Below are 254898 nucleotides of genomic sequence, written 5' to 3'. Positions count from 1 at the left end.
CTCACAAATCCTGCTTTCAACTATTTGCTGTCCAAGGTTATAAAAATCTCTCTGCAGTGAGGGCTGTCTGTCACATTAACAGTTTACCTTGTCAGCTCGAAGTATGTGTCACCAAAATGTCAAGTTCATACAAGGTCTTAAATAATCAGGCCCCATCTTATCTTAATGACCTTGTAGTACCATATCACCCTATTAGAGCACTTCGCTCTCGCTCTGCAGGCCTACTTGTTGTTCCTAGAGTATTTAAAAGTAGAATGGGAGGCAGAGCCTTCAGTTTTCAGGCCCCTCTTCTGTGGAACCAGCTTCCAGTTTGGATTCGGGAGACAGACACTATCTCTACTTTTAAGATTAGGCTTAAAACTTTCCTTTTTGCTAAAGCATATAGTTAGGGCTGGACCAGGTGACCCTGAATCCTCCCTTAGTTATGCTGCAATAGGTGTAGGCTGCTGCATTGAATCATGCTTGTTATTAACCTCTGTCTCTCTTCCACAGCATGTCTTTATCCTGTCTTCCTTCTCTCACCCCAACCAATCACAGCAGATGGCCCCGCCCCTCCCTGAGCCTGGTTGGAGGTTTCTTCCTGTTAAAAGGGAGTTTTTCCTTCCCACTGTCACCAAAGTGCTTGTTCATAGGGGGTCATATGATTGTTGGGTTTTTCTCTGTATGTATTATTGTAGGGTCTACTGTACAATATAAAGAGCCTTGAGGCGACTGTTGTCGTGATTTGGCGCTGTGTAAATAAAATTGAGTTGAATCGTCATCAGAATGTCGTTATGACTTTCATACAAAGACTGTAGAAAGAATCGCTTGTGTGACATTATCAGCATAAGGTATGTTTTTCCTCCTCTGCTGCATCTTCACCCTCATCAGTAGTCAAACAATAAACAAATAAACAAATACTATTGTTGTAAACTGAAAAACTAATCATATGGCAATGCCATAGAAACTCAAACTAAAGTTTTCTATTGTGTAACATTTATTTATTTAACAAATATGTTAGAAATGTAATATTCTTAAAGATACAACAGATTAACTGAGACCAGGGCTCTAAGGCTAAGAGAGCAGAACTGCACATTTCTTTCGTTCCGTGTTTTTACTGCGTGTTTCTGCAGACGTCAGGGATGATGCGCCTCGCCTTTAATTGAACTACACTGAACAGGTCCTCCTGCCCTCTTACAGGTTTCCACAGTTCTTCTGGCAGTTTCCTCCACTTTGACCGTAGTTGGCCTCGTCTCTTGTGAACTCCCCTTTTCCCACTCTGCCGTGATTACTGTTAAGTCTTTTACGCAGACGGCTCTGATCTTGTCACCGTCCTCTTCCCAGGCAGCTGAGCCCATTGTTTATCTCTACTGAGCAAAAAGAGCTCCCTAAAGCTTCTTTCCTATTTGTCACTTTTCATCTCCCCATGTTTGATTGCCAATGGCTCTTGTTTGGATTCTTTTTATCCCATATTTTTTGCTTGTTTCGGTTATAAACAACTTTTTCGCCATGGTTCTCAGTGGAGTCTCATTTGCATTCACCGGTTTTATGTTTTATCATCTCTGATGCAGGTGCTCGACAGATAAGTTACCGCTCTCTTCCCTCGGGGTTTTTGCTACTTTTACAAGTTCTCATAACTGAACGAAGGGACTTGTCTACAGAACTTGTAATTATTCGTTATTAAACTAGAACATATTTATGGAGATTTATACAATAATATGTGGGTGGTTTTACAGAAGAGCCCCACACCTCTCACTGCTTCTCTCTCAGTTTGTAAGAAATATTAATTAGTTAAATAATGACAAATATGCTGAATGTCCTAAAAGTGTTCTGATAGACATATAAACTTCAAATCAGTGAGTCAGTTATTGAGTACATTTTAATGGTGACAACAACATATAATAGTTTTAAATGCATATAAACATCAGTGTTATTGTTCACTAATGCTGTTAATGACAAAATCAAACATACATCCATTTGATTTGTCATTCCCTTTTATTACAAAAAAAAACAAATGATCACCGTGTGCAATCCAGCTGAGCACAGCTGGATAAGATGTGGATGGATATTTGTGTGTGATCGATGTGATTTCTCTTGTTGCTCATTGCGGTGGCATAGGGGACTAGTTTGTGTATGGACGCACTCATCCTTTAGAGAGCCAAAATAAAAAATGACAGAGAATCTGAGACAGGCAAAAAGTACACAAATCACGAAAGTAGCTGGTGGAAAATATATCTCGAAAGTGAATCCTCCAAGTCATCTCAGTGTTAGATATCGGCTTCGGTGATGTCCTGCATGGTGGAAAGTGCAGACGGGGCCTGTTGAGGGATAAACAGCTCAAACGGTCACTGGCTGCTTTATTTTGAAATACTGAAGATGGACATTATAAAACTCTGACATTGCAGCGTTTTCTACCACCCTGCTGTGTGTGCACATCCTGAGCCTTTTGTAAATGCAAAACATTAAAAGGTAAACCGACTGAAAGAGTCCTTCTTATGATCTGTGAAGCTGCAGTTATTTCATGTATTCTATCTGATCACTGCAGAAAAGAGCAGGCCTGCTTTCTCAACATACCCACCATGCATTATGCAAACATTCTGCGCCTTCATGCATATTTCTACACAGGTTACACACCCACATCTTTATGACAATTTTTAATTTCTTAATTTGAACCAAATAAAACTCCTCCTTAAATCTTGCTTAAATTAACCCTCAGACAGCCATTATTCAAAGTACACCTAAACAATGCACCCACTGCCAAATGCTCGTTTGTAAAGTCTCTATATTTTTTTGCCTTTGCTGACTTGTACCCTCCAGAGAGTGCTGGGCAAAACAAGAAAACAGAAGATGAGTCATAATGCACGCTCTACTATTCAAAGCAAGGACGAGCTCAGATGAGCCTTAGGTGCTCAGACTGAACACAAAGGAAATTCTAAAAGGGTGATGTGACGGCATGTTAGTCAAAGGAAATATGAGAGTGTACGTGAGTTCACTGAGAACAGGGAATTCATGTTTGATCGGGAATTATTCTTCTGCAGGATTTTGTTCATTTATTTCACGGTAGCATTGTGGCTCCGCTCGTGGTTAGAAAGAACCGTCGTAGGTACTTTATGACATCAAAGAACTGGATACTGTTACACGCCAGAAACAAAAAGAAACCCTGATTCAGTTATCGCAACGGGCCGCACTGGCAGCAGGTCAAAATCATCGAGGGTGCTTCTGAAAACTGCTCGAAGTCTTGGTGCAGATTGGCCGGCTGTGGTAGCCAAAAATATCGGCGCGTCATTAGTTAAGACGTCGAGATGAAACAGGTCAAGATGAAACCTTTTGTAATCTGCACCTCTAGGATAGACACACAAAGAGTAGGATAAGAACAGGTTTTAATTTATGATGCTAATCAGTTTCTCTTCATTTTAGTAACAATTTGTGTTTGAAAAGCGCTGCTGATAATGAAGAACTCAGACAATCCTCAGCTCTAAACAAACGCTCGATGTACAAAACTGCTTGTTTATCAGTTCAAAAGGCATTAATAGATCATTATGTCCCCACTGCTGCACAGCGGTACAGAGAGTGCTATCAGGTTTAAGGCAAAGTCAATAAAGGCTTAAAGTGAGTAATGGACTGGCAGGAGGACCATATAGTTTTAGAAAGTGCACGCCAGCGTGACTTCCCAAACACGTCTGTAAAAAGCTTTTAATTCATTATGTTTAATTAATTTATTGACAAGCTGACTCTAAACAAATAAACGCAACAGCAAAGCAGACAAACATAGAAAAGCAGCACTTACTTTCATGTCACAGCGGCATCACGGCCTGGTGCTGATATATGATGCTAGGAAATCTGTGTAAAAGTTGGCAGAGCCCTGGAAACTGTTTCTTCTGTGTCATTGTGTGGCAGCCCTGTAACCTCTTTCTTAACTTCTGTTTACAACAGTTGCTTCATTCGTGTGTTATTTGCACATATCGCCACACCCTTTGGCACAAATGTATATACTTGTTTTCCCTTGTAAACAATATTTCGACTTAGTAGCCCAGAAGGCTTCGACACGAATCTTCCGAATGTCTGATGTGTTCAATTCTTCATTCAAATTCCGTCCGAGGGCCGTCTGAAAGATTGGAACGAGTCACGACAAATTAGAGAAGTTAAATTGTTTTGTTTTATGCTCTGTCTTTGCAATCAGTGTGGTCATGGTGTTAGAAATAGGTCTGCAAAGAGCTGACCATTAAACAATTACATGCAAATTAGCAAACAAATAAACAACACGATTAATTAATGAATCCAAGAAGTGAAGTGGTCTCGAGAGAATGTCATCGCTCTCCATTGTCTCGCAGTGTACTCGCATGAATTCTTCACAAGAAGCAGACAGTTGATAACAAAATAATTCATTTTCAGCAGTCATTTTAAATTAAAATGTGACTCGGTAATTAATTTAACTCAAGCCTCTTCATCACCAAGTAAGCTTTTTTTTATATCTTATATCTTCAAAATGTTAAACACATGATAGTAAAAAATTAACACTCGACACCTCGAGCTTCAGGTTGACTGATACCAGCAGGAAAACTCTTCAAACATCAATTTGAAGCTAAATGTAGGGAAGAGTAATAGATCGTACTGGTGGGGATGCACACAAAGACATAGAAGCTGCAAAAATATAGATTTTATACATCTTTTCGAGCACTGGGGCTAAATTGGGACGATGCAGAACAGCGTTTACAGTGCAGAGCGTCCACACATGAACCAACATAAAGGTAGTAATGGTTTTATACTGGCAGGTAATTTCAAATGCAACATCTCTAACAGGTCAGCAAATAACAGCAAACAGCCAAACTGATGGTGTGTGTCACACAGCCTGCTGCTAGCTAAAGGTCCAGGGAGAGAAGTGAATGTGAGATAACGTCACTCAGAGATGTAAGAAGCACAGAGCAGGACAGGACGAAGTGAGCTTATTGTAAGAGTCACTGTCACGGCGGGGTGCGCCGATAAGTTTAGTTTACAGGACCCAGAAGCAGACACTTGAGTTGCTGGCTGAACAGAAGGCGATCCTTTATTTGGATGTTGGCACATGAAAAAGCATGAAGCTATGAAAACTAAGAAAACTGTGAACACTCAGAAAACTAAAGGACTAAGAAACTATGAACACTGAGTAAACTATGACGAAACACTATGGAGACGCAAACAGACGACCTGACAACGAAACATAGAAAACAGAGGACTTAAATACACACATGAGGTGATCAGGGGAAGTCGAGACACACGAGGAAACAGCTGACAAGGATGAACGATGCACAGGAAATGTAAACTCAAACAATGACATGAAAACTGGACTTTCAAAATAAACAGAAAAACATGACAAGACAATCATGACAGCATCAACCAGAAACATGACACAATAAACAACAATGGGAACATTAACACACGGGAACACCACTGACACACATGAACCTAATAACAAGGCAGGGGAAGGAAACCTAAATACAATGAACGAAGAACATACTGGACTCTTACAACATAACACAGGAAACAGGATGAGGCAAACCAAACAACATGGGCTTCACACATGAGACATGAAACAAATGGCAGGTGAGACCAAAGCCCACGGAAAAGGGGAAATGCGGGGATCAATAACAAAACTAAGGCTGAGCCACTCGGGGGTTTTACAGGAGCCAGATGAGCTTAACCCAAACGATAAATGACAAAACATGAAGCCTCAAGTTCTAACTAATAATACAAAACAAGAACCTAACATTTCCCCATACTAACAAAAGAAATACACAATATATCATGAACTCAGCCCACGACAAGTAACGACTGCTCTGTCAGATTTGATGAACTGGAAACATCCACGTTATGTCCTCAGTCGCTTTAGATTGTAATAAACTTCTGTTTACATTTATTTTCAAATACCTAAAGAGTAAACTCATCAGACAAATGAAATTGGAAGAATGAAGAATTAAATGTTGGATTTATAAATGATTAAGCATCTTATAAATATATCGTCTTCATTCTGTAAATATAAATCCAATGACAAACCATAAATCATTTTTCCTCTACAGATGAGAGGACAAAGACACTACAGGACCAAAGTAATGTAAGGATTACACCAAGTAAATCTTTGTCATTATTTTTCCCAAGTTACACCAAACAAATATCAACACAGTGCCTGGACAAAGCCTTGGAAATTAGTCTCACACACGAGCGGGTTTTTAGTCAAATTTAACCAAGTAAATAAAGAAATGAAGAATAAAATGCTTTGAATTGACCACATTAGGCTGTGTGGCCACGTGCATCAGTTTGTCTCCCACTGGTTACCCATCCTCGAACAGAGACTTCACACCATCAAATATTCATTTTGCCATAAATAAGAATACAAACGACGAGACTCGGGTCAGCCGTCACGCTTTTGTCTTTTCTTTTCTCCTTCCTGTAAAAAGGATTTCCCTGTAATCCAAAGAAACTAAACACACACCACAACAATATATGTCAGTAACTGTGGTGTGTCTGAAGGCCTGTTTGTTCTGAAAGACGTTTTCACTTCAGAAATCTCACCTGAATTCCAATTTGAGGAAGGAAGGCTGGAATTTTCTTATTTATTTCATTGCCAACTGAATAATTCACTCACACAGAAACTCAAAGAAACTCTGTCACGCTACCCGATTGAAGAAGATATAGTTTCATCACATGAGTGATACTAAAACAAACAGAAAATGTAGAGCCAAAGTAAATGATAACTCCTAAACCCGAATGCAAATTAAAATTAATTTATATTCATTCGCTAATGAGAAAGGTGTGAAATCACAGGAATACACTCACATTTTAAACTGACACGTTCAACGGGAATAATCTGATATTCCCTGTGTAGATACTCATGCGTCACTATAATTATTCTCACATCCCTGCCACATTTATTACTTTCCTCCCAATTTCTCATCTGTACACATACAAAGAAGAAAAACAAAGAATGTGTTCATTTGCAGCTGTATGGTTTCTATTCGCCTTCTCTTTATGACACATGTGCACACACATACTAAATATTCTAGTTTTTATGCCCTTTTCTGCTGTCATGTACTCAGCTCTTCTGGGGGAAAGCCCAAGGCCAATCACAAGCCAGATGGGGTCCTATGTAATCCTTCCAGAATGCTCCAGGTCTGCCTTGGGGTGCGCTCTTAGCTGGACAGGCCCAGAGTACGTCCCCAGGGAGGAGACCTGGAGGCATCCCGACGAGACTGAAACAACTCAAATGCTCCTCAGCTTTGAAGTTCTTCCAGTTACCAACACTCTGTGGCACAAGTTAAACCCTGATTGTGAAGATAAGCTTGTTCCTCTGCTCGTCTATAGTCTGTGAACCTGTTTGGACATTTGTTGCAAATCTTGTTGTTGGTTTAGTGAGTGACCTTGATCTTGACCAAATCCTAACCAGAGTTTAGGTGAACTTACATGTCAAATCTGAATTTTCCTTCAAGGCATTCAGCATTTCTTCATTTGCACACCCTGGATCCACACTGCCTGTGGCCATAACTGTTGCTCGAGGGAATCTATCAGAAATTCCCTAAAAACAGAACATTATGACCAGAAGTAATCTCTGGACACACCATTAACAACGTGTTAGCACACGCAACTCAACGCTACCACTCAGAGACGTGACAGAAATAAACGTAACCATAAAAACTGTGAAATGTCTGCAAACGGCTGTCATCGAGTGAATCATCAGCTCCTCCATCATACAGGTCTCACTGAGCATGTTGCTCCTCATCCGTCAGCATGTAGGATCTCCAAATAGCTCCGTAGGTAGAGTGGTCACCCTGTGATTGGAAGGTCGGGGGTTCAACTCCACTGAACAGCTACCCTGAGGCGCCGTCCCTGCACACTGCTCCCCGGTGCGCCTGCTTAGTGGCTGCACACTGAGTGAATGGGTCAAATGCAGAGAGAGTAATTCCCCACAGGGATCAATAATGTAAATAGGGATGGGTACCGGTGTCCGGTGCCATCATGGCACCGGTTCTGACATAAACGGTAGTAACCAGACCGAAAAGCAGCGCACATTTCGGTGCTTTATTTCGGTGCTTTTTTTTCCTGAGCTGTGATACACTTTAGATTCTAGCCAATCATTTTACGTTTCCGAGGATAGTAGGCGGGGCCAGGTACGTACGTTCTTTTAGAGCAGAGCTACAGATTAAAAACGCCCAAGGCGAAGCGGTCAAAAGTCTGGCTGTACTTCACAGCAAAAGATGCAAACTCAGAAGCAACAAGTGCTTTAAGCTGATACTGTGATACTGTCAAAGGAGGTAACGCCTCAAATCTGATGAAACACCTGGCGACGCACAGCGTTTTTTTTTAAAAGCTGAGAAATGCGCCGTATTTGATAGCTTGCTGCGAGACCTCACACCGAGCACATCTACTGCAGGTGTGGTGCCTGTTATCAACCCGGAGTTAGCAACATCCCCCAAAAACCCGAAGAGGAGAGTCCTGGCCCCTAGCCCTGCCAGTGTAGCAGAAATGATGAGGATAATGATGCAGCAGCAGCCGTTCTTCTCTGCGTGAGTAGCTTAATGTTGTTCGTGTGTAATTTACGTTGAGTAGGCTAACCACGTTATTACATTAATGCATGTAAGGTGAACTAGCAAACACCGACGTAGTTACATGCGGCTGTCTTCTTGTTTGATGGCAGATACTCCCTTCACCCTGGCCAAAAAGGCTAAAATGACCAAAGAAAAAGTGGAAAACAGCTAAACATGAGAGGTTTTGGACAAAGTTTGTGTTTTTTCCATTGTTTAAGCACTGCTTCCAGCCAAGAGTGATACCATATATGCCCCATAGCTGCAGAAAAGGCTAACATTGTTATCTTTTTACAAAAAACAGCTGAACATGAGAGGTTTTTGGACAAAGTTTGTGTTCTCCATTCTTTAAGCACCGTTTAAGCACCGGCACCGTTTCAAAAGTACCGGTTTGGCACCGGTATTGGATAAAACCTAAACGATACCCATCCCTAAATGTAAACGTTATAAACGATGATCGCTGCATCTCGTTTGCTAAGACTTGGCTGAGGTGCTTCTAAATGTTCTTTGTTAAGTAAATGTTTGTTTTCCTTTGGTAACTTTTTAACAATAATAAAACCCATATTGAACACGTGAAAGAAGAAGTTTCTCCAATTCAGGACGACATCTTTCACCGCCTTGGGCAAGTTTCTGCTTCGCCTGATCGTGATGAAGCAAACGTTGGTGATGCTTGTGTCAGAGGACTAAATGTTTCTAAAGCAGACATCAGTTAGAGCCACATTAAATCTTGGTTGCAGTATCATACTGCAGTGATCCTGTAACGTACATCTTACTGTTGACAACTAAATTGCCTTTGATTTAATGATTTTATGTTGGCCTTTAGCAACCTTTTTGATAAATCTGTGGGCAGTAAGACTACACAGTCGTAGCTTCCTGGCTTAAAGAGTACGGTTCACCTACGTTTCATCAGTGTGCGTCAGCCGAGGAGAGGAAGTAACACACTCTGCCTGTCTGGCTCTTTTGTGCTTTTTTCAGTAATTATTTTAATAGTAAAGAAAGTTGAAACTCTTAGATATGCTTTTGTTGTGCACATTATTTACAAACTAAACAGGAGAGAACACTAACAAAACAAAATACAGGAGCCTTTTTATCACTATTAATAGCTTAGAGAACAAGAAAACGAGCACCTACCCCGCAGCCACCGGTACAGTACACAAAATGTCTGTTTCTCTTCTGTCTTTGTTCCTTTTGGCAGCAGGGATTTCTCTCTTTTTCATCCAGTTGTGCTTTGACTCACACCTAATCTGTGATTTCACGCTGTTTCCATCATTTTTAACTGCATGTCTCAGTACCCATCAAAATAAAACTAATGAAAAGTGTGATGCAGCATAACAATTTTTGTCCATGAAGTCACACGGCGACGACGAGTCTGCGGGAGCATAATAACCTCAGCAGAGTGGTCACCGCGATCGCCATTCATCTCTCTGCGTGCTCCTCGCTAAAGGAACAGTCTGTGTTTTCAGCTGAACTTGAGGGGATTCAAAAAGCGGGAGGCTAAGCTGCTCGTGAACTCTCGGGCACTTATTCCATCTGTGTATACGTGGGCTGTGTGTGCTGATGGGCCAGCTGGTAGGCCATCAGGTTGTTGTGGCTAATGTGCTCGAGGGGCATCCAGTGCCAAACGGACACGCCGTTTTACTGCTTCATTAGACACATTTACAGTAAACACATACACAACTGCTGATGTTACCTCCAAGTCCGCCTATACAAGCATTATGGCACCGATTAGCATTAAAACTCACTTGTTAAAGAGTCACTGCAGTGAACAGCAGCTATTTTAACTAAGAGCGTTACACAGAATGCTTTCTAATATGTGCTGCTTGGTAGAATGGTTCATTTCAACCTGTCAGCGGTTATCAGCGGACAGCTCTTCGATCCCCTGCGGTGCTCATTTTGTGTCTTTTGTTTTAGCCAGTCGACTGCGTTAGCCTTACCACGCTTCCTCTTCCCCCCACGCTCTCTTTCTTGCTTTGTCTCTCGTTCATTTTCTCTCAATGAAAGTACAAACACAAAGTCAAGCTGTTAAGAACAGTGGTGTCTCTTGATGAAAACCCAGGGGAAATGTCCTGGGAATTGCTTTCATTTTGTTAAAGACTAGGCCGCTCTTTTCTTTTGTTTTCAGCACGACCAGGCGCAGCTGTTTGCTCAATTCAGTGCCGACTCCCTTACAAATGGATTTTCCTCCCGTGTTCTTTCCCGGCCTCTTCCTTCCTTACAGCTTTGCTGGGACTATGTGCTCAGCTGTAATTAGTTTGCACCCACTTATCAGATGAAATGGATTAAAAGTGTTCAAACTATAAATCGTCAGCACGAACACTGATGTGGCTCCTGTAAAAACAGAAGGAAACAAATTAGAGCTGTTTGAGTCCCTGGTATAACTCACGCACATTCGCATATAAAGTGGAGAGGAGATGGTGTCGCACTTATTTAGAAGATCTTGGTTTGGCCTGGAAAAAGAGTTGCGTCTGATGTTGTGTCTTTGCTCTCCGTCTGTCTCCCAGCAGGCCAGACGAGCTGCTGTCCTCAGAATCTCCTCATCTGTTTTGTCAAGCTGGCTCAAATCTTGGAAATACTCCTGTGCAACAGCTCCAGCTCCACCACCAGCCTGCCCTCACTACTACGACCTCCCACGAGCAAACCAGCGTATCCCCCCTGGACCAAACTGCCCACTATGCACAAGAAGGCCTGAACATTCATTTCACCCACCCAACCCCCATGTCCTCTCTCCCAGTGAGCTACCATCTGATGCTCAGGTTCTGCTTCTTGTGCTCACTAATAATTATAAATTTGCACCATTCAGCCTCTGCTTGGTTGTGTATCAGCCTCTTAGGCACCTCAACTCTGTTGAGCCAAGTGTTCCTTTAACTTTAACCTGAATTTCTTCACAAATAATATTTTAATCATTAGAGGGGAAAAAAATACACAATCGCACAAATGTCATTAAATAAGCAACTTTAATAACTGCTGATATTTACGATGACATTTACTCTCTCTCCGATCGATCTGAGTCAACTTCAATAATGTCTTCCTCTAAACCATCAATTAGATTCATTTTACACGCTACAAACTGCAGACCTTATAGGTGGGAGTAATTAAAATCAAGAAACCCTAACTTGACCCAGCTGTCCTAGCAAATGAGAGATTTCTCAACGTTAAACTTTTCTCTGCTTCCTTCTTGAAAGAGCGTTTGTCAAACAGCTGATCATTTACAAAGGAATGGTTTGAGCGCTTCAGTCTGCTAAAGGATTCGATCATGGCACCACTGGAGGTTACGAATGACCTTATGGCCTCTGACGGTATAAATGTCGCAGGCCAGTACGTGGGAGTGGATCCAGAAGCAGACTCAATGGACGAGGCAAGCTGTTGCTTAACAAGGTTTTATTGTACACAGGGAAAATGCATACAAAGCGATGAGGGGAGTGAAGCAGGGGTCTCTGACATAGAGGAGAAGGTGATTAGATCCAGGCTACGTCCACACGTACCCGGGTATTTTTGAAAACGCAGATTTTTCTATGCGTTTGCACCTTTCGTCCACACGTAAACGGCGTTTTCGGTCACTGAAAACGCAGATTTTTAAAAACTCCGTTGTTGCATTTACATGTGGAAGTAGGCCAAGAGTGGTGCAGGTGAGTAAGGTTAACAGGTGTTGGCTTACTTGCAGGTGGGAAGCAGGAAGTTTTGGTAACGGTAGCCGAGTGAGTGTCTGGCAGTATGGAGGAGTATATGACAGCGTTAAGGTTTCAACCTTGAGATTCAGGAATCCAGGAGTGAAGGCAGACAGGTGAGTCAGAGGAGTAGTAACGTTTTTCCCAGAGAAGGATTTGCAAACAGGACTGAAGGATGTTACCAGGTGTGGCCAGCACACTTCTCCAGGGGAACAAACTGCAGGCATACAAGGTCCTAAACAGTCACAGCCCATCTTATCGTTAAGACCTCATAGCAGCGTATCCCTCCGTAGAGCTTCGGAGCTTCGGTCTGTTTCTTCCTGTTCCTCCTTTAAAGGGTGGTTTTACTTCCCATTGTCACCAAGTGCTTCCTCATAGGGGCTTTTGATTGTTGGGCTTTCCTTTTCATACTTTAAAGTCTTTCCCTTACAATATAAAGCACCTTGAGGCGACTACTGTTGTGAACTACATAAATAAAACTGAACTGAACACTCACTGTGCTTTATGCTTTTGTCTTAGAAACAATAGCATTTCCACAAGTTATCAAATAATTAGCATTTGAAAAGCTGAACCCTTTTCAACTCTCCACTGCAAGCAATGCAAATCAGTGCTCCCACAAATGGTATTGCAGTACACCCCATTCAAAGTGACTGATAAGTGAGACCACTGGAGCCTGAGACACACAGTCTCACAGCAAACTTTGCTGCCTTCCCCTTTTCAGATCTGGAGCTGGGAGATTGCTCTGGACTTCCCCAGTCTTTTCTTTTTGACCAGTGTGATCATGGGTTTTTATTTTCTTTCTTTTAGCCAGAAAACATCACAAGTCCTAATTATTCACACAGTATTATGCAATGGCTGATAATCATATATGCTGCATACTTTTAGGCATATTTCAAATTTCAGAAGCAGTATTTGGTGTGTCTATATTTCTATGTGCATGACCTTCTCAGTGACGACCTGCATACAAACCTGAACAAAGGTTAAGGACAAAGTGTAATCACCTACACGAAAGCTGTTTGTAACTGCACTCTGCTACGCGGATAACTCAAAAACCGGAATGAAATATTCACCAAGGTAGTTCGCTGCCTGAACGTGGCAGCATGGACACTGCTCTGTAATTGAGAGCACAGGGAATCCAAGTTAGTGCAACCTGACAGAAGTGTGTGGGTCCCACCAGCAGTCAGTGACTTGTTTATGTGGAAAAACTTGGTTGTTTCAACAACTGCAGTGTTCCTCTCAAGCAATTTGTTTAAAGCACAGTGAACATTGAAAAATGTATACCAGCTCCTGAAGAGACATCTGGCTGGAAGCACTGATACTTGCTACGTGGAGAAGTTTGACATCTGCAAAGAAACCAGAAGATCGATTTTCACATTTGATGGCGCAGCTGTGTCGTTGGAACGATGAGACCAAAGTGGCCAAAACGCACAATGTTTGTGATGATACCAGCTGTCAAACATGGCTGTGAATGAGTGATTTCTGCTTGTTTTGCTCATTTTTGCAAAGTCACAGCAGCTCAAGCTTGGCCAAAAATAAGTCATCCAACTGGACAATGACAAGGACACCATGTGAAAGACTGATGAGGTCATGCTGTCAATGATTACTTCAGGGTCCCAGAAAGTTGTGGGAATTCTGATGTTAAGGAGAAACTTTTTTGTTGCTGGTTTTGGCTCATGGAGTGCTCTTAGTTTTGGACTCCTGGGAGACTTTGTTTTTCACATGACTGTACTGGTGTTTAAGGCACTGATGGGGCATTTTCTGACACATTGTTCAGTCTGCGTGTTTGTGATTAGCTCTACAGGGACTATCAAGTATAAAACTGTACTTCCACCCAGTGATTAGAGGCAGTACACTGTTTTACCCCTTTTCTCATAAGAAATGTATTTTATAATTAACAGAGTTTCAGCACACATGAGTAAACTATGATCTTTTCTCTCTCAAACACATGTCTCTCCTCCCTGATTGGGTAGAAGTAACATATAAACTGTATGCTTTGCTGTGCTGCTCCACCGGTGCTGCTTTCCTTTCAGAAGAATTCCCACCTTCTCTCTTTCTGAATTGACAAATTGCTGATTTGGCTCGGCTTTGAAAATTTCACAGACCATCAACTTGTCAGCCTCTTCAGTAATCACAGTTTTGGTTTGGTCGATGCTCATCAGGTCATCCGTGTTACTCCTTAGTCGAGCTTTTTTCTGGCCTGACAGGAGCCACACATCTACCATCTGCCTTGCTCCAATCAGGAGGACTTCAAAGGCTGCTTTAAGCAGCACTGGGGAGATGAAATATCCCACTGCTATTCACACTTACATCTGTTTCCATCCAGTTGTTAAATCTGTGAGTGAAGTACCTTGTGATTACTGCCTTCATGCAGCTGGAACATTGTGAAACAGATGAGCTTGTGCGGAAAAATCCCAGTGAGTATTCTTGGGAGAGTGTCATGTTGTACCTGGTCAAACATGGTTTTGTAGTGATGACAAAAATGACAATATGATACCGCAGTGAGCAGCAAGAGGAAACATTGTTTCCACAGCCAATAGGGGTTCAGTCAGACTTTCTCTTACAAACCAAGACATTACTTTTAATCAGTTACTTGGAAGACCAAAATGCAGGGCATGAACAAAGGAAGCCTTAATGCTGATGTTTGAGTACAAAGACAAAACTCAAACTAAAATAGCAGCAGGAATAAAACCTGGAAAACACGTGGGGACAAGCACAGGAGCTAAACAGATGCAGATGGATCAAATCCTAGACATCAGAATCAGAATACTTTATTAATGTCTAAGGAAATGATGTTACAGCTGCTCCCAGACAGTAACAGACTAAACTATTTAAATAAAACAATCTGTTACAGAGTTTACAAATGTAAGAAACTGCACTCATATATACAAATTGCTCAGTTATAAATGTTGGGTCTAAAGTCAGACCCCGCTGATCCCAGGACTTATTCCCGTGAAAGAAAAACAAGGCAGCAGCGATCGATCGTTTCACTTGCAAGGGAGGCCTTGTCGGTATCTCAGCTCATCACAAATGACCTCGACAATGGCCTCCTCTCGCCTCCTCTCGCCTCCTTTTATTGACAACGTTCACACAATAAACAATAGTTTACAACACGTACCTTCCCCACGTAACCCCCCTTGGTTACAAAGACAAGGCACTGTATGTGTGTGTGTGTGTGTGTGTGTGTGTGTGTTCTCCTACTGACCAAAAGGTCATAAAGGCTGGAGGCAACATCCTAGGTCATAAAGAGGGTAGTCTCCCCCACACCCAATTTATGGTTCACCCTAGATAACACAGTGAAGCCATACAAAGGGGAGGAAGTTTACCAACATCAAACAGACCTTCACCAGGATGTGCCTGTGATAAAAAACACTACCGCCCCCCCACCCAGAACCTCGAGAATCTGGGGAGGGGAGGACAGAAAGAATTCCTTAAAACAATGTACAAATAGTAAACGTAAAAATTACAAACATTTAACAATTCACTTTAACAATAAATATCAAGAATATTGACAAAGAATATTACAGAGGTGAAATATATATGATTGACACTCGAACCTGTGAACTTTCTCATTTGTTATTTTACTGTAAGGAGTGAAAACCCCCAGAGAGAAGCGCAAGTCTGCTTTCGCACATACAACGTCAACAAAGCTACAAGAGATAAAATCTGAGATACGCCTCTGTCAGTGCGCCCCAGGGCAGCTGTGGCTACAATGTAGCTTGCCATTGCCAGTGTGTGAATGCATGTGTGAATGGGTGAATGACTGGATGTAGTGTGAAGCGCTTTGGGGTCCTTAGGAACTGAGTAAAGCGCTATACAAATGCAGGCCATTTACCATTTACCATACAGACACATGTCTGTTAGTAATTTGCAGAGTTAATGAAATTACAAACGTCCCATGTCTCACACACACACACACACACACACACACACACACACACACACACAGAAATCTTAATCACATCTCTCCTTGCATGGCTGGAATCACAGACGCTGTCATTCTTCCGAGCACCAGCAGGTGATTAGTAAACAGTTTCATTGTTGTGTAGTTATGCTGTCCATGCAGACGCTGAACTTTCAGACTGACAAAGACATATGACTTCACTCATCATACAAAAGCAGCCTCCCAAACAAAGTCTTATTCCACACCACCCACTGAAATACTGGAGTGTTACTGAAATTTTCTTTCGCTACTTTTTAATCTAATTTTCCATTTTTGTCTTTCAAATGAGTTTAGATGAAATTATTATCTGTGCAGATATAAGACAAACACATAAAAACTTAAAGTTATGTTTATTTACAAACACTTTTTTTCTGAAGAACTAAAACTGATATAAATATAACAGATGTATCAAAGTCCAGTCACAGGAAGCAGCGCTTCAGGGTTCTTGGTGAAGCTGCTGTAACGTGTGACGAGATCTATGTTTTCATTTTCAAAGATTTAACCTTATACATTAGAATTATATTAATCATACATATACGATAATACAGCTTTTTCCACTGTGTGACGTGGTACTTGATCGACTGGCACAACAACAGCTGTGAAAGAAATGATAGATTTTTTCAGTCAATATCGAGCTGACTTTAATTGGAAAACAGTAACAGTGAAGTATAAATGTACTTAACACAAATAATCAATATATTAAAAAATCAACTTCTGATCAATGGCACCAGTTTTAGGTGATCAGGGTGTTTGATGAAATGTCTTGCTGACCTTTTTTCAGTGTGAAATTTCACTAATTTCTCTTCACATTTAGCAAAAGTATTCAAACATATAATGCACCATGGGAAGTTATGACAGTAGGTATGGATGCAAGAGCGCTGAAGTTTGAAATGCTCCACGCTAATGCTGATCGGTCACATGCGATCATGTAGTCTGATCGCCACTGATCCTATGTGGGAGAAAGCCATGTGCTTCCACAACCTCAGAGAGGGCAGTTTTCATATCCACTGACTTTACTATATATGGTTTCGTGCCCTATGAAGGGTTAAAGCAGCAGTTTGTTTGTTTTCAAGCAATTATAAACACGATATGCTAATGAGTGCAATTACTGTGCCTGTACAAACACCGGTACATTTGTTATCTATAACTACAGAGTAAATAAAAGGAAGCATTTTTAGATAATTCTCCTGCAACTTGTTAAATTGTCTTAGTGTATATCAGATGTTTTCCGTATCCAGCAGCCCTCTCTCTTTCGGATAGGTTTACTACAGGAGACCAACTCAGCAGTCCGATCAAGGACAACAAGAGGTTATTAAGTAAATCTACTCTACACAATTGTTGCCTTCTGCTCAGCTCCCCCTCAGTCTCTGCTAGGGGGCCCCTGTGTGATATGGATTGTTTTCAAGTAACAGGCGGTGAAAATGGCCATCTCATTATTTTTAATGGGTGTTTGAGATGGGTTCCATCGCAGTGGCGGGCTGTCATTTAGATGCCTGGGCAGCGAGCGGGATGAAAAGGAAAAAATGGATGAGGTGTGTGGGGAAGAAACTCCTTCATTGTGGTGGAGGTGTGCTCCAACTATTTCTGCAGCTGCAAGAATGTCTTAATATGTGTTTACCTCGATCAGAGCAGTGGTGACACACAGGGATCGGGGAGGGGGCGGACAAAGCGTGCGTGAAAAGGAGGCAGCAGAAATGGTCTTGTTGCTATTGTCCGCCAAACGCACGTTTGCATCTGGCTGTAACCTTGGCCGTCACAGCACATGGTAATTGTGATAATTTTTCAATCAGCATTAGTAAGTTGGCTAGCGAGCACATCTTTAAACCCCCCTCCCGTCACAGCAACACTGTGATTAGGTACACATATGTTGTATAACGCTGGAGCTGCCAGCAGGCTACACAAAATGGAATTTTTTCACAGTGTTTTCCATCTAGATGAGTTTTAATTAAGTTTCCTTGCTGTGATCCCCAGCGGCTGCTCTAATCAGACCACGGGAGCGTTGCCTCTTGCTTGCTTGCATTGTAAGGTATCCCACAGCATCTGTCGGACCCCCTGCCTCACTGTAACACCCCAGTATCTGCTGTATACTGTGAGAGACACAAAAACACATGCACTGGGGCAAGCGCTTCGATACACCAAAAGACAATCAGTGGGTGGTTGTCACATCATTGATTAAGATTGGTGAGGTTATTAGGATATGCACAGATGCTCTCCGATGAAGGCTAGGCTAAAGCATGCCGGACTGCTAATTTGTAAAAGTTTTGCATTTTTATATATTTTTATGTAATTATTTTTCAATGTGTTCCAAGTTGAGATAGCAGGACAATCGACCTCTGATATGTTTTATTTAAGAGTTTGTAAGGTTGAATTTTTTTTTTAATCACCAAAAATCAGATGAAAAGAAGAAAAAGGAAGTAAAGAAAGGGTTAAGCTTTCCATTCTTTTCTGTCTGCAGTCATTAGTGTGCCTGAATTTCTAGCTCACACTGTATACGTAGCAACACAAGCAAACTGATTTCATTATTGGGCTTCCAATTACATTAACAGAAGTCTGCCCTACGATAATTTTAGAGCTCTATCCTGGTCTTAGTGGAAGTTCAAACAATCTTTAAAAACTAAACGTAAACCATATTTTTTAGACCATAAGGCTCACCGGATTATAAGGCGCATCAAGCGAAACAAAACAGTCAGATCAGTCAAACTTTACTCAACTCATTCTTCTTGCTTCCTCCACTTCTGTACCATTGATTCATTAATGTTGAATTCTCTGCAGCTGCTCTATTCCCATGTTGTTGCAGTAAATGAATGACTAACCTCGTATTGTGGATGGATTATCTCAGTTGTTCTCCTGACTGAAGTTTGGTCCGTTTACAGCATCCTGCCATGCAATTACATTTGTCCCTAACCATCAGGAACCCTCATGTTAACTTTTATCGAGTGGAAAAAAGTTAGCTTCACTGTGTTTATGCTATGCTAACATAGATGTGTCACTAGCGACACAGCTATGCTAACATAGCTGTGTCACTAGCGACCACGTAGCACATCATTATATAGCAGCTAGCCCATCTTCAGTAACCCTACAAACGTCACTGCTGTTTAGTTTTCTGTCTTCATTTATGTTGGAAGTGATAGCAGAGCTACGTTTTAATTGTTTCAGAAATCTCTCAGTCTGAACATGCTATATCATGTTTTCTAACTTCTAACTCTGTTAAATGAAATAAATTCTGTTTTCATGGATGCCTGGATGTTAAACTTAATTGTTACACCTGGTAAAGCAGCAACGCTGATCATTTTATTAAAGATGAAAGAATTCAGACAGTTTTTAACTCTCAGTGATGCCGCAGTGTTCGTTTGACTTTGGGACCTGAATCTGACGGAGTTTAGGACCCAGATTACTCTGCGAGGCTCCTGACTACGGTAGCCGTAATGTTCCAACAATCCATCAAGCGGTGCGGCTTCTAGCTTAGCAAAGTCGGACTAAAACATTGTTTGACAGATTTTTGAGCGGCGTGTAGCACATAAAATCGGTTCGAGGTCAGTAAGCACATCCAGAATTCATACATAAGGCGCACTGTCAATTTTAAGTGCACCTTATAGTGCAGAAAATACGGTAATTGTAAACTGTAAGTGATACGTCAGATGTTGTTGTTGATGTAAAATGTAGGTCTTCTTTTTTTAGCTTTTAGTGAACTGCAACATAGTCCAAATGAGTCATTGGGTTGCAGCTAGCTCCAGTGTATCTGAGGAATCGGAAATGTGACAATAAAGTTATAACTAAATGCAGTACTATTCAGTATCCTTAACATGCTGCACAAGACTGTGTATCAAAAGTTGTAGTCAGTGTTAAAACCAATATAAAACTATATATTCACCAACTTTACAGAACTAACAACATCGCATTTTTTCTTTTTTCTTTGTATGAACACATCAACTGGGAAAATAATGATTTCCTTTCAGCTGGTAACTAATTTCTTGAGCTGATTGTTTTTGTTTATTTATTAAATTTTTTTGTACAATAACTTTATGAAAACTGGCCATTATGAGTCCTTTAAGATTGCCGGTTGGCAATAGTTGACACTAGCTGTGGCCAGGTGAAACCAGCCACAGAGTGTCCTTTGCTTTGGTTGTTCAAAGTTTGCTGCAGTCGCCTGCATTTCACCTGACAGATACAATATAATATACTTTATTGTCCCGTTAGGGAAATGTGATGTGCGCTCAAGCGCGTTCATAGAAGCTGCCTTTGCAAAGAGTCAATAAACATAAAAAAAGATATGAATAAAACAGTGGTTCATATAAAAAATACATATCAACAGTCACTCTACAAAAACTGTTGTTGAAATGCTTGGTTGATGTTGTCAAAAATTAATTTTTAAACTGAATCAGTCTGCATTCAAAGTAGTGGCCAAGCACTGGTGAAATTTGAAAACACCCCTTTAAATGGAGCATGTTTGCCTTTTAAAGTGAAAGTTTTGCCTTTCCACTGCAACCAGTACAAAAAAAGATGCAAACAGCTCAATTTCCACAGTTTCATTAATGTTCTGAGGGTAGTTCATAAGTCTGTGTAGACAAATCAGAGCAAAATATGAAGAACCACAGCAATCCGGTGCTGACCAAAGCCATTGCAAGAAGGTTGTTGTCCAGTTTCATCTACCGAGTACCTGCAGCCTCCAGTAACCACTTGCCAGCTGGTTGGAGAATACCTTTTTTCCCCCAGCGACTACTTTGCAAGAGAGAAAATAGGTAATTAGGCGATCAAAATATTTGCAACTGGAAGTTGCTGACCAATCTTTAGGGCTGTATGACTCGGGGTTTAGAAGTCATTTATACTGACAAAGAGCAACGGTCACTAATCCACCAAGTTGGGGAATGGGGTCATGGACGTTTGTCTCTAGTGACTGGTGGTTGCCAGTGGATTGCAGACCGGTCTCTGTGCGACTAAGGCCTAAACTCTATGAAAAACTGCAAACAAATCAACTGTTGGATACAGGGTGTGTAGTTCATCACTACAATCAGAACAACAGTATAACTGATGGACCAGTCATGGAGAATTTCAATCCTTCTGTTTCAAGTTTCTGTGAGGTTGAGATCGTGAAACTGCAGATGCACATGTGCAAGAGTGAGAATGGGACGGGGAACCATCCAGTAGTCAAGTGGACATCTGTCAGATTAAATTTAGCCATTCATTTAATTTTCATTGGTGGAGAAATAGAATAGAATAGAATAGAATAGAATAGAATAGAATAGAATAGAATAGCCCTTTATTGTTGTTGTTGCTGATCCACGCTCATAAGTTTTATAAGTACTTAACAGTATTTGGGTTTTACTCTTTAATATTGTGAGATCTCGACCCCATCATGTAAAGTGCCCTAAGATGACTTTGGCTGTGATTTGGTGCAATAAAAAACAAATAAATTGAACTGTGCACAAAACCAATTAAGTCGTTGTGTGTTTATGTATTTGTATGTGTTTCTTCATGTTTGTGAAAGGCTCAGTGAGTTTGGGATTTGTGTAGTCGTCAGAAAGAAGGATTTGAGCAGGGCCAAACCAACATGCTGCTTTACTTTCAATTACATGGCTGTTTTGTTTGGAATTTTCAAAGTGAGAAAATGAAAGTTGGAATTGGAAGTGTTCAGTTTCTAGAAGAAAGAGCATTGTCTTTTCATAATTATGCTCTTTCTCCACATTCAAAAGGATTAAATGAAAAATCCAATTGGAGACGGTCGGTAGGTTTGACGCCTTATCTTTGCTCACTTCTCCGTGTGCAAATTTGCTGGTTCATATCTTCGGTGTTCTCACTTTATTTATGGGCTGGATCTAAATTAATTAATCCCTCCTCACCACCCTTTGCTTTGGCATTCAACGTGGAACAATAGACAGCAATGGAAATTAAAGAGTGATTAGAATTAGTCACATTAGGTATCACTGTTTCTAGCACTACTAGTAATATTGACATACTACAGGCATCTGTGTGTCTGTGTGTGTGCATGAGAGACAGAGTGGGTGTAGGTTCAATGTTCTCCTGTTGAGTAGGAGGGAAATAGATTGTTCCTTTTAAAATGTGAGACTGCTGCTTGTTTCTGTTGTCTGAAAACAACAAACCTTTGTTTATCTGTGCTTCTCCCCATGTGGCATCATTAGCAGCAGAGTAAGGTGATAAGATGAGATGACGAGGTCTGACTTTAAATCACATCAGTTTAAGAACAAATCCACAGAGATCTCAAGAAAGTCTTTTAGATTTCACCTGCTGTGCCGAGCAATACGAGCCAAACCCTGACGCACACGCAGCAACACATGCACTCGCACAAACACTGACACACACACCAGCACATGCACTCGCACAAACACTGACGCACACACCAGCACGTGCACTCGCACAAACACTGACGCGCACACCAGCACATGCACTCGCACAAACACACACGCCAACACGTACACTCGCACAAACACTGACACACGCACCAACACGTGCACTCGCACAAACACTGACGCACACACCAACACGTGCACTCGCACAAACACTGACGCACACGCCAGCACATGCACTCGCACAAACACTGACGCACACACCAACACGTGCACTCGCACAAACACTGACGCACACACCAGCACATGCACTCGCACAAACACTGACGCACACACCAGCACATGCACTCGCACAAACACTGACGCACACACCAGCACATGCACTCGCACAAACACTGACGCACACGCCAACACATGCACTCGCACAAACACTGACGCACACGCCAGCACATGCACTCGCACAAACACACACGCCAACACGTACACTCGCACAAACACTGACACACGCACCAACACGTGCACTCGCACAAACACTGACACACGCACCAACACGTGCACTCGCACAAACACTGACGCACACACCAACACGTGCACTCGCACAAACACTGACACACGCACCAACACGTGCACTCGCACAAACACTGATGCACACACCAGCACATGCACTCGCACAAACACACACGCCAACACGTGCACTCGCACAAACACTGACGCACACGCCAACACATGCACTGGCACAAACACTGACGCACACACCAGCACATGCACTCGCACAAACACTGACGCACACGCCAACACATGCACGCGCACAAACACTGACGCACACACCAGCACATGCACTCGCACAAACACTGACGCACACACCAGCACGTGCACTCGCACAAACACTGACGCACACACCAACATGTGCACTCGCACAAACACTGACACACGCATCAACACATGCACTTGCACAAACACACACGCCAACACGTGCACTCGCACAAACACTGACACACACACCAGCACATGCACTCGCACAAACACTGACGCACACACCAGCACATGCACTCGCACAAACACACACGCCAACACGTACACTTGCACAAACACTGACACACGCACCAACACGTACACTTGCACAAACACTGACACACGCACCAACATGTGCACTCGCACAAACACTGACACACGCATCAACACATGCACTCGCACAAACACTGACACACACACCAACACGTGCACTCGCACAAACACTGACGCACACACCAACACGTGCACTCGCACAAACACTGACGCACACACCAACACGTGCACTGGCACAAACACTGATGCACACCCACAAATGTTTGCAATAAATGCAGGATACAAAGACATGCTTTTCTTTTAATAACAACAGTTACCATTAGGTTGTACTTGTCAGTATCGTGCAGTAGTGTGAGTGAACATTGGGTAGATTGGGTAGTACTGTGCAGAAGTCTTAAGCAGCCTCTCATTTCTTTACATTTTGCTTCCAAATGGCCAGACATCCTCGTAATTTGTCTAAAGTGGTTCTGAACAACAGGTGTCGAGACTTTCTAAAGATCCTTTAAATTTTCAGAGGACTGTGTTTTTTGTTTTTTGAGCCACTTAATCCTGACCTATGGGTTATTCAAGCGTGAAAAAAGGCATCTGACTCAGACAGCTTAGCAAAGGTTACATTTTAAATAGTATCTTCAGGCACTTTGTGCTAGCAGCCTGTTGCAAAAACACACGAGTTCAACACATTTATTTATGTGAATCTATGAAAAATATCAAAGATGTCAAAGACTGACGGATGTAAAATCGTTTTGTTGCATCAACAAGGTGATTCCCAAAGAGCTATTAAACGTGCCATATCTCAGCATGTTGTGCAGCGTGTTTTTAAACAATCTGAGAAAACTGGAGAAGAGGACACCCTGTCCAGGGTGTAGTCTGTCTCATGTCCCATGACAGCTGGAATATGCCCAATGCCGGTGTCCTGCAGGTTTTAGATGTGTCCTTGATCCAACACAGCTGATTTAAATGGCTAAATGACCTCCTCAACATGTGTTGAAGTTCTCCAGAGGCCTGGGAATGAACTAATCGTTTTATTCAGGTGTAATATCTGAGGGTAATATCTAAAACCTGCAGGACACCGGCCTTCAAGGCCTGGAGTTCCCCACCCCTGGATTAATGGATAGAAGACAAAAGAAGAATTTTTAAGTTTGCATGTTTCAAAGACAGTTCTGCAGATATTTCCAATTTTCCTAAAAGGAAAATTAAGGAAAGAGGAATGGCTCAGGGCTTTTTATTGTTTTTCTTCTAGCTGGGTCATATGTGGAGTATGCTCTGCTGAAGGATTTAGAAGTGTCTTTTTGCATGTCTAGTAATATTTTGGTATTTGGTTGTGAACTTAAAAAATACAGATTTATGGAAGAGACCTGCTGTTTCCCAAAAGCATGTTATGATGCAAAATCTGGGAATCAATCAAGTGAAACTGTATGTTGCGTTTTACCCACTAGGACGTGACCACTTTTATTCACTTTTTAGCACCAATTAATGTTAATGATGATTTTAATTGTATTTCAGGACATTCTTCATAGAAACGTTCATTCAAACTGCAGTGAAGCAGTTTTTCTTAACATACACACAAAAATAACTCCCTAAAATGACATGTACATGCATGCAAATTAGAAAATGTGTGGTTCACAATAATTTGACCATCAGTGTTGTGATGCACCGAGCTGAAAAGCATTTTTCTTTATTTGACCCAAAAAGTTATATTTACAAAAAAGGATAAATGTCGAGCTCATAAAGGACACAAAGAAACAAGACCGAGCAAACCAACTGACCCAAACAGGAAATGACACATAAAGGTGACACAACAGGGGTAGCTAAACACAGAACAATCACGAACCACGACAGAACAACACAGTCCAGTTTGTTAATAAACTGAACACCAAAAAGAGAAAATCAAAAGAAACACTAAACTTTGAATTTAGATATTTAGTTTAATACAAAAGCTAGTTTGACTAAAGAAAGTACTTCCTGTTCCCCGTTCAGCGGGAACTGGTGGTGCAGTCCAATCACCCCCACTGGAAACTCCCAGGGATGATGGCAGGAAAGGAACCGTAAAACAAACAAGGATTAGTCACAAACACAAAAGTAAGAAATGAATTGAGGTAAATGCATAGTTAGAGTAAATGTGTGCGTTTGCAAATAGAAAAGTACATAAAACGAGTGCGACCATCACAAGTATCATAGAAAATAGAGAAACTGCACCGATTTAATGTTCTCGATGTAGAAAAACCAAAGAAGCGTTGGTGCCGTGGATGCTGTTTTCTGATGCTTCTCTAAAGGGAAACTCCAAATGTGTGTTTTCTTTTTTGACAACAGGGTTTTCATAACTGATTATCATGGCCATGTATCATTAAAAGTGCTACAGGAGATTATTTGGGCTTCGTTCTACTAATTTATGTTGTGTGTTGAAGTGAAGCTTCCCCTGTCATGGTCCTGGGCCATGTTGGCCCAGTATTCTTAGTTTTCGTGTGTTCTTGTATTTTGTTATTTATGCCTTGGTTCCGAGGTTGTTTAGTTAAGATGTTCCTTATTCAGTAACCCCCTGTGTGCCCCTCTGTCTATCTGTGAGCCCTCGTTTCCCCTCCTTGTGTTTTATTCCATGTTTTCCCCAGCCCGTTATGTCCGTGCTCTCCCCGTGCTCTCTCTCCTCCTGTCTGAACCTCTGTGTACTTCCTGTTTTACTTTGACAGTCTCTCCTAAGTATGCGTCATGTTGTGTTCACTCCTGCCCTGTCTTGTTACGATTATCTGTGTCAGCTGTGTTCCCCGTGTGCTCCCACTTCCCTCGTTTACCCTCTGTGCATTTATGTCCACGTCTCCCTCAGTTCAGTGTCGCGTTCTCCCTCGTGACTGTGTGCCCCTCCGTGTGTTTCCTCGTGAGTCAGTTCCTTAGTACTTCCCAGTTTAGTTTCATGTTATTTTGTATCGCCTTTATCCTCTGTCAGCAATAAAGCTGTATTTTGAGTTCAGTCCTGTTTTCCCGTGAGTTTGCGTTTGGGTCCGCTCCTGCCTGCACACAGCCTGATCATGACATCCCCTGGGACGTGCTGCTAGTGATGGTTAGAGTATTACGGGCACTCCTAATGCACAGGACAGCATATGAATACATTTTCACATATTCCCATGCTGAGTGTTGTTCCAGTGATGTTTCCAAACCTGCAACCTTTATCTCGTGTTTTCATATTCAGTTCATATTCTCACTTATCAATCATAATTCAAACGGTTTATGTGTACTAATTAGCAACCTTGGTTACGTTTTACAACTTCACAGACAGCGAGCTTTTTATACATGATATTCTTTTTATGTGTTTTTGTATATTTTTAATATACTAATACTTCTATACTAATATACTAAAGTAATTATAATAATAATACATTTTATTTATAGGCGCCTTTCAGACCCTCAAGGTCAGCGGTCCCAACCCCCGGGCCTCGGACCGGTACCGGTCCGTGAGTCGTTTGGTACCGGGCCGCGAGAGTTGAGGCTCAGGTGTGAAATGTATGGTTTTCAGGGTTTTTATCGGTTTTCAGCGTTATTTTGTTATCGTTTTTATCGTTTACTCTGTTTTCCTGGGTCTTTTCACGTGTGTTATGAATAAATCTTCTTTTTTTCGGTACCGGTACTAGTTTTATGTTGTTGTATTTATCCGCGACACCTTAAAGGCCGGTCCGTGAAAATATTGTCGGGCATAAACAAGTATAGCGGTACTGTGTGGTGTGAGTGAGGGACGTATATTTTTAATATACAAATATACAATTTTTAAAATACTTTTGTATATTTTTAATATACTAATACTTCTATACTAATATAATAATGTATATTTTTAATATACAAAATGGGAAGGATGGGATGGGAAGCGTACAAATAAAAGAAGATTGAACTTTTGCTAAGCTTCATGTTTTGCCACATGCAGTTTGAGTCTTTTCACTCCCAGCCAAAATAATTAGTGGATTACAGGGTCATGCTTGTCAACAGTGAATAGAACCATACTGCTCGCAAATGATGTTGGGGATTCCTAATTCTCTAATCACCTTAGAAACAGGAGCACTATCGATACAGCGGCACTGAAAATAATGCTGCAGTGCTTTTGCTAATGTCTGTGTGCATAAAAAACTTAAAATAGCCATCATATTTTTATTGCCCGTGCCAAAGAGAGGGAAGAAATTTGGGATAGTGGCCATCATGCGTTTTATAGCCAAATATATAAACATTAAAACAAAAGGACTCGTAATTTGTGTTAAAAAGAAAATGGGGTAAAATCAGTGTTTTCTACAGTCTAAACTGGGATCAACTCAAACAGAAAGGTATTTTTCTGTTTTGCAATAACAGCACAAGTTATTTTTTTCAGTATTTTAAAAGACTATTTTAAATGGCACGCGTACAAATCTGTAATGACAATTGCAGTTAAACGAGGAAATGAGAGAGGCACAAAGACTCAGAAGAAGCTCAGCGAGAGCAGAAGCGAGGGAGGACTGCAGCTATGGATGAATAAGAATGATAAAGGACCGTCGCCCAGCCAAAGTTTATCCCCAGGGCTTGTAACATGGCTCTGTTGCTCCAGTCTGAAGGCCCATTTAGGAGGTTAGGGTCAGGCAGCAGCCCAAATCGATGCGCTGAGAAGGGACTGTGGGGCTCCATGCTAATACCTGTTCGGTGATAATACCGCCTGCTGAATCCCTGCTGGGCAATGTCATCCATCACCCTGCTGATGCCACCAGCACAGACAGAGGCGGTGGAAGCAGGAGACGCAGAATTGTAAAGATAGATAGATGGCTTAGAAATTCTCCGGCGTCTTTGCTGTATATCCCAGAGCTGATTTTAATAAAAGTGGTAATAGGGCAGGAGGAAGTCCCTGCAATGTGTCTCTGGCCATTCAGACAAAGAGATAAATGCCAGGTCTCGCAGGTCTCGTAGGACAGAAAGATGTTAATCCATATATTACTTGCCTCAGCCTCAGCGTCACAGCGCTGATACATCATAGTAGTTATTGATTGGCCCCTGTCTCGACAAAGACTGCTAAATGAGATATTTCACCCTCAAGAGAAAAGCTCACTGCATTCATTTTGTAGGTCTACTGTCTGGCCAGTGTTGTTTCACTTCGAGTATAATTTAGTTTCATGCAGCGTCTGCTGGGCCTGAAGTTCTGCTCTATCACCAGCGCAGAATTTCTTAATATTTTTATCTTCATTTATTTTCCCGAGACTCACAGTGGAGTGTTCACATCGTGGACAGAGAGGACAGATGGTTTGAAAGAGGAGTAAAAGAAGCATCTATGTCCACTGTGAGCGATCATCTTTGAACGGAGGTGGGGCTTACAACACCAACTCTCTGCCATCTATAATCCAGCTTTGAGATCCTTCCCAGACGCCTTAACGCCCACTCACATCCTGGGCCATCTGACCTCAGGAAATCACATGATAGGGTGGGGCCAGGTTTCACAGTGAGCTCACCCGAAACCCTGGGTGATTGGGACCCACACCCAGTTTCACACCTTGGCTCGTGTCATTAGGAGGTCCATTGTTGCTCTTGGGGAGGGAAACTCCCACAGGGCTTAAATCTGGAACTCTCCACCGTTTGACCTTAGAACTGAAGAAGCTTCTTGGTTGAAACGTCTTCAAGAAACTTAAAGAAGTCCAGACGGTTTTCTTTCCAAGCTCCTTAGACTATGATGACCTGGATGACTGAGAACCTTCACAGGCATATTTATCAAGCAAAGTCACATCTGACACCATTTAAAAAACTTTTTTAGATACTTTGCTGTACTTTTTGAAATGTTCCTATGATGTTTTCCTGTAGAATCAGATGACAGTTCAAAGTCAAAGTAACTTTATTGTCATCTCTGCTATATACAGTATACAGAGAGTGACGAGACAACGAGGCTCCAGTTTCATTCAGTGCAAAAGACAAACAATAAATATAAGAAGAAAAAAATGTGATTTCCATAAATGAAACCTAAAAAAGGTGAGAGTGTCAGGTGTGTTTGGTCCAACCTGCTTATCACCTAATTTTGAATTTTGAATTTTTCCCAGTTTTGAAGTAAAAACACCGTCTGAGTTTTTTTCACACAGGTTATCTCAGAAAGGAGGAAAACCAAGTGACATGACCAAAAATGATTCATACAGTAGAAACTCGTTTCAGCAACAACTACTGAAACAACTATTAAAAGTAAAAATATTAAGCTCTACCTTAACGCGTCTCAGCGGGCGTGCAGATCAACAAGATTGCAAAAACAAACCACAAAAACACAAAAGCTTAGACACAAAAAACTGCGCTGCTGCAGACCCGCATTGTTTTACCTTTTCAAGTCTGTGTCCTCTGTGTCGCCATCTCCACTGTGATGCATTGAAATGAACGAACAAGCATTAACACAGCAGGTCTGTCTGAACGTGTATTGAGTAACGAGCCCTTTAAAGCAGATATTTTGACATGTCACTGTAGGGAAGGCATCGGTGTAATTAATGAAATTAATGATCGCTGGATTTTATTTGGCTGCTTTTCCCGTGTCATGCATTCACACTAACTGTCACACTGTCATGGCCTTCTGATGCCATTACTTTTAATGTGATTAGTAACAAAGTGGTTCTTTCCTGCTGTGACAAGTCAAGTTATTGGCTTTAATGGCCAGTTAATCATCAACAGTTTGACCATAATTCATGAGCAGCGATACATTTTGTGTTTTCCATCATCCGGATCATAAAGATTTGATCCTGTTTTTGTCCAGATTCAGACAAAACTAATAATACTTATCAGGTCGCGGCACCACCTGCTTCATTACTCCTTTCGTGTCATAAAGGTTAATTCCTTGTAATAAGTCTATTCAGCTGTAACACATTAGCTATTCAAAGTGTGTATTTTGAGTGAAGTAAGTCTATAACCTTTGGGTGAATTTCTTTACTTTGTTCATAGAGAGATAAGAGGATGCTGTAGGTGTCGGTATATTTACAGTCGCTATCTCCTCATAGTGAAGTGGTTTAACTGTTGCCTCTCTTATCACTAGTGTCCTCTTTCATGAATACACTGAACATTTAAACTGATCCGATGTGCCCATCTTATCGCTTCCTCCATCACACGCTATCTTTTTCTCCTTCTTCCTTTCCTCTGCAGAGACAAGGACATTTCAGGAACATCACTCCTTAGTGTTTGTTTCCTGTGAAAGGTTTTTTTTCCCCCTCCTGCGTTTATTCTATTTATACTTTATTTTAGGCCATGTTCAAAGGTGTCACTGTGAGAAGATAAATATAGTCAAGGCTATCAGTGGAGGCCAGTGAGAAGCGTGAGGGAGAGAGGCTATAAAGGCAAACATTCATTCTCATTAGCTCACAGCTGAATTACCGAGCCAATTGACTTCCTATATCTCTCAACTGCACCGCTTGTCAGCGAGTCGCTCTAAAGGCACTGAAGACTTTGTCTCTTTTCTTACAGATGTTCCCTTTCAGCCTATACAGGAGTGCACATTCACATATTCTGCTGCAGCTCAACATTTATGCATTTGTTTTCCCAGGTAGCAGAGCCACTTCAAGAGCGACGTGGATTTTTCATTCGTTATTACTCTCTCTTGAGAAAGGGGAGAAATTGATAAGAGAGAGTGATGATGCAGTTGCTGTGATGGATTTGGAAATGACTATCATGATGATGGCCACAAAGTCTTGCAGGAAATCTTAGGTTGCTTTTATGTCTGTGTTGCTGTGGAGAAAGTGGAGGCTGGAATAGCCGACTATCAGGACTCATCATTTTGGAATAAAAAGCTTAGCAATCATGGACTGTATGTGTAATGTCCTGATGTCCACTTACAGTATTTTGTGCCATTGTTTGGTTGGATGATATGTCATTCCTCTCTTCCTATAGGTCTGGTAAACATGAAAGGCAATGACTGTTATAGAAATTCTTCTGGTATGAGAAACATTTCAGAAACACTTCAGGAAATCTGGGATTGATGTTTGTTTCATCGTTGCTAGGCTGCGATTAATTAGTCACATTGGAGAGTAATTGGCTCCTCCATCACTTCCACATATCAATTAATCATACCAACAAAGAAGACTGATGTGGGCCTAGTTACTATATCATATGGCACTGCTTCTTTCTCACGTCCTCGTGGAAAAATCTGGCTCAATATGATTATCAGTAAATTATCTAGGTTGTCGAGTGTGTTACTTTGCTAATCTGTCAAAAACAGGACAGTTTGCTTTAGGCAGTCGTCCTGTCTGTTCTTTGGTAAAAAGGCTGCAGCATTTATGTGGATTTTGCACTGACACTTATTACACACTTAAACATTTCTGCAAACCAAGTAGGTTGCACTGGCAATAGCACTCTGATGTCCAAGCAGGTCAACGGCTTCCAAACTCACTAGATTTCCAGCTGATTCTGCATCCTAAGGGTCCAACTGGCAACGAAGAGAAACCAAGGCATCCACTCACAAATGCTGTGGTCACAGAGACCCCACGATGCCCCAGAAGGGGCATTTTGGAAAACAGCTTTGGGATGGCAAAGCTGTTTTTCCAAGTGTGAAGAGGCTGCGAGGGAGTATTAGGCATATGGTTCTGTGTTTGATAGAAAATTAGAATTGTGTCGTTAAAAAAACAAAGATTTGCATTTGAAGAACACGTGGATGCACACACATAGTGATGGCTCCATCACAGCACGTTATACTGGCTTACATTTATTCCCTACACAGCAAATTCAAAAGTGTTAAATGTTTTGGTGTTAGTAGTCTTCTTGCAAAAGTAGAGTTAATTTTACTCTAAGCAGAGTCACATTCTTTTAATGTAACTCTGAGGTGTAAAATGATAGTAGTTAAAATCAAGTGTTAAAAATGAGTGTTTCTATGTCAAATCTGGAGGTGTTACAATGGAAACATTAACTCTTGACCTGTTAACTCTGAACTCCTACAGGGGCTATGACACCAATAGAGTAAATTCACAGACTCCGCCCCCAGCACCATAGGCTCCAATCAAAGCTGAAGTGAAGCCGTTTCAGAACATTTTGCTCTACATATTTGAGTTGTTTGCCATGCTTGGTAAGTCATTTTTTCAAAGATTGTTTCAATTATTATTTTGAGCTTTTACTTCTGTGGCTCTTTGGAGTTGAGACAAAGCTGTGTGAAAGGCATTAGCCATGTTGCTCGGTGATAGCATAATAATCTGTTTTAGCTAGCTGAAAGGTATTGTTTGCAGGCAAATACCACAGCCTTGAAAAAAAGCTTGCATGTGAATTTTCAGTCAAACCTTTGGCCAAATACAAATAGAACAATGTCTAGAATGTGAAATGTTGGTATAATGGTGCTACTTGAAGCCTGAAAACGATCGCCCATAAAAAAACGAGCAAACAGCAGTAGCTGACGTCCTGACTGGGTTCTACGTTAGCATAGATCCCTCCAGAGTTTTGTGCACACGGTTTAGGTAAAAATGAAAAAGGTTGAGGTTTTACATTTAGTTCAGTATTACCTGTTGTCTGTCTCCTTGTCTTTTGGGAAAGTACTTTACACAAGTAATGGCTCAAAGAGGATTCCTTTTTTTTTACTGTGCTGCAATTGATTACTGGATTATTTGTGCCATTAATTAGTGTCAACTAATTTTTATTCAATCTCCACATAGGATATGCTTGTGAAGATGGAATATGGGGGAGAGCAGAAGTGCGTTGAAGTTCCACAAAGTGATGAATGAAGGACATGCATATTGTATTGAAGAAATAAGTGATGAGAATGCTGTTATTTGCATTTACCATGTCAGACCTTTTGATAAACAAAATTCTAATGAAAGTGAGAACATGTACACTGTTACATCTTTCAGAAAATGTTTTGAAATTGTGGTGCAAAGTTCAGAATAAATGTTTTTCAAAAACCATTGCGTCTTTTTAGTAAATGTTTATTTCCAAAAGAAATTTCTAGAAGTTCAGAACAGGAAAATTCCCGCTTTTTAGAATGAATTAGAAGATAACTCTTACGTAGTTAAACTAAAATAGTCTTTGAGAGTTAATATATAAACTCTTAACACCTAGTTAGCATTAGTAAGTGTTAAATTATCAACTCCAGACAGATTTGGTGTTTAACACTGAATCAGAGTTAACGTACCAACTCTCCAAAAAGAGTTAAATTAACACTCTCTGGTGTGGACCCATATAGACACTTTAATAGTGGTGAAATCAAGTCTTACAGTGTTAATTTGGACATGCTGGATTTGCTGTGTATCAACATACACTAATGTCAACCATAACTGCTGCTTAGCACTTTCACCTTGACCCAAGTCTCACACACACACACACACACACACACACACACACACACACACACACACACACACACACACACACACACGAATCTGTGATTAGAAAAGGGAATAGATTTACACACACAATTATGCAGACTTTAAAATGCTGGTGTGAGCTGACACCAAAGCTTATCTGTCTCCAGAGCCGGGCAGGAATGAGAAAATATTCACTTGCACAGTATCTGCGTTAACGTGTCAGAAATATGTAAGCGCTAACACCTTTAATAGCTTTTAATATTCAGTAAAAAGTGCTGTAATTTGAAAATCTGTCCCTGACTACAGCGTGTGTGATCGGCGTACCTGCCACTGTCTCACGATTAGCTCCACCTGTCAGTGGCAGGCTAAAGCGTATGACCATTTTATCACCTGTTAAACAATCTCAGTAATGTCTATTCTTCTGTATGCTTACAATCCCAGCCTGTCAGTCAAAGCTCAGTTTACATTTTCTTTTCCTCTCTGTGACTCGCTATAACCAGTAAAGTGAACTCTAATCACTCAGTCTTCTATTTTCTATTTGAAAGTCACCTGGAAGACTTTTTTCTGCGATATAGATTTTGCTTCGTGTCCACTGATGCAGAGAATTTGAATTATTCATTTTATTACAGTTCAGTACCTGATTAGGCCTCTTGGGACAACGAGGGGGTGAAAACGCTGCTTGATTATCATCTTTGTGACACTATTGATTTTATTGTACCTGGTGGGGTGAGAGATTTCCACTTTGGATCGTTCTTACTGGTTCGTGTAATCAGTTGACTTCATGTTATTCAAGCATAGCTTTGGCAAATGTAACCAGCGCCTTCATAACACGCTGTTTAATAATGCCAGAGTAGCTTCATTTATTCATATTAACATTCACAGATGACACGTGATGGAAATCCGTGTGCTGTTTTATAAGCACACGTGTACACATACTGTGCCTTAAAGCCACATTAGTGTTCATTTAGTGTCAAGTTTCTGGCCACCTTAACAAGTTCGGTGCTGACGCCCTTTTTGCGTCCTTCAATAGTCTAACTGCAGTACATTGGTATCAGCTTTTAGAGCGCTTTGCAGAAAACCAGAGTCCGCTATAGTTTGAAATGAGGATGATGAGAGAGGGGGGGTGCACAGCATATGAACTGTACGGGCAACCGACTCTGACAGCGGGACATTTGACGTCACTTTGGTATTCCATCAAACTCAACTAAAAACCAAAATAAAAAAGGAGAAACTGCAACCATACTGTCATTTATGTGCAGCTGTGCTCGTACTCACACAAGCTGTGGCCACACGACAGAGGACAGAGACTAAGATGCGCCACTAAGACCAGATAAATTCAACAGAGTAACAGTCAGTGCTAGATGATTAAAGCCTGTGAACACTGGGCCACATTTACAGGCTGCACAACGATGCCATGAAACATGGATCGTATACGCACACAGAAATGTAGCCACATTTACAGAAATGCTCAAATGTCTGTCTGAGAGCATCGAGCACAAAGACAAACATGAAGCATTTTCTCTATTGTGGATGAGTGAACTCGCCACACACCAGGTCAGTGGACTGTGAGCGCAGAATATCGTTAACACATTCTCATTTGCTTTGCAATTTTTGAGCGAGGTCATGCTTTAAAACTCTATATGGACAAAGCGCTGGGCCACCTACACACAAACACCTACAGGAGCTGCTGGGCCATGGAAACCATGACGCTCCCAGTGGACAGCTTTTGTGCTGATGGCAGAGCCAAAGGATGTTTGGAACTGTGTAATTACTGAGTCAGCAGAGTGTTAGTGACTTTTACGCACTATGTGCTTCAGCACTCGGCGACCCCACTCTTATGTGCTTGAATGTTTCCACTTAGAGCTGAATATCCAGGAGCAAAGAAATCTCACAAACTGACTTATTGCGTCTTATTATCGTATCACGCTCAAACTCGGAGAGCTCTCTGTTGTTTGCAGACTGCATGGCCAGGTGCTTGATTTCATACACCTGTGGCAACAGGACAGGAACACCTGAACAAGCTTGGCCCAATGATGCGCACCCCCCCACAGTGTGACCTACATAGACCCACTCCAAGGTCAGCGTCCTCGTCAGTCATGCTGATTCTGCTGTGAACTGCATGATTGAACAGCCTGAGCTGCGATAACTTGTTGGAGATGTTTTTCACGACCAAACCGTGTTACACAATTTATCATATAGCATCAGTTAGTAAAGTTCAAAACTTGTAGTTTAAAAATTCTTCTTACTGCAGAATTTTGCTAAAGTGAGCTTTTTACATCATTTTGAACAATGCATGCGGTTTGAGAGACCACGTGTGACACATAAGGCATTAGTCCTAATCGGGTGTATTATAAGAGCTGCTTTTATAATTAGAGATGCTGTGACCTACCAGTAATTATATCAGCACATCCACACAGACTTAATAATTAACTAGTTCTTAAACTTTAAGCGCGGTGTGTTAGCGCACCTATGAAGTAAAAAACAGTTTCCTTTGCTGATTCGATCAGTCCTGTCTACACATGGGGGATAATATAATCTAATTTATTAATGGAGTTGTGTAATGTCCATAAATACTCTCTCTCAATTTGGAGAAGCTTATTTATAGATCCTGCTGCTGTTTGGTGCTATAGTTATAAAGACTTATAAAGACAGCTGCAAGCAACTCCTTTCATCTCCTTGTCAGAACTCTTTATTTTTATTACCGGTGAGTCTCGTTAATTCGACCGGTCACTTTCTTCACTGTGGTGAAAACCATCACAGAGCTTTCAGACATTTCAGTCTGGAAGAGGTGCAGAATGTAAAGTGACTAAAGAGAAATTTAAAGTCCACAAAAGGTGTTTCGCTGCCACGTTTGCCTCCATCAGCTGGAGTAAAAACGTTGATGGCACACGACGACCATCTCCTGTCTGTGCTCAGTTTCACAGATGATCTGTTGAAACAGTCTGACAGTCAGGTCCCATTAGCAGAAAAACACTTAATCAACATATATACATGTTTTATGATAAAGGAGCAGCTTTGAAGCTGAAAATGAGTTTGAGCAGACTGCAGCTCTGAGACAGAGACTATTGGGCTACTTTGTCATTTGTTGAGCGATCAGTTCGACTGAAATGTGACTTGTTAAATAGATTTACATACAAGTGAATTAAAAGGACCAGAATCAGGAAAGCTCTGTTCCTTATGATGGTCCAGTTTGCAGGTTGTTCTGGCCCAGTTTAACCAGTGGCTCTACCAGGTCAAAAATGTGTAATAGGGCGATCGTGGCTCAAGAGTTGGGCGTTCGTCTTGTAACCGGAAGGTTGCCGGTTCGAGCCCCGGCTCGGACAGTCTCGGTCGTTGTGTCCTTGGGCAAGACACTTCACCTACCGCCTACTGGTGTTGGCCAGAGGGGCCGATATGGCAGCCTCGCCTCTGTCAGTCTGCCCCAGGGCAGCTGTGGCTACACCTGTAGCCTCCACCAGTGTGTGAATGTGAGAGTGAATGAATAGTGGAAAAGCGCTATATAAATGTGTTTGATCATTGATTTGAGCTTTGTCTCTCTTTTTAAAGTATTCAAAGTGAACCCAGCTGTGTGAGGCTTTTGGCAGATGTCTCTACAAACATGCACCAATAATTAAAAGTCTTTACTTTTTTAGCTTTAGCATTAACTTTACTAACAATAAGTCTTATTTGTACTTGACACAGAGTTGGCAGAAACTCACTGTGTGAAGAATGTTTAATTACTTGTAAACAGCAATTAAAAATGAGAGAGTAACTCTCTCAGAGCGACCTTGATGAAAACTGTGTTAATATTGTTTTTTAAAAAAAACTTTTATTCCACAATGACTAAAATAAATAAATAAATAAAAGCTTTAACATTTCTTCCAGCTTTTTGTAATATACTTTCACGACATTGCCAAGGAATCAAGGAATTATGGAGCTTCATTCTCTTGTTTTCCTGTTTTTCCTCTTTTATTTATCCTCCATATTCCTTCAGGGATGACAGCTAAGTATTTGCAATGAAGGCTTCTCAAAAAGAACTAAGCAAAACATGACAATAACTCTCTATAATACGATAAGTAGCTTAGCTAACCACTTTGCTGCCACACAACCTCTAAACTGGTCTCCCAAATCTGTGGCTTCAACTTCAGGGCTTCTTGTGTCAAATCAAATTCTGGCATTAACAGGCAGAGGTTTGATATTAAAGCCCCCGGGTGATGCAAGATTGGGTTTGAAAAATGTTTGCAATTAATGTGTGCAAAAGCATAGCTAGTGTTGCCTTGTAATTCAGTCCAGTGCTTAATTTAATACACTGGGGCTGCTTTCAGTATTGGTGTTGGCAATCTAACTTTCGGTTCATCGGGCTGTGGATAGCACAGCTACTAATCAACACGTTGGCCTGTGGCAGTGGGGCTGTGCAGAAACCGGGCCAACCATTAAGTACAGTGACTCATTTAAACCAAAGACAGAGCAGCTCATGAACAGCGCAACACACACGATTGTTCACTGCCTGATTTTACATGATACATGATACGACTACATGTTCAAATGTAGCCTGCTGTGTTATCTGATGTAACATATAGCCAGAGTCCGCCCTATTCTCTCTCGGGCAAACACGGAGATGCTGATGCATGCTTTTATTACCAGTCGCATTGATTACTGCCCTGCTCTCTGGTCTTCCTAAGAAGAATATTTCAACTTTACAACTTTTACAAAACTCGGCAGCTCGTGTGCTGACGAAGACCAGAGGGCGGGCCCACATTACACCGGTTTTAGAATCGCTGCACTGGCTCCCCGTGTGTTCAGGATCGATTTTAAAGTTCTTTTATTGGTTTTTAAATGTCTTAATGGTCTTGGGCCTTCTTATCTCTCAGATCTGCTTTTACCATATGAGCCCTCGCGGACCCTGAGGTTCTCTGGCACTGGCCTTTTGATTGTCCCTAAAGTCAGGACACATACTCACGGAGAGGCAGCTTTTCAGTGGTATGGTCCTCGTCTGTGGAACAGCCTGCCGGAGGAGCTCAGGGCCGCAGAGAACGTACATGTTTTTAAGAACAGGCTCAAGACCCACCTTTTTAATTTAGCTTTTACTTAACGTTTATCTATTTTATGCTTATTTATTCTATCCTGTTATTCTATTATTAATTTAGGCTTTACCTAATATTTACTGATTTTATTCTTATTCATTTTTTAATCTTCTTACTCTATTTACATTTATATTTATATTTATATTTATATTTATATTTATATTTATATTGTATCCCGTTCTTATTTATTTTATCATTTTACCCTGTATATATCCTATTGGGTCATATCTCCAGTGTTTCCTCAGAGGGGGCTCTCTGCACCTGGGCTGTGATCGACCGTGGCTGCTGGGGCTCTGGGGGTCCTCTCAGCCTGGCTGGGGGGCTTCTTTGCCTCCCTCCTGCTGTGTGCCCAGCCTGGAGGCTGCGGTCTGTGACCGGCTCCCGGTGCAGACGGCTCCCTGTGATAGTGTTTCCTCACTTGGCTCATGCGAACCCAGCCCAATTTTACTCTTTAAGTGTGCGCGTGTGTGTATGTGTGTGTGTGTGTGTGTGGGGGGGGGGGATATGTGTGTATTCACATTGTTTATGTTAATGAGAGTGTGGGGAGTGAGTTGGAGGGTGGGGTGGGCTGCTTTTAACCATGTAAAGCACTTTGTGCTACATTTTTTTTGTATGAAAAGTGCTTTATAAATAAAAATTGATTGATTGATTAATTGATTGATGTATATTGTGACCAAATTATGTGATGCATTTGAATCCAGTGTTTTTTAAAAATGTTAATCCTGAACTAGTAAATCATTTCCCCTCATTAAAAAAATAAGAACACTTTAGGAAATAATAGCCGGCATTCACAAACCACAGGAATGGCAACGATACACAAAATGCTCTGATTCTCAGCCCTGTCGCTTTTGAATTTCCTGATTTGATAGCTGCACTGTGGCTTATTTCTAAATTACTGCCACAATGTTAGCATTCATTTCCTCCGTGGGAACCCAATCCACTGGTGCATGAAGTCAACAGGCACTGATTGGACTGAACAAAGTGCAAAGCAGAAGACAGAGCGTGAGTGCGGCAGCGGCCCAGCCGCCAAGGAGTTCAGCAGTTTCTGAAAAAAGCAAATTGCCTGAATCAGACCATGACCACGCTGTGTGGATAATTCACTTAGTGTGAACCAGGAATGCAGATCATTACAAAAATATATAATTAGATTCAATACAGCATATAATTGTAAACTTTTCAATTAAATAATAATAAAAATGTTTGGGGCAGGCTGGGCTTTTAATAACACGTTACAAACTTTTTGCCAGTGCAGGTGCAGCACGTCCACACGAGTCACACGTTCAGTTTAGCTTTAACATTTCAAGTATCCAGCTGAATGTGGATTTAGCTGTATATTAAAGTGAATGCAGCACATTATTATTATTTTAAAATTAAACAGTTTCCTTTGTTTGATGGTCTCAGGTATAAGAAAATTCAGTGTCAGTGACATTTTCTACTTTCCTCCCGCAGGAACTGGATTGATTGAAGTGCTGGACTGCCAAAGTCATATTCACAGCCAGCGCCTCCTCAGGCTCCAGCTACCATCATTTATTTAATGTGTCAATACACGGTCAGCGAATGATCACACAGTGCTGGCAATAACCTACTTTACTGTATGTTTCTGCTGTCTGAGGACTGCACGTACATTTAGTCAGGCACATACGTTTTAAACAGTTGCGCCTTTTCTTTGACTTTAAATCCTGTGATGATGCTGCAGAGGCAGAATTACAAACAATCGAGATGAATTATTTCAACTACATTATTTCACTTTTCATTACACAATGTAATTGATGTCACCATGAAAGTGCTTTTCAGAGAATTGCCTTTGAAACTGAGGCCTGTTGTATAAAAACGTTCTAAACAGTTGATGCAATATTACTGTCGAACCCCTTGAATTAAAGCTGAAAGTCTGCACTTCACTCACATATTGATCGTATGATTTGAAATCATCAGAGCTGGTCCACAGAAGCAAAATTACAAAAAATGTGTCACTGTGCAAAAACTCACAGATCTGTGAAACTGATATGATTTTGATAAGCAGTGAAGAAACCGAGGCAGGAACTGCAGCCTGGGCTGCTGGATATTACACACAGGGTACGCTGACATAAGCTAACAATGATCAACCTTGAGCAACTGTAGCTGTCTACACTCAGTGTAATTTAACGTAACCAGCTAAACACAGTGGAAATGTTTTGGTGAAGTCTCGTTGTTTGGAATGATCATAAGTACATAAACGTGTGACCATCGTCAGAGTTGTTGTCCCAGCATCATGATTGACTTCATTCCTGAAACCTTCGTTTTCTTCTGTCTCTAATCTCAGCACGCTGCTATCCTTCTACACTCCTCCCCTTTATCCCCCCGCTGACCATGACCACCACCGTCATTCATTCTCAACATTCACGTATGCTCACACTGGTTACTGGTAGGTTACTGGTTCAGGTACCAGCTTCAGGACACTGATGTAGTATAGCCTCTGTTATAGCGCGTACACTGGTCACTATTATAGTCAGCTCGCTTCCACTACTGTAGATCTATTCATAGCACTGTGTGTTTACCACACACCGGTACATCTGTATATATGTAGCACATCTGTATATTTGCTGTCTGTATAACAATATTAACATCTGTATACTTAACTTATTTGTGCATAACTATTCCTACCTTCTATTCTACCCCTGTCTGTATATAATCTGCTCCTATTGCAATTCTAATCAGTTGCAAACTGTATGTCGTTACCCTGCATTTATACATGTTTAATGACAATAAAGTTGAGCCCAAAACAATGTTGTTGTTGTTGAACAGGTAGTGAGTAAAAGAAATGACAGGTCCAAGTAAGGTCCAAACTTCAAGTCAACACTTAGTGACGCAGCCAAAAAAACAAAGTAAGAAATAGGAAGAAGACTCCAACCTTCTCTGACTGACGACCTCCATCTCTGTTTGGTTATCACTTTTTCTGTGACCTCAGTAGAAAATGTTGCGAGGTCATGGGAAGGTGTGGAGGAAAAGTGAAGAGTGGTGAGCAGAGAATCCGACTACATCAGATTTCTTAACAAACGTGAGAGAGGATGTCAGCGGCGTGGGGGCGATCAAATCATTTCTTCTTTTTCCTGCTATTTTGAGTAAAAATCCACTCTGTCCATCACTTATCCCCACAGAGCTGAACTAAAAATGAATTCATGACGACCCTCAAGGCTGGCAATATAAAAACAGACATTAGTCTTGTAAACGACATTATACAGAACCTTAAACGCACTTTGATCAATAAATACAGCTCATAATGTTGATTTAGAGCGCTTCTATAAATCTGCATTCTTCAGGCAATTCGATACCTTAACAAGAAGCTGATTTTATTAGAGCACAGTAATGTTCATAGTTCCACCGTGGCTTTAACAGCCTGCTGTTGAATATTCACAACGGATCAGCAACACTCTCATCAAACATTCACATGGGCCAGTTTGTCATGGTGATCGTTTTCCTGAAATTCCAGCTGATGCATTCCTATCAAGGATGGCGTTAGCACCCCTACCTTTGCTAAAGGAAGCAATAAAGGAAGGAATGAAGCACTTTTCCTTGGTAAGTGAAGAATTCACACAGTTCTCACTAAACTCAGTTGGATATCTTCCAAACCAAAGCTGAATGTTTGAGCACTAAGCTTTCTTGGCTTTGCCACGAGTCATTTCAAAATAAAAGAATCAAATGATGCTGAATCCGGTTAATGGCAAAAAACAGCAAATGGCAAAGAACACTTAGCCGAGGGGCTTGATGTGGGATTTAGGGCTCTACAGTCTGCATAAGCAAGAAACCAAAAGGTCAGAGGACATAACAAAGTGAGTTAAAACAAAAGCACATGAAAGTGTTTATAACTAACAGTTTAGAATATTATATTTAAACAAGAACCACTCAGAGAGTGGAAAGCTCCGTCAAGGCAGCTCACTCTCCGGGCAGTATTTACCTTTAAAGTAATAGGACTGTATTCTGTATATTATTATTACTGTATAATTTAGCCTTTACTTTAACAAGTTTGTAGTGCAGTGAAAAGATGTTTACCCTGATTACACAAACATTAGAGTAGGTAATGGATAATAGGTAGTGATTTTTAAATAACTGGACAGGAACAATAAAAGATTATTAAATATTCTATTACTCCTGACAATAATTTCTTTACAGATATGCCACTTTTTGGGGCTAATTTGAAGGAAAAGCAGATGTGAATTGTAAAAATGAGATTAGAAGTCTGGATGCAAACTATAATGTGATTTAATATCACAGGCAGTAGGATTTTCAGTTTAACTTTTATTTTGAGCATGATAAATCTATACAGTCTATAATACCTCTGTGAAATATTATTAGTTCAATCTATTGACATTCAAGGAGAGGTCAGAGGTCAGATGTGACATGATACGGTGCTTTCTATGTTAACAATACACATCACAGTTGCGAGAATCATAGTTTCTAAGCCCCGCCCCCTTGATCGTTGCATGATGGTGTGAAAATCATGCGCCGTTTATTTGTTTTTTGTTTTGCTTTTATTTGTTGTTTTTTGTATTTTAATTTATTAGAATCTATTTGAATCTACTGTTTTATTGATATCTTTTTCTCTTTTTCTCTTTTTCTCTTTATTTGACACAAAATGTGTCAGAAAGGGGGGGTTTGGGTTTAATTTGAAATAAGGAGCTTTATGATCATTTTATGACTTTTTGGGTGTTTGATCATTTAGCTACGGTAAAACTTACGCATGAGTAATTGCTTATATTCTTAAGCTTAACTGATTGAAAATGTTTGTTTTCTCTTTGATCTCTTTTTATTAGAATAAGCAGTTATAATCATTTTCTTATACATATTGCAACGTGTGCTCATAAAGAGCTGTTAAGCACTCAGCCCTACGAAGGTCAAAAGCTTCGTTCAGCGTGGCTGTCTGAGCTGATATATTGCAGGGACGGCGTGGAGTGTGGGAAACGTGTGGGGGGGGGGGGGGGGGGGGGGGGTGAGACGGTTGAAACAAAAATGTTGCAGATAAAACTTGTCTAACGGTCATTAGCTGTAACTTTTGCACGTCATGTATCTGCTTGAAGCAAAAAGGGGCGTAAACCCTGATAGACAAAAAATTTGGAGTGTGCTTTGTAGCGGAGAGTTATGCTGATATGGTGATGGTGTATATCTGACCCTGGGTGGGTTTAATAAAATTAAAAGTGTTGCTCACACACATAAAGAACATTGAGATTAAGTAAAGATTAAGTAACGTTAATATGAATGATAGAGCCCAGAACATGAGATTTTGAACCCACTTTGAATAATTAAGGAACAATAGATGAACACAGTAGATTATTGAGGCGTAGCAGAGAGAGGCCTTTTGTTTTCTATCCTTTACAGGAGAAGATTCCAGGACCACAGCGACCACAGGGGTGGCGAGAATCCTGGAGGGAACCCGAAAAAGAAGCACAGAGAACCATAGCTCCACAAAATGTGTTGTTCGGATATGCGCTACCCGCTAAAGGGGGCGAAGAGACCAGGACTAAGTTTTAAAGATGAAACGGGTTAACTCTATAGAGGATGTTTCCAAAGGTTGACAAAATAATCGAGGACCTTTTACCAGAAAAAGCTAATTGTATCTGTTCGGAGGTTACAGTGAGCACTGAGGGAAGTCAGGAGTGGGTTTAAACTGGGATTCTGGGTAAAAAAGGGGGTGCAGGAAGTAGATTTAGGGCATTTCCCATTTCACAGGTGCTGTCTTAGAGTTTGATTTATTTGTTGTGGATAGAAGTAATTATGACAAAATAATAAGGAAACCTTGAAAACATACAACCCGTTGAGGGGACAGACAGGGTTGGGCAATTGAAAGGTTTCGTTTTGTTTAGCAGAATCTCTTTTGTTATATTTTAGCTTTTAACATGCAAATAAACTTAATGGGATAAATTAGGAATTATGTCGTGTTTCTTAGGAAACACGGAAAGGGGGAGAACTGTCATGTGATTAATATATTCTTAGTGCTTATTTTCTTTATTATATTGTTTTATGTACTTTAGTAATGAAGGTTTGCAAAGCAAGGCCACTTTTGACTCACAAACTAAGTGCTCAGCCAGACTGGAAAACAGGAAGTTAGTCTAGAAATATACAAGTATATTAATAAATACAGGAAGCCAGACAGAAAAGAGGAACTTGTATCATATAAGGAGTTGTTGAAACTGTGTGACGTGTAAAGTACCAAAATAACACCTATATGAGACACATTTTATGATGTGCAGAGCTCTCGCTTCCAGAAGATGATTGAATAAAGAATTATAAATGTTTGACCACTAAGAGTCGGGTTTCCTCTGTTCTATCATGGGGATCAAAGAATCGGGTTCTAATAAACGTGACCTTGGGTTTTTGAAAGGCGCCCTCAAATAAAATGTATAATTATTATTATTACTACCATTCATTCATGCATTTCGCTCATTCCCGCAGCTACCTAAGAGAAACATTAACACTCGTTCCCATCATTTCAGATTCCCACAGAGAAACCCTGTTAACATCCTCAGTAACACATTTTGCATTCACTTCACTCCTGCGTCGGTGAATCCGCTGCTTCGGCCCGACCTGATACTCCTCGGCAGAGGCAACAATGGGTTAGTGGCTGCTGCTTCGGTTCCAGCCAGAGACACAAATCCCCTTTGTGGGCGTGTCAGGAAGGACATGCGGTGTAAAACCAAGCATGCAGAGGTAGCTTTTATTTAAACACTGACAAGAGAACAAGTCAAAACAGATGCATCTACGTACAAATGTAAAATAAATGAACTCTTTGGTCTGCTGGCTCCTGGTCTTACCCTTTTGTTATTATTTCTTGGTATTATCCATCATTTGTTGATGTTTCCCAGATGCTGGACGCTTTCATCTCAGTGCAATCTGTGGATATGTGTGATGCCCACACTCATATTTTTCCACATCCAGCAGAGACAAATTCCCTTAAAACGAGAGATGTTTTCCTTCTTCAGTCCTGATTTAAGTAGTGCTAGTTGCAACCATGTGATCTGAATTAGCAATGCTAACAAGTTGTATCATTGTTTACAGGTCAGTGAGTGCAGGGCATGCAGTTTACAGCATTACAGTTTACTCTCTCCAGCATTCAGAGTGAGCAGTGCTACCGTCATGTCCTTTAGTTTCAAACTGAACAATGATAATGGAGAGAGCTCAGAGCAGGCCACATGAGAACTGGAACTGTTGTGGAGATCTGAACCAACACGCTGAACTCAGTTCTACTTAATTTTATTTATTTATAAACTGCTTTTACTTCTATCTTCCTGTTCAGTGAGAGAAATGTATTAATGTGATGCATTAAAGTCCAATTCAGTCTCTGGGGTGACAGTGGACAGGTGCTCGTCACTGTAAGAACATCAGTGTGTGATGTGATAAACTTCACGACTGAGAGAGTTTGTTCATAAAGGGAGAGCCTACGAGAACCAACGTCTTCTCCTTATGTGTTGAAAATGCTCCTCTTCCACAGAAGAATAGAAATCCAACAGACTACAGACATCAGTGGATCAAAACTCAATTTATTGCTCTTTTAACAAGTTACAAGATCAACAACATGGTCATTTTTAGCACTCATAATACGATGGGAAATTACCATTTAATAATTTCACAAACTTTATCTTGCATCCGCTTCCAAAACCCAACATTTTTCCCTTTGGACAGCCATTGGTTGCAACATCTGCCAATTTGTCCCATTTCATCCCAAGCCTTTCCAAGCATGTACTTACCTGCATGAACAAATCACTCACTGCTGTAGTCCCTATAATTCATTGCTGCCGGCTCCTCTGTCATTTCAAACACTTTCATTATCCCACGTAAAAGATGAGTAACTGAGCCGCGTCACGCACATCACGACTCTCGCCCAGAGAAAAAGTTTCCTGCAATGTCCTTGATCCATCTTGTTGTGGTTTGCACAGTGCATCAGATGCTTCTTTTTTCCTCGGGGCATGTTGGCACAGCAGAGTGGACCAAACACGTGAATAATCAGAAAACAACTGACTGTGTTTTCTCTTTATGTTTAATCTTGTAACAGCGATTCAAACGTTAGTTCTTACACAAACTAAGCACCATTTCCTGCTGCAATCTTCTTATTAATGTTAGCTTACAAGCTACCAGATCTCATAAACGTCGCTTCCAGTGCATTTGGGAGGGAATCTGCATTTTCCTTTGACCTCACGTGGGTCTGTCAGGGACTGTTGGGTGGTTTCGGTGGGCCGTAAAATGCCGCGGCATGCTTTAGGGTGTATTTAAGTATGACCATTGTTTGGGCTACAACATTATATAATAATGCATGATTGTAATCTAGTTCCACAACACTGCCCATAAACATCAACAGCCACACCCCTACTTGCTTTAAATTCAGAAGATTTCCACTTTAAGGTTATGTCTGTTGTTTCAAGAAAGTTATATACTGGCTCCTGACACTTCCTACTTTCATCTCCGTAATATTGACCGTCTTCGTCCCTCGCTCACACCACACAGTACCGCCATACTTGTCAATGCTCTTGTCACATCTCGTCTGGATTACTGTAATTCTCTTCTCTATGATCTACCTCATGAATCCCTCCATAAACTGCAGTTGGTTCAAAATACAGCTGCTCGTATTATTTCCAGAACTAGATCCACTGAACATATAACACCTGTTCTTAAACATTGGCTCCCAGTTCACCTCCGTGTCAAGATCCTGCTTCTCACTTTCAAAGCGCTTCATAACCTCGCTCCTCCATATCTATCCGATCTTCTCCATACATACTCACCCCTTCGTACACTCCGCTCTTCTTCAGCTTCCCCTCTGTCAGTTCCACCTGCTCGCCTGACTACCATTGGACTCAGAGCCTTTAGTTGTTCTGCCTGAGACTTTGGATGCACTTCCAGTTGCTCTACGGACCACACACTGTCTCACCACTTTTAAATCACTACTCAAAACCCATCTGTTTAGAATTGCATACAGCTGATCTGTCTTAGGTCATTTTTACCTTGCTCAGTTTTTATATTTGCTTTTATACTTTTATGACTGTTTATGTCTAAATTTTATCTACCATGTTTGCTATATATACATTTTTCTTGTGTTTTTTATGGTATTGTTTACGTGCTACTGTAAGGTGACCTTGAGGGTCTGAAAGGCGCCTATAAATAAAATGTATTGTTATAATTACTTGTGCATCTCAAAGTATAAACCGGATCTTCATGTAGAGCATAATAACTTGTGATGAAAGCTAGCTCTGCAAAACAACTGTGTAAAACACCACAATATCTAAGCCTGTTTGTTAGCTAACAGATTGCAATGGTTGCCCGTATACATTTCGAAAGGTGGTCAAACTTAAACTCCAAAGACGGACTGTTGACCTTCAAAATTGCACCTTTTAAATTATGTTGGCTCCAGTATTTATTTTCCTGACAACATTTTACTTCTACTCCCTCTATTTACACAAATTTCTGTACTTTCTACTTTCTAGGCTTGTTACTCTTGGTTCAGAGGGGTAACTGAAGGCGTTTATACTCGGGGGTGTGAGTACAAGAAAATAATTATTATAATATGATGTGTTAAATTTGTTTAGATCAGAGGAATAAGGAAGGATTTATCTGTGTTTTCGTTTGGCTTAGCTGTAGCCTGAGAGTGTGTGTAATTGTTTAGAGGGAAAGGAATTTATGGACACTGGGGGTCTGCTGTCATAAAAGGAGACAGGAAGCTACAGTTGGGGGTTGCTGATGCTTGTACCTTTAATAAAACTCATAATTGTTATAAACTTAGAAGTAGGTTTGTAGGAGACTCTCCACCTTATCTGTAAATGTAAGACAAGAGTGGGGGTCTCAGTGTTTGTAATATGTTAACTGTGTTTTCTATGTTGTGTAGAGGAAGTTGGTGTAGCTTGGGTGAGGAGATTACTTTTATGACCGTCAGGAAGTCACGTACACATCCACACGCACACTCACTCACTCACGTGCACTCACACATGCACACAGGTACGTGCATACATTCACTCACGTGCACTCACATAGACATACGGGTACGCGCGCACACAGGCACTCACATGCTCGTGCAGACACACACAGACACAGAGTTTGCAGCACACCGTGGGGGTTTTATGATGGGGTCACTTCTACAAAACTGTGTTTCACAGACAAAGGAGTGAAGATTTGCAGAGGGACACCGGCCTTGCACATCTCCCCTTCTAGAAGATGAATAAAGGTTTTGTGAAAATGACTACTGAGTCCGGTGCTGTCTCTGGATGCCTGAGGAATAAAAAGAACCGGGGTGAAACTGATTTCGTAACACAGGTTAAGTGGGGTGGAGTGCAGGGTACTGGACAAGGTGGTGTGCCGTGTGATTTTTCTAATACGTGCCGTGGCTGAGGTTGGGAAACACTGCGCTACACTACCATCATTCCCTTTTTTTTGGGCGGTGATTTTCATTTTGACATGTTCTTCTTGGCTGTTTGTCTGTGCGTATATATGTGGTAAATGGTAAATGGCCTATATTTGTATAGCGCTTTACACATCCACATTCACACACTGGTGATGGCAGCTACACTGTAGCCACAGCTGCCCTGGGGCGCACTGACAGAGGCGAGGCTGCCGGACACTGGCGCCACCGGGCCCTCTGACCACCACCAGTAGGCAACGGGTGAAGCGTCTTGCCCAAGGACACAACGACCGAGACTGTCCAAGCCGGGGCTCGAACCGGCAACCTTCCGATTACAAAGCGAACTCCCAACTCTTGAGCCCCGGCCGAAAGCAAACCACCAGTGTTGGTATTTATAAGGTATTTCTTGAAGAGGGCAGTACAGTGTTTCAGTGGTTAGGGATGTTAGCTCACAGCAAGAAGAGTCTGAGTCTGAATCCAGCATCCTGCTGGGACCTTTCTGTGTGAGGTTTTTCCACCTTCTCAGAACAGAGAACAGAGGAGAAAAGGCACAGCTTGCAGGTACTCTGGCTTCCTCTCACAGTCCAAAGACTTGGTTAGGTTAACTGGCAATTCTAAATAGGTTATATCTGTGAATGTGAGTGTGAATGCTTGTCTGTCTCTCAGTGTTAGCCCAGTGATAGACCGGTGACACATGCACTACCCTGCTTTTTACCCTATAAGCCTGCCCCTATGAGGATAGGCTACAGCGCCCCGTGACCCTGAGTTGGGACGAGTGGATACATTGTATCACAAAAGTTACATAATTATATTTTGAGGAATTTGTTACAACTTGGCTGCATGTAACATCACATGACACAGTTACTACTACTGATGTTGGAAGTGTAGCAGAGTTTTAAATACAGTTTGTGTTTTATTGCAGCTGAACATGGGTGCATGAGAGCAAATGTACAGGCTTTATGTTTTAATATTCACCTACAGGGATTTTATTGCCCGTATGAGGATAGAATATTCATCCCTCTCTTTTGTTAATCCAAATATTTTTTTTTTATCTCTAATTCAAATTGACTTTACTCGAACAACTTAACTACAAAGCCTTTGTAAATGGGGCTAATTGAGTTTGATGAGCTACATGTACAAATACAGTTTTCGGCAGTGAACAGTTACATAGACAAATCACAAAACTTATACCTGTCAGAAACTCTCTTCTGTCATGTTTTCAAAATGTTTCTGTTCCTCATTTTTCCTACAGAAGCTGAAAAATAACGCATTGTGCTGCTTTGTGAGGAATGCATTCTCAAAACAGAGCAACTGTTCTTCACTTTTTACAGTTATCGATAGTAATGCCTGACTGCTCAGCATGCGTTACGAGTGACTCAGATTCATATATTATGCAATTTAAAAGCAGAGGGAGGGACAGGCGCCTGCAGAGGTAGAACTGGATGCCTCGCACTCACAGACAGGAGGTGGTTAGATCTTTTCATGGATGTGGTGTTGAAATCTACCAACCTAGTTTTTGTTAAATGATTCTCACTTCATCAGGAGTGATGTAGTGCTCTGAAGTGTTACAGTAATTACTGAAATGTATGTAAAGCTGCCTTAGTGTAAGTTTTTCCAGGGAGTGAACGTGTAGAATCCATCTGCTGAATTTTATAGTGAACAGTAGAAAAATCACAGCCTTCAAGACTGCAAAGCAACATTAGTCCAACAGTGAAAACAACTTGGTAACCGAGGGAGTGCTGAGACCTCCTTTTTTTCTACCCAAGGATGACTTAATAAAAGATTTCAGCCACATCAGTCAATCTTAGTACACATATTTAAGGTATAAAAATGAAGAAAACCCTCATGCTAATCATACATCTCATATCATGTTGTAAAACCTTGTAAAGGTCAAGCTGAAATTTATAACGCTAATGGAGTTCTTCATGCTGAAACGCTAACAACACTGGCTCTGTCACGAGAAGTGTGGAGCAGGAGAGGAGGGGCCAGTATGCAGACTCCAGGAGGCGAAACGTGTACTCCAAAATTGCTGACAGGCATTGCTGAGACCCAGTCTAACTAAACTGAAAACTGACAGGCAGGCTGGCACACAGTAGAGGACAAACATGAGGGTAGATCGCGACGCAGACAAAGGAAAAAACAGAGGGAGCAATCAGGGAATGGGAGACCGGAGGGAAACGCAGATGGGACAAATCAGGGCCAACGAGACAAGGGAAGCAAAATCAGATACATTAACATGAGACACAGACTTTCAAAGTAAAACAGAACACAGAGACGCAGACTTGACAAGGGGACACAGCTGACAGGGGAGACAGAACCAGTGTTGGGTAAGTTACTTTAAATTAGTAACGTAGTTACATTACTAGTTACTTCTATCAAAAGTAACTCAGTTACTTCAAGTTACTTGTTACTTTCAAAGTAACTAGTTACTAGGGAAAGTAACTTTGGTTTTACTCAGAATTCTCTTGTTAATGTGTTGCTTCCCTAACTGGATGCCCAGCAAGGATGCCAGTCTTCTAGCTTACTTGCATGTTAGCACTATCCTGCCACACGTGCTCTGTGCCACCTACCAACAGAAAGGAAAAGATAACGTGCATATTTCCACGAGAGAAATCCCACGCCTGGACCGGCGTTGACTGCCGCCATGATTCTAGCCTACGTCACAGCGTCATGTGCGCTTTTTACATCCAACAGGAAAACTGCAGTCGTGGTGCTTTGATTGTACTCGGAACTCAGAAATTCTGCCTTCTGAATAGGAAGATGTAGGTAACTCCAGACTGCAGATGAGCTGCATACAGAGCTGGACTGGGACAAAAAAATCGGCCCACCATTATAGGAAAAATCATAAAGCCTTTGAATGAAAACAAGCACTGTTGTCACAGTGATGTACACTGTCTTGCTGGTATATGCATCAATCTAATAAACTTAAACCTCCACCATCCTCCCTATTCTGGTATTCTAAACAGTACTTAGCTGAAACACCAAGACTGCTTGGTCCAGTTAACCTCCTGAACTAGCTACAACACATGGTGGAAACCTGAAATTAAGACAGAGAAGACTAGAGGTGAGACATGATCATTACTGAATATTAACATTGATAAATGACAGATTTAGTGATATTTTCATAAACTATTTATTTACCACATCAATAAACAGGCTAACAAGGCTAACCAGAACGCTCGGATGAGCTTTCCAAAGTTCTACAAGTTGTGCCTCCATCGCTTGTGTCCAGATCACACGCTGGACTGCCGACATTTATGTGTTCGCGCGTGCGCAGTGTGAGAAGCTGCGGTGACGCCCTCACGACGACCAAGCGATTGATGATCGGGAGCTGGTCGTGAGGTGTTAATCGCTTCCCACGTATACTACACGATGCACGACACACGATGAAGGCCAAAATTGGGCCGATCACCAAAACGGTCGCACAACTCAAAAATTGGCTCAAAATGGGCCACACAGTGTGAGCCCAGCTTAACAGGTAGAGCCTCCATTATTTTACCTTGGAATTGGCTGGGCGGCGCTATGAGTCCTGGGATAGGTTGGGACACGAAGGATACACTCGACCCATCCTTCAAATCCAGGGAAAGGAGGACACATTTGGAGCAGCCTTCGAATTGGGACAGCGTTCGTCGCCTGGTTGTGACATAATTGGCCTTCAAATGTGGCCTCCGAAGGATGCGACCTATGAATTGGGACGCAGCTATGGTGTGTTAAAATACACTAGCAGAGGTGCTGTGTTCACTTTTGTACATTCAAAGTTGACACCACTCCTTGGTTGCTAAAACCTCTAAAGAATGTAAAACAGCTTAAAGATAAATCCTCTGAGGCAACACGATATTAGCTTTAATGCAATTATTGGCCCCAAAGCCATGAAAACAAAAACAACTTTAGCTGCTGCACCTGAGATGAATATAAACTGTCTATTTTTTATTACACCGCACTGGTAATGAGTTGAACAATATACTATTATTATTATTATATTTTTAACCATAAATAGGCAATGTCTGTTGGCATTGTACACCGACTTCTACAACCTCGAACTTTATGTTGTCGCCTTATTATCGAAACCTTTCAATACTGCAATACAACACAGAAAAGGAGAGAAAGTTATATTAGAAACCTTGAAATATATCAAAGACAAACTAAAAGAACGATAAGGAAGAGCTTTGGTATTTATGTGGACTTTATAAAATGGATATTTAAATTAGAGAGGTTATTAAGAGCCTTATTTACAGTTAAACACACATTTAAAGACATTTGCATAAGCAAACCTTGATCCTGTTCAGTCACTGACAAAGATGAGATACTTGACCTCAAATACGAGGAAAATTAAGGCACATTCAGCTGTAATAGATGTGATATTAATCTGTAGAAGAGGTAAATACATCGTTATCATTCAAAGTTATTACTGCTCCTGTGAGCAAAAAGACTTTCTGGATAATTATCCTTCAGTCTGTTACACCAGCTTGCTGCGATTTTGCCATTTCTTCATTGTTCTTCGGTGTTTGCTGTCCCTTTACATTTCTCCACAGGGTTTCAGTGGGATTTAATTTGTGCTTTTCAAAGAGCCTCCCAGCCAACTTCTTCTTTCTCAGCCATTCCTTTGGGTATTTGCTGGTGTAGTTGGGATCCTACTCAAAAGTTGCGTAGCTTTGTTGCGTAACTTCAGCTTTTGCACAGATTGTCTCACATTATTTTCAAGCAGTTGAATTGTGGATTGCAAGCTGCATGGCTGCAGAGAAAGTGGAGCAAACGCAAACCATAACATTTCTAGAATAATGCTGCAAAGTAGGGAATGATCTTCTAATTCTCAAAAGATTATTTTGGTCTGTATCAAACACTTACACTTACTGCTGCAGATTAAATTTGTGCTATCTCAGAAGAGAGACATACACTTTGAAATAAAAAGTACAAGTTATCTACAGATCCCACGATAAAGCTCTGGGCTTCTTAGGGACTGATTACTGTTCGCTACAGCAAACAGTCTTCAAACAGTTGTTCTGTCTTAGTGGCCTTGGCCCTGCTGTGTAGCAGTACATATAAATACATATACATATGTAGCAATAAACCCGTCTTACTGCAAATACAAGCTCTGCAATAAAAACAGCATCTGTATTCCTACATCTGTCTCCTTCACGAGGAACTAGTGCAATTCCCTGTACCTATATTGAGAGTGCACACCATCTCTGCAGCTGGAACAAAATGCTCCTTAAATGATATAGAAAAAGCTATTACACACGTACTAGCGTTTGCATCTGAACACTTACAATATAAGTTCCAGAAAGCTGAGCTAGAGCCTGTGCAGCTGCTCCAGCAGCGTCACAGCAGCACAATAACACCTTGTGCGCTGTTAGATGGCCCTTCTGGAACAATCAACCTTGCATCCATTATGCTAGTTGTGCCACTGCAGTCTTTAGTTCATATTTACAGTTACATTTACTTTTGGAACGTTAAATGTCAAACTCACCTCAACCGGCCGCAGCAGATGGCCCCGCCCCTCCCTGACCTTGGTTCTGCTGGAGGTTTCTTCCTGTTAAAAGGGAGTTTTTCCTTCCCACTGTCACCAAAGTGCTGTTGTGATTTGGCGCTGTATAAATTGAAATTGAACTGAATTAAATTAAAAGCACTGGTTGACCCAGGTTAGGATGTCTGATTCTCTGGGTGCCGGTTGATTGTTGAGCACCTGGGACCCCGTTCTCGACTGGTACCACGGTGGCCAGCCTCTAGCGGTGTCGACTGCCTACTGCCTCTGATCCTCTGGGACTCTCACCCTTTGGCCGTGGGCACATCATGTAGGGCCTCTCTTCTTCTCCTGCTAGGATTGGCGTGCAGTTGTTGCTGAAACGTGTGGCCTCAGGTCTTTGGTAGTCTCAGAGGCTGCAGATGGCATGATTGTCCTGGTTCCATCTCTGTCTGCCTCTGGCTCCTGGGTGGCATTATTTTGGCTTCCCACCCTCGTTTGGAAAAGCAGAATGGGTTTTGTACCACACTGCATTTAGATCACAATTCTGATTCCAAACGGACAGGATTTTTATTTTAAATAGTTAAATGTCCTACATCACTTCACAAAAGATCCTGTGGTAATACGTTTCATTGGGTTAAGAATAAGAAACAGCTTTTTCATCAAGTATTGCCAAATGGGACGCATGGCCAGTGATTGTTGACCATTTACTAAGAAAAATGCAGTTTGTTGATGAATAACCCAGGGGGTGACTGATCATGTATCCACATAGAAAGAAAAGCCTGGATTGCAAAAGAATAAGAAAACGGAAAACAAAACAAAAGCAAAACGAGCTTCTTATTGCAGACCTGTGATCAAAAACGTTACAGATAAAAGCTGTAGGGAAGTACCCTCATCTCAGTGCAGATCAAGGTCAGTGTAGTCTTGTTCTCTATGTGCCTCCTTTATCTGGAGGGTGTAGTACAGCTTGACTCGTATATCCATGCCCTTGATAGTAGCATCCTTCTGTGTCAAGGCTGATAACACAGCAGTGATTATATTTAAAGAACACGTTTGGTGCACATTTACAGGGAGATAATAGAAAGCTGTTATTATTCTTTGTATTAATATCATTGCTATTATTTTGTTTCACGCTCAGATTTTAAAAATTGGCAAAAAAACCCCCAAATAACCATTTAGTTTACTTTGTCATCATGCTGGCGCTTGTGAATGACCAATAACACAAAAGCTGAGGCGAAGGGCAATGTCAGAGTTTTAAGAGTCACTGAGTGCTACTGTCAGGAAACCATGAGAGGGCATAAATGTTTTAATCTGTTTGAATGCAAGATGTGGTGGGACCAGGATAATGATTTGAGTGCCACGTTTTGAACTTGACTGTGGGTATATGTGTCACCGCTGTTAAGGTTCGGGGTGACATGGCCATCAGATTAAAGTGGGTACGCTACATTATCAGAGCGAGGAGCGAAGGAAAATACCAGCTGATGGATGGGGCAAATAATAAAGTGACCCTGTGGGCCGGCTCGAATATATCGGTACTGTAATTACCACCAATATCTGTCAATGGCCCATTCAGCATTTGTCACAGGTTCAGGGCGTTACTTAACCTTGCTAAGCCAAAGTAGAATGAGAGTGAAATGATAATCATGCAGTCATTACAGATGAGGATCTTGTGTTAATAGGTGCTAAATGATCATCTAGGAGGGAATAAATGAGTCTGAATTGCTGAGTGGGAGATGGCGGATGAAGGATATTAGTACCATTATTACGGGATAGTATGGTTGCTATTGGCATTTCTAGAATGAAACGTATAGATCCTACACACCTGCAACGCTATTAAGCAGCAACCTTGGAATTTGGACGCAAAATGAAAACAACCAATGGATGGCTTTGTTTTTAAACGAGGAGGCAGAGGAAAAGTCACTTTGACTTCACTCCATATGAATCTCATAGGCTGTATCCCAATTCAGGGTCTGCAGCCTTAAAGTACGCAGCCTAAACGGTCCTCAAGGGCCGCGTACTCAAAGACCACTAAGGCCGGAAGTGCGAGGCTTGTGAAATGGGGCGGTCTAGCCTCCGTCGCGCTGCCCAGGTTGCCTAGCAACCATGATACTAACAGCTGGAAACGTGTCATACAGCTGTGTTTGACAGAAATGAAGGAGAAAATCTTTTGTTCATTTGTTTGTTTGTTTCTACATGAGCTTTGATCATTCTCTGTAAGATTAAGCTCAGCTATTGAACGACGTGTATTTTAAAGTAAAGGCTTTAAAACCAAGTTAGTACAAACGTCACTAATGTCACATAACTTTGCCGACATGTGGCCAACAGTAATGTTTTAATGTTCTTCGTTATTAAACATTTGCACATAAATAAGTGACATAATATTCAGTACTTAAAGTTTACTCTTCGGCAGCCCCTCATCCGCTGTTTTTTTTTCTGCAAAATTATCCACACCCACCGCCGCGCTATGCATTCTGGGATATGTTGGGCCACGAAGTCTACACTGCCACAGCCTTAAAATTCAGGGAAATGAAGGACGCATCTGAGGGCCGCATTTCGAGCAGCCTTCGAATTGGGACAGCCTTCGTCGCGTCGCTGTGACGTAATCGGCCTTAAAATGTGGCCTTTAAGGCTGCAGACCCTGAGTTGGGATACAGCCATAGTTTGTTTTTCAAATATTCAACTTCCTGTTTGTCCTTCACCTCGTCCCTCATTGTCAAATCACGTGTCTCAGAAAAAACACCTGCTTTTCACCGCACGAGTGTGCGACATGAAACACAAAAATAAAACATGGCACACGAATCCGTCAGCCTCCAGCTAATGAGCATATGGAGCATATGTGCCAATGCATCACACGCAGTATTCTGCATATGGCTGTAAATTAAGGCTATAAGTAAGTAGCTGCAATGTTTTGTTTTGTTAAATGAACGCCTCGCCCATCATTTTCTCAACTTCTCAACACAAGCAGCATTTTGTGATAATGTGCAGATACGCACCGGCGTATGCGTAGCTTCAAGACGGTTTTGCATGAACAAGGCAGATTTTATTAAAATGTGTGACAGTAAAGTTGTGAGTAGGCTGTTTGCTATAAAGTGTTAGGACAAGATAACAACAGGAAATGAGTATTTGTAGTGTGGTCTGTTATTTTGACTTGCTTAGCAGTAAAGTAGAGCTGCAGTAACAGCTGCACACAGCTGCTCCGAGTCCTGTCAGTTTAGAGCACAGACAGGGAAACATATGTGAGTTACATTTTCTTTACCACCTGAACCATTTTGCTTAGATATCATTATGATTATGTACAACGCAAAAAACCTGAAAAAAATTAATATAACACAGGAACAACACATTAAGATTTTTTCTACAGTAAAGTCATCCAGTAATTACTTCTAATGGTTCAATTTTGCCAGAATGGAAACTATTACAGTCTCTGTATGTGCAAGACTTAACCTGTAATTTACAACATTAAACTATACGTGAACGTACATTTTAAAAGCATGCTGGCTAAGTCGATGCTTTTGCAAGTTCCCATCTCTTCCTAAAGTCAAGTCTTTGAGTCTGAAAAGGCTCAATAGAAGGCAGTTTGGCTCAAATAATAGTTTCTCTTTATAAGAATAATCGCTGATCAACACAGACAGGTTGCCTGAGAAATGTTCACATGTATATGTCACAGTGAGGGATCAGAGATGTCATTGTAAAAGCAGATTTTCTAAAAATATATAAAATAATCAGAGTGACAAAGTGACTCGCGACTAATAAAGCGAGACGTCAGGGTTGTTAGGCCTCACTGTTTGTTAAAATAAGGAGAGCTGACAGCTACGCGTTTAGGACGCATACATCAGTGAAGACATTACACACTGTGTCGTGTCTCTTTGTCGCTGAAAACTCAAAGAGTGTAAAAATCTACAAGTGCGAATGAATAAAACTTTGTGTTTTGATTTAAGGATTTAACATCCAAGTGACGATAAAGAGATAAAATGGCCATCGTTATCTCCTCACCATCGCTCCAGCTGGTGTCAGCATACATCAGAGGAAACGTACCCTTTTAACCTCTCTAGATAAAAGTCACTTTGTTGGCTTAGTGTTCAGCACCTGTCAAAAAATGAATAAAGAGCAATAGAGGAGGAGCATAGACTTTCTTGCTGTGTCTGCTTCTGTGAGTCCCTCTATTTGCTTATTCTCTTACCCTATACATATATAAAATATGTATAGGGTAAGAGCCGATATTCAGCATGCTGTAAACTGGTGATGACTTTTAATAACAGTTTGTTTATCAACCACTGTTGTCTGTATAAAACACCGATGTTAGTCGTCACAGTTACAAACGCTCAATTAGACACATTCTAACCATTTTTCATTGTTGTTCAGCTTATGAAACAGAAGCAAAAACATACGTACCAAACTGTCTGACAGTGACTTTAAGGGTTCCTACCAAAGCTTTGGTTCTTTCCTCTGCACTGAGTCCTTTTGAGTGTTGCCACTATGGATCATCTGCCTCCGTCTCACCCCACCCGTAGCATCCTCTTCTGTCACTCTGTAAACCTTCTCTGTGGTCTTCCTCTTTTCCTTTTGCCAGCCAGCTCCATCAAACCATCTCAACCTCCTTGCCTCTCCAGCTTTATCTCCAAACCGCACAACCTGAGCTGTCTCTCTGAATTACTCATTTCCTAATCCTGTTCATCCTAGTCGCTCCCATTAAAACTCATCTTCAGCTTTACCACCTTTAGCACTGCCTCCTGTCAATACTGCTGTCTCTGAACCACACATGATAGGAGGTCTCACTAGTCTTATAAAGCTTCCCTTCCACTCTTGCTCCTGTCTTCCAGTCACAAATCACCCGGCTCACCTCCACCTGTTCCACCCCTGCCTACACGCTCTTCTTCTCCTGTGCATTGTCCGTTGCTTGGGATGGTTGACCCCAGGAATTTCAGCTCATCCACCTTCACCACACCCATCTCCTTCTTGCCTCTACCTTCATTCCTCTTTTCTCCAGAGCATTAGGGATGGGTACCATTTCGGTGCTTTATTTCGGTGCTTTTTTTTCCTGAGCTGTGATACACTTTAGATTCTAGCCAATCATTTTACGTTTCCGAGGATAGTAGGCGGGCCCAGGTACGTAGGTTCTTTTAGAGCAGAGCTACAGATTAAAAATGCCCAAGGCGAAGCGGTCAAAAGTCTGGCTGTACTTCACAGCAAAATATGCAAACTCAGCAGCCTGCAACAAGTGCTTTAAGCTGATACTGTGATACTGTCAAAGGAGGTAACACCTCAAATCCGATGAAACACCTGGCGACGCATAGCGTTTTTTTAAAAGCCGAGAAATGCGCCGTATTTGATAGCTTGCTGCGAGACCTCACACCGAGCACATCTACTGCGGGTGTGGTGCCTGTTATCGGACCCGGAGTTAGCAACATCCCCCAAAAACCCGAAGAGGAGAGTCCTGGCCCCTAGCCCTGCCAGTGTAGCAGAAATGATGAGGATGATGATGCAGCAGCAGCCGTTCTTCTCTGCGTGAGTAGCTTAATGTTGTTCGTGTGTAATTTACGTTCAGTAGGCTAACCACGTTATTACATTAATGCATGTAAGGTGAACTAGCAAACATCATCATAGCTACATGCGGCTGTCTTCTTGTTTGATGGCAGATACTCCCTTCACCCTGGCCAAAAAGGCTAAAATGACCAAAGAAAAGTGGAAAACAGTTAAACATGAGAGGTTTTTGGACAAAGTTTGTTTTTTCCATTGTTTAAGCACTGCTTCCAGCCAAGAGTGATACCATATATGCCCCATAGCTGCAGAAAAGGCTAACATTGTTATCTTTTTACAAAAAAACAGCTGAACATGAGAGGTTTTTGGACCAATTTTGTGTTCTCCATTCTTTAAGCACCGGTTTGAGCACCGTTTAAGCACCAGCACCGTTTCAAAAGTACCGGTTTGGCACCGGTATCGGATAAAACCTAAACGATACCCATCCCTACAGAGCATACCTCCACCTCTGCACCACCTCCCTACTCCCACTACAAATGAAAATGTCGTCAGCAAATGTGCTCGTCCACAGAGACTCCTGCCTGACCTCATCTGCCAACCTATCCATCACGAGCGCAAACAAAAGTTCTGCAAACAGAACTGATTCCTGATAATCTCCACCTTGAACCATTCTGTCACTCGTCCTGCACGCCTCACCACTGCCCGGCTGTCCTCATACATGTCCTGCACCACCCTCACATACCTCTATACTACTCCTGACTACTGCTACCATATGAGCTTGTCTATACTTTTCCATCAACACTTTCAACATTTAATCTGAGGTGCTCTTTCTTGGCATTGAGCCATACTGCTGCTCGCTGCATTATGTTCCCAAGCCAACCACAAGTTGAACCTGCAATCTTTCCATTTACAGTCACAGGTATTCACTGCCCATTTGCTATTTTACTGTAAGAGTGCAGAATGTAACAGGGATCATAGGTGGAATGGAGAGAACAGTAGTTTAATACACAGCTGACACTACAGGCAGCAAAATCACTTTTTGCAGTGACTAAGCTGTTTGCACTGTATTACTTCTCTGTAGCATCAAACGCCAGTACATTTGAAGCATAAATTAATGCCCGATCTTAGAATATCCAATTCAGGTGTCACTATTTAATTTTTATTTAGCAAAATCTGTTGAGTTGTTGCCCTGATTCTTTCCTTTGACCCCAAAACCCCCCCCCAAAAAAGCAAAGGAAAATGAGAGCGGTACACGCAGCACATTACCAGGAATTTCACTAAGACTGGAAAAGTAAATGAGCTCTTCCACATATCCTACAGGTCAACCATAGTACACAGATTTCATACGATGGACTTATTTTTTAATAATGAAGATCTTCTCTGTATAAATCTGCACTTACACTCTTTTGCTTTTGCAAGAAGATTATCAGGTCTTTTTAAAATGAGTTATTTTTAAGATGAAGCGGTGTCCATCCATGTTCATAAATGAGCAATAATTAGTAATTATAGTAATTCTGACCCTAAAATAAAAACAGGCTAACTTTCATTTTTTGTTGAACGAGCTAACAGCGTGTTCTCCAAAGGAGTAAAAAAAGATTTTCAGGAAAAACACAATTTCCAAAATAACATTGTGGGAATTTCAGTAACGGCTTTATTAAATTAGTGCAAAAGACAGACATAACTCATTCAAAATGTCATCTTTTTCTTTACGGTGGTCTTCCAAACGGACCCACACACGCTAAGTTCTTTAGATGAGCGCAAGAGATAAAAGCAGAACTATCCAGCGAAACCACAGCCTTTGTTTTCGTACACGTCTTCTTGTGTCTTGTAATGAGAGACAGAGGGCGAACAGGAGAGGACAGAACTGACTGGAGACAGAATCGAACCTAAACACAAATGCAGTCTTATAAACACGACTCCTGATTCTGCAATTAATCACAGATTTTAAAATAAGGAACAAAAAAAGGAAAGAAATGAAAAAAAGATGTTACAATAAAATAGTCAACACATCAATAGCATTAGAAATAGTGCCTAAAATCACAGAAAATGTTTCCTCTTTTTTTTATTTAACCACCATGTGGGCGACCGAAGAACTTGCAATCAAAGTACATAAGTTAATCAATAGTATATATTTATACAATGGTAAAAAATAAAATATTTATAATAGTACTTTTTTGTTTTTAAGGTTTACACCGTTACTATAAAGATAGACTGTTTTCCACTCCATGACAACTAATGCAATAAAAACAGAAGCAAATCGAAGAAAACGACTCCAGAGAGTTTCTGACTTTGAAGGCTTATGGCTACCACCTCGTCCTAAAAGACAACAACCACTGCAGACAAAGGAAACAGGCTTTGTTCTGTCTGCTTAAAGAGTGAAACAAGATCAAACACAGTCTGTGACCAGAAAAGAAAGAAACACATCAAAAAGTCAATGCTCTTCCCCGACCAGGACAGTAGCTCAGCTTTTGCAATGTCTCCTGGTCCAGTGAGAGACAGAGAGAGGTCAATAGATAGACGAGGAGGCAGGAGAGGAGTCGCTGATAGATATCGGAGCGATTTTTCTATTCGTGGGTGGGTGAGGAAAAACAAGGGAAAAGAAAACAGAGAGAGCAATGATCGGAGGGTGAAAACAAAAGCTTACCAGATTTCAAATGAGCAGAGGTTTAAGGTGTGGTTCAACATGAATTGGATTTGCTTATCTTTTGTTTTGTTACAATATCAATATACATGTTGTTTCAAGTATCTCCTACGGATGTGGCATGTTGCCACAAATGCTCCCAACACGCAGTGTTTGGCTGCCAGAGCGGGAGAGAGGTGCCAAAATGGAATACAATGGAAACTGTAGAAAGAAATGGAATAATCAATAGTGGATGAAGTACAGGAGGGAGATGATCGAGGAGAAGAGAGAAGACTGATACAGGAAAGGACAGATGCAACGAGAAAAGCACATATGAGGAGAAGGAGAAGGATAAGTGAGTTAAAAAAGCCAGCAAACCAAAAAAACCACAGTGGTGTTGTACAGCGCTGGGCCGATGGGGATTTCCAGTATTTTCTTGTTTGATTTGTCGTGGTTTATAAGACCTCTTCTCGTTCCTTCTTCTTCCTCTTATTTGTCTTCTTTTTCTTCTCTCCTAAGCCCGGGTTGCGTGGGGGAGATAAGTCGTTGCTTTTCGGTGTTGCAAAAAATGACTACAGGAGGTTTCAGCAGGATCTACAGGCCTGGTGGGAGAAGGGATGAACGAGAGGAGGAAATAAGGCAGAGAGAGGGGAGAGAGGAAGGGAAAAAGAGAGGAGACACGGTAAAAGTCAAGGTCATCGCCGAACCAGATCAGCTGCAATCAATTACACAGGACAGGTGATGCTATCGCATTATTAAAAATTCAATAAGAAAAGAAGAGAGAAGTTCGAGCTGTTCGCTCTTAGGCGCCTTTAGGCACCATCAACCACGTTATTGTCTTTAATGTGAACGTCCACACTAAAACGGTGTCAGCGTGTAGCTTCTTTAGCATTCCGGACAGGTCGATCAATACAAGCAGCTCTCCCTAACGTAAGAGCACGGACTAGTACACCGAGCTTTTGATTTGCCTTTAAGAGGCAGTTTCTAGAGCGGCTGCTGCTAAGATTAATTGGGCACTGATGTGTATCTGTACAATACTTAAAAGTTTACTTCAGATCGAGTACTGAGGACTGCCCTGAGGCCAAAAATATGATGTTCAACCGCGGCCAAGCCCGAACATCATGGTGGGAACCTCAAAGGTCATATGTTGGGTTTGGGCAGGGGGGGGGGGGGGGTGTAGTCGGGTACATTTTCTAGTAATGTGACAGCTTGTCTCATCAGTCTGGCACAACTGCTTTCAGTGAGGTAGTTTCAAATTTGATACAGCAACGCATATAGTCACATAAATACACACAGCTGGCACACGCACGCACACAGACGCACACTGCAGCATGAAATGTGAAAGTTTATTGATTGCCTCTCTGGCAGCCATCTCCGCATAGTCTGCCTTCTATTTCTGATATGTCTGGAGACGGCTGAGGGTTGGACAGAAACCCTTACTCCTGTTTGCCATTTTCATTATCCTGCCGCCTCTTTTTCTTCCATTACCTCCATTTTTATCTCTTCTCTGATATGATGTGATTACATGTTGGATACGGCACGTTTTGGACAGTCTTAGTTACACACCCGTGCTTTTTGAGTCCATTCATCAGCACTTTATTGAATTAAATGGAATTACAAGTTAATAATACTAAACATAACTTTTACTGTTAAGACCTGCTCCACTAATCCACATTATTTTGTGTTAATTCATACGAATCCACGCTAAGAAGGGGGATTCTCAGGTTCTTTATGTGAATGTGCACTGTCGACAGAGATGAGCAGCTAATTGGTCCCCTTACAGTCGAGGAAGTAAAATAGAGCATAATCAGTATCCGGTCGTTAAGTGATGACGTGACGAATCCTACTTCCGGGTCTAAAGTAGTCTGCGTTTAATATGGCTTTTGTGTCGTTAACATGTTTAATGTTTTGTATTTTCTTCTATTTAATCTCAAAAAGCTCCTAAAACAGTCAGTGATCACTGTTGACCTCCCTCGGCTTTTATTACCGCTAATCATTTATTTAAGCTCAGTTTTTAAAACCTTAGGATGTAACTACAGCCCAGCCCATGCAGCAGTATATGAATGACTAACCTCGTATTGTGGATGGATTATCTCAGTTGTTCTCCTGGCTGAAGTTTGGTCCTTTTACAGCATCCTGCCATGCGATTACATTTGTTCCTGACCACCGAGAACACTCACGTTAACTTTTATCGAGTGGAAAAAAAGTTAGCTTGTTTATATTATGCTAACATAGCTGTGTCGCTAGCGGTCACGTAGCACATCATTATATACCAGCTAGCCCAACTTCAGTAACCCTACAAACGTCACTGCTGTTTAGTTTTCTGTCTTCATTTATGTTGGAAGTGATAACAGAGCTGTACGTTTGAATTTGTTTCCAAAACCCCGCAGTCAGGACATGCTATATTGTATTTAGATAGAAGCTAGCGAGCTAACTTCATGCTAACTTCTAACTCCGTTAAATGTCATAAATTCCGTTTTCATGGATGCCTGGATGTTAAACTCAGTTGTTACACCTGGTAGAGCAGAACGCTGATCATTTTATTAAAGATGAAAGACTTTAGACAGTTTTTCAACTCTCAGTAATGCCATAGTGATCGTTTGATATATGGACCTGCAGCGGAGTTTAGGCCCAGACATGGCTAGTGACGTCAGACTGAACAACCGGATACTGTATATTGTATACAAATGAAACAAAAACATCGACAGCGCTCCTGTCTTTCCTAAGCTCCTTCCACCAGAGGAATCTCACATCACTGCACCTTACTGTAGGTCTTCAAAATAGACTTTCTCACAGTTTTTATTACTTAATTGATCGGATCATAAGAAATTGTATCATTTCTTGTCCCATGTTCGGTTAAATCTTCTAAAACCTTAAAATGCAGTCTGCAGAATGAAGGAGAACCTGGTTCCAGCACACACAGCCGTCTGATACTTTCTGTCTGATACTTTCTGTCTGATACTTTGTATTTTAATAGCTTTAACGTAACACGTATAGTGCTCTTACCTTTTGAAGCTTATGCTATGTTTTTTAATAACAGCTCATTATACAGCACTTTCCTTACTTAACAGGCTTACCTGTAAACCTTGCATTTTACTGCTAATCTAGCAAAATGCATGCAACAAAATGTGTATAAAACAACAAATTTGTAGGTGGCAATTTGTCATAGCTAGTTTTTCTTTCTAAAGCGTTTACTGTTGCATTATTCTTTATGGATTTCCATTGTCAGCACATGAGTGGGTGCATGAGTTACGGTCACAGCTCTTGTGTGCTTTGTATAATAAGTTGGCAGTCAGTATCAGTCAAAAAAAAAAACAATGCATTTGACATGCCAGCATGCCTTTCAGTCATTTCTCTGTGTAAGCACTCCCTTATCTTTACCTCTCTTTCTGTCTCTTTGTGACATTATGAAGCTATCTTGAGGAAAGTGAGCTATAATTGTCCCTAACACTGTAAAATGGAAAAAGATGGAGTTCTGAGTTAGCTGAATATAAAAGGCATTTATTTATTTAGTACTTGAAGGTACTCGAAACTCAAATACTAGGTTTGCAAGCCTAATGAGAGTCTGACAGCATTGTTCTTTGCCTAACAAAGACAAGTAGATGCAAGCCGTGACATTCAACTAAATTCAGTTTTATTTATACAGCACCAAATCCCAACAACAGTCGCCTCAAGGCGCTTTATATTGTAAGGTAAAGACCAAACAATAATAGAAAGAAAACAGAGAAAGGCCCAACGATCACATGACCCCCTATGAGCAAGTTCTTTATGTTATATGTTTACGTTACGTTAAATTTCTTTATTCACACTGTTTACTGCGAAGTGTCAAACATGGATGTACGTATAGATGTGCTGTAAATATAAGACAGTGTTAAGAGTATAAGTGATATAACAGTACTTTTCACTTCCCCATTTATTTATGTTCACATTCATATTCTTTAGTTCCCCTTTCATTTCTCCAACCGCTGCCATAAAGTGAATCAGTAGAAGAAGCATTATAAAGAAACTGTGTTAATAAGCCTTACTGCGCTCTCCGTGTGCGTGTGTGTGTGTGTGTGTGTGTGTGTGTGTGTGGGTGTATCAGTCAGACGTTTGGACACACCTTATCATTAATGGGTTTTCTCTATTTTCATTTAGAAGGAGGTTTAAGGTTTGGCTCAACCACACCTTAAACCTGAAGGTAGCTGTTATCCTTCAGATGCTTGATAGATTCTGACTGAAGGCATCAAAACTATGAATGAACACACTGGAATTATGTAGTAAACAAAAAAAGTTGGAATGACTCAGAACATGTTTTATATTTCAGATCCTTCCTAACAGCCCTTTGCTTTGATTCCTGCTTTGCACACTCTTGGCCTTCTCTCCGTGAGCTTCATCAGGTCGTCACCTGAAATGGTTTCCAACAGTCTTGAAGGAGTTCACAGAGATGCTGAGCACTTGTTGGCCCTTTGCCTTCACTCTGCGCTCCATCTCATCCCAAACCATCTCCACTGGGTTTAGGTGACTGTGGAGGCCAGGCCATCTGACACATCACTGCATCTCTCTCCTTCTTAGTCAAATAGCCCAGACACAGCCTGGAGGTGTGTTTGGGGTCATTGTACTGTTGAAAATAAATGATGGTCCAACTAAACCCAGACCAGACGGGATGGCATGTCGCTGCAGGATGCTGTGGTAGCCATGCTGGTTCAGTCTGTCTTCCATTTTGAATAAATCCCCAACAGTGTCACCAGCAAAGCCCCCCCACATCATCACACCTCCTCCTCCACGCTTCAAGGTGGAAACCGTGCATGCAGAGACCAGAGATAGAAAAAGTTGCTGACATCCAGAAATCCTACCAGTGGCTGGACAAAGCTGGACTGAAAGACAGCACAGAGGCACTAATCATGGCAACACAGGAACTAAGTACACGATCCATAGATGCTGGGGTCTACAAGGCAAGACCCCAGGTGCAGGCTGTGTAAAGATGCCCCTGAGACAATCCAGCACTGAGACAGCAGAGTGCAAAATGCTAGCAGGCAGGCCATACATGGAGCGCCATGACCGAGGCTAGCGTAGTATGCAGATACATCGGAAGTCTCGAGGTCAAAATGGGAGATGCCCCCCCGAGGGTGGTCAAGAATGACTGAGCCAAGATCCTTTCGGAGTTCCAGATACAGACAGACAAACTGGTGATGCCAAACTAACCAGACATAGCAGTGGTGGACAAGCAGAGGAAGATGGTCATAATGACAGATGTTATACAGAGTGACAGCAACATCAGGGAGGAGGAACATGAGAATCTTGAGAAATACCAAAGACTCAGAGAAGAACTCGAGAAGAAGTGGAGGGTGAAGGTAACAGTGGTCCCAGTGGTAATCGGAGCATTCGATCCAGTGACACCCAAGCTCCAGCAAATCCCGGGAACAACATCCGAGATCTCTGTCCAGAAGAGCGCAGTCCTGGGAACAGCAAAGATACTGCTCAGGACCCTCACTCTCCCAGGCCTCTGGTAGAGGACCCGAGCTTGAAGGATAAAAACCACTCCCAGTGCGAGGGGGGAATATTTATAAACCATGGATAAGCTGGAAACCTGGTCACTCTATGACTATGAAGTACTCACCTGAAAGACTACTAGAAGATGTGAGGGCAGCATTATGGACAATGCCTACTGCAACCATCATTAAAACTAACCAGACGATCTACACAATGGTAGCAGTGATCCTTCAGATGCTATAAGATGAACAGCTAAAAGGAGCAGAACCCTCCATGGAGAAGAAGACTAGAGGTCAAGATCAAGGCAGTACAGAGGGAGGTTTGCCAACTATCAAAACTGTGGAAAGAAGTCATAAAGAAAGGAATGCCAAAAAGTACAACAAGCTGCCCAAACCTGAGGTCTTAGGAACTGCAAAACAAAGACTGGTAGCCTTGTATAGCTGCTTGAAGAGCCAGGAGTATAAAAAAGATGTTCTCCACTCAACCATCAAGGTTTACTTGGGTGGAGTGGAAGGAAAACATTATTAGAACTGCCCCACCAAGGCTGAAGACACATCAATAGTGGAAAAGCATATGAGAGAATAATGCTCACATAACAACAATGCTTGGTGTCCTGATTCCCGAGGATCCAACAACCTGCCTCAATACAACATGGAAGCTCCTGTCAGGCATCATAGTGGCTAAGACGAACAATACACGAGCAAACAAGACAAACACCATCTCCTGGTAGAGCAATAACTAAAGACTGGAAGACCAGACTGAGCAACCTAAAAATATAAAAGATTAACAGAACCATAAAAAAGTCTTCGTCAGGATGTGGCTGGAAAAGCCCGATTCAAGCTGATTGCACAAGTCAAGTTACTACATAGGCCTGATCCCCCTCAGCCAGATCATTAACAAGGCTGGCTACACACACCCACTATGGAACGGAGCAACCATTAGGCATCTCCTCTAAGATATCAAGCTGTATGCCAGGAGTGAATGACACAGTGATTGACTGATCCATACCACACGGATCTACAAATGCAACATCGGAATATCATTCGGACTAGAGAAGTGCAGACGGATGATAACAAACAGAAGGAAGGTAGTGGGAACTGAGGAGACTGTACTACCAGAAGGCAACCCAGCACACATCAAAGATAAGCAATAGAGCTGTTTCTGAGTTTTATTTACCAAGATGGACATGTGCCTCGAGTACGAGAATTTTGTGAAATTGGTTCCCAAGAAAAACGCTCATCACCTGCTCCATGTCAGCTCCCCTGATGCAAACAGGGAGCTGTCTCTTTGCCTCCTTATTGCTAAAATTAATAACAGTCAGCTGGGTCGTGTTGTTGAAAAAGATTAAGCAGATTAAAAGTTCTGTTTTAAGCGTTTGCACCGATTTATCCAAATGTTAAAGCCTGTAGGCAAGACTCAGTAGTTCAACAGTATCTGCTTGCAATAATAGTTTGATTCTATGTAAAGTGTGAATAAAACTGTGCACAGTACTAAAGTCCTGGAATCTAAATGTGACACTACCGTAATTATTATTAACCTGTAATGAAAGTAAGCTGTAAGAACTCTTTTCAGGGGCTGGTATTAATACAGAACTTTGCCCGGCTGTGGAAATCAAGCAGCTGGTGTTAAAATCTGCATTACCTTGTCTGTGTTATACATTTTTCTTGACTTTTGCTTCCAGTTTGGGGACTGAGAAGCTCCTACGTGTCCCTGCCGTTTAGCAGATGTATAAATGTAGCAATAAATCATTCATAATACATGAGGGCTGCCTGATGCAACAAATTCATAATCATTAACTATTAATGAAGCCTTTAAGCATGACTTGCTAATGATCAAGAAATTATTCAAACATCTTTAAAGCAAATACAGCAACGTTTTTGGTGTCCCAAAAATGTCAACATGTACAGTTTCCATGTTACTCTGTGTTTTCTAGTAGTATAAGTTACTTGTCATTATATATGAATACACTCTGATGGTATCAGAGCACTCGTTACAGTACAGTCAGAGCTCAAGTGGTTCAAGCCTGTTGTCTTAAGAAACAGGGCACTAATGTATCGTTTCATATCTTGGTTCAAAGATCTTCACAGCGTGATTCAGTGAAGGAAGAGACGACCCTTCAGCCATACGCATCTTTCTGGTGTGCGGCCTCTTTAAGGAAAGCTATGAAAAAGTCATATTTATACAAGAGTAAATAAGCCCCTAAACATCCTGTCTCAGTAGCTGGGAGGGGATTAGTGCAGAGCTAGAGAAGGAAGACGAAAAGTGGCTGTCAGAGCAAAGCGAGGGATCAGAAAGGAGGAATAGTGTGGTCTAAAACCCCAGAAGGATGGAGGTAAATTAGTGGCATCTGGGCTGGGAGTTGTTTGTTGTGTTTAATGATAAATGCCTTGTTTTTACTCCACCCTCTCACTGTCTCTCTCTCTCGCCTATACCCTTGGAATTACATCATTACACTTGCTGAAAACACAGAGAAACAAAATCTGCAGTTCTCTGCAGTGCATTAATGCAGCTGAAGCTTGTAATCCTGGGAGGAAAAGAGTTTAGCATGCAGTTTGAGCTGGAAGACCTTCCTAGGTTGACTCAGAGCAGGTACGATGAAATGCGGGATTGAGAAAGCAAAAAAAGAACTTTGGCGCTCCTTCCACTAGTTTTCATTTTATCAAATCATTTCACATAAGCCAAATAAGCAAAGTAAGTCACTCTGGGCCACAACATATCAATCTTCAAAATCCAGCAAAGTCCACACTACCACCACTAAAATACACTTGATTTATACACTGTCCATATTGGCCAACTTACTGCTTCCAGCCTCACATCATCAACTTTGAACTTTTTTTTGCAACAGTGAGGCTGCTGCAGGGAGATACTGCATGTTCTGTGCAGGGCACGCAAGTTCACATATAGACTGATAGGGGGCAGTGTGGTCATCTATAACAGTATTCCACCTGTGAGTTGTATTAAGCAAAGAAATACTCCTTGTAATTCTAAAATTAGGACTCGTGCTTATGAGTCACTTTAGTTTTTGAGTGCATCTGTAGCCTGTGGGGAAAAAACCTGACTGACATCACTTCGTGTGCCCGTTTAGGAAATTCTCTGTCTTGTGAAGAATAGAGATTTAGCACCCTCCATCTAAACGTGCATTTGTACGTGCGTTTGCCATAATATATCTGCATGTATTCTCTCCTACAGGACTATAGAATAATACTGTAATTGTGTCCTACTTTCATGATAATCTTTGTGAATTTGTGTATACGAAGTGATTTTTGTGCGAGTCTGTGGCAGAGGGAACTACAAAGAAAGCTTTACAGTGGGAGGGAGTGGAAGTAGGCCCCCGCAAAGCCCTGGGATTTATCTACCAATCCTGCAAGTGCAAACAAAGGGTTGTTGAGCATTAGAAGACACAGTATATGTTGGCACACTGCAAATACAGACACACACTTGTACTCTGTATTCGTCCAGCGGGGTTACATATATTATGTATTGGTGTGAAAACCAAGCCCAGTGATGCATTATTTGGCTGAGAGCTGATGCGGAAAGCAAGCTAGGACATGGTGGAGGGGATGGATGGATGCAGGTGGGATAAGGTGAGACTGGAGTCCAGTTCTTTGCTATATTAAGTACATGCTTCACAACTCTTTTGGTCCAGTTAATGTAAAGCACAAAGGGAAATCTGCCATAGAGGCGGTCAGATGATGCAGCTTTCTTTTCTCCGTCTCCTCCATTGATACTGTTTCTACCTACTGAATGCTTTACAGAGAAAACTGAGCTGAAGCACTGGTGAAGATCAGTCATTTTCTCTTTTTTCTCCTTGAGCTCCACTCAAACACCAGATTGATAAATTACCCTCAGTCCAAACACAACTTCTTGCTTCTCTCTTTTTCTCCTTCTGCTGCTTCTTCTGACACATTTATTAGTATATGTTTAGTGTAAAAAAAAGTCATAAGAAGACTGAGCTAATGAATGAATATAGTTGCGTTCAATGTTACTTGTCTTATACATTTATTTTTTATTTTCATAATTTCACTTATATTTGAGCTTCACTGTGCAGAATGACATCTGCGCATATTTTTGCAATAACCTGATTAGTGTGGCATGGAAAGTTGACTCCTCATCACAGGAATAAAACAAGTTTTCTGCTGCCTGCTAGTTATTTGCATTGCATTTCTTTAGGGAAACTGTCCAGTAGTGTTGCCATTGGATGCAGTAAAGATAGCACACAGGTACACTTCTCTTAATCATAGTTTACATAGTTAAACATTTGTTAGGAAGCTGCATTTCCTAGAAGCTTCCTAACAAATTTAATGAGTTCCATCTAAAGGTGGAGACACCAATGTTCATTTTATGTGTTGGCATGGCTGTTAGAGGTTACTCAGCCTTAAAACACGACTATAAGCCTTTAATAAAAGTCTAATAATAGTCTCCTCGACACATGCTGAGGAGACGGTCTCACATATTTATTATTTTGACAAATATAGAGTCTTAAAAAATTAAATAGATGATGAGCACAAGGTGTCCTTTAGCAGTCCTGCTTTATGCCTCGGAAACAGGAAGACAAAAATCTTGTTTTATAGAGACATTAGGAGGCTGGAAAGGTAGAAGATGGTGTATCATAAAGGACAACTTGTGTGTGTGCAAGAGGCTTTGACATAATGGCGACATCTGATTGGGCCGCTCTACAGAAAACACTAGCTTGAAAATCAAGAACGCCCAGTTAAGGGAAGCATTTTAATTATTCTGTGTCTCCTGCCTCGGCTTGCCTTTTCAATGTTTAACAAAGACCTCCGTCTTTCTAAACATAGCCATAAATAAAGTCCGCAAATGTAGATAATGGGGTAAAAAAAAAGAAACATGTCTGCCAATTCCCCCAGCATAAACATTTTCCAGGCAGTAAACAGACTGCAGGCATATTTAATATAGACACTTCCCTGTTATGTTCACTGACATAACCGCACGTGCTTTACCTGAAGAAATGATTTGTGGATGCCAATTATTTTAAAGATTAAATATTTAGTAGACATGGTTGGGGATTAAGAGAGAAGGAGGATGAGGGAGGAGAGCTACAGATACAAGGAAAGAAGAATTAAGAGAGCTGTTGTGCTGGCCATGCATTCTGCATGCCTGTAGCCCAGCGAGCAAAAAACAAAGAGTTTAATCTGCACACTGCTTTCTTCTCCTTTCCCCATCCTTCCCCCTCTGGCTCTTTTCATTTTTCTTCCCCTCATCTCTCTCTTTCGGGGTCAGAGTTCAGTTTGGAGATAAGGGAATTGGAACAGGATACTCTCTGCCTCTCTGTCAGACTATCTGACTACACACTGCAGCGATCAGTCCCCTCTATCTGTCCCCCAGCACAGGTCTGTGTGATGAGCTTGAGCAGAAGTCATCTCTCTGAGCTCCCGCAGTGTGTGTGTGTGTGTCTGTGGAGATGTTCTGTGTCTGAATTGGTGAACCTCTGCTGCTGAGCTGTAATACTGTCTCAGATTCCCAGTAGAGATACAGACACACACACACACACTTTTCTTGTTTCCTCTCTGTCTGTAATCTTCAACCTCCAGCTTCGGGGTAACTCCACCGTCTGCAACGTGTGTTCTGACTACACAAACGTACTCCGGGCCAAACGAACGGATGCGCACAGCCTCCGGAACAAGCATCCAAGAATCCGTGTTCTGGAGAAGCTATTTGGTTAATGAATGCCACTGTCTATCACTGCGCTAGTTACAGTAGAGTAATGAAGGCTACTGTCGTTCAGTGCAAAAAGGACATCTGTGGCAAAGACTCTCTTAACATCATCTTTGGCATGTCAACCAATTAGAAGGCTTTCGAGTTCAGACACATGTTTGCGCTACCATGGAAACCCCGTATAGGAAGCTGCGTCTGAAAAGGAGTCTGTGAAAAGCTACCTGACTGCTCCAGCTGGGATAGTCTCAGGATCACTGCCATAAAACTTTCCAAGAGGTGGCTGTTTGTCCTTGAACGCTGATGCAGCATCAGCTTGTGATTAGTGTGTCGCAGCGAAACCGCGACTAATGGCCTATCAACGCTGTCGTGCGGTGTGCTTATGCCGCTGCTTGCTACACGCCGTCATTTTAATTTAATACTTTGTGTCCTGTGAATCACGAGTTGAAGAAGTTGCAGGTAACTGAGTGCACGTAGCTGAATCAGAAGAAGATGAAGAGTGGGCGCAGGCGCCACTTCAAACAATGCTTTCTGTAACACGTAACAGTTATCTGTTAGGAGTGAGCATTCAGAGAAAAGATATGCATCCATAGACAGCTTGATCTATAGCCATAGGAAGATCGCTGAGTCATACTAGAAGCTCGAAAAAGAACAGCAGAGATGCTGCCCACAAGCAAAGGATTATGGGGGAAATGCGGCTAAACAGAGAAGCACAAGACAAGTGGTACAAAAAAACTGTGGCAGAGGAGGCTGAAGGAAGAGAGTTTGACAGGACTGACAGGAGATGAGAAAAAGGGAGGAAAGATGTTAAGATCAGTAGAAGAAGACAGGGAAGAGAGCTGGGAGGACAAAGGGAAGGATGGCTGTGATTTGTCGCACGATCAGAAGTAAAACATTTTACAGTCAAACACAAATTAGCAGAACAAAGATGGAATAATTACAGCTACCCATCTTTCAGCGCTGAAATGAAATTCCTTCTCTGTTCCTCCCATCCATCACATTATTTTTTTTTACCCTCTCATTCCTCATCATCTCCTTCTCTCGCTTTACTCCGTCACCATCCCTCCTGCTGTAGACAGCCGCCGGCATACAGCGAGCTCGCCTATAAACTACAGAGAACAAGCCCAGACAGAGCGAGAACGCGATCTGGGGCCTTAAAGATGCAAATGAGTTTTCTTCTCACCAAACTAGCTGTTGGATGTCCTCCATTACAAACGTGCTGTAAATGGAGAAGGCTGAATTATTCATACCATCACTTGGCTTAAATGAGATATTTAGAGCAAATTCAAGTTTGACTTCCTTGGGAGCGCCTTAGGCTTGTAGGCAGGAAATATAGAAACATAAAATGTACAAGACACACTTGTGCATCTTGAATTAAATGATGTATTCTTCCCAGGCAAAGAATTCAAATCCTTTTTCTTTACACGTGAACATAAGTGCAAAAACTGCTTTGATCCTAAATAAAATGATGCTCCATGTTTGTCTGCATTGATTTTGTACCCGAGTCTGTACCGGAATCGGCAGGAATTCACTTTTGAACTGAGGAGAAAATAAAAAACACACAAAAAACCAGAGTTTTCTGTTGTTGTGGGAGTTGGTTGCGATGTACTTACAGAGTAAGGTGAGCAGGAGTGTTGCGAGCGGCACAAGAAAGCTGGCACGATGGGAGTGGGCCGAGCTGCAGTGCATCCGGTTCTTATTACAGATGCAAACCTGAACCTTGACCTCTGTATTATTGGACAAAGGGGGTACCCCTGAGTCCGTGATGAGCAGCGGGAGTTGGTAGTTGTCTTTCTTCAGACTGCGCAGAAGCCTGATTTGTGAGTGCGTCGCTGCGGAAGACAAAGAAAAAATTGGACGGGGTTCAAAGTTACGTCCATCTTCTCTACATAAACAGTGAGCTCCTTTGCAAAGCACAACTAAACATGTGTGTGTGCAACAAACACAAAGTAAGCAGGTGCAAAGGCATCCCTGACAACTGAAGCCATGGAAATTGCCACCATTTAAGTTGCATCAGATTCATTACATTTTGTTGCATCATACTTTAAAATTTCTCCAGAGACACGACAGAACATACTGAAACTGGTGCACTTCATGCTGAAATGTGTCACAATATGCATGCCAACACATTTCACCTGTCTGCCAGAGCTGAGAGCTCTAAAACAGGCAAATTGTGTTTACTTAGAAAATCTGTCATTTAACTCAGTGCTCAAAATAACGTTATAAGGCAATAAACGTCAGAAATACTGAGGTCATTCTTCACACAAACCCCCCGCAGATCGATATGTTTCGCCACACTCTGATTTGTACATGAATGACTATGTGAACATTCGGGTGGCTGTAAACACCTCGAGGTCTTCCTCTGTGCAGACACAGCAGGACTTGTTGCTCCCTCTACTCAGATTGGTGAAAAATGACAGGAAACCTTCCTGGTAATAAATGACCTGTCGCGAGTCCTGTGACTCAGTGTTTGGTTTTTGCTTATTAATATTGTTTGTTTCTGTTAGTGTCTGGCTGTGTTTGAGTTTCTTTGCCTCTCCTGTGCTACACCTTTCCTGTCTCAAACTCTCTGGCTGTGTCCCAACTCAGGGTCTGCAGCCTTAAAGGCCGCATTTTAAGGCCGATTACGTCACAGCGACGCGACGAAGGCTGTCCCAATTCGAGGCTGCTCGAAATGCGGCCCTCAGATGCGTCCTTCATTTACCTGAATTTTAAGGACGTGGCGGTGTAGACTTCGTGGCCCAACATATCCCAGAATGCATAGCGCGGCGGTGGGTGTGGATAATTTTGCAGAAAAAAAACGGCGGATGAGGGGCGCCCGAAGAGTAACTTAGTAAACTAAGTACTGAATATTATGTCACTTATTTATGTGCAAATGTTTAATAACGAAGAACATTCAAACATTCCTGTTGGCCACATGTCGGCCAAGTTATGTGACATCAGTGACGTTTGTACTAACTTGGTTTTAAAGCCTTTACTTTAAAATATACGCCGTCCAATAGCTGAGCTTAATCTCACAGAGAATGATCAAAGCTCATGTAGAAACAAACAAATGAACAAAAGATTTTCTCCTTCATCTCTGTCAAACACAGCTGTATGACACGTTTCCAGCTGTTAGTATCATGGTTGCTAGGCAACCTGGGCAGCGCAACGGAGGTTAGACCGTCTCATTTCACAAGCCTCGTACTTCCGGTCTTAGCGGTCTTTGAGTACGCGGCCCTTGAGGACCGTTGAGGCTGCAGACCCTGAATTGGGACACAGCCTTTGTGCTCGTGCTTCTCCTGTGGGTTCCCTGTCAGCCGTGCCTCCTGGTCAAGTCTGCATCTCCGTGCTTGACTTGTGTTTCCTGTTTTACTTTGGTAGTCTCACGTCCTGTGATCAGTGTTTTGCTTTCCTCTCATCTCATTATGTTGGATTAGTCCCAGCTGTGTTTCCCATTCTTGTGTATTTAAGCGCTGTGTTCTCCGCTGCCCTTTGTCGCGTCGCACCCTCACTTTGCTGTTTTCCCTCCGTGTTCTGAACCAACTTCTAGTTCTCAGTTCCTGGTTTGTTTTCTAGAGTTTCTTGTTCCCAGTTTAGTTTTGTATTTGATGTTAGTTTTCCAGCCAATAAAGCGGCCGCTTTGACTTCACCTTTTCGTGTTCGAGTCCTGCCACACAGCTGATCGTGACATTATGTAAAACTGAACACAGTTTTATGAACTAAGCCAGAAGATGTTTATTTCCTTGACTGAACAATGGTAGTTATAGTGGTGCAACATTCAAATCTCTCACAAGTACTCATTTGGGTTGTGGTTTGGTGACTGTGAGTGCCACAGCAGTGTGAGGAGGAAGAATTATTATTATTATGTTGCTTTTCTTTAGAGCTCTGAAGTCTCGTTCATCTTTTATCTAGTTTTTAGGGCATTGAAGGTTCGAATGCTTCCAATTAGGGCAGTAGTGAAGTTGTTGTTGTGGACTATGGAGCCAAAAACCCAGAGTCTAACAGTCATCTTAAAGTGTCTCTTGGGACAGCAGCGTTTGGGGATTCACTTTGAGATTCTGGGTTGGTTTTATATGAATTTGATCAATTGCATTTGTTCATGTGCATGACTGCAGCTCTTGTCCATGCTTTAGGTTATCCTCTTCAAAATAATAATGCTGTAAGCCCACATCATAGATCCTGGAGGTAGGTGAGCATGTGCCCTTGTCCTACATTCTTATGAGTCATTTCCATCAACTCTGAGAAAAAGCAGGTAAAATATAAAACAGAGGACTGAAATGTTCTAATGCTGAGCTCTCTGTCTTTATCACCACAGCTGACACGCCGCTGCAGTCCCCAGTGGAAACTTTATTAACTCGTGTCTCTTAGAGATTATTTTGTGTCTAGTGTGGACATCACTTCTAGGTCTGAAAAGCAAAGCCGGCATCCAGGTGCCATAAATCTACATTCTGTTTCTTCTCTTGTGGTTGGAAAAAGAAATCAAGTCACATTAAATTCTATAAGAAAACTTTGGCTGACCTCAGCAGCACTTTCTTGATGAGTTTATTCGTTCAGGTGATAGTTTTAAATCTCTCTGGATACAATGTGACGTTCATCTTGTCAGTTATATTTCTCGTTAGAGAAAAAAGAATCTGAATTTATTTTTTGACAAATCACTGACAAAAACAAAAAACAAGACATCGTTTTTTTTTTTGGTCTACGTCTGTTGACTCATCACATCGTAGCTTTGTCCATCTTTTACACTTTACAATTAATTATTGTTCATGAGATCAGCAGCCTGCCTTCTTTTTTTGCCCCCCAGCCACGTCCTAAATGAATCCAGGACCTTCCAGCCTTTATTTCTGAGAGTATTTTTTAAAAGTACAAAGAAGGAAGTTCGTGCACTTCCCACCTACTTTGTTTATGTGTCAGCTAATTATCAGCTATGAGGCATGTAGAAGGATAAACAGTTTTAACACACGATGCTACGCCGCAGAACGAAGAAAGGACGGGAAAGGGAGGGATCGGGCCAAAGTGTGGCTCTAAGCAGCACAGGTGGTGACTGACTGATATGTGTTTCCCCCCCTGGGATAACAGCAGCTGTGCACTTGCTGCAGCGACTGTTCATAATTTCAAACATACAAATCCATACTGACATCAGCCCTCAACACTTTCCACACGCGCTGAACTTGCCGAAGAATATCGAAAAGACCATTAAAGAACTTCAAGGTTTGCAGATTGTCCGTGTGCAGGATTCAAGCAGAAAACTTATTTTAGTCTGTTAGCGTTTTGATCCTTGCTGACTGTAGACAGCCTTGATGATGAAGTTAAGTTGCACAACTTTTACTGACTTCCATCAGAACACTTTAAAAGAGAAATTTAAAGTGAGGAATACAGAAAGATGTTCCATAATATCTCTGCGAGCTTTTAATTGTAATTGCATTTGTCTGCGTGTATTGTCACGACCCCTCCACATAAAAACTTCCAGCTGTTCTTACACTGAGATGTACTGTCGGGGCAGAGCCACGAGCTCTCCTGGTGCTGCGTGCACACAAACAGAAGCACACAGAGGGACGCAGCTGAGATGAGCACAGCGCCAGTCTCTTTCACTGGGAATGGGTTCTTTCTCTGCTGGCCCTATCTGTCTCTTCCAGCGGTGCTGATTGAGGAGTGTCTGTACCCCCCCTCTTCCGCTGTCAGTCACAGCTAATACCTCTGGGCAGGCTTTAGCTCTGGTCTGTCACTCAAACAAACACAGACAGCACTGTCGGTCATGCAACCCTGATTCAATGTCTTGGTTGTCTGTCTAGCCTCCTCTCCGCTTTCCTCGGCGCATCGTTTTTCTCCTCATCCTTATCATGTGATCTGTAGGAATCTCTCCAGTTGTGACTGCTCCACTATTCTGGACAGTCCAAATCAACACTGTGTGACAGGGTATCAAATTGTACTTGGATGAATTGACCCCTAAACATTTTCGACATGAAGCTGATTCCAGAGTACCAGTTTTCTGTAACACTTCTCTCAGATTTTCCTTTAAACTTCCAGATTCCCCGGGCTCAGTGAAAAGTGCTTTAAACCTCCCGAGAAAGAGAAACCAGCATGCAAAAAAAGAGAAAAGTGACTGTCAGTCTGTTAAGGTCATGAGGTGGCTATGGGCTTGCTGTGTGGAGTATGTTGACTCTCCCACTGTGTGAGTGGGGTTTCCTACAGTGCTCTGTCCGCCCACAGTCCAAAGACATGCATATCAGAATAATAATGACTCTTGATTGGTAATAATTGTAGATGTAGGGCTACATAAAGAGGTGAGTATAGTTTCAAGTCAAAGGACTTTGCATCGTAAGACCAGGAAAGAGGTATATAAATACTAATCCCTATCGTCATATTTTACTCTTAATATTTCATTAGGAGAACCAGTTTTTTGTTATGTAAGCTCAGTTATGGTACCTGAGTTGTGCGCTCTCTTTCAAACACTGCACTTGTATTAGATGCTGCAGACTCGGCATATATGAACACAAAGTGTCATTTAGCATTGCTCCTTTGACACTGGTAGACGTAACTGCAGGTGAGGATGCACAACGGTCCTGTTTGAAAGAATCAAAGTCTGAATGAAGAGAAAGGAGATGCTTCGTCAGGAGTGTGCTTCACTTCTTATTGTAAGTGTGTTGCATGTTTTGGGTTTTTTTTACATTCACAAAATCACTTGGTAGATTTAGGAAAAGACTCTAACTGAGCACAATTAGATAACTTCATAACATCAACCCCAGACATTGAAAATGTATATTTACAGCCACCTTTTGAATGCAACAATGTGAGAGTGGGCCCAGTTTCACTATCACAAGTACATCTGTAGTGAGCTGGTACACCTCTTTGTTTAACTGTACTTTTAATCCCTCATCCACCTGGCCCACATATTGGGCTGATCATTTGCATTTTGATTAACTTTGCATAAAAAAAGAGAACGAACGTATCTCATAGAAAGTGTTTTTGCTTAAAAAGACCTCAGCTGATCTTTGCGGAGGTCAGACGAGAGGTGCTACAGCGACTGAGGCGGCTGTAGCTCAGGAGGCAGAGCAGGTCGGTGGTTCTCCTCCTAGTCTGCATGCAACTATGCTTGGGTAATATATTAACCCTACGTTGCTCTCTGATCCATCGCAGTGTGAATGCTAGTTAGTAAGCACCTAAAAGTCCGTTTACTGTCTACATCGATAAGTCCTGCATTTAAACATCTGATCAACAATCAAATACCATCTGAAAGGTTTCGGGTTTATTTCAGCATGAAATCCAAACATACTGCCACAGCAGCAAAAGCATACGTGGATACTACTCCACTTTGTGCTTTTCTATCAGTTATGGTTTGGCCTCCACAGATCCTGACAGAGAACAAAAGGCATCCAACATCCAGAGCTCTGGATTCTTGTTCTTTTAGAAGCACAGAGAACTGTTCCCAAAGACTGCTTCGATAAATTACAACAGTTTGTTATACTGAAGAATAACGGCGGTCACACCAAGCATTGACCATCAAGCTTGGTAGAATTGTACAAACTTGGTTTTTGCCTCATATTTCCATGTAAATAGTTAAACCTAATCCAATTTTGCTCACTTTTACAAAATACTGTATAAATCCCAACTGAAACACAAAGATAATTAGCATCATTGTCATTTTAAACACTGTGAATGAAGGCTAACAAGCCATCATTTTAATTTCAATCAAGGTAAATTAAATTAAACTGCAGTTTTAATGTTATTTCAATAGGAAAACTGAATTTAGCTTCAATGACTTCTTATTGTATTTGCTCTTTGTGGATGGCGGGAAATTGCATTCATGATCTGTGTGACACCTTTAACCTGAAGTAGAGCGACGGTTTGCACATATAATAGTTTGTAGTCAGTATCTCTCAGTGCAGGTTTTCTGCATAGCCTGTCCCACACTGCAAATTCCCACTAAATCCTAACTTTACCTGTTTGGTGACACTCTGCGTGTAGTTCTGAGAGACTGGTGGCTTTGATAGAACAGCACTACTCGATGCTCTGGGCATGAGAAGAGGCTAGCCTGACACAGTTCAGGTTAGTCCTGCATACAGGCGGACGAAATACTTACAGTTAACCCGGGTAACATTCCATGTTTTGTCCAGGTCAGGCTGTGTTCCCAGTTCTATTTTAAAGGGTGCAGCATTGGGTGGGAGGTCCTTGTCCCAGCCCCCAACTACAGCAACAGTCACATCGTAGGCGTCCTCGCACACTCGCGCTACCGATGGTAAGACGTACGGCGCGTTATCATTGTAGTCTTCCAGGTGAATGATCAAAGTGCCGGTACCTGTGGCTGGAGGAGTGCCTGGAAACAGATGAAAACATACACGTATGAGAAAAGGAAAGACATGGGAGCTAATTCCCTTTGCAAGATTTAGTGCACTTCTGTAGGCCTGGATGCTCCTGAGCATGTGGAGAATGTGAAATGCAATGATCTGGACAGATGTGAAAGGAGCAATAATACAGTGTGGCTGCAGTAAAACACGGGCTAGTCATTATTTACTCTGGAGTAAATTCTGCTTTTAGTGTTTTTTTCATTCTGCCAAGTTAAAACATGTTCACTGGGAATGTAAAAAAATCAAAAGGAACCCCCCCCCCGACAAACGCCCCGAACCAAAACAGCACTACTCTTAATAAGATCCACGCTGCTTAGCTGACCTAATTTAACCCAAACAATAGAAAACGGAGTGTCGATTGGGTACCGGAAGAGCACGAATCACAGCGGCTCGTGTTTTGCAAAAGAGCATTCTGACTTGGCATTCAGCTGGCTTCTGTGTTTGGATGAGATTACACCTTATTGAAGGATGCTGTGTTAAAAAGCACCTTGGCACTTCTCTATTATGGCTCTCTGTTTCACTGCGATTAGAGGTTATTAAAAAACCTGCATGGCATCCAATAACAGCTCCAGAGGTCAGTCAGCAATTAACACCTAAAGACAAGATCTGTAATTGGAAAATGGGTCCCTTCCACCTTTTCCAGCTAAAAAAATAAATATTTGCAGACAATTTAGGGCAGAGAGGGGATAAAAACAAGTCGAGATATATGCACAATAAATGTCAAGTGATGCTGGAATGAAACCCAGTCTGGGTTTTTACAGTGGCTTTGCAAAAAAGCTGCACACACCGAGCAGGAAATGTTACAGCTGCGAAATGCTGATTAGGTGAAAGTTCATTTTTTAATACGTTGCTCGTATTAATATGAAAAACAACTGGATTCATGAAAGAGAAACACAAACGATGGAGTCTTATTCCACCGGTGTACATTTTCAGTTGTCACAGCGTGGGACGAACAGGTGTATTAATGACGGCCACATTTCATTAGGAAGGTACATGCTGGTTCACTGTCATAGCTTACTGGGACACATAATGAAACTGGGACATCATTAATTCAGCCTGTGCTTTTCCTACTGTGGCAAGTCAATGAGAAAAGGGCTACTAGTTGGAACAATGTTGCTAGAATCATGTTGGCTACTGTAATTTCATTAAAAAGCATCGTTTCTGGCTGATTCTTTCATCTTGTAGCTGACTCGCTTTAAGATTAAATATTGTAAAACGTGAATATCCACTTGGTTCTTACATTTTAATGACACTGAAGCGAAAACTGTTTCTCTCAGAAAGTGTGTCTTATACTGAGCTAATGACCAATCACATTCAAAACATTATGTATATGTATGGTTTTAATGGTGCATTTGATTTAGCGTTTTAAGCTACAGGCTCCAACATGGTCGGGACTGATAAATAACTCTTACCCTAAATTCATACATGATCCAGAACTGGCTTGTACAGCTGGATATGGAAGCAACACTTAATTACTATCAACTTGTACAGACAGATATACATACTGACATTCAGTTTTTTGGTTTGTTTAATATGGACAAACATTACTGCGCGGTCATGTGTTAGGTGGATGAGGTGGTGGCCGCGTCCTCAAACATGCATTCACAAAATACTTGACCTGAAACAACGTTAACTGCGCTAACTCGGACTACGTGGTGGAGAGTTTATTTCTGGTCTCTCAGTAAGATGTGTTGTATGGCATTAGTGAGTATCTACGCTGTCATGTATATGTATCACAGGACAGGTATTATTCTTCTTTTTTAGATAAATCTGAAAATAAATCTTTGCCCCTCGTTGGTCTGAGATGAAATCCCGTCTCTTTTCTTTCATGTGGGTCTTATAGCTCTTCTCCCATAATTCTTTCCTACTCTACACGGATCCCAGTGGAATTTCTCAGATGCTGCAGAATCCTCTTAAGTGTATTCCACAAGCTAAAGTCATGGGATTTAAATAGGTTATCTATAGAAGTCAAGGAATAGTAGATAATGCAATAAATGGGTAATTTTATAGAGGCAGTGTAAATGTTATTACAACTTCAAACTCCTGATAAGGAACTATTGATCCGTTTGTGCAATAGTGGGGTTTCTTCTCTTTTGCATTTTATCCTCGTGCAGAGAATTCTTGCATAATGCGCATACATCAGCATATCATTTACAGAATAAGTTTAGCAGGATTAGCCAACTTCAAACACAGCACACTTAGAATTAACAAGGTTGATGCCATTAAAGATCTTCCTGTTTTAAACCATGTTGTCGAGCAGTCTCTCAGCCAAACGCTGCTCTGGACGCTTATCAGCCAATCCTGCAACTACTGTGTTTCAGCAAGTGGTGCCTCCACTAACAACCGTGTGATCCCCACTAGCACTGTGAGCATAACATAAGGCCTATTCCACATCCATACTGACAAACGAGGGACATCGTTTCATTCATGTGACTGATGTTTAGCTACAAGATGTAAAGTCCAGAGTTGGGATAGACTTTGATGATGCTCAGTGTCCGTCAGTCATTTAGGCTTCAAGGCAGCTTTCTGCTTTTCAGACGTCCCTCAGAACTCTAATAACTTCATAAAGAATATGTAAAGATAATAATTTCCCTAAAAATGACATTTATTATTATTTTCTTGAATGGTTCATTCAGTGAGCAATTCTTGAGACAGATCCTGTTTCATTTGTTGTGGAATTTGCAGAAACTATTTTAATAAGAGAAGAGGCTCAGTGAAGTTCATGCTACTCAATAATCATATAGCATTACATTTATAATGAAATGTTTGAAATGCTGAAACATTATGAGACCCAAACTAAGACACGCCGAAAACCCTGCGGTTATAAAAGGTCCATTCAATGCTGTTTTTTGAATGATTTATTCAGTAACTTGTATAAATTTAGTTAAAAATAAAATATTTGGTGCAGTCTTGTTCATTCCTACTAGATCATAGAGACAAATGTATCAAAAAAAATATACAACTTGTGACTATCAGATTGTTTAATTTGATGATTTTGAATAACAACACTTTAATGGCGCCTCTTTCCTAAACGAGCAGATTTAATGTGTAACTATACCAAACACTACAACACTAACTTTAAACAGTTTTCATCTGCATTTAGAAATGAATGCACGAGTAACGTGCACGTCATGCTGGAATATTCTGTCTGCAAAACATGCTCCAAAGCTGGGCAGTAAAAAGAATTTCCATAAATGAATAACAGAAATGTCAAGTACACCTAAAAATAAATCAAATGAAAAATTTCCCATCTCCAGGCTTTTTATTCACATGAAAACCCTTAAAGAGGAGCCGTGTTGCCCAGGCTACTAAATCCCTCTGGCAGGGCAAAGGAGGCAAGTATCCAAGTGCTAAATATTTAGAATTCGTGCAAATGCATGACTGTATTGAATGTGAAGTGCAGTGAAACCTTCAAGGCTTGTAGAGGTGCTGATTTTCTAGGATAATGGCGGTAATCCAACTCCCCGTGCACCATGAAGACACCCACCCATCTGCATAGACACAAAAGGCTGTGCTTGCATTCCCACAAACCCACACGCACTGGGTCAGTAGAGCTTAAATATTCTCACTGTACCTGAATAAAAGTAGAAGTGATCTGTAAGTGCATCTACTTGTGACTCTATCTCTAAAAATTCCAGCTGGTTGCAGCAGGTGAAAGAGGACAGGAGACCCGCAACTAAAACGTTTTCTGCACGAGATTCTTTCCTGGCAGTCTGCAGGAAAAATGACATCTACAACTGCTGGGAGTGTTTAGCAGATAATCATCGCGATGTGTTCGCTAAGCTCAAAACTTTAATTTCATTCTCAGCTGTAAAACCATCACTGGATCGTGATTGCAAGAGATATGGAGAAATCAAATGTAACGGTAGCGAGTGTGGCATTTCTTCTGTTTAATAATCGTGAAATGACTGCAAACGCTGCACTCGGTTCCCTTTCTGCATGCAGTCAAGGAATGAAACAGAAAACAGCCCTTATATACCACAGATAAGTATTGCTGTGACAATATCAGCAGCAGATCAAGAGTGGAGAGGAATTACTTGAGCAGAAGCAGACAGAAAATGTGTTCAAAAGCAAATCAAAGACAGTAGCTCTTCAGGCGAGACCCTAGATAATCTATTATCACTTGAGACGCGAGACCAAGAGAGCGAGGGCTCGGATCCTCCGTCAGAGGAAAAAAAATGCAAATTTCAACCTATTTGTAGTGGGAGAGGGTGCCTCTGTGCTTGGCTAACTTTAAATGAAGCTGTTTGTCTTCCTAAATGAATACTCCCCACACCTAATCACTCTATTTCTCTGCTCTTCTCTTCTCCTGCTCCTCCTTATCGCCGTCGCATCGTGGCTATGTCATCATCGGTCTGCCTCGACATTAATGGAGCTTGTCTGCTGGCCCCTGCTTCACACTGCTTTGTTAGGAAAGTTCTCTTTGAACACGGCGTAAGTTTGTGAAGGAGACAGGTAATTTATGGATCTACGGCGTGCACCCTGTTCTCTACGTGTCTGGCACTACAAAGAACATAATGAATAAAGTCGGTAAAGCATCGTTTGCTTTAAAAGAGAAAAAAGATGAGTTATCACGAGTTTTTTATTTAGATGTACACAAGAAAACCGACACGAAAGTGCCAAAAACTGTGATTCCTCATTCGTTCGAAACTGTCGACCTCAAAATTTGGGTATTTTCATGCAATAAACATGGCTTACAGTGTAAGTCTCTATAGGTAATTTCCCTTTTTATAACTAGATACAGTTAGATCTGCATGTTCTCCCCATGTCTGCATGTCTGGGTACTCTGGTTTTACAGTTTACAGCATTGCAAAGGCTGTGGCTGCTTTTACTCTCAACTGCTGTTACGACCCGGCTCAAAAGCCCAGCATAAATCTGGAGACTAACACCAGATTTCCCAGAGAGAAGGTTTTATTTTAAGCGATATAATACGTTAGCTACAATAGCTGGTACCACTAAGACAAAGACTGGTGTGCCTTCCCAGAGTGTGCCTCAGGTGGGCCTTTATCCACACCTCCCCAGGTGTGGTCAATTAGCAACAGCTGGACGCTCTTGCACTGCTACTTTGAGGGGCGTAACAATCGGATACTAACATAAGAATTTGAACGGCTTTGTTTGGCTTCTAATATAAACCATAATTTTTGTGCTGGTCCCTTTTAGAGCTTTAAAGTCATTTTATAAAAGATTGTGCGCCTTATTTTGTGGCACAATTGCATTTACCATTTATTGCAAGCATGTAGTCTATGCTACATTTTGTGAGATTACTGAGTACCCACTCTGTGGATGCATCTGGATATCCTGGTTTGCATCGACTTAGCACTTTATTCTCATGTACAAGTATGCTAACGTCTAGCTCTGACAGAGCCGCGATCAGAACAAGATTGTAAATGAGGATAGAGGTGCTCATAGCCCAGGTTCTGAGTGTAATCCTTAGTGCACTTAGTGTGTGTGTGTGTGTGTGTGTGTGTGTGCGTGCATCATTTAAAACTTGACTCTCTTCCTCCAACTCCGATAAGAATTGTGCTCAGAGTGACTCACTCAATTATTTTGTTGTTTTAGCATTTGCTGCATTCCTAACACACACTGTCTGTCTTAATGGCCGTCTGGGTGGGTAATGAAACAACAGCCACAGCAAATAGCTGGTGTTTAACAGTAGACGGTTTCAGGTCTGTGTCCCTATTCCCTCTAACATGCTGCAGTTCATGTGAGATGCAGTGCAGCTCGTCTGTGATTAAGCATTGTTAAGCACGTTAGCGGTTGCGTCTCGACTGAAGATTTATTTGTCAGTTCTCGGAGACTCGAAGGGATTATTGGCAAACTTTCGATTAACGATGCTCCTTAATGATACGCTTGTGGCTCTGTGAGACTGTGCTGTGCAGATGTAGCTCAAGCAGAAGCATAGTGAATTTTTTCCATGCAACATGCTTATATTTTAGCAGGTATAGCATTTACAGGTCCAAAGTACCACTGATATTAAACATATGACCCGGCTTTGCTGCAGAGTTAGCAGATCACCAATACTGTTAACAGCAATCTGTGTAGTAATTGTTTAAACAGCAACAGTGTGACACTAAATGCAGCACTACAGTAATGAGTGTGTATTTATCAGGAGAGTCTTATTGCTGCAGATCCGTGTACTTGTCTTTATTATAGTCCTTTTCCCTCAGTGGTCATTTCGGCGCATTGTTATGCAGTGTTAAACTTAATCCCAGCATGGCTGCAAGAAGTTGAAGTCGTGTCAGATCTAATGTAATCCGGTCACCTCTGAGGCTCTGTTATTTTAGCATCTTCAAGACTGGGAAAATGGAACGAATGCAAATGGAAAATCCCTGCACTGTTTTATTTTGCAGCTCTAATTTTTTGCACTACTCTCCTTTGTTTCGGGTTTAATTAGTTTGGGACAAAGTCAGAAAGTTTTCACACGAGCATATCCTCCTTATCCTATCCTCCTCCTGAGGAGTCGTTTTTGTGCAAAAGAGATGATTAATGATGTATTATTTCCACTGGAAAATGTAACAGTGTAAAGCTAAAATTAACTTTACACAAGTTGGTATCGATTCTAATAAATTGGTTTGAGGAATTACACTAATTAGCGAATGAGATTAGGTCTAATTGTCCCCATCAAAATAACTCTTCGGTATTATAAAAGAGCAATGCCTGGGAGCCACTTCAGGCAGACGACTCAAGTAGCAGTTCTGCACTCGCACAAGATAAACTCTACTCAGTGAACCACAAATATCCAGTGCAGCCTTCTGGTGTCAAATAGGAGACGATTTCTGCTCGACATTAACCAATCACTGCAGGAACTTTCTGTTAAACCCACCCGAATGTTCGTGCTGCTCTTACAGGACTGAAACAGTGAAACCTCCTGTGCATCACTTTTATGATGCCAGGACAGACAGCACAGATGGTAAAGGTGGTGCTCTGTAAGTAAATATTTATTGAAAACAAATATTTTAAAATGAATAATTGAATGCAACGAATGCTAAAAAATCTATTGAGATAGAAACAAAAGGAAAATTAGCTCAACAACTTGGCAACAGCAATGAGAAATTTGGGATGACGTTAGTGAAAGAAACCATCTGCACTTTTTAAAAAACATTTGACCCTGTCCTCTACAGCGCCCCAAACTAATGCTAGAGGAGGGACGGCGTAAGCGGCGTAACCGCGGGACGAGGTGCTAAACTAAAAAGCCAAGCAAGCCGACCTTCCCGTGAATCCTACACGCCAACGGTCACTTCAGCTTCACTCACAGTTTACCGATTTCCTGTCGTTAATTTCCACGTCGTTTCCTTTCTAGGATTCTTCCATCAAACTGATAGAGATCTTTCAAATGACTGTTGCTATGGCGATCCCGACCACCGATGCATAACTTCCTGGAGATGCACCTGGATACTTTCTGTTATTATGTGAATAATCTTCAAAAATGTATCAGACATCGTTAAGATTGGTCACAAAGAAAACAAACTGGAGGATACTAACACATTAAAAGATATTTAGAGAATCAAGTAACTTAAAGTTGGAACAAATATATTTGGTGATTTCATAGAGTGTGTCTGTGTCAGAGCAAAGACAGAAAAATCATTACGAGTTTTAATTCTGACACCTGACATTTCAGCCTTTCGGTAAAATATCAGTCTGAACTTGAAGGACAGGTGAAAGTGTTTCCTACCCGTTCGTCCCACAGCCACTACCCCTGCTGTGCTTCATCATTACGACTTCTGATAGGTGGTGGCGTGACGTAGCTTCCCATCATTCTCTGAGTACCTTTCTTTCCTGGTCGTTTGCTTCTAACAGTAAGCTGCATCAGACAGGCTGAGAAAGAACTGGCCATTGAGGAGGTGAGGAGAAAATCACTTGATAAGATTTCTTTGTATTTATCAGAATGTCTCCTGGGCTGTGGCAGCGATTTCCTATAAAACTCTCTAACTGCTTACTTGCAGCGTGCTGAAAAGTCAAGCACCTCTCAGTCATTAACATCTGAGACTCCAGACGACTTTTTCATGTTTTAACTCATTTACAGGCAGTAATGCCTCAAAACAAAAATGTTACACCAACTACTTTACAACCAGATATAATAAATGACTGTAAATGTTTGATTACAGAGTTTTTACATACAGTATTACAAATTGTCAGAATTTCAACTGCAGCAGCCAAAAACTCGCAGAGCAGCTTTTTTCGTAGGAACGACGCAAGTTGAAGAAATTCCGAGTTGATATTCTTTCTTCGGGCTTTGCTTTCTTGCACCATCGTCCACCACTATTCCTGAAACCTCCACCTGCCCCTGGCTGGCATTTAGACAGCCTTGTTATTCTCCAGTCTGTCCAGAGATGAGAGGAGCAAACAGACTGATTGACTCCTGGGGCTGTCAGGGCTAATCCACAGCTAAAGGCAACAAGCTAAGCTTTTTTCTCTCCCTCTATCTCTTTGTCTTCATATGTCTCCATCTACCCCCAAACACTCTTTTGCTCCCAACATTTTGGCTTTAGGCTAATGCTCTCTTTTTGTCTGACTGTCCAACTCTGTTATCTCTGTATATATTTTATTCTGTTGTCTCGCTTTTTCTTCCCACGGCTGCAGAAGACGAATGAAAAACGTGGTTTTGACCAGCAGCGCTTTGAAATGTACCAATTTGTGCCCCTGCACGGTATGGTGAGAATAAAATCCATGATCTGTTTGCACTTCATCTTTTCTCTAGAGGGAAAATGTGTCACAGCAATGAAGTTTTATGAGAGGAGACGAGGATGAAGAGCACAACACATTCAAAGAGGAAAAAGTACAAGCAGTTATATTTTCGTTTTTGCCCAGGAGATCAGTTCTTCTTATTGTGGTGAATTGTAGAGGTAAAGAATGGTCCACTTGTAGCGTTTGCCAAGGACAAAGCTGAAATAAGACTCTTCTTGTCTGGCTATTTTTCTTTTGCTCATTAGAATAACTGTTATATTCCACGGCAGCTTAAGTACAAACAACCAGCGGATGATGCCCTTGGCTAAAGATGTTCTGTAACGTTGTTATGATTATATTTTTTTCCCGAGCCACATAAAAGCAAATCACGAAGGAAACCAAATAACAACAAGCAGAGAAGTCGGGAGCAGGCCTGTAGCATGAGGAATAGCTCAGTGGAAAATGTCACAATATATCACGCTGCCGCTAAACACGCAGGAAGAGTAATTCACAGGTGGACTGCACCGAGGTAATAGAAGAGAATAAGAAAAGATAAATGAAGGGAATATCTGAAATGAGATAGGGAGGAGATGAGAGCAGGCTGGCCAGCATGGGAGGGAAGTGAATTTGAAAATTATGTGATTATATGAAGTGTCTACTGTGCCGAAAAATTGTACACTAATCTAGTTAAACCTGTTCGCCATCACTTTACAGTGTCTTCCAGCAAAATAGGAAAAACCTTAGTCTTTATTACTAACTGCACAGCAGTGAGCCACACACACACACACACACACACACAGAGCTATATTTTCACATTTCCTTTCATCTGATGAGACTGCCGGAGTCCACGCTGGCTCACATTTTTACACAACTTCATTCAAATGCATCGAGCTGCAGCGTGGACCCCAGTGCTGTAAATGATGTATACATTCATTCTAAAATGTCTTTCAGTCAGGAGCACAACATTCAAAAGAAAATTGATATTTCCACTTGCAGAAATTCATATTTGATGGTGTGGCTCTGTTGCAGGACTGCTCCGCTGCTCCACCAGGAATTCTTCTCTGCTGTCACAGAGCGATGCTGAAATGCTACATTTATTAGTTTTAGGCTGGACCACTATGATTCATTCTCATCAGGTTGTTCTAAAAGCTCCCTGGAAAACCTCCAGCTGATCTAAAACATTGCAGTGAGAGTACTAAGAGGGACTAAAAGACTGCTCATGTTTCTCCCGTATTGCCTTCTTAGTTTTTATTCCCCGTTAAATACAGAATATCATTTAACATCTTTCTTCTCACAAACAAGTCTCGTACGATCAGGGCCTCATCATATCTCAAAGATGAGAGGCAGGCTTCCCATGATGCAGCGAGCATTTCTCCTCAATTCAACTCTTTTCTCAGCCAGTGCTTTTATCCCACTACTGTCATTAACATTTGTCTACTCTGTTTTCTATTCCCCTCACCACCCAGCCAGTTGTGGTAGATGATTACCCCTCCATGAGCCTGCTTCTTCTGGGGCTCTTCGTTCCCATGGTCCAAGTGCTTATTGGGATTTTCTTGCAGTGTGAAGAGTCTCCAGGTAATTTGTGTAAATAAATAAAACACAATTGAAATTGAACTTAATTTGATCTGTTTATTTCAACACTATATATTAAGAATAGATAAGATATTTTCATTCTTTCATGCTGGTTTGGATTTCATTTATTTATCACCCTATAGAGGCTGAACAAGCCCCTAAAAACAGTCAGTGATCACTGTCGGCCTCTCTCGGTTTTTATTTTCGCGAATCATTTTAAAGCTCAGTGTTTAAACCCTTACGATGTAGCTACAGCCCAGCCCATGCAGCAGTATATTAATGACTAACCTCGTGTTGTGGATGGATTATCTCAGTTGTTCTCCTGACTGAAGTTTGGTCCGTTTACAGCATCCTGCCATGCGATTGCATTTGTCTTGAACCATCGGGAACCCTCACGTTAACTTTTATCGAGTGGAAAAAAGTTAGCGTTCATCCTCCAGCTTCACTGTGTTTATGCTAACATAGCTGTGTAGCTAGCTACCACGTAGCACATCATTATATACCAGCTAGCCAACCTTCAGTAACCCTACAAACGTCACTGCTGTTTAGTTTTCTGTCTTCATTTATGTTGGAAGTGATAGCAGAGCTGTACGTTTGAATTTTTCAGAAATCTCTCAGTCAGAACATGCTATATCATGCTTAGGTAGAAGCTAGCAAGCTAACTTCCTGCTAACTTCTAACGCCGTTAAACTTCATTAATCCTGTTTTCATGGATGCCTGGATGTTAAACTTAATTGTTACACCTGGTAAAGCAGCAACGCTGATCATTTTATTAAAGATGAAAGAATTTAGACAGTTTGTAACTCTCAGTGTTCGTTTGACTTTGGGACCTGGAGCGGCGTTTCGGCACAGAAACGGGTAATGACGTCAGACTTGAGGACTTGATTTTTTACTCGCATGCACGAGTGCGTGCACGCATACACACGTAGTGTAAATGATAAATTAGTGCATATTCATGTCACAGACTGTACATGAAGATGGTTCTGATGTAGTTGATACATTGATACAAATTTGCAAAGTGGACTCCAGGGCTGGCCTCTGATCTTCGAGTCCAACCACAAACGCAAAACCGAGAAATGGAAAATTAGAATGCTGAGTCTCACACCCCTAACTCATTTTTCATCGATTCGCTTTGAGTCAAGGAAATAACTTCAAAGCGTCATACAGTTATAATCATATAGCGCCTTGATTTCAGCTGGCAAAAGTATTTCATAGAAGGAGCAGGCGCCTCCTGCACTCGCACTGGTAAAACTAAAGGATACAGTCGCCTATCTGTTGTGTTTTTCCCGTTCTCTATCTTGCCACTGCTTAAATCCCAGACCTTGTTAAAACTCCCTTCAGATAACCCACTTCATTCTGTCCCATCACTCATCAGTCTCCTCAGGGCTTCGGCAAACACTATCACATGACATACTGCTAATCTGATTGGCTGATCAGAACTGTAAATGAAACCAGCCAGAACAAATTACAATAGGCACAAGTCATTAAGAGAGATGACTTGAGGGAGAGAAGCAGGGCTGGGGACAGGTGCATCGCTGCTAGTCTGGCAAATTACTTTCAGAATAGAGTTTGGGTTATCAGTTGCTGGCTATTATACACAGTGATTGGAGAAGGAGGGTATTGATACAGCTCTAAGTGGGCTTACACTGCAAACTCTTTTTGTGCTAATTAAACACCAAAATTGCCCTCTTTGGGAGGTTTCTTGTTTGGTGTGCTCACAATTTATTTTTTCCCCTGTGTTAAGCTGCCAGATCAAAATGTAGTGCCTCTTCATCCAAAATGGGGAAAAAGCCCCAAAAACTTTAATTATTCAGGCAGCGAAACTCTAAATATTCAAAGCACTTAAACAACAACTATCTGAAATTAGAAGCAGCTGTTTTGTCAGCTGATGTGGAGCCTAGCCATTTTAATTTTTGTGATTTGCCTTCTAGCTTCTGTAAGAAAGCAATAAAACCAAAATTTGTTACATATTCAAAAATAATGACAGACTCTCCCTAACCTGCAGCCTTTACACCTGAACCTCATATACCTCATTAAAAATCTTTTTCCCAGGTCTTTGCAAGATTGACTGTGGGCTCCTTTCTGCACAGGGCACTGACAGTTGGAGATGCACGCATGCAAACGATATTATGAAATAGCTGAAAAATATTTCAGGTATGTTGTTTTGGGGTTTGTTTGTTTTTCAGTCCTCCTCTGTTGCACTCTTGGTTAATGTCATGTGGCCATGAAAATAATCAATAACAGTCTGAGTATAAGCTACACTGTGACACACTCGCGTGCAACATCCTGATGCCTTATTTCTGTCACAGTTTGCCATTGAACACATTTAGGATTAGGACTCAACCTTACTGTCATTACACACGTATAGATAGAGGGTAACAAAATATAGTTTGCATCTAATCAGAAGTGCAAAGAGCAGATTATATACAGATATGGGTGGAATAAAAGGTGGGAATAGTTATGTACAGATGATTTACAAAAGAGTATACAGATGTTTATAGTGCTATACAGACGGGCAGATATACAGATGTACTCAGAAGGTCCACCCTTTGAGCTCTCTTCCAGTCTGGATGGCGGCGTGTCCTTGGGCAAGATGCTGAATTCCTATCCATGTGTGAGTTTACACCTCCCAGTAATCGCTTTCTATTTATTTACGGTGGATAGAGAAATGGAAATGGTGACGTAAATGTAATTTTTGCTTGTCTGCCAGTTTTCTCGGTAATCATTTTTGCAAAAACTGCAAGTAAAAGCAGTTAAATGAGCGTTTCTTCTGCAACTCATCACTCAAAGCACTTCACTGTACCGTACCAGCACATTCACAAACACTTTCATAGACTCTAGCTCGCACACTCTCTCACTGATAGGAATTCAGTATCTTGCCCAAGGACACGCCGCCATCCAGACTGGAAGAGACATCAAACGACGGACCTTCTGAGCACTGGATGACCTTCCACTTCAACTTTCCCTGGAAATTTTTATTTTATTTTATAAGAGTTAATGGTGAACAAGGATGTCAGTATGGTATCATTCCTTAGCTCTGATATGAGCAGAGGCTACTGAGATGTAGCGTGTTTTCTTCAGTAACTACTGAAGAAGTTAGATATTTTGAGCTAGTGATGAACCTAAAATCTTAAGATCATTAAAACCATCATTAAAATTAAAAGAGCCTCCAAACCGTGCACAGCACGCTCACATCCTGATAGATAGATACACATAAACACTGAGATATGCAGATGGCGTGTTCGACTCTTCAGCAGCACTGACAGATTTCCTGTGTTGGTCCGATGACACGCTCTCCGACAGCCGCGTTTGCTTGATTCCATCATCTGACTTCATCTTTCATTATCTATCCGTTTCCATCTCCACTAACCACTCATCTCATTTCATTTGGATCCCTGCCATTAAAGCTACACGCCGGCGGAAATGTGCTGGGTGAGGAAGCGAGAGACCGTCGTTAAATTTTAATAATTCGGAATATACTCGGATTCAGCCTCGCCAATAGTTTCAGTGCTTATAAAATAAGTACCCAGAAAGTACTGTACTCAGACGGAGGCTCCCTTGCTGAGTGGGCTGAGCCATGTTTGTTTTGGTGTGCGCCAGACACAGCAAGAACTTCTGATCTGCGGATGAATCAGTATTCCAAGGACACGAGATAAGCAAGGCCAGATAACAGGCAATAACAGAGAAAGACATTTCTTCCCTGGCAAAGCCATACAAAGGCATTCTTTAATCACAGACACGACGTGAGCCTGTTTACAAGGTGGAGACTTCCCCAATGGGTTCTGCTACAAGTCGAGGAATAAAAGACAAAGACACTCAGTGAAGGACAGACAGAGAGAGGGAGGTGCTACTGAAGCTCCAAGTGAGAAAGACACAGTGAGTATTTGGGGTTAATGAAGCAGCGCAGGAAGACAGAGGAGGCAACAGAAGGAAGGCGGCGTTGAGCTGCGATCTTCTTTACAGAGCGTATCCATTACACTGCCATTTCCGCGGGTCAAGTTGCCTTTATTCTGCACCCTGAACTCTTCCCTTACACGAGCATCACCTTTGCCTACTGCTGCACGGGGTCATCGTCGATTGGCTGGGTGAGAACATATTTCAAGAAGGTGGTTAACCTGCCTGCCTCTGTGGCTGTGACCATAAAGGGATTGATTGAAGAGCGGGAGCAAGGAAGCGCTTCCAGAATCCACATAATCAAGACTCAGTCAAACGCACGTCATGAGGTCGCACGTTTTCTTTTAGAAATGTTCCTCCACCCCAAAAAAACTTCATTTCTTTGTCCTGCGTGTCTTTAATTTTCACCTTTCAATTTCCTCGCTGCTTTCTCTCATTTCCCTCCATGTTTCTCTCTCTTTTTTTTTGGCTTCTTGACACCGAGTCTCCTGTTACTATATTTATCTTTCTATTAGACGCAGACTGCTCTTCAGCTCTCGCTTTCTCGACTGCACTATATTGGATCTTTTGAAAAGATGTCGCAGGCAGACATGCCTGACTTCTAGCTTTCACTATGCTCGTATCTCTTAACAGCCCTTCTGATCTTAATGACTTAATAATATTAAATAAAGACTCATCACAAACTAAATCAGCCTTAATAAGAGTTCTATTATGGATTAAAAACAGATCAGGAGAACTACAATACTTGGTTTTCCATAAACAATCATCTCCACGAGGTTCCGTTTTTAGTCTGTTTGGTTGCATTTCTCTTCTATTGTCTGCCTGTTGATTTCAGGCCCAGTGCGCTGGCCTCACCACTGCCTCATCAGGCTTTATTATTTCCCTGCTGTTGTTTGAGGGACCCTGATCACAGCTGGCTCAAGACAAAACACGAGTCTATCTATCAGCATGTAGCCTGCCAGCCTGCTAACTATGTGCTTGCGACATGACAGACACTTAGCAGTAAAATCTCTGTATCTGGGCTTGCCCGACCAGGGAAATTGCTCAGCCCATTACGGCAACGAGCTGCACACTGGTTCCCAACACTTAGTGTGGCAATGAGGCAGCACAGTGGGCAGCCAATGCACTCGAAAATGGACATATGCAGAGACACACAAAGGTGCACCTCTGCACACGTGCAGGCTGTCACTGCTACCACTGTTATTACTTTTTCTTTCAGAGAGATCACAGATTCACATATTATGTATATGCACACACACACACACACACACACGACTAAACACTATTAAATTTTAAATCTGTCTGAGCACCAAAGGGTTTTAATCTGTGACCCATTAGAATTCAGCATCCCCTCTCTACTTTTGATTTAAACCAGAGGGGATGTGATGTGACTGTGATGAAGGCTGAGGCTCAGTCTGGCTGCATGTATGTGTGCAATACTTAATATTCCTGTAATTAACAAAGCTCTTTGACTATGTTGGAGTTGTCTAACTGTGGTGCAGGTACACGTGTGTGCACATAATATTTCAGTGTCTAAATGGAGGTCTCTCCTTAGTATATCCATGTGCTTAAACCAGCACTGCTCAGCCACGTTTCCCATAACTTCAGGGTTTTTAATCGCAGGTTCAGTGGCAGTAAACACTGAAGATTGCGCGCGTGTGCTGGCGTGTTTCAGGCGACTGGGGCTTTGATAATGTATTCATGCCTTCCAATGACAAATGGCTGCCTCCAGGAGGCAGTTTAACATTTAAATGATGAGCAGCGGAAAACATCGAACCGCAACACACAGCAGTGAGGGGATACGCAGGTGCGGCGCAGGCCGGAGAGCCTCTGCATCAAGTACGACAAAGACATTAAAAAAACAACTTTAATCTACCCACAAGAACTAATGCAAAGGAAAGGGAGGAGGGTAGGATGCGGGAACAGCTGGACTCCCAGCGGGAATCAGAGAGCAGAGGAGAATTCGCTGGCCTGAAAAACAGAAGCTACTGATGAGAGTTTATATAAACAGCCCGTCAAGCCCTGCGCTCAGGTTGGAACAATAGCACTTCAAACAATATTGTCCTGCTCCATAGGCCTGCCAGGTGCTGCTGCACAGGCTAAACTCATCTGTGGCTTTTAAATTATTAACTGGGAATCAGAAACACGCCGTTAGAAACAATACAACCTGCACAAACATGAGTACAATGGTGAATAACTCACAAAGTGCACACACAGTGACGACTGCATGACCCTCAAAGATTACGACTTAACACATTATAAAGTGGCCAATGATTGGCTCGCTTCTTCTATAGGTGCAACTGATTAGTCTGGCAGCAGAGCGTAGCCTCCAGACTGCATTCAGCTGTTGCTAACTCTTCAGCTGATTGATTTTTAAATCAATGCCATCATCTTGGTTTCTTTGTAAATCTCTCATATCATATGTATGACTCTGTTCTTTCTTCCTCGAGCTGGACTTCAATCTGTCTCTGGGAATGGTGTGTTCGCACCATCATCCACCATCTGTTGCAACCCAGAGGGCTGCTGGAGTTGACCTGCCCTCATGCTGTTAACAGGAGCTACCGTCAATCTGCTGCTAACCATGCACAAAAAACACAAAACAAAATAACTGTAATGGCGTAAATTCGTGGATATTCTGAGTCCAGGTCAGGTCAGCCTAAAGTGGCTGTAAAACCACTATTTTCATCAATACTTTTAAAACTGATGCCTATACTTTCTTTAAACCTCTGTTATTTATTTCAGTAGATTTCTCTGCTATTGTATTTCTTGCACTTGTGTTTACAGACACTCCTGAAACAGGACTCGTCCTTTTTCTGTTAAACGCAGCCCTTCTGTCTTTCTGCTCCTTGTCCTCTGTAGGTGGATAGTATTCATTCGAGGTCTCTGCATACATATAAAGACAGAAAATGTAAGGGTCAATCGATATCCTGCTGGTAGGTATGACAGCCTATGACACAGGCTGGCTGTCATACAGTCATCATTGCGCTGATAGCTGTGGGGAAGGAACAGATTTGTCCAGTTGATGACACAGCGAGCAGAAAAGAGCGGAGGTGGCAGTCAAGCAGGTACGCATCAGTATTCTGAAATTTCTCGACCACGCACAGACAGTCGACAGAAATCGACAGTCGTTTTTTAAAAGACTGAGCTTGTTCTTGTCTCTGCAGACAGAATAGCAGCACAGGCTTTTTAGAGCCTAGACATACAGTACACAGAACAGGCACGTGTGCCAGGGGACGTCAGTGTGTCGGCCGTGAAACAATGTTGAAAAAATCCATGAAGGCATCCTTTAATGTAACTGTTATGAACTGTTGTTTAACATGTATGTTTACAGTTAAACGTCTCATCAGAAGCTGCAATCACTCAGGAAAATAACACATTATTCTGGTGAATCTTTGGTTTTGTTAAATACTTGAAAATGTAATTACATTGTGATTGGCCTACGCTGCACTGTGTGTTAAATGCTAATTACCACCATATAACCATGTTAAGATACATAATTAATAGAATAACTGCTAATCACCAGCACCTTAGCAGTGCCAGTCCACTGTAACAACACTGATATTTAGCTCAGTGAGCTTATTTTAAGGGTTTTTTTAATATTAGAACCAGAGTCATGCCTGAGTTTTCTACAGAGCCCCGCAGGGGACATGGGAGAAAAAAAATTAAGACGGCCTTTTGCGAGATCTTGCAAAACAAACTCGGGATCTCACAAAAGTTTTGCGAGAGCTCGCAAAAGTTTTAGCCGCATTCTTCGGCCTTCGACCTCCCGTTAGCTCGAAGCTAACGTAGTTTTCTGTTTGCATTGACAAGAAAGAATTATACAAAAAGGAAAACTGATGAAAGACTTGGTAAACTCGGCTACATATGCAGTAATTCATGGTCCCAAAAAAGTATATAAATGTACCTTTTAGGATGATTTTCATGAGCATGAACATGTAATATAAACCAAAAGGCTCGAAATATTTCATTTTATATGTAATGAATATAAAACACATGAAAATGTTCCTCTTTTTTGTGCACAGAGCTTTTATATCAGCCCTAATGTCATCTCACAATGTAACAGGATCTAAAGCGATGCATACGTCACTCTGCAGGCAGTGTCTACGTGCACACAGTAACTACAAACGGAGTTTTAGAGGCCTCGTATGCTCAGACCTTTCTCTGTTAAAAGGCACTTTTCAAAGCTGATGGGAAATTAACTTAAAAACACATCTGAGGTTACATGCTAACAATGTCAGTTCCACTGAAGACTTTGCAATAACTTCCTGCATTCATCCATCCTTTGCCGGCTTTACCACAGATCTTACTCTTTCACCTGGCTGAGTCCACTCTCCATTTCTCTTCTTTTCCACCTATTCGTCACACACTTCCCCTGCTCTATATCTTTTTCTTGTTATCTCCTCTTATGTCCCTTCCTTTTCTTCTTTTCTTGACCCTTCCACCCCCTTCTAGCTTCTCCTCCTGCCCCATCATTACTCCTCTTTCAGCACTCATCTTTCTAAGGCTTCCGAATTCCCCAGCACAACAGTGCTATTCTGCTGCCTACTAATAGAATCCCTCAGTTCCTCTAATGGATCTGTCAGAATCTCCCGAGCACAGGAGACCAGATGGATTGATAGGAGAAGGTAGAGAGACAGAGGAAGGGGGACAAAGAGACAGAGACACAGAGAGATGATGAGACAGAGTGGGAAGCGAAGAGAAAAAAAGCGAAATGCGCCAAAGCTCCCGACACTTTCATCTGTGCTTTGGAAAGTCTCAAAGCAGCAGCTCGGCTGACACTGCCAAGCAGCCGCCATATGGTCCAATAGACGCAGGAGCACCACATAAGGCCGTCCTATTGTCACCATGGGAAAAATGACACTTTGACTGTTGCCAGGTAAAGTCAAGAGTGCTCAGTAGTTACAAAGGCGGCTCTGTTTCTACTTTTCATGTCTGAACTGACACTCATCACCCATGAAAAGTTCTTTGTACAATGAAAACGAGAATAAAAGTTTCCACAGTGGATAAACCCGACTGCTTACATTTCAAGTAGATCTAAAAATAGATCCTATCTAGATTATATATGAGTTTTACTCAGATTGCAGTGCAACTCACCGTTATCGGTGGCGATGAAGACGGCTGTGTATTTGTTGTCGTAGACATAAGGAGACTCGCGATCCAGCGAGGCTGAGGTGTTGACAGTTCCTCTGACTGGGTTCACACTCAGCCAGCCCGCAGGGTCCTGCAGAACAGCATACCTGTAAGAAAACAACGAGACCACGTGAGACACCTCATCACATCAACTATCGTCCAGGATGCTGTCAGTCGATTCTATATTAGAAAAAATCAAACAGCAGTGCATTGATTAGATCGTACCATTTGAAAAGATCCCAAACAGAGCTGAGGTCTGAAGATGATGAGGACCTCTCTCCAAATCTGGTGGGCGAGCGGCCAAGCCTGCATCGCTTTGAAAATGAGCCTGAGAGCAGATCACGACCTTGCTAATGCGGCCACTCAATCGGCCACTGATGGCTGCTCGATGGTGATTGCAAGGGGCTCTCATCTGCGCTACAGTAACATTACATGTGATTGATTTAAGAACTATGGATGAATATATATATATATTATTTGTGTGTGTGTGTGTGTGTGTACCAAACTTTTAGCTGCCTCTGCTGTTTTCGTGCATGTATCATTTGACATACGAGCCTGGTGCATCCTGTACTGCACACACACGAATGTGCAGACTTTCTTCAACACAAGGTCGCTCTTTGCCAGAGTGCTCAGCAGTAGACAAATTGTCTTTCAAATGGAGCTCTACAGCTAACAGAGCGCGACAAAGCCTTAGGAAATGGCTTTGCAATCAACCTCTGCTCACACCTTTCCCCCTCCCACTCTCGCTCCCAGCGATTACTACTGTTAACAAACACATATGTTTCATTGCAACAAAATGCTACTAATAATGACGCTTTTATCATTGTAAATGCTCCTTTTCTGCCTGGATGTCACACACACACACACACACACACACACACACACACACACACACACACACACACACACACACACACACACACACACACACACACACTTGTATTACACACGCTTGTTAAACACACTGAAGAGCCACATGATTCATTAGGCCAGCTTCTCCACTGTTACAGAGCTGGGCTGACAGGTTATTAACCTCCATATGTCTCTCTCGCCGTCACCGACTGCAGTTTTAGACACATGCTCTGGTTTGTGTCTTGCATCAGTTTTTCATCATCGCTGCATTGCGACAGTGAAATGCACACACGTGAACATGTACACAACAATGTCGGGAGGGTATTTGTTGTTAAACGTATAAGCATTTTTGCACAGCTGCCTGCCTAGTGCGATGACATCAGTCACATTATTGGATAGAAATAATGTGACTGATCAGTCACATTATTTCTATCCAATAATGTGACTGATAGTCACATTATTTCTATTATTTCTATTATTGGATAGAAAATGGCTTTCGGTAGAGAAGAAGTTAAAGTTTTACTGAGAAGCAACTGAGCTCGTGAAAATCACCAAAACATCCACAGTAACGTGCTCAGAGTCATCAAGATCGATTCTCTGTGATCTTTCATACCCGCTACCCGATTGGAATAAAACAAAAATTCCTCACTCGGTAAACTAACGGATATTTTCATTCAACACGCAGAAACACATTTATTCCAGAGCTGGGACTCCAGGAAGCCCTTTTAAATGTGCGCTGCTACACAAACACTTGGTGTAAAGTATGGCGGTATTATGTTTCTTCCTACAGGAGGAGCTCTAAAGGACTGTAATGATATTGTCTGCTTTAGTGCAGGCTCAAAGGTAACCACCAAATGAGTCAGAGCCATTGTTTTTTCCTCTCTGTGCAAACATGGGGACAGTCCATTAGAGCCCTTTAAAGGGCAAATTAGAAAGACATTAAAAAGCCATTAGGAATATTCATATCTGCTTCAACGTGTTTATCTCCAAAACCAGAAAAGGTCCAAACAAATCAGTCAACAAACGAGACAGACCACACACACAACCCTGCACGTGTCCTCATTTAGCTCAGCGCGCACACACACACTTCAACATAAGGTAAAACACACAGTTTAAAGCAAAAATGACCTATAGATGCACAACACCCTGCGTTTATTGTGAAATAACTTCTAGGACAGCAAGATGATTTGTTCAGATTTCACTAGAGTTGCAGAAAGTAAAGCATCAATAGGTCCACAGTGTGACTCTTTCCGCTGCACCCTCAGGGGCTACTCTGACCTGCTATGGCTTTGGGAATGTTTCGGTGAGGAATCGTCCTTCGCTGTAAGAGCGCACACAGGTTGGGATGTTAGGAGTCGGCTGCAATTGTCCGATTGTCCTACTAGAAGCGATCCAGGGCCGGACACACGAAAGACAATCAGACTACAAGGGGTTTAAAAAGTGAGTCATCCATAAAATATGGAGTTACGTAAAATATGCGTTTGGTAGCAATCATAAGACAAGCTGGCTTTTTGAATCTAAAATGTCTTAAACAATACACAATGAAAAAGTTTGACAACTCTTCCCTAAATCCTAATCTGAAGTTGGAGATCCACTGTCGCTGCGGTGAACGTGTGAGAGATGAGCTCTTTCGAAAGTCCGATGTGAGCCAGGATCCTCAGTTTTCCCAGACAACTCAAAGCGTTACGGAAGCGCGGAGGGGGGAGAAAGAGGATTGCCACCCACTTGTAATCCAGTTACAACAGGAGCAAAATGCTGGCATACATTGTGTGCATCTGTGATTATGTTTGTGTCAATAGCAGGTGTGGGTGGGATACACAGAATAAGAGAGACAATTTGCAATAAGAGCTAATTTAGAGAGAAGATGAAAGCTGACTCGCAAGTGCTCTGAAAGAACATCGTTTGCATAAATTCAGGTTGTTTCTCTTGTTTGTTTTAGACTTAAGTAGCCTAAGAAATGTTGCTGGCACCAGTTCTGAGTAATTTAGTCTAGTTGTTCGTGTAAATCCCTTTTTTAAATACACATAAGGTTTTGGGGTCTGTTATCCAAGCAAGGTTATAAATGCATATTCTCTGAATTAGACCCAGTATTACTTTAAATGCAAATATTGAGATTATTATGTTTTCAACTCATTTTGTTGGCCATATAAACACAAGCATATCCATACAATTTACAGGTAACTAAAAACATGTAACAGAGGATTAAACTATTAACAACATAGGCTGATAATTCTGCATTAAAACTAAACAAAACAACACTGAAAAAGCCGACTGGCGTAACTGGTTCTGTGAGTATACTTGCTCAGTATCAACACTTGTTTAAATATCTCATGATTACTTGCTCACGCCCACGAATCCACTCATGCAAGCATTTTTGAAGTTAGGAAGGCAAATCTGAACTTTTACAACATAAAGCATGCATTGGAAAGCTCCATGTTTTTTTCTTTGCAAAGAATAAGTAATTATATGGAAGTAGGGTGATGTTGGTAGAACAGAGCTGGGTGTAAAGTGCCTGTCCTGGTCCCCTGTGAACATTCAAACTATAGTTACACATAAAACAAACCCTTTTGTAGCTTGAATAGGTTCTCTAGCGATTTAGTACTTCACTTGGAAAAAGTTGCAGAACTCGTGCAGGCAGACGGAAAAAACAGCAGTGATTTTAGTCCCAGATGTGTGAAGTTTCAAGAACCTTAATCTACATTTTTACTCCAACTAAAAGCATTTTTTTTGGTCTTTTCCTGTTTCCTAAGTAAGTGTCCTAAATCAGACAAACCCCGGGAGGATATCACACAACAGTTTTCACAGGTTCAGTAGTATGGCTTTAATAATTCAATCCCATTTTATTTATACAGCACCAAATCTTTATATTGTAAGGTCGACCCTACAATAATACATACAGAGAAAAACCCAACAATCATATGACCCCCTATGAGCAGCACTTTGGTGACAGTGGGAAGGAAAAACTCCCTTTTAACAGGAAGAAACCTCCGGCAGAACCAGGCTCAGGGAGGGGCGGGGCCATCTGCAGAGAGGTCTATTAACACATAGTGAGTGAAGAAGAAACACCCAGTGCATCATGGGAATCCGCAGCAGCCTACACCTATTGCAGCATAACTAAGGGAGGATTCAGGGTCACGGGCTTCAGTAGTATGCCTTTAATAATGAGTTTGACCGCTCCTTAATTTAAAGTTTCCTAAACTTTAAACAACATTAACTGCTTACCACCCAGGGACAAAACTCCATAACGAGTTAGTCACAACTGGACATGGTGACCTTTTACCCCACTATCCCCCCACTGAGGGAAACCTCTGCTGTTTAGCAGCTAAATATCTTCACCAACTTTGAAGCTAACTTTGTTTCTCTGCCATTTTATGCAGCGCTTATGAGAGATTGTTTACTGAAAACAGCTGCCTGCTCTACTGAGACTAAAAGATTAGATTAGAATCCACATGAAACTCTCAAAGCATACGCTGAATTCATCTGTTTCCCCTTAAAGCTGAGACTGTTTTCCTGCTGAGCCTGTGTTGGTTTTACAGCGACGTAATGAATATCTAGGCTCTCTCCTCCCTTTGTAGAATGTGCACCACTGTCATTTAGGATATTCTTATAATTTCTGTTCTTATGACTGTTTTATTTGAAAAAAAAAAACATTGCTTTCATACATAGAAAGCATTTCATTTTACTTCAGTTTTCTGCCTTTTTTCTTCATCGCCTGCATTTAAACAGCCAATCGCTCTCTAGCAGAACACTTCCCATTTACTAGATTAGCTTCGTATTCCTGGGATTGAAGTTTCAGCCCTTCCTGCTTTTAATCCATTGAGTTCTACGTCTTTTTAGTTTAACCCTTACATACTCTTCATATTCTACACCCTCACAGTATGGTTCAACAATTCCCTCATAATACATCTCAACAAATTTTGAAGTACTGATCAATTCAGGATTAAAACTATCTGACATAAAAAAAAGGATAATTATTCATTAATCAGTGTTTCACAAAATAGGGAAGTCGATATTTGAGGTAAAACATGTTTCTGCAGAAAACATCTGCTTTCACAAATATAGATTTTGAGAGTGAAACTGCCAGGAGCATCCGAAGCTGCTGGGATTCATTATATAAACATTATTACAGCCATGAAACGCTGCCTTTAGTTCTGTATCATCCTCAGAACGATCATTCATAATTATAATGAGAATCTCCATATTAATTAACACTTGGAGCCTAAAACTTGATTACTGCAAATTAGTATATGTATTTAAAGTGACGGCAGGAAACAGGGGCATCACGGTGGTAGCACTGTTGCCTCACTGCAAGAAGGTCCTGAGTTCAATTCCACCATCAGGCTGCATGTACTCCCACGTTTGCTTCCTGCACAAGTCTTTGCACAATGTGGGTGCGAATGGTTTGTGTCTATGTGTTAGCCCTGCCTCTTGCCCTAAGACAAGCCTAAGATAGGCTCCAGCGATCCGGAAAGAGGATGGATGGAAACATGTGTGTCTGTATTTCCCACACTGGCATCTCAGGTGATTTTATAATCGTATAATCCACCAGAAGTCTTTCAAACTGTGAGGTGACAATGCTAGCCACTAAATTAACAAAAGCAACAACAACAATAACAATAATAATGATATGCTGAGGAGCTATTTGAAGATAAAAATAAATAAATAAAGCAATACAGAAAAAAACAAGACAATTTAAAAACTGCTAGAACCAGTAAAAACTGGCATGGAATTACGACACATAGGATCAGGAACAAGTGGATCTTTAACTTAGCTTTAAAACCCTCCACACAGCATGCCTGCCTAATATCTTCAGGGAGCTTGTTCCACAAAAATGGGGCACGAAAGGAAAAAGCACGCTCCCTCATAGTCTTTTTTCTCTATACAATTGTTGTGAAAACTCACCACAATCATATGACCCCCTAAATGGATGAACTTTAGTGAAATGTTCCTGCGGTCAGATCCAATCGGGTCAAATTTGCCTCACACTGGTTGTAAGGGTTAAAGTCGTTGTTGCATATTCTTCTGTGTTCAGATAATCTATGGACTGTCTTTGAGCAGGTGATGAAAAAAACATGCTAATATGCTCATGCCAGTGTTTATTCAGTCATCTTTTTTCATCCTTACATGGTAATTTGTTTACTTCCTTGAATAATCAAATAAACTACTCACCTGTATCAGAGCGATGCAGGCGTCATTCATATTCAGAGGTCTGAGCTGTTCAAAGACACATAATGAATCCAGGTAGGGGCGCCGGAAAGGCTGGAAGCTAAAATACTGTTTTCCCTGATGAAAATGCCCAACAGTAAGAAGAAGATAGCGATGCATAATGAGACACAGATCAGAGTCAAATAACACAATATATGGTTCCCAGGTGATCTCATGGGTCTTTAAAGTATAATGATAAGGCTATGTGAGGAAAAGGGAAATGCATCCAATTTAAATATTTAAACTCTTGCAGGATGTGTGCAGGAGAGGAGGAGAGGGTCACGCACCTCTGCTTTACTGGGTCGCTCGATATACTGACCATTTTGCACTCCTGCGATACTCTGTTACGACTCTGACTTCAGCGTTTGCAACCTTCACAGCCAATTTTAATTTCTCATGCACAACACACGAGCACAGTTTCAGTTTTGTGCACCGCAACTTAGATGGATGTATAGTAATACACTCGGCTGGCAATGACAGCATTTCACAGTAAACACTATTATGCACTTGTCTCATTCGTTTGTTTCCATCTTCTTCTTCCTGTCTGGACTCTGAGCTGGCACTAACTTTAGCTCACTGTCTTTATCTGTCTCTCTATCATTTTCTTCTTTCTCCTCTGCCAGCGAGATCTTCTTCTGATTTGAGTCTAACTTACTGTGAGAATGGAGACGGCACAGAGCCAATGCTAATAGTCTGTTTCTATCTGAGAGCCGCTGAGTGTGTGTGCGAGCGACAGATATGAGAACATCAATCAAGGGAAGCAGAAGAAGTAGAGGTTGTTCCGGCTTGCGTTTGGCTACGGCAACTGTACGCTTCATCCAAATCTGCGGTTTTGCAAAGCGAGAGGAGAAGGAAAGAAAAAGGGAAGGTGAGATAAGAAGAGGGATCAAGGATGGCGATAAGACGGGGACACGTGAGACCGAAACTGTGTGTAAGTGCATCAGGAAAACAAATTCTCGCCCTTCTCGATCGCTGGCTCTGTTGCTTCTGCAATGGTGATCTGGGACGAGTCAGACAACTATGGCTATAACCAAAGATCTCAATAAATTCCAATTCAGGTAAGAACTGTGACCCAGCACCACCAGTCTGGCCCCAACCTGTTGGGCTTCTGACACTACCCTGTTGTTGGACCTTCAAATCTTCAGGGACGGCACTAACACGGATTAACCTTCTGTGCTTGTCTGCATGTTGGTGAGGCATTTAAGCAAAGTTTACACAGACATCACTATGTATGACATCTGCAGACTTTCTGACCATTTGGGACAAAAACAGAGCAAAACAATAAAACAAATCTGTGAAAACCGGACTCTGCATTATGCATGGATATACTCTGCCTTGGCCTGAAGTATATGCATGGACTCCAGAGCTCTGTCACATTGCTTTATCAGTAAAACCACTAGAAATTTGCATTCCTCCTACAAGCTTTGTTGTATGTAGAGGCCGATTTATGTGAATACTGAATTTTTAACATTCTGATGGGAAAAAAAAGTTAATGTGGGTAGTTTTCAGTTCAGTTCAGTTCATTTTTATTTCAAACATATACTTCACCAACATTTCATAACATCATTCCATGCAGTTGTTTGAAAAGGAGTAGGTAGAAGTATATACCTGTTTAGCCCCACCCCCTTAGGTTCAGTGTTGGGGAGTAACGGAATACATGTACCGCCGTTACGTATTTAAAATACAAAATATGAGTAACTGTATTCCGTTACAGTTACCGTTTAAAAAGGTGGTATTCAGAATACAGTTACTTTGTTGAAATAAATGGATTACACTGCGGTACTTTCCTGTTTCATTTTGTCGCGGGTCAGGACTGTTTGGGTTTTGTTTGACAGCTACGTTCTGTTGTTCCAGGCGGCAGCGTTACGGTTGCCATGGTTACAGGGCGACGCTCTCTCTCTCTCTCTGCGACTGTGTGTTTCCTGGGTGAGAGAGCGCCTTTTCGTTGTTGTTGTTGTTGTGCTAAGCTAACAGGCAGAATGCTACAAGAATGTAGCCTCATGGGCAGTGTAGTCCGTGCTGCAGGGAGAATGGACTGCCATACACGTTATGGGTCTGTGAGCAAGAGGAGGGAGAAAAAGGGGAGTGGAAAGGTACGAGTTGTCATCGAGGAAAAACGGGAGCTGGAAGCATGTAAATATAATAATAACCACTGCAGCCAAGAAGAGAGCCTGACGAGCCCAGTTGTAAGTAAGCTATTAAGACTCGACTGTACACCGTGTTCATGTTTTCCTCCGAAAACAATAAGTTCCGTTGGAGCAGCCTTTCAACGCCTCTCTCTGTCTCTCGCAAGAAAAGTGACCCAGACAACAAAGTAAAGCTATTTTTCGGCTACGAGCCGACAGGGACCCCGCCGTATTAGTCAGAGGTCCCTTGACTAATACGGCGGGGAGGTCCCTCGGAGTCGCGGACCTTCAGTAATAGTAATAAATCACAGCAATAGTACATTCACGTTGTTGTAAAAAGCATGATAATATATTAAGTAATCCAAAGTATTCAGAATACGTTACTGTCATTGAGTAATGTAACGGAATACATTTTGGGGCATGTATTCTGTAATCTGTAATGGAATACATTTTAAAAGTAACCTTCCCAACACTGCTTAGGTTTACATCGTAATCATTTCCTCGAACAACAAAAACGTATACAATGGTTTCAACTTACAGCATAACGTCACAAAAAATATTTTCTCATATTCAACTAAAACTATGTTTAGATTTACTCATTTGCAAAAGAAAATAAACATCACCTTGACTGCTGTCTTGGGTTAATTGCATTTTCTTCATTCTTATTTAAAATGTCTTTTTTGAGTTTTATTTTAAACTGGTTTTTATCACTACTGACCTTTATTTCTTCTTTTAACTCATTCCAGAATTTAACTCTCGCTATAGAAATAGAAATCCTTTCAAAGTTGTTTTTCCTCTTTGTAATTTTAAATTCCACTTCCCTTCTCTCAACCATTTACTTATTTCTGTTGGGAGCATCCCTTTCCTTGCCTTATATATTATTTGCACTGTTTTAAACTTCACCAGATCCTGGAATTTTATAGCTTGTGTCTTAATAGAGAGTGCATTTGTGTGAGCCCTATACCCCTCATGATTTATTAATTTAATAGCCCTTTTCTGCATTATGATTATAGTCTGAATATCACTTTTATATGCATTGCAGTTTAGTAACTAAATAACACCTAATCTTGTAGAATACGCCCACTTAGTGCTGTGGTAGTGGATATAACGCCTGGACGATGGATCAGCACAACACGTATTTATGGTGAGACTCACCTAAATCCCTTTGTGTAAAGCATAAATCCAGTTTGAACACTGTGCTGAAGAGCTGCTTAAAGCTGCTTAAAGCTGTGAGGACAGTTGGGTGAAGGTTTGTCCTGCTTTCATTTGATTTCTCAGGTTACTTTAAAAATGTGGATACAGGCCATTTAGTCACAAAGCATTACACATCGAGTGTTGAACTGACCTGATTTATTGTAAGTGAAACCAGAGTTCAACAAACATTTGCATTACTTTTAATGAGATATAATAAAATTTCCTTTTAACATTTCTTTGAGACACAAGGACGGAGCGAGAGAGCGAGAGAGCGAGAGAGGGAATTTGGCTTTGGAGCCATTGTTCTCAAAACATGAGTGATTTCTTTGGGGTCGCCTACAGAGACCTCGGTCAGCCGCTGCGAGCTGGATTTCAACTCTAAACTGAGCGGAGCTGCCCAGTTTTGGCCAACTACTGCTCTAGGCCATGTGAACAAATTACCCATGTCACACCTGTTCATATTTCTGCTCTGTATCAGCACAGTGCAGCGGGTCCATGCAGAGGAAATGAATGTGGCAGGACCAGAGAAAAGCTGGCGTGTGTCGCATCAATCAAACAGATTCAGCTTTGTCTTTGCGTGTGTGAGCAAAGCAACTTGGTGTAAAAGGTGAGAAGGTGTTTCTTTTTAGGATGTGGTGAGAAGTTTCATTGGCAGTCGTGAGAAACCGTCTCGAGTGAAAACATAGAAAGCTACTGCATCGTGGAACATCTGTGAGTATCACCCATTTACTGTTGTGGATATTATTTTTACTTTTACACTAGCAAAAGCTACTGATCACCAGTGTTGATCAAGTTACTTAAAAAAAGTAATCAGTAACTAATTACTGATTACCAGAGATGGGCAACGCGTTACTGTAATCTGATTACTTTTTCCAAGTAACGAGTAAAGTAAGGGATTACTATTGCAAAAACGGTAATGAGATTACTGTTACTTTCCCGTAGGAACGCTGCGTTACTGCGTTACTAAAACCGTGATTTTTTTGTGAGAATGTCTCATGACAGTGACGTAAGCGAGTGCGATGTTCGTGACAACAGCTGTGTGCAGATCAACAATGGATCATATATCGAGTGCAGAGAGAGTATGAGCGTGCAGCGTTTAAAGCGTGGAAGTACTGACCTTACTTTGAGTTTGATTCCATAAAAAGGGACAAAAACATTAGTGTCCGCTGTGCGTGGGAAGAAAACGTCTTTTTACAGCGAAAAAACCCCTAAACTTCCAAACAAGCACCGAGTAGCTACGACGTAATGGGAAACTCACAGAGAAACTCACGGATTCTTCCACTGACCGCTGCAGCACACCTGCACCAGGGTAAACCTCCGCCTGCCCCACTCCTGCTTTACAGGTGAAAATAGAGCAACAGGACCGCTGAGTCTTTGACTTTATTTATTTTCTGCTGTGTTTTACTTGCATCTATTTGAAAGACTGAGTGTAAACACAAAAAATATTTTATTTTATGTGCTGGAATGTGCAGAAAATAGGTTTAAATGTTAAACTAATTTCTTCCAGTCAGAGAATGGTGCAGATAATTAAATCTTTGCTTGATGCATAAAGTTAAAAGATTAAAACTAATAAAACAAGTTTTAAAAAGAGACTTTTCCATTTGATTACATTTTGTATGATGGATTATGTAGAAAAAGTAGAATTGGGCTGAAAGATCTATCGCTTTATCACCTATTCAGGTTGTAAATCGTGTTTTTAAAAAGTAACTAAGTAACTAAGTAATTAATTACTTTTGAAAATAAGTAATCAGTAAAGTAACAGGATTACTTTTTGGGGGAAGTAATCAGTAATTAGTTACTGATTACTTTTTTCAAGTAACTTGACCAGCACTGCTGATTACTTCCCCAAAAAAGTAATCCCGTTACTTGATGAAACTTGATGAAAGCAGTTCAGCACAGATGGACAAAGACTAAAAGAAAGGGAACAAAACAGATCTCATTGTTGAAGTAAACGGAGCCACTCTTCGTCTTTCATTACATGCTTTTTTGCTCTGCCTTTTCCCGGTGCGGCTGCAGATCCAGGAACACTGAATCCTGGCTTAAATCAGACCCAGCAAGTATGTGACTGAATATGAATACTCAGCCTACCTCTGACTACCTTTGCAGCCTACCTTTGCAGAACCAGAAAAGCATCAAAGCTTTTTTTCCAGCCCGCTCACTGTCGTCTGCTGTGAGCCAGGTGAAGTCTCGAGGAGGCTCTGTGCCAGTTCCACTGAACAACTGCAGACGCTCCACAGAGTATACTGAACAAAGGCCCACTGTGTCGATTTAACAGCAACAGCAGAGTGTGCGCAGAGAGATGGTGGCCTGAAACTCGAAGAATGAACAGTTTGCATTGTCATTATTAAGCAGGAACAGAGCAAAGTGCAAAACACAGCCCAAACCGGTGACGCGCACACGTGCAGCTGAACGTACGCATCGAGCAAGAAAATATTATTATCATAATAAGGTGCAAAATAGCAGCTCTTTGCATCAGTTGAAAAGCATAAACCTGTAATTACCAGGAAGAAAAGCAATTTACTCCTGCTTCACACTCTCTGCTTTCTCCTCTTGGCATCTTTTAGGATTGTTTTAATTATTTGCTGGCACACTGAGTGTATGAAAGCCTCTCCCTGCCCCTGATCCTGTTTCTCTCTTTTAACACTCGTTTACTTTACTCAGCTGCAAGAAATGAGAACCAAATTCCAAACAGCTGATTAGCCTGTAATCAGTCCCTTCACATCCCAGGACGCAAGCAAGAGAGAGAGGAAAATGGAGGAGACTGCATGACTCAGCCCGTTTTGCTCAGCAGAGTGACATGAAAATGAAAAACCGGCAGCTTGCATCCTTGAAAGTTTTTCTTCAGCCTTAAATCAGCAGAGTAACGGGCTAACCTTACACTGTGGTTGATTTCATTCACTGTGAGCACGACACCGGTTCAGTTTCTTATTACTGAGATTCCCATCCCCTCATTTCGCACCACTTAGATATTTATTTAAGCTGCACACACTCAGACAATTAGACTAGTGGGGAGTACATTTCCAAGCATTTCTATGAGAGGTGCTTTCCTGTTGATTGGTCCTTCCTCTGAGACCCTTACTCCTTCCTCTCCGTGTTCCCGTGGGTGCTTTTAGTCACACCACATGAGAAAGGTTGGTTGTTGTATTGGTTTGCAAGTTAAACTGGGACAGAAATGTTGTCCATCTTAATTAAATTGTCATTTGGCATCAGTGTGTGAGTCTACACACTAACTATCATACTCACACCGACCTGCATATAGAAACATTTCTTCAACCATTTGAGAATTTACAGTAGCTAGGGGCTGTTTCCTAAAGAACACTGGTAGATATGCACTCACCTGCCACTTTATTAGGTACATCTTGTTAGTACTGAGTTTGCCTTGAGAACTGCCTTCATTTATTGGGGCATAAATTCAACAAGGTCAACATTTCTCAGAGGTTTTGGTCCATATTGACATGATGGTGTTACACAGTTGCTTCAGATTTGTTGACTCTACAGCCAAGATGCAAATTTACTGCTCTACCAATGCCAAATGTTTACTATCGATTGGACTGAGATCTGGTGACTGTGGAGACTGTTTGTGTGCAGTGAACTCAGCTCACATCATTTCAAACTGGTTTCTTGAACATGACAGTATGTGACAGCACGTCATCAGAACATGTGTACAATGTGGTCATAAAGGGACTGACAGCAACACTCGGGTAGGCTGTGCCATTTAAAACAATGCCCAGTTGGTACTAAAGGGTCCAATGTGTAGCGAGAAGATTTCCCCCCACACCTGAACCAGCCTGAAGCACTGGTAAAAGGACGGATTCATGCTTTCATGTTGCTCAAATCCCGATCCTCCCATCGGAAAGTCACAGTGCCCAGACTCATCAGCATCTTCCAGTCTTCTATTGTCCAGTTGGGGTTAGTCAAATGCAAGCTGCTTTTATAGCTGAGTTACGGTTGCCTTCCTATCAGCTTGAACCAGTCTGACTATTCTGTTCTTACATTTTCTCTTGCTGGATACGATGTGGTCGTGTGGGAAGATCCCAGACTAGCCTGTCTGGCACCAAAAGCCATGCCATGCTCAAAGGCACAAAAACACCTTTCATGGCCTTTATGCTCAGTTTGAACTTCAGCAGTTGGTCGTCCCGACCACGTCTACAAGTCGATATGGTTGTGATGCTGCTACATATTTGGTTGATTACATATTTACATTATTAAGCATTCGACTGTAATGCCTGTTTGTTTTTACGAGATCCAAAGAAAGTGAAGACAAGGTGTTATGACTGCTGTCGTAATGTTGTCTCTCGTATGCAAATTTAAGCGTGCAGGTGCTTTTCCGTCATAGGTGGATCCAGGAGACGGTTCCTGCGGATTGGCTACCTACCTGGAGACAACGTACTTGATGTTTTTGTTAGTTAGGGAGGTAAGTTTCTGTCATTTGGTTTAATTCTTTTTGTAGGTAAGTTTAGATAGGCTCCTTTTGTTTGTTGTTTTGGCGTTAGGTCCACCCCGAAGTTATAGCCCGCTCCTTCTTTTGTGTTAAATCATCTCATTGTACAGAATTCTTATCAAATTGTATGAACTGTGTGCTGCTTGGGGTCGAGGAGGGATCACCATTATGTTATGGTCTGGCCACCCCTACACGAGCCATAATGTTAAAGTGAGTTGTTAAATGTTGTCATTTTTATGCTTACCATCTCTACATTGTTTCTCTGTGTTGTCCCCTCCCCAGCCTCTCGAAGTTCTGGGGGGGCTGTAGTGTTTTATCACAAGCACATCCTTGTGAAGGTTTGTTTGATGCTTGATAAGCTTCCTGCCCTTTTTATTCACTGTGTTGTTTATGGTGAACCAATACAGGAACTGAACCTGTGGGGGAGATTACCCCCTTTATGACCAGGATGTTGTTAGAAACAGTTGTGATCAGGAAGTCACGCAAACACACACACACACACACACACACACACACACAGACACACACACACACACACACACAGACACACACATACACACAGCACCTTGTCTTTGTAACCAAGGGGGGTTACGCGGGTACTTGCGTGAACCATTGTAAACTATTGTTTCTTGTGAACGTTTTACAATGAAAGGCAGCGAGAGGAGGCCATCGTCGGGGTCATTCGTGATGGGATTCGAAGTGCGTTCCTGAGATACCGACGAGGCCTCCCTTGCAAGTAAATCGATCGACCGCTGTTGCCTTGCTCTTTTTTGTCATTCATGGGAGTAAGTCTCTGGGTCAGCGGGGTCCAAGTTTAGACCCAACACATAACACAAGGTAACAAAGAACAAATGGGAACAGTATAAAACAATGTATTACATTTAAATATATGTAATATATAGTATAAAAGAAAAGGGATTACTGATCATTGATAGCTTCTGATTTAAATCTAAACATTTATGTGCATCAAAATCAGTCAAAGGAAGAAAAACGGGGATTGTGTGACGTTTTTAAGAAAGCAGCAAATTTGTTTTCAGAAGGTTAAAAAAATCATCTCTTGCTGCTCTACACTTATTTCTCCTGACCTCTTCTAACAGTGAACCCACACGCAAAACTCGATACACTGTAGCGATGACTCAGTTACTGACTGTGCAGTCCTTTGAGGGCTGATTTTTTAATGTATTGAGACGAGGAGAAAGATTGGTTGGAGGCTAAATGCACTGTGTATTATGCGTATTATGACACATTTTGATTCAAACTGTTGGCTACATTGAACTTTGAGATGACTTTTAAAATCAACTAGTAAAAATTCATCAACAGCAAAATTGATTTGCTCTGTACTTTATTTCCCCCTCCGTCCCCATTGCCTCGTACTTTGTGCACTTTGGCACAACCAGAATATTTGATTTACCCGACATACAGGACTGCAAACATTTGCAATGTGGAAATGAGAGAGAGCTGCCCAAAATCACACGAAGTAAAAGAAGTTCTGCATGTAACGTGACACAACTCTTTACACAGACACAAAACTGAAAGAAAACTTTATCCCAGTGAACATCACATTGTTCCATTACTGTAAGCTGCAGAAGCGTTCTGAACCCAAAGACAGACTCCCTTGAAAAAGAGGTTTTTAATCTCAATGGGACTTTTCCTGGTAAAATAAAGGTTAAATAAATTAAAAAAAAAAACAGACAGATACTCAAGTGTCTGAGAATCAGACCAAACATCAGTCGAAGCAGGATTAAACAGCCAGATGTTATAATTACAGGTCAACAATCTGGCAGTTCATTGGAATTTCTTTGCCTTAAGTGATACAACCATATAAACCTGACAGAAATGTAGCATAGGTATTATTAAGCAGATTTATCTACTAGCTACACGTTTTATTTGTTGCTGTAATCTTTTTCTCAGGTCTTGCCTGTTTTCTTATTCCCATGTTGGACATCCTGGTGCAGGCAGGGACAATCTCAGGCTGATCTGATCACGATCACTCCATCTGGGGTGGGGCGATCGTGGCTCAAGAGTTGGGAGTTCGTCTTGTAACCGGAAGGTTGCCGGTTCGAGCCCCGGCTCGGACAGTCTCGTCGTTGTGTCCTTGGGCAAGACACTTCACCTACCACCTACTGGTGTTGGCCAGAAGGGCCGATGGCGCGATATGGCAGCCTCGCTTCTGTCAGTGCGCCCCAGGGCAGCTGTGGCTACAACTGTAGCTGCCTCCACCAGTGTGTGAATGTGTGTGTGGATGACTGGGTGTGTAAAGCGCTTTGGGGTCCCTAGGGGGGACTAGCAAAAGCGCTATACAAATACAGGCCATTTACCATTTATTTACCATCTGACCCCGATCAGGCCAGCCTTTTGTGGAATTAAAGAAATTATTTTACAGCTACAATATATCCTGCAGCATTAACATTGCATTAAGATGGTTATTAAACCTGTGGGCTTTACATTAACCTTTTATTACAGGGGCAGCCATAATCATTGTATACACACATTGCATTTTGTGCTTATTAAAGAGTTGAAGCTCAGTCAATTAATTAAAGGTCATAAGCTTCGTTCGGCGCGATGTCCGGACGATCTTTTGTGTAAGTGACTTGGAGCTATAGAAGGTTAAAACTGCATACACACTTACAAAACACATATAGTTCATATAATCTAGAAACAGGAGCAAAGGCCTGAAACTATTCAGCAACCTGTGTTTGAGTTTGCTTAGTAACAGGTGACAAGTCCCTGGGGACCTTCAGGGCCTGGATTCATCGCCATATTTGAACGAAGATGCTAGGGAGGGGAACTTCTGTGTCTGCATTTATCTCTTAAAACTGATCATTGTCTGTAAAAGATGCAAATAATGTTCTTAAGATGCAAATAATGTTCTTAAGATGCAAATAATGTTCTTGGAAAACGCGAGAAGGGGCGTCAAACCCTGACATTATAAAAGCAATTGCTTGTGTATTTTTGGGTGGAGATCTATGCTGATTGGGTGCAGTATCCATCTCCCCGCGCCTCCTCAATATCTTCGAGTTCGGGACACTTTCTAACATCCAGCGCCTCACACTGCTGTCACACTTGTAGTCAGTCTGTCCGTCAGCTGATCTGTCTCACTCTCCTCTCTTGCCTCGGTCCCTCAAAGTTAGACACCAGTTTTCATGCCTGACATTCCAGTATCCCATCCTCTTACTTTTAAGTCCCATCCCTTTTAACTCGTACAGGACCAGAGTGAGAAAGCCAAAGCAGACAGGTAGCTGCTGAATAATGGATGATCCGACTGTTTGAAATTCTCCCTGTTTTCAAAAGCAAGAGGAAGAAAACATCTTAAATATTTTGGAGGAGATGGAGAAGTCGTAGCAGAGAGTCGGCCAAGTCTGCAGAACTCTGAACACTGGCTAAACTGGGACACGGGGTGCTACGTGACAACACATTCACAAACACATTAGACATGTTTATTTTTGCAGTCACAGCTATTAAAAGAGCAGACTTTCTATCCAACACTTATTTAATGACTTTCGTTCGAAAGCATCTCTATTCTTGTATGTATGTGTGAGCTGGTTAGCAACAGCTCAGCACAAACTCTACAGGCTAGTGCACAAAGTTTTGAAAACGTGGCCCTGAGTGCAGCTCAGCTTCTCTGCTTCCTGTCTCCTTCACCATCAAGCATCAATTACTTCAGTGTAAATAGTTATTCGACAACTGATGAGAGTCTTGTCACCAGAAATGAGACCTAATTAAATTCGCCAAACTTTCTTAATGACACTTCTGATTAGTTGCTCCCCTCTTCACAGCCTACCAGAATAACATCAGAGCAGCACAGCGAGTCAAATCTCAGAGAGGATTTGGAGGATGCAAACTTTCCCATTTAACTTATACCTTGAAGTGCAACATACTTCCTCAATGTCAAGAGCCCACACAACAAGCCGAGCACTTGTGGTTTATGAGAGATAAACTTTTGTCAAAAAAAGTCCAGCTTTTTCTGTCTCCAATCCTCACTGTCACTCTGTCTGATGTGCTTTTCCTTCTCAGCACTTTCATAAAACCATTCTGCTTAACTAAAGCTCTAAACCAGTCAAGAGGGCTAGAGTGCTCCATCTGCAGAAACATGAAACAAATCCGCCAGAGCCTAATGGTTTGGCCTAAATACTGAGCGGGATTAACGTAACTCGTATTTGCTGTAATTGTGTAAGTTACAGGGCCAAGTGAGAGTAGAGACCGCCACAGGTCAGTCTGTACATATGGCACGTGTGCTGCTCTGTTTTTGTCCTGAATACAGTAAAAACAAGACAGTTTTACCTTTAGCGCAGTTTTAATTAATTCTGTTGGAAATTTCAGACAAAATTAGTCACATAAGTTGTATCATGTGATTCGTGCAAGAAACATTTTCTCTTACATCATGAAGAGAAGACAGCTGTTGAGATCGTTAGCTGCTGCGAGGCCTTGAGGGGCCCATCGGAATCTGTGCTACTGTACTTCAAAGGGTTTGTGGTCAAAGTGTAACAGATTTCATTTATTCTTTGCTTAGCGGTTACGCCCACACGGGCAGATAATCTGTTGATGGATTTTCATTAAAAAATAGTAAGGGAAGATTTGTAATACATTGGATAATCTGAACCCCTTGATTAACCTTACAGAGCTGATAATAAGAAGCTCCACAGTTCAGCCCTCCCCCATCCTCGATACGTCTGTTCAGACAGAGTCTCGAACCTCTAACTGAAGCAATAATTGTCATCGTTTGAGTGATAAGGCCTATAAATCACATTTCATTAACGTTCATTAATGTGGAGGTAGTTCAGTCATCCTGACCACGTGTGAAAGCGTCATTAAGTACTTTGTGGTAACAAATTACACACAGGCTGTCATTCAGACTCACAAAATGTCAGATTTGTGTTGATGACCAGACTCCCTCAAGTCCTGCCTGGTCACAGAGAAACAGTGAGATTAGCAAAAAAACAAAAACAAGGATTTCACCTTTATTTAAGTTTGTTGTGCTCACTGAGGAGAAATTTGGTTGATTTTTACCGCAACTCTGATCAAAACCGCTCGAGTGTGTCGTTCTTCTTTCATACCAGAAATTAGGCAGTCATTAGCATTACCACTGAAATTTGATTTGGAAATGAGAGCAATCAAAGGCACATCATTTAAAGGAGAAATCTTTTGCTTTTACTTAATAGATGGCATTGGGATTGGACTACTTTGAGGACGTCTTGTTAAAGCAGAAATTCTGTGTACTCTAAAGTACTTGATACACGAGTACTTGGCTTTGTTGTTCCCAGTGAGCGTATTGACGGTACATTACAAAAACATCTGGCATCGTGTTTTAATTTTAGCATGTTTTTCTGAAGTATTGGTTCTTATCATTTTTATTACTCTTAAAAAAATACTAGTTAACTCAAAAACACACTTTAAACCCACACAAGTGTGTGCAGGTCTCATTTTAAGAACTGGAAGATAAAAATGGAGAAGATGTCAATCAAAAATGTTTCCACACAGGACTGAGAGGGCGTCTGATCAGTTAAATAAGTGAAGCACCACAGGTTTATCGAAGGCCATCATTTCATAATCAGATGTTTCATATGTAGCACACAAAGTAACAAAATAGAAAAACTTACATCCTAAAAGATGTTTGATTTCTGCTCCCACAGTGGAACACACCAGTAAAATGATGAAGCTTTCCACAGTGGGAAATAATTACTATCAAACCTCTTTATTGCACTGATTGCCGTTTCAGAAGAACGTTTTCCTCAACACAAAGGATGAACCAGTGTTGGCTTAGCAAAGATCCTAATTTAAATTGTACCTTCATATTTCTTTAGTTTATTTAATATTTCCCGTCCCTCCTTCATCACTTTTGATAGACAGGGAGCACAGCAGCAGTTTTGAAAATGCACTAACCCCATCCATCACAGTTTGGCCCCTTCTCAAATCCTTACTCTGCTCCGAGTGCTCCGACTACCACAAGCAGCACTGTTGCCTTCACCCTGCACATCTTCACAAGCTCCTCTCATTGGCCCTTGGTATTCTTTTTCTTTATGTTGCTATCACTTGGTATATTTATAGAAAAGCTTAAAGAAAAGCACATGTTATGGTAAAAATGCATCTCTAACTGCATTTTTCCTCTTAAAGGTACAGTGCAAACCCCTAACCAATAATTCTATCTACAGTGGTCACTGTAGGACAAGCATCTCAGCCCACCGTCTGTAGTGCAGGCTGTCAGGTCCCTGTTTACATCAGCCGTGTGAAAGAAGTCCGGTACATGTTGAAGAGTCAGTGAAGCTCACTTCTGTCTGTTGACAGTAATAATAAGGTGAGTTGTTGAGGATATCCTGAGCTCCTCTGCAGGTAAGCGCTGCGTTTTTTGCAGCTGTTACCCAGAATTAGAGAAACTTTCTTTAAATTGGACTGAACATTAACAGCCTCAAGCACTCAGGGAATAAACTCTCATATAAAGTGAGAATGTACGCCGTTTACCTGAGAGAAAGTGTCATTTTTAGGCTAACATTAGCTAACAAAATGTTAGCTTATAACCAGCTATTGTTATTGTCTAGTTAGCTTGATGTCAGCTGTCCAAGAGGGGACAGACATCCAGAAATATAGATTTTTAATGGATTAATTCCAGGTTTATGAGGATTCATGACCTTTAATGTTATCAAAGTGCCACATAGATGGATAGAATAAATGCAGCGTGGTGTTCAGGCATGCATGTGTGCACTGGGACCTGAGTGCTACAGATTCTGACCAGCGAATCAGACGAATTGTGTTCCACGTCAAATGCATTTGACCTACTCAACCCAGGGCGGCACACACACTGGACATACACATAAACGCACACACACCTGCACTGTTATGCAGACGCACACAGGGAAGGAGAGAAGAAGCCAAAGAAAGCTCCTGCTTTTTATAATGCCGTTTTATTCTATGCACACCGTTCTGCTCCCACCTCTCCAAATGTCTGTCTTTCACTATGTCCTCAACCTGTCTGCAGGTCACAGTTACGACAACTCAAAGTCAGTGTTACTGCCAAAATGTCAAGAGGGTGAGATGACAATAAACAGAGGGTCCATAAAAATGAATATAAAACGCATGCTGAAAATCAGATGAGCAAAGTGGGATAAAGTTAGAAGATGAAAGATTTATTACATAAAAGATTCAAAGAACATGTAAAAAAAAAACAAAGAAAAACTGTGAAAAAATAAAAGATCACCAAAAGCTTTTAAATGATCAACACACTATAGCTTATAAGGGACCTATTATAGTGATTTCAGTAATATTATACAGTTATATTCAATTAGAGGCACTTTGCAAGATTCACCGGCCCACCGTGTCCCCATTTATCTTAATATCTTGTATCCTAAGATGTAAATAGGCAGAGATATATAGATAAGAAAATATAAGGAAAAGTGCAATATTTCACAGCAGTAGGTGTCGTGATCCTGGGCCATGTTGGCCCAGCATTCTTAGTTTTCATGTATTTTGTTCTTCATTTAGGTTCCTGGGTTGTTAAGTTGTTCCTTATTTGATTTCCCCTCGTGACTTTTACCCCCTGTGTGCCCCTCTGTGGATCTGTGAGCCCTCGTCTCCCCTCCTTGTGTTTCATTCAATGTTTTCCCCAGCCCGTTATGTCCGTGCTCTCTCTCTTCCTGTCTGAACCTCTGTGTACTTCCTGTTTTACTTTGACAGTCTCTCGTCAGTATGCGTCATGTTGTGTCACTCCTGCCCTGTCTCGTTACGATTATCTGTGTCAGCTGTGTTCCCCGTGTGCTCCCACTGCCCTCGTTAACCCTCTGTGCATTTAGGTCCGCGTCTCCCTCATGACTGTGTGTGAGCCTCCCTGTGTTTCCTGGTGAGCTTTATATTTAGTTTTCTATAACTTGTGAGCTGTTTTTCCAGCACTAAAGCTGTGCTTTTTGAGTTTATCCCCCGTGAGTTTGCGTTTGGGTCCAATTTCTGCCTGCCACACAAAACAGACGTTCTCTATCCTGAGTCAAACAGGAAGTAGCCCAGCTGTGCTGTAGTTTAATGAGAACATGCTGGAGAATCTCAAGGCTTGCGTCAACACATTTTTCTCTCGGAGGAACAGATAATGTGGTAACCAGGTTACCGAAGACCAACAGCTGCAGACACGATGCAGTCGAAATGTAACGTGAAATGACAAAAATACCAGTAAAGCTGCTGAATATTGTTTTAATGCTGAGACCACCCTCACTCTGACACAGTTTGATATATTTAGTCAGTCCCAGGCTTTATGCTTAACTCTGTTATCACATTACTTTAGCTTCCCACGTGTACCTGTGATGGACTCAGACAGGGACTCGAGTCTGATGGTCTGGATGCTCCACAGTGAGGTTTGGATGGCTTTCCCGTGATCCCCAAACTTTACATGTCGGGCCATCGCCAACATTTTGATCTGTCTAATAATGTTGTTTGTCACCAAATACTGCCAAGCTCACGGTCTGTCAGCCTCAAACAGATCATTATCCTTGTTAAAGTGCACTGTGCTGCACAGATGGGTGCTTTGACTTTGACAAGTATTTGTCTTGGATTCCAGCTTTTGTTGTTTTCTTTCTACATTTTACTTCAACTTTTGTTTCTTTTGCTATGAAGAGTTTATTTTAAAGCTTACACAGCGTCTATTTAAAGAGTAAAGAGATGTACAGAGAAAACAAACAAACTTCATATTCCTTGTATAAACCCACCAATGACCTCTCTGGTACTTCTAAAGCTGTCATTTGGGGCTAGTTTGTATTATCCAATATTTCTAATATTTATAGGATCATAGAGGTGACGTGTGATGTCAGGCAAGCAGCTATCAAAGCTTTATTGGTAGAGGTCCTGACTCTATCACGCTATCCAATAATAAATCCATGTTTTGTAGCATTTAACACAGCCACAGCGAATACGTTTTACTGCACATAAAGCAGTATCAATAATTTGGGCAGTAAAGTCATGATCTGATGAGTTTTATTGCCCTCGGTCTATAATAGCCCCATGTGTTTACTTATATATGACATGCAGCTGCAAAGGTGCAGAAACATGAGTCGAAATTAGGCCTGAAAGGCAATAAATGCAGCGATGACTTTTTATCTTGTAAAACGTAAGTACAGAGCAAACTATGGGACTCCCTCTGGCAGCAAGAGGAATAATTTTTATTGTGGCACACGGTGCAACTAATAGCCTTGCAGTTATGATGATGGTGATATTTGAGGGCTTCTTCTGTAACAGAGTTAAAGTTAATGAGCTGTCTGATTCTGGGACTTTTCACTTGACTGGGGAGAACAGTTTGGCCTGTGCCAATAAAGTGCACATTATCCGGGCAGTATATTTTGTCTGTTTACGCAGACAAATAAAACGAACTAACCGGGAACGCTGGGAAGATCGGACGTATTTGGCGATACAAAGATGGGATCGCGACAGCTCAGGCAGACGGGTGAGGACTGACGGCGTGAGATGTCAAAGCAGCTGGAAGGTGATGATCTACGGGCTGAAACTGCGAGTTACTATTTCCCTGCCAGATCACCTCGCTTGCATCATTTATTCTACCCAAGATGATCCACAGTTTGCAGCTGTCTCTCTTTTTGACTTTGTTGCACTTTTACCACAAAAGTATGTCTAAAGACTGCTTACCTAATACTCTGTTTCTCTAATATATCCGGATCTGTAGCATTAAGTGATGCCACAAAGCTTCCCACAGGGATGTTTTCCATCCTGGTGACTATCAGGGGGTCTGGGAAGAACACAGGGCCCTCGTTGATGTCCTCGACTCTGACGTGGACGGTGGCTGTGGAGCTCGGGCCATATCCAACATCGGGAACCAGAGGATCCTCGTTCTCCACTTTGATGAGCAGGCTGAGGAATTCAGACGCCTCATAGTTCAGTGGCTAAGAGGAGACAACGATTAGAAATGTAAGACTTATATTATTATATTATCTATGAGAATATATGAACGTATCCCAATGTTTCTTACAGAGTGCTTTACCTTGACAACCGACAGCATCCCCTCATTGTTGTCCGGGTTGGTCTGAATCTCAAAGCTCTGCGTCGGGTCTCCACTGATTATAGAGTACATGGCTCTCCACGCTGCTGTGGCCGGATCGTCTCTGTCATCTACCGTCAGGTTGACCACAACGCCCGTTGAGCCCTCATACACGTGAGCTTCAAACTGTGAGGGGAGACAGAAACAAGTCGAGATTACTGAGAGGCCGGCCGAGGAGCCCCAAATCTAGAAAATATAACAGAACAAATCAGCGCGATTCCAGAGACGAAGACGTAGATTCACGTAACTTTAAAGGCTTCAAAGACTGAATGTGAAATGAATTTCAGAGGCAGCGCTATTGCATACTGAGCCAATCAGACTTGGATGTGAACAGGTACAAATTTACTTTAGGTGGACTACATTAGGGCAAATTAACATCCTCGAGTTGATACAGTTTCTAATTTGAGTAAAAAAAGCGCTTATTCCATATTTGCACACAAGGAAATCATAAAAAAGATGTTTCTGCAGAGTTTTACATTTTGCATTCCTGCACAGTCCAGTAGACAAATTTATATTGCATGATGTTAAAGGTTGGACTGCAGGCAGCAGTATGGAGCACATGCATCTCAGTTTTCTTTCCTGTGTGCAAAATGTGTGGTACCTCGCTGCTTGCAGAACTATGTTTACATTACTCTGTATGAATCTATATTGCCCGTGCAACACTAAAATCAATTTGTCTACGCAGTTATATATTTGAAAAAATGGCAGAACAGAAAAGAAGAGCATGTGATTAAGAGTTAATAGAACAGATGAGGAGATTCTACGCGGTCACGTCGGGGACACAAATGCATGCACAGCACACGCAACACAATAAACACCATTTATGTCTCCAGAGCCGATTCCCCACAGCGCATCTCATTTATTTTTGCGGTGTCAGTCACTCCCTGCCTCACGGCTCAATGTTGGCAGCAGGCCTCAATCAGATTCTTATTGATGCTGCTAAAGACTGCATTGTGATCAGGGTTACCCTTGAAGAAGTGCTGGGCAGGCATACGCAGTTCTGCCAGTGTGTGTGTGTGTGTGTGTGTGTGTGTGTGTGTGTGTGTGTGTCGGGATCATTATTGTGTCAGAGCTCACACTGTAATCTTTCAGACACAGAACACTCTGTTTAAGGATAGTTCTGGTCCAGCCTAGATTACTGTGTCTCTTGTCAGCCCGTGGTATTGTTGTTTCACAGATTACCCTCTTACTGCCTTATACTGCCGGGCTTCGTGCATTTATCTGAAGAGAGACCAACATTGATTTTTTCTCTTTCCTTTCTTTTCTCCCTTTTTATTCATCCAAAGCCTGTTTAAAAAAAAACACTGTGAAGCATTCACAGTCATTTAGGGCACACAGAAGCGAAACACAGTGTTCTTAAGAATGTGAATTCTCACACGTGTACTCTTGGTCCTTTTGTCCCGCGAGCCAACAGCTGCTACAAAGGCAAATAGGAGAGAGTTGTCGGCATAAAAGGCCCGATTCTCACTCGTAAACAAGCGAGGGATGGTGGAATTTAAATTGCTTTAGCTTTACTGGGAAATCCTGAGGTGGTGTAAGCAGTTTCACAAAATCTTGGCCTGAAATACACAAGGCACCGTGATCAGAAACAACTGCTTGTTATTCACGTCTAGACGTAGGACGGCAGAGACACACTCGGAAGCTCACACACCGACGATAGCCAGTCAGACGGGTTTAATCATGTGAGGCAGTCATGCGGTTTGGAGAAAAGTTATTCTGTGTGATGTGGACACTGAGCCGCGGCCTTACCACTGACAAAAGTCCAGTTCCTACTGGAGCACAAAACAACCAAGAGTATAAGGAAATGACTAACTACTGGGCAGAACACCTGGCCTCAACTAACTTAAACGATCAGGGGGCGCAATGACAACAGCAGTCAGAGTGCATCGCAGTCAAGTTTGTTTTTATCTGTAGCATCTGAGACTCCCACACCCACACACAGATCCAATTAGAGCAGCGGCTCTGAGAACAAAAGACGACCTGGACACACATGCACGCCGAGACTTAATAAGCAACACGCAGGAAAACACACACCTTCAAACATGCAGATAGAGGCAAAGATAGACAACCAGTCAGTGTTGGCAGTGACCATAAATCAGAGCCCTTCACTTCAGACATTTAAGAGTCCAAGAAAAAAAGAAGCTGCCATTGATTTTCTGCTTCCCATCTCTTTTTATGTCTGACTTTCCAATAATCTGGCCCATGAATCTTCTAGGTAATGCCATGCTGTCAGAAGATAATTGGGTGATAGTCATTTGAGGCACAACAGCATAAGAAGAAAAAATAAACAAATTGATATCGTCAAGTTTCAGCTGACAGTTTCAGCGCCGTCATCCTGATGACTGCGATGCCAGCTTTTGTTTACATCCGTCGTTATTTTCCTTTTAAAGTACAATTATCTCTGTACTGGTGTCTTTGGTCTTGTATGACAGAGTAAACTTTGCAAACAGAAGAAGCACGTATTGTGACTGCTCTTGGTTTGCCTGATGGCTGAATTAAGTAGGGCCTGTACTTTATTTGAACTATTTGCAGAGCAAACCGAACGTGCCATAGATCGTGGCGTTTAAGCGGAACATTGTACCTCAGGATGCTAAAAAGGAGGAAAAAAGATGCACCTTGTCAAAATGCTGTGAACATTTGTTTAACACGTTGTTTTACGGTCAAATATCTGCAAAACTAAACACTGTTCATCATTAAATTAATGTTTTTCTTTCAACTTCATTTCAAGAGCACGTCTAACCTCGCGCAGCAAACATCTCCAAGCCAAAGCCAAACAGCTGGTTGATTTATGGAACCACAAAACCTTCATCTCAGCATTGTCAACAACATTCATTCCACCTCTTCTCCAACAGATGGATGTGCAAGAGAAACCCTAACTTCTGGCAAAACGCCTGAGACAGAGATGTGAAGCCTTGGAAAAGTATGCACATCTGTCAGCTTTCCCAAGTAACATTAAATGCGCTCTGCCTCATTAACACCAGTACAGAAAAAGCCTCCTTTTTCTTATACTGCCTTTAATTTGTCTTTCATTGGCAGCTGGCAGTTTTTGCCTGTTTCAGACCAGTAACCCTGTCCTCGTGCAGATCTATGGCGCTTACACATCAGGACCAAAAACAGTAGAACTATGTAAACATGTGTCACTCTGCACTGAGTGCAATACTGTAAACCATTACCTATATCAATATTACTGATCCATCTTTGCTGTCCTCTAACAGAGAAATACAAGAAGAAATGTGCACGATTCCAGTTACATTGTAACCATATATTTAAGACTGCAGCATGTACAGTCACACACAAACAGACATGACTGAAGATCAGCTTACATTATTCCTGGATGTCTGTCACAAAGTGTTATGAATACAGATGGCAGTTGTGGCTACACTGACAGGCAGCTGAGCAGCTGTTCGTTTGTCCTAATGGAAAGTACTTTGTGACACGTCCCTGCTGCCCCAAAGATTTTCTCTGACATGCAGCACACATAACAGCAGCCCATCACATTAAATCTCTCAAGACGAGACTATTTTGCCTCTGAGAAGCATTTGCTTCATTGCCACGACACGGCAGGGAGACACTGCGACACAGCCGCTTGATGTTTGTCTTTTTGATAAGTTAGTTAGTGGGTTTTTCTTTTTATTGGACAGTTTCTTAGACCATCTGAAAGAAAAATATATGACTCGGAGAAATCCAAAAATCATGAACATTTTCAGGACTTTTCAGTTGATTAAGGATGAAGCCATCTCATTACTTTCGCCCCTTGGTGGCTCTATAAAACATAGAGGTTAGAAAGAAACCGCAGTTAGACAAGAATCACACATATTTTGCTTTTCCTTTATCAGCTTTTGAAAGCAGCTTAGCTCTCAGCAGAACGAGGTGTAGACATTGCGAATATTTGCAACAAGCTACCATTGTGCATGCGATTGCTCATCTTCTCACACAATCCCACACCCAGGCATGGAATACTTTTCCGTCTAGCCTCTCCACTTGCTTTTTACACTGCTCACAGCTTTAATCCTGCATACAGTAAGTGTGCCTGGGGAGTTAATGAGCTTACCTGTGTCTTTATTAAATTTCTACAGCTTGTGTGCAGGCTGCTTCCAGAGATAGATTTTTGATGAATCTGACATTTAGCAAAGCAGCTTTTCAGATTCTCTATTTGTCAATTAAGCTAGTTAATGAAAATATTCCAGGAATACAGGCAGGCATTAAAAACCCATATGCCTCAGAAGCAAGGTCAGCCATTCAAGTGTAGCAACTGATGTATGATTGAGCGCCGGCTCGTCCATCTGGAATGGCCCGAAGACTGAGAAGTTTTTAACTTCCTGACAACAATCTGACAGTTCCAACTTTGTGCTGCAGTTCACTTGTGTGCTCTCCTGTAAAACCTCCATAGTTCAATTTAGCACTTTGCAGCTAAATCAGTTTCTAGAGTCCCTGTGCAATTGAGATAAAAAAAAAACTGCTTTAATAAAGTAACGCCTGGCTTTCTCTTCAGTGGGAAAGATTACAATTTGCTTTTATTCCCAGGTCAAATGACTCTGCACTAGTCTTTATCAGCCCAGCTTCTGATTGGCTGTGATGGAAACAGGACATCACTGTCGACATGCTCATTTTCAGCTTAGTCAGGACGCAACAAGAAGATTATCAGAGAACAACACAGATGTTTTACATGAGTTTGCAGATAATTTTTTTTAATTGGTATTTTGCAAAATTACAAAATATGCTAAAGAGAAGCTTATTGTTTATTTGGTCTCTGCATAATAGCCTATAGCTTTTCCAGCCAGTTTCCTGTCTGCAAGCTTAGTAACACATTTTTATTTAAGAAAGCGCTTTTCAAAACACTCAAGGACACTGTACACAAGCAATAACAACAACAGACGTAACAATTTACCAAATAATAAGGATAAAACATAGAGCAACTAAATAAATTAAAGTAGCAGGATGGAAAAGTTTATGTGGAGTAGGCTGGTGTGAACAGGTGAGTTTTGAGTCTGGACTTAAAAAGAGGAAGGAAAGTGATGTTTCTTATCTCAGAGGAAGACGGGGGCAGAGCAGCAGAAAGCCCGAGCCTGAGGCCCATAGAAGTGAATCAGCAAATTTCAAACAGCAGCAGTTGCAGGAAAGGTTCAAGAGTTGGACAAAAAGACGACCTTGATGTTTAAATTACATAAAGTTTAAATCCTTTATTGCTTTTTATGGACAGAATCATGATTGCAGAGTACTTCCAGTTACTTAAGAAAACAGATTCATAAAAAGCAGAATTTTTGTTTTTTCCCTTCATGCATTGATGCAATAAACTCGTCCAAAAACAGTCATTTTGCAGCTCTTTTTTGGTAAATCAGGCAACTGCTGAACCTGAGAGGACGACCTAGTTTGATACATAAAAACATGGGCACATTTTTTAAAAAACTGGACCTGAGCTGAAAACAGTTTTTCCCTTTAAAATATAATTGATTACATGCAATCTATTAACAGCCAACCTTTTCTGCAGAAGACAAAACTGAAGACAAAATCCAACATGCAGTTTTGGTTCCTGCACTGATGGTTTCAAAGAATGAGTTCATGTTTCATCAGAGTCGAGAATCAAACATTAGATTCATCGTCGGTGAACTTTGAATAGGCTGCTTTCCAACTTTAGGTCTACAAACTCTGGGGTCCCGTGGGCAGGGACAGCAGCGTTTTGTTTTTAGTAGGAATATGAAATCACTTCTTTATCAGGCGCTGCTATTCTGGATGAATCACTCGAGATAATCATGTTTCATCAATAGAAAAAAAGAAAAGACACACGATCACTCAGATCAGCCTTCTATTGAGCCTCCAAGTGAAGCCAAAGAATGGCAGTAAAATACTCCAACCATATAAAGGAAGCCGCAGAAGACAAAGGCTCAAGTTTTTCTATGAATTTCTCACCCAAGATGTTAATCTAACCTGATCCATTCACGCTGCTTTCTGTCTAACAACTGCACGAGGACACTCACAAATACACGTGTACTATATTCCCTTGAAATATGCCTCCGACTTGTCATACGGCACACCGATCCAGTCCCATTTCAGGCCAGCTACGCCTCAGCATCACCCAGAGTAAAGTGCTGTGTGTAGCTCAGAGCCAGTGAAGCAATCATGCAAGGCTTTCAGCTAATCCATGACACCTGTTAGCCATCCCCCAAGATAGAACAACACTGACGTGGCCCTGCCGCACTACGCCTGGTGCTGTGCTCATCACCACAAATGTCTTTATCAGCGGGACAGACGGATTGCAGGTGAGCATATTCTCGTGGTCATCGCAAAGCGGAGAGCGGGGAAAAAGTGAAAGGATGGAAGAAGGGAAGTAAACAGAAAGACAGGCAGGCAAAGAGAGTGCAAAATTGAGTGAGGGGGAAAATAAATCTGGGCAATGGCTGTCAGGAGCGTGAGTGACAGGAGAGATAAGGTCCATCACAGTGTCGGTATGAGGAGCAGGAGGGGAATAGGACCAGTCAGACATGGTGCAGAATTAACAGAGCTGCTGAAGAGTGGAGGGGAGACAAGTAATGCAAGTGTAGAAGGAACAGAGTGGAGGAGAGATCGGGATACTGGTGCAGGAGGATGAACCAAATAACAGGGCAGGGCAAAAGGTGCACGACTACATCAGCGTCTGCTCTAATGCAACATCAGCTGTGAAAGGTTTAACAGTACTGTTATTAAGACAGAGGAATATCAAGTTCAGCATAGCAGAAAGTCTCAGAGACTTTGAGTAAATGCATATAGATAATAAAAATCCAGCTGCGACCGGGAGATAAAATTCATCAGGAGAAATATCCATCTTCGTGACAGGAGCACACACGTCGAGCCTTTCAGACGACAGAGCTAAGGGTTACTACATAATTTTGTCTTCTTGTTTCTTCTCCTCATAAAAATCGGATTAGACCCTCACTATAAAATTAATCAGGCCAGAGCACATTCCCCTACAGAAGGAGCTTCAGTAGGAAAATGTAATAAATTTCCTAGTGAGGAATACCTCAGCTTCCGATTTTAAAAATGGCAGATTGATTATACGGAATCATCCATCCTTAAAAAGAACTTACTAAGGAGAAAAGTAACGGCGGTTTGGCAGCTAATTCTGCCATTTTTCATAAAGAAGGTTTTAAGCATTCTCTCCATGTTCATATTTCAGCGTTGCATCAGTGACTCTTCAGGCAGGTTGTATTGCAACATTAAGGATCACTTATCTGTTAACTATAAGCTGCTTCTTACCCCTGAAAATGAATTTCATTCATTTTTAACGGGGCAGGGAGTGCAACCTCAGATTCTTTAGTTTTGTTGTTAATATTTTAAAGCACTAATCACAAAAAGTTCAGAAGAAAAGAAACGTGGAAGTTACATTTTGACTCATGATCGATGCTATCAGTACTCTCGTTTGACTGAAACCATACATAAAGATCTGTGAGTCCACCCCTGTCTTACTAACGTGCAGCAGGGCAGCAAATAACAAAAGGGAACCAAAATGAACAGACACACTCCCCAGGGGTGCAACGATACTCGTATCGATATTGAACCGTTCGATACAGTGCTTTCGGTTCGGTACGCATATGTATCGAACAATACAACATTTTTTATTTATTTGATCAACTTTCCTTCTGACGATGCTGTCTGTGTTGAGAGCTCAGTGGATCTGCGCTCGACAGTGCAGCCTAGGCGGAGTAGTCGAACGCGGATTCACTGAGCGCAGGGCAAGCTAGCAAGACAGAAGTTAAGCTCTCCTTGCAACATGGCAAATTGAACCTCCCCCACCCTCATTCAGATCTGGCGTTTGGAATTATTTTGGTTTTCATGTGAAGTATGACCCTGAAGGTAAGCGCGTCATGGACTAAAGTAAAACAGTATGTGGGATGTGCCATGCAATGCTCAATTACATGGGTGGGAGCTAGTGTGTTAGCGCAGTTAGCTCGTTAACGGAGATTTGCCGTGTTGTGGTGTTAACGTCATTTCAGATTAACGCTGACAGCACTAGTGGGAACACAACGAATATGACTGCACATTTACTCCGACATCATCCTAGTGCAAAGACAAGTGGAAGCAGACAAAAACAACAAGCAGCATGCTACAAACTTTACCCGAGTCATTTAGACAGCCGTTAGCACAGGATTCTCCTTATGGGGACCTGATATGTTTAATATGCTGCTGAGAATATAGCCCAGAAGAAGCGTATAGTAGAGCTTTTATTTTGAAAGAGCCATTTCTCTGTAATAAACTCTCTTTTCCAAAGATGAGTGATTCCTCAATCAGATATATTTATTTTTATTTATCCCTTTGTTGTTTCAGCAACATTAAATTTAAAAACTGTACTTTTGAGTTAAAATATATATTTATAATTTTAATAAATGACAAATTAAAAAAGCATGAACATTTTTTTTTGTATTGAAAAAATATCGAACCGTGACACCAAAGTATCGAACCGAACCAGTGAATTTTGTGTATCGTTGCACCCCTACTACTCCCTTTTATTAAAGCTCACTGGCCTGTTTTAAAAATGGGTACAACTCTCCAAAGAAAATTATTTTTAAAGATTTAAAAAATGTACATAAATTGCCAGCACTTTTTCAGTAATCTTAATATTTTGCCAACTTGTGTTATTATGTAGCACTTTTGTTTAGCCACATCTCCTGGTTGGACGCCTGTTTGCCTTCCCAGCTCTCACCTACAGCTCGTGGAAGCTGCTTATTCAAGCTGGCTAAGGATTTGTAGTGGGGCTCCGTGAGGGGCTGGTGGGTTGGCGAGTGGATTAGTGAGACTGCAGCAAGAGGAAACTGAATTAAAACTGTATGAAATGATAACAGTGATAATCATTTACGCTCACACTGCGGGTGTAAGTGTAAATGATCATCTGTCTTTGTGTGAGCATATTCAGTGCGTCCTGTAGGTGAAGTTGCATCCTGGGAAAACATGAAATTCACTTAAACACACAGGAATTAATTGGCAGTGGAAGCTCAAATATAGTGATATGAATCACAGTTATCAAAGTGTTATCAAAGTGATAAAAAGGATGCTGCCTCAACCTGCACAGTCGTGTGCTGTGACTTGGACCTGTTTTCATTTTGTGGCAAAACATGGAAGTAAGTTTAAACTCCCTCTCAGTGTTCCTAAATAATAAATGGACTTTGCAATTATCTGGTGTTTCCATTAAAAACCAGTAAAAGAAGCTAGAAAGACGTTCTTAAATCTGACGTCCACAAAGTCAGAAACAACTCAAGAGAAAAATCTCCAATTTCGATCCACTGATTAGATTTGGGAGTAAAATACATTTTTCATAAGTTGGAAAAAAAAGAAAATTCAAGTGTCTAAAAGTATTTTGTTTTTCAGATTCATGACTCCAGAGCGACAAATTCACACATTTCAGTGCTTTTATCCACTTTTGAAAGATTGTTCCAATTATCTCCTGCACTAGAAGAAGTTTGGTGTCGGTGTTAAAATAACATGAAAATCTGTTCTGAGCTATGTTTTAATATAGTTTTTGTATCCACTGAAAAGGATATTTATCAACAGTAGCTGCAGTATCGTGCTATTTAAATGCATTTAATTTATATTTTGATTTAGCCTCAGATGTGACATCAGGTATGAATAAGGATTATATCCTGAATGGCTGTCATAGCCAAGGCACCAGATACAAGTGCTGTAGTTTTACAGCTGTGATGTACGTGCTCGTAGCATCACAGCTAACGTGAGGAACACAGTAACTGACCTCTATCCCGTTTCAAAGCATAAACGTGATATTTGCTCATTTCCATTGTTTGTTTATGTGAAGCGTAAGTGAAACAGAACGAGTACTGTGAAAAACTAACTACACAACTAAAAGCAATAACTGGAAGGGATTGTTTTCTATGAGTTTATCGCTCTCTCACATCATCTCTCGCATCATCGTGAAGCTATTCGATCCCGCTCGTCTTTTCGGCGTAGCTTTATTTGATCAAACTTGTGGCTATTTGTTTATGGGAAGCTCTCCTAAGGTTGTGCCACAGCATTTGTCCGGACTTGAAGCTTTAGCTGTCGCACAGATGGCCTCACATTTGGCTTTAGAATAGATTTCCATGGTAGACTGAATGACTGCAAGGTGCCCGGATCCTGTTGCTACAAAAACAAGCCCAGATCATCCCCGTCCACCACTCGACAGCTGGTATTCGATGTCTGAGTGCTGATGTGTTCTCTTTGTGTTTTGCCAAACATAGCGTGGTGCGTTGTGGACAAATATTCCCCTTTTGGTCTTGCATGTCCAAAGTCATTGTGATTTCTAGCTTTTCCTAGGCCTGCACAGAACCCAGTGAAAGCTCTTTTCACCTGCCATCCATCCATCCATCCATCTTCATCCGCTTTCTCCGAGGCCGGGTCGCGGGGGCAGCAGCCTAAGCAAAGAGGCCCAGACCTCCCTCTCCCCGGTCACCTCCTCCAGCTTATCCAGGGGAACACCAAGGCGTTCCCAGGCCAGCCGAGAGATATAATCTCTCCAGCGTGTCCTGGGTCTGCCCCGGGGCCTCCTCCTGGTGGGACATGCCTGGAACACCTCACCCAGGAGGCGCCCAGGAGGCATCCTTGTCAGATGCCCGAACCACCTCAGCTGGCTCCTTTCGATGTGGAGCAGCAGCGGCTCTACTCTGAGCCCCTCCCGGATGGCCGAACTTCTCACCCTATCTCTAAGAGAGGCCAGCCAGCCTTCGGAGGAAGCTCATTTCTGCCGCTTGTATCCGCGATCTCACAGCTCGTGGCCATAGGTGAGGGCAGGGACGTAGATCGACCGGTAAATTGAGAAAAAAGGCTTTTCACCTGCCTTTTTTACAAATTACAGAGGAAAAGGAAAACAGTCTCCGTTCGGTTGATCCAAGTAGACGAGTGCTGGTCTGAAGCTAAACTTTCTGATGGTTGTCTCTCTGCGTAGAGCTGTGGTAGGTAAGTCTGAGAAAATACAGAGGCTCCCTGCGTGGGGATTATGTTGCTGAATTCATACAAAATGTCAACTCAAAAAAAAATCCAGCAACAGTGCATTTAATGAATAATAACAGCATAACGTCTCCTGAAAATGTGATTTCTTCTCCTTTTCTTGCCTCTACTTATGTCTATGAGTAAAATTCTCTTTTTTTTACTCACCTTTTCATCCTGTCCTCCATCTTTCGCTGTGTGAGTTCTCATAAGCTGGAAAAGCAGCTTTTGAAGCTTACACGTGGTCTACAGGAGGGGGTGTCACCAGAAACAGACAACTCGAGAGTCTTCTTAAGGAGGGCCTGCACAAAGTTCTATGAAAAGCCTTGAATATTTAGCTGAATAATTTATATGGTGAAAGCTCGAGAGCAGCTGCTGACACAGGCTTAGCACCAGCGCACGCTCACAATATGATGGCGTTCATTCGAGGAGTCGTAGATGATTCATGGGCAGGTTGAGAAGCGGTCAGGGAGAGAGCAGGGTAAAGGATTTACACAGGGAGCTTAACGTCCTCAAACACTTGTTTTATAAAAGCTCAATTTCTCCGTGGCATTAAACATATCTCTTCCCAGTGAGGAATGAGAACATTAACTGGGACACGGACACGGTGCACTCTGCGTGGCCCTGCCGAGCCCTCTGAGCTGTAACATTTCACGTCTGAGCTGCGCCCCTTACAAGCTCCCCTGACACCTCGATGCATCATGGGAGGGCTGCGGGAGGTTTGGTTAGGGCAAAAGTTGTATGCGTCTTAAAACCTGACAACAGCTGTGGGCATTTCTATTAAAAAACACACAACTCAGTGTTGGAACTGCACCTTAAGGTGGAAAGTGGGTCTTTATCTAGTGGACCTCGTTCTTTCTCCGTGTTTTTGCAGCTCCAGAGGTGAACGGGAGGCACGAAGGCAGCAAAACAACCGAGGGGGCAACTCATGACAAATTCATGTGGAGGGCGTACTACAGGGCACTCTCTCGCCGACTGTTGAACGATTTTACAGTTATTTTATGTGTTTTATGTTATTTCCTGACTAACTTTCTGCTGATTGTTAACTCAACAGTCCAGTTCATTCAAAAGAAGGAATGCTGCCCCTCCTGCTCAGTGCTTTCCTTATGCGCCCTCTGCACCTGCATCACACACCCACACCTTCTGCCATCTGTTCGGGGTTTTCTTGAACTTTACCTTTTGAAGAGAAGGATGAAATATCTTCATATGAGAAAACGAAAGGTCACACTGACTCAGACAAGTTCATGAGCTGGGTGAACAAACACATGTACATGAAGTATGTGTAGAAGCAACTGAGTGTAGCACCAGTGTATGTCTCCATAAACAAAGTCCATCTGTCAAGTCATTGCAAAGGGCAACTCTGCATAAACCATTGCCTTAAAAAACCTTGATTACTACATTACCAAGAGTTCAGGCTCAGTCTCTGCCACAGGGCACAAAACACGGAAAAACACCAAAGAAGAAGCACAATTTTACTGAATGCATGTTCATTCTGGCCGTCAGTGTATCAGGTTCAACTAGGTCTACGATGTGTTTATGCATGTCTAAAGCACCCAAGGGTTCACATGAGAAACTGGGACTACCGTGGAGGCCCAACTTCAGAGAACCAATAAGCTTATAAAGACATAATAATATTTATTTTAAGTTTAGCTTCTTGGCGCTCAAAACAATATCAAGCATCAGTATTTTCCTGGGTGTTTTTTAAATTGTGGTATTACAACAACCTTACTGTCAACACTCTAACGTTTCAGATCACAAATACTTGAAAAGGAAAGCAAATTCTGTTTTCACACTATAACTAAATATGCATTATTCTGACTGTTGTACAGTTAATTCCCCTGAGCACAAATATATGCAGTAATCTATTACTTCACTTTGAAAAGGTGTTGTTTGAATGTTTATATTTGACGTGTCACAGTTATTATCATAACTTATTGTCTCCATAACAGAGCGAGATGCCACTGGGATGCATCTGTACTATGATGTCCTAACTTCTTAAAGACGCAGTTCCTTTATTAGCCACAGTAATCTCTGACTTTTCTGGTGGGAAACTGCAGGCAGGAGACAAGTGACCTCACATAGCAGACAAAAACAACCTAAGCGAGCATTAAGAAAAAGCAGAGAGCGAAAAAAGGGAAGTTTCTCACCAGCGGATGTGTGAACTCTGGGGCATGGTCGTTCTTATCTGTTATGGTAATGGTGGCAGTGGTTGTTCCTGTTAGGCCCACCTCACTTCCTGCCATGTCCTTGGCCATGATCTCTAACTCGTATGTTGTGGTTGGCAGGGTCTGGAAAGAAAAGACACAGTGAGACAGAAAAATGTTCAGAAGTATGCAGAAGATGTAAGAATGTTGTTGACAATCTATACCGACCTGAATATTCAACGAACTATGAGTAATAACGCCACGAGGTTAACGAGGAGCCATTTAAGTTGCTAACAATTTTAACATCACTGTGAGGTCCTTTATATGCACCTTCCTGCTCGAACACAAGTGTTAAAGCTCCAGTAAACACTCGCTGCATCTCTAATGAAAGGTCAAGAGCACACATTATGTTTTTTCGCGCATCCTCCACCGTGCTCTCAGCCGTCGGACTTCGTGAAAAGACTATTTTTGTCCCTCTCATTAGTGAAATTATACTTCACACTGTGTTTGAAGTATTGCCTTGCTTTTAGAATCTCCTCTCCAGCCTTTCTGGCTATTTTTGTTGATTAGATGTTGTAGTTTAAAGAATGAGTCGATGATTAAACCCCAAACTGAATGCACTTTAATTCAGCCTTAAAACTCTAATTAAGTCCTTCACAAGCTAGCGAGATGGCTGTGGCCTTGGTTATAAAGCAGACCTCCTGAAAATAAACCAGAATAAGACATTTAATCCATTTGTGACCTGCCAGCATCTTCAATCTATACAATAATTGGAGAAATATAGCTTATAGATAGAGCGAGGGGGAGTGACACTCGTAATGATCAGAGCAGCAACAATAATTCATTGAAATAGCGTCTAATAGAAATGTTAACTGCAGTGTATAAATAGCAGGGGGAAGGGGCTGGTAAAGCCAACATTTACTTATTCGCTGCAGTGTTTTTGCTCCACTGGAGGTGTTAACTGTCACATGCTTAATAAACTTCATCCATCTGTCGGAGTGAAAACGCTGGTGGAGCGATCCTGCACTGTAGAGTCACCTCAGACTTCTCACTGTGCCCGGGACAGAAACGGATGGATGGACACCCTGGAACTTGTAAATTATGTAACTGTCCCAATATTTGTTATTTTGTATCTAAAAAAGAAACCCATCATTCATCATTGGGGTCTTTTTCCTTCTTATACTTGTCTCTGTTTTGTCTCTGTTTTGGGGTCATATAGAGAAAAATGGCTTTTCGTTTTTCGACACGTTCAGTTCATCCTGTTAAAGTTCAAACTGAGAATCCCAAAGGTGATTTAAGTTGGATGTGGCAGTGCCGTCGGTGCCAGGTGGGCTGCTCTGGCTATTTCAGAAACTGCTGCCACCTCTACGGTTTATAGGGAACGGTCAGAAAAAGAGACAAATATCCAGCGAGTGGCAGCTCTCTGGGTTTAAATGCCTTGTGTCAGACGTCAGAGCAGAATGGCTGGTTTGAGTTGATAGGAATGCAGAAGTAACTCACATAACCTGCTATTACAACCAACTAAGGTTTGGAGAAGAGCATCTCTGAAAGACATATCGGACCATGAGGTGGATGGGCTACAGTGCTCCCATCCTCTGACGGATGCTTCCAGCAGCATAATGAACCCTGTCACAAAGCTCACATGATCTCATACTGCTTTCTTCAACATGACAATAAATTCACTGTACTCAAGTTTCCTCCACAGTTAACTGATCCCAGGAGAGGACTGCTGACGTGTAGCAGCTCTGAATGCAAAAGGGGGTCCAAACCAGTACTGTTGTACCTAATAAACTGTCTGACACATTCTCTCCAGTTGCATTAATAATCTTAATATCCTTTAACCACCTATGAATCTGATCGTGCCCCTGATCTTTAAATGTTGTTAGTGAGAAAGTTATTGTTTATGGACAAAGGCCTGTGACCTGATATTACACACACACACACACACACACACACACACACACACACACACACACACACACACACACACACACCCTCCTGTGCTCTGCTCACTGTCAAACTGAGTGGCAGCAGCAGTTGTCAGTGTGTGCATGTATGTGTACCTTTGCCTGTTCATTGGAGAGATCATTGGCTACACACCTTCAGGCTCATTTTAATTATCGCTTCAACCTGAATTTAGCATAAGGAACTGCAGACTGAGCTAAATAGCAAATCTGACACACACGCACGGATATCATCAAAAAGGCCGTTCTCCCAACTGCCTGACTTAAATGACCCTGTTGAAGGAGGCCACCAAACCACGGAGGGATGCATTTTATGATCCCCGAGTGCGAGAAGATCACAGCAGCTCTTATTAGAAGTAGATTTCAGCACAACAAGGTCAAAATTTATTTCTGCCAATTCTAAACTAAACAAATTAATTTGCCGCGTGCAGCAGGTGAACGGTGGCAGCTACTAACACATTAATTCACATGTTACAGTTTTTTCCAGAAAAATCAGCGTTTAAAGTAATCAATTCTATTTTATTATTATATGTTTATATCAACAGCTTTCACACCATCTTAACTTTTTGTGTTTTAGTCAACAATCAATACTTTTTTATACATATAGAGCTTTCCCCTTAAATTTTGTACATCATATGTTGTACACGTGCCTCATTAAATTATTTCCTATTATTATTTCTATTCTTTCTTCAAGTTATTATATACACACACACTACACTTTTTATAAAGATAAACTATTTAATTTTAAGCCAATTCCACTCTTAGATTATATCACAGGATAATTTAAATGGTTATTTCTGCCTTATGCTAATTTTTCCCATAAAGACAACACGTATTTTTGATTAGTGATGCTTATTAATTCTTATCAGTGCCATATTTCCCACATTTCCTACATCAGACAGAGTGAAAAACACGTTTTTGTTTCACACTTGTATTGATTTTAAAAACAATGTTCAGTGTTGAACATTTAATTGTCTGGGATGACTACGTACTTTACTCTAAAACATTAAAAATAAAACATGTAAATGCTAAATTAACCCAAAAGGCTGTTTTTATATTGGGTTTCGACACGTTCTCATCCCAACACGTAACATGGCGACGCTATGTGACAAATCGTCTGTATGTTACGTGGTCCAAGGTGTAAGAGCGGGTTCTATGAATGTCAGGTTATGGCTAAGGTTAGGGCTACATTAGAAAGCTGCAAAGCTTTTAACAATCCAGAGCGTCTCATAAGGACGTGCAAGGGTACCTCTGGCGTTACTATGTCACGCCTCGGGCCGTGACAGACGGTCGGTATGTTGCGCGTTGGGAACGAGAATGCTCTGTGGGTTCGTGTGCAGATGACCAGCCGAGAAGCCAGTACAGACTCCAGACATCAACTCCATTCATTCAAGAAGCTGCTGCGTGGTAGACTGTGGGTGCAAAGGCAAGACAGTCAACAGGTGTTTCTATCAATAGTTTGTCAGACATGGTGGGTGACAGCTCCGCCCCTCACAACCAGCTCCGCCCCTCACAAGCAGCTCCCGTTCGATCGAACGCCGAGCAGGCAGATGGTGCTCCGTGAACCTGTGAGTTTATTAAACCCTTGCACACAACCACATGTGAATACACACATGCTGGCTTCAAAACACACAGACGCATCCACACCTGAGCACAGACGTATACTTTTGCCCTCCAGCTGGAGAAGAGCAAGGCTCTGGGATACCTGCAGTCTCAGTGGTGTCTAAACACATTCAGCGTGGTCTCCTCTGGCGACTGACAACGTCTTAATGAGTATTTCCTGAGTCTCAACTCAATTATAAACTCCCTGGCAGTATCTAGCCAAGAAAAGATGTTCACATTCACTCTGGGCGAGAGTTACAGCGAAAGGGAATTTTCCCTCCAGGTGTCAGAAAACTTCCACTGGCAGCATGCTGATTGAGATACTCCTCTCAGTTAGCTTCTTAATTTTTCTGCCTCTTGTTAATCCGTCTGGAAACACTCAATTAAACTTCTGAGCAGCAACGCTGCCATAGTCCATCAAAAAAGTTGCCTTTCCCCTGGGTATTTCACTTTACAAAGTCGAGTCGCCGTGTGGTTAATTGCACTAACCGCCTGTGTAAAAAGCGATGGGGTTTTGCTGAGCTATGTTATAACAAACGTAATAAAAAATAAGGGCATTTGTGTTTGGTTGAATATTTCTTTGATGTAATGTCGCCCGTTATATGAAACTTGGGCACATCCATTTGTTTCTGGTACTACAGCTCACTCCAAATAATGCTGCAACTGGCTTTGCAGAGAACCAGCTTGAAGGTGCCCTTTGGCACAGGCCCTACCTGGATCAGTCAGGGATTATATGCTTAGAGCAGACACCAAGTGGCCGCTGCTCACAGGTGCTGCTAATAAGATACCAATCAGCCACCTGATTGTCAGCACCTGTGCTACCAGAAGCTCAGAGTCAGTAGCAGAATAAGCAATTTGGCAAAATTTTCACGGGTGCAACCCACAACCCACAAATAGCTCATATTTTCTACTTGAATCTGCTTGGTATGTTTTTCCTCATTTGTATTTAAGGAGGAATGGCAGTGTGTTACTAGAACCATCATTTCCCTGATCGGACCTCCCCAAGGGATTAACAAAGGTCTATTCTACTCTATTCTACTCTACTCTACTCTACTCTACAGTCTTGTTACAAGTAATGAACCAAATGCAAATTTCCTCACGTTTTGTGACTGATTTATATTATTTGTACATTACATATCATTAATTATCTGTCTCTGTCATGCAGTCCTATAGTCTCGATTCCTTTTCTAACTAAACTATGCTAATATTAGCCGTAGCAAATACTAACACATATAGAAAGAACATAACAATGAAGTTCATGTGTAGGAAACTGCAACATAAAATCACGGGATCATATCCTGTAAACCAATAACTGCTGTATAAATTACTACGAGTCTTTAAATAGACAATTCAGTGCTTAATGAGCAGTTTTGTCTTATTTTTAGTTCAGTTTGACTGAGGCAGATATATTTTTGTCAAGAGCTGCTGAGTTTTATTTAGAAATGAAACCTCTGCTGAACTCTTGAACTATTAGAAGAATGGACGCCAGAACGAGAGAAATTCCTTTATTCGTTTGAAGAATGGCACCGTCTTCTTCTCTACGTACAGTATAATTTATTTTGTAAAACATAAGTGGGAGAAAAACTAGGAACCCACAGGTGATTTCATTGAGCGATTGCGGCGACGAAAGCTGACGTAAAACCGAACAAAGAACTAATGAAGTCGAGCGCACCGAATGATATGACGGGCCTCGTTTCAGCAACATCTGATCTGGGAATGACATTTCAGGCCATCGCATTCTACCTTGAAAGGATTTTTTTATCAAAGCCTCTCAAGTAAGGCCACAAAGCCGGGAGAAAAGAAAGGATGAGAAGAACAGAGCGGTAGAGAGACAGACAGAGAAATGATGGGGATAAGCGAGGAAAGGATGAGAACAGATCGAGAGAAAGAGAGCGGTCTGACATCTGAGACACCACATTAACTCTCTGAAAAGGTGTGATATTATAATCAAATTGGCAGTGGGCTCTTTGTTCTCCTCTGGCCCTTCGGTAGTGCTCACTCACAGCACCCAACCACTGGCTATTCTTCAGGCCTCTTTTCAAATGCTTAGTGAAATGATGACAGGCGTAAAAGGGCTTAGAAAAAACACAGTTAACGTGAGTAATATAAAAATCTGCTAGTGACAGAATTTCTACCGGAGCAACATTATTCCTCTCACCTTTACTTCATTGTGCTTCACATTTTTTGGTGGTGGAGAGCAAATTTTATGAAAGGTGTGGGGGGCAAACTCCAACGTTTCTTTTGTCCTTGATATCGAAAAGACGGCATAATTATATAATTATCAAACGGTCTACAGAAAACGTCTGATCTTTGCCTGAAGAACTTTTATTTTCTGCTAGTTGCACTTGGCAGGCTTTTTTCAGCACCTACAGTAAATAACAACAACAAAGAAATGCATAGCTTTATGATTGTGCTGTATCATCTCTCACTATCAAGCCTCACTACCTCAGAGTATGAGCATCCATACTGATATTTGTGACGCTTGGGGAGCACAAGCTTTACCTCACAGAGACAATAATAAGTAAGATTAGAATATATTTTATTTTATTTGTACAAGTTTAAAGCAAAAAGCTTGAAAATCACTCTTGTACTTTTTCTTCCTTCCTGTCACTCAAATCAAAGCGTGCACGTTGTCTTACATACAGCAGGTTACAATGCTGCCGTCTCAGTCTAGTAGACGTATTTCCGGATGTTTGATGCAGTTCTAACTTTCAGCAGTAACTGGAGTGCAAACACATTGTCTGTCTGCCTCAAAATCAACTCAACAAATGCCGGCAACCTCCTGCACTCCACCCCTGTAGACACATGATTAATCACTTTGACAACAGTTAATTACAGTATGATGGAAGACACTTGAGGCTCTTATCTGGGCCACTTGAACCTGCACAAGTGTTTCTTTCTGCTTCTTTCATCAGCCTCTTATGCATTTTTAGCATCCACAACAGAATCATGTAGGTATTGGTGGCAGTGTGGCAAACTCTTTGATAAATCTTCTTTTCTTGTTATTATTATAAAGAGATTTTGCAGCTTCTTGTGTGTTTGATCAGAATAGTAACGTGGGCTTGTTCATGTAAAGGCCAGAGAGAGAACATTTAGCTGCACGTGTGTTATTAGGTGATAAATAAGGGTTAAACTTCAGGATAAGAACTCCATTAAAAATAATAGATTCATGCATCCATTATGTACTTCATGTGCATCTTCTACACAAAGTATATTCACACAAGACCACAATTATATCAACTATCCTCTGCAACCAGTCTGGTGTTGCTAGCATTGGATTTTGGCTAACAGCATTAGCTTCACATTGTTCCCAGGAGACTACAGTAGTTGCACATCTGCCGATAGTTCATGCTTCAGTATACTGTTCGCTGTCCTTCTGAGTTTGCAGTTGACTTATGGTCCTTATTATGGCATGATTTAATTCACAAATATACAAAAATAATTTTATAATCTTCAATAGTCTTTTAATTTAAAGGAAGCAGCCTGTACACAGTGTACATGTGCCCACTTAGCCAATGCAGTATCCATCCAGTAATGGCTCCATTTGACTTTATGCATGTTGAAATGAAGTTTAAGCAAATTCTATATAGATGGAAATTTAATGATTGGCTATTAATTGTTTTTAAGTCATACATATGCAGGACAAAATGGTCTTGATGTGCGAACGTGTTGAATGTGAAATATCCAGAGATAGATGCTCTCTGTGACAGTGAAAAATGTTCTTCTCTCTCTTAGGAATACATGAAGCCCTAAAGCAGGGGTGTCAAACTCAAGGCACACTTTAGGTCGCGGGCCAAACAAGATAAACATTTATTGAACACTAAAACACGTTTTTTTTAAACATAAATGTGAATAAAAACAGACCGGAATATTATTCCAGATTAAATAAACTTAAAAAAATAAACTTTAACTTTAAATATTTTGCTCTTCATAAAAATATATCCTGTCAAAATTATGCAAGTTAGAAATATGAACATGCTGCCAAAACCCCAGAAAAAATAAATGAGAGCAAACACAAGGTTGGAGCCGCATGTAGACGGAGCTGCAGGAGTGGAGCTAATAAACTGTGCGGGACATTCAGAGTCGTACTTTCCCTGAGTGCATCGTTACACTGCAGCTGCATCTGAATCTGCACAGGTGCAGCTCAGCAAAGTGCGCTGACTTGGTTCAACATTACTCGGCAGCAGGGAAAGTGAGGCAGGCTGCACTGGTGCATTTGTGACAGCTTCACTTGAAACGCCTTCACCGCATCATACATGTCCATGAACTGACAGGTTTCCTTGATGAGCTCAAAAACTACTGTTGAGAACTTTTATCCCAACTCAGCCAGCGGAGCTCTGCATGAAGGAATGTCGGCAAACTCTGAATCTATTTCCCACATAAAAGACTGAAACTGACGGTGATTTAAACTTTTAGCTCAGATAAAATTTACGGTTTGCGTCACGGTGATCATTACATGCTCCATTTTTAGGACTTTACCACACAGCCTTTCCTGGTGTGTGATGCAGTGATGTGCTGATAACTCACCGGTACAGTTCTCCTGCATCTTTACTCCCATCCTGCTGACTAGTCCGCTTTTTTCACCGCACAGCACCGGCGCTCCATCTGTTGTAAGTCCAACAAGTCTGTCCCAGGACAGTTTCACGTCGGTTACACTTTGACATACGTTTTAAAAAATGTCTTTTCCTGTCGTTGTCCCGTGCATCGATTTAATGTTCAGTATTTCCTCCCCACGGACGAAGATGGCCAGCTGTGCAGTATCCATCATGTCTGTACTTTCATCCACAGCCGACTATGCAATGAAGTTTTTGCTTCTTTCACACAGCTGTGTTCTTAAATCAGTGGCCATCTCACAAACCCGATCAGCAATCATATTTCTGCTCAGGCTCACATTTGCCAAAATCTGTGTTTTGTCTGGACACAAGACGTCGCACAGCTTCATCATGCAGCTCTTCAGAGCGGTACCGGGCTGATTTGGCTCCTCTGCTACGATAAAACTTGCTTTCACAACAGCTTCACTTTGTGATTTTGCTCTGGTGACAAACCTCTGCTGAAATGTCAGATTCTTCTTTAGCTCTTCTACTTCCTGTAGTTTCTGCGTTTAGGTTTTTCAGCTTATCCTGACGTTTTGTCTCGTAGTGCCGTCTTAAATTAAATTCCTTCATTACAGCCACATTAGCTCCACTAATAAGACACACGGCTTTACCAGCATGTCTGTAAACATATATTCAGCCTCCCACTGGCGCTGAAAGGCTCTGCTTTCAGAGTCAACTTTTCTCTGCACCATTGTGAGCGGCGAGCTTCACAATAACAGAAGTTTGACTTGATTGATGTTCCCAGTTAGCCTAGTTCAGCAAGGAGGCTGCAGCGCTGCATTATGGGATCTGTAGTTTGTATATTATTAGCGCCTCATATCGCTGAGCCATGCATAACAATAATAGTACATCTGTATAAAATGATCTCACAGGCCGGATATAAATGTACGCCGGGCCGGATGTTAATATTGTTAATCATCTGAAGTCGTTGCCCACGTGCTACATCTTTCTCTGCACCTGCACTGCAGTGTATATCTATATAAAGATGGGGAAAGCAGCCTGTTTTTAGCACTCCGATTATACAGATGCATCACTTAACCAAATATTTTACTTGACTTAGAATCCGTAGGCACCATTGATCAGTTCTACATGAGAAATAGAGGCTATTGTCATGTAGAACTGGGTAACTCATAAAGCACTGAAGTAAAGGAGTGACTAACGGCTGCTATAGAAACTTTTTTCCTTCTCGGTTGTTCCCATTTGGGACACCTCTGTGTCAAAAAAGATGAATCCATGAGAAATGACTGACCGAGCTTTTCAGCCACAGGCCTGGGAGCGTGTTGGGTCTGTCTCTCTCACAAAGCTCTGATAGTAACTGACAAATCCTACGACAACTTCTTTGGTTAAAGTTGCTCAACAGCTTTTCAGTAAATAACAATAATAATCCTGGAAGCTCTAACCAATAGCACGATGTGGTGGCAGCAAGTGATACTGAGAAGATGCAGTGCCATCAATAACATGTCTCATTATCTCTTACTCTTCTGCACCAATGTCCAAATCTGCTGACTTCTTCCCACCACCAAACAGAAAATTGAAGTTGTAGGATCACAGATTTGTTGGAGCAGAGGTGATCGGGCACGTTTTTCAGAGCTCCAAGTGCAGATGGACACAGTGAGAGTTATTGAATGATCGAACAGCTGCTCAGGAAACAGTCCAGAGGTGAATATGGCTCATCTGACTCATCTACGACCTGAATATATCTTATCCACTAACCATCATTTCATTTTCTTTATTTAGACCCACCTTGTTATAAGATCTAGTTTCCAAGCACCTGCACTGTAAAAATATTAAACCTTGTGTAAATACACAAGCATAAAATAGATCCCAGCCTGCAACAGCAGTTAAATGAAGCCAGGTGATAGCAGTGCAACACACATCACGCATAAAACGCATAAAAAAGCAAGAAGACGTGGTGGGTTACGCTGGATCTTGATGGTTAGACAAGGATAAAAGGACAGAGACGAATAAAGGAAACAAAGTTCAAATGATCTCCTCCTAAATCAACAATTTCAGGACTACATGTAGTCCATATCAACAAACAGCTGCAGTGAATATGTGTGAGTTCACTTTGGTATGTTCTCATTCACCCAAAGGGACTGAAGAATACTAAAAGAAAAGATTTTGTTCAAGTTAAGTGTGGAAGATTAAATATGTAAATGGGCAAATGCCCAAAATGGCTAAAACATAATTTCATTGATCTGACAGAAGTGCAACTCCTAATTTTCTTTCAGGAAGCAAGCCCAAGGCATAAAAATGCAAGTTAATCATCTTAAATGCCTTTCAGACTTTGGTAAGCAGTCCAGTAAGGCACCGAAAACCATCTTCCTGTTTCTTATATCCTGTAGCTACTTACATTCTGTGAGATTTATCAGAAAGAGGCCAAAGTCTATTTATGAGAGTAACAAAAATAGATGGGCTTGCGGCCCCTTGACAATTATATCATGTTAATTACAAAAGGAAGGATTTGTTGGTGAAGCAAAAATATCCTTTTTCTGTGAGCAGTGTGTCATGAAGCAATGTGTATCTGAAATGGGTTTTATATTCCCCAACGTGAGAATATAACAACCTCTGCTGTAGTCGTTGCTGGCTCGTTGCTGTTTACCAGTCCTATCAGGTACCGGAGACGTCTCTGTTTGGCTCAGTGCGGGTCGTAAAAAACAAAACTACGTGATTATCCTGTATTTTGTTTTATGAGGATAACACAAAAAGTAAATACTGATTCTCATCAAATGAAAAAAATCTGCAGGTTTTACTCACTTTGTTGGCCAAATAGTGATGCGCACTATTCAAAACAACCTCCTCAAGCAGCTCAGAGCACTCGGCACCCATATCATCATATAATCGGAGGATTAAGTAAATTTAAGTGGATTCAGCGTCACCTTTTCGTCACTTCTTCCAACCTATAGGGTCAGTGAGCACACAGCAAAGGTAGGGTTGAGCAATACAGTGTCAGTAATGAAAACGAACCAATGGGCTGCTGTCAGTGTTGGAAGGCTGGTGCACAGCAGCCATTCAATTGACCAGTTGGACCAAAAGTGTGTCAGCCCACTGGGAAAATGCCCAGTATGCCAGATTACCAGTCCAGACGTGGTGGTTTCAAAGGTCCCAGCACTGACCTGCAAGTGCACGAACCTAAAAAGTTCAACTTTTGATCTCTCAAAAAGACATCTTCAACTGCAGTGTCCCTCGCAGGGCTCCGTAATGTCAGAGTCATGGCTGAATGTGTTTCTATGTTACTGTAATATAATAAAATGATGGTGGAGAAAATACGTTTCTTAAAGTTTACCGGTGAATTCGGTGCATTACGATACAAAGGCAGAGAAGTGCTGCCCTTGACAGACTGAGAATGAATAATTTGATGAGAATGTTTGGCATTCAAAATAAACAGACTTTGAACTTTCACGGTGCTATGTGGTTTATACATGGACTGTACTTCAGATTAGTGATCTGAAGTTTCTCTTTAAACATCGAGAAGCTTCTGTAGCTTTTGGAAGAAGCACATTTGATTCAAATTCTTTCAGGAAGTGTTTACTGATACAGCTGCATCATGATTTCACTAAATCAAAGCCGAACTTTTGGGGTTTTTTCCCTCCGGTGGCTGATCAAGGTTGCACGAGGCCAAAAGCAGCATCACACACAAGATTAAAAATTAGACTCTCAGGCTGCGTTCACTCTGCAGGTCTTGATGCTCAGTTCCGATTTTTTGATCAAATCCCATTTTTTTGTCTGCTCGTTCACACTGCAAATAAAATGCGACAGCAAACGCGCTCTAGTGTGAACGCTCAAAGCGGCCGCATGCGCAAAAGAAGACGTCACACACGACGCGCTCTGTTTAGACCCAGAGCAAACAATGTTTGACTGATGGCCCTTAATATAAAGACTTCGGACTTTACGTTTCCCAATTTTTGCTTTAAGTTATTTTGTTATTTACATAATAATGTAAATGACCTAATAATGATCCTTATTGCTGTTTTAGAGGAGCAGTGCTTCAAAGGGTAGCTGCAGATTTCTGTCAGAATCTGCAGATTATACAGTACAAAGAAAATGTTCACGTTGTCTTCCCAACAGTTTCACTGACATCTACGCTGGATGGCCAGGAAGCGTTCGCGATGTCTTCTCCGGCGCTGATAATTGGCGTCTGTCTTGTGTCAGTGACGTAAAAGATGGTTTTAATGCGTCCGTTCAAACAGCAGTCGCTTTCTAAAACATCAGATACGTATCGGATTCAGCACCACATATGAAAGTGACCCAGATCGGATGTGAAAATATCGGATTTGTGCCGTTCACACTGTCACACCATGATCGGATAGATGGGTCGCAGAGGGTCAGAAAATCAGATGTGATGCGCTTTCGCCTGCAGTGTGAACGTAGCCTATGACAGGATTACACTGTCTGTCTGATCAATGTCCATAATAAATACTACTTTGGACATATGGACTTAACAAATACAAGTATCTGTCCACCATCATTTCAGCTCTTTTCTACTGAGAACAAAATGATCTAAGTTCAAATAATTCAACTGGAAAGAAACTCGACAAAACAGAGAGCAATTCAACATGCATTCGAGCGAAACAAGCTTCAATTTCCCCCCGTGCTCGATGCTCTAAGGACTGTCGAGAGTTCTGTATTTGTCTCCTTTTTACTATCCTTGAATTTCATCTGTCCCCTTTTTGAATGCTCTTCCAAACTACGCCTTTGTCAGATTAAGCCTCTTTTCTTTTGGGTCTGCAGACACACTGTTAGCTTCAATTCATAGCAATAAAAACATCATGAATTCTTAAAGGTGTATACAGGTGTATATGCAGTTACCCTAATGCTCAAAGGTTTGAGGCGACTTCATCAATCGCTCGTGTGGTTCGGTGATACGTTGTGTTACACAGTGTTACACAATGTTTACTGTGTAAAATACCTAAATGGTCATAAGAAAACCATTTTCAAATTATGTTACCAAAGTCACAAATGGCACAAAACACAATCAAACAAAAAAAGGAAAACTAATAGTCACATAGTCAAAGTGCATTTGTTCTGATGCTTCAAACTGTGTAATACAGCTCAGCTCTGAACCAAACAGGAAGCGAAGATGAGCACAAGAGTGCATTTGGGAACAGATGACAACTGGTAACCAAAACTTTTAAACTGACATGGAGCCTTAACACACGTACAAGCTGTCAAATGCACAGACGACAATCAGACTTTTGAACCGAGCACTGATAACAAGCTGCCAAGGTCCCTCTTCTCTTTAGTCCGGAGGATGCTCTGTGCATATTTTCCAAAAAGAATTTCAAATTTTGATTCATCTGACCACAGAACACTTTTCTACTTTGCCTCAGGCCATTTTAAACGAGGTTTGGCCCACAGAAGAAGGTGGCAACATATAACTTCTTCTTTGCATGATATTTCTTTTACCTCCATTTGTGGACAGCACGGACAAGTCAGAGAGCGATTTCTGGAAGCGAGTCCACTCAGTGATGTTACCAAAGTCAAAATGCCACCCTGTCTTCAGATTGTCTGAGTCTTTTGATACTGTTGTGTATTGTAGATGATGAGATATTCAAAGTCTGAAATTGTTCCACAAGTTTGCAGGCTGGTGAACTTCTGCCTATCTTTACTTCAGAGAAACTCTCTAAGATGCCCTTTTTAATAGCCAATTATGTTACTGATCTGTTGCCAATTAACATAATTAGTTGCAAAATGTTCCTCCAGCTGTTTCCTTTTAGTACCACTTACTTTTCCAGCTTTCTGTTGCATTGTCCCAACATTTTTTAGATGTGTTGTTGCCTTCTAATTCAAAATGAGCAAATATTTTTGGTGAAATAGAAAAATACTTCATTTTAAACATTTGATATGCTCAACATGTCCAGAAATGAGGGTTTATAAGATTTACAAATCACTGCATTCTGTTTATTTTAAATATTTTTCTTTGTAAAAAGATACTGGAGAACACCTTGATTGAGACATTTGTTCACTATTATGAGGGATTGAAATAACATAAAAGGTCTCACATATAGCTATCACTCAGTTTGCATGGTACATGCCGTTAGCAGTGTCATGCCATACCAAGCACCGCTTTATCAGAGTTCGTTTGCTCCTGCATAATATTCAGTGAGTTGAAAAAAGAAGCAGTTTGCTGGCATCCTGCTCACAACTGAGCAGCCACCGGGTCTCAGCCTTATTGACCTGCACAGGTCAAAGTGCACATCAAACTAATCCAACTCAACGTAAAGGTCTGCTTTGCTGTGACTGTGGAACAACATGCAGCTGGAAGGTCTGACAGAGGCGGAGGCAGGTGATCCGCTGTGGTCACCCTTAAAGGTAAGAGCTGAAAGAAGAAGACGACAACGAGTGTACTACAAACTTCTGTTCTCTCAGCAGCTGATGTAAAGTGTGCATCCTTATGATTGTTTGCTGCCAGCATCCATGCTTTTGCAAATGACAGTATTTGTGTTATGCTGAGATTGTTTGAAAAATGTCAGTTATTTCCTGAAAGTACAGTTTCTGAAACTGCCAACTTTTAAAATGCTGACACACCGAGTCTACATACAAGATACGACTATGGGTAGGATCTCATTAGTAGCCTCCATATAACAAATGTCCTGCAATATACTGCCAATCTGTCGATATTTTACTTCCATAGGCAAAACACAGGCTGCACTCATCTCCCATCCCTCAAGACTATGACACTGACAAAGTGGGTATCCAGGACATATGGATGATGTATAGGTCGATGGACAGATGGAACAATTTAAAATAAATTGTTTAATAAATTTCAATCTCTAAGGAGACACAGATCTGCAAACAAACGGATTCTTTTTTAAGAACAAAAGGACAAAAGGATGCGAGGGAAACCAGATGGCTGAGTGGTCATTGCTCATTTGCAATGACGACCATCAGAGATTTAACCTTTCTATTTTTTTCTTATATTCTCCATTTTGAATGCATCAAAATAACTGCAAAATCCACACAGCTTCTCTCTCAGCACCTCTTTGATACTCTCGCCTTTTTGGCTTATAAGGTGTATGTATTGATTTGTTCTTGCATTTCAGCATTAACCATATTTATCCTGCTTCATCAGGCCAATTAGTATCAAGATGATAAGCTGGTGCAGCACCAGTGTCCCTCAGCTCTCTCTGATGAGTGTGGGGCTAATTGGGGTCAAGGTTGGGTTTAAGGCTGTGGTGAGTTAGAGCAGAAAGCACAAACCGGGGCTAATCTAATCAGGTGCACCATCAGACCGCAGTCTAATCACGTCATTTAGTAAGCACTTAGATGTATATTAGGAACAGAAATAGTCTCCCATTGCCACACAGTCCTGCACTCAGAGCGGATCATGCACTGTGTGTGTCTGTGTGTGTGTGTGTGTGTGTGTGTACATAAGTGTAAATGTGAGTGACAGTGTGTTCGCATTAAGTGTAAACATAACCATGATGCCTGCCACCATCGGAAATATCAAAGACCCATCTGGGAAGCATGCGTGCACATTTGTGTGTGTGTGTGTGTGTATGTGTGTGTGTGTGTGTATGTGTGTGTGTGTGCGTGCGCAGCAGTCGCAGAGCCTTCAGTATAGAACCCAGGTGTTCCTGTTTAAGAGTTAATTAGATTAGTTTAGATCAAACGGGGTGCCTTTCATTGGAGAGTGGAGGTGGCAGGGCCATCCCGCCAGGGAGCCAGCTCCAAATACTCCTCGTCTCCGACCAGTTAGGATCAATTAATCATTCGCTGGACTCACTTGATTGGTTTGCATGAACTTCATATAAATTTAATAAGGGGAGTATATGATATGGCGAGAGAGTAAGAGACTATGAAACATGATGATGACTCACAGATGTTGATTATCTTATAAAAATAGCAGATAGTAAAGTTTGGACAAAATCTGATCAGTGGTGATATTGCTAAATTATTATGACTGCATGTCGTCTGGCCACCCTCTGGAGAAAACTCGTTTCTGCCTCTTGTATTTCTTTGGGTCACTACCAGGACCCAATCGCCGGCCTCAGTAGCCTGGGATCGTGTCTACCCACACAAACGTCCACCATGGTTAGAGTCCATCGGTTGCATTTTACTTCATTGAACTCTATAAGCATTCAACAAAACAAAACTAGCCAAGTGTCTCTGCTTCAGCAAAGCAAAAGAAACTGAAGACCAGGAACAGGAAGACACAGATCACTGGTACCACACATCAATTCCACATCAAGTAGCAGCTATTGATGTGGAGTTTTCTGTAGTGCACAACAGGGAATGGCAACAGATGTTTGCTTAAACCCTTTAAATGTGGGTATGTTCTTTTTTTATCACTCTGCCATTACTAACATCGTGACATTACACTTTGGGGAGAGAGTCTGTAGCAGTCATTTGCTAACTTTGCAAATGAAAGTCTGTGGGGACACAAAACAGAACTTTGTGAATTTGTGCCATTAACTTGGGCGCAAATTCAACTTCTGCCCAGACTCCAGCTCCAACGAGGGTGGCTTTAATGAATGCCCGGTCCATAGCAAGTAAAACGTTTGTCATAAACGATTTCTTTTCTTCAAATGGATTGGATCTCCTTTTTGTGACTGAGACATGGATGAAAATTGGTGTTAGTCTAACTTCATTTCTGAAATATTGCCCTCCGACTGCTCATTTTTAAATGCTCCAAGGATATCAGGTAGAGGAGGAGGAATATTGACAGTTTTTAAAAATAACTTTAATTGCAAGCAACTCCATGTACTGGTTCCCCCCTCCAGTTTTGAACTTTTGATGTTTGAACTGGGACGTTTTCAACCGGTTGTGTGTGCGGTAATCTACCGACCACCGGAGTTTAACAAAGACTTTTTACATGACTTTTCATGTTTCTTGGTTGACATTGTGCCTAAATATGTTCAGATTTTAATAGTTGGTGATTTTAATATTCATGTCTGTTGCTCTGATGGACTGCTTGCTCAGGAGTTTTTAAATCTTATTCAGTCTTTTAACTTTGTACAGTCTGTACACGGCCCTACACACCAGCAGGGGCGCACTCTTGACCTGGTGTTATCGTGCGGTTTATCTGTTTTTAATTTGGAAATTGGGGATTCCGTGTTTTCTGATCACAAACCTGTTTTATTTGATATTTCTCTTGTGCATGAGTTTAAAGCTCCACCCAGGTGCTGTCGAATATTTCATTCTTCCACTGCTGCTCTCTTCTCCTCAACGTTTATAGAAAAAAAATGCTTTTATTGACCCTGAAATTAGTTTAGGACTTAGTCTGGATGAGCTGCTTTTGCAGTTCCAAGAAACCTGTATTGAGACCCTAAACATTATGGCCCCATTAAAAACCAGGCGCTCTAAACGTATTCCCCAGCCCTGGTTAAATGAAGCCACCCGAGCGGTGAGACGTCAATGCAGGAGAGCAGAGCGAAAGTGGAAGAAGGACAAATTGCAGGTTTCTTTTGAAATGTTAAAGGACTGTTGGAAATGCTATCAACATACAGTGAAAAATTAGAAAAACAGCCATTTTTCTCAGGTGATTGATCAATTCAAATCCCGCGCACTTTATAAGACCATCAGTTGTATTTTAAATGTGCCCCAGTCTGCCACCCTGGAAGGCTCTGCTAACAGATGTAATCAGTTTCTTTCTTTCTTTGTAAACAAGGTTGAGTCCATCAGGTCAGCAATAGTACCTCCTACATGTGACCCGTCCATGTTTAGTCCCTGTTCAGCTGCCAGTTTAAACCTGTCTCAATTACACTTCTTAACGAGATGGTTAGTCAAATTAAACCTTCTGGTTCTCCCGTGGATGTGATCCCTGCATGGCTCTTTAAAGAGGTTTTCCCTTCAATTGGAACCTCAGTCCTTGCTATTATAAATAGCAGTATTACTTCCAGTGTGGTTCCTGATGGTTTTAAACATGCAAACGTTAGCCCTTTATTAAAAAAATGGCCTTGACCCTTTAGTTTGCTCAAATTTTAGACCTATTTCAAGACTTCCATTCCTTTCAAAGTTATTGGAAAAAATAGTTTTTACCCAACTGAATACGTTTTTAGATGCTAATGGCATCATGGAACTTTTTCAGTCTGGTTTTAAACATCTACACTCCACTGAAACAGCACTTTTACGTGTTTTTAACGATATCTTTTTAGCTACTGTTTGTGGAAGTTCCGTGATCCTCGTGCTTTTAGATCTCACTGCAGCGTTTGACACTGTTGACCACAATATTCTTATCTCTCATTTGGAACACCTGGTTGGCATCAAAGGTGCAGCACTGGATTGGCTTCGCTCATATTTGAGTGGCAGAACGTTTAGTGTTAAAGTTGAAAGTTTTTAGTCCACCTCAGCCCCCCTTTCTTGTTGGGTGCACCAGGGCTCAATTCTTGGCCCTCTTCTTTTTTCATTATACCTGCTCCCTTTGGGGTCTATTTTTAGAAAACACGAAACATCCTTTCACTGCTACGCAGACGACTGTCTAATTTATTTGCCTTTAGCACCAAATGGCCCAGGCTCCATCCAAATCCTTTTGAACTTCCTCGAAGATATCAAAGCTTGATTGGCTGTGAACTTTTTGAATTTCCATTTGAGTAAAACGGAGGTGATTGTATTTAGACCTAATAATATTTCATGCAGCCCGCTCGTAAATTGTGGTTGGCTAGGGTCTTATATGAAGCAGCATGTGACGAACTTGGGAGTCATTATGGACGCAGATTTTAAATTGGACAAACATATTAGTTCGGTGTTGCAAAAAGGCTTTTTCCAGCTGAGGCAAATAGCAAAGCTGAAGCCAGTTTTGTCAAGACGTGACATGGAGAAGGTAATACATGCCTGTATTTCAACACGGCTTGACTACTGTAATGCTGTTTTTTGGAGTCAGCCAACGATCTCTTGCTCGTCTTCAGCTCATTCAAAATGCTGCTGCCCGCCTCTTAACTGGTACCCACAGCTATGAACATGTAACACCTACCCTGTCTTCTCTTCATTGGCTTCCTGTTCATCACAGAATTAATTTCAAAGTCCTAACACTGGTTTATAAATGCCTTAATGGTCTTGCTCCCCCATACCTTTCCAAGTTACTTCAGCCTTATATTCCTTCACGGACCCTCAGATCAGCTGACCAGCTGCTGTTGGTTGTCCCAAAATCAAGGCTTAAACGTAGAGGAGAACGAGCCTTTTCAGTTATGGCCCCAAAACTTTGGAATACGCTGCCTTTAAATATTAGACAGGCATCTTCGTTTCCTGTTTTTAGACAGGCAGACAATCAAGATTTACACATCGATACCATCCAACAGCTGTGACCAATCTTAATCATATAATGCCTGCTGTTTATGCCTGTTTACAATGCTTACGTTAACAAAAGCAGTGCTCTTTCCCTTTGTCTCTGGGACTGCAGCGGGTTGTGCTCCAACAGAAAGTTAGTAAATTTATAGCCAATTATAGTGAAATTGGAAGCTGATCAGGTCAAATTCAAAAATAAAGCTGCTGTGTTTAAAGTAATTAATTCAGTGGTCAACACATAACAGATATTCAGTAGTAAACATACGCGTTTACACTTTGAACCAAAGTTACTACTTTTATTTTTTTATCTCTTGACATTTTTGTTCATATCCGCATCGTTACAGATTCTTGCAGCCAGTGTAGTTAAATAATGAATAGTTCAGAGTTTCAGTTGACTTCAGTTACAGCACATTGAGAACCAGCATATCTGTTTCCCTGCTGACCTTTGCTTGCTTGTTTGCTTCACAAACCCAACATTACACAGTTGCACAGCCATCTGAACCATCAAGGCTGACATAAAAAGACTGCCAGACCAAAGGCCATCACAGCCCATGGCCTTAAAACTGCAAAGGTGTTTCTGGAAAGCTGCTCAATGCTGGACAACAAGACAGCAGCGATGGTGCTGACCAAAGGTGACTATGACTAGTAGGTGGAGCTACTGCCAGAAATAATAGATTTAACACCAGAGCCAAATACATTGAACTTGTATCAAAAAGATGGCTTTTAATGTGGATTGTGTCATCTTACCGTTTGTTTTTGTCTTTGCCTTTCTACTAAAGCACTCCTTTATTAGGGAATAAGGAATTCGGTGGCATGACCACACACTGAGCGCTTAAATCTGTGTGCTGACTGAAGTCTGTTTTGCCACATCTCTCCAAGGAGGGTTCAAAGTGGAAAAGAAACACAACTGGCAGTATAGAAGAGTGTAACAGTTTTACCCTTAAAACATTTTATTTTCTAACCAGGTTTTGTAGTGTGTGCACAAACAACTGTACTTTGTCCAGACTGGCTCAGTTTGATGAAAATTTGCACATACGTTGTTATTTATTTTACTAAAGTTGAAGAAATGTGTTATAACGATATAACGCTGATTTAGTGGCCAGTGTAGTGCACCTTTTGGGTTTTTGACAGGGCTGTGTGATGCTTTCTCATAGGCTGAGGACATGCAGTCACTAGTTATCACAATCTAAATCTGTGTTCTTGCGTGATACAGGCCAGTTAAAACATTCAGAGACGAGCTCTCTTCAAACACTCGAAAACGTGGATGCAAATACCCTTAGAGTCCACGTGTGGTTATCCACTGAAGGCTTTGGTAAATGTGTCACCTCCGACGTGCAAACATGTCCTTCCCTTCAGAGGACTTCAACACCATAATGCACATCTAAAGTTGAATGTATTAATACACACAGTCGGTGTTAGGGTCACTTCAGACTTTTGCACTTTGCACTTTTGAGGGGGCTGAACCGGTCCTGTGGTTAAAACTCGATCGAGTGTGTGATTTTCTAGTTGTCTGAATCGTTTGATACGTCACAGTTAGACACAGAGAAAATAACTAAAAATACCCCAAAGTAACCATAATTTTAGACTAGGAGCCCTTCAATTTGCCTCTTTATGAATCAATTCCACCTACTGAACTCTTGATCTATTTTTGTGAAGATAATAATAATAATATGGTATTATGTCTTTTTGTCATGTGACTATGATAGCAAAATGTCCTTTTGTTTTTAAACAATTTATTTGGAAAATAAACGACCCATTCCACATCGAAAACACTCTTCATGGCTTTCTTCCTCTTCTCAGATTAAATGTCCTTATCTCTCATGGGACAAAACAGTTGTCACATTGGCACTGTGGGGCAAATGGAGAGATCCGTCTCCCAGCGCCTGCTGAAACAAGGACAGCTTGCTTATAATTGCTGGAAAATGTCACCACAGTTGATTACCAGTGATTTGTACTGCTGCAACGGGAATCCAAATAAAATGTAGAGTTGATGAGCGCATCTTTAATGAGACTCATGCATAGTAATGCAGGCATCTCATTCCACTCTATTTCCTCACCTAAATACATGCAAATTCAAGGGACAAGTCAGTGAAAACATAAGAAGCCATGCTAATGAATTAAACAGAGATAGAAGTTGTTATTATTTCGGCTAAGTGGAGCTGGTTAGTACTTTGAGCTGTCAACAAACGTCCACAGTTGTATCTGCATGCTTCGAAAAACGGACTCGAAGAAAAGAGACAAATATATGCAATCAGATACGGGCGGGTTTCGGCTGCCGGTTCTGTACGTGGCAGGAAGATGCAGATTTATATTGAGATTGCATAAGAAAAAAAGATTATAATTGAACGTTAAGTTCTGTGTTACTGAACTGGAAACAATACGTGGGAAGAAACAGTCATTTAATATCAAAATCATTAATTCTGTGGAGAAATGAACAGACAGACACCTGACTCCTGCTGAGCAGTCATTAAGCTTCCTGGTCATAAAACACGTAAATGATCGGTAGACTAGTGATTTCAAGTAGAATGTAATAGAATACAAATAGAGCCTAATTTTTGTGAGCTGCATGGAACCTCTCGCCAGAGTTTTATGAAACAAGTAGACACACACACACACACACACACACACACACACACACAGACACACACACGTTCATTTTCATATCTTAGTGAGGACATCTAATTGACATAATGCTTTCCCTAGCTGCTTACCCTAAGCCTGACCATCAAAAGTGAATGTCTAACCTTAACCATAATAATAATGGATTGCATTTATATAGCGCTTTACAATTCCACTCTCACATTCACACACTGGTGGGGGCAGCTACGGTTGTAGCCACAGCTGCCTCCCAGTAGGTGAAGTGTCTTGCCCAAGGACACAACGACGAGACTGTCCGAGCCAGGGCTCGAACTGGCAACCTTCCGGTTACAAGACAAAAACCCAACTCTTTGAGCCACGATCGCCCATAACCATAACGTCATTATAACTCTGACTCTAAAACCACATTTTAAACCTCAAAAATGCCTTCAAACTCGTGAGGATGGGCATTTGGTCCCCACAAGTATAGTGGCATGCCAATTTTCGGTCCTCACAAAGATGTCGAAACACGTACACATGCATAAACGCACGCACACATAAAGGCACGTCCTGTTAGGCACAATAAAGGACGTATAAAATCTTACCTGCTAAAGGTAAAGAATGATTCATGTCAAGCAGCACATGGTTTATGCTTTTGCTTACAGCACAGACTGTAGCTGAGTACCTTGCACACATATTTTTAACATACACACATAAGATTGCTGCATTGGTTTCAGACTTATATCAGAACACACGGTGGTAGTCCATTTCTGTGATAGTGATCCCTTTAAGCACAGCGCTGTCTTCAACAAGCTGTTGACCTGCTATGCTTTATTTCACACTCACCTGCTTGGATTCACCAACATGTAAATCTGCTCAACTCTAAGGGTCCATCAGCATCTGCTGGGTGCAGGCGGGGAATACAGATACAGCCAGATATGTATTCAGGAAGGCTTCTCACGTCTGCCTTCTAAGAAGCAGCACAACAACTTGGCCACAGCCACAGCAGCTCCGACACTTCCATTCTTCAACTGGATTGATTCTCCCCAACCACTGGCAATCTGACTCATCAATATTCAGAATCAGACTGCCCTAAAATAGCTTCAGCCTCAGGATTTTAACCCTTCGAGTGGAGTGCTGTGATTATGATCGAGAATAAGTCAGAGTCAAGTCAATTCTTGAAGATCTCACAAGGTTTTTTGAGATTTGAGTTAAACAACTAGAGTTACATTTGTTTTTGTAAAACCACTTTAGCAGCCAAATGACATTTTTACTCAATTTGATCCGTATTAGAAAAATTAATGTCAATTAACATCAACATTTCAGGCTTAGATAGGTACAGATATCCCGTTCCATGATTTCATGGCATTAACTAAGATTCAAACAGACGAGTATCGATACTGAGCATGTTGCTCATGACATTAGCAAGTTAAACTTGCAAACCTCTTAAATATGCATGTTTGTATAAATGTGTGATTATAGTGCTTCCCATGAGTAAATCCAACCTGAGGTTTTAACATTTGATGAGTAGACGATGACAAATGTTTGATGAGCAGCCTATCTCAGATGATCATGTGACACTTTAACATGTGCCCAAACAAACCTTTTCTGAGATCATGAACTGGACACTTTTTAGGAACTGCTGTGAAGCTGTGGTGACCAAAGGAAGGACCCGACGTTCCCTTTGGTGACATTTAAATCTAAACGGTTCCACCCACAGTGGAGGCAAAATATGAAATGAAAACATTCTCGTGAGTCGAGGTTCATCGAGCGCAGTGTGTCTCTTCTGCTCCTTAATTAGAGTGACCAAGGCCAACATCAATTTCTGTTGCAAGCTTACAGTAATTTGACTATCGGCCAAAATGGCCACCAAATCGTTTGGCGTGGTGACACTTGTGTAAGGAGCAATTACAATCTTGTGCGCAATGACCCCAATTGATTGTGTTTGTTGTAATGAGTACATTTATAATGAACAATCTGTGTCTCTGTAGATTTTAAACAGATGATTCCTGTAGAGGAGGACGTCCACAGCTTTAGATTATGCTTTGTGCAGCTTGTTAAACGGCACGATTCTTCGTTGCTTTTGTACAACTTTGCTGAAGTATCTGAATGTCTTCCTGCGTCCGCTACAGCTCTCAGTCGTGTCAGATCTTTGAAGTGGGGCATCTCTACCTCTGACTGAGCCTCTTCACTCTGTACATCAGAATACACTGGCATCTCAATACTGGATGACAATTTTCCACAGAGCAGCTACATGTGTAGTTCAAACAGAAATGTTGTCCTTTTTTGGAGGGATTTATATCAAAGTCTAAGTCAGTGTTATCCACAAAAAAGTGTGTAAGCTTTTGAATGGGATCTGTTCAAATCTCCCTAATCCTTGACACCAAAATTAAACTGCAATGCTGCAATATTTGATCCTCCACCTTCAGCATAAAAGATTTCAACACACCCAGAAACTGTGTCCATACTGAAAACCACGAGCTTACATCAGCTCTTACCTGATCATGTTGACAGACTGCAATACTTTGAATTTGATTCCTTCTGTCATACGTATGATACTGATGACTACGAGCGATCTAATAGGAATGTTGTCACACAGCATCTCTCCTCTGTAAGCTGTACACAGACTGATACAAATCATAGGGCAGCTGCTGAAAAATGTTGGCAGTAATTCAAGGGCAAACTAAGGTTGTGTCTTTGTAATAGCTTTTGTATGTTTGATACTAGTACCTTCAGTCAGGACTAATGATTTCTGACAAAATATATATTTTACTTTCGTAAAGGAGAAATCTTTTCATATTTTACAATTCTAGTAAAGATGAAATTCTTGCTCTTGAAAGGTCATTTCCCAGACAGGAATCTGCATCATAGCCATGGAGAAGCATTGACTTTTTTGAGAAAGTAATTTGCAGTTTTTAAGGAGTTTTCTAGGTGCTCATTTTTACAATGCGGAGGTCCTGACAGCACAATTGTCTTCAATAATAATAATAATAATAGATCACAGTAGAAACATTTTTAAAATTGGTTTTTTTTTTGGTGAATTATAACTTAATGACATGATATTGAGCTGACAGACCTCTAGATTACACCTTTAAAAACTATTTCCTTTGCCTTGTTTGGTCTCATCCTTTTCAGCACAACCTCACGTGTCTGAATTTACAGTCATGTTTTCATTTTGACAAACTGTATTAACACAACTGATCTAAAATCAGACAAAAAACATAAAATCCGAGTAGAAAAGGTGATATTTTTTACGGTAACAACCACAAACATGCTCATTGAATCATATTTCATAACTTTAAATGCAAATATAAATTGTTAGTTTTAAAATCATATGCATAAGTTTTGCAAACAACAAAGTTATTTGCAGCCATTTACCTTTTACCCCTTTTTTAAGTAACCATTTCAAGCTAGTTACAGAACAATCAGCTGTTCTTCAATAAGATGCCACAAATTATTTGTGCCACTGCAAAAACATAATTTCTGTCCACTATAAAGGAAACATCACAGTCTGATACCTGCAGGTCTGACAGCAGCAGGTGTGTCACTCCGGTTTCTACCTGGAGACAGCAGTCGCCTCATTGTTTTTTGTTTTGTTTTTTTATTTGTTGCTCATAAGCAGAGAGGTCTCGCTGCTGTCCTTAGACAGTAAACGTGACGAAACTATTGAGGAAAAACAGGCGTATATCTTGTTTATCATGACTCTGGTTTTACGTGGCCAATCAACACAGTTTATAAACTGGTATATGGCACCTCGTTGCTTTGTCTTTAAGTGGCCATGTGATTGGCTTACCACGACTACTTTATTCTTCCTCAGTCAAACAGCAGCACTCATGCCATTGTTTTGCCCCCTGAGCTCCAGGTGTTGTGCCAAAAAGTGATCGTCGGGCAGAAAGTGATCACCGTCCACGGGAGTGCGAAGCTGCTTAAAGCTGTAGCATCCAGATTACTTACAGCTACTTCCTGCAGCTGATATAAGATGCGGTAAGCTGAACACAGCTTCACCCGTCTGCTTGTTGAAAAATAGTAACACGACTGCATTTTCTTGTTAGTAACGGTAACGGCGTTGTAACGATAGGAACAGTAATTAGTTAGATTACTCGTTACTGCAAAAAGTAACGCCGTTACTTGTAACGCCGTTGTTCCCATGACTGGTCACTATAAATAGTAAATGGCCTGTATTTATATAGCGCTTTTACTAGTCCCTAAGGACCCCAAAGCGCTTTACACATCCAGTCATCCACCCATTCACACACTGGTGATGAAGCTACATTGTAGCCACAGCCACCCTGGGGCGCACTGACAGAGGCGAGGCTGCCGGACACTGGCGCCACCGGGCCCTCTGACCACCACCAGTAGGCAACAGGTGAAGTGTTTTGCCCAAGGACACAACGACCGAGACTGTCCAAGCCGGGGCTCGAACCGGCAACCTTCCGATTACAAGGCGAACTCCCAACTCTTGAGCCACGATCACCCTTATGCTACCAAAGTGTCTCAAACCCAAAACTTTGGCAAAGGTGTATGAACTTCTTTTGACCAGTTCGTGCGGGGACTCGATCTTAATCAGAAGGAAAGAAACTGAGCGGCCCTGAACGTCCTCAGGAACTCTCAGGCCCGATGGCAGAAGTGTGAAACATCCAGAAACTTGTCACCCTCCAGTTGCTTTTAACCTAAAGGTTTTAATTTCGCCTGTCATCATGTGAGTGGTTATGAAACCTGTGCATTTACATAACATTTGGCTGGTGGACGGACTAAATGGAGCTGAAGAAGGTGGAGAGAAGAACAGATAGCACAGGATCATCAATGCATGGCTCTAAATGTGCTCATCGCTGATTGTTAAAACTGGTTTTTACTGCTTGTTTTGGGCAAAACCATTTACCATACTATAGTAAAAGTACAGTACATGGGATACATACACTGTGCATGGGCTGTTGTGAACGTATCCCACTTTGGTCCAAATGTATGAACCACGTCTGTGGTGCCACACTAATTCTTTTAGTTTCTGAGAATTCACTTGTTTCATTCCTCTTTCAATTTCAGTGATAACGCAGGTAACCAGATTTCAGCACAAAGTTGAGTACGGGCATTTATGAAGGTCACTGTATGATTTAGGTGTGTGTGCCCAGCTGCGTTTTGGCTGACCATGAATTTGTATACAGAGTTTGTGAGTGACTTGCCTCGTTATTTTACTGACACGGCTTATCTTTGTGGCACAGAGGCCACAGGATTTATCAGGCACACACCTTTCTATACGGGTCAGTGCCCGAACCTAGGCAACAGCATCCATGCAAACTTTTTTGCACTCCATTCCACTGAACAAACATTGAACATAGTTTGTGTGGTGACTGTGTCAAAGCGTGGCTGCTGTGAGGCGCCACACGCCTGCCCAGCCGTGGGGTCCCGTATCTTGAGCTTTCAGAGACACCTGGAGGTCTTTCTCTCTGTGCCTCTGGCCTCACTTGCCCTTTGAAAAGATGCCATTATATTCACAGTATTCAGAATGTGGTTTCTGAGCCCACAGTGAAAACAGTTTATACTAAAGTCACTGAAGCATAGAAAATAACTATGCATAGTTATAGTTTACACTATGCAGTACTGAATCACAACACACAACCAATGCCAGCAAAATCATTAAGGAATAGTGCAACGTAAAAATAAACTGGAAAATATACTTCTGATGTGAGATGGACTTAGATCAAAAATCAGTACTGTATGCAGAGGGGAAGCCAGTATCTGGTTAGCAAAGTGCAAAGGGAAGCTGAAGAGAGTCTAGAGCACGTGTCGAACTCCAGGCCTCGAGGGCCGGTGTCCTGCAGGTTTTAGATGTGTCCTTGATCCAAAACAGCTGGTTTAAATGGCTAATTTACCTCCTCAACATGTCTTGTGGTTCTCCAGAGGCTGGTAATGAACTAATCATGTGATTCAGGTGTGTCGACCCAGAGTAAGATCTAAAACCTGCAGGACACCGGCCCTCGAGGCCTGGAGTCCGACGCCCCTGGTCTCCAGTCTCCAGAAAGGACCAGAAATTCTGTATGATTTGGCTTTTATCAACTTCAAAGTGCACTAGTGCCCCTCCTCACACTCTTTACAAAGCAAACTGCACCCAGTGGGTCAGAAAGGCATCACATCAACTGGAATTTAGTTTTGGGGAAATTAAAGAGTTGTGTCGATGAAAATGGCATTGGTGTAAACCAGGGGTCCCCAATCCCAGTCCACGAGGGCCGGTGTCCCTGCAGGTTTTAGATCTCACCCTGGGTCAACACACCTGAATCACATGATTAGTTCATTATCAGGCCTCTGGAGAACTTCAGGACATGTTGAGGAGGTGATTTAGCCATTTAAACCAGCTGTGTTGGATCAAGGACACATCTGGACTGGGATTGGGGACCCCTGGTGTAAACAAACAAACAAACGCCGTTGGAGCCTCACATGCAACAGGACATCATTCGTATCGTTCGTGCGCCTCTCCTTGTTGTTTGATTGTATTTTCCATTTTTCCATTCCTCTCCTGATCGTTGGATTTGGAGAGCCTCTCCCAACACTCGTGTTCAGTGTCAGGATCACAGACGAAGCTTTCGTGCCCTGTGCCGATTCTTGACAGGGAGGTTGGGTCAGGTTGATACAGAATTTAATCTTTGCTGACATTGTGAGTTTTGACCTGGAAACACAGCAGGAGCACTAAGAGCAGTGTACGGCTGCACAAGGAGACTGTCTTGAAGAGGATAACAGCCAATTGTAGACTCCGAACTCTTTGATCTATCGAATCAGAAAAAGCTCGACTGTGTTTGGAACATCACAGAAACTTACAGAATGACCGTGGGTTAAATTCAAGCATTATTTTCATGTATAAAACACAGCTGCCAGTATTGGTTCAATACAATATATTGATCCTTATTTAAACCTTTATCCTTTATTTTGAGAGAGAGACAACAAAGTTAGGAGGAGGATGATACTGCGCATACATTCAGTTAAGCTCCGATTCAAGCAGGCTACAAAAAGATTCAACTAGATTAACTGAGAAATGGCAAAGCAGAAGAACCCTTGTTTGACATTCGGTAGAGCGGCCTTAACGAAATTAGACAGTTTACAGAATCGCACTGCTGTGCTCCGCAAGGAGAATTACCGTATGACCTCGGCACATATGGCAGCATTTGTGCTAATGACAACTTCCTCTGCTTATTCTCTCTTTTACAATACAAATCCATACTGCAGATCGTGCAGCAGCATAGACGTACATGCTGATCTATGTCTCTGTGAAGCAAAGTGCTGCACTTTGAATGATCTTTACACTGTGGCTGCTTCGATTGAGACCTAAAGAGAGATGTGCCCGACTGTATTTTCAGCTCTAACAGAGGCAATGAACCAAGCCCAGTTTCATCAGCAGGAGAAACCAGCATGGGAAAGGGGACAATAAAAAAGTACTCAGGACACAACAACAAACTTTTCCAATCAATGCGCTTTCTCACAGAGACAGGGTAAAATTAATTCGCGCCTGAAGTGCCATTGTAGGGTGGAGGTTCAATGAAGAGTAAGAGCTGTTGACAAATACTCTTTATCCTGAGGTCAATGAGGATGGAAAAAATAAGGGGTGAATCAGAGGAATGAGGGGAGGCAGACGAAGGATGAAATGACACAGGAAGCACAGACAAAAGGAGAAAGTCGGAAGGTAGAGGAAGAGCCATGAAGAGGGCGGTAAGAGTGGCGATGCCCTCTCTAAGCATAATGACAGCGTAGCGTCACCGGGACCTCTCTGACATTAGTGAAGCTCTCGCTTCCACTTAGCAGAGACGTTTTCCTCCGAGCAAGCAGTCGACTCATCCTAATTATTCAGGTCTCACCCTGCTGTCTTTTCCTACTTCCTTTTCTCCGCTGCCCTTTCAGTACCTCCTTAGGACACAGGAAAAGTCAGAATCCACTCCGCGCTCGCAGATTACTTTGGAATTTTAAAAAGGTCTTCTGTTTTTCTTTTTTTATTCTGTGTGCAGATAGTCATTTGAACGAGCCAATATTTGTGCTCTGCTAATATCTAGAGCCCGCTGACACTTTAGCTTTGTTTAATAGAAATTATGCATTTTTAAATCTCACAAAGTCGCAGTCGTGACGCTAACGGTTCGTGAGGCCAGATAGTGCATTATGTTATTCTAGACACACATAACATTTTACACCTACTACAGTGTTTAACCTAATTAGGGATTTCACAAGCATTCTTCATTCAGGCAGTCGATACCTGCACACGATAGCAAGATAGATATTAGCCAAAACCAAAACCAAAACTAAATGCAGGACTAGGATACACATGGCTTTGGTTTTCTGTTCATATTATATTTGTAGTTCCAGCTCATAGTTTCGGTCACTGTGTCTTCCCTGTGTTGCACATCCACTCAGTCGTGTCTCTGAGTCTGTGTCTTTGCCAATGTCTTGTGCTTCCTGTTTTACTTTGATAGTCTTATGTCAGTGTATTCTGCTTTGTTTCCTTTGTCTCATCCTGTCTGATCTGTCCCAGCTGTCCCCCATCGTCTCGTTGTCTCACCTGTGCATTTAAGCTCTGTGTTTTCCCTTTGTCACATCGTACCCTCACCGTGCTTCTGGTAATGTTCTGGTTCTCTGTCTCCTGGTTTTGTGTTCTAGTTGGAGCCTCATGATTCTAGTTCCTAGTTTAGTTTTCTTGTATTTCATGTTCGAATGTTCTCCAGAAATAAAGCTGGGACCTTTAGTCATTCAGAGTCCTGCGTCCCTGACATTTGTGTGCTGCAATTTTGTCTTCCAGATTATTGCTACTCTAAATGTAGTCCTGATCTGAATTCAGTCTCAAGAAAAGCACTTAAAAAATTAACTGACAAATTAATTGAGAGAGCGGAAGTAAAAAAAAACAGAACTGACTAAGATTATTAGACAAGACCTAAACCTACCTGGTCCTATGTGGAAAAGTATTTGCCCCATAAAACAGATACGTGAATTGCAGTCAAGTAGTTCTCATAACTGGTAACGAGTCTTTCACATTGCACCGGAGGAATTTTGCACATTTCTTTGCAGAATTGCTTTAATTCAGCCACACTGGTGGGGGGGGGGTCCAAACATGACAGGCTTGTCTAAAAGCGTATCAATAGGATTTAGGTCCAGACTGTTACACCAAAACCTTCGTTTTGATGGACTTGCTGATGTGTTTTGAGTCATTGTCCTGCTTGAGCTTCAGGGCATGTACTAATGGTCAGACACTCTCCTTCAGGATTTTCTGGTAAAACACAGAATTCATGTTTCCATCAATTACAGCGAATTGTCCTGAAGGAGTAAAGCAGCCCGGACTATGACACTATCAGCACCATGTTTGACTGTCGGTATGATTTTCTTTATTATAAAATACTGCGTCGATTCTGAAAAAATAAATAAATAAATAAAAATCTGACAGTATGTTTGCGCAACAATTTCCTAATGTTGTAAACCTGCTCAACATTTGGCAATAAAACCCTTTCTGACTCTGTTAGTTTTAGGGCAGCTGTAAAGAGACTCAAATCTTCCAAAAAGTTAAAACTTTTGTCTTGTGAGTCCACAAAATATTTCCCCAAAAGTCTTAAAAATCATTAAAGAGGTCTTTTGGCAGATGAGCTTTTGTGCTCTTTTCGTCAGCAGCAGTTTCAACCTTCGAACTCTCACATGGATGTTTTTGTCATTGTTGAATCACGAACATTGATCGTAACTCAGATAAGTGAGGCCTGCAGACTTTAGATAATCTGAGTTATTTTGTGACTGCATGGATGAGTCATCGATGAACTCTCATTGCAACTCTTTTGCCACCGTTGACACAACCAGGTTTTTATTACTGATTTACTCTTTCAACAAGGCCCAGGTAGGTTCAGATCATGTTTTTCCAATAATAAATGAAATCATCATTTAAAAACAAATTTTAGATTTACTTAGGTTACATTTGTCTAATATTCAAGCTGAAAAATGTTATTTTGAAAAAAGTGTAAAAAACAAAACAACAAATAAGGAAGGAGGCAAATATTTTTTTTACCGCACTTTAAAACTGGGCGTCCTGCCGGGTGCCATCAGATCCGCCTTTATAACAACGACTTTTTCTTCATCGACCGTCTTCGGATGTTTCAGAATTTGCACTGAACGTGTTGCTGCAGTGTCTCCACCCTCGTGGCCTTGTGAGCATAAATTATAGATATTTGAAGAGTTATTATAGCTGGGATGACTGAACGTATGCAGCAGTGAAGCATTGCTCTCCTGCAAACCACAGACAGTATTTGCTAAGAAAATCCAGTAATGTCGTGTTTTCTCTGTTTTTTTTATTTATTAATAAATTGATCAGGAAATATCAATAACCTACAGTGATGGCTGTCTCACTGCATGCACAAAGATTATTTTAATTTGGAGTAATTTGGATTGCCTGCCTTCCTCTCTCTCTGGTTGTCCTGTCCTATTAGTCTCCATTGTTCCGCCCTCTTAGTATCTTAATGATCCAATTTTTCACCTTGATCCCTTTTATTTTCATTTTCTCTCTCTCATCTTTTCAAACTGTGCCTCTCGTCTCTGCTTGTCAGGGGACATATAATTTCCCACGTTGTTTTCTCTCTGGTCCCAGACTTTCATTGAGTAGTGTCTGCAAGACTCAATTAAAGCAAGAGAGAGAGAGAAAAAAACAAAGATTAACAACACACTTTTTTTTTTACCCACAATGCCCAGGGGGCTCAATTTATCTCGAGGAACGCTCAGCTTGAGAAAAAAAAACTGTGATTGACACCTCTAACCTTCATTGGGGTGTAATCTCCATCTTTAGCACTCGGAGATCTAATTAATTAGGGGGAATCTCATTTCCTCACTAATGCAACTGGACAGAGGCATGATAGAGGAGTGGAAGGCAGGAAGAGGAGGAGGCTGAAGAGAGGAAGGACCGAGATGAAGACGGAAAATAAGAGCGCTGTATTTCATCAATGCCCGTGAACGGTGTTCACCTTGTTCATTTCAGGGAAGAACAAGAGAGAGTGAGGTGGTTGGGTTCACACCAACTACACTGTATTGATTACAGCTGCCAGACGTCTGGCTACTGGCCATGGGAGACACTGCAGTAACATTCTTTATAATGGGATCTCTTGGTAATGTACTCATGTGTTTCACTTTCTTCTCTAGGCTTCGTTTCTCAGTTAAAAGCCATCACGTATGCGTGAGCAAGTGTGACTGTAATTGGTTTGGACTTCTTGCTGCTTCACAGGCAAAACTGACCTTTTTTAAACCACTTCGATCCAAATGAAGGGACTAAAACCAGGTGTGAAACTATATTATAGTAAAAACAGGTAAGTAAATAAATACATAAATGGATACCTTTAAAACATAATAAGGGGGAGTGGTTACAGTGAGCCTGAACACTATCAGTTTATCTTATATAAATGGATGCATGAACACATCCAAAGGTAAACTGCACAAATGCTGCGTACACAGTACATACCAGATACTACAACTGAAGTTAGGGGAGCAGACGCTGCATCCATGTGCCAAGAATGAATATGCCAGATATTAAGCTTCCCCTCCAACCCAAACTGTGTTCTGCTTATTGTTATATGACCTTTACTGTGGCGAATGATGGATGTGCTGAGACTGTTTCCTCATCCGTTTGTTGATGGGTGAAGATGTCTCTGCCCGCCCCTTAAAGTTGTACAACTCACAGACGTGACGTTAACAAACAGATAAGGAATCTACTGTGTACTGCGATTTTGCTTCCAGATTATTAATGTAGTCCCAATCTCAATTCATTTCAGATATTGAAGGAGAGCAGCGCGTCTATACGGACACGCGTTCAGGCTAACACAGCTTTACCTTGATTACATTAATCAGTCTCAAAGATCAGCATATTAATCACTAACAAAACTATCAGGGAGTGGAAAGCTGCCCCCTTATCTCAGACGCCTCCAACTTTTCTAAATTCATTGAAATTTGCTTCAGAAGGTATTCAACAGGGATTTAACGAGGAAATACGAGACCTCTGAATATATTTCACGTTACCTGTGGTCCAGACTGGCTGTAGTTCACTCAGGTCTTTATACTGAGGCCAGTTTTATAAGAACTCTAAATTACTTCCACAAAACTCTCAAAGCTTGTGGCTAAAGACAGCCCTGAAAAACATTTCAGTAAGCAGTGAATACAAAGTGCCTTGTATTCATTGTTGCAGCTATCAATAAAATCACTCTGCCGCTTCTAAATTTGTTCTCCATTCTGCCACTCATGATCACGTTAGCTCTCCTCCACTCTCATTTCTCTATTAACTTGCATCTCCTAGCACATACTGAGCCAGAACCTTCTGATGGCGTCTCTTTCTTGCCAGCCAAAAAGAGCTGAACCTGTTCGGATTCCCGCGCCCTCTGAGAACCTACACGTGAGTAGGGATGGGGATCGTTTAGGTTTTATCCGATACCAGTACCAAACCGGTACTTTTGAAACGGTGCCGGTGCTTAAACAGTGCTCGAACCGGTGCTTAAAGAATGGAGAACACAAAATCGGTCCAAAAACCTCTCATGTTCAGCTGTTTTTTTGTAAAAAGATAACAATGTTAGCCTTTTCTGCAGCTATGGGGCATATATGGTATCACTCTTGGCTGGAAGCAGTGCTTAAACAATGGAAAAAACACAAACTTTGTCCAAAAACCTCTCGTGTTCAGCTGTTTTCCACTTTTTCTTTGGTCATTTTAGCCTTTTTGCTGTGCTCGGTGTGAGGTCTCGCAGCAAGCTATCAAATACGGCGCATTTCTCGGCTTTTAACAAAATGCTATCCGTCGCCAGGTGTTTCATCGGATTCGAGGAGTTACCTCCTTTGCACAATATCAGCTTAAAGCACTTGTTGCAGGCTGCTGAGTTTGCATCTTTTGCTGTGAAGTACAGCCAGACTTTTGACTGCTTCGCCTTGGGCATTTTTAATCTGTAGCTCTGCTCTAAAAGAACGTACGTACCTGGGCCCGCCTACTATCCTCGGAAACGTAAAATGATTGGCTAGAATCCAAAGTGTATCACAGCTCAGGGAAAAAAAGCAGCGAAATAAAGCAGCGAAATGTGCGCTGCTTTTCGGTCTGGTTACTACCGTTTATGTCAGAACCGGTGCCATGATACTGGTACCCATCCCTACACGTGAGTCCATACCGTCCTGCATCTGTCTTTGTCCGACTCATCTACTCACACCTTACCAATCTGCAGATCATAATAGGAGAATGAAGGGAGTTTATAAACTGAAGTGTACATCAAATCTGCTGTAATGAAATCTTATCAATGTGTTCCCTGTGCTGTATTATTTGCATATAAATGACATAATATAATAACTCTCTCCGGCCTCTACCTGGGAGGAGTAAATATTTCTCTGTCTGCTTTGTCTCGTTGCTGTGACACGAGGAAACGAGATGCTAATTGAAGAGAGGCAACCATCTTTATGTGACGACTGACATTCAATTATGTTCGGGAGATCAGATTAGGTGGTGGCCCCAGAAATGTTTGAAAACAACATTTTGCAGAGCGGCAACTCTGAAGGCGGCCAAGGATGTAATTTGAATGGCTGTTTGAGGCCTGCGCTGAATGGTGCTGCTCTGAATGGAATCACTATGCTATGACCTGCGAGTAATTGGATGTCCACAGTGAAGTGTTGACAGAGAAGGGGAGGCAAGGCTGATGGGAAAAAACAGAGATAGACAGTAAGGCGGCGAGAAGAGAGAAAATAACACAAAATGAAAATAACCAAGAAAACAATGTGATGTACATGACAGCATAGGGAGAAGGGAGCGACGGGGTGGGGGGAGTGCAGGGGATCACAACAGTGACGATGGAGAAAACGAATGCAGTTTCCCCTTAAAGTGGAACCTGCCAAAGTTTCAGGTTTCATTCATCCCAACACACCGGCATGTAGCCACTCCAGCCACAGAGCCAAATAAGCCATTAGACGGGATTCGCTTTCTTATCAGCCGAACGCTGTCAGGAAGCGTGTTGCCAAGGTCGCACTAAACAAACACCGGGTCGCTTTACTTACAGCCGCCATTGCTTTCTGCACTGATCAGGGATAAGTGTGTGCATCCATTTACCTGTCACTCGAGATCTGCACTAGTTAAGCATAACAGAGTGAATAATGACATGTAAACACATTTACAGCACAGGTCCTAATCTCAGTGCTTACAGTGCCCAGCACATAAACCGTCACGTCAACAGAGACCAAATGAGTTCGTTACCAGGCCTCTGGAGTAGGGCTGCCACCATTAGTCGACTAGTCACGATTACGTCGACTATCAAAATCGTCGACGACTGATTTAATAGTCGACGCGTCGTTTGAAGCTTTGTAAGATCCTGAAAGACGCAGGAATAATTAGTGGGATTTAAGGGTGTAATAACGGACTGAAACAGAAGATGGCAGCACTGCATGTACAAGGAACCAGCTGCCGTTAAACCCCGAAGAAGAAGAAGAAGCTGTGTCCCAGAATTCATAGCGCGGCCCAGCTCAGTTTCCAACAATGGCGGCAGCTAGTTAGTTTTAATATTACTCTTATTATTCTTTCTGGGTCACAAAATAAACGTTTAACATATTTTCAGGTGAGAATGTAGCTGTGTAAACCTCAAATATCTGCTCAGTTTATCAAGACACCGCATATTTTCAAAAGCGCTCCGACGTTTTCGGAGACGTCTGTTACCCACTAGCTCGATAGCTAGCCGGGGGCAAGGTCATTAAAGCCGTGAGAACACCGGACTCCCGGCAAATCGTTTTCAAACCCACCGCCGTCTTTCACTACTCAGGTTAAAAATGATATATAAGTCACTTAGATAACTTAAACATGTTATTGTTTGGCTTTTTTCAGTATTTTATTTGTTCCTGAGTAAATCGGTTTGGCTGAGATTAAAGTTATAGTTTTTACACAGCTGAATAAACGTCAAGCAGACAGCTGATCATCAGAAGTGTGAGATGCTGGAGAATTTACTCCGGTGTCCTGTTATAGTTTAGATAGCAAGGAGTTTATTAAACTTCACCGAAACAATCTGCAGATTTCATTAAACTTTAATAAACTATCATCTTGTCTTTATTTTTAGTTAGCACCTTAAACACTTAAAGCTGTAAGCTAATGATAGTTATATAAGAGCAGATGCTGCTGGTGCAATAAGCTGTACGTTTTATGTCCGATGGATGATGATCTGATTAGCCGACTAATCGCAAAAATAATCGGTGACTAGTCGACTATCAAAATAATCGTTTGTGGCAGCCCTACTCTGGAGAACTTCAAGACATGTTGAGGAGGTCATTTAGCCATTTAAATCAGCTGTGTTGGATCAAGGACACAAAACCTGCCGGCCATCGAGGCCTGGAGATCCCCACCCTGCGTAGACTCGATGCTAATCAAATTTCTTTTCCACTCTCATTTTCAGAGCAGTCAAAACAGTTTTCAAAAGTACTTTAAAAATTAAATTTACCTTAAAAATGGGAACTGTTAAGATGTGCCTTAATTTGGCTGATTCACCAAACATAACACATCAAGAAGCGAAGTTTCATTTATATCACTGCAAACATCACAATTCAGTGGCAATACACACACACACAAGCAGACATCCTCTTCCCTCCATGTAATTCACCTTTGTAAGACATGAGAGGGGCGAAGGGGTCGGTCAACTCTATCGATTGGCTATCCTGAGCAGTGACAGCTCCCAGATTGGCCGGAGAGCATTAGGGAGTCAGAAAGTCACACTGCCATTAGCAGTCTGTCCTCTCCGGTTACAACCAGCCAGCACACGGACACTCCATGGACTAAAAGAGATCAGAATGACTGGTGTGTGTGCCCTGTAACAAATATATTCAAGCCAAAAACACGGGGAACCCTTCTCAGTTTTCTTATTTCATTACTTCTGAGAACGTCTCTGCCTGGTGTCTGTAAGAAGACGTCCCTAGAATAGAAAACCGTATACACACATCTCTACTTAGACTGTTCAAATGCATTCAGCGTAACTCAGAACACAGTATAAATAAGACTAAACCAGAAATGCATCAATCGATTAGTTGGTTGCCACAAATATGATGGATGAGCAGCTGATCGGCCTCAGAGATATATCTCTCCAAAATTGTAACAAATACCAAACAGCTTATCTAGCATAACACATGCGCTAAAGTGAAATATACTGTCCATCCCTTCTCTCCTGCTTGTCTTTGTCAAGGTCGTGGGGCCGCTGGAGACTATCCCAGCTACCACAGGGTGAGAGGCGGGGTACGCCCTGGACAGGTCCCCAGTCTGTCACGGGGCTAACACAGAGACAGACAACCATTCGCACTCACATTCACACCTATGGGTCATTTAGATTCATCAGTTAACCTAACGCCGTGAACTGCATGTCTTTGGACTGCGGGAGGAAGCCAGAGTACCCGGAGAGAACCCACCCAAACATGGGTGGTGCATGGGTACCACTCGGGTGGTCTCAGAATTTCGTGTCTGGCATTCACAGATGATGTGGTTCTGTCGGCTTCATCAGGCGGTGGCCTCTAGCTCACATTGGAGCAGTGCGAGTCTGAGAGTGAAGCAGCGGGAATGAAAATTGGCACCTCCAAGCCTGAGGCCGTGGTCCTCAGCCGAAAAAGGGTGGCGTGCCCAGCCAGGATTGGGGGACGAGTTGCCACCCCAAGTGGAGGAGTATCTCAGGGGCTTGTTGACTGAGGGGAGAGGGGAGCGTGACATCGACAGACGGATTGGTGCTGCAGCTGTAGTGATGCAGACGCTGTACTGGTGAAACGAGCTGAGTGTAAAAGCGAAGCTCTCAATTTAACGGCCAACCTATGTCCCTACGGTCATCTGTGGTCACGAGCTCTGGGTAGCGACTGAAAGGAGAACATCCGTTAGATGTTCTGGGAATCTGTCACTGTGGGAGGCCCCAGGGCAGACCCAGGACATGCTGGAGAGATTATAACTCTCAGCTCTCCTGGGAGAGGGAGGTCTGGGCTTCTCTGCCTTGGCCGCTGGCCCCCCCAGCAGCCTAATGCTAAAGATGCCCCAGATGGATGGAAATGTATTGCAAATCATTTTCAGCGTGATTTTATTTGTTTTGAAAAGCTTTGCCCACTAACTAGAAGCATTTTATTTTATAAAATATCGAGTTTTATGATGAGCACATATTTATGACTTACAGCTCTAAAAGACAGAAAACTGGTAGGTCAGACTCTAGATCCAGTCCTTCACAGCAAAAAGAGCCAAATCAGTACACCTGATTAAAATTCAGATGTGATTTTGAAGACAAAGGGAGATTTCAGTGCACCCCTTCCTGCCGTCCGCCACCTTTGCAGGTTTCTTTGCTTTTTTCTGATTCAAATTTCTGCTCCTTTAGTTCACAAGCCTTTAAAAATAATGTGCTGCAGTACAGCTGTGACAACGGGAGGCAGTGCATGAAAGCACAGCTGACTGATGAAACTATGGTTAGACTGATAAATGAGATAGTGAGATTATTTTTTTGTGCAGGATGAAGGATCAGCAGGAAGATGTGCGCAGCATGAAGCGCCACTATCTCACAAGGTGTTTTGTTTTCTCTGAACAGATAATTTATTAATTTAAGCTTATCTGAGCTATTCTTACCGACAAACACTCATAGATGTGCATGCTGAATCGCACAGAGGAAGAAAACACATCAACAGTCTCGTGCTGGCCTTCACGGAGACTAAGGAAGGTGGAACCCTGTATTGATTAGCATCCAGTGACGTGCAGTTTTGATGTGTACCGTACGAATAGTGCTTGAGTCTTGTAGTAACTGCACTCTGCACGGCCAGCAGGTGAAGAGGGACATTTTTGCAATGCAGACTCATTAACAGTGATTTCCATGTAAATCCAGTGAAAAATACAAAAACTCTTTGATCTTTTCAAACTTAAGAAAATGGCCTCATCCCTGCAGCATTACCAGCCGTCAGAAATTACAGCCTGCCATTGATCCAACAACCTCGCGTGTCAGAATAATATTAGACGGCAAGGGGAGACATGTCTACAATAAAGTGAGGAGAAAAACAGAGAGTGCTGGAATAAATGTGCATATCAAGACAGGATTTTACGCCTCAGAGAAAGCACTAGAGGGAAAATCAAACTGATTTCAATGTGACAAAATTGATTTTCCAATTTTCTCCGGATTGCTTTTTGCTTCCCTGGGGCAGGTGAGGTGTCTATCCAAATACACTTATAGCGCCACCTGAATTATGTCTGAGGAATTTGAAGAACATAGGGAATATTTTTGTTTCTCCTATCCATTTGGTGTTTTGCCTTTGTTGCAAAGCAGAATATTGCAGACATACAAAAGGCATACTGTATTTAAAAACTATATTGGCAGATGGAGCTAAACTGCATCGAGCTGGCGTCAGAGTCATGACGACGTGCTAAAGTGGCTGCATCTAAATTTCGTCAGACCTCGATGTGGACAGTTTCAAGGTACCCTTTCTGCTCTTCCATCTGCCCTCTTTTCAATCATATATGTTGTTTTAGGCTTTTCAGGTGACTATTAATACCACAAAGAGCTCTCACATACATATATTTGTCATGATTTGTTTATTATAGAAATAAACTTGTTTCACTTCTTTTTCTTTGAGCCCATTTAAACGTTTTCGAGGACTCCGACGATCCTGCACGGCAGCATAAAACTGACTCATTGCTTCAAACATCAAAACACTTGAATGCTATGCTCTCTTTTACACGACTTCTTAGAATCCTTCCCTCCGAGTCCAAGTTCTTTAACATTTGTTGATCAAAATAAGTGCAAATCAAGTGCATTACATGATCTTTTCAAAAACCTATAACCTATCATGCACATGGAGAAATGCAGTATTAATGACCACCAAGGCGTTAAAGCTTAAAGCTGAAATAATTGTATTTCCAACTGGACTTCAGCTTTACATATGGACGCGAGTTAGTCTGAGTTGCGTTACTGGTTATTTTACAGTACATGCTACGAAATTCAGGAGTTTAAAAATGAAGAGAAAAGGTGAAAAATTCTGCCTTCTTCAAAGGCATTCAGCTGCTTTTTTGAACATTAGCCTGTTAGTGGTGTAATAAATCTTGGCTGCAGACATTAGAGAAGCAGTGTTATTGTTGCTGTTTTTTCTACACTCTACTGGAGCATTATCTTTTGAAATATCCTGGAAGTCTCACTTTCATCCTCCTATTACACCAGGAAAAACCACCAGCTGTGTATCTCTTGGATGATTTCTTATTCACCTCACAAAAGCAGCAACACTGCACACTGCATCGATTACATCTCATTTCATCCTCCTTTTAATTAATTAGGCTTCTATTAAACGGTCTACTGTAGCTCAGGGATTGGCTCATCAGGGCAGTTAGTCACCACGGCTCCAACAGTTCCGGATGGGAGGTTTTTAGCTTTCGGGATGTTGGACACCACCAGAGTCGACGGATGAGTGTGTATCACCTCAATTAAACTATTCGCTAAGTGTCTGACAACAGCTAATATTCCTCTTCCACCAGCGGAGCCAATCGATGTTCTGGCATTCGTCACCCTGCTGGAAAAGCAATCATCCCGTTGTGTCGCTCTGGTTTTACGGGGAAATGGAAAGGCGCTCGTCTAGCTACTGCGCCTGCTAGCTGGAACGCGCCGGTGCTCCCTCACACAAAGGCACACACAAACACCGAAGCGGCTTACACGACACACAGACACCGACTACGTGGTTTCTTGAGTCTGCCGGCAGCACAGGCGACACGTTGGGAATGAATGGATGCTTCGTTTCAGAAACTCCAGTGACACGTTTAAGCCTCGTGACAACTTCCTGACCACCAACACCACACCGCTGAGTACCGCTCAGTGCAGAGGCCCACACCACAAACACAGCAACAGATTTGCCGAGTTAACCCACCTCTCTGTCAAGTAACGTGGGAGCTATAACTGTGACGATGTCTCCTCTTTCTGCATCAATGTAGAACATGTTCGGGGGAAGGTTTGTCTGGAGACTGTTTGACGATGTTGTAGCGCAGAACGGCGTTGTCTGTGTTCGGGTCGTCCGCGTCAAACGCCGTCATTGTCATCACTGTGGTTCCTGGGGACGAGATTAAAGGACCAGGCTGAGTCAGAACTGAACATTTGTCTTTACTCACTAAGAAATGAGCAAATAAGAACAAGAAGAGAAACACATTTGATTAAAACACCCTGAAATCAGTCTCAGGTAAACATTTGGCAATATGTTAAACTACAGGAGTCACAGGAACTCTACTAAATTTTTATTTTTATTTTTACAATTCTTCTTTTTCCAACTGTGAAATGTATTTGCCATGTAGGCAAGTTCTTATTTTGACTGGTTAAAGCCGCCAGAAAAGGATGCAGGATCCAGAAACCTGCAAGAAACACTGACGGAAGGTTAACAGACACTAAACTAAGGAACGAATGGACTTTACCGTCACACGGGGAACAGACGGAGCTGGGAGGAAACACTATCAATGCAGTTACATGGGAGGAAGTAAACGTGAATACAAATCACAGAAGACAATTAAACAGCAAAGTAAAAAAAAGTAAACTTAAAACAACAAAAGGAAAACTCGGACATAAAAAGCAAACACTGATCATATTAAGGAAATAAATACATGAAAATAAACAGAAAAGATTTAAATCAGCAGAATTTTAAAATCCAAACACTCAAAACTCAAAGGCCGTGACAGTATTCTGGGATGTTGTTGTGCTAGTAAAACTGAATGTAACTCACCTGATCTACAATTAACATAACATCACCTACATGATGTCTGTTATCAGCCGAATTCGATATTTTATATCATTAGGAATCCCAAAATGATATTAATCATGGGAGTAGATGGTTGAAAAGCAATATTTCAAGCTGCTCCTGCCGTGACAGCTGCTTAAAAAGTTACCCTTTGCTATTAATGTGTTTTCTTCCTCGTGTCAGCGCTAACAGCAGGGTGTACTTTATTTGGTAATGGGAAGAAAAATGGAAATCCTGCCCTCCACAGCTGAGCTAAAATAGGAGGCACTCCTCGACACACCCTCAGCCCTCAATCTCTGTCTCCTTTCGGTGATGAGATACACTCGCACCAATTCAGAGGGACACGCGCTCCATCCACACATGTGCGCGAGCAGCAGCAGAGATTTATGCATCCATGCATGCACACAAACTCAATCAAATATAGAGCGTACACGGTTGTGTGTCTGAACGGAGTTTTCCATTTCTCCAGTGCAGGCAGACGTGTCTATTAACTCCACTCAATCCAGTCCTCTGTGTTGTTGTTGTCCTTGGTATGATTTCAACACCACCTTGTTTCTTTTTATTTTTTGTGACGTGAAAGTGTTCATTTAAATAATGGGGTTGTAACATTTAGCAATATTACACTATAATAATTCTTAATGACGCAAACAGTCTGGAGGATGACGTGATTATGTTTTCGGAGGTAAATGAAAACAGAAATTTATGAAGCTTTCTTTTTTGATATTGACAAACTCAGGTTTTGTGTGTTTCTTGGCAATAAATCCCTTCTGATTCTTATTTGACCCACATATTTAATAAAACATTCCCATAAGTGCTAAATAACAGCATCGCGCTGCACGGCTCATGAGCATCGATCTCGTTTCATGCCTCTTCTTAATACCCGACAGTACTTTGCCACACTGCATTAGCCAAACTACTCAAATAAGACACAAAAGAGCTAATGGAAAATATGCAAAGTCTACACTAAGTAAAAGTGGCTTAGGAGCAAATGTCTTTAGTCCAGTTGAAGGTAATGAAGGGCAAAGAGGTGTGACTTTTATCCATCTGGCATTTGCACTTCAAGGTGAACCTGCTAATGGTTAAGTAAACCGCTAATCCTCCCTCTGCAGTATAATTACACCGTCCCATCTCCCTCATTACCTGCACTCTGTTCCACTTCACCGTTTAGAATGAGCGCACACAAACACACGTGATGGCCAACGTGAGCATGCACGGTTTTGCACACAGCCACACCAACCGGACGCGAATTAGAGCGTTGTAAACGTCGACTAAATTGGTTATCTTGAGCAGATATCGGTGAATTATGTTCTCATTCTCCTGAAGGTCTCTTGAACGCAGCACAGTCGTACTCCGTGTTTTATGTGATGTCAGAGGCAAGCTGACCTTCTCAGTGATTACTGTCGTCATCAGATACCATAATTCCTCTCACAAATGAGCATCGTGTAACCAGTACGCATTCATCAGTGCAGGATGCAACACAGCCATTAGCATCAATCAGCTGGTGATAAACATCTAGTATTCTGTAATAGGACAATGGGACTATGCTTACCTCTAACACTGATGCCTGTTAAATCATACGATACCATGTGGGCAGCGTCTGTGAAGAGTCACTGGCCTCTCTTATCAGCTTTATCCTCTAGCAGGAGCCGAGCTCAATCAATCCTAACTGCATTGGATAGCTACATGGATGTGACTGCACAGGACTGCCATTACCGCTATCACTTGAACCCATCTGCTTTGCTGCGGATGACAGCAGCTCAGACTGCATGTAGAAAGAAATCATAGAATTAAGATGGAGACTGCAGAGTGAGCGTAAACACTGTGTAATGCATTTCTATCAAGTTTCAGAATGATGATTGGCCCAGTCCACAAAAACAGAGAAGAAGAAGCAGCGGGGCTTTGAGGTAAAAGATTAACAATACACACACGAAACGAAGCGAAACCAGATACACATGTTGTGGATTGATTTCATCACACGGGCTCGTGAGACAATGTGCCGTTGCGTACAGCTAGCTGCTATATCTTTCTCAAACACCAAGGGAAATCAGCGGGGGCCGCCAGATCTGTGCTCGCCACCAGGGAACTGACAGAGTCAAGAGTCAAGATGAAGCAAGAGAACATAGACGAGACGAGACAGGAGAATAAATGTGATTTTAGTACGAGTGTGAGCTGTGTATTACACTGCATTCGCATGAACACAAGCGATAGGAATTATTATTTTTTAGTTATTTAATATGTCCGGTGGAGATTCGAGAACCAGAATATGGATTTAGATTAATCACAGTCAAGTGACTGAAAAAGACCAAGAGCTGACCCTTTCTATTCTCAGGCCTGAATGAGATCAAAGAGTTCAAAGATAAATTGTGTTATCCAAAATCAATTTAATGGTGCAAAGAATTAGAGCCACATATTCAGACGGAGAACGCGGTGAAGAGATAGCAGCACAGATAAGAGTGCACGAGAGTACAAAGCACGACTTCGATTTTAAAGCTGGATGTGAAAACTTTATCCACTCTGTGATGGATGCTTGGTAGAAATACTTCATAGGCACCGTCACATTATTGAAATCAGTTATATTCTTAGATAACTTCTTAATTTGAAAAAATAAAAAGATTTTTAGTAAATTTAGCAAATTAAAAGTGTTTACTGTGGTTCATTTGTCGTCTTTAAATGCCACCATGACGGTAACGATGCTGAAGGCGTAATATTAACGTCATTCGCAGTGGTCACAGTTGTTTTGTGGGTCACATGATGAATCTGACCGACTGCGCGATTATTAACGAGCTGAAACGAACAGAAAACTCTTTAATCTTGTGCATCTTCTTCTTTCCTGCTTCATTTTAAAGCCCACACCTTCCTCTTGTCATCCTCTCCCTGCCCTCACGTCTGCAGGTCCCAGCGCTCTTCATGCCAGCCCCGCCTACTCACTTGTCAAACAAATATATACACACACACTTTTGCCGTACTCCTCATTATTTACTTGTCTCTGTTCCCCTTGTGTGTTCATAACATTCTAGCTTTTTTATTGTCTTGTTATTTTGTTTTACTGTGTTTTTCTGCACTGGACTGATCTTCTGCATTTGACCTTTTGAACTGTCAGTGTGGACCCTCCTCTTTTTTTAACATTACTGTAACTCACATTTGTATCTACAGTCCTGTGAACAGCACTGTGGATACACTTGTGAGTATTTGCCTCCATCCTGATCTCTTAGTTGTTTTGCATATTTGTCATACTTGCTTTATTTTGTGGCATTCAGAGGTGTCCTGCTGCATGATGCAGCAGACAGCGTGATGGCTGGATACTGTCCTTCAGGTCTCCTGCAGACCTGGACCGTCACACTACCATCGCCCTGTTGGATTCTAATCAGAGCATTATCATTCCCAACGCATAACATATGACGATTTGTCACATTCGTCATGTTACGCGTTGGGTCGAGAACGTGTTGCTCCTAAAATGATGGGTGTTTGGTTTTTTTTAATGAAATTCTCTCTTAGTTTTGAGTCAGACGTAACGGGACTGAAGCCTTCCAAAAAGTTAAACTTCATCGGTGCACAGAATTAAATAATTTCCCCCGGGGATCAATAAAGTATTCTGATTCTGATTCTGAATTCACAATTCCCACTCAGCAGTGGTTTTCAGCTTGGAACTCTCCCACAGATGTCATTTTTCCACTAGTGTCTCTGGTGTTGTTGATCATGAACACTGACCTTGGCTGAGATATGTGAGGCCTTTGGTGCTTGTTGTGGATGAGTCGTTGCTGCGCTCTTGGAGTGTTTGTGGTCGGCCACACACTCCTGGGAACAGTCCTCGCTGTCTTCTCTATTTCTGGACAACAGCTCTCACTGCTGTTTGCTAAAGCCTGCTTTAGTTTCACAGTTTAGTTTAACTAAGTCAAAATGTCTGTGAGAGCAAAACGTCACTTTGGATGTACATTTGGTTCCAGGAGAAAAAGGCTTACAGTGTTCTGTTCTTATTTCTATATGAAGTCAATAGTTTTGAAAGAGGCTCAGGCACACTGGTGAAACCGGTGGCAGCAGATCTGTCTGCTTGAACTCTTCAGGAATCTTCTTCACTATATCTACATATCGACCCTATTTGCTCTTCATGGTGTCATTTTTAAACCTGCCATTTGAATGAGATGAATGCAAATATCTTATTTTTGTCAGTTCACAACACGCTTACAAAGCATGTGGTGCAATAATCTGACTTATATTCAATACAATAACCATATTAGTGAGTGAAGACTTTGCTGTTGATGCAGATCGTATAATAAGTAATAAGGTGTAAAACTGATTATTGATTCTTGTTTGTGTTTCTTGTGAAAAAGTGTGTGCAACAGGCCTCCAGTGCACACGTTTTATTTTGTTTATGCTATTTGTATATGTACAGCACTTTGTGAACCCTGGTTTTCTGTTAAAGTGCTTCATAAATAAAGCTGCTATGGTACAATACTGTTGTGTTTCCTGCTGTTCTCCTTTAAACACACATTTGTTATATTTTGCTCTCTCATTAAGCTGATTTGTACAGCACGCTCTTATAAAGCACCATTAGCGCTGCACCACCTCCTTCCCAGCTCATTTATTCCACTGGACTTCACCTGCTTACTTACTGGCCTGGTTGCCTACGTGGCACACTGCCATCTGTCTTCACTGCAGTTGTTGTAGCCTCCTGTCAGAGATGGACACTTGCTAAACATATTTCTCACGTGCCATATCTACCACACAGATAACTGTCATGTTTGCTGTGTGCGGCTGGCAGAAAAGGAGCCTGAATGCAGACTCGCGGAGGCAGAGAAACTCAAAAAACTCAGCTTGATTGCTGGAAGCTGGAATACAAAACTAAGCTGGAAATATACATTAAATGAAACGGCTAGACAAGCAGGTAAGACACGCAACGAGGGATGAGGGAGAAAACAAAAGGCTTAAATACACAAGGAAACACATGGGACACAGCTGGAGCTACTCTGAGACGACGTACCTTCAAAGTAAGAGAAGCAAACAGAACATGGCGTACACAGACAGGAGACTACCAAAGTATAACAGGAAGTAACAGGAACACACACACACAGACATCACTGGGGAAAATAGGCAACTAGACAAACATGAAGACAACGCAGGAAACACACAGGGCCAACTAAACAGCAGGAATACTACGTATAGTTAAGGGAGCTAAAAATACCAAAACTAAATAACAGAAACACTAAATCAAAGAATATAGATGATCAAATCAGACCCAGGAACCCTAACAATAACAAACTGATGCAAAAACAGCTCCTTAATCATCCTAATTTAGCTTTTTGCTTCACTAAAGCATGAAGGAGGGAACAAGACCTCGTTTTTTAAGGTGGTCTTCGGCATTTTCATTATTTATTTATTTTTGAGATCGGGTTCGTTTTCAGTGCGTGTATCTGCGCATTGTCAGAGTAATGTTTGTTTGTCACTTAACACTGACCTGTTATGACAGTCCTGGGTTTTCGACCCAGCACGTTGTGTTTCTTGGACTCCTCGGTGCTATCGATCATTAATTCTTCAGTCTGAGTCGTAGTTGTTGAGTTTTCAGCTCGGTGCTTCTGTTCCACTCACTGCTGTGTTAACAGTATTTTTCGTTGCAGCTTACCCTGCTCTCCCCTGTGTCTGCAGGCACTCCACGGCCCCCTTTCATAGGAGCTGTATTTCAGCCAGTGCTGTTGTGGATCTTGTCAAAATTGATGGAATTATAAATGCAGAATCGTCACATTTTGATACACTATGCAACACCATGTGGAAAATATCTGATTGACAAGGAGTTTGTTCTTCATCATGTCAGTGATCTTCACAGAGTGTTAAAAATCAAGAAGATCATAACAAATACTGACTTTGGAGCTCGTTACAAACTCGATTTTGCATAAATCACCGCAGCGAGTTCCCATTTTCTGTAAAGTTATAAATGACCTTTAAAATTTTTTGTGTGTTCTCGCTTTAATCTTAACGAAGACCCCAGAAAAGAAAATAGTTGCTTTAAAATCATTAATGAAAAGTCAAAAATGAAATCTAATGCCATCGAGTCAGTAAAAAGTTTCTGTGGTTCAAACTATTTTTCCTCTGCCAACCAATTCCTGGTTTTCAAATCCCGACCTCCCCGCGTGGAAAGCAATTTAAACTTGTTTACGGCTCTGAGTGTACAGGACAACGTTTCCCACTGCGTGGAGATCTAGTTGTAACTTGATTTCAGTTTTAATATTTTTCTCATTTGCGACATAAATGTTGATAGGAATCAATATTTATAGCTGGGAAATGAAGCGACTGTTGTTTTCCAAAAGTTTGACAATTCAGTTGGTCAAAAACTTCTCAAAGTAAATGAATTCTGGAGCAATAAGAGCAGCAGCTGAAGCCGGAGATGTGCAAAGCTGTTGTGGAGCTGTGCTGCACGTAAACTAAATATGAGATAATGAGCCCCAAGCTGACAGCCGAGTAAATGGAGTGAAATACAGTCCAGCTGCCCTCTCCTGCCTCTTTTACAATGCAATTTCTCCATCCCATCTTTTCAGCCAGTATCGGCTCAGACTACAACTAGATCACTGGTTAAAGCCAAATTATAAACAATTCATTGGGGATACGAGTGCTGAGAAAAGAAGAACAAAGCACAAATATTCTGCATCATCTGGAAAGGACCATAGAATGTGTTTTCCAGTTACGTACAGTGTAGAGCAGCGCTCTCCAACCTTTTTTGCGCCACGGACCGGTTTACGCCCGACAATATTTTCATGGACCGGCCTGTAAGGTGTCGCGGATAAATACAACAAAATAAAACTAGTACCGGTACCGAAAAAAGAAGATTTATTCATAACACACGTGAAAAGACCCAGGAAAACCGAGTTAACGATAAAAACGATAACAAAATAACGCTGAAAACCGATAAAAACCCTGAAAACCAGACATTTCACACCTGAGCCTCAACTCTCGCGGCCCGGTACCAAACGACTCACGGACCGGTACCGGTCCGAGGCCCGGGGGTTGGGGACCGCTGGGTTAGAGTGATTGACAGGCAGGCCGGGGCATTTATTCACCCCTCCCAGAGTCATACCGGGGGGACACAGAGGCTAATAGGACTGAATAACTCTAAACTAATGAACGGAATATCCGTCCAAACAAGCTCAGTCTACACAGTGACAATCAACGCTTGGTAATGATATCTAATCTTAACTCAATAATTGAAAAAGTAAATGAAGTGTATGAAATTATTTACAAAGAAATACAAATGACTGAGAGAAACTTGGCATTAAGCTGCAATAGTGTCACTTATAAAACCCACTTATCATCAGTTTTTAATTTAAGTATTACATAATGTAGAAACAGTTATTAATAAACTATTTGTTTTCATGACAGAGAAATCATTTTACTTGTTTATAACGTTTTCTGGTAAACTTAGATGCCTCCCAGCATGTTCCCATAAATCAGCACCATTCATGGTCTCAGCATATAGACTGTTATTAGAAAATGGGACAGGGCGTAGCTACGGCCAGGAGATGCTCTGTCTGCATCACTTCTTTAATCATGAAAGATCATCTGGTCAGCAGCTGATAAGACAGATCTTAACAGACTTCAGTTAGTCCAGAATAAGGCGGCCAGATTAGTGTTGAGATGTTCACACTATACCAGTATCAATAAAATGATAACATAATAAACGTTTTGGGCTTCCTGTCCAAGCTAAATTACACCCAGGCTTACTTTTATTAATAAAGAGAATAATACTGTTAAACACACCACGTTTGTTCTCTGCTCGGCTGCAGTATCCAGATGAAATACATAATTTTTAACAAAGCGCAATTTAGTAATTCCTCGAGCCAAAAGTAACTGAACTAAGTAACTGAGTTTAGTTAGAGCATCTTTTAAGTGGAATAAAAAAATTGCCTTATCCAATTAGAGAACTAGCTGCTATTCATAATTAAAAAAACAAACATTTAAAAGCCTTTTTACTCAGTTTTTAATTATTGTAAATATTGTAAGTGGGCAAAGCTGTGAACTGTTTTTGATTCTTGGGTGTCGTGCCTCAATGATATTGATATTCACGTGCTTATTTTTGCATTTTTTGCATCTACTTTATTGTGTAATGTTTTATTAGATTATACTTGATGACTTGGGGCCCAGGAAGACTAGCAACCACTACTGTGGAAGCTAATGGGGTTAAATATACATAAATAAATAAACACGACAGACAAGATCCTGAGACGACCAAACTCAATCTAAAAAAGTTCAAATCAGTGACAAACGGCAGCCCTGGAGAACATCAGCATCCACTTTTTTCTGGCAGTGCAAACGAGGCTGTATAAGGACCAAAACAAGACTACAAGCAACTCAAACTACATACAAATTGTTGATTTGCCACATTTGATGCTCAGGACATGCTGGCTGTGACAGGAGGACACAGTTAGTCTGTGATTCAGGAGCAAAGAAAAACCTTTGCAGCATCAAAGGAGGATCATTCGCTTCCCTGAAGGCTCAACCAGCGACTGTTGTTTTCTGTTGTCTTTTGATTAAACAACAGAGGTCAGGGTTTTGCTTCATAAAGTCATTTGTGTGCACTTTGGAGCTTAGTTTAGGCTCAGTCTGAAGTTTTGGATCTGACTGTTAATCTGCCGTCGACCCAAAACAAACAGTACTTCTTGCTACTTCTTGTGGCTGCTTGGCTTTTGGGGAAGTTAATGCCTCTTCCATGTTATGACCTGAAGATGGGTCGCAGCAACTGTGATAAATGACAAAAATACCCTAATTTGTGCTGATATTATGTTAGAGGAAATCACTGGGTTGTTAATTTAGGTTGATTTGAGATGAGGCACAAATGGGAATCTTTGAAAGTAGTTAATGAAGGTTTTTTTTGGTAAATCTGAATACACAGCAGGGGACGAATCTACTGAGGACATTTTTTAATGAAGATACAGGTATGAATTAATAGATTTGAAGACACGAGTACTCGTGATGGAAGTGAACAACATATATAACATCAGACCACACGTTCATATTTTTGTGACTGAGTGATAATTACACACCACCTCCAAAACCACCAGTTTGAGGAGTTCAATCAAACTGTTTCCTAACAGGACGTCTACGTTCGACAGCAGAACTCACAATGTGTCGTAAACACTCTGGATCTTTGATTCTGCTCAAGTAAAATGTCCCACTTATTCCAACCTATCAGAAAGATTAAGTCAGAATTTTAAAGAGTATGAAGCTGAGGCTTCTAAGCTGCCATCAGCTCCTCCATCCAATACGACTCGCTGAAAGTAAGGAATCAGTTACATTTTTTCTCAAAATGTTTCAAGTAGAGCTGGGCGATAGAACGATAACGATATGTATCGCGAAATAACTTTTTCTCGATAGAAAAATTAAACTATCGCGATAGACCTCACCACTCTTGTCCTCTTAAAAAAAAGAAGAAGAACAGCCAATCCAAATTAAGTAGCGCAGAGCCGAACCAATCACAGCCGCAGCGTCACGTCACGTGACTTGTTACGTACAGCACAAGTGCCAAGCCGCACATGTGTATTTGTTTGGGAAGCAGCCAGCCGCCGTGCCGCCCGGGTAATGGAGGAAATGAGTGTGCCGACTAGAAAAAAATCAACTGAGAGCGTGACCGAAGGTTACCGAAGAGAAAACAGATGACGGTTCCAACGCCGGAGAGATTGTCCAATGGAAGAGCCACAGAAGCTCCGTAGTGTGAAGGTATTTCTGCTATTTCAAGTCTGACAAAAAACAGAGCAGCGTGCACTGTAAATGTGCCGAAAGCAAGTCTGGAAATACAATAAAGCGGTGCAGCTCAGTGTCTGACTGGAAGCGCTAATTCGTCATTCGGCTTTTGTCAGACTAACGTAACTGTTAAAACTGTTTGAAAAGCTCAGCTACACAACAAGGACAGATCGAGAATTTCCTTTTAGTTCTCAGTTTATTTGATATTGACAAAAGTTAGTCAGTTTTGTCTGTTCTTCTGTAAAACAAACTGAGATTTATTTTTAGAATTAATATTTTGTTTCTAAGTGGAACTGACAGTTTAGTCTGTTTCGTTTGTTCTATTTTGAAACTTAAACGCTTTAGCGGCTGCCTTTTGTGTAGTTTGCAATATTTGCCTTTATTTATCTGAAAAAGTCTCGTGTTCCTTAAGTACATCTACCCTGTTGAACTTATTATGGGAAATAAATATTTAAATCAAAACAAGCTGCTGATTATTTCACATTTTACTTGTGAGCAACGGCACATTTAAATCTTACAAATATAGTTATTTGGCTTATATCGTGATAGATATCGTTATCGCCTGAAATATAATTACAGCTTTATTGCTTCACTTGGTTTGTCTATTTGTTTTGTATTTCACATTCTGTGTTTTACTATTTTTCATTAAAAAGTACATTATTATTATTATTATTATTATTATTATTATTATTATTATTATTATTGTTTATTGTTTCTACATCATTGAACAACTGCTGTTATTTATATCTCTTTACATTTATTTGACAGTGAATACTGATTGTTCCTCCACACAGTTCTTTTCTTTAGTGACTTCTTTCCACTCGGGCTGAATAAAGTGTCAAAGCCAAAACTAATATCATTTGCATTTTGTGTCTGAACCTCGCCTCCAGTGATGCCTCAAGTCACTCAAATTCTATTTCTTGAAGCTACACAATCACATTTATCCATTTTAGCGGCACACTCTGTTTGCAGAGATAAAGCTTTTGGCAGTTTTGTGTCAGTCACACCACCTGAGTCGCAGGGTCTTTGAATTCAGGAAAAAAGAAACAAAAACACCTCATAAAAATACTGAACGATATTCAGACATCTTATTGGGTTAATAACAAATATACAACTTGATTTAGGGGACTTGTTTGTTTTCCTTTCTTAAGAAGATCAAATGATTTTGTCCCATCCACAACTTGTAGATATAAAGTATTTTTGGGGAGTTTAACGAGAGCTTTCTCAGTTAGAATAAAGTGGAGCTCACTACACTCCTCTTCCATTTGCATATATTTTGCTCGTCCCCTCGTCTCCTGCCAGCATAATGAATGCTACAGGTCCCATGAAGGAGTCAAATGTCAGGCCCTGAGGCTGGAAGACACTCCGCAGAGCATAATGACCAGCTGAACCATCTTCTTTCATGACCCCAAACAGAGCAGAGAGGAAGCGAGTGGAGAGAAAACTCAACTAAATGGGAGAGAAAGGAGAGGGAAAGAATTATAAATGTCAGACTGCGCGGTCAAGAACCTCATAGTAATGGAGAGAAAAAGAAAAAAGGATAAACAACTGTTTTTTGAAGCACCACAAAGACATAAATATGTAAATGAGAAAAGAGAGTTATAAAGAAGGAAAGCGAATGGTAGAAAAAGGAGGACACAACTGGTTAGAAGCAGGATGGAGGCTTGAAGGGAAGAGACAAGGAAGCTAAACACTGGTCAAGAAAAACAAATGTGGTCACTGAACAACGTGGACGGTTGAGGGTTAACCAAATGTGATATTTGAAGAATGCATCAGCTGTGTATAACCCACGTTTGCAACACTAATCAGGAAACTCACAACCTACGTCCACTGATTAATGGGGGATTTTAGCAGAAACACCACATGATCCCAATAATCATTAAGGAAAACGTAATTACCCCGTGGCTGTGATGCCACCAGACCTGTCCAAGTGCTTCATGCTTTTAATGTTCTGCCAAAGAATACGGTTTTAAAAACGAGTCATTAATCTGGGGATGCAAGCAAATGACAGAATATCGCTCTCCTTTTCTTAGGCTTAATTAATAACTGTGTGTTCAGCTGATCGCGTCTGCTGCTACTCAGCATGCCTGTACAGGCGAGATCTACAAGGGGCATCTCTGGAGACTGTGCACAGGTCTCTGTAGAGAGTATGGGGGGTCTGATTCATGATCACCTGGTGGAAAAAGATTGTATTTGATCATTAAATCTTGTACAGTTGTTTATTCAACACTTACTGGCACTGCCTAATGCAAAGCTAATCATTCCCATTACCAGTTTCATCGTGTGTGTTTAAAAAAGAAGCAGCAGCCAGCGCTTCTTATCCGCTCCCTGCTTTTAAGGATGAGGTTCTTAGCCAAGGTTGACTCATAAGGTGAGGCCTCCATCTTAACTAGACTAAGGAATATGAACCGAAGGCTCAAGGCAACTTATTAAAATGCAAGACCCCGGAGAGCTGTTAGAATGAAAGATCGTAACCTTTCACACAGGATTTTATGCAGGAAGTATGCCCACTATTAAGAGACAGATTACACAAAAGAGCTAGACAATGGCAGACCAGCAGAAAGTGGGTATTATTTCATGGAGCTTAGCAAAATTTGATATGGTACTGTGTTTCATTTTCACCCTCACACATGCTAAGCCACAACATTCGTCTTTTACTTATTCTTGGCGCTATCATCAGTGGACCAATCATCAGGCAGCGTACAAATTGAAGAAAATACCTGAGTAAATGATGTAGAACCATAACAGATAGATTCTTCTGGCTGTTGGAGCCCCTGAGTGGTTTCGTGAGTAGGAAAATTATATGACTCACAGCGTGGCCTTCAACCCATTTAAGCCAAGCGAGTACAGCCTGGTTGAGACTATAAAGCAACTCTGTGAGAAGGTTGTCATTCAGTAACTGTGTGCTTTGTGTATCTTTGTTTAAATTCAGGACTTGCCTGTACAGTCGGACTTTATCAGACTTTAATTAGTTGGTAAGAATAAACACCTTCACTCTTCTAGTGTTTGTGTTTATTATGATAGTGAGTGTAAGAATTATCTACAGCGAGAAATCAGTTTACAAATACACTTTCTGTCTGGAAAAGTGAAACTATGTTTAAATCTCTCATGTGAATTTTGTTTAATCGCAAACCAAACAACAACAACAACAACAACAAATATGTTGCAAGTGGCTGAAATGAAACCAAGACAAAACAAAAATGTCAGCAAGTAGAAAAACTATAATTCCCTGCATGTTGTGTTCATGACTGAAATGCTTCCAGCAATAACTGGATCAGTTGTTTTTGAGGTCAGGATTTTGTTTTATTTTGTCATTCATTAGACCAGAGTTCTAATCAAATATCAGAGTGGCTACAATGTATTCATATGATATAATAACAGGGAAAATTGCTGACAAAGTTGCTTTTTTATTATGTATAATGGGCAGATGTGACTATAGATACATTACAACACGCAGTATAATGTTAACAATAATTGACTGTGTAGTCTTTTGGCTCCGGGGGCGAAAGCCTCCAATACAGTCTCGAAAATACCCAAATGAATCTGGAGGGAATATGTGATTCACAAATCCTCAATCTGCACCACTGAGGTTCCAGCTAATGACTTCAGTCACTATATCAAGACAAAAGATACTTCCCCTTTAAAAGGACACTTCAATTAATTACTGCCGGAAAATCCCCTTTAATTCTGTACCAGGGGCTCAGTGAATAAAACTGAAAACCTATTAGTGAGCATTCATCTGATCGCGCACAGGAAAAAGACGACTATCAGTGTGGAGCAGCTACTGTACAACAGAGCAGAGGGACGAGCAGGAGAGAGACAGACTGGGTCAGAGGTAAAGGTATAAAAAGGTTGTTATTGGATGGTGGTTTACTGAATAAATCACGACTTCAGCCTTTAAGTGGGTCTGACGTGCACTTTACCTCGGCAATTTTTTTTAATGAAAGAAAATTGGAGAAAAAGAAATAAACTCTGAGGGGGAAACCAAGAAATCTCTACTTATTGACCGATTTAATGTCACTACTATTTGTGAGAACTTGAAATTTCCTCTTTTCCCTTCAGTCCATTCTCATTTGCAGGGTGTCAATACTGTTTTGTCAGATTCTGGTGTGACTCATTTATGCACAACATGTCCTTTGACCGCGGCTCGAAGCATTAGTGGTGGCATTAAGGTCACGCCCATCTCATCCTTTTACAGCAAGCAAGGCTGCTGTTGTGGACGGGCACAATTTTACACTAATTAACAACAATTTTTAATGATAAAAGCAGCAAGTAGTGTTTTTTTATGGTCCATAACATAACACCATTGGGTTATTTATGCTCTTATTTATTAACTCTTCTTTGGCATTAAAAGAATCTACTGTTGGGATTTAGTGAGGAGACACAGTGAACATGACAGTCAAATATCTCGACATTACAGAATTCCTCTGGTGCTTGTTTAAACAACGACATCATCTTTGAAGGTTTTGGCCAGTGGGCTGTCATGTTTGGTGTTGCTGTTGCTTGAGTACTCATTAACCTCTTCTGCTGGTCACTGGCCATTTGTGTTGTCTGTAGAACTATGGATGAAAGTATTTCCACCAACTTTATATTGATCATTATATTTCTAGTGAGGAAAAGTTATTTTGCAGTAATTATCTTTATCATTGCAGCACAGCAAGAAGGTCCTGAGTTCAATTCCACCATCAGGCCGGGGTCTTTCTGTGTAGAGTTTGCCCGGGTTCCCCCCGGGTACTCTGGCTTCCTCCCACAGTCCAGAGACATGCAGTTAGTGGGGACAGATTAAGTGATTAATCCAAATCGCCCATAGGTGTGAATGGTTGTCTTTGTCTATGTGTTAGCCCCAGAGATGGGCAGTAACACGTCACATTAATCCGATTACTTTTTTCAAGTAACGAGTAAAGTAAGGGATTACTATTGCAAAAAAGGTAATTAGATTACTGTTACTTTCCCGTAAGCACGCTGCGTTACTGCGTTACTAAACCATGATTTTTTTTTGCGAGAATGTCTCATGACAGTGACGTAAGCGAGTGCGACGTTCGTGACAACAGCTGTGTGCAGATCAACAATGCATCATATATCGAGTGTGGGAGAGAGTATGAGCGTGCAGCGTTTAAAGCGTGGAAGTACTGACCTTACTTTGAGTTTGATTCCATAAAAAGTGACAAAAACATTAGTGTCCATTGCTCACTGCGTGGGAAGAAAACTTCTTTTTACAGCAAAAAAAACCCCTAAACAAGCACCGAGTGTGCTGCCACGGGAATGAGACATTCACAGAGAAGCTGCCAGATTCTTCCACTGACCGCTGTGACACACCTGCACCAGGGTAAACCTCCGCCTGCTCCACTCCTGCTAAACAGGTGAAAATAGAGCAACAGGACCGCTGAGTCTTTGATGTTATTTATTTTCTGCTGTGTTTCACTTGCATCTATTTGAAAGACTGAGTGTAAACACAAAAAACTATTTTATTTTATGTGCTGGAATGTGCAGAAAATAGGTTTAAATGTTAAACAAATTTCTTCCAGTCAGAGAATGTTGCAGATAATTTAATCTTTGCTTCATGCATAAAGTTAAAAGATTAAAACTAATAAAACAAATTTTAAAAGGAGACTTTTCCATCTGATTACATTTTATATGATGGATTATGCAGAAAAAGTAGAATTGGGCTGAAAAATCTTTCACTTTATCACCTATTCAGGTTGTAAATCGTGTTTTTAACTAAGTAACTAATTACTTTTGGGAAAGAAATTAATCAGTAAAGTAACGGGATTACTTTTTTGGGAAAGTAATCAATAATTAGTTACTGATTACTTTTTTCAAGTAACTTGACCAACACTGGTTCGCCCTGCGACAGACTGGCGACCTGTCCTTCTGCCCTATGACAGCTGGAATAGGCTCCAGCGCCCCCACGACTCTGAAAAGGACACGCTGAGGCGGATGGATGGATGGATATCTTTATCATTTTGTCGCCCAGCTCTAGCACAAATACCTGATACCAGCTGTCAAGCATGGGGTTGGAGGAGTGATGGTATCTTGGAGTCATTGTGTTAACCATGAGCTCCTCTGTATACCAAAGTATTACTGGTTCCCAGCACAGCAGCAAATCTACAGCAGAGTGGCTAAAAAAAGGAAAGAATCACGGTACTGCCCACATAAGGATTGGGCCACTGGGATGTGCGGGTCTGAAGGGCCTCCAGGTGTACTAAACTGCCCTCAGTGAAATGATAGGGGCAGGTGTGAAGAGGAAGACGCTACTCAAGGCTTTCTTAGTTTATTTGGAATATGATTACTTTCATGCCTCGTCAACCAAATATTGGACTGTCCGTTGGGTGAGGAACCACGACTCATCACACGTTGGACTCCACAAGCTGGCCCAAACCTTCATGGTAAAGAATAGGTGAGTGGAAGCCTGTGACAACTTCACAGCGAGGGACATTTGGGTCATTGGGAAGTTAAACACTTCTTTCCATAACTGGTGGCCAATATTTGTACACGGTTTGTGCGGCGCCACTCTGCGGTGGCCCCATAGTGATGAAAAAGGAATGTTTTAAATGCAGTGGCCCTTTGAAGATGCGGAGCTCAACACGGTTAAATAGCTGTGCAGAAATGAATAGCTTCAAATCTCAATGAACTGAAACAATGTTGCAAAGAAGAGTGAGCCAAGACGATACAGAAACAGTAACTCAGATTATGATTACTTGAAGTTATTACTGATAACTGTGATTCTACAAGCTACCGAATCATGAGGCGTACTTAGTCTTTCACAGGACACAGACCGGGCATGAACTACGTAAAAGTTTAGTGTGCACAATTTTAGGGAAGAGGTGCATTTTACTGCCAAAGAGCAACATTTGTGTCATTTCTTTTCTTCTTCTTCTTTGTTTAAACTTCTGTTTTGTACTAAGAGCTTTTACATAACAGATCGAAAAGTTATTCAGATATTTAGCATTTATTAAATTATATTAGTGCATTACACTAGTTTCTGGATATTACATTATGCAATACTGACTTTAATAAGGACCTGCAGCCTTGCGGGGCTTGCAGAAAAAACACAAGCGATGCACACATTTCGTCATGCGACACAGTAATTTTACTTTTATGCACAGACAGCTCGGGATTTTGTGTTTGGTCATATTTTGTGGTCAGCTGTTAGACACAGATTTCAGATTTACACGGTGGAATAGCAGACCTCCACTGGATGAATCCTGCACTTCAACTGAGCCTCGACCCACAGGAACCCACACAGAAGACTTCATCCTTATTTTGAAAACCTGTTGATCGTCCTTCAGCTGCCTCTCACTAAACCGCCACACAGTTTTCAGAGAGAAAATGTAAAATCGGCGCTTGCACTGTATTATTACTTGCTTCCTGACACTACCTCATCCTTTGTGATCCAGTCGGTGCTCCTCTTGGATTGCTAGTCATGAATAAAATGAATTGGCTGCATAGTTGCTGATAACTTAGCTGTTTGCTAACTTAACTGTTAGCAAATAAAACGTTTCACTCACTTTTGCTCTGACGACATATTACTTATTTGTCTAGCTTAGTGAATCTGCTCCTTAGTGTCCAATCTTGTCCCCTGGTGCCCTTCTATGAAGTTGGTGAAAAGAAACCGTTCTGATATGCTATTCCCAATTTCCTGTTTCTCACTAACAACATGAACTTTACTTCCTGTCCTGGGGTTTTAAAGACAGCATTTTTCACTCCTAAATGATCAGCATATTACCAGAAGTCTTAAAAAACCCACAATAGCGAGAGAAGGTCAAATTCATGAATTAAATAGCCGTTTGAAAACGGTTTTCTCTTCCTGTTCTTGAGTTACACCCTGCAGCAACACAATCAGTGACCTCAAAACAATCAAAACCTGATGATGCCCTTTGTGTGAAGTATTTTCCTCTGTGTTGTGTGCTCTTGGATCCATTTGTCATCCTCATTCTTTCCACTACTTACAGCAGTCGTTCCAGGATGAGAGTTACAGATTGCCGGTGCTCTGCTGTCATTTGTTTGTCCTTGACTGAGGATTATGATCATGACCGTACACGCAGCTTGCAACAGTGCAGGATGCTGGAGAACAGCATTCTAGTGACACAGGATGATATACTTGGCTGTTAGAAAGAGAATGCCTTCTACACTCTTGTCACAAACATGTTTGGTAGAGCCAGACACAAAGTCTATTTATTTCATCCAATTCACAATTAGGTGCAAAGGTGGTAGAAAAAGTGCCACATTTCAGCTACGGCTTCTTTCTTTCTTACATTTAAAGACAAAAACGTACACAAAGCACATTAAGGTTATCATTAATCTCTGAGAATTTAATAAGTCTTTTCTACACATTCTTCTTCCTGCTTTGCCGTCTTTTATTATATACCATATAATAGCACATAACACCTATGTACCCAGAGTAATAATCAATGTAATGTAATGTCATTTATCTTGCATGTAATTTCAGGTCTTGTACTGAGATTTAAGATGAACGCAGGGTTAATGAGGGATATTAATTAGAAATACATCAGCCATAAAGCAGTTTTCCAGTAGTACTATATACTATACAAACATGAATTAAAACACAACTGTAGTATGTTTATTCTTTAACCTGCACCACAGACAAACCCAAGTATTAAACACATATCAAAATCACTCTACGGTAAGTACCGGTGGTACTTGTTATATAAATGGACAGTAAGAATACTTCGTTTTGTGTTTTTACTGGCTGGCAGCGTTCACTGAGCAATAACTGTTTCAGAAAGAAAGCTAAATATCTTAAAGAGCAATAAACACATAAGAACTATGACAGAGTTCACAGTTTTGTTTTCGGAGGGTTTGTGAGCACATACGAACCGGCAGACGAAACACTGACAGAAGATCAAAAATGTCTTCAGGGCATCAGGAAGGGCAGAAATGTCTCACTCTGACCTTTAACTCACCAAAGACAAACTATATCGCTTTGATGGATGCCCCGATTCCTTTAAATTGAAGTTTTTCTCTCGACTACAGCGTGCTGCATCATACACACAAAAGAGTAATTTAATAAAAATTTGTCATTTCAAGCCTGCGGGACACGATTGAACCAACTTAAAACAACTATTTAGAGCAGCGCTCCCACAAAAGTTGGATTTGATATAAATTTTAAATCTGATCAATAAAGGTCCAAAATCGAGGCTCGTCAACAACACAATGAACTGATGACTGTAACACAAGTAACAGTTTTCATGTGTTGAAGAAGGAAATTCAGTCTCTTCGACATTACAAATATTTTCTTTATGAACTCCAAGGCCATTTTTTTAATGGTCCTCGTGCTTCTGACAGACAAAACCAGCAGTTTTGTTCTTGTTAAGAAGCCACAAAAGAATAGTTGGTCTGCTTTAGGGTGACAAAACAAAGCAGATAACATTTCTCTTTAAATGCGTTGAGAAAAATCACAGCAGGATGTTTAGCATGTTGAACTTTGAGGTAAATTAAGAGCAGCAGCACGTTTCCACGTCGCGCTCCACACCTGAGCTTCCACTGCTGGGTTAAACCAAACATAGCGTCGTCTTGTAAATGTAATCATGCTGAGCCATCAGACAGTAAGGTCAGCTTGGTGATCCCGTCCTCACTGCTTGTCACAGGCTCACAGGTACAGACGAGGTTTCCTTTGGCATCGGAGCAGCGACAGCTGGATTATATGACTGGGACAGTTCAGTGCCTGCAGGCCTGTTTCTTAAGAAGATCCTCACATCACATTTAAATTCTGTGTTTTGAAAGAATATATTTTGACCCAAAGCGTTCTTTTTTCTAAACCTACTTAGATGTTTTTGGGGATGCTTCAATACAATGCAGCACGTGAAAGGTAAGTAAGAAAATAACTGACCCGGACCCTTTCCCGGCTGACCGACCGTGGTCTCACAGTTATGGCGCTAACACTCCTGCTGCCTGGAACACGCTGCGATGGGAACACTGTGGATAAATCCGGGTAGAGATAAGATAGCACTGACAATGTAATGGACAGCATTACAGCAGTTTTACTGTCTACACTTGAGCCATGTGAACCAAAACATCATCCAATGATATTTTATTGTAGAGGCAATAGAGGACTGCTGCCTGCAGTTAAATAGCCCACTATTGAAGAGTTGCAGGGATGGACAGATGAGCCAGAGAGGCTTGGGCTGATATTGATGGCTGATAGATGCTGCACAGTCAGAAAGCCCACAGAGATTGAGGGTATTTGCTCCAACAAATGGGATTGCTCACATTTTCTACTGTAATCCACGAGTGAAACCAAGAGTGGAAGTCATTGTGTTTGACTGGACAACTGGACAGAACAGAAATTGTTCTCCACAGGAGAAAAGGATAAAGTGGTAGAGGACAAAAAGAGACAACTGTCAAGTAATCATATACAAAAAGCAACGATAGGCTTTTTATTCTAAAGCGTGCAGGCTAAAAATGCATTATTGTTGTTGTTTTTATTTGTGTTTTCCCCATAAACACATTACACAACGCCTCTTTTTTTACTTCATTTATCTGCATCTCCTTAAAACTACAAAGTTCTTCACAGGAAACCTTTCCGAGAACCTGCAGAGATGCATTACCATTGCTGTACCACCAGCACCGAGCAGCGCTGTCAGAGGCTGGGTCCGTGGCCCAGCGCTTTCATTTGGTTTTTGATCTCTTTTGTTGTATTTTGAAGATAACGGTTCATTATTTAGTTGCCTCAAATTCAATCTGGTTATGTTTCACTTACATATTCTGGTCAGTCTCGTGTATCTCTTGTCTGTGATTTCAGGTTGTCAAGTTCTTATTGTCATGTCTGCGTCTCGTGTTTCCTGCTTTATTTTGAAGAGGTCTTGTGTTTCTATGTTCATTGTGTTTAGTTTTACTCTTCCACTGTGACGTCGTTTTGTTCTTTTGTGTCAGCTGTTTCTCCCATGTGTTTCCACTTCCCCTGATCACCTCCTGTGTGCTTTTGGTCTGCGTGTGTTCATTCATTCCTTGTCCGAGCATCCGTTAACTCACCTTGTTTCCAAGATTATGAACTCGGGCCTCTACGTCTGTGTGCATCTCCATGTTCCAGGGTTTTGTTATGTTTAGCTCACCCAGTTTAAGTTATGATTTAGTTCTACCCTATGTTTTGTATTTCTGAGTCCAGCCTTTAATAAACGGCTAGTTTTTCAGTTAATATTGAGTTTTGATATTTTGCACGTCTGCACTTGGGTCCACCTTCTTCACTCAGAGTCTGCCTCAGCAGTGACAAAGACATACTAGACTGAAAGAACCTTGCTCCACTGTTCCTATATGTGTAAGGCAGGGTTAACATGTTTTTTTCCTTCCTTTTATCCTCCCTGGCTGTCTCCTTTCACTTATGAAAAGGAGAAAAATATATGGCACTGGAGGCTTTATCAGCGTTTATGTACACATGTTTGTTTTTTACCTTTCTGCTTTTTTCTATTTATATTAACATTTTGAATTTTTCTTCAGCAGAAAATCTAAACGACCTTTATAAAAGACTGAGGCTGAAAGATCTCCAGTGGCAGAGATAAGAGCCCATTTTGATAGTACAGACCCATATCGAAGAATTTCATCTCCAAAAGCCGGCTGTAAAATAGTGACTGTTCCATAAAAGCTGGCAACTCGACAAAACACAATAACCTGTTTTGTGAAATGTGGAGTCCGAGGCCGCTCCCCTGCAACTCCCCCGTTTGGCTTCTGATGCAACCACAGGCAACACTAAAGTACAGTTTTAATATAGGGGCAAGTCTCCAGCTGTGTTTGAGACAAAACGGGGCATTAACATATGGTCCTGTGAGGCCATTTAACCTACATATATATACTTAGTTTTCTCAGGGCAGCGATCACATTGCCAGCTTAAAACAAAGCATAGGCAGACATCACAGCAAAGCAACAAGGGGAAAAAAGCCAAAACGTGCAGCTCCAGCCTGCTTGCTGAACTAAGCCTCTCCCACTAAGGATGCATGCACCTGCTTCATGCAGTTCAGTTGACAATCTGCTGACTTCTGGCTTCATGCAGCAGGTAAACTCTGTTGTTGCAGAACAAAGCCCCATTGAAGCTATTGCTTATATCTGATATGTATTCTTCACATTTTCCTATTTGACTCAGCTGATGGGGACTGACGAGCTGAAATCGTCTCCCACCACAGACTCTGAGGAGGTGCAGCTGTTTTCTCTCAGACTTTGGGATTATAGGTTGCTTTTATTGTGAAAAGCATGCCTACCTCAGATTTCAACTATAGCGTTCAAGAACAATTTACACAGACAATATTTATTACTTTTTACAATAATTCTATTGATGTCTGCCAAGTGCTAACTGCTAACTGTCTGCATATAGCATTAGTCTGAGATCAGCAGTTTAACATGAGGAACACAAGTTGTGTTTCTAGCATTCATATATCGCACCAAACCATACCAAACATTGTTCTGTTAATGTATTGAATTTAATATAAACCAGGTAGATGATGGAGTGGATGTAGCTCCAATTCCTCCACCCATTTTTGCAAGCACTTTCTTTCTGCCTACAGTAAGTGCTTTCTAACATTCACACACATTCACATTATAGAGCAACTTGGGGTTCAGTATCTTGCCCAGGGATACTTTAGCATGCAGACCAGAGCAGCCAGGGATCAAATCACCAACCTCACAGTTAGCAGATGCCCTGCTCTACCTCCTGAACTACAGCCACCCCGCGGCCTTCACCCATGGCAGTAAACAACAGCAACACCCGTCATGAAGCACGCCATTTGGAAAGGTGAGAGACTCGTGCATAAACAGCGTTCAGAGCACAGCACTCTCATACTTGCAGAAACTAAAGTTTCCAGCAGCATGTTTTAGGAATGTACGAGACACCGACAACAACCAGCAGATACGTAAACTGACGAGTCACGTTGTTATGTGTAGTGTACACTGTAGTCAACTACAGTTGAATGAATATAAAGTGACACAGGACAATAACACAAAACTCCATTTATCCTTTTTCAGCGTCGCGGGGGGCGCTGGAGCCTCTCCCAGCTGTCATAGGGCGAGAGGCGGGGTCCACCCTGGACAGATCGCCAGTCTGTCGCAGGGCCAACACACAGAGACAGACAACCATTCGCACTCACATTCACACCTATGGGCAATTTGAATGAATCAATTAACGTATCCCGACAAAGCTGCATGTCTTTGGACGGTGGGAGGAAGCCTGGAGTACCCGGGGAGAACCCACGCAAACACGGGGAGAACATGCAAACAGAAAGACCCCGGGCTGATGGTGGAATTGAACTCAGGACCTTCTTGCTGTGCAGCAACAGTGCTAACCACCGTGCTGCCACAAAACTGTAACACAAAACTATTTACCAATAATCAATGTTAGATATACTTTCATGCTGGGAATTAATTGATCCTCTGCTGCTCAATTAATAATTCAACATTAAGTAAAGCAAATTAGACAGTAGAGCTTACTGCTATAAACAGTTTGGACTGACGAACATGAACAGAAGAAGAGCTGCAGGTAGCTGCCCCCCCCCCCTCCCTGAACCTGGTGCTGGTTTCTTCCTGTTAAAAAGAAGTTTTTCCTTTTTCCTTCCCACTCTCACCAAAATAAAGATCCTCAGTTAACTGTTTTGGGGATTTTGTGCTATGTGATAAAACTAGATAGATAATAAAATATTAGATAAAATGATGATGATGATGATGATGATGATAATAATAATAATAATAATAAGGTGTACCATATGTACCATAGTTTGAACTTTGACGAAGTTTTGTGTTTTGAAAACATCAGGAGAAAAAACATCAGGTTTCACTTCTGTCAGCCAAGACCTGAAATCTCCGGCTGAAGGCCAAAAGCTGCTCTGTGCAGATTCACCAAAGCCGGACGTCTGAAGACTGAAGAAGAAAAGAAAAAGTTTCCTCGTCTGATGAATTCTGATCTCTGCTGAGGGGCTCAGACAGCAGAGCCACGAGTACGCATCAACAGCACGGACCCAACCTGCCATGTGCATCCCTTTATACCCGCCTTCTGATGGTTACATCTATCATTATCATCATCATTATGTAAAATAAATATTTATGTCATGTAACTTAAAAATCAAAAATCAAATATAGCAAATTGTTATCTCTCTGCTTAGAGTAGGTTCGATGTATAGCTGACGTTTCCAGTGGACACCAAAGACACAGCACAAACATGATAAATCTGTGGCTTTTCCATGTTTTTAATAATTCATATTTTTTCTCACAAATTCCACATTTTGTGTCGTTTTCTTGAAGTTCTGCCGAGTTTCACGCTACAGGTTTCTACATGACAGTAAACTGTGTTGGGATAGTTGTAAAAATGTCTCCAATGATCTTGTATTTTATGATTAATAATAGCACAACGCTTCAAAAATAACCACAGAAAGACTTTTATAGTTCGCTGTAAACCTGTAAAACATGCTGTTTTCTATGGGAGCTATTAATATGTACAAAAATATTTTAGTGCACTCTTTTGAATAAAGGACGTTTAGTGAGTCAATCTTTTCCTCGTCCAGTCAGCCGTCCGCCATCAGCAGAGTTTGGGATTCTCTGGGATGTAGGAAAAAAATAGTTTGATGGTGACTCATTTTCCACTTAATCACAGCCACTGCAGCCACGCCCACTGACACTGAAGCACACACGCTCTGTGATAGAGGACAGAAATCTCGTTAAGATCGATAAGACTGCAAAGATTAAATGTCACCCAAAAACATATCAGCAGTGGCAAACCAAATATCTGACTCCGTCAAAAACTAAAGCAGAACCGTCTCAGCTCCTGCGGTGCCAAATACATTCAGTATAAACAATTTCAGCAGCAGCTGGCACGCCTCCCACAGAGCCCTGTAGAAAATGTGCACATCTAAAGCACGTACGCTATAGAATAGATATGATCCTGGATTTTACAATCACAAGAATTTCAAAACAAGTTTGAGGTCATCGTTCCTCTGGGTGGAGAGTAATAAGGCACCTGAGCGCTCCTTTGAGACGGACAGTCAGATTAATGGGACGAGAACGTCAAACTAATAGAGATAAGAAGGTTTTTTTTGTACGTTTATTTTTGGCATTTTAACCTTTATGTGACACGACAGTGCAGAGCAGGAAGGCACAGAGAGTAGGGGGACTGGTCTGGACTGGATTTGGACCCAGGTTGGATTCAGGCCCAGTCTGTTCTGCCCGGCAACAGAGATTCTAGCCTTCTGTAGATGAGTTGCCAGCAAAGCCGGGTGAGCTACAGTGGTGCTCAATAAGGATGCTTCTTATCACTCTACTGTACACATGCAGTTGTGAACTAATATACTGGCACACACATCAAATAACTATAGATATACAACAACAACAACAACAACAATAATAATAAGATGTCAAAAAGGAGACAGCAAAAAAAAAATGTATTTAACAACAAATGATACTTTGATATTTACTTGTGACTACATTACTGACAGTTAAATGTTCGTGAGAATGCTTTTATTTTGTATTTGTTACCAATTAAAATTGTTACAAATTTAATTTAAAAATATCAACATCAACTTCAGATTGGATGTGTCAGCATTTAGGAAAACATATTCAAAAATACATCAAACACACCCACAAGCATCCTATATAAATCCTCGAGTCGACGCTAGAAATATCGAAGTTGCTTTCATCGTTAAATTTGCTTTTTTGTGCATTTATTTATCATGAAACACCTTTAATCACACAACCTAGTTTTGCACTACTTTGGGAGGCTGGTGTCTTGTATTCTCGTTTAGCAAATTCTGTGTTTGGGATGAATTTTGTTTTCTATCGCGTATTAAAGCTTGAGGTTTTAATCTTCTGATGTCATGGTTACTGCTAAATCAGCCTTATTACACTGTAAATACAACTGATTCTGTCTCTGCACAGAGTTTTTAAAGTGGCACGCACTGCCCTCTAATTAGATCTTAAAAGAAGCTTCTCTGTACTGGAATAATCTTCTGCTACTCTTGAGTCTGATGCCAGTGTGTAATGTTCTGCTGGAGGCAGAGCCATAATTTTAGCTTGAGCAGCAGCTCAGAGTGGATTTACTTGAACAAGTCTTTGATCTAATGAAGGATCTCTGTCTTTTGTAAAATATAGTTAATATGGTCAGGGCCAGCAATGAGCCTATAAATACTTTGAATTACAGGTCAGATGTTTTTTCTTTCTTTTAATTTGGTGCAAAGAAAACAAAAACATTAAAATCAATGAAAGAATTTTTAGAGTTTGAAGCACAATTATTTACTATTATGGGTTATCATACAAAATAACCCCAAAATTGTAGATAAAATAATCTGATTATAACTTTTTATAGCATTGCTTTTGCTTCCTGACTGCCGACTACACTCTGCTGTGTGAAGTGTTTTTGAATCTAGAGTAGCAATTTTGCAGCTGGAGGGGCAGGAAGCCTTTTTTCCTTTGGAAAAATATTTTCTCGTTTCATGTCGGGGCAAATAAGTGGCCTATATTTACCTACAGTTATATAGTGATTATAGATAAGTCGCCGTGCCCACCTCGATGCCATCTACATGTAAAGAATAAGTAAACATCTCTGTGTGAACTGCAGATTTGGTTGGTCTGGTCCTTCCATGTGATAAGGGAAAAACAGATGAGCAGTGTCTATGCTGTGCTTGGGTTTCCTCTGCATGTCTCACATTTGATTGTACAGTTTTAACATTTTGTTTCAGTCATTGTGCCAGTATGCAGAGAACCTATGCCCAGAGTAATTATTTGATATTTCAATAAGAGATGAAGGAATATGATTGCATTGCATCTTTAAACTCTTTTCCTCTTGGCTACACCCAGGTCAGATGCTGTGATGGCTGTGAAGGTATCAGGCAGATATATCAAAGAGTGCCAGTAGTTCCCAATAGTTCCCAGTAGTTCCCAGTAGAGTAGGTGTCTGCCATGTAATGCACACACTAGCAAGGTGTACCTTTTGCATTTGGCAGTTAAAATATCCGAAGCCAGGATAACATTATTGGATTTTGCATTTCACATCAGTCACTGCTAAAAGAAAAATGATACAAAAAGCAAGAAGAAACTATGATCTTAAATGTCAATGACTATAAATAAATAAAACGTTCTGAGCAAAACTGCAGCTGCTTTTTCAACCAATTACTCTCCAGCTTATCCAGGAATTGATTCAGTTACCAAAATTACTTCTATTGCTCAGAACCATAAAAGCATTCATGGAGGCAATTAGAAGGTTCTCTGTTGGGTCTCTAGAACATAAATACAGGATCGGTGTTTCCTCGTGGGTCTGCACAAACCAGTACACGTCTAAATAAATGAATTCAGAAAAAGCAATTTTCATAAAGCTTCAGGGAAATATGTTTTTGACAGCAGTCTATTTATATCAAGTCGTATATGTTTCACTTATTTTTATCACTAAACCATTTTTCAAACTGACGGGAATAAAACAAAAATAAATGAAGATAAGTCGAGAAGCATTCCTCAATCTAGACGTCCCTTTACGTAGTAAACTCTTTTCAGACCTCATTAATAGAGCAATCCGTCTATAACAAACAGTCACCACGAGCATCTTCACAGTGTCCTCTATATGCTGCTTCATGTCCTCAGTGACTTCACTCAGGGTTAAAAACCCCTTTGTGATGTATAGTGTTTGACAGTGCTGCTACTGCGACCACATGATCACAGCTCGCCACACAGGACAGATGACAGGACCGTGGAAGTCCCGCCTGATGGATACATCAGCTGAACTGCAGAGTTGATTACAGCAGAAAATGCACAGCAGATCACGGGCTTGTTCTCATGTGTGGACTTTGTCATCTCTGCTTGTCTGACAATCCCAGATCAATACTCAATCAAAGAGGCTTTTTTTGCCTTTAGCCTTTCTGTTGCTTCTCGGTGCAAAAAGGAAAAAAAAGACCCAAAAGACGAGAGAGAAAAGTAGAGAGGGATTCAGTCAGCTTGTACAGTTAAACTCATACACAGTGAGGCACAGAGGTTATTTAAAGTAAGGATGCGACTGTAACGTGGACGACTGACAGGCTGAGGAGACTCTTCCAAACGTATTTCATTGTTAAGTCTTTTAGTTAAAGCACCTCAGTGCTTAGAATAAAATAAGAATATTAATACATAAAAATGTTAATTTTACAGTATTCGATACAGTTATAGATCCAGAGGGTAGATTCCTAATTATTAAATTATCAATACTTAACAAAAAGCTGTGTATTGTAAGTATATATGGTCCAAATGTGGATGATCCCTCATTCTTTCACGGTTTTTTCAGTGCACTCTCTGAACACTTAGATGGCACACTTGTTCTTGGAGGAGACCTCAACCTTGGACTAAATGAAGACATGGATAGGCTCAATACAGCAGGAACTCAGCGTAATTGGCAGTCCATAAATATAATCAAACAGTATATGAGCGACTTTGGTCTTTGCGATGCATGGCGCTCCCTTCACCCCAACAGTAAGGAATATACTTTTTTCTCACATGTCCATCACTCCTACTCTCGTCTGGATTATTTTCTGGTCAGCAGCTCACTGCTGAGCGACATTTCAGACACTGAGATTCATCCTATAGCTGTCAGCGATCATGCTCCTGTAGCTTTAACACTAATACATAAGAAGAACGCTACACCAAGTAAAAACTGGAGATTCAATACATCGCTGCTCAAAGATGAAGTCTTTATTAAATATTTTAAAAAAGAGTGGACTTCATATTTAGACTATAATGACAGAAGATGATGTTCCATCAGCTTCTGTTCTATGGGAAGCAGGGAAAGCTGTGATGAGAGGTAAAATAATTTCTTTCTCATCACATGAAAAGAAGAAAACAAAAATACTCAGGAACTAGAAAAAACCATCAAATCCTTAGAAGAAGCCTACGCGTCCCACCAAGATCAAGAAATAATGAACAAAATACGCAAAACAAAACTAGAATTAAATGAAATTATTAATAAAAAAACACAAATCCTAGTACAAAGACTTCGCTTGCAGAATTTTGAACACAGTAACAAATCCAGTCGATTTCTAGCAAACCAGTTATATATAAATGAAGAAAAAACAACTATATGTGCTGTTAAAGATTCATCTGGAAACAATATATGACCCTGGAAGAATAAACAACATTTTTAGGGATTTTTATGAAACTTTATATTCACCACAAATAAACCCGTCTAAAAATGAAATTGATCAGTTTCTTGACAACGTAACTCTTCCAAAATTACTAGACAGTCCAGCAATGGCACTGGATTCGCCACTGACGCCAGGTGAACTCCAGGAAGCCTGATAAGTATGCCCAATAATAAGGCTCCAGGTCCAGACGGCTTTCCTGCAGAATTCTACAAAGAATTCTGAACAATTTTGGCACCAGTATTCTACGAAATGTTGCAGGAAATCGAGGAAAATGGCAGACTACCACCAAATATGAATTCTGCCAACATTAGTCTCCTGCCAAAACCAGACAAAGACCCTTTATTTCCCTCAAGCTATCGTCCAATATCCCTTACAAATATATTGTGGGGCGATCGTGGCTCAAGAGTTGGGAGTTCGCCTTGTAATCGGAAGGTTGCCGGTTCGAGCCCCGGCTTGGACAGTCTCGGTCGTTGTGTCCTTGGGCAAGACACTTCACCTGTTACTCAAATAAACTGGTTTTCAAGAGTTTCAGATCATTAAATTAACTGGTCAAAATCTACAGTTCTTCCAATTAACTGCTCCTTCCATAATTCTTCTTCTGCCCCACTACAATCTGGAAATATTAAATATTTAGGTATTAATGTCTCTCCTAAGCCTTCAGACTTAACTAAATTAAACCACATCCCACTTCTAAAGAAAGTAGAAGGTGATCTGACTAGATGGAAATCTTTACCCATATCACTCATGGGAATAGTAAAAATGATGATCTTGCCAAAAATAAATTATTTATTTTCAATGATCCCGAACAAACCATCACAAGATTGGTTCAGATCTCTGGATTCGTATATTTCTAAATTCCTTTGGAAAGATAAACCCCCACGTATCATCTTAAAAATGCTTCAAAGAACCAAGGATAAAGGAGGATTAGATCTGCCTAATTTTCAACAGTATTTCTTAGCCAACAGGCTTCAGTTCATCTCAGGATGGTTAAAACGTACCTTCTTAGATGAGCCCTGGCTAGATGTTGAACAGGCACTATGCAATAATCTAGAGATTTCAGACCTACCATTTATTAGCTCAAACATCAAAAGACATGAATGCTTTAAAAGTATCAACATCAGCTTTTCTCTGGCAGCATGGTGGGAGTTTCTAAAAATAACGGAGTCTTCATTAATCCCATGCCAACGTACACCAATCTGGAATAACCCTGACATATTACAAAACAATAATATGATTAATTTTCAAGATTGGAGTTGTAAAGCAATTAAATACTTGGAACATATATTGGAAGGAACAGAATTTATTCCGTTTGACAGACTAGTTACACAATATGGGATCAACAAGAAAAGATTTTTAGAATATCAACAAATTAAATCCATAGTAAAAAAGAAATTTAAATCGGGTCAAGTTGAACTACAAACACCACCAAGCGCGGTACATGTTCTTACTCTTAAATCCCCCAAATTATTGTCTAAAATATACAGAACACTTTCTAAAACAAATGAATCAATATCCCTTCCTATTGCAAAGTGGGAAGCAGATTTGTCAGTCGGCTTAGACCAAAACTTCTGGTCTCAGATTTGCTTAAAAACCTTTAAATTGATTAGAAATCCCAGTCTGCAATTAATACAATACAAAAGACTACACAGAGTGCACTATACAGGTCATCGGATGTTCCAGATGGGCTTTACATCTTCCAACAACTGCTCACACTGTCAAGGCAATACACCAGACAATTACATCCACGCTCTTTGGTTCTGTCCACCAGTGCAGAAGTTTTGGCACGAGATATGTGAAGACTTATCAAAGTGTCTGAAATGTAAAATTCCAACTTCCCCTTTAGTATGCTTGTTGGGAAAATTGGATGATGCCACTACAGAAACTAATACAGTCCACATGGTTTTTACTGCCCTTTGCATTGCCAAGAAAACGGTCCTCATGAGCTGGAAAAATAAAAATAATCTTAATTCTAGCCAATATAGAAACCATCTAATAGATCACATTAGCCTCGAGACAGCCTCTGCCACCACATCAGATCAATCCCTCTGAGCTCCTTTGATTGGCTCCATCACCTAGCGGGGGTGGGGGGTCGTGGTTTGGTCCTGCCTTCGCTTGGGACGGGCTTAGGGCGTCTGGAGAATCCCTAGGGACGTTATCCCTGGAGGGCGTAACCCGGGGGTTGTGGTCATAACCTGGTTAGTGGCTCTGGTTGCTCTTAGATGGTGTTTTCCTCGTGGCTGCCTGCAGCAGGGCTGGGGGAGGGTCTGTGCTGGCGGACGTAGGTTACTGGCCTGGTAGCCTGGCGTGGGGGCTTGGGGTTCGGGGGTGCTTCGCCATCGTGCTAGAGCTCTGGCTGGGCCTTGGGGGCTTCAGTCCTCGTTGGTGTGTCGCCTAGGTTGTGGGCAGGTGGGTGCACGGGAGCTCAGCCCTGGTGCAGGGGGCCTCTGGTGCATCGGCCTAACTGGGGGGCTCTTCAACTGGCAGGGAGGTTGTTCCATCCTTGCAGGAGTTCACTCTGCAGGTGGGGGAGAGACATAGGTGAGGTGGAGAATTAACTCAACCTGGGTGTCTATTGTCTTGTGCAGTCTGGGAGATGATTGAATGTTGAGGTGGGTAAAGTTTCCTCTGTGGTGGGGTCGGGTGGGCTGCCCCGGGTCCTGTGGGGCTTGGCGGTGCTGCTGCCATAGGCCCCGGTCTGGATGGGCCTGGGCTCCCTTGCCTTGGTGGGTGTCGGAGGACGGGGGTGTCTACTGGGGTCAGCGGGGGAGCTGGCCCCAGGGAGGGGCTTTCTGAAGGGAGGGGCTTTCTGCCCCTCCCTTCTTTTCCTCCCCATCCCCGACTGCCTCCCTCTTCCCGCTCCACCACACCCACCCACACAAGTAGGGCCTTGGGGTGCGGGTGTGTCACCAGGGTGCAGGGGAGGCATTCTGCTGTTCTCTGGCAGCAGCACCATGCTCTCCCGTGTTTTAAATGCACTTTAGAACAACACGCAGCAGTAAATCCGTTGGACATCTTTCTTTGCCTTTAGACAACAATTCTGATGGCAAAAGAACCAAACGGGACAGGCAAAAAAAAAAAAGAACAACACGCAGCAACACTACACATGAGCGGGAGGAGGGAGGTATGGGGTCTTCACACACCCCCGTTCTCTGCTGGCCATCGGGGCTGGGAGGAGGTGGTGGCCGTCCGATTGGGATCTGGGATGCGGGGCCTCCCTGCTGCTGCGGAGCCGGGGCAGTCTGCTTGCCTCCACCCCGGGGGAAAGGGTAACATCTTCTGGGTCTAGGTACCGTTTCCCCCTCCAGGGGTGAGGGTACCTGGACCCGGGGTATAGAGTATGTTTGGGGAGTGTGATTGTGTGTACATGTCCATTTGTGTCTATCGTTACGTTGTCTGAGTGCTGAGTATTTGTACATGTGTGCATCAGGGTGGGAATGCATGTTTGTGTCTGTGTCTATATGTCAGGTCGGGTCTTAGACTCCACCTCTCTGGGAACTCCCAGGCCCTCCAAGGCCTATCTCCTCTCACCACACTCCCTGCCGGTGGCTGATGCCCTCAGGGGTCAGTGCGTTGGTGGTTCTTGGTGTCCGCGGCTGGGCGCTCAGGTATGTACCAGCTCACTCCCGGTGGCTACTTGGTGGGTCCTGGCACCTGTTGCTCGGTCAGGCCTCTTCCGGGGCGTAGGGGGCCCTCAGGCCTCCGGCCTCTGTGCCTGCGGCTCGGTTCACCCCGGCACAGCTGGCTGCCGGCAGAGCCGGCGGGCATGCCAGTGCAGCCCCCTCTGGCTTCTGCTCCGTGGCTGCTGGGTGACCCCTCATCTGGGGCTCTCCTCAGCTCTTCCCAGGAGGGTGGCACGGATGCCCCTCCGGTGATCCTCCTTGGGCTCTCGCACTCTGGGGCCTCTGGATGTCTGGGGCCTGGATCTCCTCCATGCCTGCTTCATGCCCTGGGGGACGGGGCTATGGCTCTCTACACCCTCTAGCAGACCATTACATGGGGAAACCTTTTGAATACAAGCGTGCTGATCCACACAGGTGTGCACACGGGTGTTCACTGTCCATAGACATAAACTACACCTTTCTTGGCTGCTACCTCAAAGCACATTGTGCGCTGTCGGTCCTGCATGCTGCACCACAACATTGAATATTTAGTATTTACTGCTGTTTACACTTAGCTAGATTAATGCGAAAATACCATAAAATAAATAATAACAACAAAGGTCGCTCAAATGCACCAATACGGCAAGGCCATGATGATCCACTTGGTAAAGTAAATCCATTGGATCTCCTTGTTGGCCTTCAGACAACAATTCTGACGGTTAAAGAACCAAATGGGACAGGCCAAAAAAAAAAGAAAAAAGAATAAAATAAGTTCACAAAACTACTGACTATTTACTTAAAACACAATAATTCCAGGTTCCTGTAGGTCAATCAGGGTAATGATAACTATGAATTATTCTTAAATGTCTTCATTCACAGAAAGAAAATCTGTGATTTGTAATCTTCCCTCTGAGTAAACAGGCTATAAATACATCTTTCTTTCATTTTCCATTTGCTAAGGTCTTATACTATCAAGAATATGGTATGTGGTAAAGATGAGGGTGTGACCATTTTTAACATCCTTCAGTTAAACAGTTTAGAACACTTGCAGTATCAATTTTCTGGTTCTGGTGAATTAATTTTGGATGAAACATTGTAACTGTAACAAACAAATGTAGCATTTTCTTTTCAAACTTGCTACTGTAGCTACTGTGTGACATGTTATAGGATAGAATGTACCGTAATGTTTATTGGTAAACGTTACAATACGATGTGAATCGGTGCCCAAAGGTCACAAGATCAAGTCACTGGGTTATTTCAATCCAGATAAAGATGATAACAGTAGGTAGTCTCTGTAAACGTTTTTTAAAAACAGAGTTCACTTTTGAGAAATAGAGGCGTTATAATGGCTGTGATCGAGCTTGTGAAGCAATGGAGAGAGATAATCTAAAGTGGAGAAACTGGAGTAAAATGAGGATTTTAAGCAATGTCTGTGTTTTCTTGTCAGGGAGGGTGATGAAGAGAGATCGGTTAGTTTAGTCGAACTCTGAGTTGTGAAATTGCGTGTTGGTAAGAAGAGCAGGTCCCCGCTGAACCGAAAAGAAGGACAGATAATCAAGCCTGAGTCGATGTGGGACTTTGTGCAGGGCAAAGGAGAGAGGAAATGCTTTAATAGATTAGCAGTAGTGGAATGGCCACTGGGGAGGCCAAGAGTTTAGGTATTGTCACACCTTCAATTCCCAGTCCTCTAAACGCTTTCATATAAGGTTTTGGGTATTCTGTTTTTAGTCCCTCTGCTTTTAGGGAAGTCACTCTTTTGAAAATTAAGAATAAACATGGGTGTATTATGTGGTAAATACAGAAACTAAAGAGTTGGAAAAGAGAGAAAGAAAGCTGGGTGGGAGAAAGTTGATGCTATTTAGCTTTGGAATGATGCCGGGAACAACGTAAAGCCCGCGAGGGAGCAAAATAATTTTCTCCAAACTACAGAAATGTATTCAAATAAAGCCCTATTCACATATATTCAGATCACATCACTACTGAAAATAAAGGCCGTTTAGAATACAGTTTTTTCCTCTCTGTGGTGTAATGCATATCACTGCCTTTGGTAATTCAAAAGAAGATAGCTCAGTTAAGAAGGCTCAGGAAAATCAATGAAGCCTTACTGTTGAGAAGAGAACAGATGCATATAAATGACTGAATAGTTTCTCGCTAGTGTGGCCCTTGCATTTCTATCCAGAGACCATAAGCTATTGCACTGGCGCGCTTACACAGTGAGGTCCATACATTTCATTTTTACAGCATAATATTTGCAATTTTCCCTCCTTATACTGTCAAGATGTAATGAAAGTGCAGAGCTTTAATTCAGCTTTAATTCAAGAGGTTTTATAAAAACAAAAGTTTTGCATTAGCTGTTTAGGGATTTCAGACACCATTTTCATTGTGCTCCATTCAAGCACAGTCTGCTTTTCAGTTGCTGAAGACTAACATAAAAGCACCAACTGCAGGCAGCTGTAATACGGGCCTTGCAGAGCATCTAACGGGAGGAAACAAAGCACTTTGTTGATGTTCGTGGGTACTAAATTCAAGCAGTCACTGTTGTGAGCACCTTTCGGGGTAACCCCCTTTAGTCATTAAAGTGGGTTACTGTGGATCATCTGTGTCCATCTCACTCTATCCTCAGCATCCTCTGTCACACCAGTCCTCTGAATGTCTTCTTTCAACACAGCCACACATCCATCTCCTTGGTGGTCTTCCTCTTTTCATCCTGACAGGCTGATCCATATTCAGCATCCTTAGTCCAACGTATCTACAATCTCAGCCTCTCTAACTTAGTCCCCCATCCATCGACCTGAGCTGTCTTACTGATATACTCATTTCTAATCCTGTCCATTCTTCTCACATCCAATGAAAACCAGAGCATCTTCAGCTCTGCACCGCCACACATCATACCATACACTTCATAGCCATGTCTCCAATTATATATCAGTATCAGTTATAAACTTTTCCTTTCACCTCTGCTGCCGTCTTTCTGACACTCATTTCCACCCACGCTTCATGACTTCTTTTATTCACCTCTCTTGTGCAGTATTTGTTGCTTTGGATGGTCGACCACGGCTATTTATGCTCACTTTCTTTCACTATCTCTACTCCTTGCAGCTTAATTGTGACACCTGTCTACATCTCGTCCATTCTGTCTTGTTTCTACTGACTTTCATTCCTCTGCTCCCCAGAGGATACCTCCACCTCTGCAAAGTCTCTTCCACCGGTTCACTATTCTCACTACAGATCACGATGTAGCCTACAAACATCATAGCCCACAGAGACTCTTACCTGACCTCACTCGTCAGCCCGTCCATCACTGCTGCAAACAAGGAGTTCATAGCCAATCCCTGAGGTAATCCCACACCCACCTGAACCCGTCTGTGAGTCCTACTGCATACCTCACCATAGTCTCGCTGTTGTGTTCTGCATCAGCCTCATATGCTTCTCTGCCACTCCTGATTTCATCCTGCAGCACCACACTTCCACCCTATCATATTCTTTCTCTAGATCCACAAAGACACACTTTTAAATACTTCTCTATTAACACTCTCAAAGCAAACATCCCATCTGGAAGGCTCATTCTCGGCATGAAGCCGTACTGCTGCACACCGACCATCACCTCACTTCTCAAACGAGCTTCTCAACTCTTTCTAATATCTTCATGGTATGGCTCATCAGTGCTAAAAGGAATCTTTATATTAACCTCCTCAGACCTGAACTCTTCCACAGCAGCATTTTTAATTTCTCTTTTATATTTGGGCTGATTAGGACCTGATGAATGTAAAAACAAAGAATTACCAGATTTTTTTTTTTTTACCTAATTTTTGTTTCTAAGAAAAATGAGAGCCACATATGAGGATATTCATTTAAAATTTCGATAGAACAGTTGCAGCATAATGTCCTCGTAAGTGGATATCAGGCCCTTGTAGAGCAAGATTTAGTATTTTAGTCTAAATAACCCAAAATGCGACGTCCACATATGTGGACGCCAGGTCCTAGGAGGTTAAATATTCTAACAGTCATGTATGAAAGCAGCTGTAATTCTCAAACAGCGAGTGCTATACTTGTTAAATTAAAGCAAAAAGTCTGCACTAAAGTCTAATCAAGTCATTTTAATTATTAAGTAGAAAAATATTATTTATGACACTATATTTAATTTGAATTGAATTTGTTTCTGGCATATTACGTCTTCCTTTGAAACTCTTTGTGATTAAACTCCGAGTAAAGTCATTAAAGAGCTAGCATAATACATAAAGCTAAAAGTTGACCAGTCGGGCTTTATTACTTCATGTGTGTGGACGTCCATGAATGCAAAGGAGAAAAAAAAGAAAAAACTAATTTATCCTAACACAACAATACCCAAGAGTTAATTGGGCAACAGGCTCTGTAGATACCTTGGACATTAATTTGCCAGGCTTTCTCTGTGTGACAAGCTGATAATGAGGTATTGTGGGACAGCGGGTCACCGGGTAGGGTGGTGGACAGATTGCGCTCCAGCTAACAAAGGTAGCAAGAGAATAAGAAAGGTAGAGACAGAGACCATAATGGGACAAATGGGCACCATCGTGCTACAAATTACCTGCCAGTTTTGGTGTAATCTCTCAGCTGCATCACTTTCTCTCCTGAATCAATCGCTTTCCTGTTTTCTCTGCGCCCGCCGGCTCCTGCTGGCACCAACTAAGCTCTAACTCAGCTGCTCCTCTAGGTTTCCTCAAACTTAGCAATATATTGATTTTATGTTGCTGAAGTTTTTCTAAGGTATGTTGGCAGCACGCGGTTACTGCCCAACATCGTACAAAACAGTCGTGACGCAGCAAGAAAAGAGTTTGAGGAAACCCAGCAGACGAGATCAACAACAGGATGGAAGCAGAGGTCAGAGATGGATTTAATGGCCGGGCATCGGGCCGTGCTCTGTGCAGGGTACAGTTAAAGATGAGCGATGTGACTCCAGATAAGAATTCAACGCAAAGCAGATCAGGTCGTGATACAGAGTGTTTTTGAGTTTGTTTCACAATGGTTATGAATGTGTTTATGGTTTGACCTTTTGTATTCATTACTTTAAAACACTGCACAGTAAGGCTTCAGAATAAATATGAGTGGATTTCATTTTGTCAACCTGTGATCATTTTTGTTTCATTTATTTCAAAACGTTATTACAAGAACGATGTTTCTGAAAGCGAGCGCAGCAGGAAAGACTTCAGTCAAAGATGTATATATAAGAAAGTCTGAGCTAAAGAGAATTTTATCTCCTTTTGCTGTAGCAGCAGATGAGTCAGATCAGAGTGCCACTGCCTCACCAAGAAGCTCAGGATGAGGAAGAAGTAGGCTCTTCATCTAGCTACTTAGCCTTGCCCAGTGGCTCACCCTTAGATCTAATTAAAACTTAATAAATCATAAATAAGATTAGTTTGAAGGCACACCTATCTCTCACATATTAGTCACCATTGGAATTCTTTGTTTTTACTAATTGGCTGTTTAAGAAAACTGGTTAAGTGTAGACTTATAAAACAAACTGTTAGATAACAAATGTCTTTATTATTCACATAAAAAGTAGATAGGAAGGATAAAGAGGAGGAGTCCACAGGGGAGGCGGGAATGATGCAGACAGACGAGACATCAAATGAGCTACCGAAGAAACGCAGAGGATCGCACGGCTAAGACAGCGAGCTGGCACAGTTTGTTACACTTCACATTTGTCAGAGTTGAAAAGGAGACCTTGTTGGACGTGCAGGGTCGGCTCCTGCTGCTATCTTGGTGCAGCCACAACAACCTGGTGCTGAATGCCCAGAAGACAGTGGAGATTATTGTGGACTTCAGGAAGCACACAGCCCCACTCCCCCCCCATCATCCTGACTGACACCCCCATCACCTCTGTGGACTCGTTCCGCTTCCTGGGTACCACCATCACCCAGGACCTGAAGTGGGAGCCCACCATCACCTCCGTCATCAAGAAAGCCCAGCAGAGGATGTACTTCCTGAGGCAGCTGAAGAAATTCAACCTGCCAACACGGACGATGATGCAGTTCTACACCGCAATCATCGAGTCCATCCTCACCTCCTCCATCACCGTGTGGTACGCTGGAGCCACTATCAGGGACAAACAGAGACTGCAGCGTGTTGTGCGCTCTGCTGAGAAGGTGATTGGCTGTAGACTCCCATCTCTGCAGGACCTGTACACCTCCAGGACACTGGGGCGTGCAGCTCGGATCACAGCTGACCCTTCTCACCCTGGACACAGTCTGTTTGACCTGCTCCCCTCAGGCAGGAGGCTCCGGTCCATTCGCACCAGAACCTCTCGCCATAAGAACAGTTTCTTCCCCTCTGCTGTTGGACACATGAACAATAACCATATGACTGTTCCCACCACTAACACATGACCCTACGCTGTGTTCACTGCATCATTCCATGTTTGGCACTGATCACCACCTGCACTCATGTATATATCATGTATATATCTTTCTACGTAGCACTTTTAATTCTTATTCTTACTTTTATTTTTTCATGTCTATTTAAGCGGAATTTATGACAGCATGTTTGCACTGAAGCACCGCAGCAATTTCCTAATGTTGTAAACCTGCTCAACATTTGGCAATAAAACCCTTTCTGATTCTGATTCTGATTCTAAATATACAAATAATAACAAAGTCGACTGGGGAGACAAACTGCATTGGTTTTGCTTCTGTTGACTTTGTGTTATGAAAGCCAATTAAAGCAACGATTAAGTGGAACTCCCGTACACTGTCTCACTTATCTGACCTTCATCACCTACACAGTAACGTCTGTGTGGAACAGGTAAATCATTCTGGAAGGGACTATTCAGTTTTATTTTAATATTATTTATGCAATTTTTATTTACACAGCGCCAAACCACAACAGTCCCCTCAAGGTGCTTTATATTATAAGGTCGACCCTACAATAATACATACAGAGAAAAACCCAACAATCATATGACCCCCTATGAGCAGCACTTTGGCGACAGCGGGAAGGAAAAACTCCCTTTTAACAGGAAGAAACCTCCAGCAGAACCAGGCTCAGGGAGGGGCGGGGCCATCAGCAAATGATAACATTGTCACTCTTAGTCGACTAAAAGCCACATTCAGTGATTCAGCACTTTGTTCTGTGTCATTTATCACCAACTCTACAATTAGTAGCTGACCTGCTTGACCTACTGAGCCACATCCACCCGAATATCCACGACTATTAGATTTATTATAATGTTTTTGAAGCATCAGATTAATGTCTCATCTATCTGGTACTGTCTGATGAAAGACTTGCAAACGGCGTTTCATTCAAAAGCTGTGGTTTCTGTTTAAAACGCTGGTCAAAATGATGAACATAGTAAATGAGATGCAGATGATTCAGATGGTCAGCATTATTGCTGTGAGTATACTGATGTTATTATTATTATTATGATATTATTTCATTTAAAGCTTAAAGTACTGATCACGGGAAACATGCTCTATATTATTTCGTTTTTCTGTATAGAGACTGGTCTCCGCCTTCAGTCTGAAACTATTGTGAATTCATTAAAACACAGGTGCTGATTTCGCCTGCTGTGATCAATGTCATCCCTTCAGACACCCACTGATGATATATTTTTCTGATCTCCGTTTCCAGCAGTGCCGTGCTGACAGGCGTCTACTGCAGCCGTGAGAGACAACAAACACAGCCACCACATCCTGTGCACCTAGACTATGCTCTGCATCATAGGTTCATAATAAAAGGATCCCTTGGGTGAACTGAGTAAGCGTCTGTGGAGTGATCGAGTGTGCCGGAGAGAGGGATGAGGTGTAGAAGTCGCACATTTTTATATGTACTTACTTTTCCATGAGTGTGTCTACCTTAGGCCAAACGACAGTTTTACTCTCTTGATATAAAAGATATTTAATTTACCATAACAACTAAATATGGCCAATCACATATTATATGGTAATATAATATAAACAATTTATACCAAAGCCCTTTTTACAGGCAATATTTTAACGTGTCCAAGATGGAAAAAGCACATGTGTAACTAATATTATAATAACGATGGCTCTGTAAGTATCCCTGTAAGCCATGGCAGCGAGCCAGAGGGGACAGTGGAAGATGGGACACCTAAATGCAACAGAGACATCAATCATGTTATCATTCCTGCTTGTGTGCTGCATGTTTTTTAATCTAACCTCAAGTCAGAATGTCTGCTGTGAAAAAGATCTGATGGATTTGTAGATTTACTACATAGTCACATGCAATTACATGTGAAGTGACAGGAGATTCAACCTAAGTTGCTCATCCTTTGGCTAAAGCTCTGCTGCATCTGTGTCTCTTTGTGTGTAAGGGATGAGAGCGCAGCAGAACAGCAGACCAGAATCAGCCCCCACTCCCTCCACAGCAGGAGATCGGGCCTTAATTACTTGTGATATAAACACAAATTAGTCTGGAACACAGAGATTCAGCTATGAGTAATATCTCCATTTATACCCCATCATGTCCAATTACACAAGATGTATCACCTAGATGTTAGATATAGCTTGTCTGCATGATGTTGGCAACCAAAGATAAACACAAATTACCAAAAGAACATCACAGCAGTTTTCCAGCAACATTAAATTCCACGCCTAAAACTCAAATCTGACGTTTTTCTGCCCGTGAATCCACTAACAGATGCCCGTAATTCTCAAGTGACTCCTAAAGCTACTGGATGCTACTGGAAACACAGTTTATTACTGCTAACACTAGTTTATACGCAGAGATTTCTTCTGACAGAATGCAATTAATATTAGTCATTTATATTCTCTCCGGCTCATGAAATGCATCTTTTACTTTGTATGTGCCCATTTAGCACAGATTTTGTACAAATTTCATGCTGTGACGGATCATGCCTTGAATCTTCTTCCCTTTGTTTGAGCCGTTTGTTAAAATGCTATGATCATCATCATCATCATCATCATTATTATTATTATTGTTATTACCTGACTAACTCCACTAATTTCCACAGATGATATTATGCACTGTGGAATTTTACACTGAGGAACATTATTCTGAAGTTGCTGCACACTTTTTTGTAGCTGAACCTCTGAGAAACTCTCTAAGATGTTTTTTGTACCCAATCGTGTTACTGACCTGTTGCTAACTAACCTAATTAGTTGCAAAAGGGTTTTTTTTACTTAGCTGTTTCTTTTCACTACTGCTGACATTTTCAGCCTTTTTTGCCCCTGTTCTAACTTTTTTGACACGTCGCTGCATCAAAATTCAAAATGAGTATATTTTATAAAGTTTCACTGTTTAAACTTTTATGAGATTTGCAAATCTGTTTTTATTATTATTATTATTATTATTTAAAAGAGAACCAAAGCCTAACCCTAAACGTTGGGTTTGATGTTTACGTTGACTATGTAATGTTGTGACGTCCGGTGAAAATCACCAAAACAAACACCTGTGTTTAATCTGTAACTGATGGACCGTAATTTAAGATCCCAGTTGTAACAAACACTGTATCCTACTGGGTTCACATCTTGGCTCTCATTTTACCCGCAGTCTGATCATTTATGTTACTCACATCCTAAATAAATATAGTATCTACTCTGTATACAGTGCAGAAACGATCAATAACACCAACAAATCATGCAAAATTAAAAATAACATTTTACATCAAATTTAGCAGCACTGGGTTCACAGAGATGGTTAATGTTGGGAATTGAGAACCGGTTCTTGTAGAGAATTGGTGCTCGTTAGTCTCCCTCCCTATCGATCGGTTCTTGCCCTCTCTCTACGATCAGCTGATTTCGGTCTACAGCGTGGATATGGACATTACTTTTATTTTTATTGCACAAAAGACTGCGAGCGCGATGGTAAACTGAAGACTGCTCCAGAACAGAAACGACGGCATTATACTGTTAACACAACTTTGGATCCTGGCAAGCAACCTGCACAGACAGCAAGCTAACGCTAAGCTAGCCAAGAACCCAGAGTGACGTTAAAGCTGAATAAATGCTGACCCCAGACCAGCGCCGTGATGAAGCGAGCCAAATTTGTTTGAATGTAAGGGATTACACAACCTACATACCAAACTCAGAGGTCTGTTCTGGCAAGCATCCACATGATTGTACATGATTGTGAAGTGAAGCATAAACTTAGCGTGGGTGTGAAAATCCCAACAACAAATAACACCATTATCATGCAACTATTAACTCCCTCGTTCGCAGCCTTGATGCTGTTAGAACTGACTTGGGTAAAATGTGCATATTAATTTGCCACCAAACACAGTCATGTATGAATGTGCTACTACTCCTGTGAGGGAGACATTCTTTACAATTAACAGTGCCTCGCTGTTCTGGAAATTTCTAAGGCTTTCATTTCTAAGTAATTGTTGTTTTGGGGGACAGATTTGCATTCGTTAGACAGTGCAGCTCTGTCAGGCAGAAAATTCAAGGGAGACAAACTGCAGAGTGTCAGGTCTAGCTGGCCGGGAGCAAGACTGTTGGAGTGGTAACCACTTGGTGTGACATTTTTTTCTTTTTTACTACACCAGCTCAGAGATTCAGAGATTCAGAGATTCAGAGATTCAGATAGGGGGAATCTGGGTTAACAAGAATGAAATGAAGAGTAAATCAAAATGCAAAAACCAAAACAAAATCAGAAAACCTCAAAAAGAAGAACGAAAGAAAGATAATTTAAACAGATTTGAAAAGCAAAGAGACAGCAAAACTGTTTAAGCGTGTTACTGTGCACACAGCTCAAGAGAATGTAGAGAAAATGAAAGAGATAATGTGGAATAAAAACAAAAGATGGTGAGTGGAGGAGTAAACACAGAGTTAGGAGAGGGCTTGCCAGCAGACCCAGGCATTGGCTGTCTTTGTTATCGGTTTGCACAGAAATGTCAGAGCGCTGTGACATTCTCCCCTACAGCTTCCCCTGCTGCCCAGCCACTACTCTGCAGCACACACACCGTGTAGGAGCACATGCACTCTTATTCACATAACCTCATGCATGCACTGCAACATGACACAAATATAGCTTTCATTATTCACTCACACATGCCTGCAGGGCTGAGGCTTTGTTTGTAATGTAGGAAAGATAGCAAATATTGTCGCTGGAAAAAAAAAAGGGCTTGAAGGTCAATATTTGGCATGGCCACCTTTTTTCTTGAACACTGCCTAAAGTCTCTTAGGCAAGCTTACTTGTAATTTATTTAAGTATTCTTCAGGAATACCTCTCCGGGTTTCTTGAAGGACGTTCCAAAGCCTTATTGGAAGCCCTTTATTCGATTCTCCGTCAAGATGATCCTACACTGCTCCGGTAACGTTAATGTCCGAGCTCCAGGCAGAGCATCTGCTGTGTGCTGTTCTGTCCAGGTATGCATTTACTGCATTGGCAATTGCTATGCTGAAAGCTTTTTCCAATCCAAAGCTTTCAGATGATGTTGGACACTCGGTGTACATGCTAACAATGATTAGAACTAAAAGCACCTTGTGCCACTGATTTTCAGTCTAGTTCTTAGTCTGGCAGGCTTCATGTCCTGGCGCTCCTTTGTTTATGTGTCGTTTTCTGTTTCCTGTGTACGTCTTTTGTTGTGTCTGTGCCTCGTTCCTCTTATCTGTTTCCATGTTCCTCTGCTTGTGCATCGTTCCGTCTCCTCAGTCTGTTATGTGTTTCCTGTCTGCGTTTTCCATGTCATGTGTTCTCACAGTCTTCATCTCATTATGTTTCCTGTTTTATTTTGACAGTCTCGTGTTTGCATGTTCAGTGTGTTTAGTTTTGCTTCCCCCGTGGCGTCATGTTCATTTGTGTCAGCTGTGTTTCCACTTCCCTTATTACCCTGCTGTGTCTTCCTTTGTTCAGTGTCAGGTTGTCTGTTGTCTTTTGCGCCATGTCTCCATGCTCCAGGTATCTGTGTGGCCACGTTTATATTTAGCTTTCCCAGTTAAGGTTATTGTTTGTGCATCGCTTTGTATTTCTCCTTCAGCCATAATAAACAGCTGGCTTTCACTTAACATTAAGTTTGTTTCCACGCTTTGTTTTGTCTGCATTTGTCTCCTCTGTTCTCCACTTTAGGAATCTCTGGAATCACCTTGTTTCTCCAAAAAGTATTGGGTCTTTTTTTTTTTAGATATATTAGCCTTCTTCAGTTTGTCACACAGGTTCTGTATGAGTGATTTCCTTATTTAGCAGTAACAAAGCCTTGGTGTGGTGCAATTACAGTCATCTTAACCCTTTAAGACCTACCATAGAACCAAGTCCGTCAGAGCTTATATTATATGTTTACATGCTGTGGTGCCATTTTCGGGAGCATTTCAAGTTGCTATACATCAATACAACCATTATAACCCAGATTTTAATAATATGTCTGCATTAAGTGCATAGTAATTACATAAATTGCAAAAAAGTGCAATAAACGACCAAAAAGTTGAAAATCGTTTTTGTTTTTTTAACATATATTTCTAGTTAGAGAAATTTAAGAGGCTTATCTCTCAAAACTGTAAATACAAAAAAGTTGCACAAAATAGTTTCCCACCACAGGAAATTTATTTTGAGTGTCTTCATAGTTTTATTTTTGAAATACACCAATTTTTATGTACTGCAGGAAAAACGAAAATAAATATTATAGTGCAAATTTGCAAAAAAGCAGCATGTGCATCAAAATAAACTATTTCCAGCAGTGCAATATGAGTCCTAAGCATCCCAGAAACAATACAGGAAGTCATAAAGTCAAACATAACTTTTAAAAACACCAGTATAGGCTCATGAGGCCCTGATGGTAAAAAAACCCTACATTTCTGCAAAATGACGTCACTTCCGGTTTCGGGCAGGTCATGGAGGACATGCGATAGTTCGCGCTGATGGACGTAGGAAGTATTACGAACAGCTGATCGGATCGGCAAAGCCTGTTTCTGGAATATTATGTTTGTGTTGCTGCAAGTGCTTTTTATGCAGTTTTTGCAAAGCTATATGTGGAAGGAAACTGTGACTGAGGACAAGCTGATGGCATAAGATGTAAGTACAACTCCTCCGGTTTCATATGCAAAAAAATTTTTAGCTTAAGTGGTTGCAGAGCTACCGGGATTTAAAAATAGTTACGCAAAACAGAGCGTGCAGAACACCAGCTACGACCGGCTTTAAAGGGTTAAAAAAGTTGTGATTAATCACAGTCAATCCATGATTTAACACGAGGGCCTTTTTGGCTTTTTCCCTTTTATAAATGAAATCACTTAAAGTTTGCTTGAGCTTATGTCCAGTAACTTCACTGTTGGATATAATGCTCACTATTCTCACGGCATTTTCTTCTTTGTCCAATAAGAAAAAAAAAAACCAGCCACAGAAAAGACATTTTATTGGTGGCCCGCTGCCCCCTTTTATGGTGCTCCACCACTTTTCAACTAAAATGACAAGAAAGAAAGAAAAAGCTAGAGAGAAGCGTGTGCACCTTAGTGCACTTAAAGCAGTGCAATAATCATTAACAAATATTTTTTTGTGTTTGCTTCAATCCTCTCACAATCTGCAGTTAATGACCACCAGACGTATAAAAGGATCAACCGGCTGAATGCATGAACTGAATGACTGATTCATCGTAAACACATCAATAAGGCTGAGCTGACATGTTGAATAAGTAGACTGTTCAGTCGACAGATTTGCAGGCATATGTTAAAAAAACGTACAGTCTTCAGAACCGCATCCTTCATCTTATCGCTGAGCTCAATTAAGTCTGGCATCCATGGCAACTACAGCACAAAGGAGCTGTCAGATCACACCACACTGGAAATAAAATCAGTTTATCTACTTTGGTTTATTCAGACAGGCACTTTTTTTTTAAAGAATACACAATAATTTAATTGCATTTTAAATTTGATCAAGCGGAGCTGCATGATGGTTTCTAACAGATGATGTCAGAGCTGACCCAGTAAGCATTTTTAAATGATATTTCCTGGCACTGAAATAGAAAAGTCAAAGTAAACCTGTCCGCTTAACCAACTCATCTCTAAAAGCTAGTACGATGTGATGGTTCCAGGGTTATATGAGCTCTTGCACCCAGTGGGGTAAACCAATTAAGATTTTCCTGCCTGTCATATTTCCTATTTAATTCCCATAGGCTACTGGTGCTGCTACTGGTGCTGCTACTGGTGCTGCTACTGGCTCAGACATATACAGTCCAGTACAGGGTGTATCAACAAGAGCCCATTTTCAAAAGTCTGTATTTTTTCAAGTACTGGACATTTCTGGTGAATTTTAAAATACGTAGCAGGATATTACCTGCAAAGGTTCACAAGTGCTCTGGACACATGAGATATGTCCGTACAATAATCAAACTCTGCCTATATGTTATGAGCAGGTCTGAAGTCACTACAGCCACTGGTGTTGTTACGCTACCAATACCGGCAACCACGTGAACCTCACGAATCCTCTTTCTAGCTACCTGTTTGAGTTATTGGTGATGAATAGCTGTGAATTACAGCACTCTGGAATATGATTATTGTGTTTGATGCACCCTGGGTTTGTACAGAGTGGGCAGAGAAACATACAGTGACATGTAAACACCTCACACAGACACATGCATCACTGTAATTACTGAAAAAAGCCACAAGCAACAGACGCAGCTTCGAGACATTCTCAGCCTTAGAAACCACATCGTGAAAATGTAGCAAAATAAGAGACCAAAACAAACAAAGGCATCCAATTATTTGGTATTTTCTTGACATCAGAGCTCAACAGTGAGACTTTTGACATGATTTCTGACATCAAAATGCGCTTTTGTTTTGACTGTATTATTCTAACAGGATTTAACTGTGCAGTTTGTCGGCCTATTATCTCGTTCTGTACAGCCAGTAATGACATGCTGTTGCTTACCAAATGTATACCATTGCATAAGCAACGTCTGTATTAGCAATTCATAACACAAGTCAACATGAAGTTGTCAACAGCTCAAAACGTCTCTGTGGGAAGCCGTGTGTGTGTGTGTGTGTGTGTGTGTGTGTGTGTGTGTGTGTGTGTGTGTGTGTGTGTGTGTGTGTGTGTGTGTGTCTCCTGTGCCTGGTGACTCATCCATCTTATCCGGGAAGCTCTGTTGGTGATTAAGGTGTTTAGGAGTTTGCTTTTTGTGTTCACAACGTCAGAACAAACACAGTGAGAAGCATCGTGTATTTATTTTACCATTTGTTCTTCTAATCATATAACTTTATATTTTACATTGACTGCATTTCTCCCAGAGGGTCTGTAGGTGTATACCTGCCCAACAGGGACGCATGAGCATCATCAGCACCATGGACAGCGCAACTATGACAGCTGAAAACACATTATGACACTTTGCTCGTATGCACTGACACAAGTAAAAGAAACAATAGTCGCTCCTGTTTGTCTTCAGAAAGCAGTGCATCCATTTGTGAAAGTTTGAAACAGCTTAAGTAACCCACTTTTATGTGACATAAATTGAAATGTGTTCACTACAATAAACCATTTAACGCCCAAACAAAACTTGGCAGAACGCACCAAAAGACATTTTGTGCAAAATGTTACCACCTCCGCAAATTATTGCCTATGAATCATGTTCTATATAACCCGTGAAGAAAAAGCAACAATTTTTTAAATCTGAAGTTTCAGCTTTATGCATAGACATCCTGCATTTCTATGCAGGTGGCAGAAGGTGAGCAAAATAGGACTTCTTGAAATCATGTACGTTTGAGCTGCATTTATTTATATTCTGGGCTCGAAGTGCGAAGCTGTCACATTAAAAAAACAACAGTTATAGCAGTGACAGCAGCTCAGAGAACGGGAAAGGAAGCGATGGTGACAAAGTGACAAATACATCTAAGAGAATATCAACATTTACACCAGAAGTCAAAGGTGAAGAGTTTTCATAAAGGCTCTGCCAGCCATGCCTCAAAATGATTTATTTTGAAACACTTGACCGTGAGATGTTCGCAGCAGAGATGGGAAGAGAATTTACTGCAACAGCTGCAAAGTCTATAACAGATGTGACAAGATCACATTTCAAGTAACTACATTTAAAAATATAACAAAAATAATTTACCAAATGACCTGAATAATTATCTTAATTTGCTAGAAACTCTTGTTTGGCTTATGTACAGACATAATGAAAATTCTGATAAAGTAGAGACTAAAGTCACAATATTTGAATTTGCTGTTTAACACTCTCAATACCAATAATAACACACTACAGAGAGCCTATGCAACCAACAAGATTTCTTTTACTTCAATGTCCTTTATTTGTCTGTCTCTGTTTCCAAGGATACCATTACCCAAAACGTGCCAAACGATGTAAATGTTGTAAAAACAAAACAAAACTCATATCTGTATTGCGATGTGTATAAATATGAACACAACAATACTTGAATTCATACAAACAGTAGCACAGAAGAAGTTCACTGCTTTCACTAATGATATTGGACTTTATGTGATTTTATGATTAAGGTTAGCAATGTGATACTGACTCTGCCACAAACCACACAGCTCAGGACAGAAGTATAAATGTCATCAACACAACCTTTTCTTGCTGCAGATCATAGAACATCTCAAGTGTAACAGCCACACTAGAGTCCCTCAACAGTCACCTACCTGTAGGGGATCCCTCCAGCACCTCTCCTGTGTACCGTGGTTCTTTGAAGATGGGACGGTTGTCATTTTGGTCAATGACATTAATCCTGAATACTTGTGGTCCCTCGATAAGGTTTCCACTGTAGTCTGTGGTCGATACCTCCAGCTGTGTGAAAGAACACAAAGACGAGTTAAAGACATTTTGTTTTCCAGTTGTCGACTAACTTTTATTTAGAGCGTTCTTCATAAAACTGCAGGTAAGCTCAAATGATGTGCTGTTGTCTCACCGCTCTTTAAATACAAAGCCATTTGTCAGTAAAAATGTGTTTTATATTCGTCTATACGTAACAATGATGCTTGGTAGCTGAAAATGACCATAAAATAACTGACACCATAACAGACACAGATAGAACATCCACTAGAAATTAAAAAAAAATAGCTAGATAAATAAACAAAAACAAAACATTATCCACTGATTTCCATCTGAGTAAAATAAGCATCTGATGGCCTACAACCCAGAGGAAACCACAGTTTCCCCCAGGAAGAGAAATGCTGATTAGGACACAAATACCATCATCCCCACAATCAATCACAGAGGTGGAAACATTACTTTGGGGCTGTTTACCTACTGAGGGGCCAACGGATTCAGCCATGGACCGTAACATTGAGGATGAGAACCTCCTTCTTTCAGCCAGAACACTGGATTTAGGATTTAGAGAGTTTCTGTCAGGAGCAGTGAGACACGTTTCCTCCTTAGATGAGTGCAAACCTGGTGACCAACTTCAAGACACATCCTGCCCCGTGACAAAGGCTTCTCCATGAATACCAAGTGTTGCTTTATTTGGGGATCAAATACTTATTTCACGTAATGGCTTGCAGTCCACTGTGGCCTCTTTTTTATGACTATATATGTTGTATTCTTTGTGAGCACTCACAAAAATACCTATATAAGACATAAGGCAAACACTGATAACATATAAGACTTATCTTGTACTTATTTAGTTTACCTCCTTTACCTCACTGAGGGATCTTGTATTGGCCTACATTAAATATTAATGTTTGCAGTTTTCCTTATGCTGCAGTACTTCTTGTGATTCAAGTGTAGCACGACATCCCAGTGTACTTCAGACCCAGCAACACACTCAGACAGAAACTGGTTCACCCAAAAGACAAAACTCCTAAAAACAAACTTAACAATGTGGTGTTTGCTGTACAGTGCAGCGAGGAATGCCCAGACCTCTGCATCGGAGAGACCAAACAGCCACTTCACAAGCGCATGGCACAACACAGAAGAGCCACCTCCACAGGACAAGACTCAGCAGTCCATCTGCATCTAAAGGTCAAAGGTCACTCTTTCGAGGATGCCAATGTTCACATTTTGGACAGAGAGGACAGATGGTTTGAAAGAGGAGTGAAAGAAGCATCTATGTCCACTGTGAGCGACCATCTTTGAACAGAGGCGGGGTTTACAACACCAACTGTCTGCCATCTATAATCCAGTTTTGAGATCCTTCCCAGACGACTGAACGCCCACTCACATCCTGGGCCATCTGACCTCAGGAAATCACATGATAGGGTTGGGCCAGGTTTCACAATGAGCTCAACTGAAACTCTGGCTGATTGTGACCCACACCCAGTTTCACACCTTGGCTCAGGCGATTAGAGGATCATCAGGGGGTCCTTTGTCCCTCTTTGGGGGGAAACTCCCACTGGGTTTAAATCTGGGACTCTCCACCATTTGACCTTAGAACTGAAGAAGCTTCTCGGATGAGAGGTGAAACGTCTTCAAGCAACTCAAAGAAGTCCAGACGGTTTTCTTTGCAAGCTCCTTAGACTACGATGACCTGGATGACTGAGAACCTTCACAGACATATGCTAAGAAACATAATTACAATGCTAGCACAGCAGTTTTTAGCAGGTGATAGCATGCTAACATTAATTAGCACTAAATCCAAATGCAGGTGAGGCTTCAGGGCATTTCGTTGACTTTGGCGGTATTTTATCAAAGGTGGACGCCAAACATACGGTGGTGGCTTTTAAGGAAGAGAATAATTACAATCATCAGCTCTGGGGAGCTTGAGTCTTTCCACAAATCCCAAAGTGATCCATCAGAGATTACAGTGTTAGGATCAACAGTACCATGCAAGACAAGTTACTGAAATCATCAATTTATAAAGGTTTGTTTTTTTCATTTAAGTCTTTAGATGAAATGTACTCTGCTAAAACATATACTGAGGTGAAACATGACCATCTATGTTCACTTTACAGAAGTTACATCCTTGTTTGGTTATTTTCAGTTTCATGTACGGAGAAAGTCAACTCAGTTTCACACAAGTCTTTCTTGCACTTAATTGTTATTACTGACTAGAAGTATTTGACTTGGATGAGTAGCTGCACTGATGCCAAAACACATTATGTACAGACTACACTGGAATCTTTCCACTTAATCGGCTACATGTAAAAACACTAAAAGTACCAGCGTCAAATTAATTTGGATGGCTTAGTGTGACGACCATGAAAAAAAAACATAATTAATAAATTATTAATAAAAATGTAGAGGACTCAGTTTTATGCTTTGTTCTTTGTGCTTTTATTTTCCCCTCCTGTCTTACGCGGCACAGGCGCTCGCCGATGTGGGGCATCGGGTATTCGTCCAACTGTGACCCCTCGTTCACCTTTCGGTAGGCGACACATCTTTCTTTACCACAAGAACTACTACGCTGACCCCAACTCATCTCGTTCTTTAACCAGGCTCAGCTCCACAGTTTTATCATACTTAATCCGCACCAACAACTGGGTGGGTTTTTCGTGCTTGTGAGTGTCGCGACTCCCTCTGTACAAACTGTCCCTAATCAATTCAAAATGTGGGAATGTCTGTGCAGCTACAGGGCACGCAGTTTGACCATCTATTTCAATCACTTAGTCAAAGATTGAGTGTCGCGTGTCATCACGAGTCTGTTCTAGTGGAAAATCTGTGGAGTGGGTTACTGGGACTGACAGCACCTCCAGTAAAGGCCCCACCATCCCCTCCTCCACAGTCATATTCAGACAACCCTGCATCAACGCTGAATGCAGCACCAACTCTGGATGTCCCTACCAATCGTGAACACGCCTCCACACACTGGGTTCATTAATCTACTGAACCCTGGCCAAGTCATTCCCAAAATTAAGGGGTGTGTCCACCCCAGGCTAACCCTGGCCTTCAGTTTATGCGTTTTCTCTGATGCTTAATTTCCACTGGCACTAGAGGATACAGTGGAACCCCGACTTACGAATGCCCCATTTAACGAAAAATTCAAGTTACAAGCACTTAACGGCAATATTTCTGCCCGTGTTACGGCAAAATGCCCACGTAACGAAATCCGCTGGCTCTGATTGGCTGAGCCCAGAATGCCTACAATGCCCACAATGCCTTCCGAATCATGTGACAACCCCCTTGGCTTTCGTACTTGCGCTTCGCTGTTCCACTTGAACAACGTATTGTTGTTGCAGTTAGCAATTAGCCTATAGCCTATCGTTCACTCAAAAGGCGCGATGGATGCTTCGACCCTCGGGAACGAATTAATTTCGTAAGTCGGGGTTCCGCTGTATTTGTGAAAATCCCCATATAGGCACCTAACCTCCAACCACTCTGCCTAGAAATATGCACCTGGATGAACAAGGGTTTGGTGGACCAGGGTCTGAATGTAGCCCGAGTCCACCAGCCGGTGAGCCCTCCACAAACTGTTCCAGGGCCCCGTTGTTTAGCAGCTGAATCTGCAACCGCCTGGCTGCAGCCGCCCTGCAGAGGTGAAGGGCCGGTCCTACTGCAACATCCGCCCCTTGCCCCCCTTGCTAATGACAACCCCAAAGGAGGTCTTTGCCCTGGCATTGTAGGCCTCTCCCAACAGCAATGTCAACAAACAGAGGACCCACTCCTCCTCCAGCCACCGGAAAGGCTCTGCCCTGGCTTCAAAGACCTCTAACAAACCCTGGGGGTCAAGAATCATCTACAGGCGGCGCAACAGTGGTCCTTCGGAGGAACCAGACCAAGCGATGAGGTTTTCCAACACCTCCGTCTGCCACTCAGCCTGGTCCTGCAGCACTTCCAGTTGTTTACGGATGCACTGCCTCCTTCTCCTGTTGCATCACCAGAATCTCAGCCAGTGCCTGAGTCGGCTGCCTGGGTTGGGGCTTCGACATGCAGCCAGACTTCAGGACTACTGTTGAAGGTCTAGCACAACTCTGTTTTATGCTCGTGTTGTTTGTGCTTTTATTTTCCACTCCTGCACAGTCATGATTGCTTTCCAGCAACTTTCTTGCACTCAGTGATTGACAGTCTGCTTTCATTTCTGCTCCTGTTGTTATTCTGTCAGCTGATCCGACTTGTCCTCTTTCTGGCCCCGACGACTACTGAAATAGGGAAGGCGTGATTAGATGATGTTCATAAGCTGTGGTGTTCACGTGGTGTCAACCTTCCCCTAAAACCAGACCCCGAACCCACTGCTCTACTCCTCCTCTGCAGCCGACCCACCAACCACACCCTGCCAGAAAAACCTGAGTAGGCAACTGCTGTCTCTCTTTTTCCTCTTATGAAAGGTTTTCTCAGCAATGTTCTCTTTTGTTTACTGCAGTTAGACAAATTAATGGCTGGGAAACAATGTGGGCCTTTTTTTATCCACTAACTGCATATGTGGCACATTTGAATACAATGAATTGACTAGTAAAACTAATGTGTCTACAGCCTGCATCCCAAACTGCACTTCGGGGAGCCTGCGACTCAACATATAATGATATTTCCTTTTAGGATTAGTTGTGATATAATCTAAGCATGCAGTCTTTTTAAATCATGTCGGCAGATGAGCCTGTACCCATGAGGTCTGCAGTTTTTATTCTTTAAAGGTACTATGTATAATTATCTCATTTCAATCTAAATCTCTAAAGAGGCTAAAGAGATCTGTTCACTTCCTGTATTACTGATGCTGGGCTGGAGAGAAAGTGAGTCAAAGACTTTCTCCTCTATCTCTAGCATCACATTATCAGCCTTTCTTCTTCCTATCAGCAATGCATGGCATCACACAACCTCCCTATCAAGGGTCATCCCACTACTCTCTCGCTATCTTATTCCACCGACTTCCTCCTCCTCTGTCCTTCTATCTCTCTATCACCATAATGCCAAGAGCATATATTTTAATGGGCATAAATGCAGCTGAACTAAGTGTTTTAGGTGTAAGGGGCCTAATAGCTTCATATCTTCCTTCTGCTGTGAGAATGTACCATGGGAGGCTTTCCTTGAGAGGGACCATTTCCACCTCTATTTTCATCATTAGATGAGATTCAGCGCTTTTGCATGATGATCTCCACACATGTGACTTCATCCTATCCATAGAGCGGCTCGCAGAGAGGTTCACACGTACTTAGAGCCAAACTATTTGGCCAAGTTAAGAACTTCGGGACGTACACGGAAAATGAGTTACCTCCGGATGCCAACGAGCAAACTGTATCTCCACGACTTCAGTTACTCACGCAGACACTTAGATACACACATTAATACATGTGCACAGTGTAGGATTTCACCTCAGCGTGTCTGAGCTCTAATGAGAACATAAGCTGTGAGGTGTCTATGCAGAGTTAGATCATTTGAATGTATTATCACACCAACAGCACAGCAATAACCTGTTTAACAGAAGGAGGGAAACGATAATCAAACACATACTGCCACATAAAAAAGGATGTCTTTCAAACAAAGCCAGCCTACAACTGCTGATTTACACAACTTTATTTGATCCACGCAGAAGCTACTGCTTATGCAATGTGCAAATATCTTAACTCTGCTCTGCCACAGCAAACTGTACTTTTTTATGACCAGAGACTAGAAAACTGTATAATGACAGACGCAATGAGGAGATACAGCTTCACAGGAAATTAAAGAAAATATTGAAAAACGTATTTTTTTAAGATTAGTAAAATTGAAATGGAGGAAAAGGCAAATCCAGCTGTACTGTAATTTCTTAAATGATATTAAATGTTCCTCAAAACATTTAACATAAAAGAGAAACATTAGTGAGTGTATATGCAGACAGACAGTAAGTCATTTATATATAAATATTCCCGCTCGCCCCTGCGGGTGGTCCCTCCTTCAAGCTCGGTCCTCTACCAGAGGCCTGGGAGCTTGAGGGTCCTGCGCAGTATCTTATCTGCTCCTAGACAGAGATCTCGGATGTTGTTCCTGGGATCTGCTGGAGCCACTCGATCAGCTCGGGAGTCACTGGGATCACCGTCACCTTCACCCTCCGCGTCTTATCGAGCACTTCTCCGAGTCCTTGGTACTTCTCCAGTTTCTCGTGTTCCTTCTTCCCGATGTTGCTGTCATTCAGTATCGCTACGTCTATCACTACGGCCGTCTTCTTCTGTTTGTCCACCACCGTTATGTCCGGTTGGTTAACCATCACTATTTCACCATTTTGTCCGTCTGTATCTGGAAGTCCCACAGGATCTTAGCTCAGTCATTCTCCACCACCCTAGGGGCGTCTCCCATTTTGACCCCGGGACTTCCAGGCCATTCAGCACAGATGTTCCTGTACACTATGCCGGCCACTTGGTTATGGCGTTCCATGTATGCCCTGCCTGCTAGCATCTTGCACCCTGCTGTTATGTGCTGGATTGTCTCATCTTTACACAGCCCGCACCTGGGGTCTGCCTGGTGTGATAGACCCCAGCCTCTACGGATCTTGTACTTAGTTCCTGTGCTGCCATGATTAGTGGCTCTGCACCATCCATCCATCCATCCGTCTAGAATATATATATGTCAACCTTAAAAAATATATTTAAAAATGACTTAACTGAATTACTGTCCATCTGCATATATTTTGACTAACTTCTCTGTTAGCATAAACCAAAAAGGTTAATAAACTGTAGAAACTGTAAACAATGAATATGATGCAGTGCAGGTTGTATATGCTATGGAACTGGGTCAGAGAGACAAAATAACAGCAGCTCTGTGTTTTGATGCATTGAACCAAAAACACAAAAACAAACCTTTCCTATCTTGCAGGATTGAGTAACAGTAGCATGCGTAGCATTTTCTTTCCACTCATTTTGGCAGTGCTAATACTACTGCTGGGTCACCTCTAAAAGCTATTTCCTTACAATCGCATTAAAAAATCCTCAGTGCTCAAAGTCCTTAATGTCTGGAAGCTTGCGGATCCACTCCTGTGCTGCCTTCCTCTTCCTCTTCACGACTGTGTTTAGAAAGACTGCAGAGAAAATGTGTTTATCATTTTGCTTGACATGTGGGAATCTTTGAAATACTGTAATACTTTTGAGACCCAACCGGCTTCCAGCAAATTGCACATACGAGATATACTGTACACACCGCCATCATCAGTCACTCCTCCCTCCAGGGAACTGGGAATTCCAAACAATAACAGTAAAAAAAGAAATGAAGGTGGTGGTTAAAACTGAACAGGAGACTGCACAATATATACTTATTAAGTACTTGGATGCTTCATTCAGCAACAACAGACTTGTCAGAGTCATTACATCCCTCACACAGATCAACTCTGCCTTCTGCTCAAAAAGCAGATGCTTCTTTGTCCTCTTTCAGCCCAGTATTGAAAATTAACACGTGTGCAAGATGAGATACGTAATTTCATTTACTGCTCAGGGCGAATTAGCAGAGATGGCTCCTGATGCCAGTCAGTAAGGGTACTGATAATAACTTTGTGATGATTGCCTCTGCGCTCGTGACTCTATCAAGTTTGAGATTGTGTCAGAACAAGTCGAACATGACGCAGAGCTGAGATGATTAGCACACAGAAACAACGGCATTTGTCCCCTTGGAGTGGTCTCGATTTGTATGGAGATCAACTAAATGTCTAAATAAAGGTTGCATTTATTTGTTACTCGAGTGTTCGTCATCAAACTATTCACCACAAATATACAGAGGTTTGTTTATCCTAAATTAAAGGGATATTAAAGGAATTTTCTAATCCATGTAAGGGTTTGAAATGTAGCGCCATCCTTTTGAGCGTGGAAAGGACTTTATCGGATGCCATTATTCAACACAGATGAGCGTGATACTGAGTAACCAGAACTCAGCTTGTTTGAAACCAGTGGGATTGATGTGTTAGATTGGACTCTTGCATCAAATCAGTGAATATCTTTTGGATGGAGAGTGTTCACTCCCTCCTGTAGACTTATAGAGGCTTTAAATATGTTCAATATGTCCTTTAGCTTTTACAGAACTGTTAAATCACTTTTGTTGCTTTACTTTGTTGGTGTTTTGTTGATACGACGGTATCCCCCGCACACATCTGTAACTGGAATATTTAAATGTGCATTTAATTCTGGAATTCTCCGGTTTGTGTGCATGCAAATATCAAATATTCCTTTTCTTTTTACTAAATACTGAGGAGGTCTTTGTGACGTAGTCGTATAGGCTGAGGTGTGAACTAAAGCCCCAGCCAATTTGACACACGGTTTATTGTGGAGGAAGCACAGGAGAAGGTAGATGAGCTGAGGTAGTTTCATCACAACCTTAAACACAGACAAGAATAGGAAGAGTGAAAAGGAAAGTGCTGAAAGGCACCGAGTCATGCATATGGAAGTGCCTCTGCTGACTTCCACTGCCATTGCCTCATTTCACATTCATCTCCTCCTGAGCCATTCAAGTAGCCCTCCCTTTGCTGAGGAGGTGAATTCAAAGGGTCTCTGCCTCGCCTGCCATTTTCTTAAGATCCCAGTGAAACTGCTCTGCGGTAGCTGGAAGATGAATAGCACCCTGCGCCTCCCAAACAGTCCTGTGGCTCAGCCTTCATCAGTGGGTTTCACTCCACCCCGGTCGTGGCCTAACACAGACAGACCGCAGGTGGGAGAACTTTCCCACCCCCACACTTTCCCCATGTTCAGTTTTCAACAAAGCAAACAGGCGTGTTCTGATCACTGAATCTTGCAGAATTTATTAGAGAATGAAATCGAGCACTGCAATGACACACGCCTGGCCTACGAGGGGAAAACACAGCTGGGGCTCGATGGTTGGTGGGTGCTGTCGTCCAGGTGTGCAAACTAAGAGAAGAGATTAAACCTGAGATTTAGTGTGCAGGGTGATAAAAATACGCTGTTTAGTTTAAGGTGTTTATTTCATATTGCTGTTTATTTCTAACTGAACATCCACATTAAAGTTCTCAAGCTTTAAACTTGATGAACATTAAAGTGGTTTTAGTAACGTGTGACAACAGGTTGCATGAAGAAAAGCAGAAAACTGCAACATAGTTTGCTGCCCCGTTAAACCTGTTTCACAACACAGCCAGGTTTTGTATTTTCTCTTCTTCTCACAAGTTAAAGCTAACCTGTCGCTCCAGTAGCAACGCTACACTTTCAGTTAAGAGAAAAATACGTCGCAATAGATCGCAGTAACAATAAAGTTCATACATGCTTCAGCAAATTGGCCCACTCTCCTCACACACTGGCATTTTTCAAATGGCTCACAAAACAATTTCCTGCGTGTTGAACTTCTGAATCTTCTGGTGAATTTCAAAGACGTTACATTATAAAAGAGTCATTATCTACAGGCAGCATTGCTTTGAATGGTGCATCAGGGCAGCTGCTCCAAAGTGCACCAATGTCAGCAGCATTTCTAGAAGGGCAGTACTTGAAGCCTTGCATACTATTGCTTTGCAGAGCTGCTGACAAAGATATGGAGTATTTTATTATCTAAATATCAACTGGTACACAATAAATGTTTGATATTTAAAAAAATACATCTCTCTTTGACTGTCATAACAGGATTACCGTAATTGTCGGGCTATAAGCCGCTACTTTTTGCACAAGCTTTGAACCCTGCGGCTTTTAGTCAGGTGCGCTTTGTAGTCCTGGAAATACGGTACATATTTATACAGTTCCTAATAGCCTTAAGGTCATCACGATCTAGTGAGATGAGATGCAGTGTCACACTCGAATAGAAAAATACTTTAAAAATCTTGATGTGACTGATATACGACAGCATTCTCATACCGACGATGCGTCACACATAGTGACGCGAAAGGTACCCCTCCACGTCCTTATGAAACGCTCTGGAACTCTAACCTTAACTATAACCTTAGATTTATAGATTCATTCCAACCCGCTCTCATGCCTCGGAGCGCGTAACATAGCGGCGTTTTGGGACGAGAACATTTTGGATACACGTATCTTTATCACCAAAAAACAAATCAAACGTATAGATGTGGCAGAGACCAGGCAACAACTACATCCAGGTTAGGAGTCCATTAAATCACGCGGACGAGAATGAGCAGAAACATCAGTGATGCAGCAGCTCGTCTGGCTCACGCTGCAAACCAGTTCACACGTGAAACAACAAATGTGACCTTGACTTTGACCTTGAGCACAACGTGGATAAAGACTCACTGAATGATCACTGTGTTTAAATAAATTCTGTCCAATACTGTAGAAGATGGAATGATTCTTGTGATTCTTGAACGGACAACAGACGCCTCAATAAGCCGATCGGCTCGTCTGCTGAGTGACCTAAAAATGTTAAAGTGGTCTCTAGCACTCACATATTCTTTTGGAATATTGGATTGTGTTAGGTGGATTTCTTTTTGCGCTCTCTAATCCCAAAGTCACTGATATGAAATGTTCATCATTACATCAAAAGAAAAGAGGCCCTTGGAATGGAAAAGAAGATATAAATAGATGGTCTTTGGAGGGAGGAAAATTGAATGAAAGATGGAAGGTGAAAAAGAGTAGGGGAGTTAAAAGTATAGAGAAGATACAAAATGATAGAAATGATCTTTCATTCAGCTTGCCGTCTGGCAAGATAAAAAATAATCCTGCTTCTGAAAGGCACTGAAAGAGTCACAAAGGCTCTCCCTGGTGTATAGTGGTACAAAACACCCCCCTCGTATAAGGTATAATTCAATCTCCTTTTGTCTGGCACTCAAGGTACTGTTTGAAGAGCCAGTGGAAAACTAGGCTTACCTGTCTTCTACTATGACTATCAGTGTTTTTATAAGGTTTTATAAAATCCTAATAGAAGAGATTTGGGTCACGTGCAGTCAGATCTGATATGAACTACACACAGATGTGTGCAATTAATCAAGAAATTAAAAGTTCAAGAAATTACTTCTTTTTCTTCTTGTATAAATATTTATATGGCCAAATCTTTCTGCCCTAGAAGAAGAACAGCTCAGATGAACACTGTCAGGTTGATATTGCCACCTCATTTATGTCAAACTTGCAACAATTTTATACAAGCAATTCCCTGCATATGAAAAATATGCAAAATATGCTTCTTTAGTACACAGTAAAGAATGTAAAAGAGTGAGATTCTCACATTTTTTCACCTAAAAGTGAGCAAAGAACCAGTGAAAATCTGGGACTTGCAGTGCCACCTGACCTCCTAACACAGAGTGTATTCACAATGTAAAGACCAGGAGGAAATCATGTGTTTCAGTATTGCAGGTTTATCACTGTGTGAGATCATATCACTGACATGTGTTTAGTAATTAGCATCACACAAGTTTTAATTCATTTCCCCCAATTTCATGATGCACTGCAAAGCATCATCACTTAGAGTGAGTGAAGAAGAACCTCTGAGTGCAGCATCCTTGGCCTGCTGCAGTATGGAGGGTTCAGGGTCACCCAGCTGATTCTAACTAATATTAATGATGGGATTTAATAACATTTGGCTGTCATGAAGTGAGCAAAGTATTTTAATTTTAGATGCCCTATAATTCTTAGCACTGACTTCTGTATTTACTTTTCTCTCTCCCTCAGGACAGATTTAAATAGCTTTGTGACCCTAATAAGTCGATTTGCATTAAAAAATGGAATATATAGTGTCAGCAATTCGAGTCAATAATACAGAGTGTTTCTGTCTAAAGTATCTACAGATGAAAGCGAAGCTGCCCTGTTACTAAAGTAGAGTGCATTAGGGGTTGTGTCATGTGGCTCAGCAGGCGACAGACAGGCTGAATTAGCCGAGGTAATGCCTGAGGCTCAGCAACAGGCCACTCGATGTTTAATCAGGTTATCTGGGAGAAGGGGCACAGCAGCATGTCTGCAGGGGTTTACGGGGATTTCTGGGTGGACAGCGGGATAGTGACAGAATCCTCAGTGTTGAATGATCCCGACCCGGGGGAATGCTTGGAAACAAGAAAAAATATTGGAAACTTTGAAGAGCGTCTTTCTCGAGCGGTCTGTAAAGAAAAAAGTGCATCAAAGAAGGTTCTTTTTTTTCCATCTTTCTTCTTTTTTTCAGCTTATTTAAAGTTTGCTTCCATTTGAAGCTACATCTTGAAAACTAATTATTAAAAACAACCTTCAAAATGGACCGTTTCCTCTTTTATTTGTGAAATGGGAGGAACATCTTGGAAACGAAGCTAACGAGACAAACATGCATGTGTAAGAACAACTTACAGACCACAGGCATTATCAGCAAAGTGCAACGGTGTGTGAGCCTGTTGCTTGAAAGCTCCGGGGTTATATTTCTTAAAGGTAAGCGCTATTATGGCAGCTAGAGGTTTGTTTGCTCTGAGATGGTTAGAGTGGTGTTAGCAGTGTGTATGTGTGTCCTTTATCGCTTGCCCACATACAGCGACTAAGTGCACATCAGGCCTGTTTTCCTGTGTGCAGGGCAGCGTATCCTGCTCTCCAAAGCCCAGGAAATTACAGTCCAGCCAAGCAGAAAACAGAAGTGGGATTTGGACAACAAGCTTCACCTGTCTCAAACCACAGGCTCATAAACTTACCCTTACTGTAAATGAGAAAGGCATTAGATTGCTGTATGAAACAGCAGTGTATAGGTCTGTATGTATGTGCATTTTATAGAGTAGAACATGAAGGACTCAGTATGTATTTCTTTATGAACTGAGAAATAGCTGCAGAGACACAGTCAGAGGACAAGCTATGTGAAGGGGCATAAATATATATATTAGGGGTGCAACGATACTCGTATCGATATTGAACCGTTCGATACAGTGCTTTCGGTTCGGTACGCATATGTATCGAACAATACAACATTTTAAAATTTATTTGATCAACTTTCCTTCTGACGATGCTGTCTGTGTTGAGCGCTCAGTGGATCTGCGTTCGACTACTCCGCCTAGGCTGCACTGTCGAGCGCAGATCCACTGAGCGCAGTGCAAGCTAGCAAGACAGAAGCTAAGCTCGTGGCAACATGGCAAATTGAACCTCCCCCACCCTCATTCAGATCTGGCCTTTGGTTTTCATGTGAAGTATGACCCTGAAGGTAAGCGCGTCATGGACAAAAGTAAAACAGTATGTGGGATGTGCCACGCAATGCTCAATTGGTGGGAACTAGTGCGTTAGCGTTAGCGAAGCAGACAAAAACAACAAGCACGCATGCTACAAACTTTACCCGAGTCATTCAGACAGCCGTTAGCACAGGATTCTCCTTATGGGGACCTGATATGTTTAATATGCTGCTGAGAATATAGCTCAGAAGAAGCGTATAGTATAGCTTTTATTTTGGAAAGAGACATTTCTCTGTAATAAACTCTCTTTTCCAAAGATGAGTGATTTCCCAATCAGATTTATTTTTTTATTACTTTGTTGTTTCAGCAACATTAAATTTAAAAAACTGTACTTTTGAGTTAAAATATATATTTATAATTTTAATAAATGACAAATTAAAAAAGCATGAACATTTTTTTGTATCGAAAAAATATCGAACTGTGACACCAAAGTATCGAACCGAACCGTGAATTTTGTGTATCGTTGCACCCCTAATATATATATATATACACATCTATATCTATCTATCTATAGATAGATAGATATAGATGTATATTCACACACATCCTTTCTACATCCTAACTACATAAAATCTGCAGAGAGGTCCAACATGTATGACCTAATTAAGCATGTTAAAACTGTCTTTCATAGCACATCGTGAGCCTTTTTCATTCTAAATCTTTTCATCTTGCTCTTTTTACGGTGGCGTGGTTTACTACATTATTGTGCCTTATAATAATAATGGATTGGATTTATATAGCGCTTTTCAAGGCACCCAAAGCGCTTCACAATTTCACTATTCATTCACTCACTGGTGGAGGCAGCTACAGTTGTAGCCACAGCTGCCCTGGGGCAGACTGACAGAGGCGAGGCTGCCATATCGCGCCATCGGCCCCTCTGGCCAACACCAGTAGGCAGTAGGGTAAAGTGTCTTGCCCAAGGACACAACGACCAGGACAGAGAGCCCGGGATCGAACCACCGACATTCCGGTTACAGATACGCTTCCCAACCCCCTGAGCCACGGTCGCCTCATTGACATTTGACAGTGGATCTCGACAGTGCAGCCTAGGCGGATAAGTCGAACGCAGATCCACTGAGCGCTCAACACAAAGTTTTGTATTGTTCGATACATATGCGTACTGCATTTATTGACAAATCACAATTAACATTTGTAGATTCATAGCTGAGCACATTTTTTCTCCACCTTGGAAAATGTTACACAATGGATGATAACCCATACATGAATCTAAAAAGGAGCCATGTTTCTGTTTTGGTGATTCAGGCATGGCAACCAAGAATTCCTGGTGATTCTTACACAACATGCAAACTGATGACCCCGTTTAATTAGTATGTACAACGAGAGGTATAATCAGTATTTCAAAAATCAATCGAAATAGACAGAAGTGAAAGATTTTATTTAAAGGCATAAGCCAGTCACATAGTAAATAGTAATATAGTAATAGCGGACTGCTCCTTTAAACACACTTCATCTTTTTATGTAAAATTTTAAAAGGTCACAACATTCACTCGACGGTCGGTTTCATCCCCGTCCTATGAACTCTTAAAACACTGACTTGTTTGATTGTAGCTTAGGCTCTGTGTGGTGTCTAATATGTATGAAAGACCATGATGATCGTTGAAGACATACATAAAAAAAGAGCAAAAATATCCAAAATGCATATAACACAGAAAGAAATGTCCACAGAGAGCAGCATTCATATGTAGGAGTACAGAAAAACACGCACCAACACACACAAGGTCAAATGTTTGAGCTTTCACCTAGTCATAGATCGCTCACCTCAGCAACATGCTGAATTAATCAAAGTTTCTCGCTCTCATTCTCACACCTTAGCAGAAGAAAACAGCCCCAGTGAGCAAGTATCAGCCAAAAGAACAGATAGAGAGGGAACCAGTGACTGTAAAATTTGATTAAACAACAAAACCATGTAGACATTCATGTGATCAGCACTTTGTGGTGAGAGGTATGGGGATCAAATCTTGCAAAGTCACTAAATTAGCAAATTGCGGGAATTATGAATGTCTGCAAAAAATGAAAAGCCTTAAGCAATTTACTGCTCACAATGAATTTTAATATCTATCAATGAAAAATGCTTTAACTAGCATCTTTGTGCTGCATGTGTTTCATGTCTGAAGACGGGATTACTGAATGTGTGGAAAACCGGAGGAACGGTGGAATTACAAGCATGTGAGGAACTTTACGGACTGAGGAGAAAACGGCAAGGTGCCAAGAGACCTTTTATCCCCCCCGCCTCGCCACACGCATGTATGGCAATGCTAAGTTCCATGCTAGCGGTGAAATATTCGGCTTCCTGGCACGAGTCATGTGACTGAGTAACTGTTCAGGCCAAAGCGCAAAAACAGTATCAATGAATTTATTTTTGGAGACTCTGTGGCGGTTTTACAATGCCCATGTCATACCCGCTCGCCGCCGCTGCAGAATCGCCTTCTGGACAAATGTTCTTTCAACTTTGGGAACAGGTGGTAGTCACTGGGTGTGAAGTCCGGACAGTAGGGTGAGTGGGTGATGAAGTTCCCTTGCAGGAAAGCGAAAGTTTGACAGGCGACAGGCGACGTGTGGACCAAAGGGGGTATAGTTGGTTGACTTTCTGCCTGTTGGGACCACAATAAATGCTGACAGTACTGTGAAACACTGGAACAACTCAGAAGGGTATTTCAGAACAGGAGAAGAGGAATACTGAGAAAGGGAGTAAGCATTCTTCACGACACCGCGCGTCCACACGTTGCCCATCAAACTGTCGCAAACAACATTTGTGCGGAAGGCGATTCTGCGGTGGCGGCGAGCAGGTATAACATGGGCATTGTAAAACTGCCAGCGTCTACAAAAATGCACCGACCAAAATGGCAATTATGTAAAAAATAAATAAGTCGCCAAGCTTTAAAATGATGTAAATATTATTGAAAATTTGCTTGTATTTCTAAAGAGAAAAAAGAGACAGTGAGAGTACTGCACAGGCCACGTACACAGAGCGACGGCGAGGCAGGGAGCTGTAATAAAAAGTGAAGAAATGGGCAAAAACAGAAAAAACCCACAGCATCTGGCTGTTTCCAATTATACTGGTAACTGTAAAGCTGAATGCAGAATTTGTAAAATGAAAATATGAACCTGCAGAGACATCTAAGAACCGCTCATCCATCCGTGCAGCTGGAGGAGAGCGTGCCCTCTCTGCTCCAGCTGCCATCCACTGACCCTGGACAAGTGTCCTGTTTTGAGCAAAGTACTTCTGCTGCAGCATCAACTGACTTGCCAAAAACTGCAGGTATACTGCAGCCTTCTGTAACTCAAACCAAAATAAACACATTACAGAACAAATGACTGCAGCCAAACACAAAGGTGGTGATGATGAAGATGAGAGCCAATGGAGAGCCATTTTCTACTGTGGAGGACAAAACATCTGAAACTTTTGTGCTGGCCTTAAAATCTGTACATGTTCTCCCCTGTAGACGTAGTAAGGGCTTTTATGGAAACACTAGTTGCTTACCGACACACAAACCATTCATATTTGCCTAATTAGGCGAAAACTGAAAGTAGTGAGTGATACTAAATTAAAAGCAATAAGAGATGTCTTTTCTAAGGAAGCTGAGCCAAAAGAGCAGAGTCTTTGAAGAGAGCCGGACCTCCCATCGCTAGTAGATATTGTTTGAAACGTCTTTGGCTTGAAATTCAAGTACACTGTCTGTAATTTCAATACAATGAAACTTGGCTTTAAACTTTATTTTGTGGTGTGAATGTAATCCAACCTCAATCCAAACCAGGTACCAGATGTGTGTTCCAAGTTTGAGCTAAAACATGTCCCACGGACACGAATGCTTTGGATTCTTGATGTGAGAAGGTACCATGGATGTGCAAAGTTCTGCACGGACCAGCAACCAGCTGTGAAATGGATGGAAATTATCTTTGTTCTCCAATAGTCCAGATCACAGCACCTTCTTCCTGTATTTCCTTATTTGGGCATGCCCCAGACATTTCTGACCAATCAGCAGACTGAACATTGACGCATTCTGGTTTGTTTGGAATTCACTTGGACTTTTTTTTGTGTGAAAGCAAACCAGAGAACAGGAAAAAGCTACAAGTCTGCGACTAATCGTCGGGCTTGGACCAGAGCAAACAGACTATAGGTGCGAAAATGCCCTGAGACTCAGCGAGGGTGTGTTTTGCTGCTACAATACATCATCTTAAACTGGTCATGCGATTTGGACAGGCCAGCATGTCTGTCATGAGAGTTAAGTCACTTCCTTTTTTGGTAGCTTTCTGTCTGCTGTGTGTTGTATTTAGTTTTACTTCCTTTGTCTCATTGTCTGATTTGTTTCAGCTGTTCTTCATTCCCCACGTTTCCTCTTTCCCTGGTAGCTCTTTTGCATATTTAGCCTTGCTCTTGTGTTCTTTCTCTGATTGTCTGAATCTTCCCATCTGTGTTATCTGCCTGTTTCTGAGAGATTTGGGGTTTGGTTCCCTTTGGTTTCTGGAGCCATTTAATATCTTTCAATATGTTTATTTTGCTTAGGAAGGTTCATAACTTAGTGACGTGTCCTGGAAGTATCCACGTCAGGCCATAATAAGAGCTGTATGAATTCTCCTGATGCTTAGGAGAGGAGATAAAATGCTTCTTGTATTTTATAGGCTAGGATACTCTGGAGCATCCTTCATCACAGGAGAGGAGAAAATGCTGTCGCATTATTCATAGCAATGGTCTGTCTGGTCATTCATGAAAACCAAACTTACAAAGTGCTGCGTATTATGTAAATGTTAATTAGAACTCAATTTTCATGCCATAGCCTACTAAAATGTTTTGAATTTTCAACAACAGGATGTTAAACATTGCTGAACTTTGAACATCAGACAGCTGTAAAAAGCAACAATCTGCTTGTTGCTGAGTTATTGTCTTGAATAAACAACATAGATTTATATAACATTTCTATTTCATTTCTAACATTTTATTTTCTGTATAATTGAGCTGAGGTTATTAATCCAATCCAATTTTATTTATAAAGCACTTTAAAATACCCAGCACAGGAACAAAGTGCTGTACAGAAAATAAGTTAAAACAATAGAATAACAGAAAGCAGCAAAATAAATAAATAAAACACATAAAACGTAAAATTAAAACAGCCCTATATTAAAACAAAAACAAGATAAAACGGCATCGAATCACCTAAAAACAACTGAAATAAAAATAAAAACCAACATCTCACGTGGTGTCAAAGGTCAGGGTAAAGAGGCGGGTTTTCAAGAGTGACTTAAAAACAGATAAGGACTGGCCTGTCTGATCTCTAAAGGAAGCTCGTTCCACAGTTTTCGGATTACGATGAAGTGTGTAGGATAAGTTTTGACCTTGAGTCAGCTGGAATAAGTGTCGGTCACAGAAACATAAATGAGGAATAGTTGAATATAACAGTTAATTGCTGGAAGTTAAATATAAGAAAGTCAAATGTATTGAATTTTATAGATTCTGGGATAGATTTACTGAACAGGGTAAACGCTGAACACCTTGTATTATTTATCATCTATGAACTATGACCTTTGAACTATGTTCTTTTAGATGTTTTCTGTCAAAATCGAATCGTTACAGTTACCCATGAGAAAACACCAGCAAATAATAAAAAGATGCAAAAGGACACAAAATGTAATGTAAGTTGAAAAAGTCCAACAGAAATAGAAACAGGATACAACAGGAGTTACATGAAACAAAATCCCCACACATAGTGGAAAAGAAACGAAACAAAATGTCACAAAATACAATGGAACCGTTTTCACTGACACATTAATGTGAAGAAAAAGCTGCAGACGTGTCACCAAAACATGCGCAGTGTGAGGACGCCTGGGCGACCCGAGTTATATTTAGTACTCCTGGTGTTTAGTTCTTCATTGTGCTTTGTGTCTCGTCGGCTCAGTTATGTTTACACGTCTGTTCTTTCCCCGTCTCATCTGTGCCCGTCTGCGTCTCAGCGTATGTTCCCGTTACTTCCTGTTTTACTTTGGTAGTTTCCTGTCGGTGTGTGTTCTGTTTTGCTTCTCCCCTGTGTCGGCTGTGCGATTAGTTTCCCTCCTGAGCTTCATCCCCTCGTCTTGCATTTACTGTCTGTGTTTTTGTCTGTTCGCTGTGTTCTCCCTCATCCCTCGCTGCGTTTCGCCTGTTTTTCTATCTTGTTTACTTTAATGTATATTTCCAGTTTAGTTTTGTATTTCCTAGCTTCCAGCAATAAGGTCGAGAGTTTTGAGTCCATCTTTGCCTCTGCGAGTCTGCATTTGGGCTCCTTGCTACCAGCCACACACAGCAAACCTGACAGTGAGACACACTTAAAAGAAGCAGATGATTCTCTGGTGTTGTGAGGGAGAAACACTGTGTGTTTTACTTCATCTGATACTGTAGATACATGTTTGGTATTAGCCGTTTACTTTGCAGCTTGATGTAATCCTCTGTACTTCAACTGATGAAGGTTTCTCGTTCCTAGACTATGACGCTGACGTGTCTTCTCCACTTGCATGGACACGGCTCTCATACTGACAGTTTAAAGGGGAAAACATACTAAAAGCAATTTCAACACTTGGACTCAACCTCAGATATGCTGTCTGCTTAATTTATTGTGGAATTACAAGGAAATGTAACTGCTTGGCAGTCAATTATCCAATTATATTGGAGCATCTGAAACTATTAAATGTAGGTATAGACTAAATATAAACATTAAAAAACGTAAATATTTAATGCAGTAATCTCAGTAAAATCTTTAATAAAAATTGTGTGTCCTTGAAACTTGTTTGATTTGGAGGCAAAATTACAAACATTTGCTCAAATATTAATGATGCTTACGCGTAAGTTCAATGAGGAAGCTCTGTAGTCACATATCTGTCTGCTTCCACATGTTTGGTGGCTAATCTAAGCTTTGCATCACTTCCACTTTCCCACGGTGCCAAACCCACTGGGACATCACTGGTTTAGTCTTCTTCAGGCCAATCAGCCTCCACTCTGTGTACTAGAAATCTCGCTGTTCACCTGTCCTTCTCCTTTGCAAAATTCCTTCATGCAACCCACCTCCTCCACATCTCTGCGTCTCCCATGTTACTCAGGCTTCATCCAAGCCTCCATCTTTATCTCCACTACCAGCGTCTAGACACCGGGGTCCTTCCCTAGTTCCCATGGCCGCAGTGATTCTGTTCTGCTGTGAAGGGCCACTGGATTTATTAAATTCTGCATATCAGTAAATCATGTTTGGTTCCTTCTAATGAGCTCTCCTTATTGAAATGGACCTACTGTAAAATCTGAAAAGTTTATCAACACTGTACACACAGTTTAGAATAGTTTGCAAAGTGAACTAATACTAAACGAAGAAAATGTGTGGACCCAAAAGCAGACACGGGAGAGAGAAAACTAAGCGAGCTGTTTAATGGCAAACTGGAGAACAACTAACAACTAACCTGAAACCTAAACTGGGAAAAACTAAAACATGAAAACTGACATGACATAAACAGAACCTGAAGCTTAAGAGTAAAATCTGAGTCGAGACTCATAGAAACTTGTAGCCAGACAAACAGAGGAAGATAGAGGACGTAAATACAAAGAAGAGTAGACGAGGAAAAACCTGGGGAACACAGCTGCCATGAATGAACATGACGCCACAGGGGAAGCAAAACTTAACACACCGAACATGGAAACAAGACTTTCAAAAGAAAACAGGAAACGTAATGGAGCGTAGGCTTGACCATTCGAACATGGAGCACGCAGACGTTAAATCTCTGAGCGGACATGGAACACAGGAGCTGTGTCCCAAAACGTCGGCTGCATCCTTCGGAGGACCCGGCCCACGTAGACCGCGAAGGCCGGGTCCTCCGAAGACCGAGAAGGCCGGAAGTGCGAGGCTGTGAAATGGGACGGTCTAGCCTTCAGATTTGCGTCACCGCTGTCTCGGTGGAGTTTAATAAACTCGGCCGTCTGCTCCGTGCTGTCTAAAATATAACAGGACACTGGCGTAAATTCTCGACCGTCTCACACTTCTGTTTAATCAGTTTTCTGTTTGACGTTTATTCAGCTGTGTGAAAATCCCAGAGGAACCCACCTGATGGATTAATAAAGTTTTATTTATTCTAATAAATCTAATAACTTTGATCTCAGCCAAACCGATTTACTCCGGAACAAATAAAACACAGAAAAAGGCAAACAATAACATTTTTAAGTTATCCGAGTGACTTATATATCATGTTTAACCTGAGTAGCGAAAGACAGCGGGGGTCTGAAAACGACGAAGCCGGGAGTCCGCTGCTCTCGCCGGCTGGAGTGACCATTGAACCCCCTGGCTTGCTATCGAGCTGATGGGTAACAGACGTCTCCAAAAACATCGGCGCACTTTTGCAAATATGCGATGTCTTGATAAACCGAGCAGATATTTGTAATTTACACGGCTACTTTCTCACCTGAAAATATGTTAAAAGTTTATTTTGTGGCCCAGAAAGATTAATAAGAGTAATTTTAAAACTTAGTAGCAGCCGCCATTGTTGGCAGCTGAAATTTGGCTAGGCCGCGCTATGAATTCTGGGATATGGTGTGCCACGAAGGACACACCCGACCCATCCTTCAAATTCGGGGAAATGAAGGACGCATTTGTCGGCCGCATTTGAAGGAGTCGACGAATTGGGACAGCCTTCGTCGCCTGGCTGTGACGTAATCGGCCTTCAAATGCGGCCTATGGAGGATGCAGCCGACGTTTTGGGACACAGCTACGGAGAGACTAAAGCACTGGCGTGACTGAAAGTAGAACATGGAGGACAGGAAAAGACTCAGGAGACAGAAGAAACATAAACTAGACTAAAACTCAACCAAGACAAACTAATAATAATAGCAGAACTTCACATATTTCAATATAACATAAGAAATCAAAAATACAAAATACACTGAAAATGCTGGGTTGCAGACCCATCCTGACAGAAAAGCAAGACAAAAAGTTAAAAGTGATTTACAGTAAAGTGAGTCACAGCGTAAGGCGACTATCAGCCATTTGCATAAAACTGATCTGCCAAAGAATTTTATGATTCACAGACGTCTTATCTGTGAAATTATGAGTAAATATGGGGGGAAACACTTAGCTTGATTTATACCTGTTGACAATTCCACAAAACTGCTTTGAGACAGCTTTGTAGAGCTTTTGAAAGCTGAGATATTTCTAAATCTAAATTTCAAATTAGCTGTCACCTCAAATCTCAGCCATTCTAGAGTTGAGATGGATCCATACAGCTTCTTCTCAGTAAGCCCCCCTTTGTCACTGTGTTCTCTGCCTTGACAGACACAATATAAGGAGCAAAATGTGGTGGCATTATATGTGCTGTCAGGAGCATACCCCTTTCTACATCACGACACAGGTTGGAGTTCTGAGGCAAACATCCACCCAACAAGTTATTAGCATTTTTTTATTTGTGTACTTTTTTAAACAATTAGAACCGGCCTTGTGCAGCGAACGCCACTAAACTTTTACATAAATAAATGTGTGCAGCACTACTTTATTTTCGTACTTTAAATTTCAGCTTCTCCAAGGTAAGCACGAAGAAAAGACTCGGCACACTTATTGTTGCAATGACCTGTATTACTGTGGGTCATCCTTCCACCGGTGTAAACAAGACTGTTATTTATCTCTTCACGTTCTCTCCTTCCTCTGTTCTAAGCCAATTAGAGTTCTTACTCGCCGCTATCAACCCGACCCAAGCTTGTCATAATTGCAGCGATAAGCCTCGCACTCCTCCCTCTCTCCCATCCGCTCTGTTTTCCATCTCATTAACATTCATTTTCACCCTAATTGAGCTTAATAAGAAAATAATGTTTGACATTAAATCCTTGTGAACATGTGCCCCAGCTGATCACTGCGTCTGTTTGTTCTTTCACAGCAAATATTTTACTTTGTCAGGGGTTTGTTTGCTTGCCTTGCTCAGCTGTGCGCCTGCTGTAACAGCCTACTTAGAATTCCCACTTTCCATTTGCTTTGCGCTGACCTCTTGCCGTCGTTATGCTGAAGTTAGACTCTACTTTCCTTAAACGTCTTCATCAAGTTTTGCTTAGTTTGGACTTTTGCTTGCAACAGTGGCTGCATCCATAAATTCCCAAGATAAAGCATCCAAAACACTGACCACTGCATTTAGACACTGTGCCAGTCAACTTCATCGATTTTATTTTTCTCAAAGCCTGTGGCAATACTTTTTTGATATACTGTGACCTTGTGGGTGGGTACAGCATTTTTTCCCAAAGTAATCAATGATCATTATACAGCCAAATAGAAAGGAGACTGGGAGAAGGAAGCTGAAGCATGAGGTGTGTTCAATACAACCTTGGTTGTCTGTACAACAAAACATTGATTGTATTCCTTATATCACTAACAATGATGGTTAAATAACAGTTCACACCTCATATATACTGGATAGTTTACCAGAGGGCATGTATTGAACAGCAATAAGCTGCAGAGACATGAGATTGAGATAAAAAGTCATGTATATGAGGAGATTTACTCTGAGGAGAGAAAATCAACCACTTTCCAGACGTAGCTGAATGGAGCTTCATCATGTCTATTGATGGAGAACAGCTTTAGCCTAAATATCACTTCAAAAACTAACAAACAAACAATCAAAACGGCTGATTTACCTTTGAAATTATAGATTTTTTTTGCCACTTGGTGGAAGCAGAACATATACAGTACTGTGCAAAAGTTTTAGGTAGGTGTGGAAAAAATGCTGTAAACAAAGAGAGCTTTCAGAAATATAAACGATTGGTTATTGGCCCCAGATGTATTCTGCAGCAGGACAACGAGCCAAACACACAGCCAACGTCATTAAGTGCTATCCTCAGCATAAAGAAGAACAAGAAGTCCTGGAAGTGACGGTACGACCCCCACAGAGCTCTGATCTCAACATCATCGTGTGTCTGGGATCAGAGACAGAAGGATGTGAGCAAGCCGACATCCACAGAAGATCTGTGCTTAGTTCTCCAAGATGTTTGGAACGACCTACCAGCCGAGCTCCTTCAAAAACTGTCTAGAAGAAGGCAAAGAGTGGTCGCACCAAACATTGATGTGATTTCGATTCTCTTTTGATCCTCCTCTGCATTGTTGATTGATGATAATAAACGATTAACACTTCCATTCATGAAAGCTTTCTGTGTTTACAGCATTTTCCCCTCACCTGCCTAAACCTTTGCACAGGGCTATATATGTGTATAGTTTGCAAAGGTTATTTGGGATTTCTAAATTAAAAGTAACTTATATTTGACACTTTCAGTTCAGATCTAGTTCAGGTGTTTAACATGGCCATCATATTACTCCCCGTCGTTCTGTTTGGGTACACATATTAAGAAATATGCTTGTATACTAATCCAAAGCACTGAAAGGTAAAGTGTTAGTCCTGTAGTTGTAACTCCAGGCTAGCAACCCCTTTCAAATATAATTAATCACGTGAATCATGTGAAGCAACATTAATTCCAACATATTAAAAACAGCAGATATAATATATAGATTCATTTTACATATGAAATGGTTTCCATTTGTTCGCTTTACTTTGCCTATAAAATGTATTTGGAGAAATCGTGATTTTAATCTACCGCTGAATATTTCATGTTTCATTCCCATGAAGCCATTAGCTACAGTGGGAAAGGCGACACCCTTAATGAATGTGACTAGGAGAGACTGTGACAGCCAGCGGGGACTACAAAAGTCTTCAG

General features: G+C 41.5%; 1 protein-coding gene across 1 annotated transcript; it reads right to left on the bottom strand.

Annotated features, from left to right (window-relative positions):
• Positions 1-62801: 62801 nt before the first annotated feature.
• LOC120730458 (cadherin-13-like) lies at positions 62802-232670 on the bottom strand. Its single transcript, XM_040026866.1, is given in 12 exon segments — positions 62802-63310; positions 75037-75072; positions 75467-75685; positions 81913-82146; positions 101402-101544; positions 124865-125118; positions 125217-125399; positions 138365-138505; positions 180162-180236; positions 180238-180341; positions 229957-230155; positions 232548-232670. Coding segments are annotated over 11 exon segments (1686 nt in total). The 3' UTR covers positions 62802-63310; positions 75037-75061.
• Between the last annotated feature and the right edge of the window lie 22228 nt (positions 232671-254898).

This window comes from Simochromis diagramma, unplaced genomic scaffold (genome assembly GCF_900408965.1).
Source record: "Simochromis diagramma unplaced genomic scaffold, fSimDia1.1 OVJJ01000293.1, whole genome shotgun sequence".
NCBI classification, from domain to species: domain Eukaryota; kingdom Metazoa; phylum Chordata; class Actinopteri; order Cichliformes; family Cichlidae; genus Simochromis; species Simochromis diagramma.
The sequence above is the reverse complement of the archived record's forward strand: the minus strand, read 5'-3'. Positions and strand labels throughout refer to the sequence as shown.